The sequence below is a fragment of the Oryctolagus cuniculus genome, chromosome 3 (genome assembly GCF_964237555.1).
Source record: "Oryctolagus cuniculus chromosome 3, mOryCun1.1, whole genome shotgun sequence".
NCBI classification, from domain to species: Eukaryota; Metazoa; Chordata; class Mammalia; order Lagomorpha; family Leporidae; genus Oryctolagus; species Oryctolagus cuniculus.
This window is the reverse complement of record NC_091434.1, coordinates 14,885,433-15,173,790: the sequence shown is the minus strand read 5'-3', so window position 1 is coordinate 15,173,790 and position 288,358 is coordinate 14,885,433. Positions and strand designations below refer to the sequence as shown.

Here is a 288,358-nt window from a genome sequence, read left to right as displayed (position 1 = left end):
TTCTCTTATCTTAAGAAGTTTGTAAATTTGTTAAACTGTTTTTTTTTTTTTTTTGGCACCAAGTATAAGAATAGATGGAAAGAAATAGCAAACCAGAGAGGAGAGAAATGGAAAAGAGAGAGAGAGAGTTTATATGGGTTGTATGTTATAAAGGATTTGGCAAATGAGAGTCTTCAATGAAACTTCAGTATTGAAAAGCAAAAGGGATGAGAAGAAATGGGCTTTGAAAATGTGTGGCTTTGAATTTTATCCCTTTTGGTCCTTGGTAAGAGATATAAGCAAAATGGCATTTCCATCAAGTTACTTTGTTCACTATTAAATCATGCAATTTTTTTTTTAACATAGCCATGCAAGAAAGAGCTATCTGAGGTCCCAGAACTTACTTGGAGGAAGTCCTTGGATCTCTAAAGGAAGTCCCTTTTGAATAAAGTTGTAAAAAAACTGCAGGAAAAGTAAAATGTTGATTCCTTTTTCCCCTCTGGAGAACAATCAATCATGTTTAGATGTTTAATATTTCCTGATCACTATCAGGTTCAGCATGTCAAAATTTGAACAAATATGGTGTTCTTTGAAGACTCAGTAGATTTAGTTTTTTCAAATATCCATGAAATGTAAAGAAATAATGTATTGACTAGCTCCTAGGTATATAATGCTGCCAGCTTGTTTGAACACTTGACAGATAGCTCTTCTGAGTTCATACTTTTGTTCACCCATTTCTAGCCTGAGGGTGTCAGTGCCTGAAATCTAAAATGTCTATGGAATGAATAGGAAGCAGTCTGGAAGCCAAAGTTTAATTAAGTAACTTGAGTTACCACAGCCTGTATTCACACTCTGACTTCATCCCTGCCCAACCGTGTAAACTCGGGTATGTTTTCTTGATTAAGCTTGTTTTTAACCCTAAAGTTGGAATACCATTCCTTTTGCCCAAGATTGTTGCAAAGATTCAAGATAATACATAAAAAATATTCAGGACATAAATATTTATCATTGATTCCTAGAAAGAAGCTCTAGCCTAACTTCTGTTGAACTGATGTCAAGATAATACAGATTCCCCAAATTTGGTTACATAAACTTATCTAAAGTCCAAGTCAGGAAGCCATTGGACGATCAATGTCCTCTCTTTTTCTTATCGCTTATAGGAGAAAACCAAAGGTAAAGCTACAAGCATAGATATGAAACTAACTATTCCACTGGATCCAACATAAACTTCAACTATCATATATAGTTTTTTTTTTTTTTCCATAGCCTTTTTCCAGATCTTGAGGCACTCACAGCTTGCCCAGGGAGAAGAGACAATAGAAAACATTAACATGCAACAAGCATATATTCAAATGCTAAATGTAGAATTTCAGGGCAGGGAGAGATCAAGTAAAGGCTGAAGTGGATCATGAAAAATTAGGCAGGTTTTCAGTATAGTATATAATAATGGCAACAGAAACACTCAAAAAGATGCCTGGTGGCAGATGTAACTACAAAAGAAAGAAGGGATTGATCAAGTCAGGAGAAAGTAGATAAAGGAAGATTTTGAAAGTCAGGCAGAAGATCCCTTATGGGGCAGAAACCTAGAGCCCCCCTGGAAACTATTTCTGAACAAGTGAGAGTGACCCTGAAGATTAGTTTCTGGCAGGGATCTCCAGAGTCCCGTGGCAGAGCCTGGAATCAGGTGTTCATTGGCAGGGGATTAAGCAGTTAGTGATGGAAACTGACTTGATGTGGTGTTGATGGAGGAGGCAGGAGAAAGCTGCAAAGATCTTTGACTCTTAAAGCACTGGAGAGCTATATGTTCTGAGCTCTATTTTGTCCAGAATGACCCACCACTATTCTGGCTCAGATACCTGCTTCGGGCAAAGTTTCAGAAGCCAAACTTGCCCCATTGTGTACTAGCTAGATTAGATGAGATCACCTCCCTTCCTGTCAACTTCTCAGAAACCAGCTTTCCAGTGGCTCATCCCTCAAGTGTTTAAGAAATAGGAGGAAAACAGTATGCCTCTTCTGTGTACATGCAATGTACAACAATGGCAATTCCCTTAGTACCTAAACTCTATAATAAAACAGAGGACAATTTCTCTTCCAATCCCTGGGCAAGGGCCAAAGAGAAAAGTGGAATGTGGGATGGAATAGCATGGGTCATCCCCTCAATTAATAATGCTCATTTTTGCCTTCCTCAGACTGGCAATTACAGTCAAATTGGCCCACACAACATCTCAGGGAAAACTCAAGGTCAGACAAGTCTTTTGATTCAAAGTGGACGTGTGACGCTGTGCTTTTCTTCCAACAAAGCAATGAGAACTTTCATGTTTTCCTAAAACTTCTAAGTAAGAGGCATCTATGTCTCCAAGCTGGTATTTATCATGGAACAAAGGAAGGAAAAGACTGATCTGGAGGAAGTAGAGTCTAGACAAATTCCCTTTTCATTTGAGATGTTTTCTCTTTGAGGAGATCTGTCATGATGGTGAAGAGAGGGTGAGCAAAAGTATTATCCCTGAACTTTCCAACTGAGAAATTTACCTTCAAATAGTTTCTATAGAAATAAACAATTTAAAGCAAGTTATAATCATTCAAATTCGTTTGTTCAGTAAGTAGTTACTAAGGGCTTACCTTGTGCTAGACCCTGTGTCTGCTTAGAGTAAATAATACAACTTCCTGCTCATATGAGAATGGGATTGAAATGAGAGTAGGGGAACATGGACAATAGCCAATAAAAATAAACTCCGTCAAATGTCATAGTGATAAGGAGAAGAATAAGTTGGGAATGGGGATTGAGGTAACGTTGATGATGACAGTGTGCTCTTTTGGACATGATGCTAAGGCAGGTGGGGGGCTTCTCTACTGAGGGAGGACTGAGCACTGTGGATATCCAGCAACTGGTCTGTTCAGAGAGACCGGGACAGTAGATGCAAGATAAGGCATATGACATCCAGTTCAAACTAAATTTCAAGTAAAAAAAATACAGTATATTTTTATGGGACATACTTATACTAAATAAATCATTGTTTACCCAAGTTGAACTTGAAATAGATATACTGCATTTACATTTGCTGAATATGGAAATCTTTGATAGACTGTGGGGAAAAGTATGTTTAGTGTGTTTAAGCAAGAACTGGAAGGCTCAGGGTTGGTGTTGTAGCTTAGTGGGTAAAGATGATGGCTGCAACACCAGCATCTCATATGGGCACCAGTTTGTTTCCCTGCTGCTTTGCTTCTGGTCCAGCTCCTTGCTAATGAGCCCGGGAAAAGCAGTAGAAGATGACCCAAGTGTTTGAGCCCCTACAACCCATGTGGGAGACCCAGATGAAGCTCCTGGCTCCTGGCTTCTACCTGGCCCAGCCCTGACTATTATGCCCATCCAAGGAGTGAAATAGTGGACGAAAGATCTCTCTCTCTCTCTCTCTCTCTTATCCCTCTCTCTCTTTCTGTCTCTCCCCCCCTCTCTCTATAACTTTGACTTTCAAATAAATTAATTAATTAAAAAAACAGCAAGAAGTCTAATGAGTAAGCAGGGCCAATAGGAGATGAGGTCCTAAAGTTACCAGGCTGTTGGTCTTCCTGACATTAGTTTTTCCTTTGAGTGTAATAGGAAGCCAGTGGGAGGCAGTGAATAGAGAAGTGCCAAGACTCACTCATTTAAAAAAATTGTTTAATGAATTTTATTCACTATTCATTCAAATTATTAGATGTAAGACAATGTTAGGATCCTGTTCCTGCTTTCCAAATTGATCATCCACTATTTGGGGCAAACTCTTAACAAAGTAGCTAGGTAACAGTGTAAATGTTTGGATTAGCAAGAGTGGCCAGCACAAGGTACCACAGGCTTACTCAGGCCAGAAAATCTTGGAAAGCGTATTGCAGGAGGTTGCAGATGGTTCAGGAAGGATGACTGGGAAGGATCATCTTTTTCTCCTATCTCAAGCATTCAGTTGTCATTCTCTAAACTGAGTGGAGCTCTGGGGTAATTTCAGGCTGTACATCCAATATTCTCTGGAGACATTGCTGTCCCAGTACACCATGCCTAGGCAGTCCATCCAGAACCAAATGGACAGTAGGATGGGCAGAAATACCCCCCAAAAAGGATGAGAGAGCCAGAGCTCTCTGAACAGAACAAAGTGAATCTTCTCCACTCTGACACACCACATGAACATCCCTTGCCTGTAGTAGGACCAGGGGCTCAGTAAATGCATATTTAACAAAAATAAACTTGAATTACTTGTCCTTGAATTCTCCTGCCTTTGAGAAGTTAGAATACAGAAAAAATTCTTGGCATACCACAGAAGCTGATAAATACTTATGAAATAAATTTCTAACTTGCTCATCAATTTGCAGAAAGCATTTAAAGTGTTTCTGATAATCAACTTTATCAATTAACTTTAATTTAGCTAATTAATTTTTGAACTTTTTGAGTGAGCATAAAAGAGATCTTGTGTCCCGTAGCTCTCTAAAATGGCCAGAGAACTTCATAGGAGAACTATGTTTGTCATCCAAAGCAAGGGGACCAGAGTCTAAGACCTCTTGGGGCTCAAGAACACTTCTTGGAAATACAATTGGTGCAGGTCCTCCTTATAAAACCTGGCTGTGTCCAGAGGAGTGTTCTGTGCACACATCACTCCCTAAAAGCTAAAGTGCTGTAAAGGCTGCTGGTATTCTCTGCAGAACAGTCAGAAAGTAGTTCTAGAAACTCTCTGTCTTAGCTCCTTAGTGCCATTGTAAGAATTACCACAAACTTTATGGCTTAAAAATCTATTGTCCTAGTTCTGGAGGGCAGAAGTCTAGAGTCAAGGTGTCGGCAGGGCCACACTCTCTGAAGGCTGCAGGTGAAAACCTTTGCTTATTGCTTCCAGTGGATTGAAGAGTTCCTTGGCCTTTGGCAATATCATTCCAAAATCTAACTTTGTGATCACATGGTGCTTCCTTATTTTGTCTCAAAACGTGCCTTTCTCTTATAAGGACTCTTGTCATTGGATTTCAGCCCACTCAGATGATCTTATCAAAGCCTTTGACAAAATTACACATGCAAAGAAACTTTCCCTTTGTTACAAAGTTGTCTTTAAAGTATAAAATTTCATTTAAGATACTCTATTAGTTACTTTGGATCAGGGAAAACATAGGTACCTGTCTTTTGGGCACTGGCTTATTTCACTAAATATACTTATTTCCAGTTGCACCCATTTTGTTGAAAAAAAAAAAAAACAGGATTTCATTCCTTTTTTATAACTGAGTAGTACTCCATAGTGTATATATACTATAATTTCTTTGTCCAGTCATCAGTTTTTGAACATCTAATTTGATTCCATATCTTAGCTATTGTGAATTGAGCTGCAATGAACATGGAGATACAAACAAATCTTTCATCTACTGATTTCATTTTGTTTTTGTAAATTCCCAGAAGTGAGATTCCGGGTCATATGGTCTATCTATTTTCAGATTTCTGAGCTATTTCATACTATCTTCCATAAGTGCTGCACAAGTTTGTATTCCCAACAGTGGATTAGGGTACCTTTCCCCCCATACCCTCTCCAGCATTTATTGTTTGTTGATTTCTGTATGAAAGCCATTTTAACTGGGGTGAGGTAAAAACTCACTGTGCTTTTGATTTGAATTTCCTTGATGGTTAGTGATCAAAGGCATTTTTTCATGTGTCTGTTGGCCATCTGAATTTCCTCTTGAAAAATACCTGTTCAAGTCTTTGCCTATTTCTTAACTGGATTATTTGTTTTGTTGTTGTTGAATTTCTTTAGCTCTTTATAGATTCTGAATGCTAACCCTTTACAATCTCATAGTTTGCAAATATTTTCTCGTAATCTGTCAGTTGCTTCTTTGCTTTGTTGAGTGTTTTTTGTAGTGCAGAAGCTTCTCAACTGTAAGCAATCCCATTTGTCACTTTGGCTTTAATTGCCTCTGCTTCTGGGGTCTTTTGCCTATGTAAAAAAATCTTTGCCTATGTCAATGTCTTGCAGAGTTTCCCCACTTTTCTCTGGTACTTGTTGGTATCACATTGTAGATTTAGAACCTTGATCCGCTTTGAGTGCATTTTTGTGTAAGATGTAAGGTATGAGTCTATTTTCATACTTCTTCACATGGAGATCCAGTTTTCCCAGCACCATTTGTTGAGGAGACTGTCCTTGCTCCAGGGATTGATTTTAGCCCCTTTGTCAAAGATAAGTTGGTTGTACATGTGTGGATTGATTTCTGGAATTTCTACATGTCTTTTTTTGTCAGTACCAGGCTGTTTTGATTATAACTGCCCTGTAGTATATTTTAAAATCTGGTATTTTGATGCCTCCAACTTTGTTTTTGTTGGATAAGGCTGCTGTAACTATTTGAGGTGAGGTCTGTTGTGTTTCCATATGTATTTTTGCAACTTTTTTTAAATGTGAGGACATCATTAGTGATTTGATAGGGAACACAATGAATCTGTAAATTGCTTTCAGTAGTATGGACATTTTGATGACATTAAATTTTCCAATCCACAAACATGGAAGATTTTTCCATTTTTTTGTGTGTTTTCTTCTATTTCTTTCTTGAATATTTTGTAGTTCTCATCTTAGAGATCTTTGTCTTGGTTAAACTTGTTCCAAGATATTTTTTTGTAGCTATTATGAATGAGATTGATCTTAAGTTCTTTCTCAAGTATGGAATTGTCTGTGTATACAAAGGATATTGATTTTTGTGCGTTAATTTTATATCCTGTCAATTTACCAAACTCTTTTATGAGTTCCTATAATCTCTCAGTGGACTCTTTTGGTTCCCCTATATTTAGAATCATGCCATCTGCTAACAGGGTTAGTTTGACTTCCTCTTTTCCAATTTGTATCCTTTTGATTTCATTTTCTTGCCTAAAGGCTCTGGTTAAAACGTCCAGTACTATATTAAATATCAATGCTGAGAGTGAGCATCCTTGTCTGGTTCTGGATCTTAGTGGGAACGCTTCCAACTTTCCCTATTCAATAAGGTGCTGGCTGTGTGTTTGTAATAAATGGCCTTGATTTCATTGAGGAATGTTCCTTCTATGCCCAATTTGCTTCAAGTTTTCATCATGAAAGGATGTTGTATTTTATCAAGGTTTTCTCTGTATCTATTGAAATAATCATATAGTTTTTATTTTTCAGTTTGTTAATGTGATATATCACATTTACTAATTTGTGAATGTTGAACCATCCCAGCATAGCAGGGATAAATCCTAGTTGGTCTGGGTGAATGATCTTTCTGATGTGTGTTGGCTAGTATTTTGGGGGGGATTTTTGTGTCTAGGTCATCAGGGAAATTGACCTATAGTTCTCTTTCTCTGTTGTATCTTTTTCTGGTTTAGGAATTAGGGTGATGCTGGCTTCATAGAAGGAGTTTGGAAGGATTCCCTCCCTTTCAATTGTTTTGAATAGCTTGAAAAGAATGGGAATTAGTTCTTCTTTAGATGTTTAGTAGAATTCAGCAAACTATCTGGTCCTGGGCTTCTCTTTTTTGGGCGGGTCTTTATTATTGATTCAATTTCTGTCATTATTATTGGTCTGTTTGGGTTTTCTTTGTCTTCATGACTCAATTTTGGTAGGTTTATGTGTCTAGAAATCCATCCACTTCTTCTAGACTTCCCAATTTGTTGGCATATAGGTCTTTGTTGTAATTCCTGATGATTCTTTTTGGTATCTTTTTACATTTCCTTTTTAATCTCTGATTCTATTGATTTGGACCTTTTTTTTTGGTTTGTTGGAACCAATGGCATTCTAATTTTGCTTAAGTTTTCAAAAAATTTCTTTATTTCACTGATTTTTTGTATTTTTTCTGTTTCAATTTTGCTTATTTCTTCTCTAACTTTAATTATTTATTTCCCCCTACTAATTTTGAGATTAGTTTGTTGTTTTTCTAGGCACTTAAGATACATTGATAGCTTCTTTATTTGGTGCCTTTCCAATTTCTTGATGTAAGCACCAATTGCTATAGATTTCTTCTTAACAATGCTTTTGCTGGATCCCATAACTTTTGATAGGTTATATTGTCATCTTCATTCACTTACAGAAATTTTTTAATTTCTCTTTTAATTTCTTCTATAACCCACTGTGCATGTGTTTCCATGTGTTTGCATATGGTCCAGAGAGCCAGCTACCTGTGTGGGATCCACTTAGGCGGTTCCAGCCCCAGAGCCTGTGATATGTTGAGAGGCTGGGGGAACCTTACAATCCTGTGTGGGTGCCCAGCCTCTGTCAATCCTTCCAGCCAGACTCAAAGTCACTGGGGAACTGATTTTTCCCTCTGATGGAATCTTTGTATCACGTACATGCACAAGAGCCACTGGTGGCAGCCCCTACTCATTTCATAATGTTGTCTTCTCTCCACTGGTTGCCAGATGTATGCACCTGAGCTGCTGCTGCAGGTACTGCTGACAATACGGCTTCTTGTCCCAGCCAGTTGCTTGGCGTGCTCACAGGAGCTTCCACAGCTGCTGTTTATGCCCCAAATGGTGCCCACCCTCTCTTAGCTGGTTGCTTGGCACCATTGTTGGCGGGATAAGGAGAGAGAAACGTGCACATGTTTTTTTCACTTGGTTAGTGGGTATCCTATCTCCCTTAGGGCTCCAGGTTGGACTCACACCAAGCTCTCCCTCTGGCTACATCACCAGTGGCACAGGTTGCTGCAGTCTGATCTCACCTCACTCTCCAAAGCTGGTGCTTTCTCCAGCTCTCGGCTGCTGGGTTTGTGGTCCGTGCTCATGCTGTGCATCTACATGTTCCGTGCCAATCCACAAGATTCCTCTACCTTTCAAAGAATTCCTACTGCAGTTTTCTCTCCAACTGTCCTCTGAGAATTTACTTTTTTTTTTTTTACTATTTACACCTGGTCTAGAGCAATATGTCCTTTCCTTATTCCACTATCTTGAAATCCTTCAACAGTTTCTCCAAATAATTTCATATACACAGTTTCCAGGGGTTAGGAAATTGATGTATCTTTTGGTGGGTTACATCAGCCAGTTCATTACAGCTCCAACATTAAACATAGTGAGAGAACCATAAGAAGAAGAAAATTTGTGAATAAAGTGAAAATGCATGAAAAGATTTGTCTCATAACACAGGCGCAAGCACATGCTAGAAGGAATCCTGGTTTTTGCCCTGTCTATATTCTCTCACCATGGCTTCTACTCTTACTCTTTGCATAGGGGAATTTCTCTCATTGCTGGTTTGCATTTGCCTCAAGGACAGGTGAGGTAGAGCAAAAATACCAAGGAGTTAATGCTCTAAGGAAAAGATATCCACTGATAATGGAGAGAAGTAGGTGGTAAGCAGTAATTGGATATTTCCTGACAATAAGAAAGAATTATCTGGGCGAGAAGACTCTGATTAACCTAAGAGTGTTTTTGGAGGGTAACTCAATTGGAAGTCTTCAGTTGTTAATACTCTCAGAAGTTAGTCAAACACATATTTTTGTACTGAGAGGGAAGATCTAGGTGGCTCACTGAAGCAGGCACTACAGTCCATCCCTTACACTGTGTAGATACAATTTTTTCATATAGTAAGTGTGAGAATAACTCTCAGATTTTTGATGTATTTCCCAGAGAACACCTACAAGAAAGATGCTGGTGTGCTGAATTATAAGCCATACCACTGTGGCTGGTCTTGAAGCTACAACTCACTTAGCTGTTCTAGATTTGTCTCCCCTTCAGTCATAACTTTTGTTAGCTTGGAGGATTTATTTAGAGGTATAATCTAGCCCCTCTGCCCTAAGGGGTATTAACACTTACCAGTATGCCTTTCTTAGGCTGTGGCTGCTACATTTATCTGTTTGCTATGAAAACTGGGCAAGAGAGCACCAAAATATGCTCAAGTGGCTCCCTTGGGCCCTGAATATGCTGTCCCCTCTCCTCTTTGTGTAGTAGCTTCTGATGATCAGAAGAGATCATTCTTGACAGGATGATGACAATTTACTTCGCTTCTTGTCTCTTGGCACAAAAAAGTCTGAAGTGACTGAGTGCAGCCCAGTAGCTTTGGCTTTGCTCTTTAGTGCAAGAGTTTTCACTCTTGGAACTAGGATATTTAAATCCATGGAAACTAGAGTTACGGAGACTAAAAGTGTACCTCTTGGCATGGTGGTGATAGAGCCACTACTATTTTCACCCATTGGTTCTGAATGCATATCTTACATATAGGAGACCCAACATTGTGTAATATTAACTGATTTAGGGCAGATGTCGAATCTAGGAAGAGAGTATCTTTGTAGGTCATCATCTCCAAATTGGCACCTTAATTGCATTTTCAAAAAGTCTATTCCATTTCTCTAATAAGCCAGTTGCTTCTGGATGGTGCGGTAAGTCATGGGACCAGTACATACCATGATCATATGACCACAGTCACATCTTTTGCTATCAAGTAGGTTCTTTGTTACAACACGATGTCTACTGTGACCCATGTTAGTGGAACAGATGTTTTGGATAATATTGTTAGCAGAGGCCTTTTGGGAAGAAAAGGCAAATCCATATTGTGTCTGTATGTCTATCACAATCAACCACTGTCGTTTCCATGCTGGAAAATGTCCAGTGTGTCATGTTGTTTCTGAATACTTGGTTTCTTCAGAGAATCATAATATGTCAGGAAAGTTACAGCTAAGTCCTCAGAGTTCACTTTGTTTAAGGCAGTAGGGCTAGACCTCTATAGGCACTCCTCAATAACCAGTCATTCGATTCTGGCTGCTCTCAATAAAGCACAAAACTCTGGGAGAGACAGGGAGGCCTCTTTTAGCTAAAACAGATTTCCAAAGAGCAACTCACCTGACAGTCTTCAGTCACCAACTATCCCAGCAGCTGGGGAAGAATTTGGTGGCACAGCATCCACTGGGGCACATTTATGTTCCATGAATAGGATTACATTTGCCTTTTTTCCCTCCCTGGAGCAATAGATTGGCTCTAAATGGCCCTTAAACAACTCTGTGAGCAAATTGTTGATGGTTTTAGTAGGAAACATTCCGATGGGGGATGGGAGGAGGGCGGAATCAAGAGGATTAAAAAGTAACTCTGAAATAAGGAAGCTGAACTGGTGAGCTTCAACTTCTCTTGTAAGAAATTTTGTTGGGAGAAAGATGGATTTTGTGGAATTTATAGGAAGAATAACAGACAATACCCTTCTTCCCCCTGGTCAGTGTACCTCCAAAATAGATGGCTGGGGTTATGAAAGAAATTTGGAAGAAAATTTTTGTGTTAATCTAATTAGTCTCCAGGGGAACTGAATCTGTAGCTCTAGCTTCATTAGTACCATCCCAGATGAACCAACTGACTGGAGAGTATGCAGACTTCAGGCAAGCATTAGCAATCAAATCCAAGATGATCTGGGAAGTCATGTTGTTTACTAAGTCAGAGAGGGTAAGATTATGCTCATGTTATCTACTAAATGTTATTGCATAGTGTGTGAAGGCTGACCCTAGAGAGTCTGAATGGGAATTGGCTGAAACTTCGAGAAATCATTCCATTTATATCTAAAAGATGTAATAAAATGTAAATAACAATGAGTATCAGGATCTCTGAGATAGTTTAATAGGGCAGATTTGAAAAAGGCCAATGGATTCAGATGCTGTTGGGACCTTCCATGTCATCAAATCAGCAGACCTGATGTATCAGCACTGTCTGAGCATCATTTTTCAGTTACTGTTTTCAATATTTAGTGTGTAAAATATGGAGAACTGAGCTCATTGTGCTATAAATATAACTTATGAGGGCAACTGTTTTCCTATCAACTTATGAACTACTTGAATAATTTCCTGTATTTTAGTATTTTTTCTCTCTTCCAGGCAGATCTGTTCTCAATTAAATCAAGGAGTCACGATTCTTTGAGCAGGGCAGCTAGTGGAAGCCTAAGCAACAACAACCTCTTTCCTTATGCTTTTTGTGGAAGATGGGTGGGCTGGGGGAGAAGAGAGATGAGAGTGTGGATCTCATTCTAAATAACAGGAGGAACTGTGACCTTATGGATATAACAGGCATTGTCTTGAGTTGAATTAGGAGATGACTAGGTATATGTGGGGGTCTAGCTGATGGTTCATCCTTGACACCATAATCAGGTTCTTTATCAGAAAGCAGCTTAGGCTATTGAACATAGCTTCATGGTCAACAATTCAAAGCACCTTTGAATACCTCCAATCTTCTTCTTAAGCCTCTTCAGACTCTTCCCCTTGGCCATCTCTTCTTCATCCTTCATATCTCCAAGCTTAAATGTCCCTTCTGTTGAAATGTTTGAGCAGACAGGCGCTTGGCACAGAAGTTCAAATGCCCCTTGGGAGGCCTGGCTTCCATGTTGGAGTACCTGAGTTTGAGTCACCAGCCCCATAGCTGATTCTAGCTTCCTGAGAGGCAGCAGGTGATAGCTCAAGTGCTTATGTCTCTACCACTTATGTGGGAGACTCAATTGAGTTTCTTGCTTCTGACTTCAACCTGGCCCAGCCTGAGTTGTATCAGGCATTTGGGGGAGAGATTCAAGAGATGGAAGATATTTGCTCGCTCTCTCTCTGCCTTCCAACTAATAGAAGGAAGGAAAGTGAGAAGGAAGGAAGGAAAAAAGGAAGAAAGAAAGGAAAGAAGGAAGAGGGAGAGAAACTACCATTATGTGGGTAACTGTTCTATCTAAAATGCATACTGCCTTTTATTATCTCTCTCAAACTTTTGATTGTTTTCTTTTTAATTACTTATTTATTTTACAGATAGAGTTAGACAGTGAGAGAGAGAGACAGAGAGAAAGGTCTTCCTTCTGTTGTTTCACCCCCCAAATGGCCACTATGGCCGGTGCTGCGCCAATCCAAAGCCAGGAGCCAGGTGCTTCCTCCTGGTCTCCCATGCAGGTGCAGGGCCCAAGCACTTGGGCCATCCTCCACTGCCTTCCTGGGCTCCAGCAGAGAGCTGGACTAGAAGAGGACCAACTGGAACCAGAACCTGGCGCCCATATGGGATGCTGGCACCACAGGCAGAGGATTAACTTAGTGAGCCACGGCACCAGCCCTTTGTTTTCTTGTAACACATAACCTAATCTATAATTTTTTTTTCATTTGTCTTACTCACTAGAATAGTAGCGCTAGAGGGTAGGGACTATATCCGCATTATTTCACAGTCAAATATCAGTGCCTGGCACCCAGCAATAAGTCATTAAACTTGTGTTTGCCAAATAAATGAACATATTTAACTTAAAAAAGGTCCTATGGCAAAGGCAATGGTTCATGTTAAAGTGAGGGCATAAGATTGGACTTATCTTTGCCATTAACCATCTTTGCAGTTCTATCTGACTTTCTATTTCTCTGATCTCATCTTTAAAATGGGAAGCTAGAAGGGGTTCTTTCTCATTCCAGAGTTATATGATTAGAGATCACTGACCATACTTTTTGAAGTTTTTTGAGTGTTAGTTTACACTATGGGCTCATACTGAGGGTTTCTCTTTCTAACTGGTTTATATATCTTATTTTTCATAGAGCAACTTATTTTGACACAAGTTATTACTATGACCAAAACTAAACCATCTGAAAAACTTGTACACATAGTTAAATTCTGGTATTTATGATTCCAAAACCACTTTAGTGAGAAAATATGGTCATTGAATATAGGAATTCCTAACACAAATCAAGCATTAGTCTATTAAAAATAATCACGAGTGATTTGGAAAATGCAAAGCTTTTGTGGTGTCTTCAAAATATTGCAACTGAACAAATGACAGTGTTTACTGAACAATCAACTTGTTCTTTCATGCTAAGAATAGAGGTATTTAAAAATTGAGAAATCTCCCTGACAGCCTCACTGGTGAGGACAAAGGCATAAAGTTACCATCATAATTGTACATTAAGCTGAGGCCTAGCAGAAGACCACAGGAAAGTGATCACTAGGGTTCATGAGACTCATGAAACAGATGTGAGCTGCCAGTAGAGCATGGACTCAGATAACCCTGTATGTATTGATTCCATTTTCATAAGAACCAGAAGTAGAAGGAAACTGTGTCTGATTCACTGGGTGATTGTTGTAATGATTGTTGTCATTAAGATGTTTGCTGACATCCAACTATTAATTTCATCCCCATTAAACCTGCAGTGGTGACTTTCAGAAGGAAGAGATAAAAGGCAAATTATTTTACAAGGGTATTTTAAAAAGATCATGCAAAATAGAATTAAAAGGTAAAGTCATTTTAGTACAAAACTGTTAAAATCTTTACTTAATATATGCTAAACTGATCTTCTGTATATAAAGAGACTCGAAAATGAATCTTGATGTGAATGGAAGGGAAGAGGGAGTGGGAAAGGGGAGGGAAGTTATGGGGGAGGGGGAAAGCCATTGTAATCCATAAGCTGTACTTTGGAAATTTATATTTATTAAATAAAAGTTAAAAAATAAAATAAAATACTGTTTCAGTACTAGTTATAGCATTACTTCACATTGGACAACACATTAAGGATAGATCCCACACGAGAAGTAAGTACACAGTGACTCCTGTTGTTGACTTAACAATTTGACACTCTTGTTTATGGCGTCAGTAATCTCCCTAGGTTCTAGTCATGAGTTGCCAAGGCCATGGAAGCCTTTTGAGTTCGCCAACTTCGATCTTATTCCGACAGGGTCATAGTCAAAGTGGAAGTTCTCTCCTCCCTTCAGAGAAAGGTATCTCCTTCTTTGATGGCCCTGTTCTTTCCACTGGGATCTCACTCGCAGAGATTTTAATTTAGGTCCTTTTTTTTTTCCAGAGTGTCTTGGCTTTCCATGCCTAAAATACTCTCATGGGCTCTTCAGCCGGATCCACATGCCTTATGGGCTGATTCTGAGGCCAGAGTGCTATTTAGGACATCTGCCATTCTATGAGTCTGCTGTGTATCCCACTTCCCATGATGGATCATTCTCTCCCTTTTTGATTCTATCAGTTAGTATTAGCAGACACTAGTGTTGTTTGTGTGATCCCTTTGACTCTTAGAACTATCAGTGTGATAATTGTGAACTGAAGTTGATCACTTGGATTAGTGAGATGGCATTGGTACATGCCACCTTGATGGGATTGTATTGGAATCCCCTTCCTTACTCCACAATTTTACTCAAGTACCTTCATAGTTAAGACCCAGCATCCAAAATTGTTATTAGCATGATTTACATTTTCCTAAGTAAGTCAGAATAAAGTATTTAGTTAACACGGGAATATAAGTACTATCACAGGACTAATGGCTGAGGTGAAGAGATAGGTAATACATTAAAAACGATCTAATTTGATAAATTGAGAATGACTAGTCTGGAAACAAGAGACCCTATACAAATGTGCCAGACTGCTGTGTGTAAAGATCTTATGCAAATGACTATAGATGGCCTTGTGCCTTTACTTATAACACAGTGTGAGGCAGACTTCATACCAATTAGAACACCAGTTGAAATGTACTTCTGTGTTTTAAAAGAGATTAGCAACCTGTGAACAAACAGGGTGTGTGTCAGAAAAGGTAGACTTCCTTAGAAACCTGAATTCCATCAGTATTGGTTAGAAAACACCTTCAGTCAAGGTACTGTGGTTAAGGATGGATTTATTGAGACTTTGGCTTTAAGCCTGAATCAGAACAATGGAAAAAATATGTTCCTACATGTAAGCAAACACATTTTAAATCCTGGTTCACCCACCCCAGGCAAAAATGTTTGTTTTCAACCTTACTCTTAGTACTCACCAAGATTAAAAGCTTTTTTTTTTTGTCTTTCTCTTTCCCTACCTTTCCCTCTTCCTTGCATCTTTCTACTCCTTTGCTAGTATCTTACCCCACCAAATGTTAAGAGAATTTCTCCAAGGTGCTAGGTTATTCCCTTTCCTTTTTTATTTTAGTAAAGTAAAATAAGGACCCATTTCCTCTCAGTTCTACAACCTTTAAATATGTGAGTCTTAAAATAATAAATGTTTTTTACTGGATATATGGAAGTGAATATGTATGTAATAGGAAATATAGATGTCCGCCAAATATAGAAAACATTGCTATTTCTTTCAAACGATGGTGGCATAGACAACATTATATAAATTTGCCTCTATTTTTAAAAACAAGCTTTAAAAATACCAAATAGATCTCTGACCCTCCCTGTCCCCAAAGGTTGAAATCCATTGGTAAGAGTTGAGGCTTTGGTTTGTATTAAAATTCAAAAACCAAATCAGAGTGCCTGGGTTTCAGTCCAAGCTCTATATGGATTCCAGTTTCATGCAAATGTGCACCCTGGGAGGCAGCAGGGTATGGTTCAAGTAGTTGGATCCTTAACCCTCTTGTGGGAGACCTCAGTTGAGTTCCGGGCTCCTGGCTTCAGCTGGTCATTGTGGGTATTTGAGAGTAAATCAGAGTATGGGAGCTCTGTCTGTCTGTCTCTACTACTCAGGTAAATTAAATATATAAAACTTAGAAAACAACATTTTATTATATGTGTATACTACATTTTGTTTATTCATTCATCTGTTGATACACATGTGGGATGTTTGTAGCTTTTGACCTTTGTGAATAACGCTGCTGTGAGCATTATTCATTATTGTGTTGATATACAAATATCTGCTCAAGTCTTTGCTTTCAATTCTTTAGGATATATGAGTGTAGCTAGGAGTGAAATTTCAGGATTTTATGGTACTTCTATGTTTACCTTTTCAAAAATATATTTATGTAGTTGAGAAACAGAGGGGAGAGAGAGAGAGAGAGAGAGAGTCACACACAGGAGAGGGGGGAGCACCTATCCTTCAAAGGCAGGAGCCAGGAACTCAATCCAGGTGTCCCACATGGGTGGCTGAAACCCAAACATTTGAGCCATCCCTACTGCTGCCTGCAGCAATGGGAGAATGGAGTCAGGAGCTGGAGCTGGAGATCTGGAAACCAGGCACATGATCTGATATGAAACACAAGCATCTTGACTGGCTACTCAACCTCTAGGTCTAATACTAACTCCATATACTTAACTTTTAAGGAACTACAAACTGTTTCCTACAGCAATACAGAAAGGTTCAAATTTCTCCACATTCCCGTGTGTGCTTCTTATTTTCCATTTTTTTATAGCCATCCTGGTGGATGTAAAGTAGTATCTCATTATGGCTTTAATTTACATTTTCCTAATTATAATGAAGTGGAACATCTTTTCATGTGAAAAAATCCTTGGTAAAGCTTACTCTATTAAGCTATTCTTGGCTACATGCAACATAGTGATGAAATTCATCTGCTCTGTGCTCAAAGCAGGTTTTGCTGGGGCAGAGTGTGGAGAACACATACTGAAGTGGGTGCTGGAAGATGGGGAGAATCAGAGATGGCACATGGGGCAGAAGTTCTGGTCCTCTCACCCTACTGCATCTCAGCAAAGTCCAAATTTTTCCCAGGGTGAAAACTATCTGTGTACATTAGGGTGAACTTCTCTCTGCTCTTTTCAACCTGGCAAGGTCCAAGAAATCTGAACTTCACTTCTTTCCTTGGGAATACTTTATCAGTTTTTTTTTTCTCTTCATAGCATTGTCAAACATCATGCTAGTTACTGGATAGGCACGGAGAAATAAAGCAGAATATATGTGGAGCATGCAATCTGAAATCAGTAATAAATAGGCACATAAGCAAACATGTAATCAGCTGTATTATCTCCATGAGGGTGGCTAACAGGGCCTATGATAGAAGATAAGTGATGAGTGTCCTAATATTCCCGAGGAGTCAGGGGAACCTCTCTGTGCAGGTAAATGGAAAAAGGCAGGCCAGCCATGTGAGGACAGGGAGACAAATGTTTCAGGCAGAGGCACCAATAGGTATGAAAACCACGACTTTGAAGGCAAGTTGGAATTCAAAGAAAAATGTTGAACTATGTGTTTTGGATAAACTTGATGGATGAGAACTGGCCACTAAAGGTGGAATAGGTAAGGGACTGAAAAAGGAAACAAAGACAAGATTATGTGAAATGTCTTATATTGGCAGGGGGGACTTACGGACAGAAATAATGGATCCTTGAGTCCCTAGTCAGTAGGAAGGGGTTTATATGTCAAGTTACACAAAGGTGGCTCTGCCTAACCTAATTGCATACAGACTGTCTCAAGAACATGAGTGGTCTAGACATTAGATATGGGATGTTCCAGGGTCTGTCCTGACAAGACAAAGCCAGCAGGTTTTGGTCCTCACTTTATTCTATAAGGTTTGGGATGACCCCCAGGGTTGCAGATATGGCAAGAGGGAGGTCACGTCCAAAACTATTGCAGTCAGATCAAACTAAATCCCAACAACTATGAGCTGTTGACCTTAACTGAGTCCTCAGCAAAGGATTTTAAGCAGTGAGTGCCTACTCTTAAGATGTTTCACAGTTGACTATTTAATGAGTGGTGAGACATTTGAGTACAGCAGTAGGATAATATGTCTGAAATGCCTCTTTATCTAATGCTGTTGCAAACTGATGGAACCACTTCACCCCTCCTTCACTAATTTTTCATATTCTGTTAAATTTTTGAGTGCCTAGATTTCAGTCTCCTATCATTGGGCACCTCACAGAAGGATGATAGTTGGGGCAAGAGGACTTGAAATATACCGTGGACCACCCAAACTGTTAAGATTCCTCAATAAAATGTTGTTCAGGGAAAAGGAACCTCATTGAGCTTAGGGGGGTTCCCTCCAGCTTTCCAGAGCTGTGATTGCAGGGAAGTGAGGCATCTCATGTGTGTGTCTGTCAGCCTCCCTTCCTTTGGAAAAATGTTGCTCCCTCCATGTTTGTGGAGCAGGGACCCTATTTGATCTGACTTTAGGGTGGGCACATGACCCCATACTGGGCAGTCTTAGTAGCCTATTATTCTGACCACAGTGATTGGTTCAATACATGGACATATGGCTCCTGCAAGGCCACCAGAGATCTTCCTTGAGATTTGGTATGTGGGAACTTAGTTCTCTCTCTTCTTTTAGGATCAAGAGCTGTGAGGACAGTGTGGGTTTGGGGTTATGGACAGACATCTTGCTGGCAACTGGAGAGAGAAACTGAGAATTACACCCTGCAGAGGTGAATGAAAAGATAGCAGAGAGAGAGAAAGAAAAGGTATCAAAAACTGGGCCCAAGGTATCAAAAACTGGGCCCAAGGTATCAAAAACTGGGCCCAAGATCATACAAGATGTACATAGCAGACTTGTCACCTGACACATTACTGTTTTTGCTTAAGTGTTAGAGTTAGACTTCTATCTCTTGCAATCAATAGATCTTGATTAGCACATCTTCAAAAATATATATTTTGTTTACACCTAATCTTGCTGGAAAAACTAGATACAAATTAATCAGGCCTTCCCATATACCACAGAACATGGGCATTTCTCATGTAGCACAATTAGGTAATTTTTCTGAACTCATCCACATGTATAGCAGAAGACTTTCAATTCTACAAGTACAGAATATCACCCAGAAGAAAAGTCAAAGCATATGTTTGCATCTGTGATAAGAACAAACAGTGCTAAGAATGAGTTGCTTAATGGGAATTAATTTTCATTTTGAGTGTACTTTATCACAGCTTCATTACATAATTAGAGGTATTATTTTCAGACAACTCTCTGTTCTCATTCATAACAGGAAAAAAAGCCCTATTTTTCCTCAGGTTGAGAAAAAAACAGAAAGCTTTTTTTCCTCCTATTTCTTAGATTTTAAAAGTAGAGTCCTAAATTGAAGAGGTCAGTGACCTGTATTTGTTACTTATACAAAATGCTCCCACTTCTTCCTGAACCATCAAAGGACAAATCACTGTTGAAAATAGTGAGGTTGTTGCCAGGCCACTTAAGTTAATCCTGGAGATGAATCATTAAATTTAAACCCTAGGAAGGAAAGACTTAGAAGGAGAGGAGATGGGCCGGTGACCTCGTTTTCCATCCTCATCACTGCAGTCAAAAAGGAAAATCCAACTACATGGATAAATTGGAAACCCTAGGGATCCTAATTTCAGACCTCCATCTATCAAGGTCAAGAAACTGAATAATAAAATCCTTTAACTTCCCTAGTCTCTGCTCAAGGGTGAGACTGCCTAAGGGTTCTGGTGATAGTTCCACAAAAAAATTTTGGCTAGATGAAGCATCCAACAGCTGACTGTTTCAGTGATCTTTATTTATTTATTTATTTATTTTTATTTATTTATTTATTTTTTGACAGGCAGAGTGGACAGTGAGAGAGAGAGACAGAGAGAAAGGTCTTCCTTTGCCGTTGGTTCACCCTCCAATGGCTGCCGCGGCCAGCGCGCTGCGGCCGGCGCACCACGCTGATCCGATGGCAGGAGCCAGGTACTTCTCCTGGTCTCCCATGGGGTGCAGGGCCCAGGGACTTGGGCCATCCTCCACTGTACTCCCTGGGCCACAGCAGAGAGCTGGCCTGGAAGAGGGGCAACCAGGACAGAATCCGGCACCCCGACTGGGACTAGAACCTGGTGTGCCGGCGCCACAAGGCGGAGGATTAGCCTAGTGAGCCGAGGTGCCAGCCTCAGTGATCTTAACACGTGAAGACTTGAAATACCACTTAAGAAAAGTGCACCGAGTCTCTGGAGAAATCACTGCTATTTCATCTTGGAATCTTAACTTTATTTTTGCAAAGTCACGTTGGACTGGGAAACCCTGGAATTCTGTTTTGTAGAATAGTATTTATTTTTTTTTTCCTTTAGTCATTAAGTGAAAATGACTGAATATGATTTTATGGAGCTCTTGGGCAAGTGAGAAACTATTTGAGCTGGAAGAGAACTTAACCTATTCAACTTGTAGATGAACACAGTCATTCATGGCAGGTCTGAGACATGCTTCAGATCTCTTGGAGGTTGGAGAGTTGCTGAGGGGTGGCTCAGTCACCATGATTGTGCTGAAGTATTCTGTATTTGTAACAAATTCTGCCTGCCAACTGGCATCTGACATGCTCAAATTGTATGCCATGAACAGATGTTGTATGCAAAAAAGAATGTGCTAGACAATTGAATTTAGGAAATAGCATTTACTATAGAATTCTTTCAAGTATTTTAAAGACCCAGGTACATGGGTCAACATTTGGCACAATTGTTGAGACATCACTTGGAATGCTGACATCCCATATCAGAGTGCCTGGGTTGCTATCCCAGCTCCACCTACATTCCAGCTTCCTGCTGATATGCACCCAGGAAGATAGTAATAGTGGCTAGAGTTTTTCGGTCTCCCCTGACCATGTGGGACATCTCAGTTGAGTTCTTGGCTCCCAGCTTTGGGCGGTCCCAGGCCCAGCTGTTGTGGGTATTTGGGGAGTGAACCAGCAGATGGAACGTCTCTCCTATCTGTATCCCTTTCCCTTTCAAATAAAATGAAAATATATAAATGAAAAATTTAAAAGATCAAATATCCTACAATAAAAGAATTTACTTGTATTTATCAGAAAGCTTGCCCAAAATATTCGACCAAGGAAGCCTTGTTCTATGGAACACCCACCCACAGGAGTAGGCAAAGTTTTCCACGTGGGAAAGACTTGTATGTCTGCTCAGTACTGGCACTACCACACAAACAAGCTCCTGAGTACGTTCTAAACTTTGTTCTGGGGTTTATTGGGTCAGCTTAGCTCTTATTTAAAATACTGAGTTAAAAATAAACATTTTACTGAGGGAAAATTCCACACATATTGTTTCTGGTATTTTCACATCACAATACCAAAATGCCACAACTTAGGAAACACAGAAGTGCTGTAACTCAATGAAATTTAGCATGTGGCTTCCTGGAATCAAGTGATCTGACAATTAAATGTCTGAAGAAGCTTGAAACATGAACCCATGAGTCAAGATGACCAAGCTGGCTCTGCATGGGTGTGTCTCATGGAACAGGAGTTATTAGTAACCGTAAGTGTGCTTATTAGCCAATACTATTGCACATTATCCAGTGAAATTGCTAAATTTCTCCAGGGCTCCTTAATTCAAATGACTCCAGGCCGCATAAATGGGCAAGAATGCAACAGAGTTAGGCAGCAACAAGTTTCAATTGGTGAGCACCTGCCCCCTAAAATCAATGATAAAATTATACTATATCATCCAAACAAAATTCATCTGTAGGAATAGGGGTTAAACACATCAGTTAAATTGGGATACCCACGTGTGTTGTAGGGGTACCTGGTTTGAGTCCCAGCTACTCCATCTCTGATCCAGTTTCCTGCTGATGTATATCCTGGAAGGAAGCAATTGATGACTCAATTATTTGGGTTCCTATGACTCACATGGGAGACCAAGAGTGAGGTTCATGTTCCTGGCTTCATTCAGACCTAGCCATGGCTGTTGTAAGGCATGTTGGGAGTGAATCAATGGATGGCAGATCACTGTGTGTCCACTTCTCTATCAGTCTGACTGTCTCTCTCTGCCTTTCATATAAAAATGAAAGTAGGAAAAAATTAAATCATCCTTCAGAAAAAAATTAGTGAGCTGGATTAGTTATATGAGCTGACAATGTGCAACTCCTGTGTGGGCCCTAAAAGTGGTCCTAAAAGTGGAAGCAAGATTTAAGTGATAGTATTTAGAATGAGCCTAGAAAATAGTGGCATTCTGCTATCTAGTAAGATCAGGGAATAGAGTAACTGACTTATCAACATGATTTATGAATTGCAGTTACACTCCATGAGCTCTATTTTTACAAACAATATGTAGATTTTTCATTCCTGTGAAATTAGCAGGAAAGGAAATACATTCATCATTCATAATAGACTGATCATTCTCAATTCCTTTGATGGTTCAGAAGACTCTAGAGCTGTGCGGCTGTGCTTGTGGGGCAGCGCATTGTACCAAAGAAACTGAAAGAGGGTCATTTTTCATTTGACAGTACAAGTGCTGATAGGAAGTTTGCTACTTTTACATTAGACCTATAACATTTGTTGGTCATATCAAAATACTGTAACTTGAAAGATTGCTGAAAAGTGACTGAAAGACTGAAAATCATCGATCATATAGAAAATTAGAAAGGGATAGATTTGCTTGATTCGCAAGAATAAGCAGCTGCTACAGGAAAAGATTTTAAGGAGAGAGAAGGTTGTTACTGAAAGGTCATTTCTTTTTGGAGGAGGTGTTAAATTAGAATCAATCCCTGTCATCAGTAATAGTGGGCATGCATGCCTTACTAGGCACAAAAAGAACCATGATCCACGCATTCTTATTCAAGGACATTACTGAGAATTTTAGAACGCAGGAAAAATCCACTTGTGAGTTGTCTAGAGGCAATGATGCTTCTTCTTCCAGGAAAACTGCTACTGCGCCATACCTAAAGAAGCCATTAATCCTTACTTTCTCAGAAAAGGATTTCTAGGCCTCAGAGAGGGTAAGTGCCTTGTCCAAGGTGACATGGCTGAGCCAAGAAAAAAGGTCAAAATCTAAAGACTGTATGCTTTCCAACATACACTGTAACTAGATATGAATTTGAGGAAGTGGAGATACATAAAGAACAATTGGGTCTGGGGAGAAGGGGAGCTGGAATCTATAGAAATTATTGGACTGCATTTGGGAAGATAGAAACTTAGAAGAGCTTTGACGAAAAAAAAAAAGAGGGCTTTTAGAGGAGAGGAAACTGTAGATGAGAAAGGGCTGAATGCCAAACACTCCATCTGTGCTTTAAAACCAACTGATGACCGATATTTGTGACTCTGAGACAGTCTGTTGAGAACTTAGGTGGAAGAGTTTGTAGTAAGTGAATAGTGTCCCCCCAAAATATACCCAAGCCCTAACTCCTGGAACCTCAGAATATGATCTTATTTGGAATAAGGCTTTTGCAGATGTAATGAAGACAGGGATCTCCAGATGGCATTATTTTGGATTTGGGTGGGCCTTTAAAGCTGATGATGAGTGTCCTCACAAGAGATAGAAAAGAAGACAGAGTGACACCAAGGCTGGTGTTGGAATGATGAATTTACAAGTCAAGAAGCACCAAGGGTTGTCAGAGCCACCAAAAGCTAGCGGAGAAATATAGAATAGATTTTCCCTTAGAAGCTGCAGAAACAACCAAACTTGCTGATGCATTGATTTAGCTATTTGGCCTCCAGACTTGTGAGAGAATAAATTCCTGTTGTTTTAAGCTCCCAAGTTCTTAATTTTTATGACAGCCTTAGGTAACTGATACTGAGTGCCTGTCACATTTGTTTCTGTGAATTCACCTCCCAGAGCTCCCAGGTTTCTCCCAGGGGTTTATGCTATGTCGAGAGAGAGAGAGAGAGAGAGAGAGAGAGAGATGATCTGATAAGGGGAACTGGAACTGGATGCCCCAGCTTGGGAGCTGGGAATCTGTCCTTTAACATAACCTCTTAGGTGTAGGTTTTATCTTCTTTCTGGGGAACTGTTGAAACTGTTACAAAAAACAGACCTTTAGTTGGAATTCTTCATCTCATTTTGACTCTTTTTAAAATTCCTTCTGTGATCCAATATGAAATGATGCATTCTGTATCAGGTTCCTACAATATTAGTTACCATATTCAGCCTTTGGCCAGACTGAGAAATCTACATTTAAGAAATGTGATATGGGACGAGGGTAATGCAGCAGGTTAAGCCTCGACTTGGAACACTCACATCCCATATTGGAGTTTCTGGGATCCCATCCCACTTCTGCTTCCGATCCAACTTCTTTCTAATGCTTGGGAGGTGATAGACTGTGGCCCAAGTACTTGGATTCTTTTCATCACATGTGGGAGGCCTGGATGAAGTTCCTGGCTCCTAGTTTCATCTTGTCCTAGCCCCACTTCCTGGGGACATTTGGAGAGTGAACCAGCAGTTGGATGATCTCTCTCCCTCTCCCTCTCCCTCTCCCTCTCCCTCTCCCTCTCCCTCTCCCTCTCCCTCTCCCTCTCTCTGTCACTCTTTCAAATAATAAATAAATGTAAAAACAAACAAAAGAGTATGTACTAAGGAACAGGAGTCAGAGCAACTTCCTTATTGACCTCAGCCAGAGGACGTTGCAGACTTATCTTCTGATGTTAAAGAGTTAGTTATGATCAACGTAAAGGGTTAAAGTGCTGGCTTTTGGTATGGACTCATGATGCAATGCCTCTGTGGGCACCATCAGCAGTCCTGCTATGGAAACGAACTCCCAGAGCTCCTAGAAGATGCTCTGAGACATACTGTCAGTGTTGCCACAGATTCAAAATACACATCATGAGTGTAATGAGAACTGAACCAGTTTTTCCCAGCAGGTAAGACTACCCAGCCTGTGCTGCAGTAATGGACTCCTGTGCATGAGAGGAACTCAAATCCAATGCACCAAAATGAACAGGAGTAAAAATGAAGCATACTTACCATGTTAGATTCTGCACTGGGTGCTGTCCAAAATCACCTACCATCACCACACCATTTTATTTCTTCTTCCACTGTGCTCTAACAGGGTTTCAATGGGGTATCTCTGTAGTTCTGCAATGTCTATGGAAAACTCCCCATGACTTTGCCAGGAAGGGTGAAGAAACAAGGTTGTTCCCTCCTATATCAAGACTTAAAAATCACTATTTTCTCATTCACTCAAAGACTTCAGCTAATACATACGGATAACCTCTTCTTGCAATTTCTTTTAGGTATTAGAGAAATGGGCGTTATAATAACAGATGTTTCTCCTCCTGGAACTTACGGCTGTTAGGGAGATACTAACTGCAAGTGAATAAGTAAATACATAACCGTGCAGGTGGCAATAGGGCTATGAAGAATAAGCAGGCAGGGTAAGTGGGTATAGGGCATTGGTGTGTGGATTAGAGTTCTCAGGCTGCCATTGCAAATACTGGGAACCTCACAAAATGGACATTTATTTTCTCATAGTTCTGGAGTCCAAGATGGGGTGGTGACAGATTTTGGTTCATAGAAAGAGCTCTTTTCCTGACACAGACAGCTGCCTTCCTGCTGTGCTTTCACAAGGGTGGGGAGAACTGAGAGGAAGAGAGAGAGTGGTGTGCTCAGGTGTTTTAATAAGGACATTAAATCCTATCAAATTAGGACCTCAACCTTAAGCCCTCATTCAATCTTAATTACTTCCTTACTCCAAATATTAGGGGACTTCAAAAAGTCCATGGAAAATGAAATTAAGAGACAAATGTATTTTGGTGCATGAAAAATTGAAATCCATGCACAGTTTTTTCATGCTGCAATATGTGCCCATGAAGTTCTTGAAGAGCCTTGATGCAATTGCAGTGGGGGTTAGGGCTTCCACTAAAGAACATCTTTTTAAAAAAATGATTTATCTTATTCACTTGAAAGGCAGAATTACAGAAAAAGAGAGGTAGAGAAAGAGATTTTACATCTGTTTTTTCACTCCACAAATGGCCACAATAGCCAGTGCTGGGCCAGATAGAAACCAGGAGCCAGGAGCTTCATCTGATTCTCTCAAATGAGTGCAGGAGCTGAAGTGCTTGGGGCATGTTCCGCTGCTTTTCCAGGTGCATTAACAGGGAGATGAATCAAAAGTGGAGCAGCCGGGACTCAGACTGGCACTTGTATGGGATAGTGGTGCCTCAGGTGGCAGCTTTACCTGCTATACCACTACACCAATCGCACCACATAAGAATTTTGGAGGAACATGATTCACTCACAGTAGTGAGATGATGGTGGTTTCTCCTTTATGTAGCATGGTCAAGACAAGAAGACAAGACAAGAAGGTGCCTCATTGATGTTAGATCTGAAATGTGAAAGAACTGGGGGAAGGAACATTGTGAAAAACTGGAGAACGCTTTCTAGACAAAAGAGCAAAGACAAATTCCCTGAGACAAGAATGTGCTTGGGCAGACACAGCCAGTAGATTGGTGGGTGGAATGTAATAGACCAGGAAGGGAGGGCAAAAAAATTGATAAGAGATTGGTTCAGGAGAAGCTCTGGAGTTGGAGCAGGCTCTGTGTTCCTTTGTGGAAACTCCAAATTGTGAGGTGAGATGATCTGATCTATGTTTTGGAAGGTACCCGCTGGATTCAGGGAGCAAGGGCAGAAGCAAGGAGCGAGGTGCACTTCTCTCTTCATGTATATATATGAACCAAGAGCTGGTAACTTGATCGAGGTCTCCTACCTGGGTGGCAGAAACCCAACCCAACCGTTTGAACCATTACTGCTGCCCTTTCAAGTTCTGTATTAGCAGGAAGCTGGAGTCAAGAGTTGGAGCCAGGTATGCAACCCACATAGAATGATATGGGGCACTAGTATCTTAACTTCTAGGCTAAACACCCACACCTCTCTGCTTTGAACACACTCATGATAGGGGTGGGTATTCGACACAGTATTTGAGATGCAACTTGGGATGACTGCATCTCAATTGGAGTGCCTCGGTTTGAATCCTGGCTCTTCTTCCAATTCTATCTTCTTCCTAATGTGCACCCTGGAAGACAACAAATGATAGGTCAAGTAGTTGGTCTGAAGCCATCCATATGGCCCACGAACTCTTTTTTAAAAGATTTATTTATTTGAAAGGCAGAGCTACAGAGAAAGAGAGAGAGAGAGAGAGAGAGAGAGAGAGAGAGGTCTTCTATCCACTGGTTCACTCTCCAAATAGTGTCAAGGGCTGGAGCTGAGCCTATCTGACGCCAGGTGCCAGGAGCTTCCTCCAGGTCTCCTACTTGGGTACAAGGACCCAAGGACTTGGGCCATCTTCTACTGCTTTCCCAGGCCATAGCAGAGAACTAGATCGGAGTGCAGCTGCCAGGTCTCAAACCAGCACCCATATGGGATGCTGGCAATGCAGGTGGTGACTTTACCCCCCACAACACATTGCACGCCCCCCCCCCCCCCCCAAGAACTCTTGTATGGAGTTCTCAGCTCCTAGTTTGGGCCTGGTCCAGCCCTGGACCATTGTGAATACTTGGGGAGTGAGCCAAAGGGTGGGTGATCTCTCTCTGCCTACCAAATTAAATTTTTACTTATTATTTATTTATTTATTTATTTTTAAAGATTTGTTTTTATTTATTTGAAAGACAGAGTTACAGAGAGAAGTAGAGAGAGAGAGAGAGAGAGAGAGAGAGAAAGGTCTTCCATCTGCTGGTTCACTCCCCAGATGGCTGCAATGGCTGGAGCTGTGCCGAACCGAAGCCAGGAGCCAGGAGCTTCTTCCAAGTCTCCCACATGGGTACAGGGGCCCAAGGACTTGGGCCATCTTCTACTGCTTTCCCAGGCCATAGCAGAGAACTGGATTGGAAGAGGAGCAGCCAGGACTAGAACCAGCGCCCATATGGGATGCTGGCATTTCAGGCCAGGGAGTTAACCCTCTGTGCCACAGCGCCGGCCCCTAAAATTCTATTTTTTAAAGAAACGTCATTGGTACTTTACAATCCTAGCTAAGAATGAAAATCATGAAACTGATTTCTATTTTTCTATTCCTTATTCCTAGAATCTTTTTTTAATCATTTTTCTTCCTAGAAGATGCAATGACAGGTTCACAAGAATTGCTGATAGCATGCACACACAGAAGTCTTCCTTTGTTTCCTTCATCCCATTGTTGAAAGTCTACTTGATTATATTACTCATGGTTGTAGACTGCTGCCTCCTGGGTACCAGGGACCTTTATGAAAAATTCAATTACCTACTTCATTTTGAAAGCTGTCCAGACACCAACATAGTATAATTAACTTAGGGTTGTTTTTCTAATGTATATATATCACAAAAAATAGACAAGAATGATGTTTACATTAGCGATGTCTAAGATGATCCAAGGTTTAACTGTGCCTTCATGCCAAACTTGCTTCTGGATTATTCTGCCTCAGAATGGCTTTCCTGAGTGCTCTCTTCATGAGGGAAGACTTTCCCATGTAGCCGCAGGGATTAATAAATGGTGTGCGTCAGGCAGAAGCCTGAGGATGGTGAAGCGATTTTGCCCATTTGAGGGCAAAGTGTATGTTATAAGGAACAATGGCTTTCTGTGTTTCTCAGAATTGTGGAACCTGCTCCAACCAGAGTCCTTGCACACACTCCTTCCTTTGCTGAAAACGTTCTTCAGATCTCCAAAGTGCTTATTGGTTGTTATCATTCTTTGGGGGATGATCAGGTACTACTGCCTCAGAGAGACTGACCTTGACATTCATGTCTCAAGTGGTTTCCTGTCCCTTTCTATCACACTGCCTTATTTCATTTTCTTTTTAATGCTTATAATTTTTGAGGTTAGTATAAATTTTCTTCTATCACCTGAGACCCTTTATATTATTTTAAATAGCTGATTTAGGACAAAAGCTGAGGATGAATCCATTTTGGAGTAGGCATTTGGCATAAAGGTGGAGCATGGCTTGTGACACCTGCATTCCATGTTGGAGTACCTGGGTTTCAGTTCTAGCTCTGCTTCCTATTCCAGCTTTCTGCTAATGTACATTCTGGAAGGCAGAAGATGATGGCTTGAGTTTTTAGGCCCTTGCCAACCATGAGAGAGACCTGTATTCAGTTCTGGCTCCTGACTTTAGCTTGATCCAACCCTAAATATTGTGGGCTTTTGGGAAGGGAAGCAGCAGATGAGACATCTCTCCCAGTGTCTGTCTTTCAAGTAAAATGAAAATAAATAATAGATAATACATTTTAAAATACATTGTCAGATATACCTACATTTATCTGTTTATCTATAGCTATAGAAAGATTTAAAAAGTATAAATTTTTATTTTTATTTATGCAAAAGGCATAGAGATAGAGAAGGATACATACATACAGACTGACAGAGATCTTCATTATACTAGGTCATTCCCCAAATGCACATAACAGCCAGGGATGGGCCAGGCCAAAGCCAGGAGACTGGATCTCAATCAATTTCCTTGCTGATGGTAGAGACCCAAGTTCTTGAGCTATCACCTGCTGCCTCCCAGGAAGCTTGAATCAAAATTGGAGTCAGAGCTTGAATCTAGGCACTCCAATAGGAAATGCAGACGTCCTAAGCATGTTCTTAACTGCTGTGCCAAATGCCTGCAGAGGGAGAAAAGAGATTTATTGTAAGGAACTGGTCATGTGATTATGGAGGTCTGAAAATCCCAAGATCAAGTTTCCTTTTACTCAACCTTTTCATTCAGTCAATCCTGCAACCTCAGTGAATGAGACCCACTCACATAAAGAAGGGCAATTTTCTCAGTCTGTGGATTCAATTTCATCACTCCTAGAGTGACGTTTGACCTAATATCTGTAAACTCTGTGACCTAGTCAAGTTGACATAAAATTAACCATCACAAGTCTTCTTCTTGTCCACTTGACATCCATACAAATCTTCCTAAACTGTACTTAATCACCAAAGATAGTAACAAGGTCACACTTCTGCTAATGTGATACAACTATTCTGCTTGTAACAAAGATACACCAACTTCTGCTGCATTAGAAATGTAAAGTCCTTGAGTAATGTTTACTCTTCTACTTGATATCCTATAATTTAAATATGGGATAAATATGATGTAGAATCTCAATATTTTAAATCTAGATATAAAGTCAAATCCAATACATCTTTTGTTACATGAAAAGAGAGTAAGAGAGGGATGAAAACAAAGATGTATGTTTAATACAGACACTCATATAAATGCTTAATATGCACACATGAGCACGTGATCATGTCCATAGTAAAATAAGAAGGAAGGAGGGAGCATTCAGCCTAGCAGTTAAAATGCCCATGTCCTACATGGAAGTGCCTGGGTTTGATTCCCAAGTTTCTTCTCTGAACTCCAGTTGCCCACCAATGCAATGGTGGCAAAGGCAACGGTGATGACTCAAATGATTAGATTTCTGCCGCACATATGGGAGATATAATTTCTCAGCTCCAGGCTTCATTAACTGTCAGCATTTGGAGACAGTGAGTGAAATACTTTCTCCCTCTCTCTCTCTCTCCCTCTCTCTTTGTTTCTCCTATTTCTCTCTCTCCCCCTAAAATAAATAAAACATAATAAGAATTTAAATTATAATTAGGAGGAAGTACTCATGACACTTTCAGTCTTTCAGTCTTCATTCCTGTAAGTGCTCATGTGACCATAGATGGTATTTAAAAGTACCTTCTACTACCTTCCTTCACTACTCAGTCTATATGCTCATTGCCTCAGCTGCTGTGGTCTTTACCTGGTGAATGATTCAAACAATCATTGCTGAAGGATCTGGGTCATTAATAGTCCTGCTTGAATTGGGTTGTAATTTTCTGTTGACCTTAATCACATAGCTTGGTAATACTAAGGAACTCCCTAAGGGACCTCCTGCATTTCAGACACACTCTTCCTCATCTCCATGGTGGAGTAGTGGTCAAATTTCCCCTTGGAAATCAGAATCAGTCACCTCATCCAGCACAATAACTCTTTTCTTTGCTTGTTGCTTCAGAGGTGTGAGGAGCCCAAAGTGGCCAGGCAGTAAGTAGTCTTCCCTTCCCATTCAATGGAATCATTGTGTTCTGGTGGAAGCGTTACTCACTCCAGATGCAAGACAGAGAGAGGCAGCAGAGCATAAAGTTGCAAGAAGAGGAAGCAGAAATTTTGCTAGTGGCTCACTAGAGATAATAGTGAATAGTGACTTTTCTTTTTCCACTCTTTTTTTCCTAAATATGTTATTTATTTATTTGAGAGGTAGAGTTACAGACAGAGAGAAAGGTCTTCCTTCGGTCAGTTCACTCTCCAAATGGCCACAATGACCAGAGCCAGGAGCTACTTCAGGGTCTCCCACGTGGATGCAGGGGCCTAAGTACTTGGGCCATCTTCTACTGCTTTCCAAAGCCATAGCAGAGAGCTGGATTGGAAGAGGAGCAGCCAGGACTAGAACCAGTGCCCATATGGGATACCGGTGCCGCAGGTGGAGGATTAACCTACTATGCCACGGCGCCAGCCCCTTCTTTTTGCACTCTTGATTTGTGGACCTGTGAATCCTGGTTATTAGAGAAACAGCACCATATGTTGGACACAGATTCAGAGCATAGACAGTCTTCTAGAGAACTTTGCCCCAGAACTGCAAGGTATTGTCAACTAGTGAGTATCTTTTTTTTTCTTTTCTTTTCTTTTTTTTTTTTTTTTTTTTTTTTTTTTTTTTTTTTGTGCATGCAGAGTTAGATAGAGAAAGAGACAGAAAGAAAGGTCTTCCTTCCATTGTTTCACCCCCCAAATGGCTTCTACAGCCGGCACGCTGCGCCCATCCGAAGCCAGGAGCCAGGTGCTTCCTCCTGGTCTCCCATGTGGGTGCAGGGCCCAAGTACTTGGGCCATCCTCCACTGCCTTCCCGGGCCACTGCAGAGGGCTGGACTGGAAGAGGAGCAACTGGGACAGAATCCAGCACCCCAACTGGGACTAGAATCCAGGGTGCTGGCACCGCAGGTAGAGGATTAGCCAAGTGAGCTGCGATGCTGGCCATCAACTAGTGAGTATTGCAACAGAGCCTTCAAAAGACAATCCCAGCCATCCAGATGCTTCAGGATGGGGGGAGGGGCATGGTAAGACTATTAAATTGAATTAGAATGGGCCCATTACTGCATTTTATTTTCTGTGAGATTAGTTCCTTGATCAGGAACAATGCTATGTGGAATACCACCATAGTAGATAAGTCCATAGATGGTGGTTTTGGCAGAAGCATTGCGTGCAGGGAAGGGCAAATCTATATCCACAGTTAATGTTTTTTCCAGTAAGAATAAAATACTCTCTAAAATGATGGAAGTAGTCCAATGTAATCAGTCTGCCTCCAGGTATCTGGCTGATCACCCTGGGGAATGGTGCCACAACAGGTACTCAATGTTGGTTTCTTCTGCTGGCAGATTAGATGGTGAGCCATGACTATATCCAGGTCAGTCTTGGTGAATGGAAGTCCACGTTGCTGACACCACGCATGATCTCCATCCCTGCCAGCATGCTCTCTTTTTTCCTGAATCTACTAGAAATGATAGAAGTGACTGGGAAAAGAAGCTGATTGATTCTCACACAATGAGTCACCTTAGCCACTTGACGATTAAAATTTTCCTCTGTGAAATAACTCTGGTAAATATTCACATAAGACACAGATATTTTCAATTTTTTAACCAGTCAGAGAGATGTATTCACATATCTCTTCCCAAAATTTCCTTGTCACTAATTTTTTAATAAGGTTCCAAGTTGTTGACCATCCAGCTAAACCACTGACCACAGCCTATGAATCAGTATTTAACTAAATTCACTTCTAAGTAAAGTGAAGAACGAGATCCCTGCTCACAGTTCATACCACCAGAAGGACTTCCCTTCACCATCGCCCTAAGAGATGTCCCAGAAAGGAACTGTAGTTCTGCAGCTGCCCACTTTCAGGAAGTGCCTATAAATCATGCAGAGTCCTCTATAAACCAGTCCCAAGTCTTCCCTCTTTCTGTCAGATGATTGTAGAGAAAACCCATTTTGGTGCAGGGTAAGAAAGAGAAGGCTGTGTAGACAGAGTGGGATTGTGGACATTTGGGTCTCTACTTCATGTAATGTATTTATATCTTCAGAGCCTTCTCAGGCCAATTTCTTATATACCACTCTAATTAATGATGGATTATTTCTGTGAAAGCTCAACTTTAGGGCTTGATGGGCCCAACAACACCCAGTTCAGGATGGGTAGCTCAGGTCATATGGTAACTTGATGACCCATGATTGAGCATTTAGTCTCTACAAGGGAGTTAGTTATCCACCGAGCATGATAGAGATTAGTTCCCAAATTATAAAGGCCAGGGCTATTTATTTATTTATTTTTTATTTTTTTTTATCTTTTATTTAATGAATATAAATTTCCAAAGTACGACTCATGGGTTACAATGGCCCCCCCCCCATACCGTCCCTCCCACCCACAACCCTCCCCTTTCCCACTCCCTCTCCCCTTCCATTCACATCAAGATTCATTTTCGATTATCTTAATATACAGAAGATCAGCTTAGTATACCTTAAGTAAGGCTTTCAACAGTTTGCTCCCACACAGAAACATAAAGTGAAAAATAATAGATGATTTGATTTTTTTTTAATGATGATGAAATCAGATCAGACCTATTGTCATGTTTAATCCCAGTGAGAGTCAAGTTGGGAATTGATAATTTCTTTTTTTTTTTTTTTTTTTTTTTACAGAAGATCAGTTTAGTGTACATTAAGTAAAGATTTCAATCGTTTGCACCCCCATAGAAACACAAAGTGAAATATACTGTTTGAGTACTCGTTATAGCATTAAGCCTCAATACACAGCACATTAAGGACAGAGATCCTACATGAGGAGTAAGTGCACAGTGACTCCTGTTGTTGACTTTACAAATTGACACTCCTGTTTATGGCATCAGTAATCTCCCTATGCACCAGTCATGAGTATCCAAGGCTATGGAAGCCCCTTGAGTTCTCCGACTCTTATCTTCTTTAGACACGGTCATAGTCAAAGTGGAGGTTCTCTCCTCCTTTCAGAGAAAGGCACCTCCCTCTTTGAAGACCTGTTCTTTCCACTGGGATCTCACTCACAGAGATCTTTTGCCAGAGTGTCTTGGCTTTCCATGCCTGAAATACTCGCATGGGCTTTTCAGCCAGATCCGAGTGCCTTTAGGGCTGATTCTGAGGCCAGAGTGCTATTTAGGACATCTGCCATTCTATGAGTCTGCTGAGTATCTCACTTCCCATGTTGGATCACTCTCGGCCAGGGCTATTTATAAAACCTGTCAAAAGCTCCAAACAGTATTGTTATCTGTTACTGCCACTTCAAACATCATTGGATCTGCATGATCCTACGCCCAAGTGACGGAGCACAGCAACTGCACAGCATTCTGGACTAATTACAGAGCCTCTTCTTGTTCTGAGTTCCAGTTGGCATCTTTTCTGGTCACTTAGTAAGTGGGTCAGAGTAACACACCAGCACGAGGAATATGTGGCCTCCAAAATCCAATGATACCAACTAGGCGTTGTTCTTCTAGCTGGGAAAATATTCAATAACACACTCTTAACCTTAGAAGTATGGATATGCTCTATACTACTAGACCACCAGAAAGTTCACTGAGGCAGAGGGACCCTGAAATTTGCCTGATTTGTTTCCAATTCACTGACATGCAAATACCTTACTAAAAATTGTAGTGTAGTGGCTTTTTCTTGTTCACTGGGTCCAATCAACATAATGTCATGAGTTGCTTCTGATGGATCTTATTGTTAAGGGTGGAGAGAAAGGCATTTGACATATCAATGACTGCATACCAGGGTCCCAAGGATGTGTTAATTTGCTCAAGCAATTAAACTACCTCTAATGTAGGAGCTGGTGGAGTCATTGTCCACTCTTAATCCACTGTCATTCTCTATGATTCAGCTGTCTTCTCCACTAGAGAATAAATAAGTGAATTGAATGGGAATGTGATGGAAATCACTGCCTACATCCGTCAACTCCTTGATAGTGGTACTATCTCTGGCAATATTATGGTTTACCACTTTCCTACTTGAATACAGTTTAAGTGGCTTCTGCTTGGTCTTTCCCACCATAATATTTGTCACTCTACAGGCCAGTAAGCCAAGGTAGTGATCCTGCCAGCTGCTGGGTATATGTGTTCTAATTATGCATTCTTGAACTTGGAAAATAACCCAGTGGGTGGGGTCAATCATTCATTGGACTCCCTGTGAGATGGACGTAAGCTATGACTCCACTGATCACCTGATATCCATGAGCTCCTCTTCTACCTGGTGTACCACAGTGGTGGACCATGGTGACATTTTGAGTCTCCCAGAATTGGTGTCAGTTCTGAGCGAGTGTCTAGTAGTCTCTGAAAGTTTTGATTACTTCATTTTCTTCAGTGCATAGTTATCCTAGTAAGACGTCATAGATTCTTTGGAAAAGACATGGGAGAAAAATTAAGAGTAAATATTTTGGCAGTGTATTGGAATTTCTTTCCTCAAGGACACTTGGCCTCCCTGTTATTAAAAGGGTTCTGGGTCTGTAACTTCACTCAATCTGGGAATTAACTGAGGGAACAAGCTCTCTGCTTTTAAAAGTTCAAGTTAGATTGTTTATCACTTAACATATAACTTTTCTACTTAACCTATAACTTTTCAAGTAAGAATTTAGAAGTTTTCCTCCTTCAGTTCCATGACTATCATGATCACATAATCAAGATCGTAGATGCACACATCTCAGACCATTCTGATTCTTCTTTGATTCTTTGTCCATTTTGGTAATGCCACACTTACCTTACCTTTGTTGGTTAAGTGCCACTACTTGGCCCCTGCTACCTGGGATTCAACGACTTCCATTCCTTTCAGGATTCCCAATTTCCTGACCTTAGTTCCCTGGCCTACAGGGAAGAGCATTACCAGAGTTCTTCCAGGATTCCAGGGAATCCCCTCACACATTTGTTTCTTACAGTTGTAAGTTATCTAGTGGACTTTTCCAGGGTGAGGGAGCTGGTTTTAAGTAATAAATCCATACTAATATTCCTGTCTCCCTAAGCCTGTGAATACTTTACAGTATTCCAAGGAGGGTAACTTGCTTACCATGAGCCACCTTTTCATCCATGTGTCAGTCAACCAACCAAACTTCTGGATTCCTTTGTAGCTTCCTGGGATGCAACATTCAATGTTTAGTGAGTCTATCAATAAATTCGGTCCCATCTCACTTTATGTTCTTCCCATTATCCCACAGCCTTTAATAAATCCATTTCCATAGCTATTCCCTGTATTTGTGCTTCTATAAATCAGAAATTTCAAATAGTTCTTTTGAAGCCTAGAACACGTAGTCCTGGATCACATTTTGTTCCTCACCTTTAGAGACTTGAGTCTGGGAGTAGGTCTAGAAACAAGGGTGGTGGTTTGGGTCCCAAGGAGAGGCAGTGCTGTCCTACATAGCAACTTCCTCAGATCAGGCAAGGATCTGACAAGGATGAAGAAGCCACTACCTTTGGCAAAGAAGCTCATCAGAACTAAGGGTGCAGTGCCCCCAGCTTTATTAGAGTCTTTCCACACATCTTTCCTTTCTTTTTTTTTTTAATTATTTATTTGCAAGGCAAAGTTACAGAGAGAGAGGGAGAGACGGAAAGAGATCTTCCATTGACTGGTTCACTTCTCAAATAGCTTCAAGGATTAGAACTCAGCTGAAAGCAGAAGACTTGAGCCTCTTCCAGGTCTCCTCTATGTGTGCAGGGGCCCAAGTACGTGAGCCATTTTCTGCTGCTTTCCCAGGTGCACCAGCAGGGAACCGGACTGGAAGTGGAACAGCTGGGACTGGAATCTGCACTCCCATGGGATACCAGCATCACAGGCAACCTTTACCTGCTGTGTCACGATACCAGCCTCTCCACACATCCTCTTTCCTACTTTCAAGATCCCATTCTTTCTGCATCATCATCCTCATTTATGTAATAGATACCCTTCAAAGTTGGGAGTTCCATTTTCATTGCAATTCATCCTCTAATACGGTGAGAGTCTGCATTTGATTTTCAGCAATTTTAGCTCTGTGACTGTAGGGGATAAGTGTCTCCTACGGGCACATATAGAAATTTCCAGGTCATTTATGTGGCACTTTTTTTTGGGAATTTGAATCTCTGAACTCACCCTTTTCCTATACTACTTTCCTCAGTGATATTGGGATCAACACGCCAATATCATTTAATTCATTAGTTTGTCAAAAATGTTCCCAAGTATCACATACATAGTCACCCAGATCCTTTCTTCTTATAAATGGTTGATTTTGAGTTTTAATGATGATGTTTTGCATATTTCTATTTCCAGATCAGGTCATGGATAATCAGATCCTGGGAAGCAGTGGTGATGGCTCGAGTAGTTTAATTCATGTCATATGCATGGAACATCTGGATTGAGTTACTGGTTCCTGACTTAGGCCTTGGCCCAGTGACACTTAAAATAATTAGGGTTGGCACTGTGGCACAGCAGGTAAAGCTACTGCCTACAGTGCCGACTTTCCATATGGGTCCTGGCTTTTAGTCATGGCTGCTCCACTTCGGATCCAGCTCCCTGCTAATGGGCCTGGGAAGGCAGCAGAGGATGGCCCAAGTACTTGGCCCCCTGCACCCATGTGGGAGACCCAGAAGAACCTTCAGGCCCCTGGCTTCCAGCTCCAGCTGTTGTGACTATCTGGGGAGTGAACCAGCAGATGGAAGATTTCTCTCTCTCTCTCTCTCTCTCTCTTTCAAATAAATCCTTTTTAAAAAAAAAAAAAATTAGTCATCCGGTGTGGTAGACAGAATTTGAATGCAGGCCAAGATTGCTAGTCTCATGTTCTATACACCATCATTTCCTTTCACTGTGGGTAAAGCCTGTGAATTCAACAGGTGTCACTCCCGAATTGATGTTCCTAAAAAAATTGATTTTGAATTAATCCAGTGAGAAACTACCCAAGCTGGACTGACCTGATCAGAGGAACACTTAAAGGATAAAGAGTGAGGAGGCTGTGGTACTGCTGGTCTGACAGTGGGAGATGTGGCAAAGAACCACTAGCGGCTTCTGACAGCTGAGAGCACCAGCAGGTAGTCTGACAACCACAAGAGATGAGTTCTACGAAAGCCAGCAAGTTTGGAGGAGGGTTCCAAGACAACACTCCTGGTTCCATTGACATCTCAAAAAATGCTTTCATGTGAAACTCCCAACCCACAGAAACTGTGAAGTGATAAGTTTGGATTGTTTTAAGCCACTAACTTTATGGTAATTTGTCATACATCACTAGAAAATCAATACAGTAGTAACTTACTCAGAAAAACTTTCAGAGGATTATAAAAGGATTTATTATGTTAAATATAAGGGCTTATTTTTATTTAACAAATATAACCTTTTTTTTTAAATTTTATTTTATCTTTGACAGGCAGAGTGGACAGTGAGAGAGAGACAGAGAGAAAGGTCTTCCTTTTGCTGTTGGTTCACCCTCCAATGGCTGCCGTGGCCAGCACGCTGCGGCCGGAGCACCGCGCTGATCCGAAGGCAGGAGTCAGGTGCTTCTCCTGGTCTCCCATGTGGGTGCAGGGCCCAAGGACTTGGGCCATCCTCCACTGCACTCCCGGGCCACAGCAGAGAGCTGGCCTGGAAGAGGGGCAACCGGGACAGAATCTGGCGCCCCGACCGGGACTAGAACCCGGTGTGCCAGCACCGCAAGGCAGAGGATTAGCCTAGTGAGCCATGGCGCCGGCCTACAAATATAAGCTTTTTGATACACACTTAAAAAAGTATTGGACATCATGATACAGCCAGTTAAGCCAGTGCTTAGAACCCCTGCATCCCATATCAGAACGCCTGGAATCAGGTCCAGAACCTGCTTCTGATTCAGTTCTTGCTAATGTGTATTCTGGGAGGCAGCAGTTAATGCCCCGATTTCTGCCACTCATGTGGGAGGCCCAGGCAGAGTTCCTGACTTCTAACATTCTGGCCCAGCCCTGCCTAGTGTAGGCATTTGGGGGAGCAAACCAGAAGATGGAAGATCTCTGTCACTCTGTTTTTTAAATAAGTAAATAAATAAATATTTTGAATTTAAAAAGTTATTTGAAAGGCAGATTCTCTCTCTCTCACTCTCTTTCTCTCTCTTCCTCCCCCCACCATGCTCTACCTTTTAAATAAATAAATAAATCTAAAAAAAACAGGGAAGAACAAGTAGGCCTGTAGTCAATAAAAGCATGTGCATATACAGATATTGCACCTAATAACAATGTTGGGAAAACTGGATAAATATCTGGGGCTAAAATTAAGTTTGTAATCTCACTTTATGGCTGTGGAAAAAATGTTAAAAATTTAAATCAAAGAAATGAAATTATGAAAGTACTGGAGACAGAGAAAGATTCATAAGTGAAAATATGGCAATATATCACGATTCTTAATAAAATTCATTTTCTGAGGTCCAGAAACTCCTCCTTCAGGTAGAATGGTCTAATCACATTAGACAAAATATTTTTACTAAAGTATTTACATACAAAACTTCTACTAACTTATACTCTAATGTTAAGTGAAAAAGCAAGGAAAAAATTGTAAAGTCACCACAAGGAATAAATATTAGAGTTTCATGGGGTGTGGATTTCAGGACCAAAATTTGCTATTAGCCAATGCTCATCCTCTCATGTACTTAGACCATCTCTGCATTACTTAGATTGCCTAATAAGACGTAACTGTGTGAACAGTTGTTGTACTATATTATTTAGCTAATGAAGACTTTAAAAAGTCTGTGTACTTCATACACAGACACAATTTTTTTCCAGGTATCTTGATTTTGTGATTAGTTGAATCTGTGGCTGCAAAATCCATAGATACAGAATGTTAACTCTACTTAAATATTAGAAAATACTTAAATATATAGAAAATGCAGGAAACATATGTAAAAAGAAAAATAAGAGAAAATGTAAATTATTCATAATCTTACTACTCAGGTTCAACCACTGTTAAGTGTTGAATTATATTTTTGGACTTTTCTCAGTGCATGGATATTTAAGTATAACTTTTAAATGAATTTCTGTAATAATGCTTTATGACTTATTTTATTGTAAGTTCTTGCCTTACAAAATAATGCATGAGAAAATATTTTTAGAAATAAATTTTAGTATACAAATTTGACTATGTGCACAGTGTTTTATTTTATGCAAGTAACAGTCATTCCCATTTTATCTGTTTTTTTTTTTCCCTTTTTCTTTTGCGCTAATTTCAATACGGTGAAGATCAATCTTGGCAGGCACCACGGCTCATTTGGCTAATCCTCCGCCTGCAGTGCCGGCACCCGGGGTTCTAGTCCCAGTCAGGGTGCCAGATTCTGTCCCGGTTGCTCCTCTTCCAGTCCAGCTCTCTGCTGTGGCCTGGGAAGGCAGTGGAGGATGGCCCAAGTGCTTGGGCCCTGCACCCCATGGGAGACCAGGAGAAGCACCTGGCTCCTGCCATCGGATCGACGCAACGCACAGGCCGTAGTGGCCATTTGGGGCGTGAACCAACCAAAGGAAGATCTTTCTCTCTGTCTCTCTCTCTCTCTCTCACTCTCTCACTGTCTAACTCTGCCTGTCCAAAAAAAAAAAAAAAAAAAAAAGATCAACCTGGTAACTAATGTACATCCTTATATCCTTAAAAATTGCTTTAAGGGTGTTTATAATCCAAAAAAATTATAGATGTTTTGATTTATAATTAATATAAAATTATAAACATGAATATGAAATGACCTCTAAGATGGTATAAAATTTAATAAGCAAGTCGTTTTAATTTTTAATTTCTAAATTTATGAAACAGAATAAAATTTTCAAAGCAATAAATGTTTGCACTCAGAAAGTCGAATCTCCCAGAAGGGTTTCTAGGAAAAGCAGTTCTATGAAGCATGCTGATTGTATAATTTAGGGCTAAAGAGTGGCGAACCATCTTTCATGTACTGGAAATCCTAATGTTAGAATTTGAAGCTCATTTTGGGGGGATACCACTTCCTGCAATAAGGGCCTTAGTTCTTCTGAAGTTTTCATTCAGTTTTTAAGAAAAGAGCTCTCCTTACTGGAAGAGTAAAGACCTATATGTTGGCTATGTATTGCTTCTAAGATGAAAGTTGGCTTACTAATATCTATAGATTTCAATTGTGCCGCATCCCGTGTTTAGCTTTATGATCACCTTGACTCTGTGTACCTGGCATCTTCAAGTTCAAGCATCCTTGGGGTTCCTTAGAGCAGATCATCCCCCTTCACCGCTGGCCACCCTTCTGAATCTAATTTGTTCCACAGCTGCTCTTGAGTCATTCACAACTGTATCTGCTTTCCACTTTTCTACTAATCAACTGACATCTTGGATTTATTGATGTCCTTGCTCTTTCTTCTTGGTTGTGAGTTTGTATCTTTTATTATTAGCACCTTGAAATAGATATAAAGGGAAGCATGGGAGGGAGAGTGGATAGAAGCACCTGTCTAATACATTACTTCAAAATGAAAGAAACCAAATTATTTTCATTGTGCTTGATGATTGATTTTAGCACATGCAAATTTATATCACTGGAATCAATGTCTTCATATGTAATATGGCATAATAAAATATATCCTTTCTACTGTTTAGGTGGGGTCAAAGGAAATTCTCATATTCATGCAAAAGAGCTTCACAAAGCACCACATCTAGACACAATCAGAGTTGCTTTCATTCTCTCTGTCTTCTCTGATTTGAGATATGGCTATTGCATCCCATCACCTCGTTCATTAAAGAGATTTCTCAAAGAATATAGGCCCTTTATCTTTTAAACTAATTATATGAAAAACAAAACAAATAAGATTTATTAATGGTCAAGCAAATTTGTTCAAAATGAAGTTGCTTTTTGAATAATTTTTTATTATGCCATATTCTTTTTATTGTTTCAAGTTGTCATAGGTCTTAAACAAAATATTTTAATAGGCAGTAATATACCAGGGTACTTTCTCCCTGACAAATAAAAGTATTAGATGATAAAAAGAGAATAAATGTACTTGTGAAACCTTTAACTAATGTGCTAATTGAAAAAGTAGTTCATTGTCAGATTGTAAGGTCATTGTGGTAGGTCATTCATCATCATCCAAAGGAAAAAAAATGTGAGATTGCTCAAGCAACCAGATTTCTAATGTTCTTACTAGATGCCCCTTTCCTGTAGTGCCTTCCCTTAGGCATCCTAGTTGACTTAAAGGCAAATTAGAAATGATTAATATAAGTAAGCTCTTATTCTCTCTCATTTACTGGGGTGACTCAGCACAGTTTGCCTTTTGGTGATTAGTAACTAGCTAAGACAGATTGCCTGTGGACTTGCACAGGATTTCCTGTCCAGTCATCAAGCTATTATCTGGCTTCATTAGCATTAGGCATTAAACATTAATGATAAAATATAGCATTGCTATTGGGCAAGGGATTTGAAGGAATGAAGAACATGTCTGTTGCTAGAAAATAAAGAATTTGGCACTCATTTCCAGTCCCCCAAGTTACGCTACTTGAAAATCATTATCGTATGCCCACTACTTTAAGAATAACAAAAATAGGAGCCATTATTTATTTTATATATCAATGCTTCCCTCCAGTTGTGAGGATGAGTAAAAAAACACAGAGGAGGTTAGAGAGTTGGTGAGGATAATAGATAGTGCATGAGGGCTAGTGATTATTTATATCACCCCCAACACTATACCTCTCCAGAAAGTCATAATCTTTTGTGATTCTTGACAGCTTTTTTGAGCTATTAAAAATCAATGCAAGATTTTCCAAGTTTTCTTTTCACTTATATTCATTAATGAGAAGGAACAGCCAAACACCAAGGATTTATAGAGGATGACATTCGACATCTTATCTCTGTATTCCAAGAAAGTCTAAAAAATCTTCCAGGTTAATGTGTCCTGAGCATACCTGATTACAGCGATCATGTTAGGTGTGTACTAGCTAGCCACTCCAAAACTCAGTTACTTAACACAGCTTTCTGTCATTGCCTACAAATCTGTGAGCCAACTGTGTGGTTCTGCTTACTGAGTAATTCTGTCAATCATCTTGACCGACCTTGGCTAGTCTCATGGTGCATCTGCAGTCAGCTCTCAGGTAGATTCACATGTCTTGGCCATATGTCTGATGGTTGGCTGGCTGTCAGTTGAGGTGACAAGAGTGATAGAAGCCACATGTCTCTAATAATCTGCCTGGTTAGGTTAGGTTTGCTCATACGGTGGCAGCCAACAAGAGGGCAAGTGGAAGCCAGCAAGGCCTCTGAAGATTTTGGCCCACACTGGCCTGGTGTTACTTCTTCGTATCTTGCTCAAAGCAACTCAGAAGAGCAGTTCAGATTCAAGCTTGAAGAATCAGACTTCACATTTTCATGAGAAGATCTGCAATGACACATTGCAAACACCAAAGATAGAGGGAAGAACAGAGAATCTTGTTTATCTTTGCAAAAATTCCACCTCGGGGTACATTTGTGTTTTAAGATTTATTTTATTTATTTGAAGTGTAGAGTCAGAGAGAAAGAGAGAGAAAGAAAGAATCTTCCACCTGTCGCTCCCCCTCTTCGCGGAGGAACGACACAGGACCCTGCGCTGTTCTTTCGTCTGCTCGGCCCTCCCCGGGTTTGCTGCTGGTTCTTCCCGGGTTGGCTACTATCCCTTCCACCTCCGTGGAAGGGCAGTTCCCCCTGGCCACATTCCCCACTTCCGCAGGGGAGCGGCACACCGCCGGCCGGCTTTCTCGGGGGCTGCACAGGTGTTCCCTTAGATGTTCCTGGTGCATGCAGTCTCTCTCCTCCTTTATAGTCCTCCTCCGCCAATCCTAACTCGGCTGCCCACACGCCGAGTACGCTGCTCTCCTCCAATCAGGAGCAAGTCCTACAGTTAATTGGTTGAACTGGAGGCAGCTGTGCGGAAGCTGTTTACTTCTCTCCCAGCGCCATATTGTGGGAGAGCAGATGCATAGAATAAGTCTTAATTCCAGTAACTCAGTCCAGTCCGGTTTGCTCCCCACATCCACCCACTATTTCCTTCCCCAAATGGCTGCAACAGCCAGGGCTGGACCAGGCAGAAGCCAGGAGCCAGGAGCTTCGTCTGGGTCTCCCATGTAGGTGGCAAGGGCACAAGCACTCGGGCCATTTTTCTGCTGCTTTCCTAAGCTCATCAGCAGGGAGCTGGATCAGAAATGGAGCAATTAGGACTAGAACTGGTGCTCATATGAGATACCTGTGTTGCAGGCAGCAGCTTAACCTACTGGTCTTAGGTACATGTTTAAAAATATACATTCCTGGGCTGTTTCTCTCAATGCTTTTTTCATGTTCCTCTTAAGACCAATCAAACAAGCTTATCAAGCCTATCCAATTCCTCCCCTATAGAGAGTTCTCATGTGACCTAGAGAACTTTCTAGTCTGTTTTCATCATAACCTCCTCCCTCTCTGAGATGGAAGAAATAGGTAAAGAACTCTCAAAATACAATTTTCTGTAAAACAGGGTAAAATAGGCTGATTTTGTGTTCTTTTTGGAAACATGGGCCAATAACATACTACAGGGGTAGATCCAAGCTCCATGGCATTTGGCATCAGTGTTACTAGCCATTAAGCCCTAAAAAAATTAATATTATTGAAACTTTAAACAAGTATCAATAAATTTATTTCCTCAACAAACATTGAGTATATATTATGTACCAGACCCTGCAGATATAAAGATATTAGACACAGTCTTTTTTGCTTAAACACTAGATTTACTAGACAAAAGAGGACTTCATTATCAGAAAACTATCCAAGAATAATTTGGCATTAGTGATACCAAGCAAATAATATACTTGATTACATATGCAATGGATCTGAACCTGGGCCAAAGCCTTCATCTTCAAAATCCAGGTAACTTTTGTATTATATGTATGCTACGGCTTGTACGTAATTTAAATGTGTCCCCAGTGGGTCCACAGTGTAGTGGGGGAGACTTTAAGAGGTGCAGCCTAGTGGGAGGTCCTTGGGTGGCCAGGGCAGGACCCTGGGAAGGGACCCCTGGTTAGTGCATGTTAGAGGGCTGGGTAAGAAGTGCAGGCCTGCTCTTTGCCATTCAGTCCTCCTGGCTTGCCAGGTGATCTCTTCCTCTCACCTGTACTCGCACCATGCTGATGCCACCCCTGCAGATCTTCAGACCTAAGCTGATGCTTCTGCCCTGCCCTTGAGCCCCAGAACCTCGAGCTAGCTGGTTTTTTTTTTTGGTAAAATTGACTGGATTTGAGTATTTTGTTATAGTAACAGAAAATGGACTGATACAGAAGTATAAGAAAGTTTAATGCTCAGATTTAAAAGCACCCTTAAGTGCTGAAAACTGCATTTTCGTTCTTTTTGGAGACTGTCTTGATTATGTGGAATTCAGTTAAAAAATAATAGGATACATCTTAACCTAAATTCACAAGGCAATTCATGGGAAAGAGGAAGTTTTATTTCTCGCCAAGGAAATTGGTACAGATTAGACATTTGAAGTGCTTACGCTCAGCTAGCTGTATCAATGAGTCTTACTATATATTTCCTAGTCCATAACAATGGTTCATGACTAGTGAGTCCTCTCCTCCCTTTAGCAAAGTTTTTATTGAGTGCCTAGTAAATGCCAAGCACTTGAAATGTATCAGTGAACAACAACAAAGACCCCAGCCTTTGTGGAACTTAATTTTAACACAGTGCAACTCAAAGTGATGTAGGCAGGCAGATAGGATAAAATTGATTAGATCTGTAAGCTGGAGTCCATAACCTCCACCACGCCCTGTGTGATCTCACGCCCCTACCTGATCCCACCGGTACACCCACCTGCCAATCAGGCTACATAACCACTCCCCTTTGGAAGTGGCCAAAAGGCCTGGAACATGATGGGCCCCTCCCTAATTGCCCTTGCTGCACGTGTTGCCCCGCACCTTCAGGGCACGTGGCCTTGGGGCCACTGGCTCTCTGATTTCCTGCCTGCATGCTTGTTCCACGCGGCACCCAGCCAGCTCTCTGGCATGGACCCAGCTGAGCTTCTTAGACTTCTCTTCCTCCCCTAAATAAAGCCCACACTCTCCTGCACACTCCTCTCACTGAATAAAATCCTCAAAAACTTATATGTTGTTTGCTCTATTGGAGCCAGCATTCAGAATTCTTTGAATACGTGGCAAGAGCCCACAAGCTCATTAATCTAGAAAACTATTAATAAGCAGGACGATATCAAAAGGACTCTCTAATGAGTAAAGGTTTTCAGTGTTGGTGACCTAGTGAGCTCAGGTTGTTTTAAAACAATACCGTAGACAGAGTGGTTTAAAAAAACAGGCATTTACTCCTCGCAATTCTGGACGCCAGCAGGTACAAGATCAAGGTGTTTGCAGACTCAGCTCCTGCTTAGGGCTCTCTCTTTGGGTTGCAGGTGCAGCTTTCTTGCCCTATGCTCACGTGGGGTCTCCTCCTTTTCTTCAGGGTCACTAGTCCCATCTCAGCGGTGCTATCCTCATGCCTCATTCCTGCCAAAGGCCCCACCTTCTCATGCTCCCGCATCGGGGGCAGACCTTCAACACATGAATTTTGCAGGGATACAAATATTCACTCTTAGTGGTGACAACATCTAGTACGTAAAGGAAAAACTAACAGTGAAAGTTAGGGGTAAGGGAAGGAGAATACCATGTTCCAGGAGTAACTTTCCTCCAGACGGTTTCGATTTCTAAAGATACCAATGGCACCTCCCCTGAAGTAATCCATTTAAGCTATGAAGTCCTGGAAAATAAAGCTAGGAAATACTTTCCAAGGAGACGGGGACCAGAGACTCATTCGTCTGCAGAGGAGCGTGGGAATTTGGGTGCTCGTGGTACCCACAAAGGCCGAGTCCGGAGCCCCAGCAGGCAGGCGGTTATGCGTGGCGAGCAGTCCTCCAGCTGTGGGGGCTGAGGGGCCAGGGCCCACAGGAAGCTGAGGGCGTGGCTGGCGCAGGCAGAAGGAAAATTCCACAGCAGAGAGGCAGCGCTTTGGGGACGCCGCAGTGTCTTCAGCCTGGGCTTCATTATACAAACAGTAACAAAAAACCTCAGAAAACAACAACAAAAAAAACACCCTAAAGTGGGAATACTCAGAAATGAAATAAAATAAATAACATGGAAGTAGTTTGTTTTGTTAAAAAGAACTGGGATGATTTTAGCCTCCAGGCCTTGTTAATAAAGGAGCCATCAGAAAAAAGATACTGCAGAGGAAGCTGGGAAGACTTGGTGAACCCCAGGGAACCGCCGACTGGGGGAAGTCCAAGTTCGGCTGAGGCTGAAGCAGTGGAGGGTGGACTGGCAGCTGCTGACCTTGCGGGGTCGCCAGGAGCCTGGGCAGAGAAAGGCAGGTCTGAGCGGGGTCTCAGAAGCTTGGGCCTGCCATGCAGTTTGCCCCACAGCACAGGTCGAATCCAGAAAGCCAGCGAGGTGTAGAAGCTTGTAGTCTTTCCAACAGCTGCCTTATCCACCTCCTCTCCACACTCTGCAGCCATCTACCTCCTCGTGGAACAAATTGTTGCCAATGTCTGTAGCCTACTTTTCCTGATCCAATGAATGAATACTTAATCTGGTCATCTGGATACATACTTACGGTTTTTCAAAAAGTCCCTGGAGGTGTTTAGTTTAGCATGCGCTAGTCCCACATTAGAATGCCTGGGTTCAATTCCCAGCTCTGACTCAGGTTTCTGCTAATGAAGACCGTGAGAAGCACCAGCGATGGCTCAAGAAGTTTCCTGCACCTATAAAGAGACCTGGATTATGCTCCCAGCTTCTGGCGTTGAGATCGACCAGTTCCAGTGAGCATTTGGTGAGTAAACCAGCAGATGGGAGCTTCCTCCCTCTCTCTCTCTCTCTCTCAAGTTCATGAAAAATAAAATTAGAATACACATTTATTTTGATTCAAAATTTTATTTTCAAAATCCATGCTGTAGAGGAGTCTTCAAAAATTCATGAGAAATGCATACTATGAAAAAAAAACTGTGCAACGATTTCAATTTTTTTGCACCAAAATAAAATCATCTTTTAATTCCACTTTCCACAAACTTTTTGAAATACCCCCATGTATGTCATGGTTTATCATACACCACAAATACAAGATTTATTATCTATAGTGTAATACAGATCTGAAAGTGCAAGGAATGGATGATGAGAAAAACATTATGGAAATAGAACTGAGCCTGCTAATTGACTGGCAGAGGAAGCACAAAACTGGGAATCCTAAAAAGAGAGTGCATTTGGCCAGTTCTGAAGGGGAGGAAGAGGAATCCTGGGATCAGTCCTCTGGTTTTCCTCAGATCTCTGCCACTTACAACTTGTGTGACCTTGGGGAATCACTCAACTCCTCTTGCCTCAGTTTCCCTTTTGTAATTTGTGGGCATAGACCTCCTGGAATTGTTTGGGACTAAATGAGTTTACTTATGAAAGCATTCAGAGTGGTGTGTTTCGCATCCTTAACCCTCAATACATGGTGGCTGTTGTCCCATCCTTTGAACCAGGTGTCAAATCAGCCAGAGTAGTCTGCCACTTACTTAAATGCTTTCAAAGATGAGGCAAGTGAAGTCCACACACAAATGATGTACAGGTGAACTCAGTGAGGATTGACAAGTTTCTTGTGAATTGGAAAGTGCTTGTCCATCCCTAGTGGGCAGTTGCTGCCCAACACATAGTCCTTTTTTGTCAGTATTGTCAGAGTTTTTTGATTTGTCAAGACAAAAGTTCTGACAATGGGCACAGCAGGTTAAGTCATTGCCTGTGACACTGATATCCTGTGTGTGCCAACTGGAGTCCCAGCTGCTCCACTTCTCATCCAGCTCCCTGCTAATGAGCCTGGGAAGGCCGTGGAATATGGCCAAGTACTTGGGGTCCCTGCCATGTGGGAGACCAGGATGGAGTTCCAGGATCCTGGCTTCAGCTTGGCCCAACCCCAACTCCAACTCCGTCCATTGTGGCCATTTAGGGAACGAACCAATGGATGGAAGATTTGTTTCTCTCTCTGTCTCTCCTTTCTCTGTCACTGCCTTAAACCGAAAAAAAAAAAAAAAAAGAATTGGATGTCAGTATTTTTATAGGAATCTCTCAGTTTCTAGGTACTTCAAACTTTAAAAAATGTTGAAAAAAATCTGTGCGCATCCAATAATTAAGTCCCTGTGGCCTGCATCCTGCTCATTGACTGGGTGTTTGCCATTTCCGGTGAACATGGACTGAAACTGTGTCTGTAGAGAAACACGAAGAAGGCCTCACTATCAGGGAAGGATTTTGTTCATTTGCTGTTTAATGTTGAAGTCAAGCCCACTGCCTTTCTCTCTTGGCCTCGTAGACAAGCAGCTGGGTTTATCCCTTCATCTGGTCACCAGACACAGAGACCTCCACTGCCACCACGCCATAGAAATGAACCCTGCAGGACTGCAGATTAAATTGGCTTGATTTCCAGCAGGCCACCCTGCTAACTTCCTGTCTGTCAATGAGAGCACAGCTCTGCACTTCTCTATCAGCTGCTACTCTGCCCCAGGCCTTACTTGGGACTCTGAGTCAGGGACAAAGAGGAAACAGATAAATGTTTGGCCTGGAAGAATTTCCACACAAAGGAATTAAAAGGTAGATATAATTCAGATGTTTGAGAACTGATTCAGGTCCAGCCTTTGCGACAGCAACCACTTCCTTAGAACTCACTGGAGTTTTGGTTTTTTGTTTGGACAAACTCCTTAGCATGGCCCATGTCCCAGCACATATTTATGATACTGACTCTTAGCTTTTGAGATTTCACAGATGGGTGGCATGGTGTAGGAAAGTGATCAGTCCAAATAAGAGAAGCACTGTTATGTGGTAAATGTATATAATAAAAAACATTCTACATTTGAGAGTTAGTACGTTAGTTGTTTCCTGGCTGGGGTCCAGCTTCTGTTAGCTGTGCGGAGCTTTTCAGGTTATTACTGTAGCTTACAGTGAAATGATTCAACGTGAAAACCACAGAGATCCCCAGAGCAAGTCAGGGACTTATCTAATAAATTTAGCCTCCCTCTCCCCATTGTCTGATTTGCTCTTGCAACTCCCACTTGTTCACAAAAAATGATGTGTGTTTGCCCTTCTTGCAGCCTCCTGGAATGTGCCTGGGAGGGGGGTCACTCTGTCATGGTTCCCTACATATTGCCAGGGACCCTGTCTTCGTGCCCATATAGCCTGATCTGGGCCTCTGAGTTTTGTCAAATTGGAAAGGAACCGTAAGAAATCAATGAGGCTGCTTGGTGTGGGGTTGCCTAATGGTAGAGTTCCACAGTGAAAAGTGACATGGTGGCTCAAAAAGATTGGGGGCCACTCTTGAGAAATCGACCAGGGAGAGAAGGGAGAAGAGATCTGCTTATTCCAGGAGATACACTGGCCAAACTGCTTGGAAGATAGTAGGCATTCTATTTGTCGAGAGTGAGATAAGCTATGGTTCCTCATGAGTGTTTCATTTACTTATCATTTATTAATGCATCCAAGTCGTTTAAGCATGTGCATGTCTGTTGGTAATGTAGGCACTGTGGAGGAGACATCTGAGCTCATTCTCAAAGAGAGTTTTAATTGTCCTGGGCAGTGAGATTTAAAGATTCAACTTATGAATTAAATAACAGGAAATGGGTTGTGATCTCTTAGCTTTTTCAGACCTAATGTCTGTTTGAGTTTTTCAAATAAAAGATAGTTTTACATTTAGCACAATTTTTGGAGACTTCTCTCATCACACTTAGCACTTTCTAACACAGTATGCTGCTTATTTCTTTGCTCTATTCATGATTGCCTGTCTCTGCCTGCGAAAATCTCAGCCCCACAAGGAGAGAGGTTGCTGTCCACTTTGTTTGCTGATGTAGTCCAGGTACCTAAAACAGTGTTTGGAAGGTGACAGGTCCTCAGTGAAGGCTTGGTATATGTTGAATTGATGGCGCCTTATAATTCACAGGTGAAAATACTGCCAAAATCTTTCTTACTTCCTGCTTGCTTAACTACAATATTCGGGGTAGAATATAAATTTTTGTGGTTTGTCATATTGAATCACTCTCATTTCTGGAGTTTTTATGCTGCCCTTAGGGCTCACTGAGGTGGGGTGAGGAGTGTGGACTACTAAATACTCGTGTTTTCTGCACTCTGGATAAAGGTCTTTAAGGAGAAGGACTTTTTTACTCCAGAGTTTGTGTCTTCTCTGATATCAGCTGTGTGGAGATTCTTTCTCACCACCCCCAAGCACCGCTTCTTCCTGCTTCTGATTCTTGACCTACTCAGAGGACTTGGAAAATCCAGAGAAGAAGCCTGCTGGACCTGAATTGGAAATAAGACCAAGTAAGTAAGAATTAACCTTGAGAGCTTATTTTCTGATTTCTAATTATCTCAGCAATCTCACTTAGGAGAACATGAAGACTAAGGAGCGGCCTCTTAGCAAAATTTGTTCAAGCTCATGTGTTTGGTCAATCAAAGGGAGAGAATTTTGGCCAAAGTCTGCCTAGATTCAGAGTGAGTACTCTGTCTCACACTTTGCTTCCATGAGAATCTGGAAATGTGTCCTTATAAGTAATATGTATGACATTTCATTCATGAAACTTACTTAATGGCAACTAGGAGTTCATGGTACTTTTATTTTCTAGTTCTTACTAATTTTTTCTTTCTAAAAAAATGCCTCTTTTATAAAGTTGAGGTTGTGGGTGGCTAAATTCTAGTTAGTCACTTTATAGTATAAGTCAATGAGTGGTGCATATCTTTGTTTCTGGAAGACATTGAAGGATCATTTAGAAAGTCAGTTTTCAGATTCATACTTGAGTCTAGCACAACATTCTCTCTATTTGTATAAATATCTCCTTTCAGCATAGGGAAGCTGCCTATGATTGTACTAGTGATGTAGCCTTGAGTAAAAATCTATAGGACCAGTTCCTTCATGCTTTTCCATACTGGAAGGCAACCCTCCCTCCTAAGAAGAACTGTTATGTATCTGTCCCTGGTGTTACTTTAAAGGTTTAAGGGAAAAAAATTAATTAGGAAGCTCTGCACAGTGAGCTGGAAAAATGAAAAAGAAAATGACTTAATGAGACCAGAGAAATAACACCATTTTTATCATAAAAAATCTAAACAAGCCTTTCCCAAGTTTCCCTTGGAGAAGGTTCTTCACGTAGAATGGCCCCAGCTTGACTCCTAGGCTTGAGATCCATTCTCTGTGGAAACTCTTCCCTCAGTCCCCAAGGGTCTAACAGCAACCAATAGCCCCGAGGCTTGGGAGCAAACACTTTGAGCTGGAAAAACAAACAAAACTTTTACTTACACCAAGTGCAAGGGGTCAGGTTTCCTCTCACCATTTCTAGCATAGGATTTTGCCCTTAATAATTATGCCTGGCTTCAGACTGAACTAAAGAATTCAATGGCTTATTTTTCTGTGGCCAGAACTATCATCCCGTGATTCCTACTCTCTTCTTTTATCTTCGCTTCCTCTCCCCTTTCCCAGTGTTGCCCTTGTTTTTCAGACAATTTGGCTTCAGACTGTTGGACTCTACTTCTAAGAGGTTGTTTTCTTACCAACTTCCTATTGGCCATCCTTTGGTGGCAGGTGGTCCTTTAGGGCTAACATCGGAGAAGCTTTCCTTCTCCCAGGGCAGTGGGAAGGGAGGTGCAACATCAGATTCAGAGGGCACATTCAATGACTTTAGAAGAAGTTCTTGGCTGATAGATACAGACACAAGGGAACTCTCAGAACACCAGTGTCTCTGATACCATTTACTGACCAAATCCTTCATCAAGTCATGCCTTCAATCTCCCAAGAACACATTCCATGGCTCTACTTATTGAGGCTTAGAGGTAAATAAACGCAAGGCTTCCACTCCTTTCTGGAATGCATCTTCCTTTCTTCACTGAGTTAATGTCTACTCACACTTTACATTTTAGCCCAGCTATCACCTCTTCAAAAAAAATGTTTGGACCTTATTCTGCAGAGGATGGGGGAATACAGAAATATTTTAGGTAGAGTAGAGGTCTTAAGAGGACCTCTATGCTCTGGTGCTTGGATAGATCCCAACTTGCATCCCCGGCTACTGGAGGGAAGTCAGGACATTCCCATTACTTGTTGGCTTTTGGGAACAAGTCACTAGGAGAAATGGACATCCCAGAAAAGATGGAGCTGTGTCCTTCAGGGCCATGTGGAAGTGAATGAAAAAAAAAATTGTAATAGTAATAAAGGCAAATATGTACTTCTGTTTCAAAGGCCAGGATTTTAAAAACTCATCTTTCATTTTCTGTGAGTGGGAGGGAGAAAATATTGTAGGTGCTTGGGAGGCACCCGGGGGACCACAGCCCAGGGTGGCACTGTTCCTGCTTCTCCTCTCTGCAGAGGAAGCACAGAGATGGTGCTGCACTTTGTATTGCGGTCACTAGGACTGTTCACTTTTTAAACCTTACCATAGTGCTTGGTCTTCAGGAGACTGCACACAGAAGAAATTCTAAGAAAATAATTCAAGAGAAAGGAAATGCATTGTATTTCACCATGGAACTAATTTTGTGATTCAATCATCCTGATTTAATTAGGACTCCCTTGAAGTTTCTCCTTCTGGGATTCTAAACACTTGCCTCTTGTTCTTCTGAAGCAGTCCTTCTCCTTTTACACACCAGCTTTTAATTGTTTCACTTGCCAAGCTGACTCCTGACTCTTAGCTCAGGATTACTTCAAATCCTCTCTTCTGAGCAACTGCTGCTCAGTATCCCTAACCCTGACTTGCCTCACCAGGCTCTCCTGTATCTCTCAGTTCCTGGGCCAGATCTGTGGGAAGATGTCACCAAACTCATTTAATTCTCAGCACCCTCAGTAACTCCCCAGTCTTGGTTCAGGGCGAGGAAGCACCTCTTGGGAGCAGAGCTAAAGAATTGAGCTTTGCCTCTGGACAGAATGATGGTTCTTCACATGGGACTCCCTAAACAGGGTGGCAATGTGTGACCAATTGGGAAATGAATGACCTTTGACTCTTCCTCACATCAAGTTGTTCCCAATCTTATTTCCCATCCATTTTAAAATACTAAAACTTGGGTTCGACTCCCAGTTATATCACAATGTGTAGTATATGCACTTTGAACAAGTTCTTTCTGGACTTTTCCCTTATTCATAAGAACAGGATCCTGCCAACTTCCAGCCCTGTTGTCTGTAAGAATCAAACGTTATGGTACATTTACAGGTACTTTGCAAGCTATAGAGTACCATGAAAATATGAAGGCCTTAGTTAATGGTGTCTAAACCTTGGTAACTTGCAGCACTGCTTATTTGTTAGTCACTATGAGGCACTGAAATCTCTCCAAATACTGTGTGTTTGTTTCTCTTCTCCCCAAAAGGCCCTGTGTATTTTCCCTTGGGTTTGTATTTCCTTCCTTTAGCAATACATCCAGATATTCACTCTTATATATACTATTTAACTAATAAAAAGAAAGATGGTTGCTTGGCATAATATGTGCTGTATATGATTAATATGATAAACTTCTGAATAATTTGAAAACCATGTATATTAATGAACAAATAGAAGAAAGTGTACCTTGATAGTTTGTGGAGATCAAAAGGCCATGGATTCCCATTCTTTTCCTCCCTCTGGTTTGCTTGTTCTTTGGTTTAGGCCAGCATTTCCAAAGGTGTTATGTAGGAACTAAAGAGCTTGGATGCTATAAAAGATCATATTTATTATTCATTCTTTGGACCAGTGTCTTTCCACTCTAGAAGACAACGCCCCTCTGCCATGATTCCCGATGGAAGCTTGGACCAAGTCTACCCAAGATGATTGGCAGGCCCCAGGCCACTGGGCAGGTTTGGATTTAAGTCAGATTCACCTCAAGGGATGTTCCTCATGCAATCTCCTTCCTCAACTTACTTCCTCCCTCTCTGGTATTAAACACGAGAGGATGTTTGAGCTGAGATGGCTCTCAGGAATCTACAGTTACTATTGTGTGAATAAAAACTCTAATTTCTCATTCTGTGCTATGGTCCTTCCTTTGTTGCCAAATTATCTTGATTGCACTAAAAACTGATTCAGATTTTTCATCTGTGATCCTGATTTGGAAGAAGACTATTATGAGTGATAAAGGGTGAGGATGCCAACAGTTCAATTTCACAGAAAAAAATTGTTTTAACTTTCCTGGCTGGGAGGGCAAAGCAGATGTATAAGACAAAAAGAGGAAGAAAATGAATGGTTGCATTAAGAGATACCTTGACAAATGGTGAACATTTCCCATGTACTTGATCTTCAGAGGATTCAAGGACAAGCACAGAGAGATTTAATGTGATTCTGAAAAGTTAAGGAGCCTGGGAAACTAATAAGATACAGTCCACAGGGACACATCTTGGTCTGGAAAATGATTTTTTTTCTATATACTCCTCTGACACTTTCGCTATCTTATAGTTACTTTTGTTTTTGTGAATATGTGAAATATTCAATCAGCACAAATAGCTTTGAAGTCTGTCTAGTCATTCATTCACTAGATAGAAGAATACCTCTAAAACCAGGGCACGGGGAATTCAAGGAGCTGAGTCTTTCCTTTACAGAATTTGTAATCTAGAAAATCAAATCAAATCATCCCAATACAAGATAGAATGTAAAGCAAACAAGAAAAAAATGGTTGGATCATAAAGAAGAGGGAAAGCAATTTTTGCTTTACTCTCTTACCTTGCTGCCCACAGTGTCAGCCAGTGTAGTCTTAAAGACATGGCTTTGAACCAGACTGATGCGTTCAGTTCTCCACTCCATCACTCTTTGACTAGGCCACCTTGGGAAGATTATTTGCCCTCTTTAAGTCTCAATCTTCTAATGTGTAAGACAGGAAAATAATAATAATGATAGTAGTGATATCTGCTTCTAATGTTGAGGACTGCATAAGGCAGTGGCTTTAAAGAGCCTAGAAGACAGTGTGGTACACAGCACATCTTAAAAAATAAAATGAATTGTGTCTGCAGTCACAACTTCCCCTTACTCCTGATGTTCCTGTCTGAGTCAGTGACATCCTTGTTGTTGGGGTAATGATGTTTGAACCTCAGGAATTTTCCCTCTGCCTTCTATATCTAGCTGCCAAGCTGTGTGTGGCTTCTCCTCACGACCTCTCTGGAACACTCATTCCTCTCTGAGCTGCCATCAGACTGTAGCCCACTTTTAACACTAACTACCAGTCAGCATTTTGTATTAGTCTGCTCCACACTCTTCTACTCATCTCTAATAATCCCTGTATGAGGTGGGTACTCTTATTTTCACATCCTTTTACAGATGGGAAGCTCTTAGTTCAGGTCACTCTACCAAAGTACCACAGAGCTTGGGTTGCTTATTAACAACTGATATTTACTTCTCACAGTTCTGGAAACTGGAGCTTTGAGGTGAAGGTGCTATCATGGTCTGGTTCTAGTGGAGACCCTCTGCAGGGTTGCAGACTAGTCTACATCTCCCTGGCTCCTCCTCCATGCAGACAGCCTTAGAAGGGCACAGATCTTATTGCTGAGAGCATCACTCTCATACTCTAGTTACTTCCAAAGGTGCTTCTTAAACATCATCACACTGTAGGTTAGCATGTCAACAACATATGAGTGGTGGAGTGGGGTGGGACGTAGGGGTGCATTCAGTTTATGGCAAAAACTAAGGCATAAAGAAGTTCAATAGCCAGCTCAAGGTCACACATCTAGGAAATTCGGTCTCTAAGACTTGGACCAGATCCATCTGCTCAATGTGACCTTTACCATCCTCCCTCTATACAGCTCTGGAGAGGAAATGATAGTGTCTTTGCTCCCATAGCAAGCTGTTCTCAGTCCTCACTCCACTTGTCAAAATGCTTTCCAAGAATTAAGTTGATCTATGGCTATCCCAGTGAGACCCACACAGTGGAGCACACTGTTTGAAAATCCTGGCACCCAGCTTTCACTTCTGAGTTTAAGACTTGATTTTCCATTTTCTAGCTGTGTGGACTTGAACAAGTAACCTATCCCAGTTTCTACAATTTTAAAGTGGGGGTAACAATACTGCTACACTAGCAAGTTATTGTAAAAATTCAATGAGGCAATGCATATAAAGTGCTAAGGAAAATGCTTAATTCAATATAAACCTTCAACATGTACCTATGTTGGAAGAAAGAACAATATCTTCTGCTTCTTGCTTCATCATTGACCTAGCCCAGTGACTTAAACATAATTACCACTCAAAACTTGGATTGATTAGTATGGTGATGTTGCCATTATTCAGGATAAATTAAGTATATTATGCAATTAACAGTGAGAGAATCTTAGATTATATAGCAATAGAAAAATGCTAAAAGACTAGTAAGCCAAGCCATTTGAAATAAGAGCTTTTTATAGACTATCTAGTGCCCAATCTTTACAGTAGTATTTTTCTTTGTAGATAATAAGTACAGTGTTGACTAGTTGGGGATTATGAGATTTAGTCTATGCCAGGGCTGATTTAGAGCAATGGAAATGAGCTATGAATTGGAGCTGCTAAATAAGCAGTTCTACCTGGATGGGAGAAGAAGATGATAGTGAGCAGATTTTCACAGATAATCCTATGTGATTTGACTTTAGCTCAAGCCTTCTTGGAACTATTTTGTCCATCCCTGAACAGGTAAGGAATTTCTCAATGTATGCTATTGGTCGTCCTTGGTATTGCAACAAGTTTTCACAGTCCAGCAGCAGCAGCGCCCAGAACTTTTCTATAAACACAGAATCTGCTTCCTGCCCCAGACTAAACAAGGATCCACATTTTAACAAGACTCCCAGATGATGGGTGAGCCCATCAAAGTTTGAAAAGCATTGGCCTACATGCCAAAAAGACAATAGGACTAGAAGTGATATTTCAGTTATATTATATGTTGGCTTCCCTGCTGCACAGAGGGAGAATAGAGCTCTGGTTTATAAGGTGAAATGAGATCCTGTGCATGTCTAAAGCCTGCAAAAATGTGCCTCATTGTACAAAACATCTACTACAAACTGTAATCATTGGCAGATTGGAAAAGATACTCTTATGTCTCCCTTTTAATTTCTAGCAGAAGTTCAGTGATTAGGGACCAAATCGAGCTAGCACAGTACCTTGGCCAAGTTGTCCAGGGAATGTAATTAACATGCCCAGCCAGGACAACTGCACAGTGAGTGGGGGTAGCTGACACACAAGGCTCTTGTGTGAAAATAGTGCCTCTTCTAGGACTCTAAATCACTGTAGGAAAAACTTGTTCTGGGCTCTTCAGACTACTGGAAGCACAGGACTTGAGGGAACCCTGCTTTACCTTGCCGGTGGAATTCATGTTTGGCTAATAGTAATGATAAAACTTCCTTCAAATGCATCGTGCTTATTTGCCTGGAGACTGAAGAATTGGTTCCAGTTAGGGTTCCAGCTAGGAAGTGAATAAAACACAGGATATTCAGTTAAGTTTGATTTTCAGACAGGCAATGAATACTTTTTAGCATAATTATATCTCACAGACAACTTAGAATCTGTACAGTGATTTTCAAAAAGTTTGTGGAAAATATGGACTATGGAAAAAAGCATGTGTGGGTTTTGAAAATTTATCACATCAAAACAAACATATTTTAATTTAATTTTCCATAAACAGTTGAAGTTCCTTCATATATTATCTGGTAAGTCTCTGGAGTTTTCCCTTGGATAAGTGAGAATTGTATCCAAGAAAAATGTGCCATCCGGATGTCTTCCCTGGGGACCTGCATTTCTGGTGAGAGGATTACACAACTTATACTTTTGAATCAACTTTACAGATCTTCAGTCTTATTTTTCTAAGTTTCACAAAGATTAAGTGACTTGCCCAGGGCAATGGGGTTGGTTATTTCTGGATCTAGTTTCCCTCCTGTGAGTCATCTTGAACGATGTAACCTTGAACCTTAAGGTACTAAATTTGTCGTAGAAATTGTTCTTATAAATGATCCAAAAGTAATAGGAAAGGGGGGAAGTGACAGGCAAAGCAAAGTAAGGGAAGTAATAAAACCAGGCATTGACTGGAGATAAATGTACTCAAATACTTCAAATATGATGTAACGCTGCCACAGTAACTGAAGCATGTAAACTCTTTTTCTGTGGAATTGGAGCTGTGAAATATGATATTTGTTTTTAACAAATATCTTATTAATCAAATGAATCCAAATGTGTCATGGACTTACTGCATAAAAGACACAAGAGATTTGTGTAATTAAAAAAAAAGTATTGCTGAAACATAAAGTCTGAATTGCCTAGAACTAAATACTGCTACCCTGAGAAGTATATAAAAGAGAAACAAAAAAATCACCATTAAAAGTGACATCCAGGATCCCAGGAAGTAATTTATGAAAACAGTTCCTAATATTTACAAGACAATGTAAGGGAAAGAAAATGTTAGGAGTCTATTAAAATCCCAACATTTTTGAGCCATCTTCCAGCTGGTAAATGGTGATGAAAAATTCAAGATTAGGTAGTATCTGTATAACAACAAAAATGCAATAATAATAATAAATATATGTGGACTTTAAAATAAAAATAAAATTGTTCTTTTGAGTCAAATGAAAAATTTCTGTAGCCTTAGAAACTATATTTTCTGCCGTTTCTTGTCCGCAACATGTGTAAATGAAGAAGAAGTGTAATAATTTTGAAAGATGCTTCAGAGCAACGAATACACCTATTTTCCTCCTGTGGCAGCAGAGGAGGAAGGAACACATTTTGTTCTAAATATTAAGAAAATTGGATTGTGTGAATTCCAAAAGCAATATCTTGTCATCCATAAATAATCTGTGATTTTGCGTGTCATCTTGGTATTCTCCCATCAAGGGCCCCTTTTGAACATTTTCTATTACTAAGTTTGAGGATTCTAGATCTCAATGAATTTAACCAAAGAGAACCAAAACCAAAGCCAAAAGTTCATTAATAAGTAGAACCAAGCTGCCCAATAATTCAGCTTTTTGCTTTTGTACAGCCATCCTAGGAACCGCTGGCCACCTAGAAAAAAATCCACAAATAATCTCCAGCTCTTCAGAGGAAAGCCTCGCCGGGATGTTCCTTCACTGCCTGGCATAGAAGGAATTCTCCGGATGGGCAATGGTGTGTGCTGAACTAACCTTTAATCTTGTGACTAGCCGAGGTAGCTCTCGTGTTGAGAAGATGGGATGAGTGAAGATGATGTAGATTTCAGTTAAGAAATGCATTAAGAATATTCCAGTGAGCAAGGCTCCTATTGGAACACATTGCCACAAGTATATTTTGAGATTTTATGTGTGAATTTCAAAATATCAAATCCTAACAAAATAGTCTAAAGATTGAGACTATGACCAGGCAGTGCCATTAAGAACCCAGCTGTGGACTTCTTTAAGGGTTAAATTCAAGGAGACACTGAATGAATTCCTAATTGCACTGGAGGAAGGTTGCTCCATTGATGTAAATTTACAAGCAGCCTATAGAAAGGCTCAGGGTCAAAGTTTTTATAATAATTGCTTTGTAGGAGACACTCTTAAGAACACTAGAGAAAACAATGGGGACCTATACAATTTCTCAGAGTGAAAAAAGAGAAAATAAGTCTAATTCTTGACTGTATTAATGTTAAACAATGTTTATTTAAAATGCACACACTTAACTAAAAAAATAGAAATGGGGCATTGCATCCAGGCTCCTATTAACCTGAAGACGTCAAAATAGAACAGGCCCTCTTTTGAAAGACCACTTGCCAAAGTGGCTTGAAACTCTGTGGTTAAAGCAGTTGGCCATACTGTCTGTAGATGACATTGCCTCCCCTTGATCATCATCAAATAAATAAAACTTTTTTTTTCTAAACATTGATACTGAATGCAGCACTTCACTTGGAAGTGCTTTGGTTTTCCTCTTCTCCTTATCCTGTAGGAACGTGAATTCACATCCAGGATTATACTAGTAACAGAGTATAAATTATTTGAACTTGGCTCTATCTAGACCTCCAAACTGAACAGTGTAAAGGGTGAAATCCAGTTGAATCCAATCAAATATTTTGATAAAAATGACCTGCTATTGATGGTGATATGCTGGGTATGTATATGCCTCTTCTTTCAATTAACCTATGTTATTTAAAATAATTTCATATCAAATAGAAAGAAAAATACTTGCACACAGGCACATAGCCTTAGAGGTCTTGCAAGACAGGACTTTTTTTTTAAAAAAAAGTAATTATGTACACGAAAATTACATAACCCTCCAGATGAGCACATGGATTTCCTTCTTTATCAAATTCCTTCCCTACTACATAGCACTAAGCTGAGGAAAGCCCCTGAGATTCCCAGTGAGGTCCATTACACTTGGTTTCTTTTTGAAAGACATCAGATTCAAGACGTTAGGTATTTAACCATTAACTTTACACAGTCTGCCTGACTTCCTTTGTATTTCTAAGGTCTATTCTATCTCTGTATTAAAGAAAAGTGCTACAACGTGTTGGTTGGTTGGTTTTTGGCAGAATTGACCAACCCAGGAAAGTCCTCTGGCAATTTTTTTCTTTAATCATCATTTTTTTCATAAATGATTAGCTTGTAGAATGACTAAACCTGTCAGAAATTTAAATCCAGGACAAGCATCTCTATCACTCCCCACGTCCTCTCAAGAATCCACAGCACTGCAACATGATGAGAATTCAAGAAATAAAAGCTCATTTTACCACAGATGTCAGCAAAGTGTGCATAGAGGGCTACCTCTGCGTGACATCACATGTAAAATTTCATGAAGAGGTATGTTCTTCATGCAGTTTGCAGTCTTGTTGTATCTGGCCAAAGCTTGCTTTATTGGTGCACATGGCTTGGAGTACTTCTCTTTGGGAATGAGTCACTTCCTGCTTTGGTAGAGTGTTTGGCTGGATTTGGTCAGAAATTCATTTTGACTTCATTGAAATTTGTCTTTATTTTGGTATTCAGGAAGTTACTACAAGCTGTATAAGAGCTCTGTGGGTAAGAGGTCAGGAACATGTGGAAGAATGAGTGAGTCAAGGTCTGGATGAAGGATAGCGTATGGTTCCAGAAGGCCAACAGGAATGAGCAGGGGAGGAAAGTATTAGCCACAGCCAGAATAAGCTGGTGTGGGGAGCAGGCAGGAAGGCATCAAGTGGTAGTTAAGATGAAACTGAAAGGGGCTTAAGCAAAGATGTTCCTGACTGGAGTAGATACAGCATTCAAAGATATATTCACCCTTAAAAAAATGACAATGGGAAACAGTTCAGGCCTGTTCTGAGTCAATGCACTTACTTCCCAAATTACCATGAAATCAGAACAAGGGAAGGAGGCATCTGTGTTTTACCCAGATAGAGAGGAGCAGAGCCTTGATGGAGTCAGCATCAACAAACTGAATTTCTGGGCCTTTCCAGGAAGTAACTAGAATTCATACTCAGTAGAATATCTTAATGCTTGCCAAGTCAAGCGTCTAAAGTAGAACCAGAGAAGGGGGCTGCAGTTGCAGTACATGGAACTGTGGCTGTGGTGCCCTGTCAATCACACCTTGGTGTACTGAGCAAAGTAAGGAAACCTGAGCACACACTTGTAGGGGACTTGCTCAACCAGATCCTGCAATAAACTATTTTATAGAGTTGTAAAAATAGTAATGATATAATTAAGTGTAAAAAATAAACAAATAGATAGTAAAGTCCAGAAATAGGGAAGGATATGTCAGAAACCAGTGAGGCAATGCAGTGTAGTCCTTGAAGAGTTTGGGCTCTCAAGCTAGCCTCATGGGTTTGGTCCCTGGCTTTCTGCATCCTCACTCTGTAATCTTGTACAAGCCACTGGAGCCTTCTGTGCCTGTCTCCTTCTCAGCAAAATGAAGGTAACAGTTGCAATTCATGGGATGGAGAAGGAATGGGTAAATACTTAAAAGCACTTCTCATTTCTCCCAGGATGTAGCTGGCATTCAATAAAGGTCAGCTGTTCTCATTGCATGGGACAGTTGTAAATAAGAGAACAGTCTTGTGTTTGACAAGGAATTCTGGGACAACTGGTTAGTTATTTGACAATAAACATATATTTATATCCCTATATTTACATCCTGATCCCAAAGAAATTCCAACTGCACCAAGAACCATGAAAATTCTAGAAAGAACACATAGGTCCATATTTAAATAATCTTGTGATTGAGCAGGACTTTCCAAGCATTACACACATGGAAGAAACCTGGAAGGGAAAGAAAAATCAATAGACCAGGTTATATACAAAATGGAAAACTAGTGGGGTTCAAAGCAACATAAAGGAAGATGAGAACCAACTTAACCAAAGCAAAATTAGAAAACAGTAGATGACAAAAATATTTGTAATATCTACGGTAGATCAGAGGTAATACAGAGGCAATAGTGTTAACATATAAAGTTTATTTATTTTTATAAATCAATAAGCAAATTCTATAAACCAAAATAAAGTCTAACAAAAATAGGCATAGGCATTATGAAAAGGTAATCAATAGAGAAAATAAAAACACAGACAAAACATATAAGATTAACTGGATGAGTGATCAAAGCGATGTTTTCTGACTGTAGTTGACCAAGGCCCATAGCTGCTTTGCTCTAAAATGCATCACCTGTTTCTAAGGAAACCTGAGAACTATACAGCTATACAATCTATCACTAAATAAGAGTTCAAATGATATAGCAACAGAGAAACATATAATGATGTAAAAAGTTTATCCAAGTATATAAATAATGTGTGTATATTTATATATGTATATGTATACACATAAAACAGGTTAGCAAATGATACGTATAGTATAATCTTATTATTAGGAAAGATAAGTATAAGTGTATGCAATGACATAAAATATTAATCATATTATCTCTCAACTGTGAAATTAAGCTTTTATTTTCTTTTTTCACCTTCCCAAACATAACTTTTTCCTGCAAACAGCATATTACTTTGTAAAGAGAATGATTAAAATAATTAAAAATCATTTTTTAAAAGATTTATTTATTTGAAAGTCAGAGTTACACAGAGAAAGAAGGAGAGGCAGAGAGAGAGAGAGAGAGAGAGAAAGAGAGAGGTTTGCCATCCTCTGGTTCATTCCCCAGTTGCTGCAGTGACCAGAGCTGCACTGATCCAAAGCCAGGAGCCAGGAGCTTCTTCCAGGTCTCCCATGTGGGAGCAGGCCCAAGGACTTGGGCCATCTTCTGCTTTCCCAGGCCACAGCAGAGAGCTGGAATGGAAATGGAGCAGCTGGGTCTTGAACTGGTGCCCATATGGGATGCCGGCACTGCAGGCAGTGGCTTAACCTGTTAGACCATAGAGACAGTTCAAAAAATCATTTTAAAATGTAACTGCGTTTGTCATATCAAATATTATTTGACTTGATGTCCCTTAGCATATGTTTTGATATGCACTTATCTGTTTTCAACTTAAGCTACAGTGGAAATGAGCTATTTTAAAGAAATAATTTTAAAGAAATAATTTCTGAATCAGAAAGATTTTGATGTTTACAGGGTGAAGACTGCTTCTTAAAATATCCTCAAAGACTTCATTAAGTTGTTCAATTAGGTAGATGGTGCTATGAGTGAATATTTTCTTTAAAAATTATTTTAATGATGTTGACAGCTGTTTTGATAACAAATGTAACACGGCCAGTGACAAGTCTTTCACCAGACCCTGGCCTAGTGCAAACACAGACAGTGCTTCCTGTTCAAGCCAGAGCCCTGGCGTTCGGCTTCCTGTTGGCACCTGGAGTCCAGTGTCTTCCACCTGTGGCCTTCAGAGTCCTTGCATCTGCTCAGGGCCTTGGAGCACACGGTTCCCTCTCTCCCAATATGCGTTCCAGCTCAGCCTTTAAAACCAGTCCTGCCTTCTTGCTCCCACCTGACTCTTGTCCTGAGGTGCATCTCAGACACAATTTTCTTTGCTATTCTTCTTTTAATAGCGGTGAATTGGCTTTCCATTTTCTTATTTTGTTTTCTGTCAAAATAGTTCTCTAAACATTGTTTCTTCAGCTCTACAGCCCTGACAGGTATAAATAGCCCATCCGAATTGCCTTGCCTGACACGGCTCCCTTCAAACATCCGAGGACAAATACATCTGGCCTGGAGATCTGCCTCATTATGGTCACTTACTCTGGTAAGACCCCTGCAGATCTCGCATTCACCAGAGTGTATCACCTCTAGGTCTAGCTGGGCCAGGCTGCCCTTGACAATGCCAGTGCCTCCTGCGGAAGAGGGTTTTTGTGTTTGTCTTTCCCTTTTCAACCCTTCTTCCTTCCCCCAGGTCTTGGAGCGCAGTTTTCTTTCTCTGGCTTCCCACACTCTGACATTTCTCTCCTGGTCCTGTCAGACATAACTTTCCATATCCAGTCTGTGGAGGCACCAACTTGAGGGCCATCATAGCTCAAGCAGGCATACCCAGAGCCCTGAGAACTGCAGAATCACAAGAAAGATTTTTCAAAAGATAGATATCCTTATCCTACTTCTGAGGCCAGAACAATTGGGTCTCCGCCCTCCCACCTGCTGATCCTGTCCTGAAAACTTAACCCCAAGATGGTGGTATTAAGATCAAGTCTTCTGGAAGTGAGTTGGTTGTGAAGGTGAAGCCCTCCTCAGTGGAATTAGGGCTGTTATGCAATAAATCCCACATAAGGACAAAGCTAGCAGGACCACCTGTAAACAAGAAGGTGCATCCTCATCAGATACTGAATCTGTCTGTGCCTCGATTTAGGGCTTTCCAGCTCCAGAGCTATAAAAAATAAATTATTACCTTCAATAAGCCTCTCACTTTGTCATAGGATCACACATCATTTAAGACTCACTGAGAAATTTCTCATTGGCTAACTTTGTCATTGCGTAACTATCATAGAAAGTCATGTAATTATGCAAAGTGATATGGCTGTGACACCATTGGGCAATATAATCTTATGGGGCCACTTCATATATACAATCCATCATTGACTAAAACTTTGTTACCTGGCACATGACTGCACTTTGGTTATAGCAGCCTGAGTGGACTGAGGCATATGCCCATGAAGATTCCAATTCAGTATTCCCTGTGATGTAGAAGGTTAAGCCTCCGTCTGCAGTGTTGGCCTCCCAATTCAGTATTCCTAGGAAGTGCCAGACATGAGATTCGGTGGCTCTCACATTTGAGTGCCATCAAAATAAATTAGGGAGGTGAAGAAAATGTACATCCCTGTATGCTCCCTAGACCTCTTGCAGGTGTTCAAGAAATGAAAGCAGAGGTGTGTTATCGTTTTTATCATTGCATCCTCTGTTCATTGTCTAAGATGCATCAGAAGAATGGTCTATTATGATTTTTTGGCCTAACAACTTTAGGAGAATGCCATTTACATAGCTTATTGATTTGTACCGCATGGTGGTGATGTAAAATAAGCATCTAATAAATACTGAGCAAATGAGTAGGTGATTGGGAAAACTATCTTTCTGAAGGAAATTACTACCTCTCAAGTAGCAAAAATTTCATGGTTTGAAAGCAGACATGGGGCAATCATTTGATCAAGTGGTTAAGAAACCACTGGGATACCCAAAACCCGTATCAGAGTGTCTGGATTCAAGATCCAGCTCCACTCCTGTTTCCGGCTTCCTGCTAATGCACACCCTAAGAGACAGTAGTGATTGGCACAAGTAGTTGAGTCCTTGTCATCCATGTGAGAAACCTGGATTGAGTTTCCAGCTTCTACCTTTGGTCTTGTCCAGCCCCGACTGGTGTGGGCATTTGGAAAGTGAGCCAGCAGATGGGAGTTTCTCTCTCTCTCTTTCTCTCTGTCTCTGTCTCCCTATCAAATTAATTATTAATTAAGAACAAATCAATGTTAGGAAAAGCTCTTGTTAACCGCTGAATAACGCCCCTCCCCCCAGATATTTATGGCCTATTGCCTGGAACCTATGAACACATGGCAAGAGAACTCTGTAGATGTAATTAAAGCTATCAGTTTAGGAAGATTATCCTGGATTTTCTGGGTGGATCCAATGTAAGCAAGAGATAAGGGAGAGGGCCAGAGTCAGAGAGGGAGAGTTGACTGCTGGAAGGCTGCCATGAGCAAAAGAATGTGGGTAACCTCTAGAAACTGTGAAAGGCAGGAAGCACTTTCCCACCAAAAGCCTCCAGACCGAGTGAAGCCCTGCTGATGACTTGATTTTGGTCCAGTGAGTCCAGTGAGCCAGGAAGTTGTGGTAACTTATTGCAGCAGCAATAGGAAACTAACACACCCTTCCAGGAATGGATGTGAGTTTCAGGTAAGGGGATAGTTGACTAAAGCAGGGCAACAAATAACCATATGCCTAGCAACTTAAACAACACCCACTTAAGATCACACGTCTCAGTAGAACAAAAAGTCATGGTAGACTTGACTAGGCTGTCTATTTAGGGATCTGTAAAGCTGAAATCAAGGTACTGTCCTCATCAGACTTTTCTCTGGAAAGTCTGGAAAAGAATCACCCCAACTTCATCCAGGTTGTGAACCTGCTTCAGTTTCTTGGGGTTCCTGTTTCTTTACTGCCTCTTAGCCAGGGCTGCTTTTAACTCCTAGATGCTTGCCACAGGGATCCCTCCATCTTCAAGCCGGCAATGGTACATCAAAACATTTTTGTGTTCCAGTTTCTGACATTATCCTCTGTGACTAGCTAGAGAAAACTCTTCTTTTAAAAGGCACATGTTATTCAATCATGAATGATTCTTCATGTTTATTCACACTTTTTACCTTCATTCAAAGGGAAGGGAGCAATACAAGGACAAGGGTCTCTGAGGGACCTTCCTAGAATTCTGCATGCCACAGGCAACTTCAAGGACTATAGCCCCAGTAGTCATTAAAAGGAACCATCTTCCTGACCAAGGCAGAAGCCCAGCCCTGGGTGCCTTTGCCAAGGATCGCTGGAGTTCCATGTCCCAAATAAGGCTCATCTGTCATTATTTGTGGGTGAGCAGATAAGGAGATTTTGAGGGTAGAGTTGGAGATAGGGAATTAAATGTTGAAATAAAACTGCAAAGTGATATTATTCACTAATTTTAGTCGCTGGAACTTTCCATTTTGTATATTTTTGATTTTTGGATAACTAAATCTCAGTGTTCACTGAGTCTTGCAGAAATATCCACATTGTACAGCAGAGGTTTGAGTAAAGCCCTGTTTCCCAATTTTCCTTCTTTCTTGCTTTATCTGCCCTCTCCTATTCCCTTATCAGCAGACAAAAGGGGATAAATATTTTGGCTTGTACCAATATCATTGAAGCCCCATCATGAGGACAAATTTCCATGCAAATCAATGCACAAGGACCACTAACCTGGGGACTGCAAATAAAAACCACAATGAGATGCGATGATTTTGAATAATTCTTGACTTGATTGTTGAGGAACAATGCTTTTCTTATTTGTTTGTTTCTGTTCTTTTTTTTTTTCTTTCTTTTTTCTTCATACTATTTGGTGATCTCTTTACTGACCTTTGTTACAAATAAGAATGGTAAAAGGAGAGGGTGGAGGAAGCAAGAAGGGTGGGGATATGGGTGGGAGAGGGGTGGGAGGGAGAATCACCATGTTCCCAAGTTTATATATATTAAATACATGAGTTTTGTATCCCTTAAATAATGAGATTTCACCTCACCCCAGTTAGGATAGCTATCATACCAAAATAAAAAAAAAAAAACAATAAATGCTAGTGAGGATATGGGGTAACAGGTACCCTAATACACTATTTTTTAAGAATTATTTTATTTAATTGATAGACAGAGTTACAGAGAGAGGTAGAGCCAGAGAGAGATATCTTCTATTCTGCTGTTTCACTCCTCAAATGACTTCAATGGCCAGAGCTGAGCTGATTAGAAGCGGGGAGTCAGGAGCTTCTTCCAAGTCTCCCATGCTGGTGCAGGGGCCCAAGGGCTTGGGCCATTTTCTACTGCTTTTCCCAGGCCATAGCAGAGAGCTGGATTGGAAGTGGAGCAGCCAGGACTCGAACCATTGCCCATATGGGATGCCAGTGCTTCAGGCCAGGGCTTTAACCCACTGCAGCACTGTGCCACTGCTCCACTGGGCCACTGCACCACAGCGACACTGAACCACAGTGTTGGCCCCACCCTAATACTCTATAGGTGGGAATGCAAACTAGTACAACCATTATGGAAGACAGTATCGTGTTTCCTCAAAGATCTGAAAATAGATCTACCATATGACTCAGCAATCCCACTCCTCGGAATATATGAAAGAGTTATTTGATTCCCCATATTGCAGCTCAATTCACAATAGCTAATATATGGACTCAACACAGATGTCCCTCAACTGATGACCAAAAAAAAAAAAAGAAAATATATATATATACAGTATGGAATAGTACTCAGCCATAAAAAAGAATGAAATCCTGTATTTTGAAACCAAATGGATGCAACTGGAAACCATTCTGCTTAGTGAAATAAGCCAGTCTCAAAAGGCAAATATCATACTTTTTTGATATATGGCAATTAATATAGAATACAAAAAAGCACAGGGATGAAATGATCATTTTGGGATATGATTGTAATTTTTAGCTCTTGTTTTACATTCCTGTGGAACTGTTGTCTTTCCACTTTTTATTTGTTGAATATTGTGATTAGTGGCAAATTAAGCCTGTGAATATAAACTGGATTAAAATTATGCCTTTGCAAAGCTGATGAAGAGAGAGGAGGAAGGGGGGATGAGGGAAATACCCTTGTCTTCTTGGAACTGTACTTACGAATACATAAAATCTTCTCTTTATAATTTTAATAAAAATTTTTAAAAAAGAAAACAGGAAGGAGACCATAGAATACATGTAGTCTTTCCTGAGTCCTTTATTTTTCTTCAGCTGTGGCTATCTATCCACTTTACCAAGCTGATTCACCTCTTGTTTTTTAAAAAATTGTTGAACTTCTAAAATATCATCCATTTTCACTTGGCTTAAAAGTCTTCTGAGAGCCAGCTATTTCAGCTATTTCTTCAATCACTCTCCCCTAAGTAATTCTTATTCTACTTCTAATCTATAAGATTTTCTGACTTCCTGCCCCAAAGCAATTTGGTACGCAGAGATCATAGAAGACTCTACACATCTCATTTTATCCCGCGGTTCTACCGCCCACCCCAAGCCTTTAAAGGAATTGGTTACTATTTTTGTTATATCTGGTTCATGCCAAAGAACAACTCTCTGTCCCACCACTAAAACTCTTGGGAGAATCTGCTATAACAGAGCTTAGGAGTTACTTTTATTATTTTTTTACTTCCTGCTATTTCCTGTCATGGTTTGCATCTTGCAAGCTTCATGAGCTTATCTAGTTTGAAATACCTTGTTTCTGATATTTGCCCATTTCCTGAACTGGAGGATTTGGGCTTCTTGTTCCACCTCTCACCTTCTCTGGGAAAATCTAAAAAGCTGTGAATGGGGATAGTTGTATCATGTCTCACAGCCTTCCAGTATGTTTTTCTAAAAGGATTGTTCTAGAAATTTTTCTATTTGTAAATGGGCAAAAATTTATTAAAGTTTTAAAGACATTGTGCTATATATTGTTATTGGTTGAGAAGGATTTGTCTCCCCAAAACTCATGCAACTATTTAAACTCTGATGTCTTAATGTTAATGGTTGATGTATCAATTGAGATTTGATATAATTGCGGTGGCCAGGAGGGAGGGCCAGTAGGAGGTCTTTAGGTCATGGGGGACAAGCCCCACAGAGGGTGGTTCTCCAAAGAAGCTTGATTTTTGAGTTCAAGTTTGACCTATGTGCTCTCTCTCCTTCATGGCTCAACATGTGGTCATGACTCCATACCTGCCGTTACCAGCCTGTACAGATGCCAGACTATGGGGCTGCCTGATCCTGAATTGTAACTTCAACTGTAAGCTGATAAAACTTTCCTTTCCCAAAGAAGTTCCTTCACATATTTCAGTCAAAGCAAGAAAAAGCAGTCTAACACATACGGAATACTACTCAACTATAGCAATGCTTGAAATTCTATCATTTGGGACGACATGGGTCGTAAAGTTACAGGACACCGGTTAGGTGAAATAAGCCAGGCACAAACAAATACTGCTCATATGAAAATTACCACCACAACATAGTGACTTAAAACAAGCATTTATCATCTCAGATCATGTGATCAGGAACCCAAAATGGCTGACCCAGGTTGTTCTTGCTGTGGGTCTCCTCCAAAGTTGCAGTCAAAATTGTGGCGGGGAAACCTGCTGCCAGTAAGGCTCATTCATATGGCTGTTGTCAGGAGGGCTCAGTTCTCCGAAGATCATTACCAGGAGGTCTTAGGTCCACTCACAGACCTCTCCATGGGGCTATGTAAGTACTCTAACAACTTGACAGCTGGCTTTCTTCAGAAATTGTAACACAAACAGGGCAGAACCACAAAATAGTTTATTATCAAGCCTCAAAAGAAGTTTTACATCTCTACATATCCTTACATCTGCCTTTTTCAACAGTCACATACATTGATCCAGGTATAACAGATGAGACAACTGCACAAAGATGTGAATACTCAGGTGAGGATCATTGGCAATCTTCTTGGAGACTAGGTGCTATAATTTTCCCCATCCCTACATTCCTTAGATTATTTTTCATTCTTTATAACTGCATTTCTGTGATACAATATGTTGGGGAAAACCACAAGTGAAGACTATGAACTTAATCATTGACTGTTGGGTTAAAGGGTTGAGTGAGCCTGTATGCAAGATGGAGAGAAAATTCTAGTCTGGCAGAAAAAAAAAAAAAAAAACATCTGGAGAAGACAATGGGAGACAACAGTGAGAGATGTAAGAAACTGTCAACAAGAGACAGAGGAGGAGGCAGGCATTGTGGCATAGCAGATTAAACTGCTTCCTGGGATGCCTGCATCCCAGAAGTACTTGGGCCTCTGCCACTGCACCCACATAGGAGATCCAAGTGGAGTTTCTGGTTCCTGGCTTTGGCCTGGCCCAGCTCTTATCATTACAGCCATTTGGGGAGTGAACCAGCAGATGAAAACTTCTCTCTGTCTCTCTCTCTCTGTTTCTCTTTCTACTCTCCCTCTCTGTGTAACTCTGCTTTTCAAATAAATAAATATTTGTTTTTAAAAAAATAGATTGAGAAGGTCACACAATGTACAAAAGTGTGCCAACCAATGGGTGGAGTCCGGTGACCAAGATACACAGAGATCATACCTGAAGTTTAAGGCAGAAAGTCACCAACTTCTAGAAGTCTAGAATGTAGTATCTGACTCTGTAGTTGAGGTGCTAAATACGACTCAGATCTCAGAGTATTTCATCAAGTCCTTTACTGGTACTTAATCCCTACTCTAATCATATTATATTCAAAAATGATTCCAAAAATTATTGTTCACTTCCATGCCTGAGTGACAGAAGATTCCCTGTCTCTTACTTGATGGAGAAACTTGAAATCAGTGTTAGTTCTTTACTTGGTCCCTTCCCACAGCCATGAAAGGGTGAAGATATTTCTGGTACTAAACAGAATAACAATAAATACTTCTTTAGATACAAAACTGAGGAACTGCACAGCGTTTCTACTCCCATGGTCATCACGTGGAAGATCAAACCCTGCATTTCTACTTCACATCCCATTCAAAAATCACGTTTATTTCCTGCTATTGTGATACAATTCTCTGTGAAATCACCAAAAATGTTCAGATTTTAGGTTCCAAAAGTCTTTCAAGGCCTTATCATTGGGGGGCCTCCCTGCTACACCCACAGGGACGCCCTCAACCACACCCTTCATTACTGAATACTTTCAGCCTGTACCTGGCTGTTATTCCTTTGGCAGCTCCTCCTGAAAGCCCCTTGAATGTTCCATCTCTGCATCACCGCTCTTTTTCACTCTGCCAGCTCCATCCTCTCTGAAGGTTGCATGATTCTGACTGTGACCTACAGTTGTGACAGCCACCTTGATGTCCTAGGTCAGAGCTTGCCTTGGAGCTTCAGATCCTGTAGTCAGCGTTTACCTGGCTTCTCCTTCTGGGTCTTCCAAGACACAACACCTTCTGTAGTCCACAACACTGCATGACACCTTCCTCCCAAAATATGCTGTCCAGAGTATATTTGCTGTCTCACTGATCGTCAGTACCATGCAGACAGGCTCATGCTAGAAATTAAGGCTTCCCATCCTTCATCCTGCTCTATCAGACATCACACCTACTGATTGACTGCTTTGGTATTTAGCAGTCTCTGCCCCTCCATCTCCATACCTTGTGCAAAGTCGGACTATCTATTTCACCCTGACTGCTTTAGCAACTCCTTAACTAGTTTCCAATTCTTTTTTGCTTTCTAAGTCATTTTCTAGAGGAGTTCTAGGTTCACAGAAAAATTTGGATGGAGGCACAGATTCCTCAATGCTACTCTTCCCCCACACAAACACAGCCTCCCTTATTTTCAGCATTTTCTACCAGAAGAGAAAATTGGTTATGATTAATGACCCTACAATATTATTATCCTCCAAAGTCCATAGTTTACATTAGGGTTGATCTTGGTGTTTTCATGTTATGAATTTGGACAAACATGTAAGGACATGGGTCCGTCATTATACTGAAGTATAACGTAATAGTTTCTGTGCCCTAAAAATCCTGTCCTCTCCTATGTATTCATCCCTCCCTCAAGTCAACCCAAAGCAATCACAGACCTTTTTACCATCTCCTTAGTTTTGTCTTTTCAAGAATTTCATGTAGTCCTAGCTGGACTTCCATCTTCTTTTTACCTCCCCTAAAATTTTCCTTCACCTGCTCATAGATGCCTGTAGATGCTCTGTGTAAAAACACAGGTTGGACTGTGTCATTGACTGAAACCTTTGGTAGGTTCCCCACTGTCTTCAATTTCAGGTGAAACCTGTATCATGTTGCACGCAGGGCTGTTTGGGAGTTGGTGTCTGCCTCGCTGGCCCTCCAGTTTCATCCTACGCTTCCATTCATGCTGAATAGCAGGTACCTGCCTGAATACACCACACTCTTTTCCTTTCATGTCATTGGAGTAACATTGCACCTTCTTTGGAACACACGTTTCCATTTTACTACGCCCTTAAAGTTCATCTCACGCTAATCTCCTCCAAGGTGACTTTACCTGATCACTGACAAGCAGAACCCTCACCCTGAGACTTCTCAAAGCCTTCCACAGATCTTTGACTTTGCACTTACCCCTGTCTCTTTAGGGGTCTGTGAGCTCCTTGAGGGCAGGGACTAGGCCTTTTGTCACCATATCTCCATGATCTCACCCTTGACGTGACACATCTTTGTGGATTATTGACATGAACTACCTGAGAGACTTTTCCCTACTCCCTATTGCAGAGTCAGAGTAGAGAATATGCCTCACAGTGTCTTAGGGGAATTAATAGAAAGTGAATGTTCTCAGCCACTCAACCACAGATCAGCATCCAGGAATGGAACTGATCTCACAGTTGTAACACCTGAAGCAGGAGAGCAGCATTGTACCCCAGAAGGCAGTGGCACACACGTGGATTCTGCATACGTTAAAGTCAAGAGGGCTGTGGAAAACCCACAATAATGTGGATATGGAAAAATCCCAGACAAAGGCTCCGTTTGAAATGACCTTGTCTGCCAAACAAGTGTGGTTATGCGGCTCAGTGCTGCTCAACAGGACTTCAGTGGAAACTGTGTGTTCAATTTATGTAAAATGCCTTTAGACAGACCCTGACACTTTCCCATTTCTACTTTTCTGCTGGCCAAAATATGGACATGTTGACTGAATAGTCATCCTGGGCCGAGAGCTAATGGTGAAAAACAGGCCACTAGGGGAAGGGCAATGGAACAGACAGAATAAAGGCGAGAGATGCTGTTCAGTTCCATGCTGGCCTTGGCCTCCTGTTTTGGATTTTTACATGTGAAAGGAATACTATTATACTTCGTTTCGGCTATGTTTTGGTTATGTGTCTGCAAGCAAAATCTTCAGAACCAGACATTATATGACATCCCCAGGGAATTTTGAGCATCCTAATACCTTACAACTCAACCATGTTCTTGTAGTTGAAGCTATACCATATTTTCCCACTCCAGATTTTGATTGGTTAAGAATTAGGGCAGAGGAGACTTCCACACAGGCAGAGTGAACTAGGAAGTAGACATCACATGAAGATGAATGTCTGAACTCTTGAATTTTAAAGAATGATGGTGATTGCTCTCATGACTTGATAGAGTCACATGGTTTAAATTTGGGCCCACACTATCTCCTAGGAATGCATGCATATTTAGTCTGGTGTGCTGTAGAGCTACAGGGAAAACTGACAGTACAGCAACTGTGTTGGTGATGATGAGGCTGCCAGCAATTTCAGGATGAGGACTTTCCTGGAAGAGCCAAGGAGCCCAGAATGTTTTTCGGACATTAAAGATCCACTTCCCAAATTCATTTTTTACCAATTTGTAGGACTAGCATTTGAATTAACAAACATTCCCAGAAAAGTTACAAATGCTCAGTCATCAGCTCCAAAGAAATAGTTTTCAGGAAGGCACTAGTGGAGAGTAAAAGTTAGTGGTTTATTTGGGAGAAGACAAACTTGAATGGGACATTATGACTCCAAGCAAGTCGAGCAAGGCTAAGCCTCTGCAAGACTGAGGGGAGAAGGTCACATGATGCACTTATCAGCCTGGCTCTGGGCTCCATGAAGGCTGGCATGGACTGAGGATTCCCTCTTCACACCTTTGGGACATCAACAGTGCCTGAGATGGCCAGATCTGGGATGTTGGGACTTCTTTGGAAACTATAAATCATGGCTTCTTCCAACTGTTGGCTCTCAGGATGGGCATTCAGTGAGCAAATTGGATCAGCAGAGTAGGTAATCCACACAGGCCACAACTGGCCAAGAAGTCTGCTTGCTCTGCCCCCAAATGCAGGTGTCCCTTAGTGCAGGCCAGCCAAGGGTCTTTCCCCAGGTTCCGTCATCCTTCCCGGTAGCTAGTGGGAAGATCATCAAGGGCAGGGGACAGGAAGTGCCAGCCTTCTGCAGAAGAGAGAGACAGTCAGGGCCCTCCTTCTGTCTGACCGCACCGCACTCCCCTCACTTCTTCCACCTTTATTTTTTTCTGTTGTTCTTGGGAATTTGCAGTAGTTTCCAAATCGGGTTGCTCAAGAGAATTATAAAAATACAGACTCCAGGCCCCACATCCAGGAGACTTCTAATTCTACTGGCTTTGATGATTGTGCTTGGCTCTTGGAGTGGGAAGAGCCTCAGAAATTTCTTCTCAGGCCTGCAGTGGGAGTAAATCCTTTGTGATCAAAAAGAAAAAGGAAAAAGGGAACAAGACAGCTAAGAAAAAAAAAAAAAAGAAAAACTCTGCCATCCTTGTGGGTTGAAAGAAATATCATCCTCTGTGTAGTGACTGACGATGAAAGTTTAATGATTTCAACAGACCCAGAAATCAAGTACTCCCTGAAATGGTTCCTGGGTTTCATTAAAGAGTTTGTTCCCCTTGGATAGTAGAGAAGCAGAATCACTGACTCAGGAACACACAGAAAAGAAGGCGACATTTTCCTTGCTCTTTCTTCATCCCTGCGTTCCTCCAAACAGAAGCCCAGGACTCCCTCTTAGCCTGCAAATCCTCCAAACGCGGCTTCCTGCATTCTTCTGCAACCTTATACTTTACAGGAAACACATTTTCCTCCTCCTTTCACCTTTCCACCCAATCTCACCTCGAATCTAAATAGCCTGAAGTTCACTTGGGCCAGGAGGGCCGTCACCTGCAAAGCCAGCTAGCTAATAACTGAATGTCCTTGGAGGTAGTGATGACTCCATGCATTCCCTGGAGAAGTCACCCTTCTGAGGATTTACTCACTCTGTTCCTCTACAAGGTTGGTTGCTGGAACCAGTGAGACGTCATCTGCTGAAGAATGCAATACTTTCCTTAGGACAGAAGGACCAAAGCATAGAAAGCTTGGCTACTGGCAACTAAAGATGTAGGCTAGAATAAACCAGTTTTTCATTGTCACCATGACTCTGGTACACTGATATGTTTTTGAATAAAATGATTGCAAATGGTGCTCTGTCCTGGCAGCTATCTGGTATGGTATGAACATTCAAGGACAAGTGAAAACATGAGAAAAATGCCCTCCTGATTATTCCCGGTCAGAAAGAGCTTTCACAGGTCATTCAACAGCAAACTGCATTTGTTTATGGATACACATAAGTTGGGGATACCAGGAATTTTACTTTAGGATCACAGAATGTTAGTTAGAGGGGAATTTTCAGAGTATTCCCTTGACTGAGAGAAAATTTGGTTTGCCATCTCTAAGCATCCTGGAGAAATAAGTAACAACATAAAAGATAGAAGTGGAAGAAGTGAGGGGGGTGTGGTAAGGTAAAAAGGAAGAAAGGCCCTGGCTGGCTCTAATGTTTGCCCTAAGTTGAGGGCTGTGGAGAAAAACTGAATATCTTTTAAAATGGGGAAAAGAAGACAGCAGGTGCCCTCCAGAGCCTTTTTCCTGTGCCCTTTGATAATTAGCAAAATTGAATTGATTACTGATGGACAAGGATCCTACTGGTATTTCTAAGATGAGATTTTCAGTGCTCCATTTACAAGAAACCTCAGCTTGTTTCTGAGGACTGCTCGTTTCTCACAACTAAGCTTTGTTTGAAATATACCCCCCTGGATGAAGACCAGACTTGTGAGATGATGAGCAAGACCAACCTAAAAATCCCAGAATACCCATTCTACTCTCAGAAAGACAATAGCAGGAATCACAAGTTTACACACATTGTTAAGTAAGACTTCTTACAAATATTAGGCAACATTAAGAGTTCCTTTCAATTCTTTCCCCACATGGCAACAGTGTTTTCTCCACTTGGATATTGTAGTTCAACATCATAGAGTAGATCAAAGTCCTCTGACAACTCACTTTCTGTGTGACTCAGCTTTGAATGCCAACATGTACTTGTTACAAACATACCCTTTGATTGGTCCCTCCATACAAGTTTTCATTTTTAATACAAATATTGTCATAAATCTCTAAGTGTTGGAGTTTTCCCCTATGACCTATACTTAGATTGGGTCTCTTTGTTTGTAATAAAGTTGTTTTAAGGAGCAAACTGAACGTGAACTCAAGCACCAAATACATAAAGTTGAAATTCAACCCTCTGGTTGCAAGATAGAAACTTAATCTGTTCTTGGACTTTCATGGTATTGGACAAAGAGGTGGGTCTAAAGACAGCTCTTTAATTTCTCTCTGGGTCAGGCTAACCTGCAGTGGGAGTTCCTGGAAGCCAGGTAGTCACTGCAGAGTCCAGGTGTGGATGACTGATTGCTATTGTGAAAACATGCCAAAGCAAGGGATATCTTCTCTTCAGGTAGCACTTTTTATCAGAGGACGTGTAATCACACTTTGTATCATGATCTGTTCTCAAAGCATATTTTCACAGAGTACCTTTTCCCTTCTACTGCCATGAGTATGTGTGAAAGGGGCTCTAGGCGCTTCTTGGATTCCCAGAACTTGATCTCACATACCTCCCAGTCTTCATAACTTCTTCACTACTGACTGCCATGAGGCCTTCAGGATAAATGTCCTAATGAGTCACCATCAGGAAGCTAGGACCATCTCAGATCCTCCCTCATCTACCAGATTCTTACCACATGAAACATAAAACGTTGCCTTGATGGCCCCCCACCTCCCCTCCCCTGTTCATGGGAGCTTCTAGGATACAAGGTAATCATCAGCAAGATCTCCCATATCCTTTCCGTCAATAATTCCTTCCTCTCCTTACCATGAGTCCTGGATCTACCCAAGAACATGGCTTTCCCTTCACCTTTCTCAAGTGGGGGCTATTCTAGCTCCAGCCATCCTGTTGGGATAAGCCAAGGACCTAGAGGTGGGATAGGTATCCTTGTTCCTTGTTATCACTTTTCCAAATTATGGTCTTTCTCCCTTCCCTTTCTTTCCCCACCTAGTTGTGAAGCTCATGCCATCAGACCAAAGCATTGCTACCCCTCCTTATTACAGTCATCTGTGGACCCAAGGTCACTCATCCCTTGATCCTAGAAGAGTTTAGATCCTGATTCAGTATCACTGTTCAGTGGCACATTTATCACAACACTTGAAGATTTCATACTAGTTTAGATAGTCCTTGGCCTCTGAGGTCCTTGATCTCTCTTCCAATGACTTGGCCATATCCCATCTAATGGTCTTAGCCTTGCCACAGCCAAGGATGCGGTATTTTATCAAATGCTTTCTCTGCATTCATTTTAAATAGCCAAGTGCCCTTGTATTGGGTGTGTATACATTTATTATAGTCAAATCTTCCTGTTGAGTTGATCCCTTAACAATTATATAGTGCCCTTCTTTGTCTCCTTTAATAGCTATTGTGCTAAAGTCTACTTTGTCTGCTATCAGGATGGCTATTCCTGCTCTTTTCTGCTTTCCATTATCATGGAATATCTTTTTTCATCTTTTCACTTTCAGTCTGAGTGTATCTTTGTTGGCAATGTGTGTTTCATGCAGGCAGTCTTATTTATCAATCCATTCAGCCAGTCTGTATCTTTTAATTGGAGAATTTAGACTTTTCACATTGAGGTTATTATTGGTAAGAATTGATTCAACCCTACCATTTTCCCATAAATATTTCTATTGTTTACTTTGGATTTCTTTTGTACTTTTATTAGGAGATTTTCTCCCTCATATTCTTTCACAATGATGACTATTTTCTGTGTGTAGCACATTCTTAAGCGTCATTTGTAAGGCTGGATAAATGGTGAAAAATTCTTTCAGTTTCTTTTTGTTATGGAAGGTCTTTATTTCAACTGCATTTGTAAATGAAAGCTTTGCATGCTGCAGTATTCTGAGTTGACAATTTTTTTCTCTAAGACTTGGACTACGTCTTGCCTTCTTTCCTAGCTTGTAGAGTTTCTGATGAGAAATCAGCTATCAGTCTAATTAAAGATTCTCTGAAGCTATTCTGGCATTTCTCTAGTCACATTTTAGAATCTTTTATTTATGTTTTAGTGTTGAAAGTTTGACTATATTTTGCCGTGGAAGAACTTTTCTGGTCATGTCTATTAGAAGTTCTATGTGCTTCCTGTACTTGGATGTCCCTTTCTTTCTCAAGATTAGGGAAGATTCCTGTTGTGATTTCACTGAATAGAGCTGATGATCCATTCTGTCTTTCTATACCTCAGGAACTCCTGTGATACATATCTGATAGTATCCCACCAATCTCAAACACTGTTTTTAGTTTTTCTAATTTCTTCTTTTTTTTTTTTTGCCTGACTGAGATATTTCCAAAGATTTGTCTTCTAGCTTGCATATTCTTTTTCTGTCTCACTGAATTTGTTGTTAAGATTTTCCACCGTATTTTTTTTTTTTTTGACAGGCAGAGTGGACAGTGAGAGACAGAGACAGAGAGAAAAGTCTTCCTTTTTCCGTTGGTTCACCCCCCAATGGCTGCTGTGGCCCTTGCACTGGCTGCACCACGCCGTGCCGATCAGAAGCCAGGAGCCAGGTGCTTCTCCTGGTCTCTCATGGGGTGCAGGGCCATCCTCCACTGCACTCCCTGGCCACAGCAGAGAGCTGGACTGGAAGAGGAGAAACTGGGACAGAATCCAGCTCCCCGACTGGGACTAGAACCCGGTGTGCCTGCGCTGCAGCCGCAGTGCCGATCTCCACCGTATTTTTTATTGGACATATTGAATTCTTAATTTCTAATATTTCAGTTTTATTTCTCTTCCAATATATCTCATGGGAAAATTCTCATTCATGTCATTTATGAATTTCTTTAACTCATGCATTTACTTCTTTTTGTTTTTGAGTAATCTTATGATCAATCTTTTGAATTCCTTTTCAGGAATTTCATCAATCTCTTCGTTTTCACATTCTGATATTGAAGTGTTGCATTCCTTTTTGGGGAGTCATATTGTCTTACTTGTTCATGTTTCTTGTGTTCTACATTGATTTTTTTAGGCATTTGTGAAACAACTTGTTAGTTTTCTCCTCTGATGGCTTTGTCTTTGAATTATGCCTCTGTGACTTAATGGAATGTCTACTCCTTCAGTGGGTATTCAGAAATGTGTAATGTTGTCATATAATGGCACCTCACAGCCGGCAGCTGACTGTGCCATGTGGCTGGCTACAGTGGCATCTCTGTCTTCCCTCCTCTTGTCCCACAGAGTCTAAATTACTTTTTCAGTAAAAGTCTTTTTCACCAAAAGATTGCATCAGTCAGACCCCTGGAAACATGATCCCTCCTTTGTTCTTTTTATATCCCAGAACAGCCAAAGTTATTGTGGCTACACTCTATTCAATAATATTTTTTTTTAAAGACTTTTGATTTATTTGAGAGGTAGAGTTACAGACACAGAGAGGGAGTGACAAAAAGGTCTTCCATCTGCTGGTGCATTGCCAAAATGGCCACGAAGGGTGGAGATGGGTAGATACAAAGGCAGGAGGTACGAGTTTCTTCCAGGTCTCCCACATGGATATTGGGGCCCAAGTACCTGGGCAATCTTATTGCTTTCCCAAGTCGTAGTGGAGAGCTGGATTGGAAGAGGAGCAGCAGAACATGAACATGCTTCTATGGGATGCTAGTACCACAGGCTAAGGCTAATGCTGGCCCCGTTTTTAAAAATTCTTACCCACTAACTTAATGCTGCTAGAGCTACCCCACCATATTCGTTGGCTTGTCCCCCTACTCCTGGAAGGTTATCGCTATCCCAGCTCTCCCACTTTGTACTGACATTCTTGCTTTTGTTTACTGTAAGGTGGAAGAAATCCGAAGGCCCCCAACAGGCGGCAGCCAACTGGCCTCTGTCTGTCCATGTAGACGTTAATTTGTCTTCCTTTAGGAATGTTGGGCAATGACTTTGTTCCTGATGAAGACCTACTGTTCCCTGAGTCCCATATACTTTTTCCAGGTTATGCCACTAAGAACTTCTCTCCCTCTAGCCTGCATTTCATTTTCCCTGTGTGGCTGCATCATTATCATAGTAGGCAATGCTGTATTATTTCCCAACTTAAAATTCAAACAGCACTGTTTCCACCAGTCCTTCCATTATATCACCATTTCTCTGTTCCCACTCTAGCAAACATCACTTAAAGGTTTGGCTACACTAGCTTGCTCTATTTCCTCTTCTCCAAAGTTTCTATGAGAATTTATGGTTCATAAATGTGAATTTTAAAATTCTCTGTGTTAGTGTGCGTCAAAAAATTTTTTGTGTGTCAAAATTTACCACAACTTTAGTGACTTAAATTATTACACAGCTTTTTTTTTTTTTTTTTTTTTTTTTCAGATCAGGAATTCAGGTACTGCATGGCTGGGTTTGCTGCTGAAGGTGTCACAGGACGAAATCCTATTGGTCAGGACTGTGGTCTTGTCTGGGCTTAGAGCCTCTCCAAGATCTACTGATGGTTTCAGAATTCAGTTCTTGGTGGTGATAAGACTGAAGTTCTCCTTTTCCTTTGGCCGTGACCTGGGGCCTTCTCTCAGTTTCCAGAGGACAGCCATAGTCCTCACCTGGGCCCTATGAGTAGCTCTGTCTCTCACATAAGGTCATTGCTAAATAGTTACCATCACTGTCACACCCTATGCCTTAGCTTTCCTTTCCTTTTTTGTGATCAGATGTATAGTATTTTGTATGACTGGTTTATATCCCCCACTCATCCCTGCTACCTTGTTTAGGGATAGCCTTCATGAAGGTGGAGAGTACTTCATTTTATTCATTGATATGTCCCTAACAATTTAAGATAATAGATATTCAATAAGTACTTGCTGCACTTATCTCTGCTCTTTGAAGATCAATGCAAGAAAATAAATTAATAGTTTCTGCATGGTGAGATTGTACTACATTGGTTTAAGATTATCAGATGGTTTAACAAAAAATAGTAGATGGAAACTATTTTTAGGTAAACATTATTTATATCAGTGAACACTTGATGACAAGTTATAGATACATTCTTTTTCTTATCAAATAAGAAAAAATATTTTTTGAAGATTTATTTACTTATTTGAAAGTTGGAGTAATGCAGAGAAAGAGAGAGTAAGATACAGAGAGATCTTCCATCTGGTGATTCATTCCCCAAATGATCACAACAGCCATATCTGGGCCAGGCCAGAGTCTGTGGACAGGAACTCCATCCCAGTCTCCCACATGGTGTCAAAGACCCAAGCATTAGAGCCATTATCTGCTGCTCTCTGAGGCACATTAGCAGGAAGTTGGATTGGAGGAGGAGCAGCTGGTACTCTGAATTGGTGCTCATACAGGGTGCTGGTGTCACAATTGACAGTCCTAACGTGCTATGCCGCAATGTTGGCCCCAATAAGATGGGTTTTAAAACCTAGAATTCCCCACAAAATGAATTTTTTATGAATTCAGGACTGGTTATCTTATAACCATTAAACTAATGTCTCAAAACTTATTTCATTCTGGTTTTTAATACAGAAATAAGAATAATTATCAAATAGTTCTTACACAGCAGCAGGTTCCCTGTGGGAAGCACATTTCTGCTTATCAAGAAATGACATGAACATCATGCCCCTCATAACAACTCTTTTCCTAAAGAGAATTTGGAGGGAGCCCCTTTTTCATGTTGACAACCTCCAGATTTGAATTACTCATCATGAGATTGAACACGATTAACCAAATGCAAAACTCAAAGCATGGTATCATGAATTCTAACCACTCATTCTAGATTTCTTAGATTCATATTTGTGCCTTGGAGGTGAATTTATGATCTACATAAACAAGAAATTCATTTTTCTGCAATTTGAGTATGGCCTTCATGCCAGAGATTAGAGCATCAATTTTTGAAAGGCACTTTGGAACCGAATTAAATCTTTAAAATTCCTGCCAAAAGTGTCTTGCTTTTAAAAATTCTTCAATAAATAATTTAAAATTCTACAAGTCCTTTGATTTATAAATCTTACTTCTAACACTTTAGCCTAAGAAAATAGTCCTGTAAATGAAACTTAATGGAAAGTATTCAGACTTCAGAAGCAGATAGGCCTGAATTCTGAACCCAGCTCCAGCATTAATATGCTGTGTAATTGAGTAAGGCTTTTTCTGTCCATTTTTTTCTGTGAAAAATGGGAATAACATATATCTTTTCAGATATATTCTTTTGTTTGTATGAAACATCTAGAGGAGGTGATTCCACAGATAGGAAGCAGATAGGTGATTTCTATGGGTCTGGGGATGTGAGGATGAGAGGTAAGAACTGAAGGAGAATGTGGGTTCTTTTTGTGTTGATGAAGAAATTCTGCAACCAGATAGTGATGATGGTTGCATGCCACTGAATTGTATGCTTCTAAATGGTTAATGAGAATAAATTGTGTGTTATGCATATTTTACCACAAGAAGAGTAGTATTAAGTAGAACTTTTGCTGTGAGGTTTCCTTTCTTTACCTTCTTTCATATTGATGAACAATCGAAAAAGAGGGAATCCTCCCAAATTCTTTCTAAGAAGCCAGCATCACCTTAATTACTAAGCCTGAAAAAGATGCAGCATTGAAAGAGAATTACAGACCAATATCCCTGATGAACATAGATGCAAAAATCCTCAATAAAATTTGGGCCAATAGAATGCAACAACACATCAGGAAGATCATCCACCCAGACCAACTGGGATTTATCCCTGGTATGCAGGGATGGTTCAATGTTCACAAAACAATCAATGTGGTACCCCACATTAACAGACTGCAGAAGAAAAACCATATGATTATCTCAATAGACGCAGAGGAAGCACTTGATAAAATACAACACCCTTTCATGATAAAAACTCTAAGCAAACTGGGTATGGAAGGAATGTTCCTCAATACAATCAAAGCAATTTATGAAAAACCCACAGCCAGCATCCTATTGAATGGGGGAAAGTTGGAAGCATTTCCACTGAGATCTGGTACCAGACAGGGATGCCCACTCTCACCACTGCTATTCAATATAGTTCTGGAAGTCTTAGCCAGAGCTATTAGGCAAGGAAAAGAAATCAAAGGGATACAAATTGGGAAGAAATAACTCAAACTATCCCTCTTTGCAGATGATATGATTCTTTATTTAGGGGATCCAAAGAACTGGAACTCATAGAAGAGTTTGGCAAAGTAGCAGGATATAAAATCAATGCACAAAAATCAACAGCCTTTGTATACACAGGCAATGCCACGGCTGAGAAAGAACTTCTAAGATCAATCCCATTTACAATAGTTACAAAAACAATCAAATACCTTGGAATAAACTTAACCAAGGATGTTAAAGATCTCTACGATGAAAATTACAAAATCTTAAAGAAAGAAATAGAAGAGGATACCAAGAGATGGAAAAATCTTCCATGCTCATGGATTGGAAGAATCAATATCATCAAAATGTCCATTCTCCCAAAAGCAATTTGTAGATTCAATGTGATACCAATCAAAATACCAAAGACATTCTTCTCAGATCTGGAAAAAATGATACTGAAATTCATATGGAGACACAGGAGACCTTGAATAGCTAAAGCAATCTTGTACAACAAAAACAAAGCCAGAGGCATCACAATACCAGATTTCAGGACATATTACAGGGCAGTTGTTATCAAAACAGCATGGTACTGGTACAGAAACAGATGGATAGACCAATGGAACAGAATACAAACACCAGAAATCAATCCAAACATCTACAGCCAACTCATATTTGATCAAGTATCCAAAACCAATCCCTGGAGTAAGGACAGTCTATTCAATAAATGGTGCTGGGAAAATTGGATTTCCACGTGCAGAATCATGAAGCAAGACCCTTACCTCTCACCTTACATAAAAATCCACTCAACATGGATTAAAGGCTTAAATCTACGACCTGACACCATCAAATTATTAAAGAACATTGGAGAAACCCTGCAAGATATAGGTACTGGCAAAGACTTCTTGGAAAATACCCCAGAAGCACAGGCAGTCAAAGCCAAAATTAACATTTGGGGTTGCATCAAAATGAGAAGTTTCTGTACTGCAAAAGATACAGTCAGGAAAGTGAAGAGGCAACCAACAGAATGGGAAAAATATTTGGAAACTATGCAACAGATAAAGGGTTGATAACCAGAATCTACAAAGAAATCAAGAAACTCCACAGCATCAAAACAAACAACCCTCTTAAGAGATGGGCCAAGGACCTCAATAGACAATTTTTCAAAAGAGGAAATCCAAATGGCCAACAGAAACATGAAAAAATGTTCAAGATCACTAGCAATCAGGGAAATGCAAATCAAAAACAAAATGAGGTTTCACCTCACCCCGGTCAGAATGGCTCACATTCAGAAATCTACCAACAACAGATGGTGGCAAGCATGTGGGGAAAAAGGGACACTATTCCACTGTTGGTGGGAATGCAAACTGGTTAAGCCACTATGGAAGTCAGTCTGGAGATTCTTCAGAAACCTGAATATAACCCTACCATACAACCCAGCCATCCAACTCCTTGGAATTTACCCAAAGGAAATTAAATTGACAAACAAAAAATCTGTCTGCACCTTAATGTTTATTGAAGCTCAATTCACAATAGTTAAACCTGGAATCAACAAAAATGCCTGTCAATAGTAGACTGGATAAAGAAATTATGGGACATGTACTCTATAGAATACTATACAGCAGTCAAAAACAATGAGGAGAGAACTTCCACTTTGACTGTGACCTTGTCTAAATAAGATCGAAGTCAGTGAACTCAAGAGGCTTCCATAGCCTTGGCAACTCATGACTAGAGCCTAGGGAGATTACTGACGCCATAAACAAGAGTGTCAAATTGTTAAGTCAACAACAGGAGTCACTGTGTACTTACTTACTCCTCATGTGGGATCTCTGTCCTTAATGTGTTGTCCAATGTGAAGTAATGCTATACTAGTACTGAAACAGTATTTTACACTTTATGTTCTGTGTGGGTGCAAACTGTTGAAATCTTTACTTAATATATACTAAATCGATCTTCTGTATATAAAGATAATTGAAAATGAATCTTGATGTGAATGGAATGGGAGAGGCAGTGGGAGATAGGATGGTGCAAGTGGAAGGGAAGTTATGGCGGGGGGAAAAAGCCATTATAATCCATAAACTGTACTTTGGAAACTTATATTTACCAAGTAAAAGTTAAAAAAATTCCTACAGTAAATTATTAAGTATATCTACACACATGCACTACAATGTGCACACAAAAATTTTAAGTGGTCATTATTTCTCAATATTGTATCACAGAATTTTTTTCTTTTTATGGATGGGTTCATTATCTTTTTTATTTCTCCTTTCCCACAGAGAAAACAAAAACACAATCAGCAGAGCTTCAAGAATCCAAATTTTTAAAATGATCAGAATGCAAAACTGGTCAGAACTGCTGCTTTCATTTGGCTTACATATTTACATGGTGTGCAGCATGGGAGGGGCCACAGAGGGATGCTTAAAGTGTGGCATAACAAAACATACAAAGGTGACCTTTTTTTTCTTTATACTTCATAGACGAACCCTGCCTCATTTCCAAATGAGAGCACTATAAAACAAAATTCACAGGCTCTATTTACTATATAAATTATGAGATTTGCTGTACAGGAGCATGACTATAATCATAGAGTATAAATGTATCTCTTTGTGCTGTAGCTGAGGATGGGCTCAGTTGTGTCCTAATCTTTGAGAGGTTAGCAGAGGAAGGACTGGGCCTAGGGGTGCAGCTGTACCAACTCCCCTTCCCTGGAGAAGGCTGATGCTCACTTGCCTAGGAGAACTGGGATGGTTAGGGAAGAGGTGCAATAGGATGAATAAAACAGGGGGCTCCAGATGGCAGAGGGAGGGCACCTGAGATGGGAAGGAGCATACCTTACCCACAGCCACATGGGGACCCCATTCTACTTTGTCACAGTTCTGAGGGCAACCCAGCCATGCCTTGGTTTCCTCCCCCTGAAAAAAATGTGGGGCTTTAAATTCACGGACAGAGGGCATGAAATTGAAGCTCATCTTTGGGATAATAGAAAATGTTTGGAAAGATTCCAGTAGATGGTTGAGTAGAAGGAAGGATGGAAGGAAGCTGACCACCACCAAAAGCTGGCCCAGAAAGTCATATTGCACAGAAAGTGAAGAAGCAGCAGAAATGTGGAAATATTCCATACAAGATGCTTCCTGGGGTTCAAGGTGGCAGCAATGGAAGGAAGGAGCTTGAATTTCTTATTCCAAAAGCTCCAAGAAAGACGGCTTTCTTATCTGATGAAGAGAATAGCAATAGGCCTTAATCACAGTGCATGTCAACTTGTATTTTTTTGTTAAGATTTTATTCACTTTTTAACAGGAAGAGTTATTGAGAGAGAGAGAGAGAGAGAGAGAGAGAGAAAAGTCTTCCATCCACTGGTTCACTCCCCAAACGGCCGCAATGACTGGAACTGAGCCAATCCGAAGCCAGGAGAGTCCCCTAGGTTTCCCACACAGGTGCAGGGGCCCAAGCACCTGGGCCATCTTCCATTGCTTTCCTAGGCCACAAGTAGAGAGCTGGATTGGAAGAGGATTAGCCAGGAGCAGAACCAGTGCCCATATGGGATGCTGGCACTGCAAGTGGATGCTCAACCCACTATGTCACAGCATTGGCCCCATCAACTTGGCTTTTAAATGAAGAAGAACCTGGGGCCATTTTAGCAAGTAAAGTGTACATTCCCCAGTGCTGACCATTCCTTCCTCATCCTCTATCTACCTGGCTCAGGAACAGGACCACTCTCTCCCTCAGCAAGATGGAAGCAATGTGTGAGCCAAGGGTAACCTGAACCTCTCTGTATAGCTTAGGTATGGCTGCCATTCTAAAAACTTGGGAATTAGAACACCACAGATAAACTTCTTTGACTAGCCACACCTGCCCAGGTGAGGAAACTGTGGCAAGGGATATGGGGAGCACTGGGAAGTGGGAAAGGCCCATATATACGGGCTTCTCCAGGTCACCAAAGAATTACATTCTCTCCCATGAACTCAGCTGAGTTGAGGGCAAGGATGCCCTGGAGTAGCTGCTCTTGATTGAAACCAGTCTTTGATAAAAAGAGAGAGAAAGAGGGATGCCTGAGCTGTCACACTAAAGGAAGGTTTTGCACACATAAAGCATTCACAATGACTTGCGCACCTTTGAGAACATTCCATAAATCATAGCTTTTACCCTGTTCTGTACTAAGAAGGTGGTTTAAGTCTGCAAACAGGTCCTGTAATCATGTGCAGAAATGTAGTGACCAACTGTCTAGGGTCCTTCCTGTGCCTTCTGAGAGGAGAGACCTAGGGAGTAGGATTGAGATAACTGCCCTGCAGACTGATGGAGTGGACCAAGGGCAATGAGAATCAGGACTGAGATCCACTCCATTTCCTAAGGGGCCCAAATCCCTGAGGCAGAGGGCTTAGGGGTGTGAGAATTGGAAAGGGGCAGAGATTTTTGGACTTGAGGTCCTCCCCCACTGCGGGGCTGCCCCTAGAAAGCTGTGTTACTGCAAGTAGTCTTTCTTTTAATTTTCTCTGTTTGTGTTAGTTCTATAGTAAGAGATGAAGTTTTATGAATAAAGAGTCAAAGAAACAAAAGTGCTGACTCGATGTGAAAGGTGAAAGTGCCAAGACTTACTGCACTGTGTGTTTATACAATAGAAGTACTAAGAATTATCTCATATCTGCATCCTGCATGGTCATAGTTCTGAACTGCACTTCGCAGAGGAGAACCATGTCTGCTTTGTGCATCAGAATGTATGTGAAATCACGTCCAATTCTTAGCATTTAATTTGCATATCAGCATGGTTAGACATAAGCCTGGAGAGAATGTAGGAATAATTGCATGCAAGTCACGTCATGCCAAGATAACTATAACACTTTTTACTATACATATTTGATTATAAATGCCCCACTTAAAAAAACTCGTTTCTTTCCCCAGATGAAGAGCTGAAATACTAGTTGGTGGGATTCCAAACAAGATACTTGGTAACTCTACTTATAGTTGTCTTTATTTATCTCAATCACCCCATGAGAATGAAACAATAAAATTTGGTCTCACAATAAGTCACTTCCTTGGTTTCAGGGTATTATTAAATTGTGAGCCCTGAACCAAACTTGTGCTGGTGGGAACCTTGGTCTCAGACTGTGTCCACAGTGGCATACTGTTGCCTTGTCATTTGATGGATGATGAAATAAATGTTCATGGAGGCAGGGTGATTGGGCTAATGTCACAGAAATGCATGATAGACATAGGCATTGATCCCAGGTTTCTCAGCAGGGTGAATTTCCGCAAATCTCAGATGCCTTCCTGGATTTTTCAAAGATGGTGACTACACAGCTGGTGTTCATTTCAAGACAGATACCCTAAGGACCACAATACAGCACAATCTTAAAGAATTAATAAAAAGATAACAGGGACTTTAGAATTTATAAATCTCATATGCTGAGAGAATAATGCTTCAACTAAGAATAAACTTCTGACATGGAGTTATAAAATGTTCCATGTTCACAAAATGAAAATATTTTAAATGAACTGACAAGGTAGGGGTAACATTGAAAGACAAACTACATTAAATTTGAGCTGCAATGCAAAAGGAATGTACTCTCTTAAAGAGAGATAAAAGCAAAACTTGGTATGAGTCCTGCATGCAGAGCCATCTGCCCACCTGGTGTGCCATATTGAATTTTTTTGTTTGGTGGACATAATCCACATGCAAGCAGATTTTGATATTCAAGCCACATCCCTCTCCTCCATGGGTGGTCTAAAGTAGAAGGCTATGCAGACCATGTTTTCTAAGCCACAGCAGAAGGAATGGATTCAGTGTGGAGACTTTTAGACTAAAGCGAAAATAGAAATCATTTCCCTTCCCTTGTAATCATTCTAGCTCAATGAATCATTCTCTCAGGTGAATCAACCCTGGGCTCTATTTTGCATACTTTGCCACACTCTGAATCCTTTTTCATCTACAGTGGCCTTTAGGTCTTTGTTGTCTTATTACAGACATTAGTGCTAAAAATCTCATTTCTTTCCTAAGACCCTGACTACATCATACCTTTTAAAAATACCTTTCTTGGGGCCGGTGCTTTGGTGCAGTGGGTTAACACCCTGTCCTGAAGCACCGGCATCCCATATGGGCACCGGTTCGAGTCTCGGCTGCTCCTCTTCTGATCCAGCTCTCTGCTGTGGCCTGGGAAAGTAGTAGAAGATGGTCCAAGTCTTTGGGTCCCTGCACCCATATGGGAGACCCAGAAGAAGTTCCTGGCTTCAGATCAGTGCAGCTGCGGCCTTTGGGACCAATTTGGGAGTGAATCAGCGGATGGAAGACCCCCCTCTCTCTCTGCCTCTCCTCTATCTGTAACTCTGACTTTTAAATAAATAAATAAATCTTTTAAAAATACCTTTCTTGCTCTTTTCTTTCAGTAAACACAACTACATTCTCACCCTTTGACTTGACTTCCCAATCTGATTTTTTTCGTGTCTCCTTTCGTGCTTCCTGGAAGCCTGTGCCTCCGATTCTTATCTTCTCCCTCACCTCCCTCCCTTTTATTCAGCCTTTTCCTTGGCCCCTCTCAGCTGCTTTTGTGTTTTGTTCTTGGGCTTTCTCATGAGTTCCCAGTCATCTGCTTCTGATGCCAGCCCTTCCCTCATTCTCATACCTTCAATCTCTATGGCTTTCACTAGCTTTGTGAGGCTTTCCGGTATGCCCATGGGTGGTGCCATGATCATCTTGGGACCCCAGCTGGGTTCCATTCCTTTGTCCCCAGGCTGTCCAATGAAAGGCTGGAATATAGTTATTCCCTGTAAACCCCACCTAGATCAAAAAGCAGGGTTACCTCAGGGATTACCTCGTTCCCTGCCCCTTATCCCACACTGTTGTGATGTCCACTGGGTTGATCTCTATTCCCAGAGAGAAATTTTGCTGATTACTGAGTATCACTCACATGGAGATGGTTAACTTGAACATGCTCCAAACATGAGAAGATGAGAAGCACTGCTTCCTCATTCATTCATTTATCCCTCAGCACATTATGGAGGAATTATTACACATCAGACATTGTGTTGGGTGATTGGAATTGTGTGCAAGAGTTTGGGTTTAAGTGTATCACAAAGGATCAGGGTAGCAGTTCTCAAACTTTCTTGGTCATGGTACCCTTTTGGTCTCAGTAATATTTGGATGACACCTCTGGTCCAAAAGTAATAACTAACCATTCATTTTTTTAATAGCTAGGTTCAATTAAACAACTTGATAAGTATTTATGGATTTATAACTTAGTAATCATTTGGGAAATAGCTACACATAAATAGAAGGAAGAAAATATTTTACCTCATTTCTAAATAATCAGTTACTCATAAGCAGGATGTATGTGCTTGCTGGGCTCCTCACAAATTCTCAAACTTTAAAATCAGATTAGACATTGACACCCTTACTCACCATTCCATATTGATTTTGTGCTTACTTAAAGACAACACTAAACTCAGCTTTGGCAAAAAAAAAAATATGACATTATGAAAAGGAAGGTAGCATAATAATAGAAATGTAGAAATTTAAGGCTGAGCTAGAAGTCTATGGGATTTCTGACAAGTTACTGTGTTTTTATCAAAAACTAAACATATCCCTCAGCGCCCCTTTGAGTGTACTGTGGCAGTCTAGAGTACCTTGATACACAGATTGGGAATCATTAATGATATGGTTTCTCTTGTCCCATGCCTATAATCTGAGAGAGGTGAGAAGTCATACAAATAAGTAATGATGGCTTAGGCACTATAAAATTCACCACATTTGAGTAATGATTCTATTTATAATTTTATTGGTTGATGTAATGTCAAAATAAAACTGCTAGCAAAAATAATTTTAAATTTAAAAAGCAATTTGTTTACTACTGTTACCTTGATTGTTTTTTAAATCGAGGTATAACTTACATGTAGAAAATGCTTACATATCAAGTGCTCCATTTAATGATAACTTATGTCTATAACTATCCATGTAATATCATCTAGTTCAAGAAATGTGAATGGGGCCCGAGTTGTGGCACAGCAGCATCCTCTATGGGCACCAGTTCTAGTCCTGGCTACTCTACTTCCAAGCTAGTTCCCTGTTAATGGGCCTGGGAAAGCAGCAGAAGATGGTCTAAGTACTTGGGCCCTTGCCACCCATGTGAGAGACTGGCTTCTGCCTGGCCCAGACTCAGCTATTGTGTCCATTTGGGGAGTGAACCAGTAGATGGAAAATCCATCTCTCCCTCTTTCTTCACCCTCCTTCTTTCTTTCTCTCTCTCTCTTTTCTGTAACTCTGCCTTGCAAATAAATACATACATATTTAAAGGAAAAAGAAGTGATCACCTCAGAGCTTTCCTTAAGCCTTTCACAGCGAATCCCTCATCCACTGTCCCGTCCCACCTGCTACAGTGCTATTGATAACCACTGTGTTGACCTCAACCCCTGTAGAGGAGTTTCACTGGTTCCCAAACTTCCTGTAAATGAAATTATACACTGTCTGCTCTTTTACATCTCACCCTCACTCAGCATAGTGACTGCGAGAATCATCTGCATTGTTTCATGCATCAGTAACTTGTTCTTCCCTCTTGCTAAATTATATTCCATGGTGTGAATATATCACATCATCTTTTTCTTAAGAAAAAATATCTCAAATTGGAAAAAGAAATGTTTCTACTTTCTTTATAGATATACCACATATGCATGTTTCCTTAAGCAATATGTTATCTGGACTTTTGGCTTGTACACTTTAGAAAGTTGTATGCCATTTTATATAAATTGGATTCTTCTGTAACTTCCTTTTTTCACCCTTGGGTTTCTGAGTCACCCATGTTCAAAATAACCTATTGTTCATTCATTTTCAGCGCTGCATATTATTCTGTGCATGAAAAAGTCCAATATATGTATGGACCATCCAGTGATGGACCTGAGCAAGTTATTTGCATCCTAAAATGCAGAGTGTTTCAAAAAAAATAACCAATGTATGAAAACTGCCAAAGATGGAAGGGGATGACAGACTGAAGAAAGAGGACAAAGCAAAGACTGCATAGTTTGTAATTTACTTTGCAGACTTGCAGACAGAAGGGTGGTCTTGGGTGGCTACAGGACAGTTGATCCCTGTGTCCTCAGTCCATAGTAGCAGATTCATATGTTAAGCTAGACAAAGGTGGTTTGATGCCCACCTGAGTGCATCTGGACTTTCTCACAAAACATTAGTATTCCAGGCATTAGATAAAGGTCATTCCAAGGGCAAACCTGGCAAGACCAGCCTAACCAATTGTTTCCTAAAGAGCAAGATGGTGGCTTTGTCAAAAGTGGCTTTGGTTAAATCAAGTTGAATCCCTACACAGAGAACTTTGCTTCTCAGACATTTTTAACTTTGCAAATCAATATGAAATAGTCATTCTCCTTTAAATAATTTTGTAAAATCACTGTCTTCTGGAGGTTCTCTTAGGATAAGTCTGCAAACTTAAAGCAGTCCTGGGGTAGTTTTCAGGCAGTGTGCACAAAGTGACTGGTCTTGGTTCATGCAGGGCCTCTCTCTGGCCCATGAGCTAATGACCACACATCCCTAAAGAGGTGCTTACTTCCCTGTTAACAGCACCCAACCCTAAGGAAATCTTGCACTAGAGCTTTCAACAAAAAGAGAAGCGCCCAGTGCCAAACGAGGAACCTGGTCTCTTAGTTGTGCTAAGCTTGGATTCCATTGAAAGAATGATCCCAGAACATAGCGACAGCCAGCTAAGAAAAGTGGAAAGATTTTTCTGCTCTAAGAGAAAAATATTAATAAATGGGATGTACTCCAAAATTAGGAAGTCTGTAGTCTTCAGAATCCTCTTGCTTCCTTTATCTAATGGAATGGTTTTGCCTTCAGGCTTTACAAAATGATCAATTTAATCACCAAAGATTTGCTGACAGAAAATAATAACGAGAGAAGATCTTCCTGCTGCTCTTCAATGTTCTCTGTGTAGCAGGCATCCATGGAGCTAAGTGCTTTTACATGGTTGATCTCATTCGCTCCCCACAAGAGCACTGAACAGCCACTGTCATTATCAGTCCCATTTTATGGATGAATCAGAAGTGATGTGCCCCAAGTCCTGCAGCTGGTGTTAGCAACGCAGGGTTGAAAGCAGCGTGTGTTGATTGCAGAGCTTGTGTTCTCAGACACGATTGCGCCCCAAGGCCCCTGCCTGTCCAACTGCCACAGCGCATGGGTACTATTGATATTTTGAGTACAGTGACTAGAGACTGACGAAGGCTGCGTTCAGGGGGCACTTGGCCTGTCTTTGCAGTAATAGGTCTATGCGCAAACATTTTAGTTCAGGAACACAGTGCAGGACACAGATGGAATAAAACTCGCAACTACTGAAGTGCTGGTTCTAGCCATTCTGTTCAGAGTTTTCACAGGTATTACTTGATTTAATGCCAGTGCAGCCTGTGAGATTCAGCACAGCATCCCCAGGGGCTGTGAAGCAGATGTTCAGAGCGGTTACTTGTAGCACATGATTTGAAGATCGATAGGACTTAAAACTATGGCTTCAGCCTCTCAACCAAGAGTCCTTTCTATCAGCCCTCAAGGCCAGGGAAGCCTTTAGAAAATAGCTATAGTCCTGCATCACTTAGGTAACACTTTAAGATATTTTGAATCTTTTTTTTTTAAATATTTGAGGTTTCGTAGTGTGTTGGAAGTCATATTTTATTTATTCCGTTTTGAAATCTGTATTTAGTTTAGGATTAACATAGGATCTGTTCTAGGCCCAGGGAAGGAAGATTAGGGATTCAGAGAAGATTCTTTTGTTTCTTTATTTTTATTTGTTTATCAGAGGAGTAAAGAGAGAGAGACTGACAAACATAGAGAAAGAGAATTTCAACCTGCTGGTTCACTCCTCAAAATGACTGCAACAGTCAGCGCCAAAGCTGAGAGCCTGGAACTTACTCCAGGTCTCCTGCACAGATGCCAGGAAGCCTGCTGCCTCCCAGGGTACGTGTTAGCAGGAAAACCAAGTGAGGAACTGGAGCCAGGTGTGGAATCCAGGCACTCCAGTGGGGGATGCAAGTGTCTTAGCCTGTTTCCCCAAGGCAAACCTTATGTGCAGTGTTTTGTAGCTTGCTTGTAAATTTGCATCTTCCTTCCCATAAAGGTACTGCCTCCCTTTCTGCTGTGATCCTATGGGAATACACAGAGCTCTGCATTTACGTTTGATTTGCCAAGATACCAAAGGGTATCTCTTTGACTTTATGGCTGCAATCAACGTAACTGTATTGAGGAGATAAACCTTTGCTGTAAAGAAACTTCTGACCGAACCCTTGATCCAAATTGAAAAGAGGGCATTGCTGGTCTATACAGCATGGCCTCACCCTCTAGCACAGCTGATTGGACAAAGATGGGCACAGGACTCAGGCTGGGTCAATTAGATTTCCTTCCTCAGGACTTTATCATTGAACTGAGAGATTCACTCCCTTTAGAGAGCTGAAGTTGCATTATGTAAGCTCTGAAAGCCAGCAGCGAAGCAGTGAAATCACTATGTAGAAAAAGAATGAAGGAGATGTGCTGTTAACATTAGTCAGGTTCAATCAGGACAACAGAAAACACACCACCTGTTATAGCAGAAGAGTTCATACTGGGAATTGGTTGAAAGGCATTGGAAGGCTATAGAGGCTAAAAGGGAGCCCTGAAATGATACAAAGATGGTAACTTCAGGGAGCAACTAAGGATGTCAGTGCTAGGGGAACAAAAGGAAGTTACCAGAACCTAGAAGTTTGGAAGAGGGGTGCTCAGAGCTGAGCCCAAGAGCCTTGAAGAAGCAGTCCTGTTCAGCTGGTGCAGGTACCTTTGGAACTCTCAAGAATTTTCCAAGGACTGAGCCTCAGGAAGAGGCTTCTGGCTGGTTGGCTGGAGCTGGTATCTCTAAATCAGGGCTGAGGAACCTTTCTTCTGTCAAGGGACATTGGGATATTTATAACATCATTCATGGGCCATACAAAACTAACAACTTGAAAATTAGCCTGCTATAGCTTTATTAAATTGCAAGTGCTAGCTGTGGATGTGTTAGCAGGGCCAGACCAAATGATTTCCTGGGCCTTATACTGTCAACAGACTGGACATTCCTCACCAGCACTCCAAAGGGTCCCCTTGAGGTAGGTTATGGGTATGCACAACCAAGCTGGATACTCAGGTCCATTGCTACTGGAGCCAGCTGCTGCTGGGATAGAACAGAAGTCAGGAAGAGCAAGCCAACTAGAAGGAGCCTGGCCCTCAGCCATCCTCCAGGCTTACAAACACCTGTAGCATCTTTATATATAACCTTTACACGGAAGCAGTCACCAAAGCCAAAATGTGATTTGTAGAAATCCAGCTCTGGCATCACAATAAAGAGTCAAAAAAGGGTGGGGGGTGTCTTTGGAGCTAACAGAGATAAAAATCCACTGGTGTAGGACGCATTGACAGGCATGATACTGGAGTGTAAATGAGTCTCTAGCCCCTGGCCTCAGGTTTCTCAACAGCATCACTGTTGCATTTGGGCCCATCCCGTGAACTGCAGGGTGTTAAGCAGCCTCCTTGGCCTCTATCTGCTAGATACCAATAACACCATCCCAGCACTGCCAAATATCCCCCGAGGGAAGAATCATCTCAGTTGAGGACCACTGGGCTAAATTCTTGTTTTGTGTTCTGTGGGGTGTCTCTGATCTTTTAATAACCCCCTTTCCCACTTAAGCTATTTCTATTTCACTCTTATTACCTGCAACCCAGGAAGTCTTTAAAGTGATCCTAACACTTGCTGAGATCTTAAAGTATGTCCCAGGCCCCGTGTTAAGCATCTACAGGCATCGTCTACTTTAATGCTCTTAACAATCCAGCGAGAGCAGTACAAGTATTTTGTCCTCACTTTATAGAAGAGGAAACCGAGGATCTGAGAGAAAGCTCACCCCAGTCACTGAGTAGAGCACATTCTTCATGACAAGACTTTACTATCATTTGCCCCCACTGATCCGTGGAACTGTAGCCAGAGGCATTTTTGTAGATCAAAAGGTCAGGTATCTGCCGGCGCCGCGGCTCACTAGGCTAATCCTCTGCCTGTGGCACTGGTACTCCGGATTCTAGTCCTGGTTGGGGCGCTGGATTCTGTCCCAGTTGCCCCTCTTCCAGTACAGCTCTCTGCTGTAGCCCAGGAAGGCAGTGGAGAATGGGGGCCCTGCACCCACGTGGGAGACCAGGAGGAAGCACCTGGCTCCTCCTGGCTTTGGATGGACGCAGTACGCAGGCCGTGGCGGCCATTTGGCGGATGAACCAACAGAAGGAAGACCTTTCTCTCTGTCTCTCTCTCTCTCACTGTCTAACTCTGCCTGTCAAAAAAAAATTAAAAAAAAGGTCAGGTATCAGAATTTTTTATTTGATGCAAATGAATATCTCTAACCCTTTTCCAAAAAAATGCCAGCCCATTTGTCTTTCTTTCTCTGCATCCTCCATAGTGTCTTCCTGGACCACTCCATCTGATGCAGACAATAGTTGGCTAGAGCTTCTATAACAAAGTGTCACCGGCAGGGTGGCTTAAACGACAGAAATTCTGGAGGCTGGAATCTGAGCTCCAAGCATTGACAGGCTTGCTTTTTTCCTGAGGCCTCTTCAGTGGCTTGTAGATCACCATCCTTTCTGTTTCTTTGCATGGTCCTTCCCCTTGCATGTTTATGTCTTAATCTCTTCCTACATGGATAGCAACTGTATGGGATTCAAGCCTACATTAATGACACCATTTTAAATTAATTGCCTTTTTAAAGACCCTATCTCAGGGTGGGCCTTGTGGCACAGCCCGTTTAATTGTTGTTCCTGAAGCCTGCATCATATACCAGAGTCCTAGTTCAAGTCCCTGCTCCTCTGCTTCCAATCCAGCTTTCTGCTAATGTGCCTGGGGAGCAACAGAAGATGGCCCAAGTGCTTGGGTTCCTGTCATCCATATGGGAGACCCTAAAGGGGTTTGAGACACCTGGCTTTGGCCTGGTCCAGCCCTGGCTATTGTGGGCATTTGGGAAGTGAACCAGCAAATGGAAGATCTCTCTTGATCGGTGTCTTCCTTTTTCTCTGTCACTCAACTTCTCAAAGACAAACAAATAAATATTTAAAAGAACCATAAAGACTCTACCTCCAAATGCAGTCACATTCTGAGGTATTAGGGTCAGGACGCCAATATGTGGATTTGAAAGGGGGCACAATTCAGTTGCAACGGTCTCCTGAAAGCACCAATGAGTTTAGGCAGCTTGTTGATTAGATTCATTTATCAGTTGTATCTTCCATCTTTTTGGGTTCCTGGAGTGTTTTGCTTCACACATCCGTGTAGATATCTTGTCCTTTCAAGAAGTGCATATGCTCACTAAAAACATTTCCTTCCCCAAACCTAGCACAAAGGTAGGCACAAATCAGTAAGACATTACATGAACTTATCATCACTTGAATAGCATAAGCTATATTAAAACAGGAATATTGATTTAAAGACATCTCAAGATTTATTCCAACTTAAAGTTTCCATGCCACACTGCTCTTTAAAACCAAGTTTTACACAGTGGAACCACACTTTGAGATCTCTTGAAAACCTTTATTATTGCTTTAATTTTCTTATGATGAACCCGTACCAATGCTATCTAGAACTAAGCTGTAAAAACAGTCAAAACTCATTTGACCTGCTGGAAGCTCACAAGATTTTTAGTTTCTAACTGCTGATGAGGTAAACATGGGCCAAGACCAAGAAGGGAAAGAAAAATATCAAGACCAAAGCAAAATATGTAAAAACCTGCAAGTCCCAACCCACAGGCCAGCTAAAAATAGATCTCTGGCATGACCACTTTCCTAGCCCAGCATGAGAGACTGAAGAGTGGCTGATGGATGTCATTACTTGGAAAGGAAACCCAAGTTTATGGAATAAATGTAAATAGATTCATTCTTGGGAGTTCTTTTCAGAGTCATGTTGGCTTTTGGCTGTGGTCCACAGTTTGGACATAAAAGGATTTAGGGCTCTGTGTGCAGAATAGTCGCAGTTCCTCCAAGAGCAGATTTCCGACTTAGAACATTTTTATTCGACTGGTGCAGCCACTGGTCATTTACTTGATGAGCTTCTTCTGTGCATGTTTTTGTACCCATACTTTTAAATTTGTTCATTTGTGTTCTTTCAACAAATATGTGTTGGATGCCCACTTTGTGCCAGTGTATGACTGCCACACTGCAGTGTAGTCAAATACTTTTGGTCCAGGTCAAGCCACAATGTGTAGGGAGGCAGTACAGTGGTGGCTAAAAACAGATTCTGGGGCCAGACAGCCTCATTCCCACCAGGCTCCATACCTCCCGGATTGGTGGCTTTATGCAACTTTCCTGTGCCTCATTTGTAACACAGGGATAATGATTTTTACCTACCTCATGGGTGGCTGTGGTAATTAACTTAACAGGGCATATAAATTACTTATTGTAGTTCCTGGCACATTATAAGAGCTACAAAGTAATTAGCTGATATTGCTTTTACTGTTCTTGAATAATATTTTTGCAATTTCTTGGTATTTTCTGTTACTCTTACTCTTTCTATTTGGGCCATGACCATCACAAACAACTGCTTTGGGGGAAAATTGCTGCAACAGAAACAAGTAAAAAAGGCATTGGGCATTCAGACTCAGAAACTGAGTTGGAATAGTCTTTCATTTTCTGAGACTAGAAACCTTTCTCTCACTACGGGGGAAGGTGGAGAAAAGACATTCTCGGAGTCTGAAAAATGAAAATCCTTGTGCTTTGGTGTGGAGGGAGGGGAAATCCAGAGGGTGTGATGCATGAGATGGACTGAAAATAGACTAGGGAAACTCAAGGGTAGATCCCATGTGTTTCAGTGAGTTTAGGCAGCCAAAGCAATACACCACAGACCTGGGAACTAAGCAACGAGCATTTATTTCTGACAGTTCAGGAGACTGGAGAGTCCACAATCCTCTTCCTCGCTCATAGTTACCATCCTCATTCGGCATCCGCACAAGGCAGAAAGCAGAGTGCAATCCTCTTACACAAATCCCACCCATAAAGGCTTCCTTATCATGGCCTTGTTACCTCTCAAGCACTCCTTTTCCTAAAATCATCTCCCTGAGGGTTAGGCTTCAATATATGGATTTTGGGAGAGTGAAAACATTCAAGTCATAGCATCATATGCCCCAAAGAGTACGGCAACAGACAAGGTCTTGGTCAGTCTCTCAGAACTTTCTGTGGTCAATTGCAGGGATCAGGTATGGTGGAACAAAAAGAAGAATGAATATTTTCAACAAGCACTAGCTTTAAAGACACAAAGATACTGATTTCAAGGGGCTTTCCAGACAAGATTCTAGAGAGTATTGTGCTAGGATTCTGCATGCAAAATGACTGAAGAGGAAACCTTTCCCCTGCATAACAACCTGTGCCTCAGCACAACATAGGACCACAAGGACTTAGATGCACTTCTGCTGGAGCAGGAGTAATGGGTTGGGGCACTTACAAGAATCACTGTCATTACTGAAAGTTTTTGAGTGCAGACACTGCTAATTTATATTAAATGCATATAGCATAGAGCTTGGTATATTGTAAGTGGGCAATAAAATGGCAATATATTATTGGCAAGTACTGAAGTAGACACTAGGAATATATAGATAAGAGGGTACAATCCTTGTTCTTTAGGAGTTGAGTATTTTTTATTTGACAGGTAGAGTTATAGACAGTGAGAGAGAGGGACAGAGAGAAAGGTCTTCCTTCTGTTGGTTCACTCCTCAAATGGCCGCTACGGCCGGTGCTGCGCCAATCCAAAGCCAGGAGCCAGGTGCTTCCTCCTGGTCTCCTATGCGGGTGCAAAGGCCCACGCACCTGGGCCACAGCAGAGAGCTGGACTAGAAGAGGAGCAACTGGGACTAGAACCGGTGTCTATATGGGATGCCAGTGCCGCAGGCGGAGGATTAACCAAGTGAGCCAGAGCACCGGCCCCCAAGTTGAGTAATTTTTAAAGATTTAGTTATTTTTTTGACAGGCAGTGTTACAGAGGGAAAGAAAGACAGAAAGAGAGGGATCTTCCATCACTGGTTCACTCATCAAATGACTGCAACTGCCGGGCCTGAACCAGACTGAAGCCAGGAGCTGGGAACTCCATCTGGGTCTCCCAAATGGGTGGCAGGGGACCAAGTACTTGGGCCATCATCTTCTGCCTTCCCAGGCACATCACCATGGTGCTGACTTGTAAGTGGAGCAGCTGGGACTTGACTGGTGCTCATTTGGGACGCTACCATTGCTAGCCCCAGGAGTTGAGTCTTGTGGAGACCCACACACAAACTCCTTCACAAACACATAAATCTACAATAGCCTTACCCAATGTGGTAAAGGTATAACAGAGGTACAGTGAAGCCATAGTGGGAAGAGCCCCCAAACCTGATTGCAAAGCTTGGGGGGTGGGGGCTGGGGGATATTGGCATTGACTTATGCCAATATTTTGGCACTGCCAAAAGAATGAAAAATGTGTGCATGAAAGTATGCAAAGGCAGAAAATATTGGGGTGCACTTGAGGAGTGACACCCAGGCAGCACCGGATGCCGCGGATATTTTAACAAGTCAAGTTTGGAGGTTGACAGAGGACGCAAATGCCCCCAAAGGCTCTCCAAAGCAGGTTCCTGACTGCCTAGGATGTAAAGCCTTCCTGAAATGCATTGATGTTTCAGGTACTGTCCTCCCTAAGATGAGGGATTTCTCAACAATGTCTTTGAAAACAGCAAAGAGAAAGAATCTGGGACCTGATGGCTGGATACAGAGCCTGGCCCCATCACCCACTTGGCTCTGTGATTTTCACTAAGTGACAACCTTCTTAGTCCTCTGATAGACAATCCATCTATTACCTGCGAATAAAAGACAATTGTGAGTCTTTTCTGCAACTTTGTCCTGATGTTCAGAATGACACTGAGCAGTGGATTCGAAGAGTCACAGAGGACGACAGTGAGGTTGCCTTCAGCACAGAGTGCCCGCTGAGTCCAGGGTGTTTACTCAAACAGTTAGAATAAGCCACAGGCCCTAAGGCAGGAAAATGCAGAATAGACCAGAAGAACTGAAGGGAGCAGTGGGATCCCTGAATTAATATTTATTGAACTTCTACTTTGTACCCTGCGTGATTAGGGAGGATGGAAAAATATGGATCCACAAGACACAGTGACTGTTCTTAAGAAAATCACAACTGTTTACGGAAGGCAAACAAAGGGAACAAGTAATGACAAGCAGTGGATCTGAATGTACAGAGGACTTTGAGAACACATAGAAGGAAATGCTCCAGCTCCTATGCCTTCAGGGGAAGCAGCAGGGGAGCCACACAGAAGAGTCAGCATTTGGATTGGGTCTTGACACCTCTCAGAGAAGTGATATCAGGAGAGACGTAGAGGACACAGCACACAATCAAGCGCTCAGTTATGTTTTACTGGGTCTCTAGCTGCAAGGTGAGGCAGTAATCTGATAAAACACGAGTGATTCATCATTTTAAATAGATGTCTGTGTATTACTGCTATTTCCTTCTTTATTTTCCAAGTGCATGTTTTTGTTTTTGTGTAAGATTTGTTTTTTGGTGTTCAGTGGGCATTTTGCCAACAAAAAATCATGCTGTCTGCCTTAATGAAGAATATTAGGCACTTCCTTCTGTCCAGAAATCAGGAAGTCTGAGTCTAGTTCTTGGCTCCAGTTAGAAGATAGCTTAATAGAGTAGAAATAAGAGTAAAAATTGCTAGAAGACACTAAGACCAGAATAAGTGATTTGGGCTTGTAGCCAGCAACAAAAGGATTTCAGAAAATTCTTCTCACCTCAGTGCCTGACCTCCCCAAAGCCTTCACATCTGTCAGTCATCCTGCAGCAGGAGAAGGAAGAACAAGGGGACGTGAGGTGGGAGGGAGAATTTGGCAGGTGCACTGAGTGGGTAATTGAGTTGAGATGGAGTCAGCCAGTCTGGAGTCAAATCCTGCCTCTGATACTCACCAATTTTGTGACCTCAAGCACTCTTACTGTTCTAATTTCCTCCTCTTCAGTACAATGGTGACAAAAATCTACATCTTAGCCTTGCAAGATTAAGGATATAATATCCAAATTCAAATATAACAGTACCTTCTTTGGGAAAAAGTAAAATAAAATAAACAAATATAACAGTACCTGGTATATGCCACAGATGCAGTACATATTAGCCACTATCATTTGTCCATTCAGGATCCTCTCCACCCTCTTTCTTGACAATAGATTTCCTTCTAGAATAGAGACAGAAGGTGAAATGTAAGGACCACATGGTCACTACATGTTTTACCCCTTCACTGCTGACAAAAATGGACTAAAATAATTTAAAATAAAATAAAATCAGCCTTGATGCCTATGGTCCAGAGTCCGGAGTCAGGTTTTCCTGCTGGAACTGAGCTTCTTTCTCATAGCTAGGGTCAGTATAAGCAAGAATGGGTGTCTGCTATGTTCCTGCCATGAGGCCTGCCCGTGGTAACAGATGGCAAAGCTTCATATTACCCACAGGATAAAAACAGTGCATGCTGGATGCAAATGCGGAGGCTCCTCAACATTCCATAGGTCCTCAGCTCTATGCATTGGAAGGTCTACTCCCATCATTTCTGCAATCAACCTTCTTTTTTGTTAAATCATTCCATTGTATAAATTTTTATTAGTATGTAATATGTATACATCTTTACATAGTTCTGTGCCATATTTCACATATACACATGCACACAGAATGAACCAAACAAACCAGGCAACTAGCCTTTCTATTTCCTCATGTTTTCTTTGTGTTGGGAGCCTCCATGTCCAGCTCTTCCAGTTTTCTATCCAATATATAATATATTATTGTGGACTATAGTCACCTCACTGTGCTATGTAACTCTAGAACTTGTTCTATCTAACTGTGTTTTGGCAACTGTTATCCAACCTCACTCTATCCCCTCTTACTCCACTCTTCTGAACCTTTTGTAATTGCTACACTAAGTTCAGATCAAATATACATATTTCCACATAGAGAGATAACATATGGTATTTGTCTGTGTCTGGCTTATTTTACTAAACCATGATCTCCAGTTCCATTAAATTTTTTGCAAATGTCAGGATTTCATTGAGTTTATAGACTGCATTCATCCATCAAAGAACATCTAGCTTGATTCCATATCTTGGCTATTGTGCATACTGCTACCATGAACAAGGGAGTGCTTATTTCATATTCTGTTATATATATATATACACACACACACACACACTCACACACACACTCACACACACACACACCAAGAAGTGGGATAACTGGGTCATATGGTAAATGAATTTTTTTTGTTGTGGAGAAACTCCATTCCACTCTTCATATTAGTTGTACTAATTTGCATTCCTACCAACAATGTATAAGCAAACCATTGTCACTACATCCTCATCAGCATTTGCTATTTTTTGTCTTTTTGAAAATATTCATTTTTCACTTATTTATTTTAGTGCTGATTTAATAACTTGCTAAATTGTTAAAAGAGAAGTTGGAGGCCAGCATTGTGGCACAGTGAGTTTTTTTTTTTTTTTTTTTTTTTTGACAGGCAGAGTGGACAGTGAGAGAGAGAGACAGAGAGAAAGGTCTTCCTTTGCCGTTGGTTCACCCTCCAATGGCCGCCGCGGCCAGCGTGCTGTTGCCGGCGCACCGCGCTGATCCGATGGCAGGAGCCAGGAGCCAGGTGCTTTTCCTGGTCTCCCATGGGGTGCAGGGCCCAAGCACCTGGGCCATCCTCCACTGCACTCCCTGGCCACAGCAGAGAGCTGGCCTGGAAGAGGAGCAACCGGGACAGAATCCGGCGCCCCGACCGGGACTAGAACCCGGTGTGCCGGCGCCGCTAGGCGGAGGATTAGCCTACTGAGCCGCGGCGCCGGCCAGCACAATGAGTTTTAATCTGCTACCTGTAATGCCATACCTGCTGGAGTCCTGGCTTTTTCACATTCCATCCAGCTTCCTGCTAATGCACCTGGAAAAGTAGCAGATGGGACACCTGGATGGAGTTCTAGTCTCCTGCCTTCATTCTGGACCAGTCCTGGCCGTTGCAGCCATTTGGAGAGTGAACAAGGAATGAAAGATGTGTCTCTGTTCATCTTTCTCTCTCTCTCTCTTTCTCTGTAGCTCTTCCTTTCAAATAAATGAATTTCTCTACAAAAAATACAAGGGAAGCCTGATACAGGATATATAGAAACTCTATATGGTCTTTCTAATTTTTCTATAAAACTATCTTAAAATATAGCCTATTTTTTTTTAAATAAAAGTCTAATATACAATGGTAGAAAGGAAGAAAACCAGAATTCCTTTTGGACACACATTTTCTTTTCTTTACTAACATTGTATAAAGGTGGTCACACTGGATTAGTTTTAATCACTAAAGTATTATTAGTGTTACTCATTACTTATCTGCTTAACAGGTCACTATTAAAGTACTGTTTTTCAAACCTATTTTCCCCAGAACATTCACCAATGCAGCGAAGCTAACTACTTCAATCATAAACTATAAAATTGTAGACATTCAAAGAATCTTTTTAAAATATTTATTTTTATTTATTTGAAAGCCAGAGTCACAGGGTAGGGGGAGATCTTCCATCTGCTAGTTCACTCCTCAAATGGTTAAAATGGCTGGGCATGGATCAGGCTGAAGCCAGGAGCCAAGAGCTTCTTCCAGGTCTTCCACATGGGAGCAAGGGGCCCAAGCACTTGGGCCATCTTCCACTGTTTTCCTAGGCACAGTAGCAGGGAGCTGGATAAGAAGTGGAGCAGCCAGGTATTGAACCAGCACCCATATGGGATGCTGGCGTCGCAGGTAGAGTCTTAACCCATTATGCTATAAGATAGACCCCAAGTTGCAGAGAATCCTAGATGAATTCTACTCCAATCTGCTGACTTTACTACCAAGGACATTAAAAAGAAAAGAAATGATTTGCACAGAGTTGACTTACAAGTAAGAAATAACCAGAAGTTATTTCAACTCCAAATTCAAAGATTTTCCCTTAGACAATAATTCCATTCTAATTACAGTTACTCTTATCAATATTCAATGTTTTAATATGACATTTTAGAATCTAAATCTGTGTTTTCCACAGATGGACAGAATCACCAGTGCTAACTGTGTACACAATGTTTTCCTTAAACACTAAGTTTTATGAAAACTTTTCTTTTTTATTTATATATTTTATTTAAGCTATACAAGTTTCATATATTTCCTTTATACCTTTTTAGGGAAATAATGGCACTTTACCACATACCCTCTCTCCCACCCATGCTCCAATTCTTCCTTCCCCTCCTTCTCAGATCCCACTCTTCATCTTTACAATGATCTTTTTTTTTCTGTAAACTTAGTTAACTCTACCCTAAGTAAAAGAGTTCAATACTCTAAAGAGAAGACAAAACAAAACAAAACAAAACACTGTTCCTCAATGAATGAGACAAGGGCTATAATCAATCATTGCTTCCCAAGATGTCTATTTCACTCCAATGCATTATATTTCAGGTATTCTATTAATTACCTTGGATCAGTGAGAACATATGATATATGTCTTTTTGTTGGCTTATATCACTAAGTATAATGGCTTCCAGTTGTGACCACCTTGTTGCAAAAGACAGGATTTCACTTTTTTTTATAGCTGAGTAGTATCCCATAGTGTACATATACCATAATTTCTTTATCCAGTCATCAGTTGTTGGACATCTGGGTTGATTCCATATCTTAGCTATTGTGAGTTGTGCTGAAATGAACATGGGGCTACAGATAACTCTTTCATATACTGTTTTATTTTGGTTTGGGTAAATTCCCAAGAGTTGGATGGCTGGATCATATGGGAGGTCTATATTCAGATTTCTGAGGTATTTCCATACTGTCTTCCACAATGGTTGCACCAGTTTACATTTCCACCAACAGTGAACCAGGGTACCTTTTTCCCTACATCATTGCCAGAATTTGTCATTTGTTGATGTCTGTGTGTGGGCCATTATAACTGGAGTGAGGTGAAACCTCATTGTGTTTTTTATTTGCATTTCCCTGATGGCTAGTGATGCTGAGCATTTTCTCAAGCATCTGTTGACCATTTGAATTTCATCTCTTGAAAAATGTGCGTTCAAGTCCTTTGCCCATTTCTTAATTGGAATGTTTGGTTTGTTGTTGTTGTTGTTGAATTTATTGAGCTCTTTATAGATTTTGAATGTTAACCCTTTATCAATTGAGTAGTTTGCAAATATTTTCTCCCATTCTTTCAGCAGCCTGGAGACTCATTTATTTCAGTTGGTACAGCAGCTTATATAGCCAAGGCAGCCGATCCAGTCAAGGGGCAGTTTATGTCCTAACCAGTCACAGCCTGTGGCCAGGCAGGCTCCATTATCATGTGGTTTTCGAAGCCATCTAATCACAGCAAGTGGCCATCTTGGCATGGCCTCATTCCACCACATTTGGGGTTTCTTGTGTTTCCATGTGAATTCTATCATCATTTTTTTCTAGATCCTGTATTTTGATTGGTATCACATTGAATCTGTAAATTGCCTTGGTAGTATGGACATTTTGATGATGCTGATGCTTCCAATCTATGAATATGGAACATTTTCCTATTTTTAATTCTTTTTAAAAAAAGATTATTAATTTTACTTGGAAGTCAGAGTTACACAGAGAGAGAAGGAGAGGGAGAGAGAGAGAGAGAAAGAGAGAGAGAGAGAGTTCTTCCATCCACTGTTTCACTCCCCAAATGGCTGCAACAGCCATATCTGTGCCAATCCGAAGCCAGGAGCCAGGAGCTTCTTCTGGGTCTCCCACGTGGTGCAGGGGACCAAGAACTTGGACCATCATCTACTGCTTTCCCAGACCACAGCAGAGAGCTGGATCAGAAGTGGAGCAGCAGGGACTCGAACTGGCACTCATATGGGATGCTGGCAATTAAGGTGGTGACTTTACCCACTGCACCACAGTGCTGGCCCCCATTTTTAGTCCTTTCTATTTCTTTCTTTAGTGTTTTTTGATTTGTATCATAGAGATTTCTGACACTCTTTGCTAAATTTATTACAAGGTATTTGATTCTTTTTGGAGCTATTGTGAATGGGACTTATCTAAAAAGTTCTTTCCCAGCCATGACTTTGTCTGTGTATACAAAAGGTATAGATTTTCCATGTTGATTTTAATCCTGCTACTTTACCAAACTCTTTTATGAGTTCCAGTAGTCTCTCAGTGGAGGTTTGCAGATCCTCTATAGAAGGGATCATGGCATCTGCAAATAGGGATAGTTTGATTTCCTCTTTTCCAACTTGTATCCCTTTGATTTCTTTTTCTTGCCTAATGGCTCAGGATAAAATTTCCAGGACTATATTAAATAGTAATGGTGAGGTCTTTAATTCAATATCTGTCTTGGCTATTGGTCTGTTTAGATTTTCTATGTCTTCATGACACAGTTTTGGTAGATTGTATGTGTCTAGGATTCTGTCCATTTCTTCTAGTTTTCCTATTTTGTTGGCATACAGCTCTTCATAGTAACCTGATGATTCTTTTAATTTCTGTTGTATCTGTTGTTACACTTTCTTTTTCATCTATGATTCTATTGACTTGATTATTCTCCTTCTCTTTTTTGGTTAGTTGCACCAATGGTATATCAATTTTGTTTATTTTTTTCAAATAATCAGCTCTTCATATCACTGATTTTATACTGTTTCTTTTTTGGTTTCAATTTTGCTTTTTTTCCTCTAATTTTAATTATTTCTTTCTTCCTATTGATTTTGGGTTTTGTTTGTTGTTGTTTTTCTAGGTCCTTGAGATGCATTGATAGCTCATTTATTTGGTAACTTTCCAATTTCTTCATGTAGGCACTGATTGTTATAAACTTCCCTCTTAACACTACTTTTGCTGTATCCCATAAGTTTTTTTTTGACCAGGCAGAGTTAGACAGTGAGAGAGAGAGAGAGACAGAGAGAAAGTTATAGACAGTGAGAGAGAGACAAGAAGGTCTTCCTTCTGTTGGTTCACTCCCCTAATGCCCGCTACAGCCAGTGCTGCGCCAATCTGCAGCCAGGAGCCGGGTACTTCCTCCTGGTCTCCCATGTGGGTGCAGGGACCCAAGCACTTGGGCCATTCTCCACTGCCCTCCTGGGCCACAGCAGAGAGCTGGAATGGAAGAGGAGCAACTGGGACTAGTACCCAGCAGCCCAACTGGGACTAGAACCTGGGGTGCTGGTGCCACAGGTGGAAGATTAGCCAAGTGAGCCATGGCGTCGGCCTACCATAAGTTTTGATATGATGTATTGTCATCATTTCTGTCCAGAAATTTCTTCTATGCCCCACTGTTCATTTAGGGGCATGTTGTTCAATCTCTGTGTGTTTCCATATGATCTAGAGATTCTTGAGTTGTTGATTTCCAGCTTTATTCCATTGTGATCAAAGAAAATGCATGATATTCTTTTAAGTTTTTGAATTTGCCTGAACTTGCTATATGGCTTAGCTTATGATCTATACTAGAGAAAGTTCCATGCACTGATGAGAATAATGCGTATTCTTCCACTGTAGGGTGAAAGGTTCTACATATATCCTTTAGGTCCATTTGGTTCATAGTGTCAATTAACTCTATTGTTTCTTTGCTGATTTTTTTTGTCAGGTTGATGTGTCCTTGCTGAAAGTGAGGTATTGATGTCCCCCATTACTAATGTATTGGAGTCTATGTCTCTCCTTAGATCCTTTAACATTTCTTTACAATAGCCTGATACCTTATAATTAGGTGCATATACATTTACTATAGTCACATTTTCCTGTTGAATTGATAACTTAATCACTACATAGTGTCCTGGTCTCTTTTGCCTTGATTGTATTGAGGAATGTTCCTTTCATACCTAATTCGCTTAAGGTTTTCATCATTAAAGTATGTTGTATTTTATCAAATGCCTTCTTGGTATCTTTTGAGATAATCATTTGGTTTTTGTTCTTCAGTTTGTCAATGTGATGTACCACATTGATTTGCGATTGTTGAACCATCTCTACATACCAGGGATAAATCCCACTTGGTTTGGGTGATTGATCTTTCTAATGTGATGTTGGATTCTATTAGCTGGTAGGATTTTTGTATCTCTGTTTATTAGGGAAATTGGTCTATAATTTTCTTTATCTATTGTATCTTTTTCTGGTTTAGGAATTAAGGCAATGCTGGCCTCATAGAAAGAGTTTGGGAGAATACCCTCCCTTTTTATTTTTTTAAATAGTTTGAGAAGAATTGGAATTATTTCTTCTTTAAAAATTTGGTTGAATTCAGCTATGAAGCTATTCGCTCCTGGGCCTTTCTCTGTGGGATGGTCTTTTTTACTGATACAATTTCTGTCTTGGTTATTGGTCTGTTTGTGTTTTCTGTGTCTTCATGGCTCAATTTTCTTAGCTTGCCTATGTCCAAAAATCTTTCTTCTAGGTTTCCTGATTTGTTGGAATACTGCTCTTCATAGTAATTTCTGATGATTCTTTTTATATCAGTGGTTTCTGTTGTTACATTTCCTTTTTCATCTCTGATTTTATTAATTTGGGTCTTCTCCATCTTTTTGTTGTTGTTAGTTGGGCCAATGGTGTATCAATTTTGTTTATTTTTTCAAAATAAAAGCTCTTATTTTCACTGATCTGTATTTTTTGTTTCAATGTTGTTTATTTTTCTCTAATTTTAATTATTTCTTTCTTCCTATTAATTTTGGGTTTGTTTGTTATTTTTCTAGCAACTTGTGATGCATTGATAGTTAATTTATTTGTGCCTTTCCAATTTTTTGATGTAGGCAATGATTGCTATAAACTCTCTTCTTAATACTGCTTTTGCTGTATCCCATAAGTTTTGATATGTTGCATTGTCATCTTCATTTTTTTCTAGAAAATTTTTGATTTCTCTTTTGATTTATTCAATGACCATGTTAATCTTATCCCATATCTCTACTCTTGCTTTTAAAGCTTGTGGTCTGCAGATCTTAACCAAAAAAAGTTGCATTTGCTAATATCTCGAAGTGTTTCCCATAAGTTTTTATCTAGTAGCTTTCTAGCTCCAGATTTTGAACATATTTTGAGTTGATTTTTGTATAGAGTAAAAGGTAGGGGATGGAGGTCAAATTAAATCTTCTAGATATGGACACCCAGTTTCCTTAGCACCATTATTTGATGAGATTGTCCTCTACCAGTGTATGTTTTTGGCACCTTTTTAAGAACTCTGTTGATTGTAAATGTGTAGAGTAGTTTCTGGGATCTTTGTTATATTCCTTTGTTATATTCCCCTTGCCAGTTCAATTCTCCATTAAGATTCATTTTCAATTAACTTTGTACACACAAGACCAACTCTATATTAAGTAAAGATTTCAACAGTTGCACACACCCACACACACAAAACGTTTGAGAACTGGTTTTACAGTTAACTCTTGTAATATAACTCACTAAGGACAGAAGTCCTACATGAGGAGTTAATGAACAGTGACTCCTGTTGTTAATTTAACAACACTCTTACATATGATGTCAGTGCCCACCTGCAGCTTTTGACGTGAGTTGCCTAGGCTATGGAAGCTTTTTAAGTCCACAAACTCTGTCAGTATTTGGACAAGTCCATAAGCAAAGTGGAAGTTCTCTCTTCCCACTAGTGAAAACTACATTCTTCTTTGATGGCCACTTCTTTCTGCTGGGGTGTCATTCACAGAGATCCTTCATGTAGAATATATTTTTGCCATAGTGTCTTGGCTTTCCATGCCTGAAATGCTCTCATGGATTTTTCAGCCAGACCAGGAAGTCTTTAGGGCTGATTCTGAGTTAAGAGTGTTACCTAAAGCAATTGTCATTCTTTGAGTCTGCTGTGTGGACTGCTTCCCACGTTGGAACATTCTCTCCTTTTTATTTCTATTTATTATTATTACCAGACACTTGCTCATATTTATATGATCACTTTATTTATTTATTTTTTTGACAGGCAGAGTTACACAGTGAGAGAAAGAGAGACAGAGAGAAAGGTCTTCCTTTTTCCGTTGGTTCATCCCCCAGGTGGCCACTACGGCCAGCACGTTGTGCCAATCTGAAGCCAGAAGCCAGGTGCTTCCTCCTGGTCTCCCATGCGGGTGCATTGCCCAAGGAAATGGACCATCTTCCACTGTACTCCCGGGCCACAGCAGAGAACTGGACTGGAAGAAGAGCAATCGGGACAAAACTGGTGCCCCAACTGGGACTAGAACCTGGGGTACCAGTGCCACAGGTGGAGGATTAGCCTAGTGAGCCGTGGCACTGGCCATACGATCACTTTAACACTTGATCTTATCTATATGTTTACTATAACTCTTAATATGACCACATTAACAATTAAGATGCCATTTTTACCACCAAGCTAAATGGGATTTGAAGCCCCATGAAATTAGTCCACAGGAATGTATGCAGAACTACACAGCTTTACAATTACAAAATTCCTCTTCCCTCTCATTACCACCATATTTTTTACTGAGATCTATTTTCAATTGACTTCATACACATATGATTAACTCTATGTTAAGAGTTCAAGAAATAGTATGAAGAAAAAAAAAGTAAAAAAATAGTGTCAATTTTACTTCAGCAAGTTTCCCCTTTGGTGCTCAGTTAGTTGTCGCTGATCAGGGAGAACATATGATATTTGTCCCTTTGGGACTGGCTTAATTCACTCAGCATGATGTTTTCCAGATTCCTCCATCTTGTTGCAAATGACCGGATTTCATTGTTTTCGACTGGTGTATAGTATTCTATAGAGTACATGTCCCATAATTTCTTTATCCAGTCTACTGTTGATGGGCATTTGGGTTGGTTCCAGGTCTTAGCTATTGTGAATTGAGCTGAAATAAACATTAAGGTGCAGATGACACTATGAGAAACAGTGACTTGATCAGCTCTTGTCCTGACTGTTGATGTACAATGTAATACTTTATCCATTTTAGTATTTTTTTTTGTTCTAGTACCATTGGTTGAACTCTGTAATTAACACACAATTATTCTTAGGTGTTTAAATTTTAACTGAAAAGTGATCCCTGTTAGGAATCTGGAAAGCATTATGCTGAGTGAAATAAGCCAGTCCCAAAGGGACAAATATCATATGTTCTCCCTGATTGGTGACAACTAACTGAGCACCAAAAAGGAAACCTGTGAAAGTGAAATGAACACTATGAGAAATGGTGACTTGATCAGCCATTGCCCTGACTGTTGATGAACAACTTAATACATTATCCCTCTTAATATTTTTTTGTTTATCTGTTCTACTTAATACTTTTGGTTGAATACTGTAATCAATACACAATTCTTCTTAAGTGCTGAAACTTAACTGAAAAGTGATCCCTGTTAAATATAAGAGTGGGGATAAGAGAGGGAAGAGATGTGCAATTCGGGACATGCTCAAGCTGACTTACCTCAAACGGTAGAGTTAGAAACATACCAGGGGATTCCAATTCAATCCCATCAAGGTGGCATGTGCCAATGCCATCTCACTAGTCCCAGTGATCAATTTCTGTTCACAATTGATCATAATGATAGGACTAAGAGCCAAAGGGATCACATAAACAAGACTAGTGTCTGCAAATACTAACTGATAGAATAAAAACGGGAGAGAACGATCCAACATGGGAAGCGAGATACACAGCAGACCCATAGAATGGCAGATGTCCTAAACAGCACTCTGGCATCAGAATCAGCCCTTAAGGCATACGGATCTGGCTGAAAAGCCCATGAGAGTATTTTAGGCATGGAAAGCCAAAACACTCTGGCAAAAACAAACAAACAAAGAAAAAACCAGAAAAAACACACACAAAACAAACCCTACATGAAAGATCTCCACGAGTGAGATCCCAGTGAAAAGAACAGGTCATCAAAGAAGGAGGTACCTTTCTCTGAAGGGAGGAGAGAACTTCCACTTTGACTATGACCTTGTCTAAATATGATCAGAGTTGGTGAACTCAAAAGGCCTTCATAGCCTTGGCAACTCATGACAAGAGCCTAGGGTGATTACTGACGCCATAAACAAGAGTGTCAATTTGTTAAGTCAACAACAGGAGTCACTGTGCACTTACTCCTTATGTAGGATCTCTGTCCTTAATGTGCTGTTCATTGTGATTTAATGCTGTAACTAGTACTCAAACAGTATTTTACACTTTGTGTTTCTATGTGGGTGCAAACTGTTGAAATCTTTACTTAATATATGCTAAACTGATCTTCTGTATATAAGGATAATTGAAAATGAATCTTGATGTGAATGGAAGGGGGGAGGGAGAGAGAAATGGGAGGGTTGCAGGTGGGAGGGAAGTTATGGGTGGGGGAAAAAGCCATTGTAACCCATAACCTGTACTTTGGAAATTTATATTCATTAAATAAAAGTTAAAAAATGAAAAATAAAAAAAGTAAAAAACAAAAAAAAATGAAACTGTTCCTTGATAGTCAAGACAAGGGCAGCTCAAGTCATGCCTTCTTGAAGTTCAATTTTACTTCTACAGATTTGTTTTTAGGTGTTTTAGGTGATCTATTAGTTCTCACTGATCAGAGAAAACATATTTTTGTCCCTTTTGGACTTGCTTATTTCACTATATACGATGTTTTCCAGATTCATCCATTTTATTGCAAATGAACAGATTCATCTTTTTTTACCACTATGTAGTATTCATAGTGTAAATATCCCATAATTGCTTTATCCAGTCTTTGGTTGATGAGCATTTAGGTTGATTTCATGTCTTAACTATTGTGAATTGAGCTCCATTAAACACAGAAGTGCAGATAATACTTTTGTTTGCTTATTTCATTTCCCTTGGCTAAATTCCCAGCAGTGAGATGGCTGGGTCTATATTCAAATTTTTGAGATATCTCCATGCTGTCTTCCACAGTGGCTTTACAAGTTTACTTTCCCATCAACAGTGGATTAGAGGACCTTTTCATCCCACATCCTCACCAGTATGTGTTTGTTGATTTCTGTACAAAAGCCATTCTAACTGCAGTGAGGTGAAAAGTCATTGTGGTTCTGATTTGCATTTCCCTAACAGCTAGTTATCCTGAACATTTTTTCATGTGTCTGTTGGCCATTTGGATTTCCTCTTTTGAAAAGTGTCTGTTTAAGTCCTTTGCCCATCTCTTAACTTGGTTGTTTGTTTTGTTGTTGTGGAGTTTCTTGATCTCTTTTTATATTCTGGTTATTAATACTTTTTAGTTACAAAGTTGCAAATAATATCTCCCATTCTGTTGGGTGCCTCTTCACTTTCCTGAATGTTTCTTTTGCTGCACAGAAACTTCCTCAATTTGGTGAAATCCCATTTGTTAATTTTGGCTTTGACTTCCTGAACTTCTAGGTTCTTGTCCAAGAACTTTGCTGTGCCAACGTCTTGAAGAGTTTCCCAATGTTCTATTATAATCTGATGGTACTGGGTCATAGATTTAGATCTTTAATCCATGTTGAGTGGATTTTTGTGTAAGGTGTAAGGTAGGGATCTTGCTTCATACTTCTGCATGTGAAAATCCAGTTTATCCAGCACCATTTGTTGAATAGACTGTTCTTGCTCCAGGGACTGGTTTTATATCCTTGGTCAAATATAAGTTGGTTGTCTATGTTTGGATTAATGTCTGGTGTTTCTATTCTGTTCCACTGGTCTATCCACCTATTTCTGTACCAGTCCCAAGCTGTTTTGATTATAACTTCCTTGTAGTATGTCTTGAAATCTGGTATTGTGATGCCTCTGGCTTTGTTTTTGTTGTACAAGATTGCTTTAGCTATTTTAGATCTCTTGAGCCTCCATATGAATTTCAGTATCATTTTTTGTAGATCTGAGAATGTCTTTGGTAGTTTGATTGATATCACAATGAATCTGTAAGTTGCTTTCAGAAGAATGGACACTCGGATGATATTGATTCTTCCAATCCATGAACATGGAAGCTTTTTCCATTTTTTTTTTTTTTTGTATCTTCATCTATTTGTTTCTTCAATGTTTCGTTATTCTCATTGTAGAGATCTTTAACATCCTTGGTTAAATTTATTTCAAGGTATTTGATTTTTTTTCTAACTGTTGTTAAAAGGATTGATCATAGAAGCTCAATCTCAGCCTTGGCATTGTCTGTGTATACAAAGGCTGTTGAATTTTCTGTATTGAGTTTATACCCCGCTAATTTACCAAACTCTTTTATGAGTTCCAAAAGTCTTTCAGTGGAGGTTTTCTGGAGATTATACAGTAAAACCAAAAGCAATATGAGGAAATTAGAGAACTAAAAAACACTGTTGGGTATCTACAGGATACGATCAAATGACCCAACATATGGGTTCCAAGAGTTCCTGAAGGTGTGGAGAGAAAGGATTAGAAGGCCTTTTTAGCAAAATAATAACAGAAAACTTCTCTAATTTGGAGAAAGAAAGGAGCATCCAAGTACAATAGAATTCCTCATAGACATGACTGGAAAAGATCTTCACCATGACACATTGTAATCAAACTCACCACAATGAAATATTGAAGTGTTGTGTTCTTTTGCGGGTGTCATGGCTATCTTCCTTATTCTTGTTTCTTGAATTGGTGCATTTGTCATTCAGCATTTATGGAGATACTCACTGGTTTTTACTTTGTTTATCCCCCCCCCCCCCCCGCAGTGGTTTTATCTTTGTACTATGCCTCTGTAGATAAGTGGAATGTCTGCTTTCAAATCTAGAGGCTTGTAGTGGGTATGGCCAGGGGAGCTCTCGTAAGTTCTCCAGGGTGAAGGGCATGTCTAAGATGGCACATTCGGGTTTGGCATGGTAAATCTCCTATTTTTTTTAATCGGAAGGGGCGTTTATTCTTCTCAGCTGAGCTCTTCTCCTCAAAGGAGCTCAAAGGCTAGGCCTGAGCACTAGCCCCAGTGGTTATAATTTTCATCTGTTCTGCCCCAAGGACCTCACAAAGGATCTATGCAGTCCTCACTGTAAGCTCAGATTCCCCAGCAATGTCCCCCACCAGATAACCAGGAAGCTCTGAGCATATCGAGTCTCCCACAGTGACTGAACCAAGTCCAGCCACACTGTGAGTCCTACTACACACCCTCAGTTTTTTTCACAGTCCTGGCACACAAGCTTATCACAGTCACGAACTCCCAGCTCTTACTTAGTTCTTCCCATTAGAGTCAGGAATCTCCAGTCGTCTGGTTGTTGGGCATGGACACGAGTTGTCCAAAATGGTGCCCATTCTATCAGCTTGTTACAGGATGCCATTGTAAAGTGACTGGGGAGAGACAAATGTAGCCCTTCTTTTATTTTTTTCCTCCTCTAGTTTGGCAGGTACACTATCCCCCACAGGGCTCCAAGCCAAGTTCCCTCTAGGCTCTTCCTACAGCTTTATGATCAGTGGCTTGTGCTACTGTGGTCTGGTCTCCCCTCACTTCCAATGCTGGTATATAGGCTCTCAGCTGCTGGAATCCTGAGTTAGGGCATCCATGACCTCCATGTAGGTCCACCATGTCCCTCTAATTTGAAGAGTTTCCTTTGCCATTTTCTTCCTTCCCTGAGACTACACTCTTTACACTTTTTAAAAACTATCTTCTCTGAGACTAGAGCAGTAAGCTCCCTCCCTACTCTGCCATCTTGGAACCCATCTCTGTAATTAATCTAATCTCCTTTTCTTCAGAGTATGTTACTTTTTTTTAACTTTTATCTAATGAATATAAATTTCCAAAGTACAGCTTATGGATTACAATGGCTTTTTCCCCCACCTATTACTTGCCTCCCACCTGCAACCCTCCCCTTTCCCTCTCCCTCCCCCCTTCCATTCACATCAAGATTCATTTTCAATTATCCTTATATACAGAAGATCAATTTAGCATATATTAAGTAAAGATTTCAACAGTTTGCACCCACATAGAAACACAAAGTGAAAAATACTGTTTGAGTACTAGTTACAGCATTAAATCACAATGTACAGCACATTAAGGACAGAGATCCTACATGAGGAGTAAGTACACAGTGACTCCTGTTGTTGACTTAACAAATTGACACTCTTGTTTATGGCGTCAGTAATCACCCTAGGCTCTTGTCATGAATTGCCAAGGCTATGAAGGCCTTTTGAGTTCGCTGACTTTGATCTTATTCTGACAGGGTCATAGTCAAAGTGGAAGTTCTCTCTTTCCTTCAGAGAAAGGTACCTCCTTCTTTGATGGCCCCATTCTTTCCACTGGTATCTCACTTGCAGAGATCTTTCATTTAGGTCATTTCATTTTTTTTTTTTTTTTGCCAGAGTGTTTTGGCTTTCCATGCCTAAAATACTCTCATGGACTTTTCAGCCAGATCCGCGTGCCTTAAGGGCTGATTCTGAGGCCAGAGTGCTGTTTAGGACATCTTCCATTCTATGAGTCTGCTGTGTATCCTGCTTCCCTTGTTGGATCATTCTCTCCCTTTTTTGTTCTATCAGTTACTATTTGCAGACACTAGTCTTGTTTATGTGATCCCTTTGACTCAGAGTATGTTACTAAAGCATTATTGTTTTCTTTTGGAAACATGGTACTGCCTTATTTTTTCATACTTCCTGTGTCCTTACATTGATGTTTGCATATCTAGCAGATTCATTGTTTCTATCACTGTTCAGAAGTGACTTTCATTGCAAAAGGCTTTCTCTTAAAGATGTGTCTTCAAATACTAGCTTGGTAGGCTATTTTGATCTTATTTCCAAATGGATTCTACAATATCATAACTTTATATCTTTTCAACAATTGGTGGCAGTTTCAGTGGGGGCATAGAGTATTACTTTCAGTCCCACCAAGGATGCATAAGTTTTGGTAGAATCCTATGGGGCGTGGGCTGGGGTCATAGTGCACTTTCCCTCAGTCCACTATAGTTGGAGTTGTGGAAGTGCCAGGTCAGAGACCCGGAGAGGCTGCTCAGATAACCACATTGGCATGGTCAAAGGCAAGGTCATAGCAGCATGGATCCTAGTCCAGCAGAAACACACAAGTCTCTGCCATGCCAAATCCAGGTGTCCATGATATGTGTTGACACCCAGCTTTATTTTCTTTCTCCATGAAGACAATTACTCCCAATGTTATGCTTCTTGATTTAAGGAAAGATTGGTTGGAGTAGTCCTATGTCCATCTGTGCCTTAATGTTATATCACACCCACAACTCACAGCCAGCTATGATGCAGCACAACACAGGGTAGCACCAAGGCCTACTTTGCTGTATGCTACCTGTTGCATAAGACTCCAAGTCCAGTTGACTGGAGCCACAGTCTCCATTTGGGACTGTGGTAGATCCAGGGACTATGTCCAAGGCACTGACTGGAGACAGGGACATTTTATGTCTTCTCAGTGATGTCTTTACCATATCCAAAATGCAGCCCTATGCTCCTTTGATACCCTACTCCCCAGTGGCTATAGTCTTGCTCATTGCTGTCTACCCATGGCTGCTAAATCATAAATGTAGTCCTTTGACTCCCCAAAGTGACATTAAGCTAGGTTACACCTAAGTCAAACAGCTATACAGGGCACTTCATTGTCTTGTAGATGCACACCAAGTCTTCAAGAGGCTGGGAGTTGGGCCAACATTGTGGCAGGTAAAGCTGCTGCCTGTGAATTCAGCATCCTACATGGTTGCCAGTTCATACCCCAGCTACTCCACTTGTGATACAGCTCCCTGTTAATGGCCTGGGAAAACAATGGAAGATGGCCCAAGTATTTGGGCTCCTGTTACTCCCTGGGTGAATTGGATAAAGCTCCTGGCCTTAGCCTTGCCCAGCCCTGGCTGTTGTGGCCATGTAGGGAATGAATCAATGGATGGAAGATCTCTCTCTCTTTCTCTCTACTTCTGATTTTCAAATAAAATAAATTTTTTTTTTAAAAAAGGCAGGGGCCAGTATTGTAGCATAATGGGTAAATAGTGGGTAAAGCTGCCATCTGTGCCATCCCATATGGGTATTAGTTCAAGTCCTGCTTGCTTCACTTCTGTTCTAGCTCACAGTTAATATTCCTGGAAAGCAGTAGAGGATGGACCAACTTGGCCTTCTGCATCTATGTTGGAGACTTGGAAGAAACTCCTGGCCCAGTCCTTGCTGTTGTCACCTGGGGCAGTGAACCAATGGATGGAAGATATCTTTCTTTGTGTCTCTACACCTTTCTCTCTACCTTTCAAATAAATAAAGTCAATCTGAAAAATAAATAGAGAGCGAGCTTGGGGGTAATGTGGGATGAAATGTTGATCATTCCACCAGGCCATGGGTCTCCACCTAATGCCAGTCAAGATTTAGAGGCTGTGTCTGTGAACAAACTGTGGAAGCATTTAGGCTTTAGGTGGTGCTGAGTCTCGCCAGGAGAGCACTGAGCTTCAAAGCAGAGTCCTAAGTTCATTTTCTCACCTTATTTTCCAAAAGCTTAAGTCTTCCTCTGCTGTCCATTGAAGGTCAAGGGAGGGATGGTGAATGTGGTCCCTTGATCACGTGGTTAAGGATAGACCAAAGATTCAGTCTACAAGTAGAAGCGTGGGGGAAAAAGCTATGAGGTTCTGTCTGATGTTCGGTTTTGCCAAAGCAAGGTTTATACTGGGTTCAAGTCTAAGGTCTGGACTTTACTCCCTTTCCCTCCTCCAAGCAGGAGGTGTCTCTCCACACTGAACTAAATGGAGCTAATGGAGGGGTAACAAAGCAATTATTCCCTTCCTTATTGTGATGGTGACTTGGTACATGAAGAGCTGTTCAAATTGTTGTCTTTGTGGGGAGATGTTCACTGGAACTCCTTACCCAGGCACCATCTTGCTCCACTTTCCAGCAAGCCCTCTTTGTTTTAGGTCAGTGTTTAGGTTACACTGAAGGGTTCTGGCTGATGCAAAGGGACAAAGGAGGGAATGAAAATAGATAGGAGACATCCTGAAACCACAAGGCTTTGCTTAAAAGAAGGGAAGGAAGATGAAATTCACATAAATGCAAAGCAAAGTCACATTTTGAAGCAACATTCCCAAACCTCCAAGGCTGATTTCCAAGGAAAACAGGAGGTTTAGGCTGAGGGCTAGCATTCCAGAAAGTGCTCTAATTAACTGTTCTAATTAAAATTGCTTTTAGGGTGACAATGACCACTTTGGAGTCTTGGATTTGGAATTTCTATCCTAGGAGGACCTTTTTGTTGTCATTTGGTCTTTGAACCACTTGTTCTCAGAATTTAGGTTGATGGTAGTTATGAAGTGATTTCCTAATGAATCAATATAGAGCAATTATCTCATGACTCCTATATTCTAGTTCCAGTAAATCTTGCTTCATTTAACTTACACTATATATCAAATGTATTGTGCAAAACTAGTGAACCTTTTAACAGAATAATTATTAAGAAACTTAAAACTTTCTTATGTGCTTTTAGAAATTATTGAAAACATGATTTAATTGATGTCCATTGTTAGATTTATGCTTCTGTCTTTTGCAACTAACAAATGCATTTGCAATACCAATAAGATTTGCTTTTGTAAGACTTTAGCTTTTGTTCTTTACACAATCCCCTTTCAGTCCAGATTCTTCTGACCATCATAAGAACAAACGACCTCAGCCCACAGGAGGCCTCATTAAGAATATTAAGCTACTAGTGAGGGAAATACCCTGAGGACCTGAATTGTAGGGGAGAGATGATGCATCAGAATGGGGTTGAGGAAGTGGTATGCAGCAATCATGCCTAGCACAGTGGTATGCTGGATGGTGCCTTAGCACAGCTGCCCACAGTGTCAGGCAAGATCAACTAGAGATCATCCTGGTCAGTCATAAATACTTTCAGTTCAAATTTTGAAAGAATATGGCATGGGTAGCTTTCTTTAAAATGTAATTTTTAAGATAAAAAGCAAATATCATTATAATGTCATTAGAACTGTGAGTAAAAATGAAAGAACAGTATCTATTCATGTGTTGGCATCCTCTCATAAGGATGGGGACAGTAAAATGTCTTCACAACTAAAATTAATGACTTCAAGCCAGCATGACTAGTTTCATCCATGCAGATAAGTAACCATGTAGTGATGGCTTTCATTTAGTGAATGACTAATTTTCTGGTTCTAAAGGTGAAAGTGAGGTTAAGTTGTTGAAAAAAAAAAAAAGACTTAGCAGATCTGAGTAAAGGAAAATTAGTACTTAAAAGCTTTCTTACTGCCTCTGTTACCCTGGATGATGTCTGAGATGAAGGCAGGAGCCTTGGCTTAGCCATGGTCACAAGTCGGCTATGCTGAATCTGAATCCACAAGATGGGGAATGGAATGGGGAGTTAATAATGTCTGAGCAACCCATGGGGTCCTCTAGGTGCAGTGAATTTGTCTTATTTAATTAAAGGAGTCTCACTTTTGTCATCTTTAGATTGTTTTCGAAGCTCTCATTACATGCTCTTCCCTTGAGAGACACCTCAGACACTTTTTCTAAGTTTACCAACTATCATCACTTGTTAGAAATGAGGGGTCACTGGGACCCAAACTTTCTGTTACCAAAACCAGGATGGTGTCTATCACAGCTGGTCACTCAAGCTTCTCCTTTGACTTCTGCCAGGAATGATCCAGTGTTGTCTTACCTCTTAAAAAAAAAGCCAGACTTTCATCAGTAAAGACTGATTTTCACAACAAATCCATAACTTCACTCACACACTCTTAAATCCAACATGGTATTTGGGCTTACATACACCACTGAATTGGACCAAGGTTGCACCATCATGTTCGTGCTTTTGGTTCCAATCAAGAAGGGCAGAGAGTTGGTTAGGGAGGAAAGAAGATACTTGGGAAGGTTAAAAGAAAAGATGAGAGACAAAAAGAAATGGGGCTTGTGATTTGGGAGATGGAGTGAGGGGCAGATTTTGAGAGCAGACGGAGATATTAGAAGCCACTGCTCTGATGTGAGTGAAAATTGGAAATAATTTTAAGAGCTTTGCCACATGTTCTGAGTGGAGTGGAATTCCCCTTTTGTCCAAGAGACTTCTTTAATGATGCCACCTGCTTAACAGTGAGTACTATGTTGGGTGCCAAGATGCAACCCAAAAAGTCGCAGTCGTTGAGTTGTGCTTCCATGTCCTCATGTCGTGCTCTCTTGCAGTAGGTTTTTGAATTCCCTATTCTCTAACTGCTGTCCATGAGCCATTTCCCAGAATATATCTACACGGTGTTGGAATGGACTCAGTGTATCAGCCTTATGTCAAATATTGCCTTCCATGATCAACGAAGCCAGATTAAAAACTCAAACCTATCTAGCATTGCTCCAAGGAATATTTGTGAGCTAATTGGCAATGCTTGCTGGAGAACCAAGTGACACTTCCAGCTGAGAAAGACTGCCTTGATTGTTCCAAGAAAGGAACACATCCCATGCAAAAATGTGACAAAAGCAACGAGAATTTCTACAGCAAAGGAAGAAGGCCAGAGGGGGATAGAAATTACAATAATAATAAAAGAAGACCAAATCTTTATCCATGATAACTGTTTCAAATGCCCAGACTGCTACTTTCTGTCAAAACACATTCCCTTGAAACTCATGACTATCTACATGAAAGCTTAGAATTTATTTTGACATTATCTTTTATTCAGGTTATATATTTTTAATTCCCAAGCATATAAAACAGTGGAGAAAAAATTGAAGAAAAAATTTTATATTTCTTGATTTTTAAAGGTAGCAGAATTATTCTAGTGGATCTACCACAGGGGTATAATGAGAGGTAACATGTGAGATGTTAATGGCTTCATACTTACATTGATGGGATTCACATAACATGAGCAACATAAAACACATTCTATAAGCTGCATTTCAGTGTATGGGACATATGACCCAGCATACTGTGTTAATCTGTTCAGGCTGCTATAATAGAATGTCATAGCCTGAGTGGCTTATAAGCAACAGAGATTTTTTGCTCACAGTTCTGGAGGGTGCAGAGTACATGGCCAAGGTGTGAGCAGTTTTAGTATCTGGTGGAGATCTGCTTCCTAGTTCATCAGACATACCTTCATCCTCATCAGCTAATCATCCTCAAAACCCTACCACGTAATTTCATGTCGTGTGATCAGGCTTCAGCATAGGAATTGGGGCTGAGGGTATGAGAGTGGGAGAACCAAACGTGCAGACCATAACATGTGCCTCGGGTTGAGAACTTCAGTTCTTTAGGAGAAAAGTGAAGAGGCCAGGGAGTAGTTGGGTGTGAGATGTATTCCTTCCTCACAAAAAGAGCAAATGCAAACCTTTGGAGACAAGGTGAACATGGTAGAAGAATGCTTACCATGAAAATCAGGACGCAAAAAAGGGGGAGGAGCATCAGTGCTATGGTGCAGCAAGTTAAGCTGTCGCCTGTAGCACCAGCATGCTATATGGTCACTGGTTCAAGTCCTGGCTGCTGTACTTCCAATCCAGCTCCCAGCTAATGTGCCTAGGAAAGCAGTGGAGTAAGGTGCAATGCTTGGACCCCTGCACCCATGTGGGAGATCTGGATGAAACTCCTGGCTCCTGGCTTCAGCGTGGCCCAACCCTGTTGTGGCCATTTGGGGAGTGAACCAGCAGATGGAAGATCTCTCTTTCTCTGCTTCTCTCTCTCTCTCTCTCTCTCTCTCTAATTCTGCCTTTCAAATAAATAAATCTTTAAAAAATTAAAATCAGTAAGTAACTAATGGCTTAATGATGGTGAGCCAAGTTGCTCATTTTATCAACTAAGGGCAGCCTCTTTCATCACTTTCAGCGCTCCAAAGCATATGTGGGGGAAGGCATTGTGGCATAACAGATTAAGCAGCCACCTAGGATGTCAGCATGGCCATATGGGTGCTGCTCTACTTCTGATCCAGCAACCCATTAATATTCCTCCTCAGAAGGAAGCAGAAGATGGCCCAAGTGTTTGGGCCCCTGACACCCATGCAGGAGATCTGGAAGAAGCTCTTGGTTCCTGGCTTCAGCCTGGCCAGCCCTGGGTTTTGTGGCCCTTTGGGGAGTGAACCAGCATATGGAAGATCTCTCTTCCTGTCTCTCCTTCTCTCCGTGTAACTCTGCCTTTCAAATAAACAAATCTTTTTAAAAAAGCGAATGTGCATAAGCATCACCAGAAGCATGCAAATTGTTAAAAATGCAGATTCTCAGGCACCTCTAGGGATTCCATTCCAGTAAATCCCAGGTGGCTCCAGGCAGTCTGCATTCAACACAAGCACCCATCTTCTCTAGTTACAGTGAGGTAAGGCAGAGGAGCTGAGGCTGTGCTTGGAGCAGCATTGGATTCTTTCATAAAAGCCACACAATGAGACTGACATTCAGAATAGTCATCTTACATGGATGCTCTTCAGATTACACCCTTTGTCCTTTGTAAAATGATTTAGGTTTTACACACTTGGTCAGAAGATCACAGCCTGGTAAGAAGAGATGATATGAGGACAGAGGCCCTGACAGCCTCCCCAACACTTACAAGATATCTGTAGAAGCTCTGGAAGTCACTAACAGCTTCATCTTCCAAAGTAAATCTTTCCCCTCCCTTCTCTTTCTAATGCCAAAAGAGATCCACTGAGCCCTCTTCTTGTAAGTCCAACTCCTAAACATCTCTCCGTGGTGCCCTGACCATCATCCCCCGGCCTGGACTGAGAACGTGGTCTGACTTTGCTTCAAAGCACCAACTTTCCTACCTCTAATATACATCATTTTACCTGCAATAAGGGCTGTCTTGCTAACCCCCTCCTCAACTTGATAATTTTAAAAAACACACCAACACTGACCTCTTACAAAATGATGTTGAACACTCTCTTGGTATCAAAGCGATGCTCAGAACTTCCCTGTCGAGACTCAACATTGCCTGAGCATGAATTTCCTACTGATTTTTTTCTTTGGCTTATGGAACAAATGAAGGCAACAAGACAGTGGTGAGGTTTTGAGTTTCTGTGACTTATTATTGGTTATTTACTATTAGTCTAAAAGGGTTGTGGCTATCTGACCCAGCCCTATGATTCTTATCATGAATTTCTGTGCAAGTAAATTGAAGAATCTCTTCTTCATTGTGAAAATAACTGGTCAAGGCTACTGAGTTCCCATTATCCACTCTGGAGCTGGCAGTCTTGGTGGCCAGACTCAAAGAGTCCCAGAAGTCAATGGCAAAGTCAAGGCTTCAATTCTGGAATCCACAGGAGGTAGCGCACTAATTCGCATCATTCCCTCATCTTAGGAAGCCACACACACACAGATGTGTTCTGGAGGAACTTCGAAATATAAAAATATGCTGGCTATAATTTAGAGTTTACAATATTGCCCATGTCACCACCAAGAGAAAGGTCATCTTTGTCTCACATGGAAGCTAACTTTTTACTTTAGCAGTTTATTAAGTTAATTTGTTTCCAATAGCAAACAAAAATCAAACCTTAAATCTAGATCAAGAGGGATATGGGAGGCAAGAGAGAGAGGGAGAGGGAGAAAATGTAATACAAAGATGCTTTCAAAATATTGCAATTTGTCTGGAAATCAGAGATGGGAAAATATCCAAGCTCAGCAACCCATTTAAGAACTCTATAATTGGACTCCTTAACTCTCAGGGCTTCCTCCTATTGATTTTATTTTGACAGTAAGAAACTGAAGTTTCTATTTTTTTTTTTTTTGACAGAAGTCATATTTTCTTTTCTTGCTTTTAAAAAAAATGTGCTTTATTTATTTGAAAGGCAGGCACAGGGAGAGACAGATGGAGATCTCCTATCTATTGGTTCACTCCCTAAATGCCTGAAACAGCTGGGGTTGGGCCAGGACAAAGCTGGGGACTGGGAACTTTATCATGGTCCCCTATGTGAAAGGAAGGACCCAACTACTTAGCTATCACCACTTCCCACAGGAAGCACATTAGGAGGAAGCTGGAATCAGGAGCAAATCTGTGACTCGAACCTACAAGCTTTGATACGGGCTGCAAGTATCCCAAGCAGCATCTTAGCCATGGCACTGAACTCCTGCCCCTGAAGTTTCAAAGTAACACACAGATGTATTTCACACATAATTTGCATATTTTCAGCAGTCTTCCTGGCTCCACCTTAAAGGCTGTGTAACCCTGGGTAAGGGACTTTTCCTTTTTTCTCACTTTCCTTCCTCTCTAAGATATCCCCTCTACAGCAATGTGAGAACTGTGATAGTTCATATAGAGGTATTCAATAATTAACTAAAATTATTATGTGAAAATGTGGGTGAAGAAGCCCAGAGGAAGACAGAGGCTCTGCCCTTATGGGGATTACAGTCTAATGGAGGATACTCATATTAAACAATCGCTCATAACTGTTTCTCCACAATGTTCACTGGCACTATGAAAGAGGAATGTGTACAATGTGCTATGATGCGGTTGCCAAGAGGACTGTGAGGAGGCAGAGAGGATTTTCCCAATGAAGGGATTACAGACTGAAACTTGAAAAAGGGTGAAGAGGTTCTGCCAAGGACAAGGCAGAACCTGAGTGAAAGAATATAGGAATGTAAGACAATCGAGTTAAAGAATGGCAGCAAGTGAGAGACATGGCCCTGAACTACTATCCCATGGCTGAAGGATTGAGTCAGGCATCCCAGTTCAGTTAAGGAAAGCAGCTTTGCCTTGTAGCCCAGGCTCAGAAGGGGGTAACACTTTTGTAACAAAATAAGCTGAAATTTATACTCAAAGGACAAATATAAACAGGGAAGAGCCAAAAAGGTTTTGGGAACAACATCAATCTTCATTGGGCAAAATATATTTGGGTTTCTTTCCTTTTACTTGTTTTTAATTTTTTTTTGGTTGTCTATTCTGTAGATTTATGGAAAGCTACAAAATGCAACCCAGATGTTTTCCCTCCCAAGCTCTGAAGATCTGAAGCTGACCTTTCCCTCCATCAAGGAACAGAGAAGAGAATGGTCTTGACTCACTGCAGACCCTGGAAAGCTTCAAAAGTAGGCCAACAGAGGGACATGGGATTCGCTGACTTCTGAGGGAAGGCAGTGTGTCCAGGACCATGGGGACACAGAGATTTCAGGAAGAGGAAGAAGGGTAAAAGCAGAGATGGAGAGGGAATTGTGTCAGAGGTTATACCAGGGTGACAAGCAGTATCCTCATTTCTTGATTGGCAGTGGGGGTGAGGTGCCTGGGATAGAAGAATAATTCAGGACCCTAGGTACTACAGCCTTCCCCACTGTCAGCCATCTTTGGATTTATTACCAAAGGCCTTGAGTGAAGAATTATGTTGGCCTCTCTAAAGTTCCTGTGTATATTTGTCTCTGGAATAGAGGCCAAGGTGATAGCCAGAAGAAAGAAAGGAGTTGCCATTGACAAACATAAGAAACACCTTTGTTACAGGCCAGTTATAGGAAACAGGTTTACCCATAGACAACACTTGGCTAGGAGAACCATAAACTCTTACCCTGAATATCATCTCTTCCCAAAGGATAGCCAGAGATATTGCTTCCTTCCCCACCCATCTCACTGTGAGACAAAGGAAGACAGCTCATAACGCATTATGAGCCTTTGGTAAGGACCTCTGGCGAAAAACAATGGTGGTTTAGACTGGGCTGGTGGAAACAGAGATGGGGATAAGTGGATGGCTTTATGTATGTTTAGGAATTAAATAAATAGGAGTTGGTAAATACATAGAGGAAGTTGTGGTGTGAGCAGGTTCTCACAGAGAAACCACAAGGATCGACTGGAGTGTCATTTACTGAAATGAGAGCCCCTGTAGGAGGAGCAGGTTTCTGGGAAGATGACAGGATCAGTTTTGAAAACGTGGAGCAGGATATGCTGATGAGGCAGCCCACAGGATGCAGAGTAGGCAGCTGAGTATAAGGATCCAGAATCTGCTAATGAGGTCTGAAATGGACAAATGAGGAAGAGTTGACGCCTAAGGACAATGTAAAGGGTGAGGAGAAGAAGGCCCAGATGCGATCTTCTGAGAAACATATTCGGAAGTTGAGTGGAGTAGAATCATTCATGGCTATTGAGGAGTGGCCAGAGAAATAGTATGAAGTCTGGGAGATTTGGGGAACACTTATGTCTACAGAAGAGAATGTTTCAAGAATTTAAGCTCCCTGAGTGCAGCAGCTATATCCCTAGCACGTGGATACTGCCAAGAACATAGAAGGTCTGGTCAACATTAGTTTTTATTTTTTAAACATTTATTTACTTTATTTGAAAGGCAGGGCTATGAGAGAGAAAGAGAAACACAGGGAGTGAGAGAGAGAGAGAGAGAGATCTTCCATCTGCTGGTTCAGGGCTGGGCCAGACTGAAGGCAGGAGCCATGAACTTCTTCCAGGTCTCCCATGTGGGTGGTAGGGACCCAAGGACTTGTGCCCTCTTCTGCTGCTTTCCCAGGCACATTGACAGGGAAGCTTATTGGAAGTAGAGCAGCCTGGACACAAACCAGAGCCCATATGGGGTAGCAGGTGACAGCTTAACTGGCTAAACCAAAACACTGCCTTCTCTGGTCAATATTTGTTAAATGAAAGAAAGCATGTCAGTATCTCAGATGCTGATGAAGGTCTCTTTTTATTGTGTTCATTCACTTTGAACTCATCACAGAGGAGTATGGTGCCTTGATGCTTATGAGAACTAGGCTATAAGAACATGTGGAAAGAATGGAGGTAAGTGTAGTGAATATGAAGTGTTTAGACATCATTCTAGAGAATTTTGGTGTGAATGTGGAAACAAGAATTAGGGAGGCATATCTCTGATGATTTATTATCTCTTAATTTTCTTTTGTAGGTTTGGAGACCTTTGATCTTACATGAATGATGATGGGGTAGGATCATTAGAAAGGAAAAAGAGTAGGAGAGAATTGAAAGCATACAGTGAAATGCATGGTCCTGAGAAAAGAAAAGAGAATGTTCAGAGCACAGGCCTGGGTTTGGCCCCTGAAGGAAAGGCGAGCGGGACCCTCACTGATAGGACAGGAGGAAGAGATGACGGCAGCGAGGACTGCTTTGAAGTTCTGCTGGCGTCTCAGGGTTTCTTGTTCTCTGTGAAGTTCCAGGCAAGACCATTCACTAAGAATGAAGGTCATGGACAGAAATCAAAAGCTAAGGAAAGGCAAAGTATGAAATGGTGCTTCTGTACCGTGAGAGATGATGGCAATTAGAAAAGTACTATGAAATTGTTTTATGGTGTTGAGGGCCCATTGATCGTCAGTTCATAGGAGCGCTAATCTGTTGTTAGTCAGTTATCTCCTGTGGTTCTCATTCTTTTCCAGGACTAGTACAGAGCAAAGATATAATTAACTTTATTAAAAGCTGTAGTTTCACTAGATGGTTGGGACAAAGGAGGGCTGTGAGTGGCAGAGGCTTAATGAGGACTCTTACTCCCACGGGCATTTATGAAGTCCTTTGGGCACATTGTTACTCGGACCCCGCAACTGCCATTCCTTCTGGCTCAGGCTCAGATTTTTGAGCATCCACACCATGAGGAATCCTTCCCAGGTGACCTACTTGAGCAAGTGGAAAATAACTCTGATCCTTCTTTTTCACTTTCTGGCTCATATTAAATCCACAAAAATTCCCCAGGTGGTTGCTTTCGCTCGATGTAGTTCCAGAAGTGCAGACTGATCCTAGCATGGTGCCACTGAAGGGGAGTGTTGTTCTTTTCCAAGTGCAGTATGTTTCTTTGCTTCCTCTATTTTTCTTGGAAATAGAACAGTTACTATTTTCTATGTATACATTTCAAGTTCTTTGGGTGGTATTCTAGAAATATGCTTCACTAGGCTCAAGTTGAAGGCAACATTCCTTCACCACTCTAGAATGGGGAGTACTCAGCATGGCAACCATTCCTTCTAAAAAGCCTCCTCACATACTTTTCTCTTTCCATTTTAAATTCTCTGTTGGATGGCATGTAGAACTTTGAAATCCGTGTAATCAGTTCTTGTTGGTATCACACTCTTTGCATTTCTTGTCATGCCTGATGCCTGCCTGGAAACCTGCATACAAGGATGGGTAGCGAAATCTAATCTGGGAAAAGAGAGAAGTGGAGACTGTCAGAGACCTAAGTACAAAGAGAACTGGGACCAATGGATCAATAGTCACAATGATGTCAAAGAATGGCCCCATGGGGCTGTTTGAATGGACATTAAGAAATGACAAACATTGAGATGATAGGGCATAATTTCAGAGGGCCTTTGGTTTCTGTCTGTTGCTGATACAACATGACCGCATGTTGTATCATGTCATGTTGCATGACAGCAACATGAGGATGAATGTGTTGGGTGGTTCCTCCAAGATGATATTGGTGGTAAGAGGAAGAGTAAACCCTTAGTGGGTGAGAAGGGGTGATTTGGAGGTGAGCATATGACACAACAGGGAAGAGGAGGGTGCTTAAGCTATATGATTTACATCTCAAAGGAACAGAGGATTAGATAACATGAGATGGAAGAGCAAGCATCTGGAATTATTGCATGCAGCTGTAGATTTCCATCTCCCCTTCATAGACTGGTAGCATATGCGACTGGGAGAGACGAAAGAACACAGGCTTGAGGCAGCCACTAGGAAGCTGTGCCATCAGGGGAGCTGGAAGGAAGCTCAGGGAAGAGACTGTGTTAGAAAGGAGTTGACCGATCGGCCTGTTGGCTCAGATAGAAGGCTCTGGGAGTGGAGACATACGAGAAGGATCAGAAGGTGCTTGAATATAGAGGAGACACATCAGTTCCTTTGGTCATAATAGGTTCACTGAAGCCAGGAGTTAATGTCAATGGTCAAAGCTTACGGGTCCACTTTCCCATGGTCAAGTGGTAGCAGCTGATGCAATGAGCATTTCACCTGGGCTTTTCAAATCGCAATCTGATTATGTAACAGATGGTGCTTTCTCCAGCTTGAAGCCATGAAGATGGGACTTGTTAATGTGACTTACAGGATTCCCACAATCACCCCTCTACATGCCTCTCTACTCCAGTCTCTGTACTCTGTAGCCATCTTTCCTCTCTTAAACTCAATATATCCTGCCTGTCACAAGGCCTTAATGTATACTGTTTGACTGGAATACTCTTCCTTCCATTTAGCATCTAGTTAACCACTTTCCAGCTTTTTTGAAAGCTCAGCTCAAGTTTCTCTTACTCCAAGCTGACTCAGCTGGTCTCCCTGACTGGGTCAAGTACACTTTTTACCGATGATCATCAAACATCTTCCTTAATCTTATCACAGTTATGGCTATATGCTGTTTATGGGATTGTTTGGTTAACATCTCCTTCCTCCATGAGACTAAATTCCTTGAGGCCGGGAACCATGTGTGTTCTTCATGTAAACTGAATCGTCCAGAACACAGCAGAATGTCTTGTGCTTGGCTCTATTTTCAGCAAATAGCTGACAATGGATAAAAGCAGTGGTCCTAGCTTGGTGGTAGGGAACCTGTGTGCAGCTGACCAAGCCAAGGACAGGCCTACGTGGTGAGCTGCAAAATGTTCAGTCCCAGGACTGGTATTTTCCCTGACCTTTCACTGGTTTGGGGATGCTGGCTGGTTGAGATCTGGGATCTACAAACTCCAATATCCCTTGAATTGCATTTACTTATTCTTAAAAAAAAAAAGTCTGAGGCTATTTTAGTGGCTGATTTTTGTGGCTTGGCTGTGGTTCAGTAACTTCCCTGAAAGACAGGGGCCCTGGACTGTTTCCCTGAGAAGAGGCAATCCTATCTTTCTTGTATAAGAGCACATTGTCTATTCACAAGGGGCCTTCACAGCTCTGCTTCTTGGGGGAGAGCCCAGGAGATGCAACAGCTGCAGTGCTCCCAGGGGTGCCAAAGGTCAAAAGGTCAAGGGTCTCTTTTTTGCAGAAGGATACTCCCATCAATGAAATTGAGCTAAAGAACCCTCCCCCTCCCAACCCTTAAACCCAACTTCCTGCCCTAGGCTGTGGGCACTGCTATTTCTGAAGTTTCACTGTGGTGTGTTTTGTGGGGTGAACGGATGTGAGCTTTGATGGTGACTTGGAAGAAGGGCCTTCTGAGTTTAGTGACCAGTAAATTTCATGCTTCTTTTGAGATGTGCTGTTCAGCCTCCAAAGGACCAATTGTCTTGGAGAGACAGAGAAGTCAAAGTAGTTTCTTCCTCTACCAGGAATGCAGATGTGCAGCCCTCTGTGTTGAACTCAGACACAAAGATGACACCTACAAATGCCTCACACTTACAGAGCTGCCGGGCAGGACCTCTTCCCTTACTGAGTCACCCATAACTCTTCAAGCAATGATCATGAAGAGTGAAATTACAGGAAAAAGTGAGCCACTGCTTATCTAAATTATGAACTTTCCGGCAGTGACTCCAAGCAAGAGATAATACCAAAAAGTGAATATGGTGCATGGTGTGGCAAGGTCTAGCCTTTAGGAAAAGTCATGTTCTCTGTAAAACAGGTCTGCAATTCTGTCAGGGACAGGGCCTCTGTTTTCCCAAAATCCATGCCATGGAGTCACAGAGTCTAACACAAATGTTAGTTTTCTAGTTGATACTCTGCAGAATATCTGTCAAAAGTCCATGAGCTAAATGAACTGATTATGAAAAATAAAGCAGATTGAGTAAAACTCCTGTTGAGCTGGCTTGTTGTAGGATTCTGTTTACTCAAAGGCAAGACATTTCATTCATTTGTTCACTCATTCCATTATACTTATAATTCACTGAGTACCTAAAATTGTGTTAAGCACTCCACCAGGCACAGGACAGAGTTTTTCCATGCATACATGCTTAAACTTCTAGTCATTTCAGATTTGTTCACATCATTACCAGAATAAAATTAAGGGGCCACCATTGTGGCACAGCAGGTTAAGCCTCCATCTCTGTCTCGGGCATCCCATCTCAGAGCATCAGTTTGAGTCCTTGTTCCTTTGCTTCCAACCCAACTCCCTGCCAGTGCACCTGGAAAAGCAGCAGAAGGTGGTCCAAGTACTTGGGCCACTGTCACTCACGTGAGATATCCAGATGGCCATTTTTGTAGTGAACCAGCAGATGGAAAATAAGTTTCTCTATGTCTCTCTCTCTCTCTGTCTCTTTCTCTCTCTCTCTGCCACTCTCACTTTCAAAAAAAAAGAATAAAATTAATAACTTTTCTAAATTATTCTGAGGACAATCAAAATGAATGAGAAAAATGAACCATGAAAGAGAAAGATGACATCCTGGATGGCCACTTGACTCTTCATGCCTCAGTTTTCTTATTTGTAAATTATGGATATAATTAACATATAATATAAAATCTCTCCTGTTCTATAAACATAAAACAAAGCCAGAATTTTCTAAGACATCTGATTGTTCACTATCCCAGTTTTTACTGTTTATACTAATTTACCCTTAGCCTTGATAACTCACCATATTCTTGGAGATCACAACTTGGTCAATAAAGGACTCAAGTGAGGCTCACTGGAGCATGTCTCCATCCCACGTTGTGTCTATAGTCATTTTCAGCTAGCAGATAGGCTGGTCTGGAAGTCACCAAGATGCGGATTGCAGGTGTGTGAACTTGCTGGGGGTGCCCTGAGGCTTAGCTCAGTAGTCACTGGAGTGCCCAGAGGAGTCTTTGCAGCATGGCAGCCTCCAGGTAGCTCCAAGCTCTTGGAGTGTTCAGAAGATGCACGGCCTCTTGGGGACTAGCCTCAAAAGCCAGAACACCATTCTTGCCTCAAACAAAAGCCAGCTCAGATTCAAGAAGAGGGGGAGAAATAGACTCAGACTCTCAACGGAAGACTTGAATAGTTCATTTGGAGGAAAGTTAACAATGGCTGCTATGTTGGTGGCAAGCTACCACAGTCACCATCAGAGCTGAGGTACTACAGTGTCTGAGACTTGGCAATTAAAAGTGCTAGATATCTCTATGACCTTTGATTTCTCCTTCTCCTCCTATAGGGTAAATCATGGGTAAGTTAGGTGAAACAGCTCAGTATTTATGAATGACTTTTGAGTATGGATAAATCTGACACAAAAAATGCTTAGCTAAACTTTAAACCAAAAAAGAAAGATCTGGGGATGATTTCAAGACATAAAGTGTCTCAGCTGTTGGATCAGCTTACAGCTCTGTCACTCCATTTTGAAACCTCTGGTAAAGCAGATTTTCTTGTCCGTTAGAAGCCCAGGGCACAATCTTTGCGCCTCTCAGGTATTCATCAGATGCCTTCGGGGGCCATGTCTTTTTCTGTAACTAGATTCTGAAGAGCTTGAAGATTTGATGCCTCTGCATTTCTCCTATGAAACATTAAGCGGTTCTCAATCACTCTCTGCTGAATGCACACACTCACTCTGATGGGTTAGAGAGGGAGCAGGGAAAGTGTAAAGAGCAGATTGATATCAACTCCAGGTATTGGAAGAAGGTGGTTTCATTATCTGTAATGGCCAATGTTCAACAGCTCATCGATGCTCTCTAATGGGCAATAAAACTGAAAGCATCCATTGAGAGTTTGGTTTCCAGTCCATGCCTCTGTAAATTATATATATAGCTCCCACTTCATGGCAGGCGACAGGCAGGATTTGGACAGCAAGTTTTCACAAGAAACTTAACTTTACCTATGGTCTGTCTCCGCACACAACCACTTTATTGAGAATTTCTCTTTGCAGGCTAGTCTTTGTACCACCTGGGTATTCTACACAATGTGTTTTGGAGGAGGGCAGTGGTGGCTGGAGGTTAATGAGTATTTGTGTGAAAAGTTTAATTACTATGAAAATAGAAGAAAATTGAAGAGGAAAGAGGCTTCTTTATTTACATCTTACCACTGAACAATTTTAAGACCATAAAAAAGAAAAAGACATGAGGTGCTGACCCAGAAAAGATAAGAGCTCCTTGTTTTTCCATAAAATGTGAATATCACCTAACCGTGAGGCTATTTTATTAGAACTTCTGATTCTCACTAAATTGTTTTATTCCTTTTCCGTTATGATAGAAATAGTTGAAATATAATGTCTTCAGAATCCTCTTACAAGACTCTTAAAATATTCTTGTGATTATATGGTAATGCTGTAATGTATGTAACTATATAATAACCAATGTTACTTTTTCATTGCTTACTTTCTATTCACTCTCTTAGTTCAAACTCTGGTTCAATTGCTCAGTTGCTGTGAGTCTTTGAGCAAGTTACCTAATGTCTCTAATCCTTTTTTTCTCCAACATTACTACTAATACATATCTATATGGCAGTTGTGAAAATTAAATGAGCTAACATATGTGTAGAATATTAATCTGGGGGCTGACATTGTGGTACATTGGCTTAAGCTGCAATGTCAGCATCCCATATGGGTGCCGATTTGGAGATTTTGCTCCACTTCCTATCCAGCTCCCTGCTATTGAACCTGGGAAAGCAGCAAAAGATGGCCTAAGTGCTTGGCTCCTGCACCCATGTGGGAGAGCTGGCTAAAGCTCCAGTTTTCGACCTGGTCCAGCCCTGGCTGTTGCAGTCATTTGGAGAGTTAATCCACAGATGGAAGATCTCTATGACTCTGTTTCTGTCTCTCTCTCTCCCTCTTTCTATATACCTCTGCCTTTCAAGTAAATAAAATAAATTTTTAAAAAGAATTATACACCTATATTTTTTCATTTAATCCTCCAGAAATACCAAACAATATTAGGAAAACAGAATCATGTTAGGAGGTTATGTTCTAAATTCTGACGTGAGATTAGGTAGGACTGAATCCTGGCTCTTCCTCTTACTAGTGACATAATCTCAACAAGCTACTAAAATTAGCTGGGGCTTAGGTTTCTTGTTAACAGAATGGGGACCACAGTAGTACTTGTCTCATAAGTTTCATGTGACACTATACACAAAGCGAGGAATGGCTGGCACGTGGCAAGTACCACCGTAATACACACTGCTGCTGAATGCCAATGTCTTGTGTTGCATAAGCACAAATACACATTGTCTGTAGCAGATATCATGGTCTATATCAGTCTTATGTAGGGCTGGTGTCCTAGGTCACCCAGACCCCATATTCAGACTCCTCACTCCCCGTTTAATACTCTGCTGTCACTGTCTTGAAATTCTTCATATGCTTATAAACAAGGATTTTCATTTCATGTTCATTACACACGTGGCCCTGCAAATTATGTTAACCATCCCTGTCCCCACTTTTTGGAAATGATTTAAGAGTCCAGTTACCTATAGGCCACAATCATGCTGGCTCATCTGCTTTTCATCTGGGTTAGTCTGAACATTTTAACATAAGTTTCAAACATTTCTATACAGTGAGCTTTGTCCCTATTGTTAGAGAAAAGGCTAGGAGTCGGCTAGGAGTCAGCTGGGTTCTGTTCTAGTTTCTGTACTTCTCAGATCCATGGGTGTAGCATGGAGCTATGGTTTGAATGTATGGCCCCAACTTTTTGGTGTAAAACTTAATGTTCAGTGTAACAGTTCTGGGATATGGCATCTAAGAAGAGAAGTGTAGGTCATGAGGGCTTTGCTGTTATTCGTATCATAATTGAAGGGAGTGGGTTAGTTATCATAACCCAGGGCTTTTTATAAAAGGAGGTTTGGCTGCCTCTTGCTTTCTTGCCTTTTCTCTTTCTGCCATGGATGATGAAGCATGAAGGCCCTTGGCATATACTGATACTATGCTCTTGGGCTTCTCAGCCTCTTGAACTGTGAGCCAAATAAATTTCTTTTTCTTACAAATTTCCCAGTGGACCAAGACATGTGGAGATTGGGAGCCTCAAATCGGTACTTGCATGTCACTTTGTACTGAATAAGAAACACTGCAGACTGGCATTTACTATTACGTTGAAATACTATGGAGAAATCAATGCATTATTACAAATAAAATATATAAGTTCTCTTGAACAGATAATACCTTCTTGTATTTTTCAATGAATGAATATTAAGTATTTTAAAGTATTATTAGGCAGGAGATTGATAAACTTTATGGTAGTGCTTATCCATGTCTGCATACTTGAAACTTACAATCAGGTTGTAAGTTTCTAAGCTGCTAGATCCATTCCAATTCTCATTTGAGCCCTTTTATTTCTTTATTCAAAACTTTGCACATAAGAAGTATAAAATTAACATTTGTTCAGTGAATGATGAATGCTTGGTGGTTTGGTCAGATTTCCACCTTCATGTATAGGAAGTAGGAATCACATTAGGTAGAGTTAACAGAAATAACAAGTGGCAATGAATTCATAAGAGACATTTAAAAACATATGAGATTGAGAAAGAGAAACTACAGAATGCTTAAGATCTTGTAAGCATAACCAATGATGAGCCAAGAAGAAGAAAGCTCATCACTGGAGTCCAGTTTGCAAGAACAAAGGTTGCTTTACCACTGAAATAGCAGACACCATACCCAGTGCCCTAGAAAGGCGCCTCCTCACTCCAGAGCTATGTTCATCATGTTCCCATACTCAAAATGTTCCAGATCTCCCCAGCCTGCTAAATCCTATATGATCTGGGCCCCAATAGTACCTCAACCTAATTACCTCCTTCCCCTCCTCCTCACTCTGTTCCAGCCATAGTGTGCTTCAAGCTGCTCATTGAAGAGATCTTTTTCCAGGGCCATGTGTGTTCTCCTTGCCTGGAACACTTTTCTTTTTCTTCCTTCCTCACTTTATTCAGGTTCTTTTCTCAAAGGTTACATCCTCAGGGCAAACTTTCCCAACCACACTATATAACATAGATGGCACCCTAGTCATCCCCAAACTCATTTTATCTTTTTAAAACATTATATCATGTGTTTTTTTGTTCAACTGCTTACTGCATTTTTTTTCTCTACCAGAATTCAAACTATGTGAGCAGACACATCTTCCTGTTTTGTTCATTGAGGTATATAGGGGTGCAAGCATTGCCTTGCAGAGTCATGCTCAGTCACTATTTATTGAGCAAATAAATGATCAAATGAGTAAATGACTTAAAAACTCTCATGAAGAGTCAGTGTAGTGACACAATGGGTTAAACCATCACTTGTGCTGCCACCATTCCATATCAGAGGGCTGGTTCTGTGCTGAGTTAGCTGGCTTCCAATCCCTGCTAATGCACCTAAGAAAGCAACATTTGGTGTCCCAAGTACTTAAGCCCCTGCCACCTATGTGAGAGACATGAGTGGAGTTACAGGCTAGGCTTCCTCAGACTTGTTCTCTTGGTATAGGGTGCCCTCGTGATTTGACTGAACATGGAGGCAACTTGATACCTCAGGAGTCCAATTTTCTTCTCAGTGTTATAGAGAAGAACCAATTCCAAAGGAAGTTAGGATAGATATGCAGAGGAGACACTATCCACTGAAGAAAAGGATTAACTGACTTTCTAAAAAAGTATGACCCCAACCCAACCCATGCAGATCTGGGTATTTCTGCTAGATTATATTATCATTCCAGGCTCTTCACACTCTCTCAAGAATACATCAGTCATTCCTAGTCTTTGCCATATGACTTTACAGTACCTCTCAGTAAAGTAAGTGACATACAAATTAATGCCTTGCTGACCTGAAGGCTGGCCAACATAATGTGAATAGAATGTTAAAGGGAGTATTTTGTGTAGTGTGGTTTGCCCTCTTGCATTATCTGCCAGGAGAAGCGCTTCCTCCAGGAAGCCACTGGTCTCTGAATGGCAGATGCTTGCAGCCATTATAAGCTGAATGTATAGAGCGAGGCACAACTATCCCAGCTAATCTGCAGGCTTGTGGGTGAGAATGATAAATGTATGTTATTATTATTTTTTTTTTGACAGGCAGAGTGGACAGTGAGAGAGAGAGACAGAGAGAAAGGTCTTGCTTTGCCGCTGGTTCACCCTCCAATGGCCGCCGCGGCCGGCGCACTGCGCTGATCCGATGGCAGGAGCCAGGTGCTTCTCCTGGGCTCCCATGGGGTGCAGGGCCCAAGCACTTGGGCCATCCTCCACTGCCCTCCCTGACCACAGCAGAGAGCTGGCCTGGAAGAGAGGAACCGGGACAGAATCCGGCGCCCCGACCGGGACTAGAACCCGGTGTGCCGGCGCCGCAAGGCGGAGGATTAGCCTAGTGAGCCGCGGCGCCGGCCTAAATGTATGTTATTGTAAACCTAAACCACAAAGACTTGGGGGGAGTATTTTTATGCCATAAAGACCTAATATGTTTTTTAAACATTTTTGTTAATATTTTTGCTCATTGCACCTTATTTATCAAGTAATATTGCAGTGGGTTAGTTAAGCTGTACACCTATTTTTCCCAAAGTTTACATTGAACTATAGGGGTCAGATTTTTCATTGTCACAATGGCTGGAGTATAAGTTGTCCTCCTTTATGATGCGAGGGAGCTTGTTGACTTTAGCTCTGCCGGACAGACCAGCATCTAGGATGTTTCCTCGGCAGCAAAGCAGCAATTCTGTTACATCTTCTCTTTCACACTTTTGAACAGAATAAGCACTCCATAAACTGATAATCTAGCTGCACTGCCCAGTGAGGTAGCCATTAGCCATACTGAAATGCAATTAATTGGAATTAAATGAAATTGAATTTTATTTTAATTTCTCAATAAACAGTATAGCAAAACCACAAACCATTTCCAACATCACATAAATTTCTATTGGACAGTGTCTACCTTTAGACTGTAGTGGCTGGGTAATTTATTAATTTTGAGAACAGGATAAATGAATTCTATGTGGTTTTACTGTTTGGGATGGTAGGATGGAAAGGGAGGAGAGAAGGAACAGAAGGAAAGTTGATCAATACAATCATTCCCTTTCACTTTTGATTTAGTCGTTTTATATATTAACACCTTATATGTCAATCTTTTGCATTTGACTGTCTTCTGGAAACATTTTAAGGCACATAATTGACCAAAAAAATAGATTTAAGTGTGTTATTCTTCTAGGGTGTATCTTGTAAGATCATTGCCCAAATGCAGGAAAAATGTCAATAAGATTTGTGAACTCATGGTCTTCAATCCATCCAAAACAAGAGACAAAAAGTACATCAGGAAAACTAAACAAAGAAACGTGTCCCACATTGCAGTTTGCGTTCCTGGCATCAGTTCATAAACAGCAGTGGCAGGCATTATATTCGTGCCCATGGTTCATCAAGCAGTATGGGCAAAGACTCAGCAAGTAGAAGGCAACAGAGCATAGGCTAAGATCAGCAATTTAGCTGGGGCCAAACAGCAAGAAAGAAAGGGAGACTCATTATATAAGCCAGCTACAGGTGTATTAGTTCCATTTCAAAGGTTTCCAACAGGTTTTTACTTATTTCACATTGAACATCAGTATCAACCTTAATATAAGAAACACTGCAATCATTTATTGTACAGTACTTGGCAAAGAAAAGTCTCAGGAGGAAATTCTCAAAGGCTCTTTCAGGTCCATTTTTCTTACAGGCAAGTTTTATATCTGAGGTGATACAATCTGCTTTCAAAATAGAGTGAAAAGTTTCTATTCATATCTGATCAGCTGGTCCTCTTTGGTTATTGATGCTGATTACTGAGTACTAAGACTTGCTTGTCTAGCAACAGTCCCTGGACTCTGCATCGTCACTAACTCTTTTACACAATACCCAGCACTGCTTTGCTAACCCTTTCACTTTCCAACCTATTTTGCCTTAACCCTACATCAAATCAGGAAGGCCAGATTTTTCTAGACCTTCTCCTGCAACATGTTTTCAGTCTCACTGAGACCACCAATCCAAGAAACCTGGCACTTGCCCACTGTTGTGTCTTCCCTTCTTAGCATCTATTCTATGGTCTATTCTTATAATTGCTACCTTACAAATACCAAATACCCTTGGATTCCCTAGATCTCTTCTCTCTTTCTCTCTCTCCCTCTCCATACACACACACACACACACACACACACACACACACACGTATATATATATATATATATATATATATATATGATCTGTCTTCCAGGGAAAACTCTGACCTGTCACTACTTTTCCTTGAAAAATTCACTGTTACAGTTGTCTAATGTTGCAAATCAAAGTGTGCTAAGTGGTTTAAAATAATAACAGTTCACAAACCCACTCTTGGGTAGGGCTCAGTAGAGCCAGCTGGGCTGCTTGACATTGGAGACTAGAATCATCTGGAGGCTTACTCATTCATATGTCTGGCAGTAGATGCTGGGAAGACTCAAAACACATGGGGACCTGAACAGCTGAGGCTCCTCAGGCATCTCTCAGAATCTCTTTGTGGCCTCTCCATGTGAACTCTCCAGCATGGCAGCCTCAGAGAACTCAGCTTTTCAAATGTTGAATCAGGGAAACCAAGGTGCATGTCCCAGGGCTGAAATGCCAGTAATTATGTGAGTGGAAAATTATTCTAAAATCCAGTGGTGTCGAACGACCATTTACTATGCTCACTAATTCAGTAGGTCAAGAATTCAGACAGTACAGGAAAAGGAGGACACATCTTTGCTTCTTCATGACTGGGACCTCTTCCAGATGATTCAAAGGCTGGGAGTTGCAGTTGTTGATGCTCACTGTAAGCTGCAACTTCAGTCATGTTACCTCCACCTGGCCTCTCTGTGTGTCCTGGGCTTCCTGAAGACATGTGGCTGAGTCCCAAGGGCAGGTATAGAGAAAATGGGAAAGTGACAGAGACAGGGAAGATGGTATGACATAGCAACCTCGGCTAAGACAATTCCAATCTAGCTTTTTTTTTTTTTAATTTTTTTGACAGGCAGAGTGGACAGTGAGAGAGAGAGACAGAGAGAAAGGTCTTCCTTTGCCGCTGGTTCACCCTCCAATGGCCGGCGCACTGCACTGATCCGATGACAGGAGCCAGGTGCTTCTCCTGGTCTCCCAATCGGGTGCAGGGCCCAAGGACTTGGGCCATCCTCCACTGCACTCCCTGGCCACAGCAGAGAGCTGGCCTGGAAGAGGGGCAACCGGGACAGAATCCGGCGCCCCAGCCAGGACTAGAACCCGGTGTGCTGGCGCCGCAAGGCGGAGGATTAGCCTAGTGAGCCGTGGCGCCGGCTCCAATCTAGCTTTGGAAGACTGAACATTCAGACTCCACATAAAGGCTTCACTCATTCATAATGTTAACTATTATATTTATCCTGATGACTCCCAAATTTGTTCCAGTCCCAAAGATTTATGCTAACCTTTGACATCTCTGCTTGGATATCTGATAGGCCTTTCAAGCTAATCAAGTTCAGAAAGGTGGCCCTGGATTTTCCCTCTCATCCTTGGGTCTTCCTCATTTCAGTAAATAGCATCATCAAGTCCAAACCCTAAGACTCACCCTTGCATTTTCTATTTGCCTTTGTTTCTTCCCTCCAATTCTTTAGTAAATCCTATTGATTCCACCTATAAAATTCACTTTACATTCATCTACTTCTTTTATCCTTATCATCATCACTGACTTCTTTTTCTTGGGTAACTACAGTTGGCTTCTAACTTGTAGACAGTATTGGAAACATGCTTGTGAACATGTAAGATTTTCCACACCATTTGATCATTCTTCTGTCAACTTCTTCCAAGAAAACATGTAGCAGTATGTTGGGTTGAGTGCTCCAAATCTTAGAACACTAAGGGGTTCCACGTTGCAATGACTATGTGCTGACCAGAGCCCAAAGAAGTGGCTCCCTATTATATTTGTCACAAAGGAATTGTATTGTATGAGCCAATTAACCTCACCTAAAAAAACATGATGGATATGGAAAGCATTATAACTTTTATCTATCAAGCTGACAATATTTCTCAAGATGCACAGATCTCGTTAATAAGGTACATTGACTGTGATTTAATACTTTGTTAAAATTATTTACTGCTTTGTTCTGGTTGCTGGGTAAACAGAGGTAAACAAAACAGAGCTTCTAATAAAGAAAGGCAGACAATAGAAAAAACGGAGAGTTTTAGGAGCTAACTAGAACTGTACAGATACATGAAGCAGAGTAAGGGAAGATAGAAAGTGATAAAGTAAGTTCAGGGTATGTGCTGTTTCTATCTATCAGTCAGGGAAGGCATTTGTTTAAGATGCTGTTTAAGCAGAGAACTCAATAGTGAGAAGGAACAGTCATGTGGGAATCTGAGAACAAGTGTTCCAGGCAAAGGGAATAGCAAGTTCATGGGGACCTGAGGTTAACATGCCCTTAGCATAGTCAAGGTACTGTACAGAGGTGAGTGTGACTGAAGTAGTTTGAGTAGTGAAAGGGCAGTAGGAGAGAAGACTGGAGAGCTAGAGCATGCAATTGATGGTTACTAGACTGCCTGTGGCATGAGGCTGACAGTATTTTTGTGGAAGGGGTGGTCTTTCTTTCCAATCTTTGACATGTGCCTACGGTAGAGGACGCATGGCTTCAGAAGCAAAGAAAGCTCTGGAGTAGGTTTCTGTGTGATATAGTGTCCTCTTATAATCCCTAACATTAATTTAATGTGCATAGCTCCTTGTACTATGCATGCATGTAGCAGTTATCCAATGATAAAGAGCTGACATTGTTTCCTATCAAGTTTTGGTGTCCGTTGGAAAGGCAGTCAATCTGGATTCAAGTCCCAAATCCAGCACTTTCTGTAGTTATCTGTGTGATCTCCAGAAATATTACTTAACTTCTCTGGGCCTCTCTTATTATCTCTTATCTTGTCCATGAATTGATTTGGAAAATGCATGGGGACTTCTTAGCACAGTGTTTGTCACACATATGGGAGTCTCTCAAAAGTTCATGAACATGCATATCATAAAAAAACTATGTACAGATTTCAATTTTTTGTGCTAAAAAGCTGATCTTATAATTCACTTTCCCCATGAACTGTTTGACGTATCCTTGTTTTAAAGACTCAAAACATTGTGCTGTTAAGCCCCTCCTTGTGTTGTAACCCTGTCCTTTCCCGAGTTTTTCTTTTTTCTAGACCTACCTCCTTGTCTCTATTTTCCTTACTTAATTAATATCTCTGCTCACCTAGCCCTCAGCACTGTCTCCCTGTTATCCTGCCTTGTTTATGCCTCAGGACAGTGATTGACATATGTCATGCTACAGGTTTACTTTGCTATTGTCTACCTCCTACAAGTTAAATGTCAGCTCTGGGCGCAGGAAGATCCTTTTCTTTTTTAGTTCACTGACTATCTCCAGTGCATAGAACATTGCCTGGCTCTTAGCAAGCTCACAAGTAATTGTTGTGGAATAGATTTTAAGGATAAGAGATTTTAAGGGAGCATTCAGCAAGAATGCAGGATCCCTAGCCCCTTGCCTTGGCACTGGTATGTAGAGATCTCATTTTGTTGATACCAAGCATTGTTCTTTCACATCACAATCATGAACACTATGGAACTGGATATTTTAGATTTTAAGCCTGACAATTTGGAGAGCTCCAGAAGTTACACCAATTTACTTTATTGGAACAAACAGACCTATTTCAAGGTCTGGGGCATCACCCTGCCAACCACCCTGCAAGCTGAGACCGAGGAGCTGAGCTCTGTAAATTCCCTCCATTAGTAACAGCCAAAGTACCCTCTCCTCGGCTGCCGCGGCTCCTCACTTATGGCAAATATTTCGACTTGTAATTTCTCCAAAGGGCTATTTCAGACGTTTCACTTCCTGAAATTACAGTGATTGTATATTTTAGGCCATTTGAGCCTTCTCTTATCCACCAGAGATCAGGCGTGGGATGATGGAAGAGGCATAAGATTTCCTTTGGCCACATTTGGTTTAATCAGTATGAACTTCACGAAGAACATCTTGCTCATTTCCCCTGAGCCAAGAGAGACTTATGGAGGCTGTTCTACAAAACAGCAATTGTATTTTCTTTGTCATCTTTGTATATTTTTGAGGAAGTATGGCCTATGGTTGTTTTTGTATCGGGTTGCAGATTTGACTTAAATCTCCACCTGTACTTTCTAGGGATAGGGATTTAATGCAGTGAGCCCCAAAGAACAGGTCTCTAACACTCCTTATGAGAACAATTTTCACATTGGAGACTTAAGATTTGGGGTTATTCTGCTTAACTAATATATGTTGCTGTTACCCAATTGGTCACCTCCATTTTTTTCTTATTAGGTTTGTAAGTCAACCATGGAAAGTCATATGTAGAAATTCCCAGTGTTTCCAAAATGTCTCTGAGAAAGAAGTTTTACCTTGTAACTCTTCCTAAAATGAAGAGAATGGCTCCAATCTCACTCACATATCATCTGGCTTTGAAAACGCAGCCTAGCAAAATGCTGATCTTCAACCTGAAGGGGTCAGAAACTTTGTGTCCTGGGATATAACAGGCAAGCGCTCTCAGGGGTGGCGGCTGGCAAAGCAGGGGAGCACACATGATGCTCTGCTCCTTTCTCCCAGGCAGGCAGGGTGCAGAGAGTGAGATCAGCTTTCCTGAATAGAGATCTAATTTAAATAATGGCAGATTTAAATAAGAGCAGATTCATTTGCTCCCACTGGATCAAGATTGCCAGAAACAGCTCGGGAAGGTTTGCATTCATAATAAGCCGGAGGGGTAGGGTAGCGGTTGTTTCCACTAAAAGAAATGTCACTCAATCTGGGACAGGAAATGTGGGCATCCCTTTGAGACTGATCAAGAGGGACTTCCTCCACTCTTTAGCCCAGGGCAAGAGGTCACAGACGGGGCACTAACAGTCCTGACATGTGGCTTTGATCACAGCAACCTCTGGACATGTTGGGGCTATGCGGCAGGGACAATGAAGGTAAAGTGTATATAATTTGGAAGTTACGTGAGTAAAACACACCAATGTTGGCCCATGCCCAAAGTGCTGGAACGCAAGTAGAGGTAAGGATAGCAGTGGGCAGGAGACTCCCTCCTCCACCCCTGGGTCATCCAGGGAAATCAGAAAGGAATGGAGGGAAGAAGGCACCGCCACTGAGTCCTTGCTATGCCTATTGTTTTCTTCTTTGTTTCACATAATCATCTAAGGTCAAAGAATGTCCCGGATATTTCACGTACATTAGGCTGGCAGGGAGGAGACAATAAAATGAGATTCAAACAGCCTCAAAGTTGTGTAGGTGCCTGTGTGTTTCTGGATGACTGAGGTGGCAGTTACGAGATTCATGGGGCAACTACAACGTCAAAGGCACTGTCTGACACTTTAGGAAGGGGAGGTCACTTTCAGAGAATCTCGGGTGTTTCTGAGGCTCTTCTTAAACGGATGGGATGCGGCACAAACTGCAAAGATTGCTTTAGTTCTCATAACACATACCTCCCCCGAGCTGAAGCCGAGGCTGCTGCCCTGCAGCTGATATTGGATCTTTTATGTTGTTCTAAATTAAATTCAGAGCAATTCAGCCCATGCCACAAGTCCTATTATGTGGGATTACTTGCACTAAATCTATGTTTATGGGAACATAAAATACATGTTGTTCCTATCGTCAGATTTTATTATTGATGATGATTTCTAATATGTGCCCATCAACTACCCTTTTAATCACTGTCAGTCATTTTTTTCTATTGCAGTCAGATTGGAAACGGCAATGATGGGTTTAAAATAAGGCCTTTCCTCTACTCAACTGTATTTAGGGCTAATTAAGAGTAAATAACTGTTCCCGGCAAGGAGGGCAGAATCCAAGCAAATCTTTGACAAATGCAGCCTTCCCCTTAGAGGAACATATTCTTGTCTGCAGCCAGTAAATATTTCCATTACAACCATAAGAAACTCCATATTTTCTCCCCATTGAGAATGTCATGCTGCTTTGATACAAGCAGTGAAAAATAAATACTGGTCAAAGCCAGGAAGAAAAACACAGAAGCATTTAATTAAGAAAAAACACATAATTCCCCATTTCTTTCAGCATATCCCAGTGTCATGCGGTTGCTATCCTCAGCTGTGTGAAGAAAATGAATGCAATCACAGGCTCTGAGCGCCCACTCATGTCTGACATTTCCCCTAAATCTTCCCACCTCCCTCCACTCCCACCCCCTCTGTGATGTAACACAATTCATTCATTATATTTTGAAGGTTACAGTCAATTGCTCCAAGACAAGAATGCAAAATGGATAGGATCAGACTTCCTGCATTGCAAGGGTTCATCTTGATGTCTGTTCCTTGGGCTCTCAGGCGATGCATTGCCCAAAGGACTCTCTGTTAAATTTCACTTTCACTGGACCTTTTAATTTTCTCTTTCCTTTAATGTGAGAACTACTGCTACTTTGCAAATTCTAAATTTTTTTTATTTTTATCTCCCATTGGGATTTTATAGCTATCTTTAGGAATTTCTCTAACTGATAAAATGAAATGTCTTCCACCCCAGAGGAGAAAAAAATAAATGTATTGAAAAATAAATAAACTTAGAAAAATAGGGCTGGAAAAGGAAAGAGTAAATTTTGAGGTATCGATATGGAAAAATAAAAAATACATTTCTTATATTTATCTCAACTCATGGAAATGTAAGAAAACATCATTATAAAATATAAAGTTAGAAAAAATTAACATAATAAAGAAACAAGGAAGGATTTTTTTTTAAATGCAAACACACTCACATATAAAATCTTACATGCAGGATCTGCTTTGTGGAAGACATTACATGCAGAAAGACAGCAGAGGATGGCCCATCTGCTTGGGCCCCCATCACCCAGGTGGGAGAACTAGATGAAGCTCCTGGCTCCTGGCTTCAGCCTGGCCTAGCTCTGGCCATTTTGGCCATTTGGAAAGTAAATCAGAAGCTCAAAGACCTCTCTCTCTCTCTCTCTTTCTCCCAATAATTCTGCCTTTCAGCTAAACAAATAAATACTTTAAAAGAAGAAGGAGGGGGGGAGGGAGGGGGGAGGGAGAGGGGGAGGGGGAAGGGGAGGAGGAGGAGGAGGAGGAGGAGGAGGAGGAGGAGGAGAAGGAGAAGGAGAAGGAGAAGGAGAAGGAGAAGGAGAAGGAGAAGGAGAAGGAGAAGAAATCTTACATGCATTTAATCAAGGGTGATTCAATACCCTCAATGTGATGCACTAATATTTCCAGTTACAATGTTTTGACTTTGGGGGGCCCACATTGTGGTGTAGCAGGTAAGGCCTCTGCTTGTGATGCCAACAGCCCATATGGGCATCAGTTAGTGTCCTGACTGCTCGACTTCTGATCCATTTCTCTGCTATTGTGCCTGGGAAAGCAGCAGAAGATGACTCAAGTTTCCATGTGGGAGACCTAGAAGAAGCTCCTGGCTCCTGGCTTCAATCTAGCCCAGTCCTAGCCATTGTAACCTAGTCATTGTTTGAGGAGTGAACCATTGGCTAGAAGATCAATTCTCCCTCTCTCTCTTTCTGTAACTCTGCCTTTCAAATAAGTAAAGTAAGCCTGTAATTATAGAGCTTATTGAAATTATATCTGTGAAAAATTAAAGGAAAAAAAAAGGAAGGGAGGAGGGGGTTGGATTCAGGCAGGAGGGGAAAGAGAGGGAAGTATGGTTATAGAGCTATACCTATGAAATATGTTCTCTTTATATTAATAATAATGTTTTAAAAAAGAATTAACTGGAAAAAAGTTTCTTGACTTCTTCACTCTAATTTTTATGGATTCTCCAACAAGGCTAGAAACATTAATAATCTTTAAAATTATTTTTAGATGTTATTTATTTGAGCAACCCGCTGGTTCACTCCTCCAATACCCACAATAGTCCAAGAACAAGAACGTTTCACACCAGGAGATCAATCCAAGTCTCCCAAATGGTTGTCAGAGACCCACTGAACCATCACTGTTGCTTCCCATGGTCTGCATTAGCAGGAAGCGAGAATTAGGAGCCTAAGCCAGGAATTGACCCAAATACTCTAATGTGGGCATCTTAACCACTAAACTAAATGCTCACACCTTTAAAATTATTTTTAATAAATCTACTTAAAAATTATAGGCAGATTCCAGTTTACTAATTACTAGTTGTAGCCAGTGTACTAAGTTTCGCTGTCTGTTGTTCATAATATATAGGTTCAACCCCCCTTTCCACAGCTCTTTGCTGAATACTTATCATTTATCAAGCAGAGTTCTGGGTGCTGAGGATACAGGGGTCAAAAGGATCAAAGAGCCTGCAGCTCTTACATTCTGGTAAGCAAGATACGCACTGACACACATATACACACTCTCAGGAGTCACACGGGCTGTGAATAAGAGGACAGATGCTATCACAAGGGGCAGCCATTTTAGAGTTGCCAGAGGAGGCGTCTCTGATAAGGTGACTTTTAAACCAAGACTATACTGGGCAGGCAGAAGGTGAAAGATGAGCTTGGGAAGATAAGTGTGACCAGCCTTGAAGGACCTGGCAAGGAGCTGAGACTCTTCTTGAGGTAGGATGGCAGACTTGGTTCAGGGACGGAGTACAGTCTAGTTTACGTTTCATAAAAATTTCCCCAGCTATAGGGAGAATCCCCTGGATAGGATTGCCACATAAAATACAGAATGCCAGTAAAATTTGAATTTCAGATAAGCAATAAATAATTTTAGTGCAAGTATGTCCCAAATATTACCTGAGATATACTTAAATCAAAAAAAAATCTACTGTGAGACCTGAAATAAAATATTGTTATCCCTAATCTGCCTGAGAATAACTCTTGCATCGTTTTATTTTCCTGCTCCTTTCTCTCAGCACCTTCCAAGTCAAATTCTCAGGCTCATTGCTTGTGGATATCCATAGGGGGTGAGAAGGGCGAAGTTGTGGACCTTCGTCCAATAGCTCCTCCCCCCGCTATCTCTTTGAGTAGTCCCTGACTATACTTTCAGGGATCACGTCTAGAGTTTGCCCTACTTTCTTTTTCCATAGATACTACCTGAGCTTCTGACCCATAGCTTTGACCTCCCTTCATAATACACTAAAACCTCAAAGTATTGTGACTATTTGCTCTTTCCCAAGGCAATGTTACTGGGGCATCTTGAGTAGACACATGCATATGTATACACACATGAGGACAGAGAGAGGGAGGGAGGGAGAGGGAGAGGGAGAGGGAGAGGGAGAGAATGAGCATCTAGTCACACTCTCCTAAGCATGCAGGACTAACGTGTAAAATGTGCTTTGGGACTATCAGGCTCCTGTTTTCTCTCCTCCTCATCATTTACTCCAAGAACAAAATGATTCTACACCGAATAGAAACCTACATTGATAAATACATTGATCAGAACTGTAAAAGGCTACTCTGGAGACCCTGTGTGACAGAAGCAGAGCTAAGAGAAAGGTTTGAGAAAACAGAGAGACCCTTTCCTGTTTCTCAACACTTATGAGAACCAAATGTTACAGAAAGTTGAAGAACCAAAGCCAGATTCCTAGGATGATGTAGCTTGTTAAGGCTTCCAGGTGATGACAGACTTGATTTTCTCACAGTGCTGTAGGCTAAAGTCCAAGATCATGGCTAGAAGGCTTGGTTTGTCCTTGGAGTTGCTCATCTTGGATTGTAAGTGGCTCTAAGTCCTTACATGGTGTCCATTTGTGTGCCCAAATTTCTGCTTCTTACAAGGATACCAACTGAATTGGATTAGGGCCCATCCTAATGGCCTTGTTTAATATTAACCACTCTTTCAAGGCCTTGTCACCAAATACAGTCACTTTCTGAGGCATTGGGGCTTGAGGTTTGAACATACAAATTTTTGAGGAAAACAATTCATCCCATGACAAATGAAGACGATCTGAATGACAGATGAAGTCACCAACAACTGAGGAACAGAAGGGCCAGCATCGGAGGCACTCGACTGATGGTCAGGGTGAGAAATAAATGAAAGGAACCCAGGGCCGCAGAGTCAGCTGGATCCAGTGCCCCCTCCAGTTTCAGATGTGAGACATCAGTTTTTTTCATCAGCTGAGTGATCAGCTAGTTTTTTTTTTTCTCACTGGGGGTAAACCAAACCACAGAGACTATAGAAGGGTTATAGAAGTGTGCATTACACAAGATTCAAAATTTAACTCTATATACCTCTTGTTTCATTAAGTTTGATAATCACCAACCACAATGTTAAACAGATTATATTGGTTTTCTTTTTCTCACATGCCCAGAGGCATAGTAAGGTTTTGATGATGGGAGAGTATTGAACACAAAAGAAAAATTTGGAAGCCACTGCCCAGAATTGCACTTTTTAAAATTTTCAAAAAATGTCCATTTGATGTAAAAGGAGAGTGAGTTCCTGGCTGGGAGAAAAATATCTTAGCCTGCTTAGGTCACTGTAGCAAAACACCATAGACATGGTTGGTTTTTTTTTTTTTTTTTTTTTTTTTTTTTTTTTTGACAGGCAGAGTGGACAGTGAGAGAGAGAGGAGAGAAAGGTCTTCCTTTGCCGTTGGTTCACCCTCCAATGGCCGCCGCGGCCGGCGCGCTGCGGCCGGCGCACCGCGCTGATCCGATGGCAGGAGCCAGGAGCCAGGTGCTTTTCCTGGTCTCCCATGGGGTGCAGGGCCCAAGCACCTGGGCCATCCTCCACTGCACTCCCTGGCCACAGCAGAGGGCTGGCTTGGAAGAGGGACAACCGGGACAGAATCCGGCGCCCCGACCGGGACTAGAACCCGGTGTGCCGGCGCCGCTAGGTGGAGGATTAGCCTAGTGAGCCGCGGCGCCGGCTGACATGGTTGGTTTTAATAACAAGAGTTTGCTTCTCATATTCCTGGATGCTGGAAGTTCAAGATCAAGGTGGCAGCATTCATTGCCAGGCTCTGGTGAGGGTGTTTCTAGGCTTACAGAAAGCTATTTACTGTATATGTTCTCATGTGGAAGAGAGAACATGAGCCCCTTTCTCTTACAAGGATTCTAATTTTTGTAAGAATGGTAGAGACTCACACTCATGGGAGCCTCACTCTCATGACCTCATCAAAACCTAATTACTCTCTGAAGTCCTCATGTCCAAAAGCCATCACTTTGGGGCTTAGGGTTTCAACATAAGAATTTGTGAGGACACAGACGTTTCGTCCATACAAGAAGAGAGGACTGGGTGATTGTGTTGGATCATAAAAGTGTATTTGAACTTTAAACTTTGTTCTATATAACACTTGTTTTTATCTTATTGAAAAAGAAATTTGTACCTCAAGTCTCAAGAAAATTCACATTCCTACAGGAAGCATCATGCTTGCCAAGTTGCATTGCCTGACCCCTAACACCACGGTCACACGTCCTTGGCTATTTGTGCCCCTTTGCCTAAAAGTCAACTTCTCTCCCATAGGAGGGGGTAGACCCTTCCAATAAAAAGTTTGACTCACTTCCCTGCTCATTCTTGGTAACAGGACTCACTTGAGGCCTTCTGTGAGTAAGTGAAAGTGTGGATTCTGGTGTAGACAAATACATAATTTTCTATTTCCCATCCTAAGGCAGCTCCTGAACAAATTTCAGGAGTTCCTACCACTTCTTTCTTAGGTAATGTAGCAGTTATCTAGTGTTGTAATAACATTGCATAACAAACTAGTATGAAACTTGGATAAAATAATAAGCATTTCCTTTCACTTCTGACTCTATGAATTGTCTGGGCAATTCTGCTAATCTGGATAGACTTGGGTAAGTAGTTCTTGTCTTGCCTGAAGGTCACTGATACATCTGACTGTGGACTGGATGTTAGCTTACTGTAGGATGATCTTGACTGAGGTGATTGGCTTTGCTCTACATGGTCTCTCATCCTCCAGCAAGCTAACTCAGGCTTATTTTTGTGGTGCAGGGAAGAGAGAAAGAGCTGCACAAGCCTCATAAGTCCTGGTTTAGAGGTAAGGCCAGATTCTATTGATGAAACCAAGTCAAAGGGACAGCCATATTGAAAGAACTGGAGAATAGAGTGAGACTTTAATGGGAGAAGTGAGAAAGTCACTTTGCAAAAGGCAAATATTTAAGGAAGGACATAGAATTGAGGCCATTTTTTTTTTTCATTCAATTTAGCACAGGTAACCACTTTGAGTCATCTTCCATATAATCTTTTCCTCACTGCTTGTTTATGGAAATATTCTTGTAAGCTGGGATAAAATGTTGAGTAGGAAGATTTTAAGCCATGCTGGTAAGTGAATTTTTAGCTGCTTATATGTGTTCATGGTTAGGAGGACAGAGGCTGCAGATCATCCCTTATAATGACTTCTCTGAAGTCTGGTGGTTGACTACTGATGGTCTTGCTCTGTTAGACTGAGCCAATCCTTGATCAAAATGGGAGATATTTGCAAGAAATTTATTAGAACTGTGACAATCTGGCATGTGTTTGAGTAAAGATTTCAATCATGTAGAGAAAGAAAAGACTGTCAAAATGTGGAGGAAAAAGATTATGTAAGTCAGTAATGCTTAGATATATATAGAGAAAATCAATCATATTTTTGAAGCTAGTTCAAGAAATTTTTGCAATTATGAGCCAGATTTATGGTTCATAAAATATAGTTGTTTCATAGGACCATAACTTACAGTTAAAAGAGAATATACAGAGCCGGCGCCGTAGCTCAATAGGCTAATCCTCCACCTTGCGGCGCCGGCACACCGGGTTCTAGTCCCGGTCGGGGCGCCGGACTCTGTCCCGGTTGCCCCTCTTCCAGGCCAGCTCTCTGCTATGGCCAGGGAGTGCAGTGGAGGATGGCCCAGGTGCTTGGGCCCTGCACCCCATGGGAGACCAGGAAAAGCACCTGGCTCCTGGCTCCTGCCATCGGATCAGCGCGGTGCGCCGGCTGCAGCGGCGGCCATTGGAGGGTGAACCAACGGCAAAGGAAGACCTTTCTCTCTCTGTCTCTCTCTCTCACTGTCCACTCTGCCTATCAAAAATTAAAAAAAAAAAAAAGAGAATATACAAAGCTTATTTCTTAATTTCTAAGGTATATAGCATTGCCCTACTCAGATATTTACTTTCCTTTATCCATACCCCAAGAACATTGGAGAAAGGAGGAAACAGGCTGACATCATTGTAAGAATAACTCCACAAGGTGAATTTTAGAATATTACATTGACACAGAGAGCTATGTTGCTATGTTGATTGTACATCCCATTCCTTGTTAAACATCATGACAGGCATATTATCTCATTTATATAGAACATGGTAGGATAGGCATTAATAGTCCTTGATTTCACAGTCAAGGAAGCAGAGATTGAGAAGACGAAGGACTTGCCCAAATTTGCACAACTGGGATGGGTGAGTGTCAGGAAGTGAACCCTGTTCTGCTTTCTAATTTTTTCTGGCTGCAATTTTTCTGACAGACCACTAGCATTTTGAGGAAGTATTTTTGAAGCTGAGTAATTGAACAACAAGGAAAGTTGTTGAATTCATTGTGTTCTTTGGTTCTTTCCTCCCTCAAAGACAGAGAAAGACAGCCTATTTAATGGCACACAAATGTTTCACTCTTTCTTCATGGTCTTGATCTGGAATAATCTTTGTTAAACCAAAGACAGACTGGTCCCAGAGCAAAGAGCCAGCAGGAATGTGAAATACCAATGATGCAGTGACTCCAAATTTACAAATTGTAGGAAGAACTCTGGTTCCAGTCAGGACTGAGGGAGAGCAGTGACATCCACCCACACTAGGCACAGGCCCCGGGTGCTACTGCCATGGGTACTGGTGCCTGCATGGACGGTGAGGTCATTCCAGAGAACAGCAGGGCTCATTCATTCTTCCCGCCTGCCTCCTCAGACAGTGAGGGTAAACAACTTTCAGATGTATTTCCTGTTAGCTAAAGGAGCTTCATATGGTGTTAGTCAAGTAGTATTTGAAAATTCACATTTTGTATTTTCTCTAGAAGCACTTTCTTTTGCAAGAAGTTTCCAGGACACGGTATCATCCTAATTATCACTTGACCAACATTATTACAGGCCACTTTAAATCTAGACAGCCTACCTGGCTTGACAAGATAGTTAAGGTCACTCCAGGGATACCAAAAAGAGAAAGCACACGAACACATCAATTGCACAGCCAGATCATCCACTTGGCATAATGTGTGACCTGTCTGTCCAGTGTGCACTTCACAGCTAGAGACAGAACCACTTGGTTTCAGAGTCTTGAGGAGAATTTATAAGGTGGCTAAAAAAAACTGTAACTGGAAACACAGAAAAATGACTTGACAGTCTAGCTGTTACTGAATTTTTGAGAAAAAAATATTCAGAATTGTTGCAAGAGTTGACACATCTAAAACTGTCACTGTTACCTGAATAGAGTTCAGAGTTCAATACTTCTCCCTTCTCTGTGTCAACTTTTCTCAATGATTCTCAACTGGAGGAAGTAACACTCCCTCCCACCCCCGCCTCCAGGCTCCCCTGGGTGTAGGCAGAGAGAAAAAGGTGAATCCAGCTCTATACAGTTCTTCTCTTCTATAAGGACCTTCCTTCAGAGATGAGAGGAAAAGCAGATTGGAAGGGAATAATGTTGGCATCCTGTTTATGAATCAATTGAGATAAGGCTTAGTCATTCTTAGAAAAGGATAAGGAAACATTCAATAATGAAGTTTGAAGTTGGAGATTATTCCAGAAAAATAACAAAAGTGATGTTTTCTATAGATAAAATCTAGTTAAGAAGACAAAACTCCTATCTTAAGAAGCTTTTTTGTATCATGAAATGTGGCAGCTTCTCTCTGCAGGACATAAGGGAGAGGTCAGCACCTCAGCCCAGAGTAGTTAGATGTTACTATGTATGCCAGGTTTGAGAATCCACCTTCATCCAAAGGCAAATCTGGCTTGTCCCTTCCCACTCTCAGGAATCTAGAGCCCTCAGCAGTCCACCTGTAACCTCAACAGCATACAGATGAGGGCAGTGAGCCACTCACTCTGCGGGGTGTAGTTAGGGCATAGCCTCCTTGAGCCCTTGGTCATCTCATCAATGTAACCTGCGAGTCCACGTTCACCCTCTCCTGTCCTAACCTAGACAACACAGGCCAAGATTATACCCGACATTGACATTTCATGGATGCAGGGAAAGGTTGAAAAGGGAACAATGAGTGAGACCTTGGAAATCTTTCAAGTACAACCTTGAACAGGTTTTACTTAACCTAAAGCTTCCAAGTGACAGTTATTGTGAATCAGAACTCTCATTCCCTTGGATGTGGAGTTGATGTAGCTTTAGCAGTTTTCCTTCATTGCTCCTCAGGGTGGGCTAAATTCACCTGGCTGGCTAAGAGGAGGCCGTTTTCTTCCCAGCCAGTATTTTCTATTCTTTAACCCTTTGTTTCCTACAGATACAATGTCTTTTTGCTAAACCTCCCAGGACATGAAACTGTTCCTCCTCCATTCCCCAAACTCTCCTCCTACAAAAAAGGTATCAAAGTCAACCAGAGCCTTGTTAGCCATATTTCAACTCTAAATGCTCATGATTTATTTTTACAATGAGGAGAGAGGGGCACATGCTTCTTTGGAATTTGAAAGAAGCTCCTTTGCCCAGAGGATGATATGTTGAACATCAATTCTTACTTTTGTTCTAAACTCTCTCCTTAAGATATAACCCAAACTCCGATCTTATTTAGACAAGGCCATAGTCAAAGTCCTCCCTTCAGAGAAAGGTACCTCTTTCTTTGATGGCCCATTCTTTCCGCTGGGATCTCACTCACAGAGATCTTTCATTTAGGTCATTTTATTTTTTTTGCCACAGTGTCTTGGCTTTACATGCCTGGAAAACTCTCATGGGGCTGTTTAGCCAGATCCAAATGCCTTAAGGGTGTCGGTGTGGGTGCAGTCTGTTGAAATCTTTACTTAGTATATACTAAGTTGATCTTCTGTATATAAAGATAATTGAAAATGAATCTTGATGAAAAATGGGATGGGAGAGGGAGTGGGAGATGGGATGGTTGCAGGTGGGAGGGAGGTTATGGAGGGAAAAGCCGCTATAATCCAAAGGTTGTACTTTGGAAATTTATATTTATTAAATGAAAGTTGAAAAAAAAAAAGATATAACCCAGAGGGGCTGGCGCTCTGGTGCAGTGGGTAAATCTGTTGTACCAGCATCTCATATGGGCACCAGAGAAGGTTCTGGGTTGCTTCACTTTAATCCAGCTCCCTGCTACCGTGCCTGAGAAAGCAGCAGAGGATGGCCCAAGTGCTCGGGCCCCTGCACCCATGTGGGAGACCTGGAGGAAGCTTCTGTCTCCTGGTTTCTGATTAGTACAGCTCTGGCCTTTAAGGCCATTTGAGGAGTGAACCAATGCATACAAGATCTCTCTCTCTCTCTCTCTCTCTCTCTCTCCCCCCTTCTCTGTCTCTGTATCTCTGTCTTTCAAATAAATAAATAACTCCTATAAAAAAGAAGAACCCACAAAATACACTTAGTCATCAGCAATCAAATGTGAAAAAGCCATTATCTCTATGAATCAGCTTTCTGGTAAAGACAAAACCAACCAGGAATCATTTTGTCTTTGGAGTCATTTTAAGGCAGTTGTTGAAGAATAGTGATTCTCAAGTTTAAGTTAGCTAATTGTTTTTTGTTGTTGTTGTTGATTGTTTGTTTATTGAGAGATAGCGGGACAAACAGAGATACTCTCCCAATGCACACAACAGCTGGAAATGAGCCAGGCTGAAGCTCAAAACTAGAAACTCCATTGAGACCTCTCACCTGGATGACAAGGACCCAACTACTTGAACCACCACCTGCTGCCTCCATGTGTGTACATCAGAACAGAGTCAGGATTCAAACCCAGGCACTCTTATATGGGATTTAGGGGTCTCCATGGGTGTCTTAACTACTAAGGTAAACACCTACCCTCATTGCTTGTTTTAATTAGCAACAGAACAAAAAAAAATGTTTAATATTGAGGCTTAAACTAGAAAAAAATAAACAACTAGAATATATCAAAGGGGAATAGAAAAAAAATGAAAAACATTATGAAAAAGCCTCATGTTGCAATTCACATTTTTTGAAAGTTCCATTTTCATAAATTTCAGTTCAACAAACATTTTTCTGTAGTATTTATTTCAGGAGCTAGATACAGACATGAGTAAGATCAAATCCTATCCCAGAAAAATTATGCTAAGCATAGGGTAGACATTCAAGAAACGTAGGCGATCCAAGATGGCTGAATAGGGAAATGTCGTGCTGGTTTTGACCACTGGAAAATAACAGGAGAAAAGGGGAAGTAATATATCCTCAGGGGACAGTTGGAAGAAGTTCACAGTGAAAATTCTACATAAAAAAGGAAGTCAACACGGAGCAGTGCTGATGGAGCAATCACACAGCTGCTACTGGATACCTCTAGTGACTCCCACAGTTGGTGGCTGGAGGAGATGCTATCTTCTTGAGAGGAAATCGTGGCAGCCCATTGCACTGGAGATACTACCTGATGGAGAACAATGTGGATCCCACTGAATTTAAGTCTGGTGTGGAGTGCTAGCAGGGAGCAAGGTGCCTATATAACCCCATGAAAGAAGAGCACATTGCTTTCTTGATATCCTCCCAAAGGGCACCTGGAGGCTAGAAGGGAGGAAGCACCATCTTAACAAGGGAAGCAGAGCTGCTGAAACATGCATGACACTGGGATTTTTTCTGAGGGATAAATCCATTGTTCCCACTGACTGAATCTGGCCTGGAGAGTTGGTGGGGTGCGGGGCCCTCACTCATACCTATGAAGCCCTCATTTCCATACACTCCATCAAGACACCCATAATCAACTTGCCAAAGTGGGGCACCAACCAATTTCTTTTAGGCATGGAGCTGGCTCATGCCACTGCCACTTCTCCCTAAGGATGAGGGAAGCTTGTGAGACTACGAATGGATTCTCTGCTCCCTGTGACTGTGGAAGCCCTGTGAGCTATCACTGTGGGAATTTTGTGTCTGTGCAATAAGGTTTGGGGTGTGTCTGGGTTTTGGGGCAATTATGGTATCTGGTTTCAGAAGTTCAGAGTTTTCTGAGTGCCTGGGGTGAGTCATAGCAAGGGTTGCATGCTCACAAGGAAGAGTGCACAGATGTTTTGTGTGGTTTGTGTGTCAGCGAGGTTAGGGTGTGTAGCCAATGTGGACTCACTCTATGCAGTTGGTGCACCTTGGCAGAGGTGATGTAAGATTCTGATCCCTCCCCACTAAAGACAATAGAGGAGATCTACTATGCCCAACATGAGTATCACTCTGGAACTTGGCCCGCTCTCAAACAGTGACAGGAGCTCCTTCACCCCACCAAACACATGCCTCTGGATATCCACTGAAGAATAAGACACTCCACTAAGCCATAGAGCATATTTAAAAGATAAAATCCCTAGTGGAGAAAACCAACTGTTTCCATAAATGCCTAAAATAAATATAGAAATACAAGAAACATGAAGGAAGACATGGCTCCCCCAAAAGAGCACAACTGCACTTCATTTTTAGAATGTGAAGACAAAGATCAGTAAAATGCCTGAAAAGTAATTCCAAAGAATGATTATAAGATTACTCAAAAACACAGAGAATCAAATAAATGAGTTTAAAAAATCCATACATGACATGAATGAGAAATTCTGCTGGGGGGATTGAGATATTGAAGAGAAATCAAACTGATATATTGGAAATTAAGAATTTAATGTGTAAAATAAAAATACAATGAAAAGCCTTAACAACAGACTCAGTAAGGCAGAAGAAAGAAAGAAAAGATAAATCCTTATAAGCAGGAAAAAGAAAGAAAATTAGAAAACTGGAAATAGTATTCAGATTTATGGTATACAATCAATTGACCAAACATATATGTCTTAGGAGTTCCTGAAAGAGTGGAAAGAGAGAATAGGTTAGAAGACCTAGTTAGTGAAATAAAGCAGAAAACTTCCTAATTTGGAGAAATATAGAGACACCCAAGTAAAGGAAGCATATAGACCTCCTAATAGACATGGCCAGAAAAGATCTAAACCAAGACACATGATAGTCAAACTTTAAACAGTGAGACATAAAGAAAATATTCTAAAATGTGCACAAGAGAAATGTCAAATTACCTTCAGAGGATCTCCAGTTAGACTAACAGCTGATTTCTCATCAGAAACCCTATGGGCTAGGAGAGAATGGAGAGAATGGAGAGACACAGTCCAAGTCCTAAAGGAAAAAAAAATTGCCAACCCAGAATACTGTACCCTGTAAAGTCCTCATTTATGAAAGAAAGTAAAACAAACACCTCACATAACAAACAAAATTGAAAGAATTTGTAACCACTCATCCAGCCTTATGAATGATGCTTAACGGATGTGTTATACACAGAAATACAGAAAGATGGCCATCATTACAAAAGAATGTGAGGCAGAAAATCCCCCAGAAAAAAATACAAAATAAATCCAAAGTAAACAATAGGAATATTTATGGAAAACTGACAGGGCCAAGTCATTACTTATCATTAATAACCATTAATGTAAATGGCCTAAATTCTTAAGTTAAAAGATACAGACTGGCTGGACAGATTAAAAAACAAGACCCACCTATTTGCTGCCTACAAGAAACACATGTCACAAAAAGTTACAGAAATACTGAAAATGAAAGATGGAAAAAAGATATTTTATGCTAACAGAAAGCAAAAATGAACTGGTGTAGCTATCCTGAGATAAAATGGACTTTAACATAAAAACTGTTAAAAGAGGAAAAGAAGGGCATTATGTAATGATTAAGGGACTGGTTCACAGGAAGATGTGACTATAATAAATGTGTATGCACCCAAGGTCATAGCACCTGGCTATTTAATACAAATGTTAATGGATCTAAAGGGAGGCATAGACTCCAACATAATAGTAATGAGGGACTTCAACAAACCACTTTCATTAAGACAGGTCAACTAAGAAGAAAATCAATAAAGAAACAAATTCATCTACACTATGGACCAGATGGATCTAACTGATATCTACAGAACATTTCATCCAACAGTTGCAGAATGCACATTCTTTTAATCAGTGCATACAACTTTCTCTAGGATAGATCATATGCTAGGCAATAAAGCAAGTCCCAGCATGTTAAAAAATAATTGAAATCATACCATGTATCTTTTCTGACCACAATGGAATGGAATGAAGCTAGAAATTAACAACTTAAGAATATCTAGAAAATATGCAAACACATGTTTACTGAATAACATGCTCCCGAATGAATGGTGAGTCATAGAAGAAATCAAAATGGAAATAAAAAAATTCTTGGAAGTGAATGAGGATGGCTGGCGCCGCGGCTCACTAGGCTAATCCTCTGCCTGCAGCACTGGCATCCCAGGTTCTAGTCCCAGTTGGGGCACCAGATTCTGTCCCGGTTGCTCCTCTTCCAGTCCAGCTCTCTGCTGTGGCCCGGGAAGGCAGTGGAGGATGGCCCAAATCCTTGGGCCCCTGCACCTGCATGGGAGACCAGGAGGAAGCAACTGGCTCCTGGCTTCAGATCGGCGCAGCATGCCGGCCGTAGCAGCCATTTGGGGGGTGAACCAACGGAAGGAAGACCTTCCTCTCTGTCTGTCTCTCTCACTGTCTAACTCTGCCTGTCAAAAAAAAAAAAAAAAAGGAAAAAAAAGGAAGTGAATGAGGATGACAGTACTACATATCAAAACTTATGGAATACAGCAAAAGCAGTGTTAAGAGGAAAGTTTATAGCTACCAATGCTAACATCAAGAAATTGGAAAGGAATAAAATACATAAGCTATCAAAAAGACCTAGAAAAACAACAAATTAAATCCTAAATTAGTAAGAGAAAAAAATAATTAAAATTAGAGGAGAAATAAACAAAAATCTCACAAATGATCAGTGATACATACAAAGAGCTGTTTTTTGAAAAAATATACAAAATTGATAACCATTGGCCCAATTAGCCAAAAAAAAGAGGAGAGTTCCAAATTAATAAAATCAGAGATGAAAAAGATGTTACAATGGATTCCAAGGAAAATAAAAAGTATCATCAGAAATTACAAGAGATTTATGTCAACAAATTGGAAAATCTAAATGAATTGTCAATTCTCTTTTGTCTGCTAATGAGAAAAATTCTGAATTAATAAATATTTATTTAGAATGCTAAGGGTTTTTTTTTTTGAAGAAAGAGATGGAAAGGGGAGTGAGGAAGGAAAAGAAGGAAGGAAGGAAGGGAGGAAGGAAGGAAGGCAGGCAGGCAGGCAGGCACGTTGTAGCAAAGATGGATCTCTGTCTTCCCAAGTACATTCCCATATTTCTTGCCTGAGCACATTAATAGACTACATTTCCCAATCTCCTTTGCAAATAAATATGGCCATTTGGTTGAGTTATAGCCAATGGCATATAATCAGAAGGAATTGTGAATTTTTTAGAAGTAACTATAGTTTCTATATGTCTTCAATTTTTGCTACTACAACATGTAAAATGCATTGCTTTTTTATCGTGAGAACAATGGAAGGTAGGTCTTTCCTCTAAAGTCTAAATCTGCTACATCTTTCTGGTAGCCAATAGGAGATGGATGTATCACAAGATCATAGGCAAGCGACCAGTTTGCAGGCTATTCCAAAAACTCAAATGAGAAATACAATTAAGCAGGGTCTCTTGGTGTAAAATTAGGGAGCTAATTAACTACTTTATCTTTTGGCCTCAGAAACTAAACTTATCTGAAAGCAGATAGGGCTGGGAAATATGATAGCTTTGTCTTCATCCCACCATTGACTGGACACAGCCAAGAAGAGAGGCTCTCATACCTTTTATTCTTCTCCCTTCTCCTGTTCCCTACCCTTAGTAAATGTCCAGTTTTCAAACATCAGGATATACTCTTGAGTGCACATACAAGAAAGGCAATATTAATGAAAGTCCCAAATCATGTTATTTTATTACATATCCAAACCATTGTCAAACACCACTGTAAATTATTTATAAGAATGTCTTTCATCAGCAACTCCGTGATTAGCCTTTGGAAAGAATCTTGCTGAAGAAAACCATCAATAAACAGAAGGCATGTAGAGAGAACACATGGGATGATGTTTCAGACAAGACTGGCTGGACTGACAAGCAGAAAATGAAAAGAGGAGGAAAATATTTTAAAACAGAATTTATATAAATTTGATAATGAAAGGAAAATGTATAGTTTACTGCAAAAGGCCTGAGTGCCTAAATCATTGCCAGGATATGGAAGAGACACATTCCCATCCTTGGTCTTAAGTAGGCAACTTGAATCTTTGCAACAGTCCACTAGAGCAAAGCACACTAACATTGTCAGACTGAATGTCAGCAATTGAAATATTACCTCCAGACTTTGATTTTGTAAATGTCTTTTTCCTGGTTTAAATTAGGGGATATTAAGATGTTGTTCCAAAAATTCAGAAATATCTTGTTTCTCATTTATCAGCTTCATCTTTCCTTTGGCCTCACTTTCAACTATAAGACTAATACCCCTTTTGCTATTCATGAATATTCCCATATTAAGATTTGACAGATTTGTGAATTCCACATAAAATATCCAAATTTTTAGAAAAACCAGAAGACAGAAGACATCAGTGTATACACATCAGTGTATAATAACTGATTGGGAAAGAGTCAAACTATTTTGGCAGTCTGAGGGGTTCTAGCGTAGACTTTAAAGAAAGGAAATTTTTAAAAACACTTTTCTTACTCATAATGTTCTTAGTAGACAGAAAAATGGTTTTCTCTTTGAAGATAAAATGTAGAGGCATATTAAGAAAGGAAACATCTGCCAATAGAAACAGCAGTGAGAATTAGTCGCGTATCCTGGAAAAATAAGATTTAGTCCAACTATGTTGATATTACTTAGTAAGGTTGGACACCAGGGTTGAAATAATTCTTACTCAACTATTTTATGGAAATCTTATGAAAATAATTGAAAATAGAAACATTAAGTTCCTTCACTAAAGAGAATGTACATTCTTTCTTTCTAGCCTTAACCTTTTGCAAACCTACAGAGAGAGAGCTCAAAGAGAATACCAAAAATACCTGAATATATGGAACAGATATGGAAGTTAACTGTGAAGCAAGGTTTTATTTAGCAAACTTTTTCCCACTGACTATCTTCTTAAAATGGAATGAATATATTTTACTGATTCAAAACAAAAATCACTTGCAAAAGGAAATAAAATTTAAGCTCAAAAAAACAACATGGCTTCTCTATGGCATACATTTAAGGAAGATTAACCAAGTAACTATGTCCACTTAAACATGACCCACAGTTGAGTAATGCTCTCCTTCATAATGCACTAATTTTTTTCTCTGTTTCATTTTGGATATGTCTTTTTATTTGCTCAAGTTCACTAATTGTGCTAGCTCCATTTGCTACACCAAAATATCATAGACTGGGTAGATTAAACAACAGACATTTCTGTCTCAACATTCTAAACACAGCAATGCCAATTTAATTGCCACTGAGGATCCTTTCCCGGGCTTGGAAATTGCTGCCTTCTCATTAACACTCCACATGGTGAAGAATGAGGAATCTCTCTCTTCTTACAAGAAAACTAATCTCATCATGTGGGCCAGGTCTTCATGACTTCAGCTACCCTCATTACCTCCCAAAGGCCCCATCTCCAAATAGTTTCTCATTGGGGCTTAGGAGATCATCACATGAATTTGGAACAGGACACAATTCCATCCACAGCACTAATCTTATCTTGAGCAATATCTAATCTATTAATCCCATCTACTATGCTTTTTATCTCAGGTATTGTAATTTTCATTTGCAGAAGTTTGATTTTTGTCTCTTTTATATCTTGTATCTTTGTATCTTTGTATCTTCCAAATTCAGTCTTTTCTCTACCTTCTTGAACTGTGGAATATAGCCATGGCTTTTCACATTCTTGCTACTCTATTTTCTCATCTATGTTCCTGCTGGATTGGTGTCAATGGTTTTTTTTTTTTTTTTCATCAGATATCATATTTTCTTGCTGTTTAACCTGCTTTAATTGAATGCCAGACATCGTGGTTTTTGACTTGTTGTGAGCTGGCTGTTTTTGTATTTCTGTAAGTATTCTTGAGCTCTGGCCTGAAACACCATTAAGTTACTAGAAAACAGTTTGTAATCCTTTCAAATCTTGCTTTAAATCTTGGTCAGGAAGTTCCAACCACTGTTTAGTCTAAGCTTAATTCTTCCTGGGCCACTGAAAGCTATTTTTACCCCAGTCACTTTAGGGGGGTGAAAGCCTTCTAACAACTCTACCCAAGACTCCATAAATTCTGAAGATTTCCACATTGGCTGTTGGAAAATGAAATATTCCCAGCGGTATGAAAATAGCTAGTGCTTTCCCTGTATCCTGCCACGTGGCCCCTTTCGTGGACACAGGTAATGTTCTCACATGCACGCCTTGTTCAGCAGCCAGCCAAGGCTACAAGGGAGACCCTCTGGTGATCTCCAGTCTTCATTGCACTGCTGTTTCTTTTCTGTAACCCGGCCTTGTAAAATTCTAGCCACCCTGACTTTCCCAGGGTCCTGTTTCTAAGTCCTTAACTCAGGTAGACCTCGGTGCTCTGCTTCTCTTTCCAGTTTTTATGCCAATTCTGAAAATCTTCTTCTAGGCAATAACTGGGGGATATCATGAGCCTCACCTCACTTGTTCTTTGCTTGTCGGGCATCACTGTCCTTACTGCCTTTTGTGCAAAGTCTTCAAAAGCTTTGTTTCATTTTACTGATTTTTTTTTTTTGCAGGTGTTTTGGTTAAGACTGGAGCATATATCCAGAAAATCCAGTCTCTCCCACTCCATATTGACCAGATTTCTCTTTCTATTGATTTTTAAATTATGTTATATATTAAGACTCTCAATATTTCAACTTTTGTATACATTGCAGCCTGAAGATATATTTAACTTAATCTTGGTAGGATTTTTGACCTGAAGCCCAGGTCAAAAGGAAGAAAACCGAAAAAGTATGAAAATCATAGAGTTCTACACTCTGAGCTAGGTATAGCCAGATGTGTGCTGTGATTTGGAAGTTATGTAATAGTGATACGTCATGTCCTCATTTGGATTGCATGGTAATGGCATTTTGATAAATAGCCACCCAGGAAAAACCTCCCATAAATAAACTATATCCATATTTTCAAGTAGTCTTTAAAATATTAGTTAAATGTGAAAACTTTAAATTTATCTACTTCATTTCTTTACATATTAAACATTTATGAATATGGATTAGAAAATAAACCTTAATTAATACATATCCAAAGTAAAGTAAAGCACTGGTATTTCCTGGGTTTGACAAAACTTTAGAAGGAAGTAAGTACCAAGAGATGCTCAAACCCTTTGAAACACAGATGTATTTTTAAGGCCTATTTGCCTGAGAAGTTAAATAAAAACTAACACAATTTTTTTTCAAATGATTACAAGTGCAAGTTTATTACATATCAATCAAATATCAGATGGGATAGGTTCCATAAAAGAACAATAGGGAAAAACCGGATCCCTAATAAATTGCAGATGATATCAGGGTATCAAACATTTGAAACTAAGAAATGTGGTGTTTCAAAAATAGCTAATACTAATCACTTAAATCTCCATAGTGGTTTGTTCAAAGTGACATTTCTGAAATAGTAGCTTATATCCTAAAAAGGTAAAAACAGTCCAAAAACCATATGTTTCAATTATTCCTTAGAAAAAAGCTAAAATTCAGTATGAAATCCTAAAGTAAGGACAGATTCCCAAAATGTCACCAAATAGTTTCTATCAGCAACCTAATGAAATCAATATAATAATTATCAGTATCCCCTATAATTACTTAACCCACTGCAATTAATGACTACAAATTACTCATTAATAAACTATTTCAGAATAATTTTAGGTTTACAGAAAAATTGCAAAGGCTCCCAGAAAATTCTCACATACTTTCACCTAGAGTTAAAATCTTACATTCCTTGAGACACTTGTAGCACAACCAAGAAACCAACACTGGTATACCATTGCTTACTAAACATCAATTGCACAGAGTAACTCAAAGTTTTTTTGAATAATGAGTTTAAACATACATCTTTTTTAAGGCAAAATACTATCATTTTGAACAATCAATAATACCTTTAGGGTAAGTTTTAGACATGAGCTGCACAGTAGATTCTTTGTAGATGAATAGAAACTAACTTGAATATAATTTCTAATGAAATCTTCTTGGATGAGAGCCATTGTACCTCTCATATGGGGTCTAACTTTAACCCATATTGATGTGAGCAATGAGTATATTAATTTTTGATCCATGTTCTTGTCCATGAACACATAAAAATACAAGGCAGAGACTAGTAACTTGTGCAAATAAGAACAGAGTTTATTTAACATTGGGAGAATAAGCATACGTTCACACGCAAGTGTGGACCACCCCACACAAAGAAATACTCAGCATGAGTATGCCAGAGTTGCACATGAATGAGAGAGAGAATGGTACTTCTGAGCAAAAAACAGGAGCTGAGCCCTCTGACCACAGCATTCGCAGCGGAAAGATAGCTACCCAATCTGGGTATACAAACAGGTGGGGTGGGAGCATGCACCTTGGTCCTGGATGTGACAAGTGTATCCTGGGAAAGTGGGTGTATCAAGCCAACAGTTAAAGAGATGGGTTACATTACAGGGGTACAAGAATTCCTTGTCAGCTAAACCTGAATTTACTACATAGTTACACCATATCAATATCGAGCAGCACTGTTCTTCAAGTGACCAAAAGCTCCAGAGAAGTTGATGCTTGAGTTTTTCCAACAGGATTTTTTAAATCTGCAGATTTTCTTTTAGCTAGTCATTATCTATCCTTAAATTTCTTAAGAGTGCTCAGGATTTGGCAGAGTATTTTTTTTCCTATTTGTATATCCATGCATACATAATCCAGTGACATTTATGTTTTTATGAATGGCCCTAATGAAAAGAATAAGATTTCATCAACTAAGAGACTGGTCTGGAAAACCTAAAACGTAGAGCCTCTGTTCCCATGGCAACCAGCTAACTGATTGCACCTGGCCCTCCAGGGTAATTAATTTCTTGTGTGCTCTGATGGTCAGCTGCTTCTTAAGGCCAGCAGAAAACAAGGAGGAATACAGTGACCTTCTTTAAAACAAAACAAACTTAAACCCACATAGAGGAATTGGACTTTGGGGTATCTCCTAATTTCACACTTGCAGTGGATTTTACCTTTGAACAATATAATGGAAGGTCAAATTTTGAGTTCTGTTAACCTTAGTTTCTCTGAGCAGTCGCTTCAATTAGCCATGTTTCAAGGATCTTGAACATTTTTTCTCGTGCTTGAATTACTTGCAATGAATCCTGGGGTGTTTCCAAGTATATATCTGCACAGTGTGATTCACCTCAAAAGAGAAAAAAAGGCAAATGTTAGAGACCCACAGGTCAAGTAGGAAAGACCAATTGTCCTGAGCCCTGGGTGCATATGAAAATCACCTCTGACTCCTTAAAACAAATCAGTCTGAGTCCTATCCTTTTGAAATTCTGACTTAATTAGCCTGGGTTAGGATCCGGATGGCAGTGATTTTCAAAAGCCAATTAAAATATTCAGGTATAGTTAAAATTCAGGATTAAATAGTATATTAACATGGCAAACTGACTTGATGAAGCAAACTTCTTACAGAAAAGATTAGATAACTATATAGTATGTATGAGAGTGAATTACTGTGTCCTCAAGTATTCCTTCTGTGCTACAGATTAATAAAAACTTCAGGAAATGCCTAAGGCAGTAGATCTAGAGGATGATAGTCTGTTTTTCTCTTTTTTATCTATGTATGATATAATTTAAGCTTTCAGGTTACATTTTGCACCTGAGGAGTTCATAATTTCGGAGAGCTTCATTTCAAAAGTTTTCCCAACTCTAAGAGAAAATTGTAAAATTTAGGAAACTTAGCAAACTGACTGTTAAACCATTAGTACATGGCTATGATGGAAGAATTGACACCACCAAATCAGCAAATGCTGCTGGTCAGATATTTGCTTCTCCTGCAATGTGACTGTTAAACACCTACCTGCAAAGCCCCGGGCAAAGAAAGGATGACACTTGACTGGACCTCAAGTTTTTATCAGCCCCTTAACTTTACTGGCGTAGAGACTGAAGTTCAGCATGTTTATGTGAATGGTTAAGAAAAACGTTGTGGCCAACATTGTGGTGGAGCAAGTAACACCTATGCCAGCATCCCATATGGGCACTGGTTCATGTCCCAGCTGCTCCTCTTCTAATCCACCTCCCTGCTAATGGCCTGAGAAAAGTAGCAGAAAGTGGCACAAGTGTTTGGGTCCTTGTTACCCACATGGCTCCTGCCTTTGGCATGGCCCAGCCCTGGCAATTGCAGCCATCTGGGAAGTGAACCAGTAGTTGGAAGCTCGCTCTCTCTCTCTCTCTCTCTCTCTCTCCCTCTCTCCCCCTCCTTCCTTCCTTCCCTCTGTCTCCCTCTGTCTCCCCCTCTCCCTCTGTAAATCCGAACTTCAAGTAAATAAATTTTTTAAAAAGAGAGCAAAAAAGAAAAAGAAGGAAAGAAGGGGGAAAAAGTAAATTGCTTGTGGAACCAAGAATAGAAGCTTGTTCACTTCAGCATCTGTCACATCTGTCCTTACTCTGGTCTACGAATCTCTCATCTTTTATAAATAAGCATCTGTCTGTTCTGTGTTCTTTTATGGGAACAAAGTATTTGGGTTAAAAGGCTCAAACTTCCTAATAACTGACATACATACAGGTGATAGAGTACTATACAGCCACTAAAAGGGAATAAGAAAGACTTCCGTGTACTGATATGGAAAGATCTGCACTGCGTATTAAGAAAAACAAGCAAGGTATAGAACAGCATAGTTAAAAACTGCCTTCTGTTTCTGAAAGGGGAGATAAGACTATATATGCTTATACTTGCAAAAAACTCCTGGAAGCATAAACAAGAACTTACTAAGAATGGTTTCCTGACAAGGATGGAAAGAAAGAGCGTGGCAGGAATAACACATTTCCTCTGTATTGAAAACGAAACAAGGCTATTACAACTGACTGTGATAAAAGCCCATGGTGCTCCCTATAAACATAAACTATCTCACAGAATTTCAACATCCGATGAGGTCACACAATGACTACGATGGAACTAGATCCAAATAAAACCACTCTGTAATCATGTCTGAACATAGACAAAGACAAGGGCATCACGGAACCACAAAGTATCAAAATACTCTTCTCTCCCAGCTGGTGAGTAAGTGCTTCTGTACTGTGACAACTCAGGATTCACTCTGTTTCTTTTTACTTCCTGGACAAAAGTAAAGTTTCTCGATCAGATTGCTTTCACTGCCTTACAGTACATAATTTGTCCAAAGTTCAAGTCTGAACATTCAAAATAATATACTAAACGTATGAATACTCAAGAATACATAATGAATTCATAAAAGAAAAGATTATTAAATCAACTTGATTTTATAATTATCCAAGATAATGAGCCAAATAACAATTTTCAGTGGGTAAGAATAAACTATTTGAATACAATACCAATCTGAATTTAGACAAGCCAGAGGTGCTGAAATGAACGTGAAGCAGATAAAGCTCAGGGTTTGAAATTTTCCCTGGTTAGAATTACGTGATCCCCTCTTCAACTGATATAATCTCAAAATAAGACTTCGACCTTCTTGTCAAGTTCTTTTAACTTCATTTCAGTATTGAGGTGGTTAGCAGTTTCATTCACACCCAGTCTCTGAGCATCAGCCATGCACCAGGCACCATGAATTCAAAGATAAACAAGACCTCGTCCCAGCAATCAAGGAGTTTGCTTCTTAAATGGGAGCCTAAGCTGCTCCCCCTCCTCAATTCTGTTTGGACATCTATTCCGCAGGAAAGCTTCGGAGCAGTTATTTGATCAGTGCTTGTCTTCTGGCTCTGTGCCTGACTGACTGTTCTTGGGGGGCAAAAACTATGAGCATCTCACTCACCAGCGCAGTCCTAGTGCCCAGCAGAGCTTTGGACACAGGTAGACATTTGTACTGATTCGACAGTGCCACCCCAAAATTCATGTCCATCCAGAACCTGAGAATGTGACACTATTTGTTTTGTGCTATTTACCAATTTTTATTTTATATATTTAAAATACTTCTGAAATAAAAAGGTGTTTTTTTTAAAAAAAAGAATATGCTGTTATTTGGAAATAAGATCATTGGAAATACAATGAGTTATGATGGGGATATACTGGATTAGAAGTAGCCTTAAATTCAGTACGACTGGTGTTCTTATAAGAAAACACACACAGAGCCACACACAGTAGGAAGACAGCCATGTGATGGCAGAAGCTGAGATTGGAGTCATATAGCTGTAAGCAAAGTAAGGTCAAGCATTTCCAGCAACCACCAGCCACAAGGAAGAAGCAAACAAAAAGTCTTAAGCCCATAAGCTTAACTTCTTATTATTACTTTATGCATCTGTAGAAATGAGAACAGTAATAGGGGCTATACTTGATGGAGAAGAGAACTTAATGAGATTATTCATGTAGAGTAAGAACCAGCACTATTGATTAATGGAGCACGAGTCACATGTGGCTATTGAGCACTTGACATATGGCTTTTCCAAATTGATAAGGGTTGTATAAATAAAGTATTTAAGAGATTTGAATACTTAGTATGAAAAAAGATGTGATCATCTTCCTAATAATTACATGCTAAATGAGAAAACCGTTAATATATTGGGTCAAATTAAAACATATTAGTAAAGTTAACCTCACCTGTTTCACGTATATCACCTATTTTGCCTGAGTATTAGACCTAAAACTCTAATATATATGCTTCAGGTTTATAAGCACTTAAATTATTCTTCTATTGAACACTACATTGCAATAAATGGTGCCCAGCTACAAATAAAATACCTCTATTAAAAACATGTAGGAGGCCAGCATTTAACTTGATGGATAAGACATTCAAATTTCCTAAAGGAGTACTTGAGTTCAATATCAAGCTCTGGCTCCTGGCTCCAGCTTACTGCTAATACAGACTTTAGGGGGCAGTGGAGATGGCTCAAGTACTGAGTTGCTGCCACTCACATGGGAGACCTGGATTTTGTTCCTGTGTTCTTAGCTTTAGCCTAGCCCAACCCCAGCTATTGTGGGCATTTGGGAGTGAATCAGTGGGTGGGAGCACTCTGTTTCTGTCTCTTTGCATGTCAAATACTTTAGCAAGAATAACAAAACATAATAAGTAGAATCATTATATTTAGTGTTAGGTACTGATTCAAAAGCAGCACATGCAGCTTAAACATTTGTAATCTGAAAAAACAAGATACAAAATGCTCTGAAATCTGAAATTTTTGAGAGCCAACATGACACTCAAGAAGTTTTGGATTTGGGAGCATTCAAGATTTTTATATTACAGAGACCGAACTGGTAAGGTCTATGTAAATACTCTAAAATTTTAAAAAATCAGAAATCTGAAAGTCTTGCTCCAAGCATTTTAGATAAGGGATATTTAACCTGTAAAAGAGTGGGCACCATAAAATAAGAAAAGTTCTGTGGTATTTTCTGTTCACTGTGGCTTTTTCACCAAGTCATCTGACTTTCCTTCCTTAGAGCTGTCATTTGGTGAGCATTGCTATGCATTAGGTTCTATACTAAGTATTTTGTTTTCATTGTCTTTCACAATAACATAATCAAACAATATAAGTGTGAATAACATATCAAACAATATAATTGTGAACAAGATAAACATGTGAACAAGATAAACATTGTGAAATATAATATATGTGATTTACAGTTGGCATTCACTGACTTCTATATTCATATAGTCACTTGCTGTAACTACGATCAGGTATCTGGCATGAGAGAGAAATGGAAGTCATACTGCAAAGGTGCAGGGACTTGCATGTGTCCATGGGAAGCACCCCTGACCTGAGCTGTCCATGACTGTGTGACAGAAATCTGAATGTCTCTGATTCACCTTGGCTAGAAAAGCTTTAAGGATTCCATTTGGAAAGAGACCAGACAACTATAAAACCCTCCAAAGCCTGGAGTTTCCAGGAAGTATTACCAATTCTGTTCAACATAAAAGCTCCTCACCCTCCAGATAGGAAACATGAACTCACTTATATAACATTTCTTCTCTTCTGAGGTTAGGTGTTGACAAAACCCTCCCCATCCAGCTTTTTGAGATTTCAATTGAATTAATCCCTAAGGGAATTGTAATTTCCCATTAAAAGGTGATCTAATCCTTGGCATCTAAGAAGGGGCCAGAAAAGGGGACAATAAAGTGTCAGTCTTATAACTATTGAGGTCATGTTTATGCTGTGAACTCTGTCAAAACAAGAAGGAGCATGAGTTTTTCTTGGCATTGAAAGCTTAGTATGCGAGCCAAAAAGGAGAAAAACCATCATGAGCTTTGGAGGTATTAACTTGCCCCATCAAGAATTTATGTTAGGTTTTCACTCTTGGAAGATACAAGAGTGACACTGCTACTTTCTGCTTTCATTCAACACCAAAAATGATCTTTCCTTCCTTTTCATAAGACAGAGTGAAAGGATGAGGACTTGTAGAGTTGTATAGAGAGAATGTAGTTGTATAGAGAGAAAGATACTTGTCAAATGTCTATTCACTGTCTCAGAAGAAGTTACAGATAAATTTAAGACTATATAACAGGAATATGAGAAGGGTCAGGATATGATGGGCTATGTATAAAAATATTCACAACTTGGGAAATTCCTCAAACTCCTGTGACCAAACTATAGATCTACTTAATTTTTCCCTCCTCCTTAACTTTTGCCCTTCTACGTGATAGAAATGTGTATATCCAACATCGAAGGCCAGTACCCTAAGTCCAGGATGGCCCTGTTCTCCATCTGCCTTCCCTCTACAGTGAGGTCTTCCTCTTTAACCCTACTTCCTTCTCCAGTAATTGTTTTTAGTATCTTCTACCATGCATGACTGAGCTGTCTATACTGGCTGCTTCTACTTTCTTACCTCTTATATCTCAAAGTGCTTTAAATCCCACTTACAATGACTCTACCTGAATAGCTCTCAGGAAGAAAGAACAGATCAGTAAGTCCAACGGCTCTTTTGCATTCTCATATTGTCTGAAATCCCAATAACATTACAGCGGACCCTCTCTTGCTATCTTAAAATACTCCCTTCCTTGGTGACAGCTTTTGGCTTTCCAGAAGCCTACTGCCCATTGTCAATCTCTTTTTCTAGACTTTTAGTGTTTTATTCACACAAGGTTCACTACTAAGCCCAACTGTCTCCCTTGATATTCTTTTCCAAAGCCATACTCATCCATGCCTAGGGTTCGTTTGTCCCCAGTACACCCTAAACTTTTTCAATGTCGCAAATGTCTCTTCTAAGTCCAAGCAAACTGCCTACCCAGCTTTTCACTTAAATACTTCACAGGTACCTCAAACGCAATGGATGCAGAAAGGGGTTCCTAATGTCTCTTCATGTCCTTCTCCCCACCTCACCCCCAATCTTGGCCTTCTTAAAAGGTGGAATAGCTCCACCAACCACCTAACTATATCAGTAGAAATCCAAGCCTCTCATTTTGTACCTCTTTCTTCCTCATCCCTTATATTGAGTCAATCACTAATTTCTGTCATTCCCCCTCTACTGCAACCACTCTACTGGATTCGTGCGAAAGTCTTTTTGCTTCACACACATATTCACTTTGCTCTATTAAAATTCCACAATGTGGTCTGAATGGATCTCAACACATACATCCCATTGATTCATTCCCTTACCTGAAACCCCAAATCATATTCCATTTCTGTTTGGATATTTCTCCAAATCCTTTTTTTAAGTCCCCAAACTGACTTGCTTTCCACCAGTTTTGCTTACCCCTAGATCTCAATATCAACTTTGGGGACAATATTGCCCCAATTGGCAATGTATGGACTACAGTGATTCTTCTAGGATAGAAATGCATAATCAAAACCCAATTATCACCCTTTAAAAATGAGTGTCAGAGGATTGAAAGATGAGACCCAAGTCTTTGCTATCTTCTTATCACTAGATTTTGGCTCTAGTTTACTGTCCCACTAGAAGGAACAAATTATTTCTGATTATAGAAGTACTGCACTCAATGTAGGCACTGTGACTCAACCACTTTTACCATCAGAAACAGGGCAGTATTTTGCACAGAACCAGTGGTTCTGTATAGGATCTTCAAATTACCATTAACTGACTGCCTGAAATTTTGTTGAAGAATATTAAGCTTGAGAATATTATAATTGTCACAAAGGAAAGAATTTCTGGGTAGAAAATAGAAAGCTTTTGCTCAGTATAATGTTGATTATTATAAAATAGAGAACCATAGTGGACATATAAAGCAAGATTATTTTAAACATGTATTTTTCCCATAAAAGACCCTATTCCTCACTAATGATTAAATTACTAAACATCTAGATGTCAACCATAGTAATTGTTTAAATCTGTCTCGACATTTGCTACATTTCCACTGCCAAAAATGTTTCTCCTTGAGGCCATTTTTATTATTTAAGAAAGTTTGTAAAAATTAAGTGTTGCATGTTTATAAGTTTGACTTTTCATTGACCAAGTCTTAAGGCTTTGAGGGAATTTGAGCTGGAAACCATGGTGATAGCTCTTGTAAATATCACATTAGCATAATAAGCAGCAGATTTTGATTTTGCAGTGGGAATACACATTTTATCCCTTACTAAAAATAGATTACTGAGGTTATCTTGAAACTAATTTCACTAATCACAAACACAAAACGGGTCGTATAGAAAGATCTTATGTTCTAAGGGACTTCATTGTGCTAAGAAATAAGCTGGTGTGCTACTGGGCACATCATTTAGCTAGCATTCAGATCCATTAGACAAAATAACTTTCCTTTATGAGTCATAAGAGTCACACACGAAAATGACCTCATCTCATTTGACTACCTGAAAATACATAAACTTCTTGGAAGAAAACCGATAAAGACAATAGTAAACAAATAGTAATTTCATACACATCATTCATTTCTGTGCCGTTTCTTTTTAAGATGTGCTGTTTAGAGTAAGCAACAATGACTGAATACAACAGCCTCCCTTTATCTGTGGATTCTCTTTCCACCAGTTCAATTACCCTCAGTAATTAGTCAACTTCAACCTAAAAATATTAAATGGAAAATTCCAGAAATAAACTCATAAGTTTTAAGTCTTGTGCTATCCTGCTCTGTTCCAGCTAAGACAAGAATCATCCTTTGTCCAATATATCCACACTGTATACACTACTTGACCATTAGTTCCTTTATAAGCATCTCAGCTATCAGATCAACTGTTGTGATATCACAGAACTTCTGGTCAAGTAACCCTTACATAGAAACCTAATGCTACGTCACAATGCCTGCATTACTCACCTCACTTCATCTCATATAGATACTGTGTCATCTCACATCATCACAAGAATAGTGATCATAATACAATATTTTGAGAGACCACATTATGTAACTTTTAGTACACTATATCACTATAATTGTTTTATTTTACTGTTAGTGGGTATGCTAATTTCACTGTGCCTAATTTATAAAGCTAATTTTATCATAGATATGTAGATATAGGATACACACACATACCTATACACACAGTATCTGACACACTAGCGATAGTTTCAGTCATCCATTGGGGATTTTAGAACATATCTCCACCTTTAAAATGAGGCTACTGTACTTATCATGAAGATTATGTTGCCTATCTATCACCTGCTCCGAGGTACTTTGTACTTTCTGTCCATAACAATATTAAAACTTCTTTTTAATTTTTTGTGGCTTTTTTTTTTTTACCAGTTAACAACCATGTTACCTTCTATAAAAATAGCAGGCAAATCTTCTTTGATAGTCTCTGTGATTCCCAGAATGTGCCAAGGGTCAAGGGAACCATTGGTAAAGATGATTTTGCTTCCTGTCACATTCAAGCCACCATAAGCCTCATTTGTGGCCTCAACAGCTGCAGCCAATGAAGCACTATTGAACTCAGGACCAAAGATATCTGAACATTGTTCAAGAAGACCACTGCAAAGAAAAAAAAAAACAAGATTCAGCACTGGGTTGAGGAATAAAGGAAAGATATTTAAAGAAAGCTGTAGTATGCTACTGGTGTTGTTTTATAATTTGTTTAGTTTTTTTGCTAAAAATCTGAATTACGTAAAATAGATAAAAAATTTCTTCACTCTAAAAAGAGAATTATTGAAAACTTATTCCTCAAGTATGCTATTTCAAGGAAATCAATTCTCATGGAAATTATTTGATTTGCTGAAGGGATCAGTTCCTGATAGAGAACAATATTTTGACACAGAAAAAGCATCCTCTTTATTTGATCTGTGCACAACAAGCCTCCTTATTCAGCTATTTGCATGCTCTATAGACTCAGCCTCCAATGACCGTACTCAAGATACTGAATATGAATCAAAAATATGTTTCTAAATGCTGTGATTCATAAGTACTGAATAATAAGCACAGAGTCTTATTGCAGTTGTATTTGTGAACTGGCTTCTTTGCATAAACCATTTATTCTTTTTCTATCTCAGCTGTTCCAGTAAAAAGTAAATAAAACTAGCTACTTGGAATGCCCACATCCACAGTGCTTGGTTCAAATTCTATCTCTTCTGCTTCTTTTTTTTTAAAGATGTACTTATTTATTTGAAAGACAGAATTAGAAAGAGGCAGAGGCAGAGAGAGAAAGAGATAGAGAGACAGAGATATCTTCCATCTTCTGGTTCACTCCCCGATTGCCCGCAATAGCCGGAGCTGCACAGATCTGAAACCAGTAGCCAGGAGCTTCTTCTGGGTCTCCCACACAGTGCAGGGGCCCGAGAACTTGGGCCATCTTCTGCTTTCCCAGGCCATAGCAGAGAGCTGGATTGGAAATGAAGCATCCAGGACTCGAACTAGTGCCCATATGAGATGCTGGCACTGTAGGCAGTGGCTTTGCCTGCTATGCCACAGCACCAGCCGCTCCTCTGCTTCTGATCCAGCTGTCTGCTAATACATACCCTGGGAGGCAGCAGACTCAAACACTTGAGTCTTTACAACCCACATGGATGCCCTGGGTTGAGTTCTGGGCTCCTGGCTTCAGCCTGACCCAGCCCTGAGTGTGGCAGGCAGTTAGGAGGGAACCAGTCATGGAAGATCTCTCTCTCTCTCTCTCTCTCTCTCTCTCTCTCTCTCTGTTTTTCAAACAATAAAATGAGAAGTAACTAATTAAAATAAAAAATGTGTCTAACGATCTTTCCTAGCATATTGTTCAATACTAGAAATTTTAGCTCATTTTATATTTCTTTCAAAAATATAACTATGTGGGCCGGCGCCACGGCTCAATAGGCTAATCCTCCACCTAGTGGCGCCGGCACACCGGGTTCTAGTCCCGGTCGGGACGCCGGATTCTGTCCCGGTTGCCTCTCTTCCAGGCCAGCTCTCTGCTGTGGCCAGGGAGTGCAGTGGAGGATGGCCCAAGTGCTTGGGCCCTGCACCCCATGGGAGACCAGGAGAAGCACCTGGCTCCTGCCATCGGATCAGCACAGTGTGCTGGCCACAGCAGCCATTGGAGGGTGAACCAATAGCAAAAGGAAGACCTTTCTCTTTGTCTCTCTCTCTCACTGTCTACTCTGCCTGTCAAAAAACAAAAACAAAAACAAAACAAAACAAAAAAAAATATATAACCATGTGAACAGCATTCTATTATTTAAGAGAAGTAAAAAAAATACTTGAGGTACCTTCTTTGGAGAATATTAAATAAAATTACCCAGAAATACCAATAGGTTAAAATAAAAAACAAGGATCTTTAGAATAATAAATATTTGCTGCCAGCTGCCAAACGAGGTAGTCCAGAAATCTTCTTGTCCTGTGTATATTATTAGAATATTTTCATTTTTAAAAGGTTTAATTTTTACTTATTTGAACAGTAGAGTGACAGAGAGAGAAAGAGCTTCCATCCATAAGTTCAAACCCCAAGCGGCCGCGACAGCCAGGGCTGGGCCAGGTGAAGCCAGGAGCCAGGAACTGCATTCCGGTCTCCTACCTGGGTGGCAGGGACCTGAGCACCTGCATCTTCAACGGCTGCCTTCTTGTGAGCCTCAACAGAAAGCTGGATTAGAAGCATAGCAGCCAGGACTCAAACCAGTGCTCTGATATGGGATGCCGGTGTCACAAGGAGTGGATTAACCTGTTGCTCCACAACATGGGCCACATTATTTTGACTTGTTAATCTTCCATTCAGAAGACGTCTTCCTTAAATTTTTGTATCAGTGTAGGGGTGGCCAATTTGATTGATTTATTCTTACCTTTATATATTAAAATAACCTTTAAACATAATCTCTAGGGGCAACTAGAGCATAAGGTAGATCTTTTACCTCAGAGGGATTCCAGAGAATGGCTGATTGTTTGAGGTCGTGGTCTGAAATAATCCAAATTCATTGCAAGACTGGTAGGTCCATTGCCTCGCTATAAAGCAAAATATCAATAAACTTAGCCAGTGTAATATGTCAACGTAGTGGACACCAGGTTCCCTGGTCTTTGGTGAAGCTTGATGTGGGTGTGTCTGTGATGGTGTTCTGGATGAGACTAACATTTGAATAGGTGGTCTGAGGAAAACAGACGGCCCTCCCCAGTGTGAGTGGGCCCCTCCATCTGTGGAAAGATGATGAGAGAATTCACTCTCTCCATCAGAACTTGATCTTCCCTGCTCTCAGATTTGAAATCAGTTGGGAGCCCCATCAGCTTTCCTGATTCTCAGGTCTTTGACTTTGACTGGAACTAAGCCTCAACTCCCTTGCTGGGACTCCAGACTGCCAACTGCAGATCTTCTCAGCCTCCCTAATCATGCAAGTTAGTCCCTTATGAAAAAAAAAATCTCTCTCTATCCTCTCTCTCTCAATTTTCCTACACCCTGGAAAATCCAGACTAAAATGGCTAGAAATTATATTTTTGTTAATGAGCAAATAAAATGCTTTAAAAAATGTACTCTAATTTAGGTGTTACCCATACCCCTCTAGAACAATGTTTTTAATTATTTATTTACTCTTATTTATTTGAAAGCCAGAGAAACAGGCAGACAGAGGTTTTCCATCCATTGATTTACTTCCCACATGTCCTCAACAAGCCAGGAGCTAAGAACTCAATTTAGATGCTCCATGTGGGTGGCAGGGACTCAACTACTTGAGTCATCACCTGCTGTCTCCCAAGAGACACAATAAAAAAAATGGAACTGAAAGCAGAACCAAGATTGAATACCAGGCACTCCACTATGGGATGCAGGTATCTCTAGCAACATTTTAATTAATGTGCCAAAAAATTGATCCTAGTGTATTTTTCATCATGCCCACATAGTTCCACACCAAGCACTGAATCTATGTCCTGTGAGAAGGCTGTTGAGGTCCTCATGCTTCTAAAGCAATCCCCTCTTCTTCCTCTCAGACCTTGGATCTGTATACTTCCTTTCTTCTGTCTTAGCCTCTTTTAGAACAGACACCACACTCCATGAATTCCCCTCTAGTTGATGTCTGGAGATCTGTCAGATCTTTAATTACAAAGTCTCAGGAAGGACTGATATACACTTAGTGTCTCTCTTCCTCACCACTGGGAAACACTCAGTCCCACTGGGATTGAACTTCTCCTACAGAGGTCACCAACAGCATTAGCTAGATGACTAAATCAATGATTTAAATTATGTACAACAATCTTGAAGTTTGATTCATCGAAAGGTAGCATCTGTCTCAAAGATTACACATTATCATGAAATTTAGTTAACAACTTAAAGAACCATTCCTATCATAAATAGCTTCAAGTTGCCAGTATTCTATATATCAAGCAGGCTAAGTGGAAGAAAACAGGGACATTTAGGATGGGAATGATAGGGGTCTTTCTTTGGCCCAGACCAGCTTATATTGAAGCTACAAGTAGCTAAATTATTTCTCTGGTAGAGAAAACACAAATTCAATTTATAGATCCATAGGTAGGATCTAGAACTAAGAGAAGCAACGATGATAACCTTACTCTTCTGACACTGTAAAGGCAGAAGTTATGGCCTCAAAAGTTGAACACAGATTTGGGAATAGATTTATGGTGTTCAGAAAACACAGAATTGAGAAATTATCTAACAAAAATTTCTACCTCTCTCTAGGCTGATAATTTGGGAAATTTCATAAGAACCAAATACATTAAGGAAAACAGAAATTTGTTTTTCTTCCCTATTTCTCTTACCATCTTTTGCTACCCTAATGAGAATGTACAATCCAGCCACTTTATGTCACTGTTGCTGAACAAGACCTCTCCTTCACATGCTTGTCTGCACTACTTGCCCAACTGTGGAAGAAGCATCACTTGCATATTAATAGATGTCTCCTGTCTTAGGAATCCTCAAATTTCCCTTAACAATGGAAGGATCTTGTGCTATGTAGAACTAGTCAAGTCAAGGAAGACTGTAATTCAGCATTTAGCCTCAATCTTCTCTCAGGATCTAAGTCATTTTACCAAACATTTATCTATTTCTTCTTCTGTACAAGGCATTGTTCTAGTGCTGTAGACTGTAAGGCAAATTCAGTGACATCTCTGCCTTCAATGAGTTCAGAGAATAGAAAGACGAATAGGAGCTCAGGGCATTACCTGACTTCTCCAAGAAGTCTTTTAAATCAACTACACATCAGATTGATCCTAGTCCCTTCTACTGACACCACTGTCAACACCAAACTCCCTTATTGGAGATGTAGCCCCTTTGGGGGCATGCTCCACTCTCTCTCATTGAACAAAATATTGCAAGAACCTATTGGTTGGCATGAGATATTTTCTAAAATTTTGGTTATAGAGGCTCCTTCACACCTTAAAGTTGTTTGAACTTTTCCAGGAGAAGTGGGCCTAATGCTAAATCTTCAAGGCTGAATCCAGGCAGCACATGTCAGTAGTTTGCAAGGTAGAAGCCCAAGCATCAACCCCGAAAAGCACCCAAATTCTTATAATTTTCCTGGAGAAACCTTCACTCCCTCTGTGTGTCAGAATGTGTTAAAAACTGCAGATTCCTAGATCTCAACCCCAGACATTCCAGTTCTATCCATCTGAGAATGACAGAGACATTTTTGTTTTGTTCTAATTTCTCAGGTCTGTCTGTGGCATTCTAGAGTATAGTCAGCTTTCAAAATTGTTCTGTACAAAACTCGAGGTGGCAGAGGGTTTTCCTCAAAATCAGTAACACTTAATTGATGCTGAAAAGTACCAAACAGATAACTTCCTTTATTCTGCTTCTTGAAGCCCTGAGCTTATATCTGACTGGCTCCTCAATTCATTCACTTTTATTTCCCATCCAAGTATGAAATCTTTACCTAGTGGTCCTTTTATGTCTCTTCATGGTGCTTAATGCAGCCTCACAATTGGCAACACGTTTCAATCACTTTTCTGGTTTCCTGCATTCGTTTTTCCCAACCCCAAAAGTAAATTTTGAATATTTATTAACTGATACTTTACCTGAACCCAATTGGATATTTCTCCAAGAGGTCATAGACAACGATCTTACATATGATTTATAACTTGTTGAAAGGCAGGGAGAGCCATCTCTTTTGAGAACCATATTTGAAACTGCTGCATATCTTTCATATGGCCAGCCCAGAGATTCGTTGGTCATTATGTTGCAAACATCACTGACACTCAACCGCTTAGCCAGGTTTCCCTGTAAAAACAGAGGTTCTGGTTATTCTTTTTTTTTTTCTTTTTTGACAGATAGAGTTAGACAGTGAGAGAGAGAGAGACAGAGAGAAAGGTCTTCCTCCCGTTGGTTCACCCCGCAAATGGCCACTACGGCCGGAACTAGGCCAATCCGAAGCCAGAAGCCAGGTGCTTCTTCCTGGTCTTCCATGCTGGTGCAAGGGCCCAAGCACTTAGGCCTTCCTCCACTGCCAGCCCCCTGGTTATTCTCAAAAGTATATACAAACCCAGAACAAGTGGGATTTATCCCTGGTATGCAGGGATGGTTCAATGTTCGCAAAACAATCAATGTGATACACCACATTAACAGACTGCAGAAGAAAAACCATATGATTATCTCAATAGACGCAGAGAAAGCATTTGATAAAATACAACACCCTTTCATGATGCAAACTCTAAGCAAACTGGGCATGCCCATCAACAGTAGACTGGATAAAGAAATTATGGGACATGTACTCTATAGAATACTATACAGCAGTCAAAAGCAATGAAACCCAGTAATTTGCAACAAGATGGAGGAATCTGGAAAACATCTTGCTGAGTGAACTAAGCCAGTCCCAAAGGGACAAATGTCATATGTTCTCCCTGATTGGCAACAACTAGCTGAGCACCAAAGGGGAGACCTGTTGAAGTGAAATGGACACTATGAGAAACAGTGACTTGATCAGCCCTTGTCCTGACTGTTGATGTACAATGTAATACTTTATCCATTTTGGTTGTTTTTTTTGTTGTTGTTCTAGTACTATTGGTTGAACTCTGTAATTAGCACACAATTATTCTTAGGTGTTTAAATTTTAATTGAAAAGTGATCCCTGTTAAATATAAGAGTGGGAATAAGAGAGGGAGGAGATGTACAATTTGGGACATGCTCAATCGGACTTGCCCCAAATGGTAGAGTTAGAAACGTGCCAGGGGATTCCAATACAATCCCATCAAGGTGGCATGTACCAATGACATCTCACTAGTCCAAGTGATCAATTTCAGTTCACAATTGATCACACTGATAGGTCTAAGAGTCAAAGGGATACACAAACAATACTAGTGTCTGCTAATACTAACTGATAGAATCAAAAAGGGAGCGAACGATCCAACATGGGAAGTGGGATACACAGCAGACTCATAGAATGGCAGATGTCCTAAACAGTACTCTGGCCTCAGAATCAGCCCTTAAGGCATTCGGATATGGCTGAAGAACCCATGAGAGTATTTTAGGCATGGAAAGCCAAGACACTCTGGAAAAAAAAAAAAAGAAGACCTAAATGAAAGATCTCTGTGAGTGAGATCCCAGTAGAAAGAACGGGCTCATCAAAGAAGGAGGTACCTTTCTCTGAAGGGAGGAGAGAACTTCCACTTTGACTATGACCCTGTAGGAATAAGATCGAAGTTGGCGAACCCAAAAGGCTTCCATAGCCTTGGCAACTCATGACTAGAGCCTAGGGAGATTACTGACGCCATAAACAAGAGTGTCAAATTGTTAAGTCAACAACAGGAGTCACTGTGTACTTACTTCTCATGTGGGATCTGTCCTTAATGTGTTGTCCAATGTGAAGTAATGCTATACTAGTACTGAAACAGTATTTTTACACTTTGTGTTTCTGTGTGGGTGCAAACTGATGAAATCTTTACTTAATATATACTAAATCATTCTTCTGTATATAAAGATAATTGAAAATGAATCTGGATATGAATGGAATGGGAGAGGGAGTGGGAGATGGGAGGGGTGCGAGTGGGAGGGAAGTTATGGGGGGGAAAACCATTGTAATCCATAAACTGTACTTTGGAAATTAATATTTACTAAATAAAAAAAAAGTATATACAAGGGGCAGCGTTGTGGTGTAGAAGGTAAAGCCATGGCCTGCAGTGCCGGCATCCAATATGGGCTCCAGTTTGAGTCTCGGCTGCTCTCTAACCCTGCTCTCTGCTATGGCCTGGGAAAGCAGCAGAAGATGGTTCAAGTCCTTGAGACCCTGCACCTGCATGGGAGACCCAGAAGGAGCTCCTGGCTCCTGGCTTGGGATAGGTGCTGCTCTGGCCATTGCAATCATTTGGGGAGTGAACCAGCGGATGAAAGACCTCTCTCTCTTTCTTTCTGCCTCTGCCTCTCTGTAACTTTTTTTTATTTTTTATTTTTTGACAGGCAGAGTGGACATTGAGAGAGAGAGACAAAGAGAAAGGTCTTCCTTTGCCGTTGGTTCAACCTCCAATGGCCGCTGCGGCCGGCACACCACGCTGATCCGATGGCAGGAGCCAGGTACTTATCCTGGTCTCCCATGGGGTGCAGGGCCCAAGCACTTGGGCCATCCTCCACTGCATTCCCTGGCCACAGCAGAGAGCTGGCCTAGAAGAAGAGCAACCGGGACAGAATCCGGCACCCCGATCGGGACTAGAACCCAGTGTGCCGGCACCGCAAGGTAGAGGATTAGCCTAGTGAGCCTCGGCGCTGGCATAAATAAATCTTAAAAAAAAAAGAGTGCATGTAGGCCAAGGGTAGCTTTGAGTCTCTAAAAGCAATGGCAGATCGGTGTAGTGTCCAAGAGGATGACCTAACAAGCCTATGTATGTGATTTTGAGCCACCACTTAACTTCAAAACTATTTTCTCATATGTTAATTGAGAAGACAATCATACTCAGAAGAACTCACATACTGTTGTGAGGACCAGTTAAAATCGGCCCTTAGACTATGTCCAGACCAAAGAGTATTTCATAAAAAGTAACATTGTACTCATACTTACTATTACCACTATTGTTTAGTCAAGAGAAACATTCAATGAGAAAAAAATTGGGAACAACTAATAACTGTACAATATGGCTAGGTTAGGTAAAATTAAAATTTAAGAAGACTGAAAAATAAGAGATAGTTATGTAACTTTTCAAACAAGTAGGAAACTTTATTTAGAAAGCAAGCCAAAGAGGATGATCTTGGAAGGTGGGTTTGGATGTATTTATGCAAATGTAGGGGACACACTAACATTATTTGTTTTTTTAAGATTTTATTTATTTATTTGACAGGTAGAGTTATAGACAGTGAGAGGGAGAAACAGAGAGAAAGGTCTTCCTTCCGCTGGCTCACTCCCCAAATGGCTGCAGCAGCTGGAGCTGGTGCCTATCTGAAGCCAGGAGCCAGAAGCTTCTTCTGGGTTTCCCACCTGAATGCAAGGGCCCTAGCCCTTGTGCCATCTTCTACCACTTTCCCAGGACACAGCAGAGAGCTGGATCAGAAGAGGAGCAGCTGGGACTAGAACCGGTGCCCATGTGGGATGCTGGCGCTGAACGTGGAGGATTAACCTACTGCACCACAGCACAGGCCCCAGACAATCTAACATTCTGGTGCAGATTAAATTACTGACTTAAAGTCATCCTTTCTTGAAGGGATAGCAATCCAGAAAGGGATTTAGGTAGAAATCTGTGACTTTTCTCACCTCACGTATTAAGTCATAAAAATTCCTTTTCTGTTATTCTTAGAAAGAAAAATATGTTTTGCTAACAGGGTGGTAACTGAGGACTGGGAGTGTGACTTCTGAACGCCCTTCTAGTGAGAGCATTAGAGTGTGACAACATGCAAATACACCTCTTTCCAGAGGTGTGAGGGGCGGGTCTGTTTGAGTTTGGGTTGGGTTTGGTATTTTGCGGATGGAAAGAGAGGAAGTGACTTGACAATAAAATCCTCCTTCATCACAGAAACAGAGCACGTGGCTTTAATTAGGAAGCAGGGTACTGCCTATTCAGCTACACAGTAAATTGGGCTTTGTGGGGCCTGGCAGGCTCTGACAATTGAAGTTCAGCTCCCCGGCTTTCAGGAGACACCAGCCACTCTGCAGACTGTACTGCAGAACATGGCTTGGCTTTCCAATCACACTCCACCCTACCGCCCCCAGCAAATACAGAAAAACAGAGCTAACCCATGGGGAGGCTGGGAAAGGCTCTGTATTACTTTCTGGCTTAATAATTCTCTCCAAACACATCATCCAGCAGAAAAGTGCTCAGATCAACATCTCTTATCTCCAGGGGAAAGAGTCTAGAAACTACAAAGTACTCTAACCAATTTCCTGCACTTTTATATAGAAAAAGTGGACAAAGAAATGTAGACATGGTCCCTGCACAGTTACATTCAATGCAATGTCCCCAACTGAAGCCATAGAGTCAGGACACACACACACATGCACACACACACACAAAAATCCTCAATGCTTTCCTCTCTCACCCTAATGCTTAGAGTTTATATTTTTTTTTTATTATCAATATCACAGGATTAAAGAGTCTTGGCAGAAATGTTTTTGAAGGAATGATAAAATTCAATGTTTTAACTGGCTATTCATTAAAGATAACAAATGTTTTGTGTGGATGAAGATCAAATGTGTTGACTGAATTGTACTTTTCGAATTCTATTTGTCAAATTGTCTATGGAGTTGGGCGACCCTAATGCCAGCTTTGCACAGAAAACCTGCAGCTGACTACTGCTACATAGAGTTGCTAGAAGAACAGAGGATAGTGAAAGGAACCATAATTCTCCTAGTGAATTGGTTTCCTCACACAAAATGAGATTTTGCCAGTGTGGGATTACAAAGGGTGGAAATGAGTGGTTAGCGTAGAAGACTGGGTCCTAAACCCCACTCTGCCTAAGCATCAACTGAGGGACCCAACTCCAGATTCCCACTATAGAAAGTCTGAGGTGGGGCCAAGGAATCTACATTTTCAACACACATTCCAGAAATTCTGGAAATTTTCTTTAATCCAGAATTTGAGATGTTCTGGCAGGGTTGAACCTCTTCAAATGCTGGGATTGAAAAACAATACTACCTCCCATTACATGGTATATATATATATATATATAGGCATTTCTGGGCAGTTGTTTGATTTAATATAGCTGAAGTCCCATTATTACAATGCATGAATTAGCAATATTTCCTTCAATGAGGGAAAAAGCCTCAAAAACCCATAAATTGCCAAGTGTCTGGTATTACACATCATTGTATGAAGTGTCAGAGAATCGACACCTATTCCCCATTTTGATCAAGCTCCTCAAAGGACAAATGTTAATTTTCATACAGCAGCTATATAATCACTCATTTTTCCCTCGGCACATAAAAATCCCCCACATCTATTTTTAGTCTTTTCTCAGAATGAAAGTTAGACTTTTACCTGAGGAAAATTCCAATAAAGATTTTATACTTGAAATTGCCAACCCACATATTTCTAAGAATGTTATAAGAGTTTAGTCATGAAGAAAAAGGCATAATAAAACCTCTTATAAATAAGAATAATCTTGTAAACTTAAAAATAATACGCATCAATAAGAAAAGCCTGTTTTTGTTCATCTACTACCTAACTCCAAAGTACATACTGAGAAATTATTGGTGATAATTCATTAAAATCACCAACCCAACAGGTGCCAAGGAAAATCTGGAGTGTGAAGAACAAGACTTGAATTTTAATGAACACATGGGCTCCCTTTGAAGCTTCTTCCAGGAAAATATCATTGTGCTACGATGTACAAAACCAGCTCACACCTGAGTTCTGCCTCATGTCCTATGGAGCCATGGCCAGGTTAGTAGGTCTCAGCGAGAATCCAATTTCTTACCTGCGAGTGTGGACCTAACTATGCCCACTACAAGATTATTGTTAGGAGAAAAAGAGAGAAAGTGAGTGGACTTCTGGCAGAGCACTACGCATCCCTAGGTGCTTAGCACACCTGGCATTTTCCCCATGGCATGAACATTTAATTTAGAAAGAAAGAAAAAGAAAGCAAAGCAGGCAAAATGAAACCATTAGAAGCCCTGTCTTTACACAGGCTTGAAGACATAATATATGCAATTACAGTAGTTGAGACGTGACTTTCAGGGAAAGAAATGGGTTGGAATCCAGACTCAGGGGCAGGCATTTGGCCTAGAGATTAAAACACTGCTTGGGATGCATACATACATATTCAAGTGGCTGGATTCCAATGTTGGCTCCCATCCTGATTCCAGTTTCCTGTTAATGCTTACCCTGGGAGGCAGCAATGGTGACACAAGTGCTTGGGCCTCTACAAACTACACAGGAGACCAAGATTGAATTCTAAGCTTCCAACTTTGGCCTGGAGCCCTGATTGTTGCAAGCATTTGAATAGTGAAGCAGTGGATGGGAGAGTCTCTCCCCTCTTCCTGTCTCTGTTCGCTTTCTTCAAACAAATAAAATAAATTTAAAAATTAAATCCTGACTTAGCCTCTTAGAAACCTTGGGACTTTGGGCAAGTAATTTAAAATGCTTAAATCTGGAGTTCACAGTCATATCATTATTTTATTACAACATTATTCATTAACAATATGGAATAGATCTGTGCCCTTGAGTGTTTCGTTCAAGGAAAGTTCTTTTGGTACAGTCCTTCAGTTTGAAAACATGGGAATCCATGATCTTGGACTTTCAGCAGAGCAACTTTATCAGTCTCAACAGTCACCTCAAAATACTCTTCTCTAGGGCACTGGAGGCTGTCCCCAGAATGGGTACCTTCCAACTGAATGACTCATCCTTGCAGAGAGCGCCTGCCAGCACGAGTGGAGTCCCAGCCTGCTGGTTACAGGTAAGCCGGTCCCCCAGGACTTTGAGTAGGAAAGTGATCATGAAGAAGAAATGCCTGAATCCCCAAGTATTAATTTAATTCTGATAAAATGTGAGCCTTGCATTCTCTACAAGGGAGAAAAACTCTCATAGAGTCAACTCAATTATTCAGGCTAATAAAAGAAAGATTTATGCGTGATGTGCAAATTAGGTGGCAGAGGTGCCAAATCTTCCCTTGAATTATGCTTTAGAAACAATTAAGAATTGTCTCCAACAATGAGACAATCTTCCCAAGGGACTAGGATGGCAAGTGCAACCACCAGATTCCTTGTAGCTACACCACCCAGTAGTATGGGGAGGGAGACAGGAGTGCATATGATGACTCCCTTCTTCAGGTCTTAGAAGCTGGGTGGGGGTGGGGAGTGTGTAGGTGCCCGGAGCTTCTGCTCGAAGCCTGACCTTGCTCCCAGCACATGCCAATCAAGAATCGGGGACAGCAGCTTTCTCAAAATCACTCCAGCTTCAGAGGATTCTGAACTCCACACTGGTTTTAGATTTTTGAAGTGATCACTAATCCAGGAGCCTCTACTTCATTGGAAGCCAGCCAGGTTTGTAAAATATATTTTCTCTTTTTTGGAAAGACTATTTTCTGCCCATCTGTGAAGATTTCATTTAAAATAAAAATTCCCTGTGCCAGGCTCTATGTGCAGCCCTCCGCATACACCGTCTCGCTGAATGCCACTCGGCTCAGCACACTAGCCCCAGAGTTGGAGTTGGTAGTAGCAACCTCCTGGGGCATCCTGCTACGTGCTACAGCAACAAATGGAAGGAACTGGGAGGAGGGCTGCGGAGGGAAGATCTGCCTTGACTTCCGAGCCATGCTCCTTCTCCGGACATTAAGCAAAATCTGAGAGTGATGCAGAGTTTGGCTCTCAAGGAGGACAGCTAGGAGGAATGAACCCATAGGACACCGAAGGAGCGGAGGAAAATACAGTAAGGTTACAAAGTAAACACTGGCTTAGGGAATGAATAAAGAACAGAGAAATTTGCATCTGCTTGGAGCCATCCAAAGAGCACTCACAGAGGAGGTGGCATTTAGTATATTAAATACATTGATATACATTTGTACACATATATACACCTAAAATATCCAGTAGAGGCGATCAGAGGTATTGCAGGGAGGTGTAGTAACAGAGACCTAAGGGCAGTTTCTGAACAACGCATAGTGACTTCGGCCAGAACCTGAGTTATGAACATTGTCAAGGTGCGAATTCCTATAAAGGCAGACCAAACACAGCTCTCTAGTTCATTCCATGGGTAAAGCAGAGCTTTCGGAAATACTCCATCAGGGGAATCAGTGAGATCAGAATTATACTGCAGGAAAATTAACATAGAGCTGTGTAAAAGAAGAGTGGGCTGGGGGAGGGGGCTGTGTGTGGTGGAGCTGGAAGACTCATACAGGAGCTGGCCAAGGGACTGAGTGAGGATGGAGGGGACAAGGAAGGGGGTGTCGGACCAGGTCCCACTGACTCTTCACCATATCTCACCACCTCCCACATGGCCTGGTACATAACTGGTGCTGAATGTGGAGCGACAATGACAGGGAAGGAAAGAGTGAGGGAGGGAGTGAAGGGAGAAGGAAGGGCAGATGGAGGGAGAAGTGTCAGAGACCTTACCCCTTAGGACTTTGGAAGTCCATGCTGAATATTCTCAATTTTTAAATGTCAATCCCTCCCTGCCACCAAAAATAATTTAATGAAGAGGTAAAGTCCATGGAAGATCTGCTGACTGCTGACTTGTGTTCTGCCAGGGTCATTTCCTGGTTTTGATAACGTGCTGTAGGATACAGGCTGGGGAACACTGGAAGGAGGAATGGGATTTCTCTGCACACTTGTGGCAACTCTATGTGCCCATCATTAGTTCAAAATTTAGAAAACAAAAGGTTTAAAAAGCCAATCCAAGTTGTAAAACACTTTCACCCCTTGCTCTGGCAGAGGCTGTCCTTACTGTCTTTGTGGCAGTTTACCAGACTGAGTTGGGACAGGACGAACTGTGGCATGAGACAGGCTCACTAGGAGTCTCTGTCTCAGGGACCTGCCCTTGGGTCTCTGACATTCCTCCAAAAGCCTTTGATTCCTCCACCTCCTCCAAGAGTCACTATGTTTTCTAGCTGTCTCAAAATCCACAGGCTTTCCATTTCAGAACCACTCTTATTCCATGATCAAGTGCAGACAAAGACTTTTAAAATATTATTCTGATATTCAAATTTTTGTTTAAATTTCCTAAATCTCACAGTTGTCCAAACTCCTAAAATTTACCACATCTTACTCTTCAGTCCTCACAAGGAGTAATTCAGCTCTTCCCAATTTGCTTGTAATTGTCACTATGAAATAGGTCAAGTTTGAGCTACTCATACGTAATGAAGATAATGAGAAATCTTTCTAAAACTTTTGAAATAAAAGATCATAATGAAGTAGCTGAATTCTGCCCTGTGAATCCATTATTTCAGTATGTTGAAATAGCTCCTAAAATATTTAGAATAAAAGATGAGTAAGACGAGGAAAGTGTGGGATCTTAGGATATTTGGTAGCAGGAATGTTTTCATCATTTAGTTTGGAATAGCCCTACCCAAGGCAAGTAGTGCTCAGAACTGGAAGTTTATACAATGTTTAGCTTTTAAGGAAATGTTCAGGGGCCGGTGGCGCTGTGGCATAGCTGGTAAAACCGAAGCCTGCAGTGCCGGCATCTCATATGGGCACTGGTTCAAATCCCGGCTGCTCCACTTCTGATCCAGCTCTCCGCTATGGTTTGGGAGAGCAACAGAAGATCGCCCAAGTCTTTGGGCCCCTGCACCAGTGTGGGAGACCAAGAAGAACCTCCTGGCTCCTGGCTTTGGATCAGCCCACCTCCAGCCGTTGCGGCCATTTGGTGAGTGAACCAACAGATGGAAAACTTTCTCTCTCTCTCTCTTTCTCTCTCTCTCTCTCTTTCTCTCTCTCTGTAACTTTCAAGTAAAATAAATCTTTAGAAAAAGAAAAAAAAGCAAATGTTCACACATGCATCTCTCTGTGGCTAATTGAGGATCCAGAGACATCTAATCGATGCCTGCCTGCTTAACGTGCCCATCTCCCCTCGCCCCCCCCCAATCTTGCCCTGCCCTTCCCATCTTCATTTCCTTACCTGTGAAAGTATAAAGCGATTATTAAACTGAACAGCTTCCATGAAAGGAAGGGCCAAACTTTCTAGGAAAAAGGCTTTCTCTGCTTCTGAGTCAACTTGAGGAAGTTTGCATAAGCTGTGGGAAAGGAAACAGGAAAACACAGTAAATTCAATGCCATTACACTTGAACCTCAAAACCCAAATGTAGAAAACAGTTTTAAAGAAATGGATATCAGAGTTCTTCAAGTGTTTACACTGTGGAAGGAGTCATGGAAACTACTGTCAAGTTTTCAAAATACTCTGATGAATACAATTCCAACAGCATTTGTGTAATGCTACTGTTTCTTTTTAAAAGTTAATAGTTTATTTATTTTTGGAAACATTTTTAATCTACATTGTAGTCAAAGGCTTAATGACTCTACTAAATAAAAAGGTAGACAAAATGCTATTACTTCAAAATGTTTCCATTGAAACCAACTCATTTGACCACAAAAGTTATGCAACCATCCTTAAATATTAAATAGTACATTAAAATTTGAAAATATTCTTATTTTAAGATTTATTTTAGGGGCTGGCATTGTGGTGTAGCAGGTAAAATTGCCACCTGCAATGCCATATTTTACATGGGTTCTGGTTCGCTTCTGATCCAGCTCTCTGCTAATGGCCTGGGAAAAGCAGCAGCAGATGACCCAAGTACTTGGGCCCCTGCTACCCATGTGGGAGACCCAGAAGAAGCTCCTATCTCTTGGCTTCAATCTGGCCAAGCACTGGCCATTGCAGCCATTTGGAGACTGAATCAGCGGATGGAATATCTTTTAAAAAGAAAGATCTATTTTATTTATCTGAAAGGCAGAGTGACAGAGAGGAAGACAGAGAATCTTTTCCAACTACTGGTTCACTCCCCAAATGGCCACAACAGCCAGGGCTGGGCCAAGCTGAAGTCAAGAGCCTGAAACTCCTTCCAGTTCTCCTGGATGGAAAGTGGGAGAACAAGTATATCAGCCGTCATCTGCTGCTTTTCCAGGCCTGTTAGCATGTAGCTGGATCAGAAGCAGACTCAAACTAACACTCCAATATGAGATGTCTGTGCTGCTGGCAGCAGCTTAACCCACTGTGCTACAACTCTCGCTCCTGAAAATACTCTTATATATTATCGCTCTGACAACATAGTGAGAAGTAGAAATTAAATAAAACAGTTTGCAGTGCTGTTATCAACATCATGATTTTTTTTCTTAAGTTCATTTTTTTACTCTGAAAAAGTTACCTAAGAGATTATTGTGCATTGCTCTTTAGCTGTTCTGTGCATCATTTCCCATTGCATGATTAGTTTATGTCTGCATAATTTCAACCACCTACTTTAATATACAAACTCCACTTTTCCGTAAAACTCTTAGAATGCTGTACATTCCTACTTACACCTCCTGTTTTTAAGAGTCCCTGCTTATATAACAAAATAAGCATAGTCATATAAAATGATTATAACAGTCCCAGGTTCAAAATGAATACTTAATAAAGACACTATCATCAACAAATTACATTTGCCACTCCTTCAAATGTGTTCTAAAAGTGTGATTTTTAAAAAACTCTTTAGACATTTATTTTTATTGTTTGGGTGTTGTTTCACATTTTGTTTTGTTTTAAACCTATTGTAAGGAAAACTGATACAGACAGAAAACAGAGAAAATAACAAAACATTTCAAAATGGATTTTGCGACTAAAGCATTTAAAGAATTCTCCAGCCCACACTGCCTACTGTCTCCAAACAATTCCCTGAAAGATGGAGTGTGTGTCTGTTTGTTAGCCTGCAGTCTTTAGCCTATATAGACTACATAGTTCGACAATTACTCTTGCTTAGAACAAACCACCCAAATAAACAAAAGCTGAATCACATTATAGGAAAACCAGAACTTCCATTTTTATTTTCATCGTTCAAGCCTTACAGCCTAGCAGTGAAGTTTACTGTTGAGTTTCAAGAACTCTCATTTTCTTGGACCATTTCAGGGAAGGGGTACACTTATTAGGAGAGTGTGGTCATTTCAGAAGTTAGCTAGAAGAGAGGTGGGTATCTCATAAGATAAATAATAAAGCACAGCCCACAACAGCTGCATGGGGGATTCTTTCTTGACTTTTTCCAGGCCAGGTGTTACCAGGTAGGCAGAAGTTCCCCAGGAAGGGCTGGTAAGATAGTGCCAGGCGACAGGCTGAGAGCTGAGCATGGAGAAACTGTGCCCCTCTTTTGGGACTAGGAAGGCTGCATGTGCCTTAGTCTGCTTGGATTATGGTAAAACACCACAGGCTGGATGGTTTAAGCAACAGGTACTTGTTTCCTCACATTTCTAGAGTCCAGTCCAAGATCAAAGTGAGGGCAGATGTGGCCTCCGGTGAGAGTTCTCTTCCTGGCATGCACACAGCCACTTTCTCACAGGGTCTCACATGGCCTCTCCTTTGTGCCAGTGCTCAAGAGGAGAATGAGAGAGGGCACTCTCTGATGTCCTTTCTTAGAAGGACTAACACTATCAAATCAGGTCCTCACCTTTGCTATGGTCCTTACATGTCCCTAAATTTCATGTGTTGGAAATTTAATCCCCAGTGCAACAGTGTGTGGTCACAGTGTGTCCTTAACTGGTTAAACCTGCTACAGAAAGGACTTATGAGTATGGGTTGACTCTTCTGCTCTTCTGCCAGGCGTGGAAGCAGCAAGAAAGCCCTTATAAGATGACAGTGCCTTAATTTTGGATTTCCCAGCCTCTAGAACCATGAGAAATACATTTCTGTCCTGTATAAATTACCTAGTATGTGACTATTTTAGCAGAAGAAATTGAGCTAAGACACACCCTGATGACCTTGCTTAACTAATTACTTCCTTAGGAACTCCATCTCCAGATACAGCTACATCAAGGGTTAGGGTTCCAACCTATGACTTTGGGGTAGGGGTACGCAAAGCTCCAGTCCATTTGGGTATCCTAAGACAGTGCATACAGTAGGCAGTCACCTGGAAGTTAGCATCTAGATATCATGACAGCTGTGTGGTCATCCAGGAAGGAAGGATCCACTCTCTGCAGCCTACTGAGGGCTCCATCTAAGTTCTCACTCCTTTTTTGAGCAAAGCAGCTAAATAGGAGCTGAGTTACCCTTTGGAAAGCATGCTGCCTGGGCCCTTGCCTGCCAGCTTCCAGAGTCACTTCTTTCCTGCTCACCTTGGTGTCTGTAAAGGCTGCTCTGGGTTCCCCTGTCCACATTCAGATAAACCAAGGGGAGAGAACCATGGCCATTCCTGGGCCAGAGACCTGAACAGTGGAGCACCCATTTCCTGGGACGTTTGTATAGACAGAGCCACCACTGGGGGGTAAAATTCTCATTTTCAGTTAAAACCTGAAGGGTCAGGTGCTATTCACTTAATAATACGTTAAGCAGTATTCCAGTCCATTTTGTCTCACTTTTTTTTTCTGCTATCATTTCTACATTTTTACCTTCGTGCCTTTTTTGCTAGAGTACCCTGAGCATTTTTCCTGAATGTTATTACAGGTTGAATAGCATTCTCCCCCCCAAAAACAGCAGATTGGAGCTCTTGTCTCTAGTATCCAGAATGTGACCTTAATTGGAGATTACATCTTTACATGGATAATAAAATTAAAATAAGTTCATTAGAGTGGGCCCCAATCCAATATGACTGTGTCCTCATAAGCGGAGATGATTGAGACAAAAAGAGACACATATGGTTAGAGCATGATGTAAAGACATGCACATGTGGGAATACCCTGTGAATACTGGAGTTATGACGCTCTAAATCAAGGAATTTCTAGAAGCCAGGAGAGACACCTGGGCCAGGTCTGGCTTTATACCTTCAGAGGAAGCCAGACTTCTGACCTCTAGAACGGGAACTCAATCAGTTTCTTCTGGGTAAGCCCCCAGTTCACCGTGCTTTGCTACAGCAGTCCCAGAAATTCGTTGGTGAGACAGGTTGAGTCAGGTTGCCTCTGGCAAGAGAGGATCCTGGCTTTGCTTGCTTCATTGCAGTACCAGCCACTGGCAATCTGGGACCTTTATGGCTGATTGGATCAGAAAACTCTAGGCCTCAAAATGAGGAGACTGAATAGGGACAGATGGCCATTTCAGACAAAATCTGTCCCAGAAATATTGCTTACAAGATAGTGGGGGATGGGATAGAAAAAAATAAGTGATGATGAAATTATAGAAGGAGAACAGATCAGTGGTTGTCAGGGTTTAGAAAAGGAAAATGGGGTGTGACTTTAAATAGGCAGCACAAGGAATCTTTCAGGTGACAAAGCAGTTTTGTATCTTTATTGACATGGTGATTATAAAAATTGTATACATGCAGTAATATCATAGGTGCAAACGAGGGCATTAAAATCTGGTGGAGTGCGAGTAACATGTGCAGTCTAATAAGTTGCATTGTTCTGATGTCCATATCTTGGGTTTGATTAGCTATTGCAGATATGTAAGTTGTTAGTTACCATTAGGGGAATCTGGGGGATGGGTACATAGGTCCCTTCTGCATTATTTTTGCTATTTCTTCTGAGTCTGTAATTCTTTCAAAATAGAAAGTATTTAACCGAAGAGAATTTGGCTGGGAAACAAACATAAAGGTATCTGTTCTTGAATTTCTACTACCCGTGTGGCCTGAGCCTTTGAACTTGAGGACCTCAGTTTAATCACTTGCTAAGTTAATATCCTGGTATGGAATGTGAATATTTTAGTAATCATAGCCAATTTTGAAAAACAGATCCTAAGAGAGCAAAATATTAAGCATATACAATAGAATTTAAGTTCTTATTGTAATATTGATGAGATCCTCTCTAATCCTGATCTGATTGAAATACTGTTGAATATTTTAAAATGGACCCTCTTGAAACCAACACACATGTTTCAAAGTGACATCTGTGTTTCTCAGTTGTCAGCTGGTGACCACTGCAGTTACCAAGTTCAAATGATCTCCAGTATCATCATTATTTCCACTTTAAAAAAATGAGCTTATGAGATGTAATAATTGCTTCTAAGAAGTTGTTCTAGACTTAGTCATTAGTCTGCTAAATTTCACCCTAGTGTGTCTTTAGAGATGTAATCAGCTCTGACACTCATCAGCAAAATTTTCAGGAAATATTCATATATTCTGCTTTCAACACCTATTTTTAAAATTATGGTACTTGAAATACACTGATAACTGAATAAACAAGTTATAGAACAGGATTATGGATGGTCTAATTTCTGTATGAAATATATATCTGTGAGTATATGTACCTTACATTGATTTTAGTATGTATATAGGAGGCAACTGATAGACACCATGATGTCTTTGAGAGATTGACATTGCAGGAGACTTATTCTCTAAGGATTGTGTTCTATAATATTTGCCCAATAAAGACTAAAATGGTGTTTGATGACCTTTCCAATCACACTGGACAATAATACTCATCTGTTGCTTGAACTCCTGCACTGGTACACAGAGACACCCACACAAAAAGTATTAACAAATCACTAACACTGCATCAGAGATGCAGCCAGAAGCTTAGATTACAAAGAAGCACAGGTATTATTCCTTTTGCCTCTTACATTTTAATCCAGCTAAACATGGTCATACCTGTTGGTCCTGCTGTCTTTTAGTTTTGACCCTCTCTTTGCCAGCCTCAGACCCTTGGCTTTGCAACATTGACCTACATCTCAGCTTTAATCCAACCATCATGGATTTCACAAATAGCCTATTGTGTTTGAACCTTAGCTTGGTTTACTCCTAGAGCACAGAGACTTCTGTGGGAATTCCTCCATCTGGCTTCAGCCCCAACCCTGAATCCACCTGCTCTGCCAGTAATGGCCAGGGCAAAAGATTCCTTCTTGCCTGGCAATGTGAGCAAATTACAAGAGAGGGAGAAGGACAGGTGCCAGCAGCTAACAAAAACGCAACAGCAATTGGCAATGGTCACTCTTGGCATAACCAAAGCATGGTGGCATCTTTAATGTGAGATAATGTAATATAAATAATGTAAAATAAATGAGAATGACATAAAGAAAGAACATGCTGTCCGATGTGGCTTTTGTACATCCGAATCTATTAATACACATGTATTTAAGAAGCTAAAACAGGGGCCAGCGCTGTGGGACAGCAGGCTAAAGCCTTGGCCTGAAGCGCTGGCATCCCATATGGGTACTGGTTCTAGTCTCAGCTGCTCCACTTCCAATCCAGCTCTCTGCTATGGCCTGGGAAAAGCAGTAGAAGATGGCCCAAGTCCTTGGGCCCCTGTACCTGCGTGGGAGACCCAGAAGAAGCTCCTGGCTCCTGGCTCCTGGCTTTGGATCAGAGCAGCTCCAGCCATTGCGGCCAATTGGGGAGTGAACCATCAGATGGAAGACCTCTCTCTTTTCTCTACCTCTCTCTGTAACTCTGTCTTTCAAATAAATAAAATAAATCTTTAAAAAAAAAGAAGTTAAAACAGACCTGGAGCTCTCCATGAGCAAAGGAAAGAGTAAGAGCATACATCATAGGTCACTCATCTCAAAGCATGGTGGGACGGGAGGGGTTGTTTCCTGAGAGTGTGCCTCAGAGTAGCAGGGAAGTCTCCAAACACTGCATCAGGCCAAGAAAGGAAACCTTTGGGAGCCATTGACCCAGCACTGAAGATAAGTTTGTTGACAGTCTGGGCTTCCTTCTGGAACCCTTCCCAGCACACATACAGGACAAGACAGAGTCAGATACAGTCATGATGGAGAAAACAAAGAGCAGTCCATAAATTATCAGCAGTATTGTGCGGAAGGTACCACGGCTCTGAAAAATTAGGAGTCATAAACTTGAACTCTGGCAAGAACTATTGCCCTGCTCCTGGAAATCCTGTCTACTCACACTCAACACACAAGTTTTATAGTCTGAGGAACTCAGTCTAAGAACTTTGTTTAATTTCCTTGAAGAAGGTTAAAACTCGATGGAAAAACAGGAAGCTCCTAGCAAGAAATGTAGAAAACCTAAGAAAAATATGAGTGAAATGAAAATAGGGTGGGAAAAATGAGGCTGGCATTGTGGTACAGCAAGTTAAGCTGCCACCTGTGACATCTGCATCCCATATGGAAACCTGGTTTGAGTCCCTACTGCTCCACTTCCAATTCCGGCTCCCTATTAATGCGCCTGATAAAGCAGCAGAAAATGGTCCAAATACCTGGATCCTGCAACCCATGTGAGAAACCTGGATGAAGCTCCTGGCTCTTGGCTTCAGTGAGGCCCAGCCTTGGCTGTTGAGCCCATTTTGGGAGTGAGCCAGAAGAGCCAGGTCTCTCTCTCTCTGTTCATCTCTCTCTTTTTGCAACTCTGCCTTTCAGCTAAAATAAATAAATCTTTCAAAAAGAATATAGGAAAAATTAATAATAAAGTGAAAGCCAAAATTAATAAACTTAGTAAAATAGCAAGATCTCTTTGGACCAGACATTAAACAGAAATTTCATTTAGCAAGGCTGAATGGTCCTCAAGGAACTATAAAAAGGTCCCAAGAGTAGGGGGTGGCAGACAAGAAGCTAGCTTATGTGAAAAGGTGGAGAAGGAATAGGAAAAAGCTGAGTTAATTATGCAAACACCTAAAATACAAATTAGAATTACAAGAAGGAACTTGGTCAGCTTTCCCAAGAGAGCATGGGGAGATGCAGGCTATTGTGCTAAAAGGAGAAAAATAAAGCCAAAAATGAGATGCAAATTGCAAATCACAAAGACATGTACTAAATTCCTTAAATAGACATGATGAAAGACAGTTACAGGGATGTTGGCCTTTCAAATAACTTTTCACTAAATGACAAGAAAATTCTCTTAACAACTTAAAACTTTACAAGGAACTAGCTGCAAAGTTTTTAGTAGTCACTAATAACAATAATGATAACATAATAATTATCACTAACATCATCATATTATCAGTATGCTATATAGGACATAATCCATATAGCCATGAAACTGTATTAATTCATTTATTCCCTCAACACTAGTTTTTCTGAGCATTTTAGTGGCCATCTTAAGTAAGTACATCTACATAATGCACTACATAAATAAATCTGTTAATATTTTTATTGTTATCAATGTTTCTGCTTGCCCAGCATCAATTCCTCTGTTTTGATAAAAGAATTCCTTTGCACCATTTGGAACTCACTCTGATCCTGCTTTCAATCCACATGGCTCAGATGGAGCTGACCTCTGTCCTAGTTTCTGGAATGTCTCCTGATCCTAATTCAAGGACATCAGAATCCTCGGCCATGATTCTGTGCCAGTGACCCAACTAGTCCACTGAAAATTCACATTAGGATATTTCCTGAAACAATCTCTTTGTAGGAATAGTGCTTGACCACTATAAAGGCAGAACACATCTAAGAGCATAAGACAACAAAAGGAAAAATCATCCAACAGCAAAGCCTTAGTCCAGAGACACAGCTATGCTGACCATCTACTTTTATTTGTAAACTTTATTGTTACATGAGATACTGATTTATTTTTCCTGTGTAAGTTAGTGTGAGTCATATTTCTGTCACTTGCAACTTAGAGTTTTGGACAAAAGAAATGCTTACCACATGCATGCTACATGCTGGACAGATATTGAGGTCTAAGCAGATGGAGTCCCTACTCTCATGGAATGCACAGTCTACTAATTGGCATGGATGGTCACTTGCAAATATATTGAGAATTATAAAGGACAAATACAGGCTTCCAATGCCAAAGTTTATCAACATGTGTATCTCACCAGTCCTGAGAAATCAGAGAAAATATTCCCAATGACTTGAAACATGCAAATAAGTTCATCTAGTTGGCACTGATGACATTGAAAAAGCAAAATTCTTACATGCATTCAAAACCATTGAACAAAATTCTTACCCCATATATTATATAAAAATCAACTTTTAGTTCACTGTTATAAGAAACAATACCAAACATGCAAAGTCAAAGAAAGGCATTACATGGAAATCAAGAAATCTATAGATTAAATAAATATATGAGACATATTAACACCCGTAAACAATGAGAATTCCTATATAAGGATGTCCCTAAGCAATAAAGAAGTCACCATAATTGTACATTGTCAAAAATCATTCCTGTGATGGATACTATTGATAAACTCACAGTATAGAGACAGTTCCAATCATAAGACAAAGTTCTGCAAAGGGGGTGAGACATTAGTTCTCAGGGCTGAGAATTACTTTTGGTCATAGTAAAGTTATGTAAGTTTGTAGGTATTAGTATTTTAAGTTTAAAAATGAGAGCATTGTAATCAGCTGATCTCTGATCTTGTACTAATTAAATCTTATGTGTTGGTAGTCAAGTTTGCCAAAACTTCATGTTGACACATAAAGTATTATTCAGACACACAGAGCTACTTTTCCAAAGTTCATATTTCTTTAGAACACTTAATCAATTATTCTCCACTTGCAGGATTTTAACCATCCTAGAGAACTTGATTTTTAAAGAAAGATAGAAGTTAACGTTCATGTTTCCAATGCACTTGTAATAATGTTGGCAGTGTAACTTTTTTTTTTTTTTGACAGGCAGAGTTAGTCAGTGAGAGAAAGAGAGAGACAGAGAGAAAGGTCTTCCTTTTTCCGTTGGTTCACCCCCCCACCAAAGTGGCTGCTATGGCCTGCACGTTGTGCCGATCCGAAGCCAGGAGCTGGGTGCTTCCTCCTGGTCTCCCATGTGGGTGCAGGGCCCAAGCACTTGGGCCATTCCACTGCCTTCCCGGGCCACAGCAGAGAGCTAGACTGGAAGAGGAGCAACTGGGACAGAATCTGGTGCCCCAACCGGGACTAGAACCTGGGGTACCAGCGCTGCAGGTGGAGGATTAGCTTAGTGAGCTGCGGTGCCGGTCAGTATAACAGTTTTAAAAATCAAACCACACTCCCACAGCTATTTTGAAGAGAAGTATCTGGATTGAGAAATAGTATGGCATTAAATAAGATGTATGAGAAATCAGATCAGACCTATTGTCATGTTTAATCCCAGTGAGAGTCAAGTTGGGAGTTGATAATTTCTTTTTTTTTCTTTTTTTTTTTTTTTACAGAGGATCAGTTTAGTATACATTAAGTAAGGATTTCAACAGTTTGCACCCCCATAGAAACACAAAGTGAAATATATTGTTTGAGTACTCGTTATAGCATTAAATCTCAATGCACAGCACACAATTATAAAATATTGTCTCTGTTTCAAAGTACATGTCACAAGTGGACATGGTCTCTTTCAAAGAAGTGGCCTTGGAGATGGCTCCCTCTTCGCAGACATGAGCCTCAGTCACATGCAAGGTATTTTTAGAAACTTTTTAAAAAGATTTACTTGTTTGAAAGGTAGAGAGAGAGAGAGAGAGAGAGAGAGAGAGATTGATTTTCTGTGCACCTATTCACTGTCCACAATAGCTGGGGGTAGGCCAGGCTGAAGCCAGGAGCCAGGAACTCCACTTGAGTCTCCCACATGGATGGCAGGGATTCAAGCACGGAGCCATCATCCCCTGCTTCCCATGTGCTGTGTCAGGGAACTGGATTGGAAGCAGAGTAGCCAGGATTCCAAATGGCATCCCAAGCAGCAGCTTATCCGCAACACCTGGCCTCTTTGGAAATTTTGTTGAATTGCCATTAGAGACATTGCTTGTTTTATTGACTACGCTTAGCACTGATAGAAATGTGTTCTTTGCTTGATTTTTTTTTTTTTGGAAATAAATTATCTCTAACTCAGGTGCATCAAGTGTGTAATCAAGCTGTAGAATTCCACTTTGATCTGACACTTGAAGCAGTGACCTTTATTTTGCTGTGTACAAACTGACTTTAGAGAAATTCCAAATAGGATCTTTTAAAAAATTAGTAAAACTTTTAAACTTTTTTTGAATAAGTGTGTTACCTGCCAGAATGACTACTCAGATGACCTGATATATGGATCATTTTTAGTTACCTAATAGTCTAAATTGTTTATCTATGGAATTAAAATTGAATGATGAATTATGTATTATGACCCCTGAAAAATCCATATGTTGGTGTTTAACCCCAAAGGTACTAACAAGTGATTGGACCATGATGGCTTCATCCTTATGGGTAAGACTGGTGCCCTTACTAAAAGGCTCGAGAGTGAGTTTGTCTGCTTTTATTGCCTTTCCTGTGGAGTTAGGGACACAGCAGAAGATGCCATCTTGGAAGCAGAGAGTAAACTTTCACCAGACAATGAACCTACTAATATGTTGATCATGTACGTCCAACCTTAAAACTATGAGAAATACATTTCTGTTGTTTATTAATTCTGCCTCCTCAGATATTGTATTATAGCACCACAGAGTGAGCAAGAGACTCTCCAAATATCCCTTGTTAACCATCATTCCAAAATATTATGGAGACTCCACCATGAACCATTCCCTGCACATACCAGGCACTCAAAGATAAAGTCAATTGCTAAAAATAAAGTAAAGAAGAAGCAGTAAGTACTGGAGCCAGTCCTTGACTGTAATTCCCTGTTGTGGGGCTCCAAAAAGAGATTGCTGGCAATAGATACACTGGCAACAAGATGGAAACTCAGGAGTATAGTGATGGGCTTTTGGGAAATAAACTTTAAAATCTGACCATTTCTAAAATTAATAGTATCTAACCCAATATACTCATTTCATGTTTAAGGGACAAGAAAAGCTTCCTAAAATATATTTGGAAACACACCTAGAATAATCTACAACATCACCTTACCTCTAAACTCCAAATCAAAGTTCTACAAAAATGTGGGACATCTAAACAATTATTTTTCCATAGGTTTACTGCCACTAATTGTAACTCTTTAATAATTAAATTAATGAGATTCAAATCTCACATAGGTTCACATTCTATTTTTAACCTTGGAAGAAAAATAATTGGTCAATTTAAGTCATTATAAAATTTTATTTGTTGTTAATTTTAAAAAGTATAATCAGTATAATCTGTTTTCATATTGACACTTTCCCAAATTAAAAAATGTTTAAAAGGGAAATGTGAACCCAAAATTTCCTGGATGATTTAAGAGGTTCAAATTTCTTGGGAAAAGAACCTGGGAATATGTATTACCACGATTTGTTTCTGAATCTATTTGTGTGCTGAGGTAAATATTTAAAGTGAGAGAAGATAAAAGAAAACAACTAAGATGATCACATTTTACCATTGGCAGAAGTCTTCCAATAATACACAGCATACTCTTACTCTGGCAAATACCTTAATTTCCACTTAGGAGAATTTAGATGCTATCAAATAGAATTCACTGCAGGTCAGAAGCCATCTAAAAACACTCTCTAAATTTAACTTCAGTAAATAATGTTGAAGCCAACATTACTCTTAAGGCAAATATGATAAGTATCAACCCATTTTTTAAAAAATGTTTCCTAAGACAAAGGAAAGCACATTTTAATCCACTCATTTTATAAAATAACCTAGCTCAAAATTGTGACTGCATCAGCAAAGCCATCTACTTAATTCTCTATTAAAAGATTAGGGTATGCCATTTCAGAGCATAACATATAAAAGCAAGCTTGTATTACTTCACTCATATGGAATTGATCTGAGCCAAAAAAGGTTTTATAGGATCACAATTTTTGCATTTTCTAGATCAGCAGAATCCCATAAAGTACAGTGGTACCAGAGGCATCAACCAAGATTTGCAAGAATCCAAATATGGCCATTGGGAAATGGATCTCCTTCAACTGGGATTTCTATCATTCTATCTCCTCTCCACCCATAAACTTATGTGAGGGAAAAAAAATGTGTTTCTAGAACAACAATGAAAGCTGAATTTCATATATTATTTTGCTACTTCATAGTCTTCTAGAGTTAAATGCTAAAAAGTCTTTACATACATATTCCCATTTTTATGTTTTTCCCATGTCTAATCAACTGAAAAATGCTAGTTGAGCCTACTGTGTGATCTTACCAAAAATGACTCTTGCCTTGGATGGATGTGAGGTCTAATTGGGAAGAGAGAAGACAGGAGGAAAGAAGAACAAAGCCTAAAAATGTGCTCAATTGTGGGGTTCAGATTGACTGTTCCGAGGGAACTGGAAGGCAGGAAGAACCTGGGGCTATCCCTGGAGTGAGCGAGAAAGGTGGTCAGGCTGGTTATTTCACTGTTTTAAGACTCCATAACCTTGGCTGCATAGCAGTGACACAAGTAGTTGTCCCCTTGTGGGTTATCATAATTACCCGAAGCAATGCTTAGCACAGTGTCTAGCTATGATTTCAAAAGTCAGGAATTAGGACTTGATCAAGGTTCTGACTGACAGAACTTTGTTAAGATGAAGGGAGAGAAGATTCCAGAACATGCAGGAACACGTGAACAACCAAAGGCATAAATGACCACGAGGTATAAACTAGTGACAGTTTCAAGCTTGATATCAGCTTCACTAAGAAAATTCAGTTTCATATAATAAATTGTTTTCCTATGTAACCAGAGGAAAAAGTACAGCTCCCCACTTGTGTTTCACTGGAGATTCTGAGTTAGGCAGTTAATTGAGAACACCAGGAGTCACTGTTAAAACAGTTTTGATCAGTTTTGGATTAGACCAGTCTTTCATTTTGCATTAGCAGTTTAAGGAGTTCAGTATTGCTTAGTAGTGGCAGGGAGCTAAGTTAGACAAGTTGGCCACAGTTCTGCAGTTATGCTAAAAAGTGGAACTTCGCTGGTTTGCAGAGGCAGTCTGGAAATCTATTAAAGCACACAGAAATAGATTTCACTTGGACTCAATCAGAGGCATTGAGTCTCAGTGGACCAACAAATGGCCTTGACTGAACCTTGATATATATCAGAATCTGCAACCTTGGCCTGCTGTGTGAAAGAATCAAGATTTCACCAACCCCTTCCAAGACCAAGTTGAAATTGGACAAAAATTTATTCAATGGGCATAATTAGACCTAAATTTAGCCCTCCTAACAGCATAAAAATACTTCAGAAATTCCATACATCTAGATAAAAGCAAACTTTTGAAACACTGAGAAGTCTATCCCATGAGTTTGCTTTAAGCAAATAAATTAAATTTGTGACTTTGCTAGAAAAATTATTCACCCAAGGTAGGAACTTGACTATAAATGCAAATATGTATTAATATGCAATTTATATAGAGAGATGTAACAGGAAATAATTCTAAATGCTTTCTTTCTAGAATGTGTACATACAATGACAACAGTTGCCAATCTTCCAAAAGTTGTCTTTTTTAAGGTATGATGACTTTACTAGACTTGGCTCGTTGTCTTATCCATCTTTATAACTTCCGTGGTGCAAAGAAGTAGCAAAGGATGATTATGAAATTTAATTTAATTGTAACTTTTGCTAACATTTGGGCAAATTTTTCCAGTTAAATAAGCCAGGAGTTGTTCTTGACAACTACCTGTTTCTCACACCATATATCCAATTCATCATTGGTATTTATCCTCCTAACTCTTTGTTAACTGCCACATACCATCCTAAATCTTTCTAAACTCTGTTTTTCACTCACCTTGTCTGTAATAATACCCAAATTCAAATTGCCAAATTTATGTGATAGTATGCTCATTGATCTGCCCATGTGTTTACCACCTCCTCCCTAAGCCATGTCATCCCTACAGCCAGTTATCTTCTCAAAATGAAAATTAATCCAAATTCCTCACCATCTTGCTTAAGGTCAATCAAGCACTCCCTATCTCATTATCCTATAAGGTCCTTCAATGCAGCCACAGTCTACTTTCCTGTTTCATCCAGGCACACTGGCTGCCATTTAGTTCTTCATCTGATAAGCACTCTTACCTTCGTTGCTATCTCTGGAACGTTCTCTGCCTGCTTCTCCTCATCTTTTTGAAGGCAGATCATATATGATATTATTAGAGAAGTCTCACTGTCTTGTCCTAAAGTTAAGATAGCTTCCCTTGTTCTAAATTTTTAATCTCCAAAATTCCTCATTTTGAAAATTTATCTTGGTTTAATTATAAACATATCTTGTATTGTGGATATCTGATTTGCATTCAACTCCTTCACATGACTATAAGTTCCATGAAGGCCCAGAACAATCTTTATTTTTCTGCTTTATTTTCCCCTGTGCCTAGTACAGTGTCATGGATGGATGGATGCATGATGGGCAGGTGAGTGGGTGGATGGATGGATGGATAGAATGAAAGATTAAAAAGAGAAGAAAGGAGAAAAGATGTTAGAAAAGTTTAATGTGGTATTGGTGAATTCTCTATAAAAAGCATCTTCATATAGCTTTCACAATATATGATTCAGCATAATAACCATAATAGTAACATACAGTCAGTGTCCACTTATAGAATCAAGTTTTTCAAAAAAGCAATCAATTTAGAATTGGTACAATGCAATGTGTGTGATAAGATTATTTTATTTATTTACTTATTTATTTGAGTTTTAGAAAGACAGATAGAAAGATACAGAACTTTCATCTGCTTGTTCACTCACCAAATGCCTGGATTGGCAGGGACTGGGTCAGGCTGAAACCAGGAACTGGGAACTGATTCCAGGTCTTCCGTCATGGAGGGAGTTGGCAGGGACTCAACTACTTGAGCCAACATCTGCTGCCTCCCAGGGTGCACGCTACCAGAAACTAGAATCAGGAACGGAGCCAGGATTCTGACAGGGCATATGGTTTTCTGAGTGGGCATCCTAATCAGTAGCCTAAACACCTAAGATTATTTTCATTAGAAATACCACTGAAAACTAGAAATCTAGATTATGTTTCTGGGTCTGTGATTTTTGGGCAAAAATCACTAAACTCCCCTGTTTTATTGCATCATCTATAAAAGAGAGGTATGGCCTTAGAGTCCTATGAATACTTGCTGGGATCCTATGAACTGATTATTATGTACCTTCTCTTGGAAACATCCAGGTCATTGGACCGGCACTGTGACATAGTAGGCTAAGCTTCCACCTGTGGTGCCAGCATCTCATATGGACGCTAGTTTGTGCTCTGCTTCTGATCTAGCTCTCTGCCTGTGGACTGGGAAAGCAGTGGAAGATGGCCCAAGTGCTTTAGGCCCCCACAGCCACATGGGAGACTTGGAAGAAGCTTCTGGCACCTGGCTTCAGACTGGCCCAGCTTCAGGCATTGCAGACATTTGGGGAGTGAACCAGCAGGTGGAAGATCTTTCTTTGTGTCTCATCCTCTCTGTGAGTCTACCTCTCAAATAAATAAATAAATAAATAAATAAATAAATTCTTTAAAAAATCCAGCTCCACGAAATTCATTTATTTTGTTAATAAGCATGCTTGTATGTGTGTGTGTGTGATTACTTTAAGAAATATATATAATTAAGCTTTTTAGATAGTCTATTTAGTAGAATGTTAAAGTTTGGGAACACTTATTCTAAATAGTCACAGTCTTGTCATGATTAACATCCTAGTGGCTAGGAAACTAACTGCCAGCTGTCCAATAAAGTCCTTATGTTTTGGCAGTAATGAGGACCATGAGTGAATTTTTATTTGAGAACTAGAAAGAAGAGTTAGTTCTGAAAGTACTTTGAGTAGGGTCGGATTTTGAGGGCAAAGCATCTTGGAAGACTGAAAGAGTGAGAGCAGCTGAGAATCTTTCTTATGTGGCAGCATTGGCCAACATGCTGAGGACAGATGCTGAGCCCCTAAAATGTTCCTCTGGTTGTCAGCCTGGGTCTCCAGTTGCAAGCTGTGTTGTCAGGTCCTGTCACTGTGCCTGTAAACTTCAACTTTCCATCTGAACTGAGTTCCCCCAATCCTCCCCACTGAGCCCAATCTTCTTCAACCTGACATTTAATCCCTCCACTCCCACTCCTTCCAGAAAGAGAAAGAAAGAGGGTGAGATGGGAGAAAAACATTAAAGAGATGAAATATAAAAGAAAAAGATGTTACTACACCAGTTTCTATCCATGGGGCAAAAAAGTTTAATTCATCCTGTTACTGGTTTCCCATCCCTTGATCAAATACTTTTTCCTTTACTGGATATATCTAATAGTTAAGCCTTTCTTCTCCAGGGACAAGAATCCTCTTGACTATATTCCCTCTCTTTAATAGTTCTCAACTCTGTGCATAGACTAGCCTGGTAAACTTCCACCAGCAACAGTAACATCAGTCATCAGTTAAGTGCCACTTGGTGTGCCCATACCCTATATTGGAGAGCCTGAGTTTGAGTGTCAGCTCTGTTTCCAATTCCAGCTTTCTACTAATGTATAAAGTGGGAAGCAGTAGGTGATGGCTCAAGTAGTTGGGTCCCTGCCACCCACAGGAGAGACCTAGATTGACTTCCAGGCCCCTGAATTTGTCCTCGCCCAGCACTGGCTGTTGTGGGCATTTGTTGAGTTATCCAGTGGTTAGGAGATCTCTCTCTCTCTCTCTCTCTCTCTCTCTCTCGTGCGCATTTCTTTCAAGTTAAATAAATTTTCAAACAGAAAGAAACATTGCCATCTAGTCCAATAAATCTATGGTAGGAGGAGGAGCACAGAATCAGTCTTTAGAAGCATCCTAGAGTCAAAACTGTATTTAGAGGGTCTCTTGAATATTTTATTATAATCAGATTGCATAGAAGCCTAGCAGAATAGAAAGAAGTCAAAGGTGTAGGTGGAAATGGTATTGGAAGGACAGAATAAATGAAAGAGAGAAAAAGGAAGGTCTTCTTTTGATTCCTACAAAGATTCAGGAATGCAAAGGGATGCAGCTTGAGTTAGGATCAGGGTATCACCTTTTATAAGTCAAACAGGTATCATTAGGACTAGTGCCTGGCTCTTCTGAACCCTAGTTCATTGTTTTTGAATCTGGAGTACTCAGAAGGGTAAACAAAACTTGAATCAGATTCCAGGTCAAGCAGAGAAGAATCGGAAGCAGATGGTTCTAAACTGGGAGATTGGCTTTGGAAATCCAGAATTCTGGTCCCTCCCATTGGTGCTGGGGTCACAGACAGACCACTTTGGATTTCTGGGGCAGGGTTCTGAACAAACAAGGCCATGAAGGTTCCAGGTATGAGCAGTCACATTGCCTAAGGTTCAAGGCAGCAGCAGGCAGTGCCCTCCTGCAAGTCTCAACTCACCAAGGAACTTCCTGCTGCCTGTACTAGTCTGAAACAAACCTGCCAAGTCCCCCATGAGATCCCTACATGGACTAAGGTATCTCTAAGAACATAAATTGGAACATGGAGCAAACTGACAGTCTGGAAAAACATTATCTGCTAGTAAGTTAATGGAATATTAGAATGTGCACTAGCAAGCATGCCTTTACTTAATTCTGCAGCTTAAAGGTAAAATATGATGAATGAGTTAAGGTTTGAAGACCTTCTTCCTCAAACAGAATTGAAAATCTATAAACACAAAACCCAAATGCTTTTGATTTAAACAAAACTACTAGCGTGACTTTCCATTGGCAGGTGGTGTATGCTGATGGCTTTCCACTAAAAGTGTTCAGTCTGTTGACCCACTTCCATGATCTTCTCCTGTCCCCTTGTGGTCAATGGGTGACATTTACCCCATGGCACAAAACAGAGCAAGTGGGGATGACAGCTGTGCTCTCCTCTCATCTGGAAAATGCTCAATTTAGACAGCGCCGTGACCAAGAGACCCCTATTATTTGATGCACTCACAATTAGCCTCCTCTAGTCTGCAAAGACACAGAATCTACAAATGACCTTTAATCATCCAAGAAAGGAAATTTGAGGAAATGGCACCCCCTGCTGGTACATTTTATCATCATCAAAATCTAATTAATCTCCCAGAGCCAAAGGAAGAGAGACATAGTGCAGAGGAGACACACATGCACAAGAGTGATGCTGCCAGCACAACTTCTGACAGCTCTAGATCTTCACCTTGCTGAAGTGGTACTGCGGCCTGATACAGTGTTTTCTTTTAGGCTGTCACCCCCTCCTTTCTTTGCTGTAACCTAAGTACCACCAAGAATGAAACTAGGTACTGCCTTTAGATCCCTGTGTACTCCTGAAGATATTCTTTCATTTTTGGAGGGAAAGACAAACACCACAGCTTCTTATCCTTAGTTTGTAGATCTCCCACTTAGAGAGAGATAAGGGGAGAGAGAGAGAGAAGGAGAGAGAGAGAAGGAGAGAGAGGAGGAGGAGGAGGAGAAGGGAGGGAGGGAGGGAGGGGAAGAGGAGGGGGAAGGAAGGAGGTGGCGGGGTGGGGAGGAAAGACCCTCCTCCATTACTGGGGGAAATTTGCAGTCTAAATGATAGAACAAAGATTTCCTTCTTCAACCAGGGAGAATCCCAATACAAGCATACTTTTTGTTCAGCTCTTGACATCTCCAGCACCACATCGGGTCTTTGTCTTCTATATGCTTGAGAAGCTTCACCTAGGTTTGCCTCATGGGAACTGCAAACTTCCTCCTCTGGGTTCCCTTCTGCTAGGATAAGTGCTTTGTGGTGCCTCGGGCTGTTGGCTGTCAGGGCAGCTGAAGGATCCCACTGGGGACATCCTTCCTGTCCTATCCTCTGTGAGCCTGCACCTGTTGCGCCCACACTTTTCCTCTCTGCTATTCACTCCCATCAGTTTTACAACACACACAGTGCTCTCACTCCCTTTTCTTAGATAATATAAAAGTCTGTAACATAAACAACATCCCAAAAGAATAAAAGTGTTCCGTCTTCTTCCTAGATAAGCAGACTTCCTTAAAGGACATGAATGGTGTAAAATTCAAATGAAAACTGTTTGGGCGTAGATTCTTTCACACACAAACTAGTTCACTTACTTGAAGTCGATTGCAACCTTTATGTGGAGGTCTGGATAGCTCAGGATCTCCTCCAGGGTAGCTGAAGCATTTTTCACTGCTTTTGGGCAGTCACTGTTATAAGCAGCCAGAGAAGTTTGAACTACTTCAAGGAACTCTACAAGTATGAAAAATAACAGCAGTAATGGTAAGACTGTGAATTAGTATGATTTAATTGCATTCTTTAATAGAATTTAATTCTTCTCAGTTTGTAATATCTTCTCCTTTATAGAAGGGTACTTCAAAAAATTCACAGAGATGGAGTGAGCGGCACAGAAGATTATGTGATAGTTTGCGATACCCACATCCCTCATCAGAGTGCCTGAGATTGTGACCCTCCTTCACTTCCTATTCAGCAGATTATGGCTCAAGAATTTTGGGTTCCTGCCATCTACATAGAAGAAACCTTTGGAGTTTCTGGCTCCTGACTTTGGCCTTGAGCAGGCTCGGCTATTGCAGGCATTTATGGAATGAATGGGAGATGAAAGATCCCCCCCACCCCAATTTCTCACTCTCTCCTACTCTCTTTCCATCTCTCTATCCCCTTCCTTCTGTGTCACTCTAACTTTAAATAAATAAATAAGTAAATAAATAGGAGTCGGCGCTGTGGTGTAGCAGGTCCCATATGGGCACCGGTTCAGGCCCTGGCTGCTTCTCTTCCGACCCAGCTCTCTGCTCATAGCCTGGGAAAACAGTAGAATATGGCCTAAGCGTTCATGCCCCTGCACCCACGAGGGAGACCCGGAAGAAGCTTGTGGCTCCTGGCTTCAGATCGGCTCAGCTCCAGCCATTGTGGCCATTTAGGGAATGAATGAGCGAAAGAAAGATCTTTCTTCTGTCTCTTCCTCCTTCTGTCTATAACTCTACCTCTCAAATAAATACATTTTAAAAAACTTTAAATAGATAAAATACTTTTTAAAAAAACTTCATGGAAAAATCAACTTAAAAATAGGTTTATAGGGCCCAGCACTGTGGCGCAGTGGGTTAAAGCCCTGGCCTGCAGTGCTGGCATCCCATGTGGGCGCCAGTTTGAGTCCCTGCTGCTCCACTTCCGATCCAGCTCTCTGCTATGGCCTGGGAAAGCAGTAGAAGATGGCCCAAGTCCTTGGGCCTCTGTACCCACAGGAAACTCCTGGCTCCTGGCTTCAGGGGCCATCTGGCAAGTGAACCAGTGGAATAGAAGACTCTGTCTCTCTGTCTCTACCTTTCTCTGTAACTCTGTCTTTCAAATAAATAAAAATAATTCTTAAAAAAATAGATTTATAAATTGAGCCTAGAAATTAAGACACCAGTGTCCCATATCAGAATACATAGGCTTGACCCCCAGCTCCAGCTTCCAATTCTAGCTCTCTGCTAATGCAGACACTGAATGGCAACAGTGACAGCTCAAGTAATTGGGTTCCTACCACCTGTGTGTTCTCAGATCCCATCTTCAAGCCCAACCTGGTCCTGGCCCTTGTAGGTATTTGGGGGGTTGAACCAGCTGATGGAACTCTCTCTCTCTCTCTCTCTCTCTCTCTCAAATAAATAAATAAATTTTAAAATAAGATCATTTTGTCCAAAAAAGTTTTGAAATCCCTGCACAGGTTTTTTTTTCATAATATTCATTTTTCACAACTTTTGAAGATCCCTCATATGATGGATTTCAAAAAATGATTTTAGCAGAATTTTTGAAGATTTATTTACTCATTTATTTGAAAGGCAGAGTGACAGAGAGACACAGATCTTCTATCTGCTGGTTCACTTTCCAGATGGCCACAACAACCAGGGCTGGGTCAGACTGAAGGCAGGAGCCAGGTGTTTCATCCTGGTCTCCCATGTGGGTGGTAATGGCCCAATACTTGAACTAGCTTATGGATGGATACTTATTCATCTCAAAGAAATCCAAAGATTAAAGCAGATTTTATCCAAACTGTATGTCTGGGTTTTTATGGTTGCTTTTTCAATTTTGTTATTGCTTTGCAAGGAAAAGTCAGTTGAGAAAAAGTTTGATACCTTGTTCATTTGTGCCAGGAGCCTAGTTGCAGGCCCAAATTGCCAATCAACAGTGTTCACCTACATAAGAAAATCCTAGGGATGTGAATTATAGATAATTTTCAACTCAGACGGTAGGAAGGTGAATTAAAAGGCAACTTTGAAATAGGAAATGTTGCCCTTAAAAATAAGAGCTTTTCCTGTACTTCTTTGGAAATAGATAAATCAAAGACTCTTTTTGCTATCAAATCAACAGCTGAGACATAACCTACTTCACCCAGTAAGAAGTTATCACTAATCAATAATGTCTGCAAATACAGATAATCACCACCAGCCACAATATCTTTGGATTCTCTATGGAGTTGTTTCATGTGGAAGGTGGGTATAGACCCTTATGTGTTATTCAATGATCCATCTGTCCAGGTCATTCACTCACTTGTATTGTGAATACACTCACCGTAAAAGTCAGCTTTTGCTTTGAGTGGCGCACTGCTGGCCAGAGCTGCTACAAATAGGTCAGGGTATTTTGTCCTTAGCCAAGCTGCCAGGGATCCTCCATAAGAACCACCAACCAGGATCCACTTATTGTTGAAGAGGCCCAGTTTCTCCACGATCCCCCTTCGGAAGTTGGCAACATCTTCCAGGGCCTGCCTGCTGCTGAGGTACCGGAGGTTGGTGGTGTTCAGATTCCTACCACAGAAACATGAATAGTCTGTTCATGAAAACAATTACAGCAGAACACTTTTATAAAATAAAAATGTGTATTTTCAAAGCATGTTTATACCAGGCCCAACTTGAAAATGTAATGAAGTGATCTGGACAACAGTGACACAAGATGCGGGAACAGCACTAATCACATTTTTCACAGTCTCATTCCTATTTTGGTGTTTCCTCTTGTCACCCTGTGAAGGAGTTTCAAGTGCCTGTCTGCATCCATTTGATCAGTTTTTCTAACACACTGAATAGAACCATGACCATCAAATTATCACTGTGACTTTCTGAAGGAATGTCAGGGATTTAACTCTATCCAAGGAATTAAGATAACCCATGGTTAACTGGCTTGATGCTCATATTTTTTAATCTTCCTGATTTGCCTGCTACATCAGACAGAGCAATATTTGGGTCTAAATCATACCACATCCAAATAATGCAATATGTAAAGGATCTTCAAAAAGATTCACTGGGGCACCAGCACTGTTGCATAGTGGGTAAAAGCTGCTGCCTGCAATAGCAACATCCCATATGGGTGCCAGTTCATATCCTAGATGCTCTACTTCCTATCCAGCTCCCTGCTAATGCACCTGGGAAAGCAGAGGAAGATGGCCCAAGAGCTTGGGTACTGCTACCCACATGGGAGACCCAGAAGAATCTCTGGGCTCCCAGCTTGAGCCCAATATCACCCTAACCATTGAGGCCATTTAGGGAGTGAACCAGTGGATAGAAGACCTTTCTCTCTCTCTCTCTCTCTCTCTCACTCGTTCTCATTCTTGATCTTGATCTTGCTCTCTTCCCCTCTCTCTCTGTAACTCTGCCTTTCAAATAATATAAGTAAATCTTAAAAAGTGAATTCACTGGGGAGAATACAAGATGGTGGAATACACAGGGAGCTTACTGCTCTAGTCTAGGGGAAGAAAGTTTAAAAAAAAATGGAGAGTGTGAAATCTCAGGGAAGAGTTAGGCTGTGAGTGAGATATCAGAGGAAAGAACGGGCCATCAAAGAAGGAGGTGTCTTTCTCTGAAGGGAGGAGAGAACTTCCACTTTGACTATGGCCTTGTCTAAATAAGATCGGAGTTGGCGAACTCAAGAGGCTTCCATAGCCTTGGCAACTCATGACAAGAGCCTTGGGTGATTACTGACGTCATAAATAAGAGTGTCAATTGTTAAATCAACAACAGGAGTCACTGTGCACTTACTCCCCATGCAGGATCTCTGTCCTTAATGTGTTGTACTATGTGAATTAACAGTATAACTAGTACTCAAATAGTACTTTATTAGTTGTGTTTCTGTGTGGGTGCAAACTGTTGAAATCTTTACTTAGTATATACTAAATTGATCTTCTGTATATAAAGATAATTGAAAATGAATTTTGATGAAGAATAGGATGGGAGAGGGAGTGGGAGATGGGAGGGTTGTGGGTGGCAGGAAGGTTATGGGGGAGAAAAGCCGCTATAATCCAGAAGTTGTATTTTGAAAATTTATATTTATTAAATAAAAGTTAAAAAAGAAAAGAAAAAATAAATAAAAGAATTATATGTAAATGAAAAAAAAGGTCTTCTTCCTCCCACTGGTTCACTCCCCAAATGGCCACAATGACCACAGCTGTGCTGATCAAAGCCAGGAGCCAAGAACTTCTTCCCAGTCTCCCATGTAGGTGCAGGGGCCCAAGGCCTTGGGCTATCTTCTACAGTTTCCCAGGCCATAGCAGAGAGCTGGATTGGAAAATAGCACCCAGGACTTGAACTGGTATCCAAATGGGATGCCAGCACTGCAGACAGAGGATTAACCTACTGCACCAAAGTGCCAGCCCCAATCTACCAGACTTTTAAAGAAGAAATAATTCCAATTCTTCTTAAGCTATTCAAAAAAAAAATTAAAAGGAAGGGTATTCTTCTAAACTCTTCCTATGAGGCCAGCATTGCCTTAATTCCAAAACCAGAAAAAGGTACAACAGAGAAAGAGAATTATAGACCAACTTCCCTGATGAACATAGATGCAAAAAGTCTCACCAAAATACAAGCTAATAGAATCCAACATCACATCAGAAAGATCAATTACTAGACCAAGTGGGATTTATCTCTGGTATGGTTCAACATTTGCAAATCAATCAATGTGGTACATCACATTAACAAACTGAAGAACAAAAACCATATGATTATTTCAAAAGATGCAAAGAAAGCATTTGATAAAATCCAATATCTTTTCATGATGAAAATCTTAAGCAAATTAGTTATGGAAGAAACATTTCTCAATGCAATCAAGGCAATTTATTACAAACCCACAACCAGCATCCTATTGAATGGGAAAAAATTGGAAACATTCCCACTGAGATCCAGAACCAAACAAGGATGCCCACTCTCATCATTGTTATTCAGTATAGTCCTGGAACTTCTTTTAACCAGAGCCATTAGCCAAGAAAAAGAAATTAGAGGGATATAAATTGGGAAGGGGGAAGTCAAACTACCCCTATTTTCAGAAGACAGACTCCACTGAGAGACTGTTGGAACTCATAAAAGAGTTGGTAAAGTGACGGGATATAATATCAACACACAAAAATCAATAGCCTTTTATACACAGACAATTCCATGGCTGAGAAAGAACTTCTAACATCAATCCCATTCACGATAGCTGCAAAAAAAAATTAAATACCTTGGCATAAATTCAACCAAGGACGCTAGTATCTCTACAATAAACATTATAAAGAAAGAAATAGAAGACATCAAAAAGTGGAAAAATATCTTCCATGTTCATGGATTGGAAGAACCAATATTTTCAAAATGTCCATACTACTGAAAACAATTTACAGATTCAATGTGAAACCAATCAAAATACCAAAGACATTCTTCTCAGATCTAGAAAAAATGATGCTGAAATTCACATGGAAATACAGGAAACCCTGAGTGGCTAAAGTAATCTTATATTCAATATATACAAATATACATATACATTAATATGTAGAAAACCTAAAGTGGTGATTCTTAGGACTTTTCCTAAATTCTGTGATGGCTATCTTTTGCCCAAGAAAATTGAAACAAATAATATTCCACAGAATTGAACAACTTCTGCCCAACATGGAACAAGATTAATTTCAATTACTCAACACCTTGTCCTGATTATTGTTCAACTTTGCAGCACCCTAAAACTAAAACTATTTCCTAATCTTCATACACTTATTTCTGATTCCATATGATCTCCTTGTTCTACTTCAGAAAAACCAAAAGGTTCATATATTTTTCTTAGACTCTAGCTGCCATTTTGAATCTAGTAAGTGACTGAATCTGTCACCCTTTACCTGATGCTGCTGACAAATCTGGTGAGCTATTCTGGCTGCAATAGCCAGTTTGTTCTCTTCAGAGACATGTAAACCTACTTGTAGGAACTGTATAATTCCACTGAAGAATTTCTCTAATTCAAGAGACACAAAATTGATACCATCATATGAAATGTTACTACACTCCCAATACAATCTATGTTCCACTAGGATGTTAGTTCTTATACCTGGCTACCACACACTAATGTAACCTGTGTATTTGTTGCTATTATTAGAGATTTCTGAATATTTAAAGCTATTAATCCTCCAGGAAATTATATTTCCTTAAAAATAATACCAGAAACTTCCAAAATGCAGCAAGCACAGGTTATTTGAAAAAACTTCCAGGAGGGATAACAAATTTATTCTTCATACATACTCTATTACTCCAGTTCAGTAGGGACAATACAATTTGGAAAAGTGGTTGATAACTGTATCTTATCATAGCAGACATGTAAGTAATGTCACTTCTGCCCTGAAAGTCCAACAAACTAATCTAAATCAATTAGCTGTAATTATCATGGACAAATGTACAGCTCTGGATCTCTCTGCCAACCCTTGGGAGGTTGGACTATAGCAAATGCTACTTATTACACTTTAGTAAACACTAAGGGACAAATAGAAGAGTCAGTAACAAAAAAAAGCCACTGGGTTCTCTAAAACAGGACCTATTGAATTCTAGGACATGTTTTCATTGTCTTGGTTTCACAATCTAAGCCCTTGGTTACGAGATCTACAAGGATTTACAGTATTTTGTCTCTAAATATTGGCTACATTACATTTGGGCAATATATTCTTGGCAGTCTTAAATGTTACTGTACAACCTTGTCACTTCAGATAGTTCAACAACTCATCCTACAGCAAAAGGAAAGATTAATCCTGGGTCACTAGATTTTGCTCCGTGGTCACTCCTCTAATGTTAAACAACAAAACCCAGCAAAGGCAAAAATCTGGATATCATAGATTGGCACCCTGTGGTGTAACTTCATGGGTCCTTGGACAAAGTAGAAACTGAGGAAAAATTGTTTAAAACAAGCTCTGACATTTGGATGCTAGCCTGAAACTCATAGCTCCTATCTCCTAGGTAAATAATCTCTTAAATATTGTCACAGACAAGGTTACACTGAGCTCCAATAAAAGATCAGACAAGGCCACTGCATAATTTTGTTTAGGCACAGATAAAAACAAGGCCACCACGTTATCTACAAAGTACCAAACAATCCCTTTTGGGGCCAAAACAACGGATTGCTATTTCTCCCTGCCTATATGTAAGATTTATCGAGCTACTCAATCACCTCCCACTTTCTGACAGCTTCCAATCGAAGCAAATTCCCACTTCCTTAGACTCTCCCCCAAATTAGCTATTCGAACCCTAGCTATTTAAATCCCAAAACTATGGTAGGTTCTTCTTTTCTTTTTTTCTTTATTTTTACAATTTATTTTAACATTTTGCTGCATTAACTTCAAATGTAGACATTAATACATACACATATACACTGATTTTTTTTCTTGAAGATGGAGATATTAATATCACAGAGAAATCCATGATAATCATAATGTGAAGAAAGAAAGATATATTTTCATTTACATGATATGATTCTGCTGAGAAATATTTATAACTAAAAATCAAATTATATGACATTGACACAATTTTTATACTCTCTATTAATTTCCACAAATAGGAAAAAAATGTGATAATTGTCTTTCTGGGTCTGGCTTATTTCACTTAGCATAATGACCTCCAATTGTATCATTTTGTTGCAAATGTCAGTATTTCATTCTTTTTTAAAGCTGAGTAGCATTCTATAATATATACATATATATATATATCACATTTTCTTTATCCAATCATCACCTGAAGGACATCTGAGTTGATTGCACATCTTTTCTATTGTGATCAGAGCTGCTATAAACATGGGAGTGCAGGTGTCTCTTTCATATGCTGATTTCCTTTGGATATATTCCCAGGAGTGAGATAGTTGGGTCATATGGGAGATCTATTCATAGTTTTCTGAGGAATATCCATACTACTCTCCATAATGGTTGTGCCAATTTCCATTCCCACCAACAGTGTATTAAGGTACTTCTTTCCCCACAACCTCACTAGCACTTGTTATTTTTCTGATTTTTGGAAAATAGTCATTCTAACTGAAGTGAGGAGACACCACATTGTGATGTGTTATTTGCATTTCCCTGAGGCTAGTAATCCTGAGCATTTTTTCATGTGTCTGTGTAGGTTCTTCTCAACACCTTCTGTCCAGGATGTCCCCAATTCCCCTATTGTATAAATTCTCTTGCTGTAATGCATAATAAATCTAATTATCTTAACTATCTGTGTGCAAGTATTCCTAGTAGCCTTTTGCTGAAATCCATTCATATACATGACACTTAATTTATTTTTCCAAATTGTTTTTAAAAAAAAAAACATTTCATTTCACAAACAACATAACTGAGGGAACCCTATCAAAATTTAAGACATAGCCAAATAAATTAGAGTCTTTAATAGTTTAGTGGTGCAGTGGTATACTAGTCAACTTCTCATTACTAATCTAAAATGCCTGAGAGGAGCTCCTTAGGAAAGAAGGTTTATTTCAGCTTGTAGCTTTAGGTGTTCACAGTTTAAGGTCAGGAAGCCCCATTAGTCCCATGACTGATAGATGAACATGTGTGTAGGGGGAGGATCACATGGGGAGTCAGGGAGGTGGGAGACATGGAGCACACTTTTCATCTACTCTGTGTGCATTCTCCTTCTAAAGTCAATGACTTGGAGGCCCACTCTAGCAACCTCATCCAGTCCAATCATGGACACCATAATTGGATCAAGTCCTCATCCTTAATTCATCACCATTAATCCATTAACCATTAGCGTTAAGATTTTGGGGTTTAAACATCTTCATGAGTTTGGGAAGCCAAGTCCTGTGCAAAGCATAACAGAAAATGAGGAGGTGGAACAAACATGAAGGTACAATGTTCATGGCTAAGTCTCTGCATGAAACAAATTTACAGACATATAATTCCACAGCCAGCAATAAGGAATTTCATCTTTTATGGATTCCTTTCAAAAATACTAAAGGGAAGTACATAACCTAAATAAGAACTTCTCCAAAGGCTCTTCTTCCATTCTCCAGTTCTTATATCCCTGCTTTGAAATCTTGCATAAAGTATATCCTAAACTCTCTCCTATAGCCCAAACATATAGGCCTCTTTTCATTCTTCCCCTACTCATATAAATCAATTTAGCATCTTTCTCTGCAAGAAGTAAATCTTCCACATTGGTATAAAGGGTGCTAGCAAATGAAGAATTCCCATTAGTAGTTGAGGATAAAAGGGATACTACAACATTTAGGGGTTAATGATATTTTTCCTCCTTCCTAGGCAAATCATCAAAGGATAAAAATTTCAGCAGGTTAAGTCTGACGAGTATTTCCAGCCTCGCAAAGACAATTTGTATGGCAAACTACTTTAATCTCTCTCAACATGAGTTATCACCTATTTAAAAATTATTTTATTCCCTTAGAGAGATTAACAAAGAAACCCCAAATTTAAAACTATTTATGGGATATCAAATATTGTTAACACCCACATGCAAATGCAAGTTTCTCATAAAGAAATACAGAAGTGATAGAACTGCTGGAATGTCACCTCATCATCCAAAGTCATGTGACTCAGAATCCAAAATCACATTTGTGGAGTCACAGCAGGAAAGAAGGTGGTGGAACTTTGAGTAATTATTGGTCTGTCATGATAAATGGTACCCAGAATTATGACTCATATAATAAAGGTATCACTTCACTGACACTAATGACACTCTCAGGGTTGCAAAAAGCAATCCTTGCTTCTTATTTAAATGAGAACAAAAGGCCTTGACATTACATTGGATTTTTCATAACCTTGAGAGAGGTACATTTTAAACTTTATTCTATTTGCTTGAATTTGTACAATGAGCAGTTTATAATTATAAATAAGTAAGCTGATGAAAAATAGAAATGTAGAGAGTAAAATTAAAATACTGAGGAAAAAATAGGCCTCATATTCTTGCTCTTCACTTTGACATGTTGGCCTGAAATTTAGTGGGATAGCTGGTCATCTTTGATAAGTTTTTTTTTATTTTATTTTATTTTTTTTGACAGGCAGAGTGGACAGTGATAGAGAGAGACAGAGAGAAAGGTCTTCCTTTGCCGTTGGTTCACCCTCCAATGGCCGCCGCGGCCGGCGGGCTGCGGCCGGCGCACTGCGCTGATCCGATGGCAGGAGCCAGGAGCCAGGTGCTTTTCCTGGTCTCCCATGGGGTGCAGGGCCCAAGCACCTGGGCCATCCTCCACTGCATTCCTGGGCCACAGCAGAGAGCTGGCCTGGAAGAGGGGCAACCGGGACAGAATCCGGCGCCCCGACCGGGACTAGAACCCGGTGTGCCGGCGCCACTAGGCGGAGGATTAGCCTAGTGAGCCGCAGCGCCGGCCTGATAAGTTTTTTTTTTAAACTAAATTGTCATCCCTGCTTCTATGGGGAGAGTATTTCATGATTTAAAATTCCACTGGAGTTGAAAAAATTAATAGGTATATTATTTTTGCTTAAATATGTTCAAAAAAACTAAATTATATTACCTGAGTTTATTTTATTCAAAATAAATATTATGAGTCTTTTTTTAATCAAGAAAGTTGTTCTATTCCAATCCTCTACACCCAGTTTTTCTTTCTTTAAAATTTTTATGTAATCATTTTATTTATATGAAAGCCTGCGAGACGGAGAAAGAGAGAGACAAAGAGAAAACTACCATCCACTCGTTCACTAGCCACAACTGCCCGGGCCAACTGAAGCCAGAAACCCAGAACTCACTCCAGGTCTCTTGTGTGAGTGGCAGGAACCCAATTTAAGTACCATCTGCTACCTCCCAGGGTATGCGTTAACAACAAACTCACACCAGCATGCAAATCGAAACACATCCATGCAGGATGCAGGCATCCTGAACAGCATTTTAACTGGGGTGTCAAATGCCTTCCCCTTTTTTTATGGTTTGAATTTTCAGGTATTCACTATTCTAAAAATGGACAATATTTAGATTTAAAATTAAAAAGAGAGAGGTAGAGAATAACACCAGCAACAAGAGGAATCCCACAAAGCAAGACTTTCCACTTACTCTGTTGGTCGGCTGAATCCATAAAATCTGTGCTCCAGAAGCAAGCAAAGGCCCCCCAGTCTCCGAGCAAAATTAACCCAGGTAATATTGGGTTTTAGCAAGTCTGGATTGGCAGCTACTTCTCCTTCAACCATTAGAAACACTGGGCCTCCAGGTGTAAAGAATTCATCGTTCTTCAAATACCTCTGTAGGAAGAAGAGCATTTGTTTGGGTCAGTAACTCACAAAGCCTGCAAATGATCTGTGATTTCTGATAACTGGCTATTTGTCAGAATGAATATGTAAGTGAAGTAGGCACAGTGCATACTGGTTACAAGTGTCTGAGTGTGGTGAGATAGAACAGACACACACACATTACACGAAGTGAGTTTATTACTTACAGATGAGCAGAGAGGTACAAGAGAAGCCCAGGACTCATTGTAAAACAGTTCTACAGGCTCAGGAAAGGGGTCAGGACAGTCTCACTTGTGAATGGTATTTTACCCACAGCCGAAGGATCCCACACGATTAAATACCCCCGAAGCCACGTGACACATTGAGCTAGAGTGCTGGAGGAGAGGGGAAAGAAGCTCAGAGTCTAGGCTATTCTGACCAGATCCTAGCCCATCGCAGAATTCTACAACCCAGTGAATTCCACAGTAAGCAAGGGGGAGAACTGTGTCGGCCCAAGGCCAGCAGAGAACTGTTCTGCAGATTATGGGTTCTGGGATCCCGTCTAAATCGAGGACATTATACAAGTGGTTGTGCTTTCACATTGGACAAATTTAGCTTTTGCTGCTTAATTTGAAGATTGTCCAACCTATACCACAGGCCAGAGAATAAGATAGTGACTGCCTGGCAAAGTAGGATGAATAATACTAGCTCACAAAGAGTTCCAGGTCCTGCTTCTGTATGTGGAAAAGGAGTCTTTTCAGATGGAGTTGGGTAAGGATCTTGAGACAGAGTGATTACCTTGGACTGCCTGAGCAGATTCCATTACATAACCACAAGTATCCTCGTAAGAGGGAGGTAAAGGGCAATGACTGAAGACCAGAAGAAGCCATGAGGTGAAGGTGATGGGAAGCAGAGTTAGGAGATGCTATACCACTGTCTTCGAAGGCAGAGGGAGGAACCATGCAGCACGGAATACAAGGAGTAGAGCTCAAGAAGCTGTGAAAAGCAAAGAAATGGACTCTTAACTAGATCCTCTAAAGGGAAGGCTGCCTTGAAGACACCTTAATTTCAACCCAATAAAGCTGACTTTAGAATTGACCTTCAGAATGGAGGAGAATAAATGTGTGCTATATTAAGCCACCAATTTTGTGGTATTACAGTGTTCAAAGGAAATTAATACTCCTAGTTTCAACAATTATCAATTAACCATTAATCAATCAATATCTCTCTCTCTCTCTCTCTCTCCTTTCCCAGCCCTCTGTGTTATTTTGAGGAAAATCATATGTATAATATTTTATCTATTGATACTACCTTTTATTTTCTGAAAATATGTTGACTTTAAGAACACAGCTATCATAATTTTTAAAGAAATATTTATTCGGTTTTATTTGAAAAGGAGAGAGAAAGAAATCTTCCATCTACTGGTTCACTCCTCAAATGGCCACAATAGCCAGGTTTGGTCTAGGCTGATGTGAAGACCTAGGAGCTCCAATCAGGTCTCACACATGGATAGCAGGGGCCTAAATACTTGGATCATCTGCTGCTGCTTTCCCAGGCACATGCGTATGGAGCTGGCTTGGAAGCAGAGCAGCCAGGACTCAAATCAGTCCTCCAATATGGGATGCTGGCATTTCAAGTGATGGGTTAAGTCGCTGTGCCACAGCATCAATCCCAAACATAGCTATACTATTTTAACACAAATAATTAACAAGAATCTATTAAGTTCAAACATCCACACAGATCTTAAATTTCCCAAATGGTCCCATTATTGCTCTTTGTACTTGAAACATCTTGCTAGTTTTTCTATATTAGTATCCAAGCAAGTTCTGCACATTGAATTTAGCTTAATCTGTAGTCCTTGTCGTGTTGTCTAATATGGTAGCCACCAGCTATATGTAGCTACTTAAATAAATTAATATACGTTAAACAAAATTGAAAATTCAGCTATTCAGTTTCCTAATCTCATTATCTAGATTTCAAATTGCAGGGTAATTTTGTTCTGTTTTGTATTGTTTTGTTTTTTAATGTTCCAAGCAAATGATCTTTGGTCAGTAGGAGACCCTTCAATTTGGCTTCCAAATCCTCTTGACCCATCCCTAACAATCTTTGATAGTTTCCTTGCTCTTTGGTCTGCTCCATTTAGTCTAATCCAAACCTGCACTGAGCCACACCTCTACAGAGCCCTGCCTACTGGTGGTGAGAAAAGTCACTTAAAAATTTCAATCTAGGAAGCTGATACTAGGTAGGGCAAAGTTTCTGTCTTAAAATCATAGAAGAAAATGCATCATAAACTCATAGTTATCTTTCCATTTCATGTTTAGAATTCAGGGTTCCTTTTTTACTCATATTTGTAATTATTTTCTTTTATTTTGAAATTTTTGGTTCCAAAAATTTGTTAATATTTATTTTTTCTATAGTAATAAATGTATTATGCACATGCATTAAAATAAAAACATGAATGTTAAGAATGATGCTATGATCATTGAAAATATTTCTTTATAGTTGTGTGCACATACACATCTTTAGGGTTAATCCCAGAAGAGATAATAAAGTCAAAGTACTGTGTTCCCAAATCATTTGAAATAATTCTGTCTGCTTAAGTCACAGATTTCATAGACAATTAACTTTATTTGTTGCATTTTATTTTCATTTGCTTTATAACTATGCAAAAGCATTACATTGGTCTAAAGCTCAATCTGCAAAACAAATTATGCTTAAAGAAGTCTGGTACAATTTCTGATTCCTAAATCAATTACCTCCCTCCCATGATGTATAACCATTTAATTAAATTTTATTTATCCTTTTATTACTCTTTATACAAATAAGTAAATATAAATATTTCATTTTTCTGTCTTTTCACAAAGCATCATTCTGCACCTCACTATTCACACGATAGGAGGTCTTCAAATATTTATGGGAAACATGTGTTATGAAAAATACTCCTCATGGGTTGCAAATTTGACACCAAAATAAACTTACCTATTAATTCCATTTTTCTATGAACTTTTTGGAAGCACATTCATGTATCTCAGTGATCACTAACAGCAGTATATAAAGATATAGGGATGTTCCTAACTCCTTTTAAAATTTTTAATTTATTTGAAAGGCAGAGGGAGAGACAGGGAGGGAGGGAGGGAGAGAGGGAGAGAGTGAGAGAGAGAGTCTTCCATCTGCTGATTCACTCCCAAACTGCTTGTAACAGCCAGGGCTGGATGAAGCACACCAGAAGCCAGGAGGAATTCAATCCAAGTCTCTCACATGAGTGGCAGGGATGCAGGTATGTGGGCCATTGTTGCCACCTCCCAGGGTGAACATTAGTGGGAAGCAGCACTGGGCACTCTGGCACAGAATGGGGATGTCTGAAACAGGGTCTTAACCACTGAGCAAAACATCCACTCTCCTTCATGCCATTTCTACAAACTCGTGGTGTTTTCTTGTGTGTGTGTATCATAATTAATTCAACCAGTATTCTCTTGATCACTGGCTCATTTTCCATATTATCCTATTCTCAACAGTAATATGGGAAATACCTTGTATGTGTAATGTTTTCATATTTTGCCACTGCATCCTGAACATAGATTTTTGAAAGTGGATATTTTTGGTAAATATTGCTAAAATGGAGTGATACCACTGTTTCTCTTTTTTATCTTTTACCTATTTCTATAAGAGACCCTTCTTACCTACAGTTGGTGTTATTAAACTAGAGAAATAATACTGCAAAACAGTTAATAATTATGTCTGAAATCTGTTCCCAAGAATTCAAAAAACAATGACAAAACATTTATAAAGGGTTCAGATCACTAATAAAAATGTTTAAAAAGAATGAAAAATGGCACAGAGATGAAAACCAAGGTATTTATATTCAGAAGAGTTACAGGAGGAAAAATAAACAGCATAGAAACAAAGGTTATTCAAAACAGGTATAATCAGAGAGCAATTAGCAAACTATAAGCAGAAAGATGTTTAAAAGAATTATAGCAGGTCAGGCAATTGTGGCTCAAGGGTTAAGCCACTGCCTGCAATGCTGGCATTCCATATGAGCACCCTATGAGTCCTGGCAGTTCTGCTTCCAATCTAGCTCCCTGCTAATATGTCTGGGAAAGTAGCAGAAGATGGCTGAGTACTTGGGCCCCTGCCACCCATATGGGAGACCTGAGTGAAGCTCCTGGCTCCTGGCTTCAACCTGGCCCAGTCATGGCTATCATGGCCATTTGGGGAGTGAACAAGTAGATGGACAGGTCTCTTTCTTCATCTTTCAGTCTGTCTCTCCCTCTCTCTGTAACTGCCTTTCAAATAAATAAATAAATAAATATTTTTTAAAAACGAAATTATAAAGAATTTACAACTATAGAAAACAAAGAACGTTCAATATCTGCATAATGTGTAAATTTGAAGAATAAATGAATATACAGAACATAAAAATATATAATTCAGAAAGTAATATTTTAAACAAATGGAAGACTTTAATCTACATATTGAAAAGACAGCATGTCTCAGGAAAATTCACATAAACCTACCACCCTAAGCAGTGTCTCAGGACATCTTAAATATTTTTGAGGACCAGTGCTATAGCATAGTAAGCTAAGCCTCCACCTGCGGCACTGCCATCGCATGTGTGTGCTGGTTCATGTCTGGGCTGCTCTTCTTCGGATCCAACTCTCTGCCTATAGCCTGGGAAAGCAGTGGAAGATCGCTCAAGTGTTTGTGCCCCTGCACCTGCATGGAAGGCCCAGAAGAAGCTTCTGGTTCCTGGCTTCAGATCAGCCCACCTCCAGCCATTGTGGCCATTTGGGGAGTGAACCAGCGGATGGAAGATTTTCTGTCTGTCTGTCTCTCCCTCTGTCTGTAGCTCTACCTCTCAAATAAATAAACAAGAAGGAAGGAAGGAGGGAGGGAGGGAGGGAGGGAGGGAGGGAGGGACGGATGCTTCAGGCATTGCTGTGAAAAGTCCTCTATTTTTCTGAACTTGACATCCTAAGTGGCAACATGAAAAACTAGATGAGAGTTCAGCAGTGCCTGGGAACTCAGAGAAGAAAGTTGACACCCAGAATTACCTGGGCAAATACTCTTGAAACATAATTCTTACAAGTCCTTTTAAACAAAGTGAGATTAATCTATGTATAAAACTAAGCCTGAACAAATCTCTAGAGGTTATCAATTAGCATATTAAATATAATGTAAATTACATCATTAACTAGAATAGAGAAGAAGGGAAGGAGAAAAAGTGGAAAGCCATAGTATGAATAGAAAGGCAATTATATATATATATAAAGACTCAGGGTTTCATTTTTCATAAAACCATAAATGTAAACACTAATAATAATAATACTATCGGAACCGGGGCTGTGGTGCAGCGGGGTTAACACCCTGGCCTGAAGCACCGGAATTCCTTATGGGCGCCGGTTCTAGTCCCAGCTTCTCTTCTTCTGATTCAGCTCTCTGCTATGGCATGGGATAGCAGTAGAAGATGGCCCAGGTCCTTGGGCCCCTGCACCCAAGTGGGAGACCTGGAAGGAGCTCCTGGCTCCTGGCTTTGGATTGGTGCAGCTCCAGCCGTTGTGGCTGTCTGGGGAGTGAACCAGCAGATGGAAGACCTCTCTGTCTGTACCTCTTTCTGTAACTCTGTCTTTCAAATAAATAAAATAAATCTTTAAAAATAATAATAATAATACCAATCAAAATCAGATTTATGAAAATATATTGTTTTATAGGTATAATGTTATAATCATGTAAATATTTCATATCATTATAAAAGAAAATTAACTTTACAAAACCAATGCTTAAAAACATTTTTCAACATGGACACTAATGACGTCTGATTAGCGACAAAACCACACAGAGAGAAAAAAATTTGTGTGACTATAAAGCTAGTAATTTGTACATTTTTAGTGAAATCAGCCCTGCAGAAAAAGAGAACTATAAAGGAAGCTTTTGAACTTTTTTAGTAATTATATTGCTGGTAGTAGTGTTGTATTATGCTGAGGCAGCTGTGAAAGGCACAGTGAAGCAAATAAGTGATTACGTAATATGCTAAAACTGTCATTCTCAGTGTCCTTTTAAGATCTGGAAAATAAAGAGAATGAATCAAAAAGTTACCTTGACTTTCCTCTACAAATTTTGCCATCATGTAACTGATGATAGGTGAAAGCAAGTCTCTTTTTAAAAGAAATATTTCAGTATTTAAATAAGTGAAGAAAACTTCAAAATTTGAATATCTTTGTGCTGCCTCTGATATGTTAATAGACCTGCCATCTCTTAAAATAATTTGTGTGTTTGTGGAAGCTGAAGCATCCAAGAAGTGTTCTTGCCTCTACCACCCCCCAAAAAGCCTGAATGTGATCCGTCTTCTAAAGCCAACACCCAATCTCTAGAAATACAGACACCAAGCAGGCTAAACTTCAAGATTCAATCAGTAAAACTCAGGCTATGGAAAACGCCATAGGATAAATGACCGGTGTCTTCAGAGAGTAAATTACAGGGAAGAAAGAGAGGGAGAGACATGAAGGGGAAGCTTGGGGTCTAAGGATTAGAAGCAATTTAAAGCACATAACAACCTATCAGCATACACAGACCTTATTTAATCCTGATCTAAATAAAATGTTATTTATGATACAATTGGAAATTTTAACACTGAGTAAATACAGTGATCCCTTGGTAGCTATAGGGTTTGGGTTCCAAGACCCATTTTGCATACCAAAATCCAAAGATACTCAAGGACCTTCTACAAAACAGCATAGTATTTGCATATAACCTACCCGTATTCTCCTGTATACTTTTTTTTTTTTTTTGACAGGCAGAGTGGACAGTGAGAGAGAGACAGAGAGAAAGGTCTTCCTTTTTGCCGTTGGTTCACCTTCCAATGGCCACCGCGGCCAGCGCCATTGGATAGCACCGGATCCGATGGCAGGAGCCAGGTGCTTCTCCTGGTCTCCCATGTGGTGCAGGGCCCAAGCACTTGGGCCATCCTCCACTGCCTTCCTGGGCCACAGCAGAGAGCTGGCCTGGAAGAGGGGTAACCGGGACAGAATCCGGTGCCCCGATCAGGACTAGAACCCGGTGTGCCGGCACCGCTAGGCGGAGGATTAGCCTGTTGAGCCTCTCCTGTATACGTTCAATCATCTGATTCCTCATAGCATAATACAGTGGAAATGCTATGTAGTTGTTTAACGAGTGATCACAAGGAAAAAATCTGCATGTGTTCAGTACAGGTCCGATACGAGAGCCGACTGTACTTAGCTCAAACTGAACCTAACCGCTTCATGAGTGTGATCACTGCCACTCCATAAGGTCATTTATTCCAGCCAAATATTTTTAATTTAAGTCTGACATCGATAATTAAATTTGTTTCCATTTTTAAATTCCTTTTATTTTAGAAATTTGCAACTAAAGGCTTGCAAATAAAAGTTATGATGAATTAAACTTGATTTAATTAAGACAGTTAAGGGAAGCAGGTCTGGTGAAGGTGAATTGAGGTTTGATTGATGATTTTTGGAGATGTGTGTGTGTACATAGGGAGCAGCTTTTTCATAGTAAAATTTTTTTAATGGGAGAGTATGCATTTGGGGCAATAGCTAAGATATCACTTGGGATACCCACATTCCATATCAGAGTACCTGGGTTCAAATCCTAGCTCTGTTTTTGAATCCAGCTTTCTGCTACTGTGTACCCTAGGAGACAGCAGGTGATAGTTCCAGTGGTAGAGTCCCTGCCACCCCCACACACTACCTGGACTGAGTTCCTCATTCCCAGCATTGGCCCTACTGTTGGTTGTGAGTATTTAGGAAATGAACCAGCGGATGAGACCATTCTCTCTCTCTCTCTCTCTCTCTCTCTCTCTCTCTCCCCCCTCCCTCTCCCCCTCTCTCCCTCTCTCCCTCCCTCTCCTTCTCCCTCTCTCACCTCTCAAATAAAAGGAATAAATAAATAAATAAATAAAAACTAGGTAGTAGAAGTGACAGACAAAAGAGGAGAAAGTGAAATAACTAATTTCATCTCAATAGAAAGTTGATCAAAACTAAAGATTAAAGTTCAGTATATACACAAAATTATAGTTAAAGTAACCCCTAAAAAATCCTAAAAACTCAGTAAAAACATTCCAAATTACTAGATGACTGTGTGCACATGAACACATACAGAGAAGAAAAATAACTTCACATGGTAAAATACACTAAAATAAAGGAAGTGTTTAAAAACTGAGTAACAACACAATGATGAACTGTGTTATTAACTAAGCTATTAGCTAATAGCTGCATTAACTAAAAAACTAAAAAATTTGTCATAGCAAAGTAGGAAACAAGGTAAAAAACATCTGTCTATAAGAAGGAAAGCTCTTAGGTTGGATTCTCCTTAGAGCCCAAAAGAAGTGAATGAAGATTTGTATTCAGATGGCTGAACATCATAGAAAGGACTGAGGCCCCTGGAGCAGAAACAGAGGAAGTAAGAACCTTGGTTATTGTGGAATCCAAGCACAAGCACACGAAACAAATCAAGAAGAAAAGTGCTTCATGGTAATGAAAGACAGGGTCCACAGGCAAAACCGAGTTACACATACCTGTGCAGCAAGAAACTGTGGAGCAAAATGTATAGAAGAAAAGCATACAGGAAACAAAAGGACATTTAAAGGCACATTAACAAAAAGAGGCTAATATAGCTCTTTAAGATCCTGATGCATTGGGTAAAGAATCACAGGATATAGAATATTTAAATTATATAATAACAATGTAGATCTAATTAATATATATCAAAATCTAAACCCTGAAAGCTAATTCACTCTTCAACCAGATATCTTATTTAGAAGAATTTACTCTGAATACATACTATTAATATCACAGAAAAACAGTATTGATTATGGAATTTTTGTAATAGCAGAATAAAGGAAATAGCATAAATCCCATTCCTAGAAAATTGAATAATTATGGCCATCTACTTACTGGGAACCTATCCTGATGTTTTAAAAAGCAATAAAAGATTTCTATGGACTGACATAAAATAGTTTTTATAAAGTATTGTCAAGTCTGAAAAAGAAAATTACAAAATACAAGAGGGACACCATTCATACAGAAAAAGAGGAATAAGCATCTATTATATAAGTGTTACTTTTGCATAAAGGATAAATTAGAAGTTAACACAATGTGTTAACCACCTAGGGTAGATGGGAAGAGGTATAAAGACTAGGGGATGAGAATTAGGCCCCTCACAATACATCTTTTAAAATAGTTCTTACTTCTGATCTATATTAATGTTTTGCATATGTAAGAAACAAAATTGAACTAATAAGGGTAGGAGGAAATTAAAAGAAATTTAAAAATAAAAGAAACATGATCATACGGGCGCCAGAAAATTACACAGGTGAAATTCTGTCGAAATATTAAGCAACCGTGACTATAGGGCTATGTGAACCATTCCAGGACACACAGTTAAGAAGGAGATATTCTGAATTGTTTCCACAGAGCACAATGCTAACACATGACAAAGAGATAACACAAAAAGAAAATTAGAGAGCACATTCAATTACAAACCACAAAGCAAAAATAGTAAATTACCCATTTTTGAAAATAGGTTCAAATGCTTATTGTCACAGTCAAGTAACAATATCCAATAAAAAGGTAGATTTCAAAGCAGAATATTAATAAGTTTCATAATAAAGCGTATTTCAGCATTTCAATAAATCAACACAAGAAGATAAACTAAAATCTCATCCTTTTACATACCAAAGGCATTCCATAAAATTTGGTGTGTATTATTTAGTGAGCCTGGGAGTTACAGAAGTAATTATTAAAATATTAGGATAAAATATATACATATTAATTTATAGATTTACCTTTTTATGTATTTCTAGATGGTTGTAGTCTATGTAAAAAGGGAATGTCTAGTGACTTGTTAAATGGGAGCCTCTTTCTAATATTTTTGTCAATCAGAGCATTCCATATCTCTGGGAACAAAGTGGCTTAGGGCACACCATGGACCAACCAAGTGTTGCCCTTAGATCGTTGCTGGAGCCATGATGAAGGAGGTTTTCCTCTCTAGAGTATTGCTAGTATGGCTACCAGCCTGGAGCTGCAGAAACAGACCAAGTGTGGAGAATCATGCAGAATCCAGCTAGAGCTGACAAAATAGGTTGGTGCTCAAAAAACCGTATCTTACATATATGTCAACTTACATAGACCCAAGACTGATCACAGTATAATTAATCCATTCCTATTAGTACTAAAAGGGAATTAAGCCAAATTTAGCAGTTCTGGAATATGTTAGAAATTTCTGTTATTCAATAAGGAAGAAATAAAAAATCCATTTTTTTTCCCAAAAGGACAAAACTATTAATAGGTAATTCACAATTAAACTAACTGAAGTGGTGCCTTCCCTTCCTTGTGGTGGAATGAGGTGAAAAGGTCATGCCAAGATGGCCACTCAGGTGAGAAGGTCATGCCAAGATGGCTGCTGACAACAGAAACTGCCTGGCAACAGACCGTGATTGGTTGGGGCATAGACCGCCCCTTGACCGGATTGGCTGGTCTTGGCTATATAAGCTGTTGTACTAACTGAAATAAACGAGTCTGTGGGCTGCTTGCCTCAAACCTGCTTTCACCCAACTCCCGGGGTCTGTGTGGTTACTCCACGCCTCTTGCCCCCACCATGCTCCTCCTCTCAGAAACGAATCCACTGCAACATTGTTGAGAAATCAACTGCAACACTTCCTATTATCAGAGACCTGCATGTTAAGTCAGACCAATGCAATTTTCTACATTCTCAGGTTAGCAATCATTAGAAATTTAGAGAACACTAAGATTTAATGTAAATGTGTTACAGGTTCACGGCCTGTTGAACAGGCCTGGAAGCAGAGTATGCATGTGCCCTAGAATACAGCAACTGCAGTCCTACACATCCACACATTCCATAAAACTATCTCACAAGGGCCACAGGAGTTGTAAGGTAGTGAATTGGGCTAAGTACTGTTTCCAATAGCTAGGAGCGTCCATCCAAATGTGAACTGTAAATGAAATAGAATACTCTGCAATGGTTAGAAGAGAGTAATGTTTAACTATGTGCCAAGATCTAAAAAAAATACATCATGGAGCCAAAAAGTAAGGTTCCAAATGAGATTTAAAGCACAACACTGTTTAAGCAGGTGTTTTAAAAACACAAAACTCTATGTATTTGAGGTATATGCATAGATGACAATAAAATGATGAAGGTCAATTGGAAGTAGTATGTTAAATATATGAGAAGAGGGGGGACAAAATCAGAAATGAAGAGAAGAATACAACTGAAAAATTGTAAACAGCTGCATGTGTGTTGGTACATTATAAACTGAGGAATACAAATAACTCAACTCTATACCCGTAATCTCAGATATCTTTAAGATATCTAGGCCATAGTTCATTCAGGCCATAGTTCATTCAGTTTTTTAAAAATTAAAACATATACAAAATGATTCTAGTCATGATTTTAAATTGCAAAAGCAAACAAAACAAGAAACAACTGTGAATTCACATAGTATCACTGTGAAAAATACTGCTATAAATGTGGTTGTGCTTACATAATTTTTAAATCATGGTATCTAGGCATCAGTTAGATGCTTTCAAGTAAATCCCTCAGGGAACTGAAAGATCCAGTGCTGGAAAGGACGCAGAAGAGCTGTGAAAAAGGTGACAACATGTGACAAACGGCTCCAGCTGTTAAACCCGATAGATACACCTGCTTGTCTCCATGTATGTAGTCACAAATTGCATGTCTAACTACTTTACATATTTCATAGTCGGACAAAGAAATGCAAAAAAAAAAAAAAAAAAAAAAACCTCTTTAAGTTCAGTATGAAACAAACTAGCAGACAAAACCGAGGCATTCAGAAAACTTTCCTCATCCCTTCCATGCTGCCCAGGCCTCCACAGCGCCCTCAACAGACCTCAGCCTTATCCTGTCTCCCACCTCTCCTGGGCAGTATTTTTTACCTGTGACCATAAAGTCTGATCATCGCTGAAGTGGTCAAGCTTTTGCTGGAACCAGTCCTCGGTGAGATGTTTCTGTGAGGAAGGTGGGACTGACCGCGACCGTCTGTGGAGGAAACTCCTGGTACCAGAACATAGCAGGAGCAGCAGCAGCAGCGACCTCAGAAGCCACCCGGGAGCACACATCATGGCTGTGTCTCTGGAGGCAGCTTCCCCTGTCTGGGCTATTTGTACTGCAGAAGATACCACACCCTAGTGCAAGACCAACCCCACCCCACCCCCCAAGCAGAATTCTTTATCCCAGAGTCCCTAGGGCCACTTGATGGTATCTTTTACCAAAAATCATAGTCAGCTAAAATCAATCCCTGGAGCAAGGGCAGTCTCTTCAATAAATGGTGCTGGGAAAATGATTTCTACATGTAGAAAGTATGAAACCACACCCTTACCTTACACCTTCCACAAAAATCCAAGACCTAAATCTATGATCCAATACCATCAAGTTATTAGAGGACATTGAAGAAACTCTGCAAGACATTGATCTAGGCAAAGACTTCCTGGAAAAGACCCCAGAAACACATGCAATCAAAGCCAAAATAGACAAATGGGATTACATCAAGCTAAGTGGCCTCAGCACTGCAAAAGAAACAGTCAGCTAAGAGACAACCAACAGGATGGGAGAAAATATTGGCAAACTAAACAACTGATAAAGGTTTAATATCCAGAATCTATAAAGAGCTCAAGACATTCAACAACAAAACAAACAATCCAGTTAAGAAATGGGCAAAAGCTTTGAACAGGCGTTTTTCAAAGCAGGAAATACAAATGGCCAACAGACACTTGAAAAAAGCTCAGAATCACTAGCCAACAGGGAACTGCAAACAAAACAATAAGGTTTTACCTCACTCCAGTTAGAATGGCTCTCATACAGAAATCAATGAACATGGGCCGGTGCCGCGGCTCACTGGGCTAATCCTCCGCCTAGCGGCGCCAGCACACCGGGTTCTAGTCCCAGTTGGGGTGCCGGATTCTGTCCCGGTTGCCCCTCTTCCAGGCCAGCTCTCTGCTGTGGCCAGGGAGTGCAGTGGAGGATGGCCCAAGTGCTTGGGCCCTGCACCCCATGGGAGACCAGGAGAAGCACCTGGCTCCTGGCTCCTGCCATCGGATCAGCGCGGTGTGCTGGCCGCAGGGCGCCAGCCGCGGCGGCCATTGGAGGGTGAACCAACGGCAAAGGAAGACCTTTCTCTCTGTCTCTCTCTCACTGTCCACTCCGCCTGTCAAAAAAAAAAAAAAAAAATCAATGAACAACAAATGCTGGCAAAGATATGGGGAGAAAAGTACCCTAATCCACTGTTGGTGGGAATGTAAACTAGTGCAGCCACTGTGGAACACAGTATGAAGATACCTCAGAAATCTGAATGTGGACTTACCATATGATCCAGCCTTTTCACTTCTGAGAATTTACTCAAACCAAAAAAAAATCTTTTTATGAAAGAGTTATCTGAGGGCTGGTGCTGTGGTATAGTAGGTTAAGTATCTGCCTATGGCACAGCATCCCATATGGGCGCCAGTTCAAGTCCCAGCTACTCCACTTCCAGTTCAGCTCTCTGCTGTGGCTTGGGAAATCAGTACAAAATGGCCTGAGTCCTTGGGCCCCTACACCCATGTGGGATACCCAGAGGAAGCTCTTGGCTCTTGGCTTCTGAGCAGTTCAACTCCGGCCATTGCCACCATTTGGGGAGTGAACCAGAAAGTAGAAGATCTATCTGTCTGTCTGTCTCTCTCTCTCTCTCTCTCTCTGTAACTCTGCCTCTCATGTAAATAAATAATCTTTTAAAAAAAAAGAGTTTTCTGTACCTCCATGTTAATTGCAGCACAATCCACAATAACTAAGGTATGAAATCAAGTCAGATGTCTGTCAATTGTTTACTGGATAAAGAAATTATGGTAGGGCCAGCACCATGGCTCACTTGGTTAATCCTCCGCCTGCGGCGTCAGCATCCCATATGGGCACCGGGTTCTAGTCCCGGTTGCTCCTCTTCCAGTGCAGCTCTCTGCTGTGGCCCAGGAGGGCAGTGGAGGACGGCCCAAGTGCTTGACTGGGAAGAATCACCTGGCTCCTGGCTTCAGATCGGAGCAGTACCAGCCATAGCGACTATTTGGGGAGTGAACCAATGGAAGGAAGACCTTTCTCTCTGTCTCTCTCTCTCACTGTCTATAACTCTACCTGTCAAATAAAAAAAATTAACAAAAAATAAATTATGGTATATATACACTATGGAGCACTATTTTAAAAAATAATTTTTTTCTTTTGCAACAAGATGGACAAAACTGAAAACCATCATACTTAGTGAAATAAGCCAGTACCAAAAAGACAAATAACATATATTTTCCCTGATCTAAGGTAACTAACATAGTAGCTAAAATGTAATGTATTGGAGTAAAATGGACATTTTGAGATTCAACGATCTTATCTCTTCTGCTGAGGAACAGTTTCTCTTGTTTGTTTGTTTTTTTCACACTATTTGTTGAACACTTTTACTTAGTGTAGGGTTAATTTTATGATCATTAAGTAAACTGGAAGTAGATCTTTGTAAAAATTAAGAGTGGGAATGGAAGAGGGATTGGAAGAAGGTTTGGACCATGGGTGGGAGGGAGGGTAGGGGAAGTGTCACTATGTTCTTTAATCTGTATACATGAAATACATGAAACTTGTATAACAAATAAAATTTTTAAAAAATCATAGTCAGCACTACTTGCCTCCACGAGTGCCGCTACTAAAATAGATACTGGAAATTTTAAATGGGATTCGAGGTGGGGAATTTGGAGGTGTCTGTTAGCAGCTTTCCCCTGGCTTTGCTGGGGTGAAGTTCCTGGCCTTGTAGCTCTCTAGGGTTGCAGAACCCTCAGGGATAGGAATTGGAGGTGACAGCCGGAAATGCTGAGTACACCCTCTTTCGTTATCTACTAAACAATGGCCTCATCTTTGTACCCTTGGCTTGGTGGTCTTCTTGTGGGACTTCAAGACCACAAACAAACACAGGGAAGCAACATGCAAGTGAATGACAGACTCCCGAGTGGTGCTGCCCTCCAACAGAGAAATCCAAGTATTTGAACCACTGCTCTCAAGTTCAGCTTCCTGGATCTCTGATTGTCTCTCTGTCAAATGCAATTATTACTGACCTCTCATTCTAATATTCATCACCACCACCATTATCACACTCTAATCAACTGTCACTTTTCCCCCAAAAAACAAGAGATAAAGAATTATCACAGCATCTTTAGCTCTGAAATGTTTTGTAATAGAGCAGAAAACACAGCTGATACACAAGGAAGAAGAGAAAAAAAAAAAAAAACAAAGAAAGGGAGGGAGGAGGCAGGGAAGAAAAGGAAAGGAAGGAGTCTTGTTAGATTCCTAGTCTTGAGGGCTTTGCTGACTCAACATAGCCTTTAGATTCTATGTCAGAGTGGAATTTTACTGAAAATAATATGGATTCTAATAATGCATTAAGGAGATGGAGTGAAAGTATAAAACTTGGACAAAAAGAAGAGCAGTAAAAATATTACAAAGTTAGCAACTGTTGCCACAAAGATAGTGACCATTGCCTAGGAAACTGCCCTGCGGCATGCCTTACGCAGGACAGCACAGAGGCAACACCAGCAACAGATGACCTTGATGACCTCCCATTTTTTTTTCTTTTTCCTGCTTTAGTTATGTGTAAGAATTTGAAAGCCCTTAGGTCAAGAACTCAGACATCTTGTCCATGAAGGGTCCAATAACCAAAGAACAGACAGACCTTGAGCATGGGCCAAACATGTGGAGATTGAGTTCATGGGTCACCTGTCCACTTGCACCTATCAGAGACCATGACTCACCTCTCAGGACTCACCATAGCTACTTCTCAACAGGCCATCTCTAGTGTGACAACTTCAGTGCAAACAGCCACGTTCTTGAGCTATTAAAATCTATCTCAATTTGGATTCTTTGGATTTAGTTTTGCTCTTCCACTATAGATGGCCTTCTATATGAGTGTTACAAATGTTCTCAAAATTCACTTTAGTGGTGGTTGTAACTATAAATTTCTCAGAAATGACTGAATTATACACTGTAAATGAGTAACTTGTATACTATGTGAATTGTGTCTCAATAAAGCTGTCAACATTAAACTGAAAGAAGTCAATCTCATCTGAAAATTTATTTACAAGCATATCTTTCAAATTCTTTTGTAGCAAATGACAAGAATTCTATTCACAGCTTCCCTCTTGCTCTTTGAACAAAGAAAGCAAGAACTCAACCCAGCAGATGTCCTGTGAGAGAAGTTTAATGCTAAAAGCTCAGTTACCACTTTGCAAAGATCGTCCTCACCAACTCAGAGGAGAACGAGGAGACTTCTTAACAGGCATGTTATCCTAATCCTAAAAGGAATACAAAGTTTTTACATATTGAGGAAAGAATAAGGGCCAGATTTATCATATTCATAAAAGAAAGAACATGTAATACAGAAGTCGGGGCCCCCGCTCAGGGTCGTGCATTGTTGGCATTGCCTCTGTGCCTGAAGGGCCCTTTCTGGGACAGTGGTCACTATGGTTGCAGCAGTGGCTAAGCTTAGGATATCTTCCTGCCCTTCTTTGTTGTCCAAGTTTGAACCCTTTCAATGTGTTAGACTCTATTATCCATCATATTTTGGTTAAGTGGTGACCCAGTATTTGATTATAATTTTTACTGATTTATAGTTTATATTTAATCAAATGCCCACACTTTAAGAATTGTGTTCCATGGAATCCCAATTGTAAAATCAGCTTTATTGTGAGATAATCTATATACAAAAAAATGTAGAAAATGTAAGAAAAGCGGAAAATGAAAAAAAATGCATCTTACACTGGTGTTATACAATGACCTTTCATTGGCTTACGATGGTAAAACTCTCTTAAAACAGATGAATTCAATTCAAAGGAAATTTGCAAAGGTTATGTACTACAAAACTGAATTGAGAGTGCTTATGATAATGGTAATAGAATACTACAGATACATGATACCTCTTTCTCATTGAACTTTATGTCTTTCAATGTTATCAAATTAACGAAACAAATTTTGATTGGAAGTTTAAGGGATATTCAGTGATGTTTGGTTTGATGTTGACCTTTTAGACTCACCATCCAACCCACTGACACAGGACCATCACTTCTAGAATAAGGTCAAGACGTGGACATTGTGATGCAGTGATTATGATGTTGCTTGGGTCACCCACATCTTTTATCAAAGTGCCTGTTTTGAGTGCCAGCTCCTCCACTTCCAATCCAGCTTCCTGACAATGCACACTTTGGGAAGCAGCAGGCGATGGCTCAAGTACTTGCGTCCCTAATGCTCATGTGGAAGACCTGGATTGAGTTCTTGGCTCAACTTGGCTTTGGCCTGGCCCAGCACTGGACATTTCAGCCATTTGGAAGATGTCTCTCTCTTGCTCTTGCTCTCTCTCTCTCTCTCTCTCTCTCCCTTTCAATAAGTTAAGATAGAAAGTTAGAATAAGGTCAACTCTACAGAAAATACCTGGGATAATGAACAGCTAAAAGGTGCTGAAGCGCCGTAACCAGCCTGGGCAACTCTTCTAGTTAACACATATGCAAGTGGCCTTCTTTCTACCTGACCAATAGCGATCACAAACTATGGTGTGGCGGGGAAAGTCTATTCCTTGGCATTCACGGGGAGGGGTCTGGCCTCACACCCCCATCAGCTGGCTAATCCCAGCCTCAATACCATAGGCTGCAGTACCCAATATGGCAGGCACTGGTCACATGCAGCTTTGGAGCACTTGTGATGTGGACAATGCAAGTAGAAATATGACATAAATACTCTGGATTTGAATTCCTTAGAAAGCAAAGTAGACTAAAATATATCATTATCATGATTATATGCTGAAATGATTCTATTTTGTATATAGTGGGTTAAATAAAATACATTATCAAAAATTAAATTCACCTGTTTCTTCGTATTTTTTGATGCTGCATTAGAAGCTCCTAAATTAAATATCTGCCTTGCATTATATTTATACTGGAGAATTCTGTCCTAAGGGTTGGGCTGCTGTTCTTGTCTCCCTCACTTGATGCAAGGATTACTGGAGCTCACCAGAACCATGCAATTTCCAGTTGCAATCAAGGACTTATAGGATGTACATGTTGATTTTGCCTCTTCAGGGCTGTGGCTGGGGGTCCCAGCCCCTTTCCACACAAGCACGTCCTTCATGGTCACAGCTCTGGCTGTGTCTTAGTATCCCCCAGGTTCTTCCTGAACTTGCTAACACCTTCCCTCCAGCATGCTCTCTGGCTGGGAACACCAGCACAGCAAACCTCTACTAAGTCCAAGCCCAAACACCAGTTTTTCCTCAAAACATGGATCTACAAAATGGAAAGTCATTGGAGCCCAGTTGAATAAATTCCAAAATAGAAATGAATTTCCTTTTTTGTCTAGATAAGATTTGTGCCATTCAGTTTTCCTTTAATAAAATGTACTGTTTAGTCTTCCTCTCCACAAAGAAGAAAGTGTGATTTTTTTCTACATGTATCTCTCAACAAAATTCAAGCTCTTTCCATGGCCAATGATGCCCTTATACATCTGGTACCTGCTTGCCTCTCACCTTCTTGAATTGCTTAAAAGTGTGCTCATTTGATTAAATATAAATTATAAATCAATAAAAATTAATATGCAAACACTAGATTACCACGTACTGAAAATATTATGGATTCTAGAGTCTAACACATCAAGGAGATGGAGTGAAAGGGTCAAACTTGGAAAAAGAAAAGAGCAGGAAAAATATTATAAGGTTAACAACTGCTGTCAAAAGGATAGTGACCACGGCTAGGAAAGAACCTTTAAGGACTGCCAGTCATTCATCCAGAAAATTCTCTTTAGTCCTCTTGAATTCTAACCCCTCCCCGTGGGATCCCATCCATCCTCCTATCTTCCCCAGCCGTGTTTATATTAACTGTCCACAAATGTAGCTGGAGCATGAGAACGAAGCATTTCCCACAATAAAGCAAGTAAGCAAACAAAGGCTCCAGGTATCAGAAACATTGGTAATTGAGTCTTTAAAATATAAGCCTCACACAGTGTCACACTGCAGAGAGGACAGAGGAGCGGCATCCACGTCTGGAAGTTCTATGTCTAAGCAAAGCAGAGATCTGAGAAAGGAAGCAAAATATAGAAACATTAACAGGGGGATGGGGGAAGGAACACACAGTGATCAGGTGTATTCTACTTACTGACTGGCTCTGGGTAATATTTTAAAAGAATCTTGTTTGTTTACATATTTTACTTGGTAAAGAATGCTTGCCATCCTCTATATCTTCTTTCATTTATTTTCTTGCTAAAGAACTTGTGTTGTAGTCTGAAAATACTTTATTTACATATTCACTTGTTTATTACAAATCAGATTATGCCACTCCTTCAAAGAAACCCATTCAGTTGGTCCCTCAACAGCACCGTGAATACAATCAGTGCCTCACTCTGACCCGTCCACTTCTCATCACATCCTGCTCACCACCTCCCAGCCACACGGCCCTTCCACAACTTCTTTCTGCTTGTAGAACATCTTAGACCCTCTGCCCAGGCCGTTCCCTCTGACGAGAATGCACTTCCTCCCGGCCTCAGCACAGCCAGCGTGCTTGGTAGTCACACCTCAGCTCCAACGTGACCTTCAGCGAGGTCTTCTCTGAGATCACTGACGTAGCCACCCTCGTCCTCCTGGCACCTTCTCTACAACCCATTCGATGCGTTCTCAGGTGTGACTCTTTTGTTCTAACCTCTGCAATGTCCACTCCCGCAGCTGCAGGCTCACGGCTGCTTCTCCAGAACCTGAAAACAGTTGCCTTATTGTATTAACCAGTGGAATAAGGGAATTGGAAGAGAAAGTCATTACTAACAGGCGATGTAGTTATGTGCATAGAAATCCCAAGACTACCCATAGAAGGATTTAGCAAATTTGCTGGGTACAAAAATCAGTTTGTATTCTGTATTCCTGCAACTCACGATTTAGAGCTGATGGTGTAGGAGCTATCATCTAAAACAGCATCAGAAATAAGGAGTGCAAGCAACATGCTCTGTGATTGGTAACGCAAAACAAAATCCTGTGCATATTTTGTGTTCTAGTAATTAGGCAAGGTTCAAAGTCACCCCTTTAACATCTATTTAATATACCCGTATTCTGACATTCCAGGAAGGACACTAATTTTCATTTACTGAAGTGTGATATTGCAGTCATAGCTGTGTTTTTTCCAATCATTCTAACCACAGATAAATTTACATTAGGAAAGAAGGCCTGGAATGAAAGAAAATACTATAGATAATGCTTTTACTTCTACTTTGTAGAGATGAAAAATTACGTTGTGAAAATTCCTTGCAGCCTGACTCTAACAAAATAATTAAAGAATTGAGGCAAATGAAATTTGTAATAATGTATTGCTTACATTAAAATATTTTAAGAATTATAAGTACTATATAATTTAATAATCAAATAAGGCCAAAGTTTATTTTAATAATACACTTTTATTAGGCTTATTAATCTTAGCTATTGAGCTGAAGTAATGTTACTAATTAAAATAGTAATAAAACTGAAAATACAGTGAAAAAAGATGTAGTTTCATAAGTAGATCTCAGTTGTGTAAAATGTGGGTTACATTATCATCAGGATAATGACATGAGTGCCGTGAAGCACCTTGGGAGAGGGGAAGCAATTGTCGACGGTGCTGTTTCCAAATCTACTTTGTTCAGTAGCAGGAGCTCATTGTATTAGAATGGAAGGAATAATATTTTTTGTGACATTTCCATTGGGGAACCTTTGAGATTTTGAATACATACATGTAAATAAAATGCTTCAGTATAGTTCTACCCTTTGCCTTCCCCCGTGACTATTACCGTCTGCTTTAGCATGTGGAGGCTGAGGGTGAGAACGGGAAATCGCAATTTCGGGTGTGCCTGTGGAACTCTGTTCCTCGTGTAAATGCTGTCTGTAATGTGTGTCTCGTCTTTAAATCCTGGCCTAGCCCTTTAGCAGCTGTGTGATCTTGTGTAATCTAGTTAACCTCTCAGGGCCTTGGTTCTGCATCCGAAAAAAAAAAAAAAAAAGAAAAAAGAAAGAAAAAGTAGTTTCTACTTCATAGGGCTGGCATAAAGCTTAAATAAGTGAATATATATATGGCTTGGGACACAGGATGGCATGTAGTAGGCATGTAGCTACTGTTAACCACTGGACATTTGCACAGCCTAAGGCACTGTGCCTAGTTGTCTAAGATGTTAGTCAAGTCTGCTACTGAGCTTGAGGGAATACGGTTTGGCTGCTTATTCCCAAATAAAGAGATAGCAACTGCCAAAACCATTGGCTACCGGGAGCTGCAATCTGGCGTTGGGCTATTTCCTCAATCCACAACAGTTTCCCAGAAAAAGAGTCACAGGATGACTCGTTCCTTCTCCCTCTGAGCATCACCTAAGAAAATCCCCAGGTCAGAGACTGACTGCTTCTACGTCCTTAAGTCTTTCACACAGGAGCGAACACTGCTGCCACTTCTTGATCATTCATCCCGGGACTGCGGACCTCATGAAGCTCTCTTGTGACTGATGAAACAGAAACTAGGAAGCAGACCCTTGAACAGGCGGAAGTCCAGGTGCTGACACACATTTCTTAATGCCTTACCTGAGTCTGCCTGATTCCTGGGCCCTTTCCCCTTCAGAATCTCCATTAGTAGCCATGAACCTACAGTCACAGTCCTGTCTCAGTCAAGAAGAAACACTACCTGGTTAAGTGTGCCATGCTAGTTTTCCCTTACAAATTAGGTAGCAGTTCTGTATGTATGAACACACACACAGGTACTCACAACACATAGATACAAAGACACCAGTGCAAAGATACTCATTGTCTGAAATCAAAGACATTTATGTCAGGATAGAGCTATACCATTTTTTAAAGTGGTGTTCTCTCTGCTTATATCAAAATGTGGTAGGTGAGCACTTTTTAGTTTAACAGAACTCAGGAGACATTTAGCATCTGCACCTTGCCTAAATTATAGCCTCATAATTAAGGGAAATGTCTGAAGAAATAAATTCGTCTTCCAGGTTGGAACATCTCCTTTCCATTTGAAAAATGCAAAGATTCACACAGCTACCTTATGTGTTCAGCTGCATCTGCTGCAGACACATGGAAGCCTTCACAGGTATAACTCAGAACCAAAGTTGCCCCTTAAAAGTGACAAGAATCAGCTCACTGGTGCCTTGGTCGCTCAGGTACACCCTGCATCCGAGTCTTGATCCCCGCTCCTTCTTATTCTTTAAGATTGCCATTGGACTTGCAAAGTGAGGTCTATGTAAATAGTCTCATGGTTTTGCATGAGGGGGCCATTTCCCTGGTATGTACGGGCCTTGGCAAGCTCTACTCATTGGCGAGGTGATATGCAAAGCAATTGGAACAGAGCTCATCAATGTACAAATGTCACTTTTTTTTCTGAAGTTTTCAAGGATGTTCTTTTAGGAGGAATCCCCAGAAGTTTATTTATTATTTGAACTAGGGGGGAAATGAAAGGTGCCTAGCTCTGGGAAGCTCAAGAAACCCTTGTCACTGGCCTGCTTGCCAACTAACTTTGCACAGGAACGGAGCCACGCAAGCTCCCGAAGCTGCCAAGGCACTGCTGTTGTGATTTTTTTTTTTAAACTTTTTTTTTTTATCTTTTATTTAATGAATATAAATTTCCAAAGTACGACTCATGGGTTACAATGGCTTCCCCCCCCCCATACCGTCCCTCCCACCCACAACCCTCCCCTTTCCCACTCCCTCTCCCCTTCCATTCACATCAAGATTCATTTTCGATTATCTTAATATACAGAAGATCAGCTTAGTATACCTTAAGTAAGGATTTCAACAGTTTGCTCCCACACAGAAACATAAAGTGAAAAATAATAGATGATTTTTTTTTTTTTGACAGGCAGAGTGGACAGTGAGAGAGAGAGACAGAGAGAAAGGTCTTCCTTTTGCCGTTGGTTCACCCTCCAATGGCCGCCGTGGCTGGCGCGCTGCCGCCGGCGCACCGCGCTGATCCGATGGCAGGAGCCAGGAGCCAGGTGCTTTTCCTGGTCTCCCATGGGGTGCAGGGCCCAAGCACTTGGGGCATCCTCCACTGCACTCCCTGGCCACAGCAGAGAGCTGGCCTGGAAGAGGGGCAACCGGGACAGAATCCGGTGTGCTGGCGCCGCTAGGCGGAGGATTAGCCTAGTGAGCCGCGGCGCCGGCCCTAGATGATTTTTTTTTTAAATGATGATGAAATCAGATCAGACCTATTGTCATGTTTAATCCCAGTGAGAGTCAAGTTGGGAATTGATAATTTCTTTTTTTTTTTTTTTTACAGAAGATCAGTTTAGTGTACATTAAGTAAAGATTTCAATCGTTTGCACCCCCATAGAAACACAAAGTGAAATATACTGTTTGAGTACTCGTTATAGCATTAAGCCTCAATGTTGCTGTTGTGATTTAATTGTCTTTGCAGCTGTAAAAGTCTACACAGAAACTGCTGCATTAATATTAACTCCCAGTAAGTGTTCTAGATGGATGAGGCCGCTGCACTGGTGGCAGATCCCTCTCTCTGTGCTAATTTTTTTCTAAATTTCTGAATTTAAGGCAGTTGAAATAAATTCTAGCCTCCTGTTTGGCTGTTTAACTAGAGTCTGTTCAGTGTTTATCTGAAATTTCTTTCTTAAACCTCACCTGTTCGGGGCCAAATTAAGAAAATAAATGTAAATTCAGGATGATACTTGACTTGCAGATTGAAAGAAAAATTGGATAAGTTTCTCAACTCAGGAAATTACATCTAACTTTTCAAGATTTTAAGAATCAAAAGAAAATTTCTGCTGACTCCAGCAAGACCATGTCTATCCACACAGCCACATCCATCACGTTAGGATGACTATTTGTGATTCGATCATAAGGACTCCTGACTCCTCTCCCCACACCCTGCCCCCTCACCCTGGGGAAGTCAGATGCTGCGTCATGAGTGGCCTAATGGAGAGATGCTTTGCATGAGGAACCAAGGCCTCTAGCAGGGAACGCATGAGTGAGCCCAGAAGCAAATCTCCCAACCCCACTGCAATCTTCAGATGCTGGTGGCCCTGGCTGGCAGCTTGGCCTTCACACAGATGGGATACATGAGCCAAAAACATCCAGCTAAGTTGCTCCCAGTCTTGGTCCTCAGAAGTTGTGCCTTTGACATGACTAATGTCTGTGGCAGGAAATTCTTGTGCTTGGGAGTTACTTGTTAAGTGGGACAGATAACTCACATGTTGTCTTTAGGCCGTTTGGAATGAATATAATTACTGACATAGTTGGGTTTAAATCTACCATCTTGTTGTCTGGTTCTATTTGTCCCATCTGTTCTTTGTTCTCTTTTTCTCTTGTTTTCTGTGTGCAGCTGGGATGCTTGCTGGTTCTCAAACTATAACTCCGTGTTGTTATTTAACAGTTGCTTTGGGGCTCACAGTACAATTTTTAACTTGCCACAGTCTACCTTCAAGCGCATTCCATGTACTGTGTAAGAACCTTTAAAGACAGATATTTGATTCTTGCCTCCAAGTCCTTATGGTGTCATTATTATGTGCTGCTCTTACATATATATTTTTAATTAATTAGTTAATTTAGTTTTTCAGGTGAACAAATTTCATGTACGTCATGGATACAGATTCAGGAGCATAGTGAGACTTCCCACCATACCCTCTCCTGCCCACACTTCCAGCCTTGCTCTTCCTTCCTCTCTTATTCTTTCTTTTATTTTTAAAATGATCTGCCTTCAGTTTGTTTTATACTTATAAGATTAACTCTACACTAAGTAAAGAATTCAACAAATAGTATGCAGAAAATAACACTGTTCCTCAACAGTAGAGAAAAGGGCTTTTACTTAGTATTTAATCCACAGTATATTGTTCTTATTTCTGCATTAAACAAGAAATTTAAAGTCTGTAAAGTTCTTTTCCCTACACAGTTATTCTTTCCAGTGTACTTGTTTCCTATATAGAATTTCAAACTATATTTTATACTATATGCAGAACTAAATTCAAAATGGGTCACAGACTTCAATAAAAAACAATTTAAGAAAACTAGAAGGAACACAACAGAAAAATTTTAAGACTTTCTGTTAGGCAATGATCTCTCAGCCATAAACAAAATCACAATCCATAAAAGAAAAAATGGTCTTCAATAAAATTAAGAATTTTTGTTCTTGGAAAGCACTGTTAATAACATTTCAAAAATAAGGCACAGTCTGAGAGAAAACACTTGCACATTTCCCACTTGAAAAAGGACTTCAATGCAGGATGTCTTTTGCAAATATAATCGATTCTCATAAGAAAGTAAAGCTGGGGGCTGGTGCTGTGGACCAGCAGGTTAGGCTGTGTCTTGCCATACCAGTCTCTTATATGGGCTACAGCTGGAGTCGTGTCTGTTCCACTTCTGATCCAGCTCCCTGCTAATGCTCTTGGGAAAGCAGTTGAAAATGTCCCAAGAGGTTGGGATCCTGCCACCCACCTGGGAGACACAGATGAAGCTTTCTCCTGGCTTCAGCCTGGCCCAGCCCTAGCCATTGCTGCCATGTAGGGAGTGGACTAGCATCTGGAAGATCTCTCTCTCTCTCTCTCTCTCTCTCTCCATAACTCTACTTTCAAGTAAATAAATTAAAGAAAAAAAGCAAAACAAGTAAAGCAATTGGACATGCAATTTGAACAGAACCTAAAAAAATATAGAGATGGCAAATGAGTACATGAAAAGATGCTGGATAGGGGCCATCAAAGAAGGAGGTACCTTTCTCTGAAGGAAGGAGAGAACTTCCACTTTGATTATGGCCTTGTCTAAATAATGTCAGAGTGTGTGGACTCAAGAGGCTTCCATAGCCTTGGCAGCTCATGACAACAGCCTCGGGTGATCACTGACATCATAAATAAGAGTGTCAAATGTTAAATCAACAGGAGTCACTGTGCAGCTGCTCCCCATGTAGGACCTCTGTTCTTAATGAGTTGTACTATGAGAATTAACGGTAAAACTAGTCTTCAAACAGTACTTTATACTTTATGTGTCTGTGTGAGTGCAAACTGTTTACTTAGTATAGAGTTGATCTTCCGTATATAAATATAATTGAAAATGAATCTTAATGAAGAATGGGATGGGAGAGGGAGTAGGAGGTGGGATGGTTTGAGGGTGGGAGCGCAAGTATGGGGGGAAGAACTGGTATAATCCAGTGTTGTACTTATGAAATTCATATTTATTAAATAAAAACATTCTATAAAAAAAAGAAAAGATGCTAGACATGGTTGGTTGTTAGGGACATACAAGTTAAAACTCAATGGCAAATTAGAAATAGAACTATCTACAAAATAGCTTGGCCATATCAAGAGTTGGCCAAAAAGGGGGAAAAACAAAAAACACAAGCAGCAAATGGAACTTTCTTTACTGCTGGTAAAAATATAATATGGTACAACAATGTCAGAACACAGCTTAACAATTTATTTTAAAATTAAACATACATCTACCATATGAACAAGCTTTTCCACATCTAGGTATTTTCTCAAGACTAATGAAAGCAGATATCTACTCAAAGACTTTTCCATTAATATTCATAACAGCTTTATTTGCAATAGGCAAAAGCTGGAAGTAACCCAAATATCCACCAAAGAATGAATGGGTAAACAGATTTAGTATATCCATATAATTGAATACTATTTACCAGTTAAAAGCATTGAAATGCTACCACATGTAACAACATGGGCAAAACTCAAAAATAAAAGAAGCCAATTTAAAAAGCACATACACTAAACAATCCTACTTATAAAATTCTAGAAATGTATATGTAGTGGAAACAGATTAGTGCTTCCCTGGGGACAGGAGAGTTTGGTAGTGTTGGGAAAGTCATGCAGGGAATTACAAAAGAGCACATTACAAGCTTCAGGGACAATGGCCCGCTCATTATCTTGACCTGGAGTCAGGGCAGGGCCAGGAATGAATGTACGTCAGAGACCAAGTAAACACTACCCCAGAGACATCTTACAGACACTGAAATCTATCTTGTACATCTTGTTTTTATTTTAAAGATTGTTTGAGAGGCAGAGTTCCAGACACACAGAGAGAAAGACAGAGAGAAATGTCTTCCACCCACTGGTTCACCCCACCACCACCACCACCAAATGACTGCAATGGCCAGAGCTGGGCCAATCAAAGCTAGTAGCCAGGAGCTTCCTCTAGGTCTAGCATGTGGGTGCAGGGACCCAAGCACTTGACTGGACCATGTTCCACTGCTTTCCCAGGCCATAGGCAGAGAGTTAGTTCGGAAGAGGAGCAGCTGGGATACGAACCAGTGCCTTTATGGGATGCTGGCTCTACAGGCAGAGTCTTAGCCTACTACACCACAACACTGGCCCCTGCGGATCTTGTTTTCCAAAATCTTAGCTAATCAGAAGCTCATAGAAGCATTTTCAATAATTAGATTCCAACCATCTTTATTTATTTTACTAAACTTTCTCATTAATCAATTGCAGAAAAGCCAAGACAAAAACAGAAGTCATAGAGATATAGGCAGCATTTTTTAAGTTTCCAGCTCCCAAAAGCAATGAATTTAAAACTCCCAAGGGAACAGAATCATAACCCTTGTAAAAATCCTGTTCTTACACTGTGCTTGAAGATACCTAAGTTTAGACCTCAGCGTTCTTTAGAGAATGTTCCATGCTTACATGTTCAGAACTGATAAAACAGAATCCAAAGTGTGCGTTGGCTTGCATGCAGTACATCCTCCTTCGCTGACCTTCTCAGAATCCAGGCTGCCATATGATACATTGGACAGATTTGTAGACACTCACATTATCAAGGCTGGCTCTAAAGGGAAATATAGAGAAAGTGAAACAGGCCTGGCACATCTCCAGGAGCCAACAGGCTCTGCTGAGGTGTCCTGTGTGATCAGGACCTGCACAACCTGTGGTTGGCAGGCAGAACGATGCTCCCCAGAGACAGGCATGCTCTGATCCCTGGAGCCTCTGAATACATGAGCTTCCATGGACTGCAGGGATGAAAGCCTCAGATGGAGGTAAGGATCTCCGCTGGTCTGAGTGGGGATTTCATTTTGTAAGGGAGGTCAGATGAGGCTGCTCTGAGCAAGAGATGTTTGAGCTGTCAAAGGTGAATAATTGTTAAGGATGCAAAAGTCTGATGAGAGCATCAATGCAGAGACCAGCAAAGCTCGGAGAGTCTGAGGGACTGAACAAGGTGGTTCAGCTAAAAGGGAGAAACAAAAGAAATGGTAAGAAATGAGGGCAGACGGTCGGGGCACCGGATTCTTTCCCGGTTGCCCCTCTTCCAGGCCAGCTCTCTGCTGTGGCCCGGGAGTGCAGTGGAGGATGGCCCAAGTGCTTGGGCCCTGCACCCCAGGGAGACCAGGAGAAGCACCTGGCTCCTGCCTTCGGATCAGTGCGTTGCGCCGGCTGCAGCGCGCGTGCCGTGGCGGCCACTGGAGGGTGAACCAATGGCAGAAGGAAGACCTTTCTCTCTGTCTCTCTCTCTCTCTCTCACTGTCCACTCTGCCTGTCAAAAAAAAAAAAAAAATGAGGGCAGAGAGGCTGGTAGAGGGAAAACTGTGTAAACCAGACCAGCAACGTTTTCCACCATGCTGAAAGCAGTGGACTTAATTCAAACAGAGGTTTACAAAACTTTTTTCAGGGCTGTGAAATATGACCAAGTGCTTGGGCCCCTGCACCTATGTGGGAGACCTGGAAGAAGCTCCTGGTTCTTGGTTTTGGAACCAAGTGGCCTTTTAGAGAGTGAACCAGCGGATAGATGACCTTTCTCTATCTCTCTCCCTCTCTGTCTGTAACTCTATCTACCAAATAAATAAATAAAAGCTTAAAAAAAACTTTCAGGATAAATATCTACACAGATAAAGAAGGCTTCAAAATAATTCAATAACATGTCTAAGCATATTGTTTTTAAAAGGTTTTCTTTTTCATCTTGAATTTTAATCAAATATAATTTAACAATGACAACATTGTTTTCTGTAGAATATGTGCTGTAAAGATCCAACTTTTTTTCAGGAAGCAGGTTTTTTTGTTTTTGAAGATTTATATATTTATTTGCAAGACAGAGTCACAGACAGAGGGAGGGAGAGACAGAGAGAGAAGTCTTCCATCAGCTGGTTCACTTACAAATGGCCGCAAAGACCAGAGCTGGGCAGATCTGAAGCCAGGAGCCAGGATCTTCTTCCAGGTCTCCCACATGGGTGCAGGGGTCCAGCGTCTTGAGCCAGCTTCCACCGATTTCCCAGACCATTAGCAGGGAGCTGGATGGGAAGTGGAATAGCCAGGACTCGAACCAGTGCCCATATGGGATGCCAGCACAGCAGGCAGATGCTTAACCTACTATGTCACAGCACTGGCCCCCAAATTCTAACTTATTTTCTCAAAATCTAACTTTTTAAAAGCATTTTAATTCATAGAATCTTGTTAACTGAGTATATTTCAATTTTTAAAGTTTATATATTTACTTGAAAGGTAGAATGAGAGAGAAAGAGGAGACACAGAGAGAGAGAGAGAGAGAGAGAATCTTCCATCTGCTGATCTGCTGGTTTACTCCCCAATTCAGGGCTGGGTCAGGCCGAAGTCAGGAGCCAATAACTCCATCCAGGTCTCCCACACAGGTGGCAGGAACCCAAGTACTTGGACCATCATCTACAGCAGGAGAGAAAGAGGAGGTGGGATTCCAGCCCAGACTCTCTGATATGGGATGTGGGTGTCCCAGTTGGTACCACAATGCCTGTCCCCAGGTATATTTTCAGCACTGAAAATAAACTGATCTGGATACAAGGTAATGAAATATTCTCTCTGGTATTACAAGGATACTTTTAAAAATTCATGGAAGAATGAAATTAAGAGATAAACTTACTTTGATGCAAATAAATTTTGAAACCCATGCACAGTTTTTTTATAGTACACATTCTTCATGAACTTTTTGAAGTATTCTCACATGGTGAGTACACAACAGACATGCTTTGCCATTCTCCAGCTCTGCAAGACTTGGAGCCAGGCTTTCCCAGAGATTCTAATGTGCTTTACAAATTCTTTTCTGATTAGCTGATGTGATCACACGAGATCTATTGCCAAAGTCCCTCATACAATGAATGTATAAAGGGGAATCTGGGCCTAAATTGCTTCCTAACCAAACACAAAATGGGGGAGGGGGCACAAAGGGATGGAGGGAGAGCAAGCTAACAAGATGATTTAATCAAACTGAACAAGTACATTTCACACAAGGGTTTTATTGAAAATAAAATGACACGAAGTTGACATTGTCCTAGGAAATCTCATCTGTGTGCTGTCTGCTTCTGTAGCAATCTGCTAGTAGTTAGCATGCACTTACTTCCCCAGGATGGATTCTTTGGTATAATTAATTTCTGGGTTGAGATTGTTCAGTGCTTCTAAACATCATAGGCAAGAACTTGATGAAATCTCTTTAAAATATAAAGCAATCATAAACACAATGTAAAGCTTCAACCAACGTCCTCCCATTGTTCTAACTGTATCTTGAGTGTGTTTCGAGTTTTACTGACAAAGATAGAGGGTGGAGCTTCTCTTCCTCCACAATCCCTCTTGTTAGCAACATTAGCAGAAACTCAGAAGTTTTTCCAGATGCATGAGTTAGTTCAACTGAAACATTATTTTTATCTTGGCGTGTACTTGCACAATGATCTTCACAGAAAACATGATATATGTTCTTAACTATGGCTGCAGGTTACCACAACTGATGCGTGTGTGTGGGAGGGTGCTTTTATAAACACCTATGTTCAGCCGACGCCACGGCTCACTAGGCTAATCCTCCGCCTAGCGGCGCCAGCACACCGGGTTCTAGTCCCGGTCGGGGTGCTGGATTCTGTCCCGGTTGCCCCTCTTCCAGGCCAGCTCTCTGCTGTGGCCCGGTTGTGCAGTGGAGGATGGCCCAAGTGCTTGGGCCCTGCACCCCATGGGAGACCAGGAGAAGTACCTGGCTCCTGCCATCGGATCAGCGCGGTGCGCCGGCCGCAGCACGCTGGCCGCGGCGGCCATTGGAGGGTGAACCAACGGCAAAGGAAGACCTTTCTCTCTGTCTCTCTCTCTCTCACTGTCCATTCTGCCTGTCAAAAAATAAATAAATAAATAAATAAACACCTATGTTCAGGACTCTACCTAGATTTTCTCATTTAATTGGCCTAATATTTGTTTGAAACATGTATTGTTTGTTATTCACTAAGTGACACAAATATATGAAAGCTAAAGGAAAATGCTAATCTTGCCAATTTATAGACTTAAACTTTGGTTAGTCTTATTCTCTACCTCTTATTCTCTATCTCAGAAATGTTAGAAAACTTGAACTCCAGGGCTATGAATTCATTACATGAAATTATAAGCAAAATGTATCAGCTACTAGGAAAAAAACTGCTAAAGAATGATTTACAGTTTTTGTAGAACGTTAAGATAGGTTTAATTTAAAAAATTTACTTCCTTCATTTTACAGATTTAAAGATAGAGTTGAGGCCCATATCCCACATTAGAATGCCTGGCTTCAATTCCAGATTCCAGCTTCCTGCTGGTACAGATTTGAGGAGGCAGCAGGTGATGGTCTAGGTAGGCAGGTCCCTGTCAACCTCTTGGGAGACCTGAGTTAAGTTCCTGCTTCCCAGCCTTGGCCCAGTGGTTGCAAGTAATCGAGAGAAAACCATCAGGTGGGAGTTCTCTCTGTCTCTGTCTCCTTCCTTTTCTGTCTCTTTAATCTCAAAGAAGAATAAATAAATAATAAAACTTTTTTTTACATTGCAGAACCAAGCATGTCTTTTCTACTTCTGCTCCTACCTATATAGAACATGCATGCTTCGGCTTGTCTAGTTCTTAACTTTCCCACTGCCTGAATTCAGAGATTGCTTGCTCAGAATTTTTCCTTCTTCTCACTTAACTTTCAGAGCTTTCCTGCCCTCCCCGTACATGGCTATGAAAACACTCACCCTCAGCAGCCATCACAGTGCCTGGCTGCACTAAACCAAGGAAGCAGAGTTGTGAATCACAACTTAGATATGGGGTTCTTCTCAAATCTAGCAGCTGTCTTAATAACACAGGCATCATCATGAGAGGTACAGCTCTTGGTAGGTCAGGGAAGATAATCCAGAATGTGTGGAATGGGGGCCACAGGACAGATTACAATTTTAGATGGGTGGGCAAAGTAGCGCCATTGAGCAGTCACTTACTCCACATGTGGAGTAAGTGAAAGATTAAGTGAAAGATTAAGGAAGAGCACATCCTAGAATATTCTAGAGCCCATTTGCCTCCCTCAGTGTGAGCAGGGTGAGAGAAGCAATAGCAAGGTCAGACTAGGGAGACCCAGTGTGCTGTTATAAGGATGACAGCTTTCGCTCAAACATAAATGGTGGTCACTGCACTGATTTGAGCAGATGAGAGAGACAGATTCACTTTGTTCCTTAGAGATCACTGCAGCTGCTGGGGTAGAAAGAGTATAGGGGCCGGAGTCCAGGAACAGAGAACAGGTAGCAGTCTTGGAGGGAGAGCAGAGACAAGGTCAGATTCTGCACAAGTCTAATTCCAAGAGATTAAAAACAGTGTTAAGAGTAGATTTTGGATTTTCTAAGTACCTACATCCTTGAGATACAATCTCAAGAACTTTCCAGTTCTGACCCACATAGGACATTTGGAAGCTTTGGTGTGTGCCAGGTATAATAGGAAGATAAATAGGGTCTCTTAGTTTCCTGTCGACTTAGTTTTCTTTTACATTTACATTGCTAAGGATGGGTAATTAAACTACCATATAATAATGATTGTTTAAAAAGACTATTCTGGGGCTAGCTCTGTGGCATAGCTGGTACAGTGGCCACCCACAAGACAAGCATCCCAAGTGGGTGCTGGTTCAAGTTCTGGCTGCTCCACTTCCAATCCGCCTCCCGGCTAATGGTCTGGGAAAGCAGCAGAGGATAGCCGAAGTACTTAGTACTGCACCCATATTGGAGACCCAAACGAAGCTTGGGGCTTCTGGCTTCAGCTGTAGCCATTGGGGCCATTTGGGGAGTAAATCAACAGATGGAAGATTTTCTCTCTCTCTCACTTTCTCTCACTCTCACTCTAGCTCTAGCTCTCTCTGTAACTTTACCTTTCAAATAAATAAATAAATAAATCTTTTATTTTAAAAATGGCTATTTCCCATCCTACCATTCTACAGATTGGAAAGAATAAATGTAATACATATATATATATATACACACATATATATGGATGGTGCAGGTATTATACATAACTATATACCTGCAGGTATATCTAACCCCCATGGTGTTGATTATATTTGAATTGTAAATTGCCCTTAATGATAAGAAACTAGTATTAAACGTAAACAGACAAATCAAAGAATCAGCATTCATATAATGAGCCCAATTTTTGATAGGCAATATTTTTCAAAGTTATCAATCCTTCACTACCTCCACCAGTATCTGTTAACAGCAGGCATTATCACAAAAATTGAAGCTACAAAAATGAACGAGCCACGTTCTTTGATGTCAGGTTGCTCACACTCTAGCAGAAAGAGGCAAAAATACTTTACAGTTTAAATTTTGCCCTGAGACTTCTTCCACTTAAGCTTAATCCTTCCGAGAATAGGCAGCAGCTGTAACTTTCATACTCATCCCCAGCTGGACACTCTCTTAGATTCAACGTTATGCAGTTCCCAGAAGCAAATTAAATAAAAAAGGGTGCTTCAAAGGCTCATGGAAAATGGAATCAAAAGATTTGTTTTTATGCAGAAAAAAAATGTGAAGTCACGCATAATTTACTCATTTGTGGTTTCCATGAATTTTTTGATGACCCCCCCCCCATACAAAAATCTGCTGATTGGAGGCCCCACAGGGATTCCCTTCATTCTCAGAAAAGGTATGGGACTCTCCTCGTTGACCTCCAGAGGACACTGGGCAAAAAGGAACACAGAAGGTCACACCAGCACCCCTCCCACTAACCCTCTGAGCGGAGGGCTTGGCCCTGGTATTTTTGTTAGAAACCTCCCTAGGTGATTCTGGAGTCCATATAAGAATGAGAGACCCTTCAGGGAACTTCACACAGAGCACTGGCTGGCCACTGATAGCTCTTATTTACAGCAGTTAAAAGATAACTGCATCGTTCTGTAAAGCACTCTGGGGGATCTTTCTTGGTTCTTTAAACTCTGGGCACTGGAGTGTTTCTGTCATTTCCACATGAAGAGTTTTATTTGCCTTGTCCTGAACCCTCCTATCACTTAAAGGGCATTTAGCTCCTGGTTCTCCAGTAATTTGTGCCTGTGCATAATTCATTTTCCACAGTTCTCTCACAGGGATTGTTTAATGCAACGTATGGAGTTCCATGTTCACATTTCTTAATCTTGTAATGCAAACGCCAAATATCACCAAGTAACACCTTACTCTCTGTGTACCTTGGTCTTTCCAGAAAGGATCATCCAGTCCCTCCATGATATTCTTGTAACTCAGATCCTGGCACACAAAGCCCTTCTTGTCAAACATCAGATGCACACCCACTGCAGATCTCTCAGAACTAGGCATCGTAGAATAGGTGGCTTTTCATCACTGCTGTGAGTCTCTGGAGAAATAAGTGTTAACTTTCCAGTCGAAATATACAATAGATTGGCAAAACAGTTCATAGAAAATACATATTATGAAAAAAAAACTACGCATAGATCTCTATAAAATGTTTACACCAAAATAAACATATTTAACTCTATTTTTATAATTTTTTAAAAATTTTTCTCAACATTCAGGTCAGGGTGAAGAATTCCACATGACTGGCTAAAAAGCCCAGGGGAGCATTTCAGGCATGGATATCCAAGACACCGTGGCAAAAATGTTCTACATGAAAGATCTCTGTGAGTGAGATCCCTGTGGAAAGAACAGGCCATCAAAGAAGGAGGTACCTTTCTCTGAAGGAAGGAGAGAACTTCCACTTTGATTATGGCCTTGTCTAAATAATGTCAGAGTGTGTGGACTCTAGAGGCTTCCATAGCCTTGGCAGCTATCACAAGAGCCTCAGGTGATCACTGACATCATAAATAAGAGTGTCAAATGTTAAATCAACAGCAAAAGTCACTGTTCACTTGCTCCCCATGTAGGACCTCTATCCTTAATGTGTTGTACTATGCGAATTAACGGTAAAACTAGTCTTCAAACAGTACTTTATACTTTGTGTGTCTGTGTGAGTGCCAACTGTTGAAATCTTTATTTAGCATTGAGTTTATCTTCTGTATATAGAGATAATTAAAAATGAATCTTAATGAAGAATGAGATGGGAGAGGGAGTAGAAGGTGGGATGGTTTGGGGGTAGAAGGGCAGGTATGGGGGAAGAACCGCTATAATCCACAAGTTGTACTTATGAAATTTATATTTATTAAATAAAAGCTTTCTATAATAAAAAAGAGCCTTGGGTGACCACTGACATCATACATAAGAGTGTTAATTATTCAATAAACAAGACTCACTGTGCACTAACTTCCCGTGCAGGACCTCTGTCCTCAAAGAGTTGTTTCATGAGACTTAATAGAAAAACCTGTTCTCAAGAATCACTTCCTTTTAGTGTATTAAGTGGAAGATATTCTTATGTCTCATAGCTATAGCTATGTCTAAAAGCTCACAAAAATGTATCATTCTTGGGTTCTTCTTTAAAGATAAGTTTCTAAAAGGAAAGGAGGGGAGGAAGGAAGAGAAAAGCGAAAGGGGAAAATAAAGCGAAATCACCTGCAAGATGCACTAACTGAACAGCCCTTGTCTGGACTGTTGAAGAAGTTTGTTTTTTTTTTTTTCTTTCTTTTTCTTTCTCATACAAGCATTGAACTCTTTACCTAGAATAGAATTAATCCTCTGTATGTAAAGTTAAATGAAAATAGATCTTAGTGAAAAACAGGACAGGGAACAGGAGAGGGAGGAAGAAGAGGGGTGGGAGAGTGGGTGAGAGGGCAGGGATGGTGGGAAGAATTACCATGTTCCTAATGTTGTAATTATAAAATACATGTAAATACATAAATTGTTAAAACTATAAAAGAAATCCACATGATTTTCAAACTATGATTTCTTCTACTTAACGCTAAAGGAATCTCCATATTTAATTTTAGTATGCAAAAGGAATCTCCATATTTAATTTTAGTGTAGTCTCAGAATGAAAAATTTTTATTCTTTTTTTAAATGAGAGCCCAGAGATGTGAAATTTGCAGAGATTGACCTACACATAGCAAGACTGCTCTGAGATTCTCTGGCTTGAAGAAAAGATATAGCCCCCACAAAGGGACAATACAACAGCAGCAAATATCAAATATGCTTAGCAGATTTAAAAAACTACAAATAAAGAGAAAAACCTCATCTTTACACAAATGTGCTTCTTTTAGTCACTCCTAGAACAACTCCTAGAAGAACATGGAATTGTGGAATATGGTCTGCTGATAAAACAGGTGCATGCGCTACAGGAAAGACTCATTGTTCAAGAGCAAAGTGTGAGTGTGAATTAGGACCCTGGCTCCAATCACATAGCACTGCCCTTGGTGTGGCAGGCAGGGCTTGGCTGCATGAGTAGCTCTTCCTGCTTAGCTCTGTAACTGGGTGGAATACCACCTTATACTTCCATATTCTTGCCTCAATTCATGGAGAAAGAATGTTCACCTTCCAAGCTATCATCTCAAGTAAATGAGTAAGCTTGTGCAAGTATCCTGCAGAATACCTGGTACTCAGCACCAGGTAAGTACTCAGTAAATAGGTGCTCAGTAAATCAACGTTATCCCCACGACAGTGAGAATATTTAAGGGGAAAAATGTGAGGATGAAATAATTGAATTGCTATGGATTTTGCTCAAATACAATGACATATGAAATTGATGAGCAGGCCACTCGTCCAGAGAAGAACACAGACTGTAATAGCAGGGCAAGTAATCCAAGGCCTTGGAGGTCAGAGAAACTCAAATCCTGACCTGGTGCATTGTTCATGTGACTTTTGACAAGTCACGGAAAATGCTCATTTTGAATTTCTCACTTGTTAAATGAGGATGTTTTTAGATTATAAAAGAAAAACAGCAGGAATGGCTTAATATGAGCCGAGGCCGTTGGTTTATGGGAATTGTTATCAGTATTAATGGTAACTAATCAGAAAACTTCAACATTTATTTTTGGGCAAATTTATTATTTTTATAATAAGTCCAGCAAATTAGCAAAGGTCAAAATGCATGCTCTTGGCCTTTTGGGAAGCAAGTTTATAAACATTGGAAAGTAGCCTCTAATGAGTTTTCTGGATCACTGGAGACCAACAAGTGAGTTCTGGACCGATTGTCATCTTGACAAAGTTACTACCCTTGGAATGGGAGACCTTGTGCCCCATTGACAAAGCAAACAACTGCTTTCCTTTTTACCAGAAGGCAAAACTGGCAGTCATAAAATTGGTGATGCATGGATAAAATAAGCCAAAACTCCCTCCCTAAATAAATTACAGGGAAAGAAATTGCTCATATAATGTTGATATTGCATCTCCATAAAAATGTACATTCAGTCAACTCAGTCACAGAGATATAAAGGTCTATGCTAAGTATATAAACTAAGCAAGGAATGTTTACATTATAGAGCATGTGCCAAATCTATCCTTGAGTTGTCCTGTGAAAGAGAAAGTCAAGGCTACCCCTAAGAGGGTCAAACACAACTATCCAGGTGCATTTTGTTGGGAATGAATGTAAGTAATTCACATGGTGTCAGACATTTCAGACCCTCTGAGATTGTGCTTCTGTAGTGACATTGTTGACAGGGATTTTGCACAACTAGTCTCAGCATTGCCATTCTTTTCCACTGGCTCTATCCAATGATTCCTATGAACCTCCTGAAAAGAATTCAAGCGTAGGAGTTATTTAATATACACAACAAAAGAAACGTTTATGGTATTAAAACAGATTAGGTTAAGTTTGTGGTTTCATGTTCATGGGGGTCACTTTCTAAAAACTTCTTCATTCAAAGGTTACAGAAAGTGGCTGTATTTTGCTATTTAGCAATCATTTCATATTTTGAAATACCTTTTAAATATTTAATATAAAAATGAGTACAACATGGAAATATAAAATTTCAAAATAATATGAGAAATGATACGCTTGTCACTGAACTCATGTCCACTCCACAGGGAACAGTGAGCGGCTCTCGAGACTGGCCATGTGTATTTATCAGTTCAGTTGCTAGGGAGGGGCCCATAAGCTGTGCACCTGGAAAAGTGGGATCTTCTGCCTCATTTCTCATCTACTCCTAATTTCCACAGCACTCGGAAAAAGAACATACACATTTTCTGTACATTGTCCATCTCTCAGTCTTGCTTTTTCCTTCTTTGTGCTGTTTATCTCTGAAGCTCTGTTGTCTCTATTTTGCTGAACAACCTCTATTACACTGGCCAACAGTGTGAAAGCCTCATCCAGACTTTCCAGGACCAGGCTGAATCCATTTCTGAGTAGTTAAAGAGTCTCACAGATTTCGTGGGATGGAAAAGCACGAACACAATTTAATTTCCAAGCCACTGCAGTAACAGTTCCCAGATACAGAAACAAAATGAACTAATGCTAGATTAAATACAGACGTTAAACACTTGATTCTCTTCCTAACAGGTTTTATTGGTCAGGGAATCTGCTCCAGCCAATATTTTAAATTCTCAGAAAGAACGGTTTAAAAATATCATTCCAGCTTACTTTATGTACCATTGTAACTTTTTTAAACAAATTTCATTAATATACGGGGAAACCACTGTGAGTTTTAAAGTGATTTTCTTTACAAAATTATAAGAGACCTTGTGGATTAAATACTGCACTAAGAACAAGAAGTTTAAAAAAGACATTGAATGATAGCCCCAAGCTGTCATCAGTGGTCTATTATATATTTATTTCTGAGCAGACCATGTTTAGATAATCTATAACACCTGGACTCACAATGATGATGGCAGCATCTTCTTTAAATGCTTTGAGTGCTGCCAATCACTTTGGTCTCTTCCTTGGACTTTGTGACACTGTCAGGTACTTGCTCTGTCACACAGAGTTTTTCTGCAGTGCTCTCGGATGGCTATAAATGCCTAATTGCTCTCTGCTTTTTAAATTTCCCTATCACTGATCAAATCAATTCTTAGCACTTGCTCAAAATGATATCTGACACAAAATTAAAATTCAAAAATGTTAACTCTATTATTCTTAGCTTTCTCATTTAAGGTTTAGTAAAATTGTGACTTTTAAAGTTTAGATTATTCTAGAACTAGACCTTTAGTTTTCATTTCTTAGCCTCCTTTAATATTTTTCTTTATTTTGGAAGAAATGTGGATGATAACACACCAAAGAGAAAAAATGCTATTAGTATTTTAGATATTCATATATCTAATCCTGCTGCTTGGAAACTGTAGATCAATATTTCATTCTTGTCTAGTTGCTATATAAAATGACAATTGAATTTATGTATATATGTGTTTATTGTACATTATTGGATTCACAGGGAAAATTCTGGAAAAAGATTAGATGGAAGACTACAATAATGATTATCTCTAGAGTTGGGATTAAAGTAGACATTATGTTTCTGTTGAATTTTCAGTGTTTCAGTGCTTTAGAATTTAAATCGTCATAAAGACTATGCAATCTTAAAAGATTCTTAATTATCTTACCAATACAATTATCTGCTTAATATCATCCAAGTTCCCTTTAGATACCAGCATTACCATTTGCACGAATGTGCATATCAACATTTAAGAGGCCAATTGCCTTGTAATAACAAAGTGGAAATTATTAAAAACCACAAAGTTCTGTCTGTCTTGCCCATAGCCTAACCCAGTGGCCCCAGAGACTTGTTCCTCATCCCTTCTCTGAGATCCCCTGCCGGGTCCAGCCTTTCCATGCATCGTGTTCTCATAACACACATTTTCCAAGAGCCCTTTGAGGATCCATGTATGCACGAATTTCAAAGTCTTTTGCACTAAAATAAACTCATCTTTGCATTCCATTTTTCCACATACTTTCTGAAGTATTCTCATATATAAGAATACTGAAATGTCCCTGTTTCAGGGATTTCAAAGACCCCCTGATGACCATGGACCTGAGGTAAGAACCTTTGAACAAAAAGTTAAGTCTTTCTACAGAACATTAAAGCCTGAACATCCTTTCACATTTGCTATATGCAAAGGAATTATCAATACATAATTTAAGAACAATTAGGAAGACATAGAAAATGATGGCTTATAATACTGCCTTCATAGTTTGAGGGGTGAAGAATTCTTAGAACTATGTCTCATTGCTCTATCTTGCAAAGTCCCTGACCAAGAGAAATAATCCAGTAATCAGAGTAAAAATTTTCTGTTCTGTTCCTAGTGCATGCCAGGTCTCAGGCTCAAAGATGCCCACTTACCCAACAAGTAGTTATGGAGAATTTTAGTGATTATTTAAAAATAAGTTAATATACTGACTTTAGGTGAAAATGTGACAGGTTCTAACTACTCAAGAGAAGTTAGCTATTATTATTTTAAGGATTCATTTATTTATTTGTTTGAAAGGCAGAGAAACAAAGAGGAAGAGATCTTCCAATCTGCTGATTCACTCTCCAAATGGGCACAACAGCCAAGGCTGGGCCAGTCTGAAGCCAAGAGCCTAGAACTTCTGGGTCTCCCGCCTGGGTGGCAGGGGCCCAAGAGCTTGGGCCATCTTCTGCTGCTTTTTCAGGTGCGTTAACATAAAAGGAAGTGAAACAGCCAGGACACAAACCGGTGCTCCTACAGGATGCCACCAACACCAGCCCCAGCTATTATTATTGGAGACATAAAATACTAAGGTGAGTTTGGATCAGCATCAATCAGGAGGCCTTTGACTTTGAAAAAGAGGGAGTGATCTATCCAGAGCTATGAAGACTGCCAGAAAGCTACAAGCATCAATGGGATTTTAAAAATCACTGCTGAAACCCGGGATCGAACCAGGGACCTTTAGATCTTCAGTCTAACGCTCTCCCAGCTGAGCTATTTCAGCTTGCCTGACAGTGCCTTCTGTGTGACATTGTTGAGATACTATTTGTTTTACGATAACAAAAAAAAAAAATCAATATTCCAATTGAGCTGAAAGTTGGCACTTAGCAATGATTACAGAGGTGATGAGGGAAGTTCCATCTTTAGAAGCTGGAAGTAATAAATCATTTCACTTTTCTCATTTGCATTTCCAACTGCTCTGCTTGCAAACCTTTTCTTCCACTTAGAAATAAATCATGGCCTTTTCTTGGTGCCAAAATAAAAGACGCCTTTTGTTGGAATTTCCACTCTAGTATATGCTTTATTTCTAGAAAAATGACAGCATGATGTATTTAAATATTAATTGAATATCCGTTTCCATGAAAGCAACTTTCAGAGACCCACAAATACAGCGAGGAATAGATACCAGGGAAGACTAAAGCTCCAGGGAGATCACCAAGGTGGAACGGCAGACACAGAAAATATGGTGGAGCAAATTAAAGAGAGTTCTGGGGTAGGCAGAATAATGGGCTTTCAAGGATGCCCTTATCCCAACCCCACAAAATATGAACATGATAGGTCACAGAGCAAAGAGAAAATCGGGTCGCAGATAGAAGGGAGGTTACCAATCAGCTTAGCTTGAGTCAGAAGATTTCCCTGACTGCTCCAGGTGGGCACAATGCAAAAACAAGGATACTTACAGGTGGGGGAAGGAGGCAGAGGAAAGAGAGACAGAGGGTGACATGAGAGGGACGTGGCCTCATATTGCTGCATTTGAAAATGGATGGAAGTCATAAGCCAAGGGTTGCAGGCAGTTTTGGAATTAAGAAAACAGGTTCTCCTCTGGAGCCTCCATAAAGGAATGCAGCCAGCAGAATCCTGCTTGTAGCCTAGAAAGCTGATTTTGTGTGTCTGACCTCCAGAACTATACAATAACAAATTCGTGTTTTTCTAAGTCACCAAAATTGTGATAATTTGTTAAAGCAGCAACAAGAAACTAAAATAAACTTTTAACAATGTATTTATTCATAAGTGAACTGAACATTAGAATTTTGGAATGTGTAATATTAGAATTTCTAATACTAAATGTTCCTCAGGTGGATTCTATAGTGTGAAGATAGGTCATGTTTGATGAGTTAAAGTCTCATCTCTTCTCATTCTGAACAATTTTAAAACCTATAAGCTTAATAAATATAGACAGTGAGTCAAATTCCATGATCGGTTTAAGACAGATTTTGTATGGTTTACAATAGGAGATAATCTAACACCATTTGTCATTATCACATAACTTCCTATATTCCCTCAATTTTAGGTAAAATGTAGTGAAAGAATTGAGTGATTCATTTGATTTCTCTGGACTTCAGTTACCTCATCTATAGCATAACAGTGAGACTCAGTTTACTGAGTTATAAGGAGATGAATGAGGCTGCATCCGTGAAAAGCACTAAACAATATCTGGGAGTAATGGCACTGGCAGTAGTACAAAGATGTTGAACAACAAAAATAAAATTCTGGCTTTTTTCAGATTTAAAAAAAAAAAAAACAGATCTCCAGGATCAACTGTTAATCCTCGGTCTTTGGTAAATTTTTAGGGGAGAGAGGAAGCACATTTCTGCCCCACAAGCCAGCTTCCAGTTTGAAAGATGCCAGTAATTTGTGGATGCTGAACACTTCCCAAAGGATCAAATTCATTCACTCAAGGTCATCCGCAAACTGGGAGTCTGGTAACAGGGTAATCACACTGCTGTTACAATTTCTTCCTACCGTAGTTTTGCAGAAAAATACATTATTTTGAGAATAGGACATGATTTCACCTGCTAACTAGGTACTAAATCATTTCTAAATGTTTCTTTGGAATAGAAAATCAGAACAAAATTAAGTCGAGACCTTCAATTTGTTGTTGCTAGATCTTAGAACTTCAGAGACCTCAAACTTTAAATGTGAACTAACAGAAATATTTTTAGCAAACCTCTGAGTATTGAGGAAAAAATATTTTGTGTGTGAAATGAAATAAGTGTCAGAATTAAAAGCCATGAGTCCTTAAAACACATCTTTTCTTTAAGTCCATGGTATTTTCTTAAACCTCTTTGCCCAGACAGGGCTTTCCCTACAGTGATTTTTCCCAGAAGAAGCCATGGTGATGTCACAGTTTCCTTAGGGTAAACTGTGGTGGTGTCTCACTCTCCTCGGGAGGTGGCATGATGCTGTTACACTCCTCGCCTATCATAAGCAATACCCTGACTGTTTTCACAAATTTGCTTCCTTTCGGATGTGTATATAGAGTCTGATTTCAGGCAGGGGTGGGGAAACTTTTTCCTGCCAAGGGCCACTTAGATATTTATAATGGCCAGGATCTGTCAGGCCATTGGGTGCAAACAGTTAACCTTGGTTATTGCTCTAGCAAGTGTCCCTGGGACAATCCAAATGGCCAAAATAATACATTGTGATTGAGTAGATTTAGTCAAGAGTTACCAGTGAGGCTTTATGCACATCCAGTTCCCCCATCAGGGTCATCAGTTACTGACAAAATCCCCTGCTGACCAGTAGCTTGAAAGGGCCTCCTCCTGCTGCCCAAGTGGGCTGTAGTCCTACTGCAGCCTTCGCTATGCTGGCCTTCTGCCTGGACCAGTTGTCTCTGCACCTTCTTTGACCCAAAATCTTAAACCTCACAGTAACATCATTCAGAGGCCATCCAAAATAATCAACTTAAAAAATTAGCCTGCTATAGATTTCCTGTATGTCGAGTCCCGCCTGCGGTTGCTTTGGCAGGACAAGACCAAGTGCCCCATCTCATAAAGCAATTCTCTAATGCATTTCTTCCAAAGCCTTTAGCCTATCCATTCTGACATACCTTCAGAATTAATCTCTAGTCCACTGGGTGTTGGAAGTTCTGATGCTACGCTAACTTACTGATAAGTACTCTTCCCAAAGCTTGCTTCCCTTGGCTCCACATTTCTGTTTATGTTCTCTGAGATGAGTCAGCCTGCTCAGGCTTCTCCTGGGACACTCCACCAGTTTGCTCTGGGCTAGCCCAGGCAGCAGTCCCTAGGGTGCTGGGACTTACAGGAAAGGCACCAGGGCTGCAATCTTGACCCTTGAATGACGTGACTGCTTACACCAAGGACACGGCTGCCGTGACCCCGTTGCCTCCAAACCTGCCCTAGAGCACCACAGATCGTGAGACTGTGACCGTAGCATCAAGGGCAGAACAGGAGGGATGGGAATTTTCTGGACTTCTAGAAGAATTTAACCATCGCAGTTTGAGTCTCCTAACACTGACTTATCTTCCTACCTGAAATGGAATCCGATGTGGTGTTTAGACATCCTTTTACACAAGGAGATCCCAGGACGCCCCCAGATATTATTTACTCTTAGAAAACAGAAGCACTTTTTCAGAACGTGTATTCCCTATTGCAGGCTTACACCTTCACTGTAAATTCACTCCAGGCAGGTTGGGCTGAGGAGCTCACGATGTAATCAAGCGTTGACACTGTGTCCTTCACAGCTTTCTGCACCCCAATCAGCCATCCTGAAACCTAAGGCTTAGCAGCTCTGGGCTTCAGTTTCCTTATCTTTGAACTAGAAAAATGTGCTCTAAGATCCTCAGGTGGAACTCCTGGGATTCCATGGGGCCAAAAGAGACACAGGACTGGGGGTGATATAAGCTTCAGGACTCAACTGTTAGGACTCAAGACAGAGTTCCATGCCTCAAAGACCAGGTGCAACTTCTACAGAAGAGTTTCATCCCCAGCAGCATTACTCAAGGTATGTCGGCAGCCACCTTTGCCTGGGTGCATATTGCAATATAATTTTTTCATTAGAAGCACTAGATTTACACCTTCACAGGTGATGGGGCTACAATTTCTTCATGGCACAAAGCAGAGTACATGGGATGAGGCTTAGATCCTGTACTCCATCAGAGTGACCCTTTAATAAGATGCTCAATAGAAGCCTGATTTGAGTACATCAAAAGAAGTAGTGGCCGGCGCCGCGGCTCACAAGGCTAATCCTCCGCCTAGCGGCGCCGGCACCCCGGGTTCTAGTCCCGGTCAGGGTGCCGGATTCTGTCCCGGTTGCCCGTCTTCCAGGCCAGCTCTCTGCTGTGGCCAGGGAGTGCAGTGGAGGATGGCCCAGGTGCTTGGGCCCTGCACCCCATGGGAGACCAGGAAAAGCACCTGGCTCCTGGCTCCTGCCATCGGATCAGCGCGGTGCGCCGGCCGCAGCGCGCCGGCCGCGCCGGCCACTGGAGGGTGAACCAATGGCAAAGGAAGACCTTTCTCTCTGTCTCTCTCTCTCACTGTCCACTCTGCCTGTCAAAAAAAAAAAAAAAAAAAAAGAAGTAGTCAAAAACTATGGTTTAAATGCCCGCAGAAGTTAATGTTTTCACTGATTTTTAAAAGATTGTAAATCTTTACTTCATCTGATTAAAAGAAAAAGCTGCCGATATTGATTCTGTTGTGTTACGCGGCAGAGCGACTTGTTAGAACAACCATCAAGTGCTTCAACAATGATCTTATCATGGACTGAGATTTGCTTTTGCATTTCTTTACCTAAATTCTGTGAGTTTTCAAGTCGCCTCCAGTTTGTACAATCCAAGTGATCACCACAGCAAAGGTTATTTGATGTGCCTGTCCTAAAAATAAAACCCCCTTCTGTCACAATAAAGAGCCATCGATTCAGCCCACGGTAGCTGTCAGGTGATCTTTGCCGTATAGAAAGGGTGATGTAATGGCATGATCTGCCCTGCCTCTCCCCTGCCCTCTGCTGCACCGGACTTATTATCAACATTAATCTTTGGGAAATCAAGGGAAGGACAAATTATGAGTAAACTTGCCAAACCTTAGACCTGAGCTTTCTGGGTCTCAGGTCCCTTCATTGCTACTAAAATTCTCCTTTTCCAGAGTTCCTCAGACAACTCCGTAAGTGCCTCCTTGACATGTGTGTGGCATTTAGCCCATTAAGAAACTGCTTCCACAGCCCCTCCTTTTTCTCTTGATCCTGACACAAAAGCACAGGACTTGAGTGGCCTCTGAGGTGCTATCTCCCAAAACATACTTGATTACTCTTCAAGGAAACAGTCAGAACCAGTCCTTCATATCCTTTAATTAAACCTGTTTTTTCCTTCATTCTTCTCTCCAACAGAGCTCCATTTTCTAAGAACCTCTTTCATTCTCATTTAAAGGCTAAACTCAAATCAGTAAACCAAACACACACTTTCACGTACAAAAGGAAAAACATCTCAACTGTAAAAGACACTTGTTAATATTATAAAAGAAACTCCTTGAACCACATCATGATTTCAGCAGCCTGAACCCCTCAGGTTAGGAGTTAAGAAGAACATCATGTGGGCTGGTGTCCAGGGTCACCCTTCCCTCTCTAAATGCTCACTCATTCTCTAGGGGACTTCGAGGTGTCCCTTGAGGGCACCTCCCCTTCCCTGCCCTATGTAAGCCCCTGCTGTGAGATCCATCACCTCTTTCTCTGATCTCCACCCCTATCCAGCTGAGTACTATCTATTGAGTACCTACTATGTGATGATGATAAGCTACCAGAATTCTTTGGGAGTGCAAAACTCAGTAACCTGTCTCAAAGCAGAGGTTCTTAACTTAAGGAAATGTTAGTGATGGTGGAAAATTCTAACCCACATCAGGTCTGCACAGTCTACATCTCTCTTTATCACCCAGAAAGCTTCATTGACTTGAAAGCATTTGCCAGTGTATTGTACAGTTCTGGATTTTCAACATTGCTGCCATGAGATGGGAAGCCTATCGCATCTTTCCTGGGCATTTACTGTTTTGTTCACCAGAGAAGTTTTAATGACTATAAGGTAGTCGAGGATACAGAAAAAAATAAACAAGGTCATTTAATTTTGGTTATTCAGGCACTAAGATATGTAATTCTTATAAGTTCTCTTTGGAGATTCCAAGGTGGCAGAATTGAGAAATGGCATGGTGATTTTGGCTAAAGGGAAATAGCAAAAAAAGTATAGGAAGTGCATTCCCAGGGGAGAGCTGGAGAGAAATCTGCAGTGGAAATTCTAAACAATGAAGAGGGAAAGTTTGGAGCAGCAACCAACGCGGACCCAACACATGACCCCTGCAGCCAAGAGCTAGAGGAAGTGCCAGCTTTGGAGAGCTGGGGGAAACCAGACTGCAGCAGCCTCTGCCTCTGGTGAAATACCCCAAGGGAGAGCCTAGCAGAATACACTGTCTCTGAGTCCAGCCCGGACCCTAATAGGGACAGGGTACCAGCCTAACTCAGCAAAAAAAGGGGACATATCTCTCTCCCCATCCCCCTACAATGACACCTGGCAACCAGCTGGGAGAGGTCACCATCTTGACATTAGTAGCAGCTGAGGCAGCTCGGATATACGCACCAGGCAGTGGGCAGGGAGAAAGCGCCATTTTGAAATCAGTACCAGCTGTGGTGGCTCTTATGCATGTGTGTGATCCAGGAATTTTACCAGAAGGAAACATCTGCATTCTCCACTGCTTTTAAGTCTGACTGAGAGATTTAAAGGGGGGCTGCATACCCACATAGGATAGTGAGGTGCCACCAGCATCTCAACATACTACAGGCTCCAGAGCTCAAACTGCCAAAGCAGAGCACCCACAGGCAGCTAACTCTGGGAACATCTCTGCCTCTCTGTGGACACGATAGGCTGGCAGGGCGGAGTGGATCTGCTGCATGCTGTGACTGTGGGAGCCTTGTGTGCTGAGATGGGGAACTCTGTGACTGTGCAATAGGGCTCAGGGTGTAGCTCGGTCTCTGGACAATCACTGTGTGTGGCACCAAATGCTCAGAGCTCCCTGACTGCTGGGGTGGGTCAGTGTAGTGAGATTTATGTTCATAGAAGGACTGAACAAATCCTTTGTGTCATTCATGTGACAGTGTAGGTGAGGGTTACACACATTGTGGGCTAACCCAGGGCACTGATCACCTTGGAAGAGAGGAGGTGAGTTGTGATTATGCCAACAGAAGGGATCATACCCTCCCCACTGCTGACAATAGAGATCTACCATGCCAAACATGAGTGTCACCTTGGATACTCGCCCTACCCTGGAGCACTGACTAGAGCTATCTGGCCACACCCAGCACATGCCTCTGGGTATTCACTGAGACAGCAGATACCACACTAAGCTACAGGGGCATAGTTCAAAGATAAAACTCATCAGAGGAGAAAAACAACAAGTATTCCAACAAATGCCAAACAGAAATTCAAGAAATAAGAGTAAGAAAGACAACATGACTCCCTCAAAGGAACACAGCAACACTTCAAAATATTAGAACGTGAAGGTGAAGAGAATGCTTAAATGCCTACAAGGAATTAAAAATATTAGTCATAGGATTACTCAAAAGCAATGAGAAGCAAATTCACTAATTAAAGAAAAACATAGATGACATGTAAGAAAAAATATCCCATGAGGTTGAGATTTTGAAGAGAAATCAAACCAAAATATTAGAAATAAAGAATTCAACATGACAAATAAAATACAGTGGAAAGCCTTAGTTACAGGCTTGGTGAGGCAGAGAAAGAATATTGAAGCTAAAAGAAAAGTCCTTGGAAATTTCTTAGTAAGACTGAAAAATTAGTAGAAGAAATTAGAAAAATTAAAAAACAGAATTGGATATTTATGGGATACTGTGGGGAGCAAACCGGACTAGACTGAGTTACTGGAATTAAGACTTATTCTATGCATCTGCTCTCCCACAATATGGCGCTGGGAGAGGAGAAAACAGCTTCTACCCAGCTGCCTCCAGTTCAACCAATAAACAGCAGGACCTGCTCCTGATTGGAGGAGAGCAGCGTACTCGGCGTGTGGGCAGCCGAGTTAGGATTGGCGGAGGAGGACTATAAAGGAGGAGAGAAACGGCATGCACCAGGAACATCTAAGGGGAACATCTGAGGGAACACCTGTGCAGCCCCCAAGAAAGCCGGCCTGCGGTGTGCCGCTCCCCTGCGGAAGTGGGGAATGTGGCCAGGGGGAACTGCCCTTCCACGGATGTGGAAGGGATAGTAGCCAACCCGGGAAGAACCAGCAGTAAACCCGGGGAGGGCCGAGCAGACGAAAGAACAGTGCAGGGTCCTGTGTCGTTCCTCCACGAAGAGGGGGAGCGACATAATGGTGCCGTGACTCGGATAGGAAACTTAGGACGGATATGAAACTTAGGAGGGAGGAAACGGGAAGAAGTAGAAAATGCCGGAGAGAGAGACTAGCAAACAGCCTAGGGAAAAGCCGGACGAAAAAGGTGCCGGAAGAAGCTATTGAAAGCCTAGGCATAGACTCAGATACGGACTACGGACTACGGGGGGAAGTTGGGAGAAATCTCTAAGGTCGAAAGCGAAAGTGAAAGCTAGAACAAACAGACTCGGATGCGGACTGTGGGGAGAGGCCAGGAGAAATGAGGGAGGAGTATTGTTGGAGGAAAGCTTGGGGAAACATACTGGGTAGAGAAAAATGTTAGGGAAATTGAAGCCGCGGGGGGCAGGCCGAGGCGGAGACGAAAGCCACTTTGGGATTCTCAAGTTAGCCCGGGAATGGGGGGCGAAAAGTTAAAACCAGAAGCGGAAACGTAAGCCTGGTTGGGATCCGTCTGATTAGCCCGGGGAGCAAAGGACGGGAAGCCAAACCGTGGGGCGGAGACGTAAGCTGGGTTGAATTCGCCAGGCTAGCCCGGGGAACTTGGATTGAATGCTAGTGGTGGAGACGTGAGCTGACGCTGTGTGACTCGCGGAGGCTGCTGTGCGCAGAGAGAGCGTGCGGGGCACAAGTAGATAGGGAACGCTGGGCTAAGTGCGAGACCGCGGAGTGTGTGCACAAAGCCGAGCCGCGCAGATGAGAGAGACGCGGGCTGAAGCGGCTCAGCTGGAAAGCCGCCGAGAAATAGCCTCGGGGCGGGCGCCGGGAGGCCGCGGGGATAAGAGAAACAGAAGTTTAGAAGTAAAATGAGAGAAATAGGAATGCTGGAAGATAGAAGTAAAATGGGAGAAATAGGAATGCCCGGAGATAGAGAAATAGAGAAATAGAAAGGCCTCCCCTCAACATGGCAATGAGAAAGCTTGGATTCGGTCTGCCCGATTAGTGAGGCGATGAGCACCTGCGGCGGCTAGCAGCTTATGCGCCGCAGGTCACCGAAGACAGGCACGAATTAACATCAGAAAGGCCTCCCCACAATACTGCAATTAGAAGGCTTGGATTCGGTCTGCCTGATTAGGGAGGCGGTGAGCACCTGCGGGCGGCTAGCAGCTTATGCGCCGCAGGTCACCGAAGACAGGCACGTTATCAACACCAATAAGTCACCCCACAACAGGGCAATGAGAAAGCTTGGATTCGGTCTGCCTGATTAGTAAGGCGGTAAGCGCCAGCAGGCGGCTCGACCAAAGTATGAGCCGCAGGTCACCGAACACAGGCACGCATCAGCGCCTAAAAACCTCCTCACAACATGGTGAAGAGAGGACCCGGATTCGGTTTGCCTGATTGATAGGACTTGTAAGAACCTGTGGCAACTCTAGCAAGTAGAGCAGAGTGTGTGCCGCGGGACACCGAAGACAGGCACGTATCAACGCCAAAAATAAAAAGAAAGGGGGATCTGTGGGGAGCAAACCGGACTAGACTGAGTTACTGGAATTAAGACTTATTCTATGCATCTGCTCTCCCACAATATGGCGCTGGGAGAGGAGAAAACAGCTTCTACCCAGCTGCCTCCAGTTCAACCAATAAACAGCAGGACCTGCTCCTGATTGGAGGAGAGCAGCGTACTCGGCGTGTGGGCAGCCGAGTTAGGATTGGCGGAGGAGGACTATAAAGGAGGAGAGAGACGGCATGCACCAGGAACATCTAAGGGGAACATCTGAGGGAACACCTGTGCAGCCCCCAAGAAAGCCGGCCTGCGGTGTGCCGCTCCCCTGCGGAAGTGGGGAATGTGGCCAGGGGGAACTGCCCTTCCACGGATGTGGAAGGGATAGTAGCCAACCCGGGAAGAACCAGCAGTAAACCCGGGGAGGGCCGAGCAGACGAAAGAACAGCAGCAGGGTCCTGTGTCGTTCCTCCACGAAGAGGGGGAGCGACAGGATACTATCAAACAAAACAAGCCTTAGAAATTCCTGAAGGTGTGGAAAGAGAATGCATTAGAAGGTTTATACAGTGAAATAATAACAGAAAACTTTCCTAATTTGGAGAAAGAAATGGAAGTCCAAGTACATGAGGCACCTAGAACTCCTAATTGACAAGACCAGAAAAGGTCATTGACATGACACATTGTAGTCAACGTTTCAACAATAAACATACAGAAAAGTTTCTAAAATGTTCACTAGAGAAATGCCAGATTACTTTCAGAGGATATCCGATTAGACTCACAGCTGGTTTCCCACCAGAAATCCTACAGGCTAAGAGAGAATGGAGACGTAGTCCAAGTCTTAAAAGAAAAAAAAAAAACTCAACCCAGAATATTGTAGCCTGCAAAGCTCTCAATATGAATGAAGGTGAAACAAAGACCTTCCATAACAAACAGAAGTTGAAAGACTCTGTCACCACATGTCAAGCCTTACAAATGATGCTTAAGGATGTATTATACACAGAAACACAGAAGTATAGTCACCACTATGAAAGAATGTGAAGGCAGAAAACCTACCAGTAAACTACAAAAGAATAGACATTTTTCAAAAGAGGAAATCCAAATGGCCAACAGACACATGAAAAAATGTTCAAGATCACTAGCAATCAGGGAAATGCAAATCAAAACCACAATGAGGTTTTACCTCACCCCGGTCAGAATGGCACACATTCAGAAATCTACCAACAATAGATGCTGGAGAGGATGTGGGGAAAAAGGGACACTAACCCACTGTTGGTGGGAATGCAAACTGGTTAAGCCACTATGGAAGTCAGACTGGAGATTCCCCAGAAACCTGAATATAACCCTACCATACAACCCAGCCATTCCACTCCTTAGAATTTACCCAAAGGAAATTTAATTGGCAAATAAAAAAGCTGTCTGCAAATTAATGTTTATTGCAGCTCAATTCACCACAGCTAAGACCTGGAACGAACCCAAATGCCCATCAACAGTAGACTGGATAAAGAAGTTATGGGACATGCACTCTATAGAATACTATACAGCAGTCAAAAGCAATGAAACCCAGTCATTTGCAACAAGATGGAGGAATCTGGAAAACATCATGCTGAGTGAATTAAGCCAGTTCCAAAGGGACAAATATCATATGTTCTCCCTGACTGGCGACAACCAACTGAGAACCAAAGGGGAAACCCGTTGAAGTGAAATGGACACTATGAGAAGCAGTGACTTGATCAGCCGTTGCCCTGACTGTTGATGTACAATGTAATACGATATCCCTTTTAGTACTTTTTTGTTCTAGTATCATTGGTTGAACTCTGTAATTAGCACACAATTATTCTTAGGTGTTGAAATTTAACTGAAAATTGATCCCTGTTAAATATAAGAGTGGGAATAAGAGAGGGAGGAGATGTACAATTTGTGACATGCTCAATCGGACTTGCCCCAAATGGTGGAGTTAGAAACGTGCCAGGGGATTCCAATACAATCCCATCAAGGTGGCATGTACCAATGCCATCTCACTAGTCCAAGTGATCAATTTCAGTTCACAGTTGATCACACTGATAGGTCTAAGAGTCAAAGGGATCACACAAACAATACTAGTGTCTGCTAATACTAACTGATAGAATCAAAAAGGGAGAGAACTATCCAACATGGGAAGCGGGATACACAGCAGACTCATAGAATGGCAGATGTCCTAAACAGCACTCTGGTCTCAGAATCAGCCTTTAAGGCAATCAGATCTGGCTGAAGAGCCCATGAGAGTATTTTAGGCATGGAAAGCCAAGACACTCTGGAAAAAAAAAAAAAACCATAAATGAAAGATCTCTGCAAGTGAGATCCCAGTGGAAAGAACGGGCCATCAAAGAAGGAGGTACCTTTCTCTGAAGGGAGGAGGGAACTTCCACTTTGACTATGAACCTGTCGGAATAAGATCAAAGTCGGAGAACTCAAAAGGCTTCCATAGCCTTGGCAACTCATGACTAGAGCCTAGGGAGATTACTGTCGCCATAAACAAGGGTGTCAAATTCTTAAGTCAAGAACAGAAGTCACTGTGTACTTACTCCTCATGTGGAATCTGTCCTTAATGTGTTGTTCAATGTGAATTAATGCTATAACTAGTACTGAAACAGTATTTTACACTTTGTGTTTCTGTGTGGGTGCAAACTGATGAAATCTTTACTTAATATATACTAAATCATTCTTCTGTATATAAAGATAATTGAAAATGAATCTTGATGTGAATGGAATGGGAGAGGGTGCGGGAGATGGGAGGGGTGTGAGTGGGAGGGAAGTTATGGGGGGGAAAGCCATTGTAATCCATAAACTGTACTTTGGAAATTTATATTTACTAAATAAAAATTAAAAACAGACAAACAAACAAAAAAAAAGAAATCCAAAGCAAACAATAGGAATATTTATGGAAACATAGCAGGTTCAAATTGTTACTTATCAATAGCAACATTTAATGTGTATGACAAAATTCTCCAACTGAAAGACACAGATTGGCTGAATGGACTAAAAAACAAGGCCCATCTACTTGCTACTCACAAGAAACAAACAAAGCAACAAAGATACATACAGATGGAAAGTCAAATGATGGAAAAAGGTATTCCATGCTAATGGAAAGCAGAAATGAGCAGGTATATCATCCTAATATCAGAAAAAAAATAGACGTTAACAAAAAAAAGCTGTTAAAACAGATGATTAAAGGATAAATTCAACAGGAAGATGTGACTATAATAAATTATATGCAACCAATTACCAGGTACCTGGCTATTTAAAAGAAATATTAATGTATCTCTTCCAGGTCAGCTCTCTGCTATGGCCCAGGAGTGCAGTGGAGGATGGCCCAAGTGCTTGGGCCCTGCACCCCATGGGAGACCAGGAGAAGCACTTGGCTCCTGCCTTCGGATCAGCGCGGTGAGCTGGCCACGGTGGCCATTTGAGGGTGAACCAACGGCAAAGGAAGACCTTTCTCTCTGTCTCTCTCTCTCACTGTCCACTCTGCCTGTAAAAAAAAAAAAAAAAGAAATATTAATGTATCTGAAGGGATACATAGATTTCAATACAGTAGTAATGGGGAACTTCAATACCCTACTTTCATCAATGGACAGGTCAAGTAGACAAAAAATCAGCAAGACATAACAGAGCTAATCTATACTATGAACCAAATGGACCTATCTGGAATCTACAGAACCATTCAACCCACAGTTGCAGAATACACAATCTTTTCATCAGTTCATAGAACTTTTGCTAGGATATATCATATGCTAGGCCATAAAGCAAATCTCAGCAACATTGGCAACATCAAAAAATTGAAATCATGCCATACATCTTTTCTGATCACAATCAATGAAACTGAAAGTCAACAAATCAAGAATCTCTAGAGCATATGCAAACACATGGAGACTGAACAACCTACTCCTTAATGAACAGTGGGTCATAGAGAAACTCAAAAGGGATTTCAAAAAAATTTCTGGAAACAAATAAAAATGACAGTAAAACATATCAAAGCTTATTGGATATAGCAAAAGCAGTAGTAAGAGGGAAGTTTCTAGCAACTATTGCCTATAGCAAGAAATTAGAAAGTCATCAAATAAATTAGCTATCAGTGCATCTCAAAGACTTAGAAAAACAACAACAACAAAAAAAACAAAATTAGTAGGAGGAATGAAATAAATAAAATTAGAGTAGAAAAAAAATGAACCCCCCCCACACACAAAAAAAAAAACATGCAAAAGGCCAAGGAAATGAAGAACTAGTTTTGGGAAAAAATAAACAAAATTGATACACCATTGGCCCAACTAACCAAAAAAGAAGAAAAAGAGAGAGGGAAGACCCATATTAATAAAAGCAAAGATGAAAAAGCAAATGTAACAAAGAATACCACAGAAATAAAAAGAAACATCAAGAATTACTAAAAGGAGGGATATGCCAATAAATTGGAAAATCTAGAGTAAATGGATAGATTTCTGGACACATACAATCTACCAAAATTGAGTCAAGAAGACACAGAAAACAAACAGAACAATAACCAAGGTAAAGATTGAATCAGTAATAAAAACCCTCCAAACAAAGAAAAGCCCAGAGATACATAACTTCACAGTTGAATTCTATCAGACTGTTAATGAAGAACTATTTCCAAGTCTTCTCAAACTATTCAAAACAAATAAAAGGGAAGGTATTCTCCCAAACTCCTTCTATGAGGGCAGCATCACCTTAATTCCAAACACAGAAAAAAATACAGCAGAGAAAGAGAACTATAGACCAGCATCTTTGATGAACATAGATGCAAAACTCCTCACCAAAATATCAGCTAATCAAATCCAACAACATATCATAAAAATCATTCACCTGGATCAAGTAGAACTTATCCCTGGTTTGTAGGTATGGTTCAACATTCACAAATCAATAAGTGTGACACATCTCATTTAAAAATTGAAGAACAAAAGACATATGATTATCTCAACAGATGCAGAGAAAACATTTGATAAAATACAGCACCCTTTCATGATGAAAACTCTAAGCAAATTGGGTATAAGAAGGAATATTCCTTAATACAATCAAAGTAATTTATGATAAATACATGGCCAGCATCTTGTTGAATAGGAAAAAGTTGGAAGCATTCCCACTAAGATCCAGAACCATACAAGGATGCCCACTCTCACCATTACTATTCAATATAGTCCTGGAAGTATTAGCCAGAGCCATTAAGCAAGAAAAAGAAATTAAATGGTTACAAATTGAGGAGAAAATCATACTATCCCTATCTGCAGATGAGATGATTCTATATACAGAGAATCCTAAAGACTTCACTGAGAGACTATTGGAACTAATAAAAGAGTTTAGTAAAGTAACAAGATATAAAATCAACACACAAAAATCATAACCTTTGTATACACAGAAAATGCCATGGCTGCGAAAGAACTTCTAAGATCAATCCCATTTACAATAGCCACAAAAAGAATTAAATACCTTGGAATAAGTTTAACCAAGGAGGTAAAAGATCACTACAATGAAAATTGAAAACATTAAGGAAAGAAATAGAAGACACACAAGAAAAGGAAAAATCTTCCATGTTAATGGATTGGAAGAATCAGTATTATCAAAATGTCCATACTACAGAAAGTAATTCACAGATTCAATGTGATCCTAATCAAAATATTAACAACATTCTTCTTAGATCTATAAAAAATATTGCTAAAATTCATATGTAACACAAGAGACCCCAAATAACTAAAGAAATCTTATACCGAAAAATAAAGCTAGAGGCATCAGAATACCAGGTTTCAAGACAGGCTACAGGGCATTTATCATCAAAACATCTTAGTATTGGCACAAAAACAGATGTGTAGACCAATGGAATAGGATAGAAACTCCAGAAATCAGACCATGCATCTGCAACCAAACTATCTTTCACAAAAGAACTAAAATCAATCCCTGGAGAAAGGACAGTCTCAGCAAATGATGCTGGGGAAACTAGATCTCCATATGCAGAATATGAAACAAGATTCCTAACTTACAGCTTACACAAAAATCCGCTCAAAAATGGATCAAAGGGGGCCAGTGCTGTGACACAGCAGGTTAAAGCTCTGACCTGAAGTCATGGCATCCCATATGGGCGCTGGTTCTAGTCCTGGCTGCTCCTCTTCTGATCCAGCTCTCTACTATGGCCTGGGAGTGCAGCAGAAGATGGCTAACCCCTTGTGCCCCTACACTCACAAGAAAGACCCGGAAGAAGCTCCTGGCTCCTGGTTCCTGGCTTCGGATTGGCACAGCTCCGGCTCTTATGACCATCTGGGGAGTGAACCAGTAAATGGAAAAGCTCACTCTCTGTCTCTATCTCTGTAACTCTGTCTTTCAAATAAACAAAAATGAATCTTTAAAAAAAATGGATGAAAGATGTAAATCTACAACCCAATGCCATCAAATTACTAGAGAATATTGGGGAAACTCTGCAAGACATTGGCATAAGCTAAGACTTCTTATCAAACTACTAGAGGAGAACACTGAGGAAACTCTGCAAGATATTGGCACAGGCAAAGACTTCTTGGAGGATGTCCCAGAAACAGGCAATCAAAGTTAAAATACACAGATGATATTACACCAAGATGAGAAGCTTCTGCTCTGCAAAAGAAGCACTCACCAAAGTGAAGAGGCAACCAACAGAATAGGATAAAATAATTACAAACTACACAACTTATAAAAGGTTAATATCCAGAATCTATAAAGAGCTCAAACAATTCAACAACAAACAAACAATATAGTTAAGAAATGGGAAGAGGACTTACACAGTCATTTTCAAAGAGAAAATTCAAACAGCCAACAGACACATGAAAAAGTGCTCAGGATCACTAGCCACCAGGGGAATGCAAATCAAAACCACATGAGGTTTCATCTCATCCCAGTTATAATGGCTCTCATTCAGAAATCAACAAACAATAAATGCTGGTGAGGTTGTGGGGGAAAAGGTACCCTAATCCACTGCTGGTGGAAATGGAAACTAATGTAGCCATTGTAGAAGACAGTATGGTGTTACCTCAGAAATCTGAAAAAAATAACCCATATGACCCAGCCATCCTACTCCTGTGAACTTACCCAAAGGAAATGAAATCAGCAAATGAGTTATCTCTACCCCTATACTTATTGCAATTCAGTTCACAATAACTAAGGTATGTAATCAACTTGGATTCTATTAGCTGAAGACTGGATTTAAAAAATTATGGTATATATACATTATGGTATACTACTCAGCTATAAAAAGAATAAAATCCTCTCTTTTGCAATAAAATGGATGCAACTGGAAAGATTTTATTTAGTGAAATAAGCCAGTTCTAGAAAGACAAATACGTGGTCTGGGGTAACTAATAGAGTACCAAAAATGTAAAGTATAGGAATGAAATTGACATTTTGAGCTGCAGTGATTGTTTACAGCCCTGAACAGTATTTTTTTTTCTTCTTACTATTTGTTAATCTCTTTACTTAGTAACAGTTAATCTTATGAGTATTAAGTAAACTTAAAGTAGAATATTGTAAAAAATTTAGAGAGGGATTAGGAGAGGGAGGAGGAAATGTGGGAGCATGGGCAGGAGGGAGGGTAGGGTGGTAAATATGTTCCTAAATCTGTATACATGAAACTTGTATACCTTAAATAAAAATCTAAAAAAATTTAAAAGGGCAATGAAAATAAAGTACCAAACAATGATCACGAAAAATGTTTTCTTTAACCTCCTTTATAATATAGAGATCTAGAAATGGAAAAGTTACAAGATTTTGTATAAATGGAACAAAGTCAATATGAAAGCAGAGAAGTACATCTGTATTCTGCAAGTCCTGTTCAATTACTCAATTGGCACACTGCTCTGCTTTCTAAAAGAGGCAATAGAACAAAGACTCCATTTCTGGGCTTTATAGTCTTGGAAGAGAATAAGAATAAAACAAGACTGTAGAAACTGAAAATAGTGTGCTATTTAATACTTGCTCACAGTTGAAACATTTAAGTATTATAGCAAATTTTGCTAAAATGCGTCTGAAATTACTTGTTTCAGGTATAGCTCTCCACATAGAAATGTTACACCTTTCCCAGAGTAATGTGTATGACAGTTGTTTAGTCATATAAGCCCAAAAATCTTAATTGTACATAATTTGTCATGCAATAGTTAATTTTTTCAGATTATAGATATGAGAATAATTAAAAAGTAACTCTGAAATTGGAGAATTATATTTATGAAAAATAAAGGTTTCTATTTCTGTAGAAATTCTAGACAGTGATTTACTTGTCTTTTCAAGTCACAACTGAAATAACTCATTTGAAGCCAATCCAATTGGCTATCCTAAGAAATGGATAAAGAACTGTCAACTCTGTGTGGCCTGGATATCCCTCAAGGCACTATTATCACATAGTAGGGTTGGCAGTAGACAGGAATCAAGTTCATGGCCCTGAGGCTAACCAATCAACTGCTCAAGTGACTCATCCACTTGCGTAAATATTTTCCTGTATTAAATATGTACTTACCAGGGCTGGCATTGTGATGAAGCAGGTTAAGCTACCACCTATAACGCCAGCATCTCATATGAGTACCAGTCAGAGTTGCAGTTGCTCCACTTCCCATCTACCTCCCTGCTAATGTGATTGGGAAGGCAGCGGGAGATGGCCCAAGTGCCTGGGCATCTGTTACCCATGTGGGAGACATGGGTAGAATTCCCGGCTCCTGGCTTCAGCCTGCCCAACCCTAGCCATTGTGTCCACTTGGGAGTAAACCAAGCAGTTAAAGGGTCTGTTTCCATCTCTCTGTGCCTTTTTCCTGTCACTCTCCCTCACCTCCCCTGCCCTGTAACTCTGCCTTTCAAATAATAAGTAAATCTTTTAAAAAATGAAAAATAAATGTATGCTCACCATAAAAATTGACTTTTGCTTGAATTGGGATCACTGCTGCCCTCAGCAGTAGCAATCGAGTTGGATGTTTCATTCTCAGCCACACTGCAAGAATTTCTGTGCAAGGATCACCCAACATGACCCACACACTTTTGGTGAGCCCATTTCCTCTGCCATCATGGTTCAGAAGTTGGTGAACTGGCCAAGCCTTACCTGCTACTAAGGTAGTGGAGGCTAGAAGTGCCCAGATATCTGCAGTTAAAGCATAAACATGTTTTACTTCAACAACAGTGAGAGCAGAACAGCATGCTACTTAGCAAGGCTTTACTTGGATTTTTTCCCTACTTTCTACTTTGAACACTTTATTGAAGATGTGTAGAAAAACATGTGGTTAACAGGGTCTCATAAATGTAGGAAGAAGACAGCATGAGGAGCCACCATTTCGTGTGTCCTTCTAAGTACATCATGCCCATGGTCAGCACTGGCTGAGACCTGCAGAACTTCTCCCATTACAAGATGATCTTTCTGCTTAAATTGTGCAAAGGACAAACAACTTATCAGCTTCACTTTTGGGTGGCAACTCAACTTTGAAAGGGAATAACTGTCACTGCTTCACTTTTTCCAAGAATTCAGAGAATCTGTAGTTAATTGTGTGAAGGGTATTTTCGAATCTTTGTGCCAGCATCTAGAAAAAGCCAGTCTGAACTTCGGTTTCCTAAACTTTGAGGGAGCCAAGCAACAATTTCCTATTGAGCGTTTGTTAAGTGGGGTTTCTTATAAGCATAAGAGAAGTTTATTATTTGTGCTAACATTGGTTTTAATCTTCAACACCCAGAGAAACAACTCATACTCTCTTCTAGACACACTCATTTCAGGCAGTATAATGCTCCAAGTGGCTGACTGTATATATTAAAAACTTAGTTAAGGAGGTAAAAATACAATTCATAAAGAAATGTAAGCAGCCAATGAATGTATGAAAAGAAATGAATGTATGAAAAGTCCTACTAATAATCATAAAAATGCAAATACTGCATGATTTATTTTTCTTTCCCATCAAATTTCAAATATTTCATTCTGATGATCCTACTAAACGTTGACAAGAGCTGGAGGAGACAGATGAGATGTTCTTCTGTACTACCAGAAGAAGCATAAAGTGGAACAAAGTTTCTGACAAGCACGTTGGCCATCAAAGGTAGGAGAGGATTTGACGCCATAATTTACTACTAGAAATGTATCAGAGAAGCTGCTCAGTGGATCCAAATTTCCACTCTTCTCTTAGGAAAAACAAAAATCAATTAGGCTATCAGAATTAGGACTATATTTCCCACGTACTGTGTGATCAACGTGACTGAGTTATGGCAACCAGAATATAAGTGATTGCTTCGTAGCAATTACCAGGACATGTCGTACAAGACAACTGCTATGTCGCCTTCACCCCTCCTTCCTCACCTGCTTCACAGAGATGATGAGAACAATGATTTGATGGCTGGCACTCCTTCTCAGATCATAAGGACAGATGTCTATCAAAGGATGAGGTTTCAGGAAGCTGGAATAAACCTGGGGTCTCTATATACGTGAATTATCTATTTATGTACAGTTATATGGATGAAAAATATCTATCTGCTGTTTAGGATCTTGTTAGAACCAAATTTTACCTTAAATAAAGCAAGTTCTATCCATTAAAAAACAAACAGAAATGTACAAAATGACTTATGTACTATAAATTCTCTGCAGTTCTTCATAGCTGATAAAAAAAAAAGAACATGGACATTCAGCACTAATCAGGATGATCAGATGCATTTATCCCATTCACTGAATGAATGCGATTTCTGTTACTTCGGTAAACCATGGCTTTGAAGGCTACTTAATATTATGAGAAAATGCTTGCAAGAATGATATTTTTAAAAAATATGATTTAAAACCTTAAACACAGTTTGACTCTGTTTCAAACAAAAGAAAATCTAGATATTTAGCCATACAAAAGAGCAAATGGGACTGGCAATGTAACTCAGTGGGTTAAGTCACCATCTACAGTGTCAGCATCCCATATGAGTGCTGGTTCAAGGCCCAGTTGTTTCCACTTCCAAATCAGCTTCCTCCTAATGCACCTGAGAAGGCAGTGGAAGATGGCCCAATTACTTGATTACTGATGTGGGAGACTACATTGAAGTTCCATGCTCCCGGTTTTGACCAGGCCCAGCCCCGGCTGTTGTGGCCATGTGGAGAGTGAACCAGTGGATGGAAGATCCTTCTCTCCCTCTCTCTGTAACTCTGCCTTTCAAATAAGTAAAATAAAATAAAATAAATAAATAAATAAATAAATAAAGCAAACAATTGTAGGTTAGGATTTCAGCAACAATTATCTCAGATTATGAGTAACATCTCTTTCTATATAATCTATATTTTTGCCAAGAAGTACCAGCTCTAAGATCAGAAAAGAGGGTGTGCATTTGACCTTGTGGTTAAGATGCTGATGGGACACCTGCATCCTATACCAGAATGCGAAGGTTTGAGTCTTGTTCTGTTCCTAATTACAGCTTTTTGCTACTGTGCATGCTGGGAGGAATCAGGTGATGTCTCAAGAATTTTGGTCTTGAGCTCAACACGAGAGACCTGGGTTGAGTTTTCAGGTCCTGGCTTCAGCCTGACCTAGTCCCAGCAGATTCAGGCATGTGGGAAATAAACCAGCAGATGGGAGATCTCTCTGTCTCTCTATCTCTCAAATAAATTAAATAAGTAAAATTTTTGAAAATAAAATAAATCAGAAGAAAAATACTACCAGAAAACAGGAGACTATATTAGATGACTCACAAATTTTATGCAAGGGTGAACATGGTAAGAATCCCTATTATATTAATGATAGTCATCTTCCATAAGAACATAACAAACAATAATCTAGTGCAGAGTAATGCACACTGAAAAGTTTTATTTTAAAAATTTTGTTTAGCCTGTTATTATTTCAAAAGAAAACAATGATTTCCTAATTATCAATTTTAATTTCCTTTATAGAGAGATTGAAAGATACCCTGAATAAATTGATGATGACAGGTGTCACACTGCTCAGGATTCAGTCTGTGAAGTCACATTTAAAGAAACGCAGTTCAATAACCGATGGCAATTACAAAGAAGAGTGTGCCCCAAGAACACCAAGGATAAGTCCTGACTCACCTTAAAACTTCTCAAAATCTCCTTCTTCTTTTACGTTGTTCTACTTAGGAAACTCGCAAAACCAAACCTTCATTCTCTTCCCCTAACCTCAACTCAAAGACCCTTTATTTCCATTCTTCCCCAGAATTTTTCTTTATGTGGATCAATCTAAACACTTTTTAGGTAGCATAAAGTTCTTCTTACTGGTAATTAGGTGGTAGAAGAAGCATAAGGGAGAAAGGAACCCAGAAAATAAAGAATTTTCTACAGCAAATGAGGATAGTTTTGCAAACTTACTGCTAGTAAGTTTGTCCCATAAAATACAGACCAACTCCACCCCAAAGCAATCAGTTGGATCCCTGTGATATTTTACATTATTAAATTAACAGTTTGAGTTGATCATTGTTTCTGACCTCATAAATACTTGTTTTAAATTTGATCAATATAACTTTTTTCCAGCAGAATACAGAAAGCCTACTTTTGAAACATTTTATAGAATATTAAAATTCCCTTATCACCCACACACAAAGTTTTCAAGATAAAAATGTAGAACTAGTGAAATTACTAGACTGTTACCAAATCATAAAAAAGTTAGTGACTTAGAATTCCAAGATCACATTCTCTTTGAAGCTAGAAAAAGTTCTATGCTATTAACATAAAGTTATTAATAGTTTTTCAGTGTTAAACCGCACCAAGAATTATGACTCATAATAAAGATATCATTTCACTGACATTAATAGCATTCTCAATGTTGTAAAAAGCAATGCATGCTTCTTGTTAAAATGAGATTAAATTACTTTGCACCAAGTATGGATGTATTTTACAATGTTCAGAAACAATTTATTTTGCTTATTTGATTTCATATAATTATATTTATGATAATTTTTTTTAAATCACAGTTTTCCACCATACAATATATCACATGGAAAGAATAAAATCCTGAAGATTAGGAAGGCTTCCTCGCTCTACCTCTATACCACCTCTACAAATCAAAACTCAATATAACACCTGATATTGACAAATTGCTTTTAATAAAATGGTCCCTACTGCCCCTGAGTGATAGATTATTTTCAAAGTTTAAATTTCATTCAAATCCTGTCAATGTAAGAGGAAAGAACTACAAGACTGACAGGGTACATATAATTTCTAGTTTAAGTTTTGAACATGAGATTGAAGTTTAAGGACATAAACAGTGTGTTT

At 40.5% G+C, this 288,358-nt stretch overlaps 1 protein-coding gene, 1 long non-coding RNA gene and 1 other non-coding gene across 8 annotated transcripts; 1 reads left to right on the top strand and 2 right to left on the bottom strand.

The window, feature by feature from the left end:
- Positions 1-51,175: 51,175 nt before the first annotated feature.
- Positions 51,176-260,096, top strand: LOC127491558 (uncharacterized). 6 transcript variants are annotated; one of them, XR_011387084.1, is made up of 4 exons: positions 51,176-51,466; positions 128,580-128,716; positions 190,379-190,481; positions 259,353-260,096. It is a non-coding gene; the product is annotated as an uncharacterized lncRNA (long non-coding RNA). The 6 variants fall into 6 exon arrangements; XR_011387086.1 differs by lacking the exon at positions 259,353-260,096 and adding an exon at positions 246,050-246,200; XR_011387087.1 differs by lacking the exon at positions 259,353-260,096 and adding an exon at positions 204,626-209,428.
- Positions 168,567-236,733, bottom strand: LOC103348889 (putative serine protease K12H4.7). Its single transcript, XM_008259239.3, has 9 exons — positions 236,533-236,733; positions 224,433-224,617; positions 215,725-215,957; positions 213,276-213,411; positions 193,640-193,754; positions 183,689-183,890; positions 180,586-180,676; positions 178,041-178,249; positions 168,567-169,611 (listed from the first exon to the last, which is right to left on the bottom strand). The coding sequence occupies exons 1-9, from the start codon at positions 236,716-236,718 to the stop codon at positions 169,484-169,486; spliced, it is 1,485 nt and encodes a 494-aa protein (XP_008257461.2). The 5' UTR covers positions 236,719-236,733; the 3' UTR covers positions 168,567-169,483.
- Positions 260,097-265,509: 5,413 nt separating the features above from the next.
- Positions 265,510-265,582, bottom strand: TRNAF-GAA (transfer RNA phenylalanine (anticodon GAA)). Its single transcript has one exon. It is a non-coding gene; the product is annotated as a tRNA-Phe (tRNA).
- Positions 265,583-288,358: the final 22,776 nt, after the last annotated feature.

Coding starts and splice junctions, on each gene's coding strand:
- LOC103348889 (XM_008259239.3), bottom strand. CDS start 236,718: ATGATGTGTGCTCCCGGGTGGCTTCTGAGGTCGCTGCTGCTGCTGCTC. Junction 224,618..236,532: donor ATCAGACTTTATGGTCACAG/GTAAAAAATACT, acceptor TTCTTCCTACAG/AGGTATTTGAAGAACGATGA. Junction 178,250..180,585: donor TTCTCTGGAATCCCTCTGAG/GTAAAAGATCTA, acceptor TTTTCTTTGCAG/TGGTCTTCTTGAACAATGTT.